Raw genomic sequence first — 228,065 nt, 5'->3', positions numbered from 1 at the left:
TCATCATTTTAATAGTGAGTAATAATACCCCTTTTCTGTCTTTAATATAGCACACTCCATCATTCAAAAACAATGATTAATTAAATTCAATTAGTTGTCCTATATTGACAAGATTTTGATTAATCTTAGGTACATAAAGTACATTTTTGAGAGATTTTGTACATGACATATCTATTGTAGCCATGAACAAAAACTCTTCTTTAGCTTTTGATTTTTCTACAACTTAAGCTTGTTTTACTACTTCTTCTTTGTTCTCACAAAATCTTTGGATGTGGTCAAATTGCTTGCAGTTTTTGCATTGTGCATTCTTGAGCCAACAATAAACTTTAAGATGATTTGTTTTTTGACAGTATTTGCAAGGAAGGAAGTGCTATCTCCTGTATTTCCCTCTAGTGATGTTGTTTTGTTGCCAGTTATTTGATTGTCAACCTCTTTTTTTTTTTCTCTTTTTCCTTCTAGATTTCTCCTATAAGAGTTCTTAGCCCGATTCTTTTCTTTTGAAACTGCAACAAGGGCTCTTTCACTTGTGCCTTCTTATTGGTAAGCTTGCCTTTGCTCCACTGTTTGTAATGCATTTACTAACTCTTGAAGACTCATGTCTGATAAGTCTTTTGAGTCTTCTAGAGAGCAAATTTTATGCTCAAATTTCTCTGATAAACTTACCAGAACCTTCTTCATTATCCTTGAATTAGGAAAATCTCCCCCCAAAAGCCTTACTTGATTCACAATCTTTGAAATTTGAGATGAGAAGTCTTGACAATATCGGTTTCCTTCATATTCAGACATTTAAACTGTCTTTTAAGATTTAAAATTTGCATCTTTCTAGACTTCTCATCTTCACAAAATTTAGCTTTTAACTTGTCCTATATCTCTTTGGCAGTTTGACAAGCCATAATTCCGGTGAAGATTTCTTCACTCATAGCATTATGAAGACAAGTAAGAGCTTTGTACTATTTTGCCTTTTCTTCATTAAAGAACTTCATTTGTGCTACTGTGGGATTGTTCTCTAGTGGAGTTGGTTGCTTATCATTCTCTACTATCTCCCACAAGTCAAAAGCCTTAAGATAAGCCTCCATTTTAACAGCCCATATTATAATTTTACCCCGTGAATACTGGTGTTTTTTCAGGAAAGCTTAAAGATTTTGTTTTTAAACCTCAATAATCTCTCGTGTTTTACTCGTATCTCTTTAAAGATGAAAAATCAGCCTTGATACCAAATTTTATTTAATGATATATAAATAACTTAGCTTAATTAAAAGAACAAAGAATAGAATAAGAGCCCAAGGTTACTACTTGTCGCATTTGACATCGCGGTAACCTTAAAAAATTATATTTCAATGAAAAGAACAAATTTCTAGTATATTGTTCTTAAAATGAGAAAGGTCTTGTTTAAGGAGTCACCACTTAGTATTATGGTTACTAGGAACCCTAACTGGTCAATAGAGATTCTATGGTACGAGACTGGTTACATGAAAGGGAAGATATTATCACCCTTTAAACCGTCCTGCCTAAGGCAAGTTGCATTGCTGGTTTTGTCTTAAATTGCTAAAAGTTTGTTAGTTTATGTTATGATGGTTTGATTGTAATATTCTTGACTATGGCGTCAACGAATATTCAACTACGGATGCTTCCAACTCTGGTGTTGGTAAATATTATAAGACCAAAAAAACAAAACGAATGATATTTCTGACTCTAGCGTCAGTGAATAAACCAATAAAATAAATTTAAATCAATGCATGCATATTTTTTGTTTGTTTATTTTTCTCTAAAAATAAAAACGTATCGTACACTAGATTTGCAATTCACAGTAAAAATCCATAGATTAATTATATAGTGAAATACCTAAAATACTATGATGGACCTATAAATAAATTCAAAAGGGTCCATAATTCATTTTGGAATTTTTGTTTTTAGGGTTGGGTCCAGGCTAGCCCGTAAGGGCTAGGCTTGACCCAGCCGACCTGACCCGATCACTAGCCCAAGCTAATGATCTAGCTGGGCAAAGTAGCACGAGTGTGCTAATTCACGTGTGTTGCTACAGTGTTCAGTGAATTAAAATTCACTTGAACATGGCAATGTGAATTAAAATGAAGAAGGAGGCAAAGTGGGAAGAGATAAAAAAACTTAGCTGGTTGCTGAAGACTATAAGGATGATGGCCAATGCCGGTTCTCGTCTTTGCGTTTTCGTCCACTGGTGTTTTTCTTTGGGTTTAAGTCTTTTGGTTTTATATTCTGTTGCTCCAGTTCTTGAGATGAAGGAACGATGACGATGGTGATAGCGGTTCTCAGTGGTCTTTGATTCTACGTGGTTCTTTTTTTTCTGCCTTTTTTTTTTGTTTTCTTGCTCTCCCTTGGGTTTCTACCTCTGTTTCCTTCCCCCTGGAATCTCTTGGTTTTCTCTCAGTCCCCTGATTCATTAAATAAAATTTGAAACTCATTTCAAATCTCATTCACATTGGCTAAGGATTTTACTATCAATACTACTTGAGAATAGATAGAACATTACTCCTAATTCACGCAAGGTGATGAATCTTCTATTGATTACTCAAATACCTTTAATAGTTTATGTTATACCCAATATTTTCTTATTTGTTACTCTTGATTAGACAATGTGTAATCAAAATCAAAATATAACACTCTATATATAAGATAACTTAGTAATCTCAAGTTTAAGGATCACTTACATAATTGTCATGTCATCCTTTCTATAGACATATGATCTCACCATATGAAATTCGTATATGACTCAGTTCAATGTATATGTTATCCGACAAGTATCTACACATTAGTTCCAAGTATCCTTCATACCTCAACTTATGAGAGCAACCACTTTCTTTCATAAAAAAAGAAACAAAATATGTACTAATCTTAATAGTACATTGACCAGAAACATTTAGAAACAATACTTTGATGCAATAAAAATCTCATAATTATAATAATTTTATAATTTTCTTTGTAAAATATTTTGTCTCATGAACTTGATCTTTACTCTAGATTCATTAATCAACATTATATTTATTAATTAAATATAATTAAATATTATATATATATATATATATATATATATATATATTAAATGAATAAAATCAGTGCTATGAAAAATCAAGCAATTAGCTACATTAAATATTCACTAACAATAACAAGTCACTTTCAATTGACCATGAATAATGTAAGAAATCCAAAAAAATAATAATTTAAATAATGACAAAATATGAAAGGTTTACTTTTGATACAGTAATGAATAGTTGAATTTTTTTTGGCTCCACCACTATATTATAGTAAATTTTTCGTCTTTGACCCGTTCCAAAATTAGAGCTCTAGTAGTTGAGTGCTTGATAAGATAATTGCGTTCAATGATTCAAAGCATCATCAAGTGAATCCAAGCCAAGTTTCTTTGAGTCAAGAGTGATAGACGCCAAAGTTATTAGAGGAACGTTGTAGGTCAACTAGGATCAGTGGCGGAGCCAGAGTTTTTTAAATGAGGGGGCAAATTATTAATAAATACTATATTATATAGACATGTATTAGAAATCAATTCAAAACATATATATTAATTCATATCAAGTAAAATTAATATAAAAATACTTTTAAAATGAAAAAACTTACATTATAATTGTTCTCCCGAGTTTTCATATTTTGAAACCGCTTCATAATAGCTTCATTATCAATCTTATCGAAGATATATTTCTCAATGTATACAACCAAACTATCATTCATCCACTTATCTCCCATCCTGTTTCACAATCTACTCTTGACAATATGCATAGCAGAAAAAACTCTCTCTACTGTAGCTGTTGCAACTGGTAGAAGTAATGACAATTTGATAAGCATATATACTAATGGAAATATCAAATTCTTCTTTGTTTTTACCATTTTCTCTGCAAGACTAGCAATACCTTCAATACCAGAGAACTCATCATCACCACGTAGATTAATAATATACGTATCAAGTTGGTCACCAAGTATCATAAGGTCCACTATAGAGAATTCACTAGGATAAAAAAGAGCAAGGCGAACAAGCTTTTCTTTGTTGAAAGTAGAGAAAGAGTCATTTGGGCTTAAACATGCCACACAAAGAAGTAACTCCATACTCGTCTCGGTAAAACGATCATCCAACTCAGTAAGTTGCATGCCAATGATATTGTTAAACAATTCATAACGAAAATGGTGTAAGTTTGTAATCCCTTGAGATTTTCGCCTTGAACGCCCACGAAGCTTATACTTATCATCCATGTTTAGAATATCATTATCATGTTTGATGCAAAAAGATGACACTTCTTCCAGTAAAGATTCCCAATCATTCTCTCTCATCAATTTGAATCGTTCCTTTGATGTTTTTAATAAACTCATAGCATTTTCTATGTCTTGATCTTTTCTTTGTAATGCTTGTGATAACTCATTAGTAACTGCTAGTATCCTTCTCAAACAATGAAGCATGAACACAAAATTAAATGATTCCATAATACCTGTTAAAATGACCACTTCCGTTCTCTGTTCTGAGTTCATCCCATTCTCCCTTATAATCTCAAGCACATCAAGAACTGATGAAAACATTGCAAGTAAATGAATAATTGTAATATAGTGGGAGCCCCAATGAGTATCACCGTACCTTCTAAGAGAAGTTTCTTGATTCAAGCCTCGTCCACTAGAAATTTCCCCATTTTCAAGTCCTTCAATAATTCTAGCATATTATTTTTCTCTAATCACCTCCATCCTTTTACATGATGCTCCAACTATGTTTATAATGCTAGAAATAAAATTAAAGACATCTCCAACTTCATTATGCTTCTTTGTAACAGCCACAAGAGTAAATTGAAGTCTATGAGCAAAACAATATACATAATATGCACTTGGATTTTTATTTAGAATAAGTGCTTTCAAGCCATTGAATTCACCTCGCATGTTACTAGCTCCATCATATCCCTGACCACGCAATCTTGATATACTTAGCTTAGCCCATGTTTAGAAAACAAAGCTTCAATAGCTGCCTTGAGTGAACTAGCAGTTGTATCTGACACATGTTGAATGCCAAGAAAACATTCAATTATATGTCCATTGTTGTCTACATATCGTATAACAACTGCCATTTGTTCCTTGATTGATATGTCACGTGACTCATCAATTAAAATTGAAAATAATGAGTCACCTAGATCTTTGATAATCACATTTGTAATCTCCTCTGCAGCAGATTGAGTAATGTCTTTTTGAATATCAGGAGAAGTCAATTTGTTATGTTTAGGAGCTTCACTGAAAGTAACTCTTTTAATAGCTTCATTGTTTCTGGAAAGAAAATGCAAGAGCTCTAGATAATTTCCTTGGTTGCTTGAACATTCACATTCATCATGGCCACGAAATGGAAGTCCTTGGTGCAGCAAAAAACAAGCACACTCTATTGAAGCATTCAATCGCGTTCGATAATCACTTTGACTCTTTACTGTCTGCTCAGACAACGAAGTTATGATACTTTGTTTTTCATTCATCAAATTCTCACATTTTATCCGAGCTGCATTGTGATTACTATTAGACTTTCCAATATGAAGATCAAATCTTTCCTTTTTTTCCAATTTGAAAACCCATCACCCACAAACGAATCAACACCCCCTTTTGACTTGAAGAGGTAACAATACAAGCAAAAGGCAGCATCTTTGGCTATACTGTACTCTAACCATGTTGGGTATGCACCAAACCAAGCCGGATTAAAGCGTCGTAGTGTTGATATATTCCCAAATTGTTTTTGAGAAAAATCATAGTGTGAAGGTTGACAAGGACCTTTTTGTAGATAAGCTCTTCGGATTGCATCCCTATCATTTATATGGTACTCATAAATTGGTCTTCTTAAGCCAGGGTCAACAAGGAGATTGTCGAGGTTGATTTCAATATGACTTTTCTTTGAACTTGATTGAGTTACATGACTTGAAGCTTTGATCGACTCTTCATCCTCAAGGGATTTACGCTTGAAATACTTGTCTAGTGACATGTTAATTTAATATGAACCTGCTGGATTTTTTTATCATCATTAGTGTCTACATAATAATTAACACAACTACACAATAATTCACTATTAAACAAAAGTCAATTGAGTTACACAAAAATTCTAAATCTTCCATATGAAATTAATAGCAAAATACACGTCAATTCATCAAAATCAAAACCTATTTCAATTCATATCTATATGCATATAATAAGTATGTTAATTAAATTATACTTAATCATTTCTAGACATTTAATTAAGGAACAATGCCTAGTGTATGTGTAAGAGGAACAATGCTTAAAAAACATGCTTTCTACTTGATATTTTACTTACAAATAAATCATGTGAAATTATTAAATTTCAATAAACTACTCTATCAATGCAAGAGATGTCAAGAATAGTGGTTTTGCATGAATATTAATTTATTTCTTTATAATAAAAAAAGAAACACTTAATTGATTAAATTAGCAGATTTAAACATTTATTTTGAACATATTCATAACAAAACCCATAAATTATCATAAACCCTAATATTTTTAATAACTAATTATAAAAGAATAAAACTAAAATTAGATAATAAAACAAATAGAAAAGATGAAGAAAATTTAACTAAAGTATAAAGCAAAAGACAAAAAAGCTTAATTGATGAGAAATTTGCATATAGGAGACTAGGAAAGGCAGGAACGGCTGCTGGAAAAAAACCCCTACAGGGGAAGATAAAGAAACAAAAGGGAAAAGGGGAAAAGTTGGGGAGCCGTAATTATATATATATATATATATATATAAACTTTCCTTACTAGTTAGCTGTAGCAATAATTATTGTTAATAACAACTTTCCTTACCTGTAGGCTGTAGCAATAATTCAAACCCACTAATCTATTCATAATTTAAAAAACAATTAAGGGGGTAATTGCCCTCTTTTGACCCACTGTGGCTCCACCACTGACTAGGATGTTAGAATCATGCAATCAAAGTATCAAACAAAATATCTGGGATAAAAAAAGGTTGCATTAATTGTGTTAAATACTAAAACACTATTTGTTGTTTTGTTTAATTTTAATATGTTTTTTATTTAATATTAATTTTTTAGTGCTTTTGAATTGTTTTAATATGAATATAAATTCTTTTAAAAAAAAATTAAAAAATATTATTTTTATATATTTTTTAAAAATACTTTTAAAAACAATTATTATCGTAATAAAAATAACTTAATAATAGTGATAGACACAAATCTAATGGCAGTGTTTGACTTATCTTTACAAAAGACCACTAATTACAGTAAAATACTTAACAAGCAATAAGCCTCCCTCTAAATAATATTAAAATTGGCTCTTAATTGATAAAATCATGCATGAATTGAAAAAAAGGATAGCAACTCACTAAGCTTCTGAAAATTATTATTGAATTTCAATTTTTTTTAAAAATTGCTTTTTAAATTTTTTATTTGTATCGATTCCTTGAAAGAAACTTCACAGGAAGTATTAGGAAAATCTAAGAGTTAAGGATGTTTCATAAATTATACATAATGAAGTGATGGCATTTTTAGGGTAATTTACGTTTTCCATTAAATTTTTTTGAAAGATATTAAATAGAAGACTAAATTGGGGAATAAAACTTCTATGCTTATTCCGAATGAAACTTGAAATTTTGAGAGCACCAAAAAAGACTAAGCATTGAAAAAGCAAAATACTGATGGAGAATGACATACAAGATTGTGAGGAGAAATAAACCATCTAACGCTCTAATTAACCTCTATCTCACATCCTTGGTTGACAGAGATACATAATTTATGGAACCAATCTCTGCAGGCTTGCTGAGGCTCTTTTCTTCCACAATACTTCTTGCATTGGAAAATGCAGGCTGTTTGGGAAGTGGTAATTGTGCTTCGCTTGTTAGCATTGATATAACATCTGACATAATCGGCCTATCCACTGCATTGTCTTCTACACATAGCAAGCCCACATGAATGCATCTCAAGACTTGGTCTTTGGAGCAAGATTCTCTTAGTGTTGGATCCACCAGCTCAAATGGGCTACCTGCTTTCCATAGCTCCCATGCCTGAATCAAGTTTATGTTTAATGTTAAAATTAAGCTTATGCAGCTAGCAATGTATAATTTATGAGGTTGCATGAAATGAACTTACATATCCCACAAGATTGAGAGGGTGACCGTCTATTTCAAGGAGGCCTTGGATCCTTCTACCACTCACAATTTCCAGCAGTCGAACTCCAAAACTGAAGCCATCAGATTTCACAGAGAAAATGCCCTCCATAACATATTCAGGAGACATATATCCACTGTATTGACAAAGTGAATGTTATGTTATTTTTAAGCACAGAGTTATGACACATAGAACTGTAAATCTATGCTTACCGCGTCCCAACAATTTGGTTTGTATTTCCTTCTAAATCATTGATCTTGAAAATTCTTGCCATGCCAAAATCAGAAATTTTGGGGTTCAGATTTTCATCAAGTAGTATGTTGCCAGCCTTCAAATCTCTATGAATTATCCTCAATCTTGAATACTTATGAAGGTAAAGGAGCCCTTGAGCTATCCCTTCAATGATTTCAAATCGCTTCTTCCAGTCTATGAGCTCCCTTTTTGATTTATCTGCATTTAAAACATAACAGTGAATATTCCAGCAATGTTATTCATCCAAGTCCAAAACCTTTCAAGAACAGAGATCCATTCACTTACCAAATATAAATGTATCCAAGCTTTTATTAGGCATGTATTCGTACACTAACATTTTCTCTTCCCCTTGAATGCAGCAGCCTAGGAGCCTGACAAGATTCATGTGTTGCAATTTAGCTATGAGAATAAGCTCGTTTTTGAATTCCACCAGCCCTTGTCCTGAACTTCTAGACAATCTTTTTACAGCTATCTCTCGCCCATCCGGCAATTTCCCCTGAAGTAAAACAGCTCTCAATTCAATACTTGGTCTGAGATATAAGTTAATAAGTTCTTCAATCCTTTTCTTGAAGTAATTTTTAACAAACTACCTTGTAAACTGGTCCAAAGCCACCTTGTCCAAGTTTATTGTCTGCAGAAAAGGAATTTGTAGCAGCCATAATTGTTGCTGCATTATATAACTTTAAATTATGGCCCTTGTTTCCGTCATTTTCGAGTTCATGCGTCTCGTTCGTTGAATCCAATGTGAGCAACTCATTGAGATACTTCTCTGCTCAGATTGATATGATAAAGTAAGCTAATCCCGGGATTCAACAAGTCTTAATGCTTATAAAAGCAAAAAAAAAAATCAGTAAATTTGTTTGTTATTTAGAAAATGTTACCTCGAAGTCTTCTCTTTCTCAGATACCACAAGAGTCCCGCGAGCCCCATCAATGAAACAAATCCCACAGAAGCTAAAATAATCCATATCCAATTCCTTTTCCCTACATCCAATGGGAATTTATTTAAAATTAATTACATTGTTGGGTTATAAATTGATAACCAGAAAACGAAAGAACAGCTAACCTGAAGAGCCTTGAACAATGATGTGGTATTGAATTGCATTTACACTCAGGTCTTGTGTAAAGCTTCCATAAAAAAACGTGCATCCAGTATTGTGGCATTATTGCCTATGGTACTAACACCAACACATTGACAATCTTTCCAGCAGATGTCCTTGCAATCACTAATGCTAAGACTAGAATTATCGTCGTACTTCCTAGGAACTTTGTTAACAAACGAACCTGATGTCAATTCAAAACTGTTCCTATTGCTCCTGCATGCCGGTCCTGACCACCTCTCGCAACCACCATCGATATCTGTGTTATTTCCTGTACATGCTGTGCCCCCATATGTTCGTCCAGTACTTTGATCTGCTATGCTCCCATCATATTTCAACTGCCACATTGAAAAATTTCTTTGACCCTGAGCAGTAAATTGTTTTGGAGAAACGTTGAACATTAAGTAATCCTCGCCTGCGTTAGAAACTATCTTAAAACTTTGATCCAGAGAAGGAATTTCGAAACTTGTATTGCTCGTGAATAGTCCACTAGTCCAATAAATTACATCTCGCCGCTTAATGACCAACTCCTTTCCATTAGTATCCCATTCCAAAGTGAAAGCACCAGCGGGAGTGGGTACTATGTCGCTCAACCACGACACGAGGGACCAGGTTTGGCCAGTTCTATGGTTGATCCCTAACTTCATTCCAGGCAAGACTGTGTCAGTAGGAAAGTCAAAGCTTTGCCATAAGACCTGTTGGCTGCTAGAATTTTCATCTATGAGAACAAAATTGCCTGAATCTTCTAAAATAGCTGTTATATTGGTTGTAGAAGATTGACTTGAATAGAACTCAACAGGATCACCTCTAGAGTAGGTGAGTTTCATATTTCCTGATCCATCTATTGCAAGAACCCCTGAATTGTCTGCTATGGGTTTGTCTCTGTTGGCTAGCCAAAAAGGGTGGCTTCTGTCGTTGTTGTACCATATTCCCAAGTAGGTAGCATTCGACTCAGCAGAGCCAAGTCTTGTGAATCCTAAAGTGAAGAGCCCATTTTTGGAAACTAGAGTATTGGAAGAATTGAGGGAATGACCACCTTGGTACAGTGTCTGCTGCCAAAACGTGAGAGGCACAGAAGCAAAACAAAAGGAACCGGTAGATCCTTCTAGCCATGGAAGGTAACATTCTTGAACACGGAAGAAAAAAGTAAGAAGCATTCAATAGATGATGAGCCATGTTTCATGATCTACCTGAAATGAAATAAAAAATCTAGCCAACAATTTTGACCTGCCAGCTCGTTAATCAATGAAAGTGACCTTTTCTCTTTTCTAATTTCATAAGAAATTGAAAGAAAAATAAAAAAGAAAAAAGAAAAGAAGGCAAACAAGAAATGGTTTTGTTGTAATTGGTCAACAGAGAGAACACCATATCACTAATAAATGATAACCCAAAAAATGATTGAATGAGATGGTGTGCATTTGTGTGTATATCCTCCTCACATTCCATTGTATTTCTTAGCAAACCTGTTCACAGTAAGATGGTGTGCATGTGTGTGTATATCCTCGAACCACCTTTTATATTTATTTAACTTTTCAAATCATAAATTATATGTCCCTAAAAATTCATTCAAATCATAAACTATAAGTCCCTAAAAATTCATAAAATTTAATTTTTATCCCAGACTTCATCTTTCTTATTTTTTGATTTCTAGTTAGAGAAAGTAGAGAGAAAACGGCTGAATTCTAGCGGTAGAGAGAGAAAGTCTTAGTTGAGACCGATTCTAACCACAAAAAAGATGATTTCGGTGTTAATGAGTTCTTTTGTTATGGAGAGAGTTTAACCTAAATGTTGTTTTCCTTAAACTTGCCTAAAATTGTAGATTTTTTTTGTAGCAAAATTCATTGCTTCCCCTGAATTTGATGGTGATGGCAGTCAAACATGAGCTAGAAAGTAGTTTGCTGCTTGATGATGATGGACGTCCAAGAACTGGAAGTGAAACTTCCAATTTCCAGGCCTTATTTGTGAACCGGGAACCTTGTGGAGTTGCATAGCTCACATAATCATTGATGTTATCTCTTCTGGCGTTCTGCCTTTGGCTTGGAGTGTAGCACATCTAGGAAGGATAGCAAGTCCAGCTGCCATGCTTTGCTCATCCTTCTTTGTCTACTGATTATTAGTTGATTCCAAAAATTTATATCATTCAATCGCAAATCGACTATCAAACTGTTACCTTGAAAAAGGTGATAATGCTTTCCTATATGCTGATATGCAGAGCTGTTCAGATTGTAGCATCAAAGATATCAGATTTCCATGGCATAGAATGACTTTCAGAGTTTCAGTTGCTGCTGCAATCATGTCGTTTGCCTTCTCTTTTACAGGATTTGGACTTGGCTTCACGAAAGTAATATGTAGGTGCTTGTATATGAACAAATCAGTGAAAATTCAATGCAGTATGAAAGAAATATCAGGGATGACTCTATTTTTTGTAGAGTCAGAATTTTTGCCTCTTCAGATACCTTTTACATTAACCCCATTGACTTCAGGATCTTACATTTGGTCATGCTTGGAAGGAAACAGCGAGAAAGAAGCCTAATTAATGACCATTACCTTAATATAGAAACATTAGAATCAAATGAAAGATTTTGTTAATGAAATTATTTTACTTCTTTTTCTTAACACCCTCCAATCGTCAAGCATGACGAACAAGTAAAGAATATATTTACATTAAATGTGTCAAGAATTTTGAAAAACAATCTTGGCTGATTTGTGTACTGGTTTGAGAATATTTAAAAATAAATGAATCAAGTAAAATTTTAATAGTATTTGATAAAATGGTTATCAATACTTTTTTTTTTTTATCAATTTAACATAAAGTTTTTTTATTATACATATTGATATTCGATCAAGAAATCAACCATAATTTTTAGTTGTTACCCAAGATTCGGTTTCAAAAAAGTTATTGCACTTTTCCTCACGTTTGAATAATTTAAATTAGGAAAAAAAAAAAAACTCAACTTACAGTTAAGATTAGAGAGATAGTCTTTTGTATAATTGTGTTGAATGATTGATAAACCAACCATCCCTTTGAATTTATACATTTAGGGTTGTATACACTATAATGGTGGAATGTACTACACATGATAAATATCCCTATATAATGTATTTACATATATGTGGACTCTTTCCTTAATACACCTCGTCAAGCTGAAGGTGGAGATTCCACCCGAAGCTTGGATCGAAAATAAGCAAATGAGACTGGAGGGAGAGGCTTGGTAAGAACATCCGCGAGTTGATCCTTTGAAGAGATGAATCGTACCTGAATTTCTCTCTTAGCAACGCGATCACGAATAAAATGATAATCAACTTCAACATGTTTAGTACGAGCGTGGAACACCGGATTGGCAGACAAGAAAGTGGCCCCTAAGTTATCACACCATAACATGGTCATGGACGAAGTGGAAATCCAAAGTTCTGCCAATAAAGAACGAATCCACAAAATTTCAGCAGTACCATCAGCCAAGGCTTTGTATTCTGCTTCTGTAGAAGATCTAGCAACAGTGCGTTGTTTCCCGGATTTCCATGAGATAGGTGTAGAATCAAGGTACACAAGATAACCACCTGTTGATTTGCGATAGTCAATACTACCTGCCCAATCAGCATATGTTGAACCATGAAGAGTTAAGAGAGTTCGAGTAATGTGCAGACCATAGGTTGCTGTAGCCTGCAGGTAATGGAGGATACGTTTAACAGCAGCCCAATGATCTTAGGTAGGGGCATGCATAAATTGACATACTTTGTTGACTGCATAGCAAATATCAGGTCTAGTGAAAGTAAGATATTGCAGTGCTCCAACAATCTGTCGATACCTTGTCGGATCAGAGTGAAGAGTACCAGGCACAATTCCTAGTTTAGAGGAGGTAGACAGAGGAGTATCAACCGGTTTGCAGGAAGCCATACCTGCTCGTTGGATAATATCGAGTGCATACTTGTGTTGACTTAATAAGATACCCATAGCTGTAGGTTTAACTTCAATGCCCAAGAAGAAATGAACAGAACCCAAATCCTGAAGCTTAAATTCTGTTTGCAGTAAAGTAATCAATCTATGAAGCAAGGCTGAGTTACTCCCGGTCAGTAAAATATCATCCACATACACAAGCAAATAAATCATGGCACCATTGAGAGAGAGAATAAATAGAGAAGTGTCAACCTTGGATGCCTGAAATCCAATCGAAAGGAGAAACTCACTCAACCTGTTGTACCAAGCTCGAGGTGCAAGCCATACAAAGATTTATGAAGACAACACACATGAGATGACATAGCAGAATCAGCAAACCCCGGTGGTTGTGCCATGTATACCTCCTCTTGAAGAATGCCATTCAAGAAAGCATTATGAACATCCAACTGGTGAATATTCCAACCATACAAGACAACAATAGTGAGCACAAGACGAACCGTTGCAGGCTTAACCACAGGGCTAAACATCTCCAAATAATCAATCCCCTCTTGCTGAGAGAAGCTGCGGGCAACCAACCATGCTTTATATCGGTCAATCTGACTATCGGCGTAGTGTTTAATCTTGTACACCCACCTACTACCAATCACATTCATAGACGGATGAGAGGGCACCAATGACCAAGTGTGATTAGAGTGAAGTGCCTGGATTTCCTCCTGCATGGCATTATGCCAAACCAAATACCTGTTGGCATCCTTAAAAGAAAACGGTTCCTGTTGAGGTAACGTTGCAACTCGTGAGGAAGTTGCAACACTGAAGTTAGCATCCTTGGGTGGACGTGGTCGAAGCACCATAGGATGGAGATGGGCTGGCTGAGAGGAGTTGTTATCAAAACTAGCCGGTATCTGCTGAAGCTGGAATTTGGACAAATCAACACATAGATTAATTCCATGAGAGGAATCAGAGGAAGAACCTGATGAGGAGCTCAATATATATGCAGGTCGTGGGATAGAACCAGCTGTAGAATCTGCAGGAGTCATCGCCAGAACAGGGGAACCATCAGGGGAAGAATCAAGGGAGATGGCAGGAGCGATCTGAACCTGTACTGCATATGAGGGTGGCGAATCTGAACCTGTACCTGTAGCATGATCATGATAATAACATGCAGATAATGGTAAGGGAGCCAAATGAGATGTAGAAGGTGTGGGGGGTAGCGGTGGAAGGGCTAAAGATGGTGGTTGTGGATGGTATAAGGTAACCGGTATATTGGCGACAGTAGGATTTGTAGGTGGGACTACAATCTGTTCAAATTTACCAAGAGGAAAAACATGTTCATGAAATCGGACATGACGAGCAAGATAAATACGTTTGGATGACAAGTCAAGACATCGATAACCTCAATGAGAGTTACTATATCCTAGAAAAACACAAGCAAATCTAACTTATAAGCATTGTATGGACGGAGGAATGGAAACCAAAGACGCCCAAACATACGAAGAAAAGCATAATCAGGAGATGATTTTAAAAGACATTCGAAAGGACTCTTATAATTAAGAACCGGAGTTGGCATGCGATTAATCAAGTAAACAGAACTTTCAAAAGCATAACTCCAACATTTAAGGGGAGCGTGGCATTGCCCAAGAAGGGTAAGTCCAGTTTCGACAATATGTCTATGACAACGTTCAACCATGCCATTTTGTTCATGGGTGTGCGGGCAGATCACACGGTGATGAATACCAATTGTTTGAAAATACGTATTGAGTTTTCGGTATTCACCACCCCAATCTGTTTGAAAAGATTTTATTTTTAAAGAAAATTGGCACTCAACGAGCGCCTGAAACTGATGAAAAATATTAAAAACATCAGACTTAGCAACCATTGTATAAAACCAGATAAACTTTGTATGGGCAACCATAAAAATAACAAAATAGCAAAAACCGTCTGATGACAACATAGGAGAGGGACCCTAGACATCACTAAAAATTAAATCAAGAGGAGCTAGAGTTTGATGACCTGTAGTTTTTAGAGTCAGACGACACGACTTTCTCAGAGGACACGCAGGACAATTAAAATTAAAAAGTTTTGACGTACATGACACTTTTTTATTTTTCACCAAAAAATGCAGAATGCGTGGGCTGGGATGCCCAAGTCGACGATGCCAGATATCATCGGAAGTAGAGAGACATGTAGATGAGAAAACCTGAGGCAACGACATGGCAGACGATTCGAACAAAACATATAGACCATCTCTACTCTGACTAGAAAGAAGCACTTCCTTTGTCATGAGGTCCTTAACATAAAATAGGCAGGAATGAAAAGAAATTTTTTTGAATAGATAGTAGAGGTTTTTTAATGGCAGGAACATGTAAAATATTGGATAGAGTAAAGGTGCGTTTTGGGGAATGAATTTTAGAGTGAGCAATATTGGAAATAACAAAGCCTTTACCATCACCAACATGCAGATGATCATTACCAAGGTAAGGTTCTGAACTCGTCATACTAGTAATATCTGGTGTTACATGATGATTTGTGTCATAACCCAATTTTTTACCCTTTTATTTTATTGTTATTATTACTATTATTTTATTTACTGAAAAATGATAATAAAAAAAGATGAAAAAATGATGACGAAAAAAAAATAAAAAAATGAAGAATAAATTAAAATTTGGGTTAAGGGCAACATGATTGGAAGTTTTGAGACTTAATTGAGCTTGAAATTAATTAATCAAATCAAGGGCTTAATTGGAGAATTGATAAGTTTTGAGACTTAATTGAGCTTGAAATTAATTTAATTAATCCAATCAAGGATTTAATTGGAGGATTGATTAAGTTTTGAGACTTAATTAAGCTTGAAATTAATTTAATTCATCCAATCAAGGATTTTAATTGGAGAATTGATAAGTTTTGAGACTTAATTAAGCTTGGAATTAATTTAATTAATCCAATCAGGGGCTTAATTGGAGAATTGATTAGTTTTAGACTTAATTGGACTTTGGATTTAATTAAATGAATGAAATCAGGGACTTAATTGAAGAAATACTAAAGTTTGGGGGTTTAATTGGGGTCCAAATTGCAAACATTAAAATCCAAGGACTAGCTTGAAAATGGCGCCAAAATGCAGGGGTTCAATTACAATTTAACTAGGGGCTTAGTTGCAAACCTTTCAAAAATTCAAGGGCCAAAATGCAAATGGTCATTTCACATCTCAAAACGGCGCCGTTTCAAGGGACACTGTTCATCTCCTCCGGGTAACGTTTTTGCCCACGATGTGCCATTAATATATGCTAGGAGGTGTAAGGGTGTTGGGTGGCTTATAAAGATTGAGCACAGCAAAGAAAAAAAAAAGGGAAGGAATAAACGGGGAAGACTAGAAAAAAAAAGACTTTCGTTCCTCTGTTTCTTCTCAAAGAAACAGAGGAGGAAGAAAGCAACTAGCCCACCAGTCCTCCATCACGTCTCCGTTTCCCTGCTTCTAGAGAGGAAGTAACACCGGGAACACAACAAGACGCAAGAACAGAAACTATACAGAGGGGAGCAAGTTTTCTGCCCCTGTTTCTTCTCAAAGAAACAGAGGCGTTCGTGCCTCACGATCGTGAGGCACGAACGCGTGAAGAAAGGCCGTCCTTTGGCTTTATAAGCAAGAGAAGGCCACAGAGAAAGGGAAAAAGGAAAAAAAGGGGTCACAGAACCGGGGGGAAGACAAAAACAAAACCAGGGGAGACGAAGAGAGAAAACAAGAGAGATAGACCAAGAGAGAATACTGTAAACAGGAGATGGTGAACAGAACCAGAAGAGTGAGGCCAGGGGAAGAAAAAAGGCAGAACCTAGGCTGAAAATGGGGAAAAAGAGCAAAACCGGGGGGAAAGGGGACCAGAGGAAAAACTGGTGAAAAACCAAGGGAGGATAGAAAAAGAAAAAATGCTAAAACAGGCCGGAGAGATTGCTGGCCTTCCTTCAGAACTCCAGCTTAGGGGATTCCAATTTCCCCTCTCCCCAGAGCACAGGCTCAACACACCAAACGCACCAGACGAAGAAAAAGCTAGAGAAAAGGACGAGGGCATAATACAGAAACACAGAGGGGATAGACAGAGTATTGAGAGAGTGGCCAGTAAAAAAAAAAGGGGAACAAAGGAAGACCAAGAGGACGACACAAGAGCATACAAAGGAACCTAAGCAGAGCTTTGGCCGGTCATCCATCATGCCTCCGTCTTCTAAATCAGAGAGCAAGCCAGGCGAACAAACACGGAGAAGAGCCAGAGAACAAGAAAGAAAAGACTAGAGGAAGGGAAAGCAAGAAAGAGGCTTGTCGATCAGCAACCGCGCGCCTTCGCCTCCAGCAGACCAGGTAAGTTCTTCCCTTCCTGCTTTGCAATATCATTTGACACTGTTGCCGTGAAATTTAATTAGCCTTTCACTGTGAACGCACGCTTGGTGCATGCCTTTCCCAGCCGGGTCACTGGCCTGGGCTAGTGACCGGGGCGGGCTGGGTCTAGCCCAGCCCATGTGGGCTGAGCTGGGCCTAGCCCCAAAAAAATAAATGAAAAAATAAAATAAAAATAAAAAAAATAAAAATAAAAAGAATAAAAAGTGTAGAAATAAAATTTTTGCATGTTTTAGAAAAAATGTATTTTTATCAATTTAATCACTGAGACCAGGATCAGGAATTAAAAAAATATATATATACTGATTTTTTTTTTCATAGCTACGAATTTTTACCAACGCCAGAGTTGGAATTATTCGAGCTCGAATATTCATTGGCGCCAAAGTTAGGAATAATATAAACAAATCATCATAGCATAAGCGAATAAATGTTTAGCAATTTAAGACAAAACCAACAATGCAGTCTGCCTCAGGCAGAATGTTGAAGGGGTGATAATATCTTGCTTTTTACGCAACCAATCCCGAGCCATAAAATCTCTGTTGACCAGTTAGGGTTCCTAGTGACCATAATACTAGGTGGCGACTCCTCAAACAAGACATTTTCCCTAAAAGAACAAGATGCCAGAAATCTGTTCTTTTTCCATAATAATCAAGATTAATTTTAGGGTCGCCGCGACGTCGGGTGCGACAATTTGCACCCGTATCAGGAAACCATGTGACAGGAGATGTTGCAGGAGCATTATTAAATGCGAGATTGGCATTGGCTTAGAGAGGGTGATTAGTCAACTGAGAGCATTGTTGGGCAGTATGCCCATATTCATAACACAACTGACTAAACACTACGATTATACCCACCAAAACAGTTACCTTGCTGCCCAAATTATCCTAATAGCCGAGAGAGAGATCCTAAAAACTGTCTTGAGGAGAATCGGTGTCCCTGTTACCCAAATTGCTGACCTGAGGTATAACTGTTGTTTCCATGATTTCCACGATGAGCATAGTTGCGATTATTATTATTTTTCCAGCCCCCACGAAAACGACCTCGTCTAGCAGTATTGAAGCCAGAGTGATTCTGCACAAAGAATGCAGCTGGTTGCTGCGTTGGGGTTGGTAACAGAGGTGTTATTATAGTTGGTTGTAGAGCAGCTTTGTGGAGAAATTCATGTGTAAGTAGATTGCTATGGAGATCAGTGTAGGAGATGGGATCAGCCTTGGTGGACAACCTGGTGACAAGATCTTAAAATTCGCTACGTAACCCTCAAAACACATATAGGTTGAATTTTGCCAAGGAGATTGGTCTGCCAACTTCAGCAAGTTCATCAAACAATGCTTTTGCCTTCTGCGAGTAGGTGCTGGCAGAATCATCATGCTGGCGTAACTCTTGGAAGGAACCGTGAAGTTTCATGATCCTGGAATTTGAAGGAGAAGCAAGAGTTGTTTCCAGCGTTCTCTAGATATCATAGGAGGTGTTACAATCCATAACTAAATGCAGAACTTCCACCAAGAGAGAGGATAAGAGGACACTCATGATTAAGTGATCTTGCTGCTTCCATGTCAAGTATGCAGGACTGACAGAGGATGAAGATACCGCAACATATTCCAGATGAGAAGGAGGACATGTTAATGTGCCATCAACAAAAGAATACACGCCTTGGCCTAAGAGGAACGACATCATTTGCATCCTCCAATACAAAAAGTTGGTATTGGGTGGGAGACCTCCTCTCTCAAAGAAAGGGAAGAGCGGGCAATCATCAGGACAGTTCCAAAGAAGAGGTGGGAGTTTCACCCCAGGAGGTAGCTCAGGAGGATCTAGACAGGTCAGTGGAAGAGGATTTTGGGGAGGACATGCTAGACATGAAGTCAAAATTGTTGGAGGGTCTACAGAGCAGAAGGGACCAATATATCCATTCTATTAGAGGTGTGAGCAGCGACACCCTGGAGATTACTCTGCAATGCCGGGGAGATGTTATATTTATAGAGGAGAAGGGCATCGATGGAGAGAGTGCTCACATGTAGGCAGAGGCTGTTACTATTGTGGGGACATGAGTCACAGGAAGAAGGATTGTCCTTGTAGAACTACCGAGGGAGCCCATGGCCAGAGGATTGAGGTTCAGAGCCAACAACAATCAGTTACAGTCAATCGTCCTATCAGGCCTACCCAGTCAGGGATGAGTGCTACTCATGGGAGGCCTAGAAATCAAAAGGGGAGGACTCAGGGTCGGGTATATCACATGACCTACGAGGATGTGAGAGCTGTACTTGATGTGGTGGCAGGTACTTTGCTGTTAGATACAATGCAAGTGTATGCTTTAATTGATCCTGGAGCTAGTAATTCCTTTGTATCTTACATAATTGTGAATAACTTGCGTGTGTCATCTAGTAACTTGGGTGTACGAGTGACAGTTAGTACACCTCTGGGAGAGAGTATACATATTGTTGATATTTATAGAGGGGTGAAACTATATATTGAAGGATTAGAATTGAGGGTGGATCTTATGCCGTTAGAGCTTTATGATTTTGACTTGATTATGTGCATGGATTGGCTAAGTAAACATAAGGCACAAGTGGATTGTTTCACCAAGACGGTGATAATCCAAGGAATAGGTGATAAAAGAGTAGTGTTTAAAGGGGAAAGATAAGTAATTTCAAGTTGTGTAATCTCAGTCTTGGTAGCTAGAAAGTTACTAAGGAAGGGTTTTCTGCTTGGTTAGCCCATGTAAGAGAGCTGGAAAAAGGTAGCATAGATTTGGCTAGTATTCCTGTTGTGAGGGAGTTTCAAGATGTATTCCCAGAAGAGTTGCCTGGATTACCTCCAGTTAGAGAAATTAAAGTTTCCATATAAATTATTCCAGGAATTTCTCCTATAGCCCAGTCTTCTTATAGGATGACCCCTATGGAATTGGCTGAACTGAAGGTCCAACTTCAGGAATTGTTAGATAAAGGCTTCATCTGGCCTAGTAACTTGCCATGGGGAGCTCCGATATTGTTGTAAAGAAGAAGGATGGCACACTTCGTTTGTGTATTGATTATCGTCAATTGAATATAGTGACGGTGAAGAACAAGTACCCACTCCCACGAATAGATGATTTGTTTGATCAGTTGAAGGGTGCTAGGGTGTTCTCTAAGATAGATTTGAGATCTGGATACCACCAGTTGAGAATCAAGGAACAAGACATACAAAAGACTACATTCTAAACCCGTTATGGGCATTAGGAGTTTTTGGTGATGCCTTTCAGGTTAACCAATGCTTCGACCATGTTTATGGACTTGATGAATCGAGTGTTTCGGCCTTACCTGGACCAATATATGGTGGTATTTATTGACGACATCTTGGTGTATTCACACTTTTACTTGGAGCATGAACAACATCTAAGGGTTGTGCTCCAGACCTTAAGGGAGAATCAATTATATGTAAAGCTGGATAATTGTGAGTTCTCGCTTAAGGAAGTAGTATTTTTGGGCCATGTAATATTCGCAGAAGGAATATTTGTGGATCCAATAAAAGTTGAGGCCGTGTTAAAATGGGAAAGGCCTACTAACGTGACAAAAATTCAGAGTTTCTTGGGTCTTGATGGGTATTACCGGAGGTTTATTGAGGGGTTCTCCACCATAACATCACCTTTAACTAAGCTGACTCAGAAGGAAGTCAGGTTTATTTGGTCGGAAGAGTGTGAAGCAAGCTTTCAAGAACTGAAGGAGAGGCTCACTTCCGCTCCTGTGTTGGCCCTTCCATCGAGGACAGAAGGGTTTATGGTTTATAGTAATGCCTCAAAAAGGGGTTTGGGATGTGTATTGATGCAACACGGGTGTGTGATTGCTTATGCATCAAGAGAGCTAAAGTCGCATGAGGTGAAATACCCAGTTCATGACTTAGAACTTGTAGTGGTGGTGTTTGCCTTAAGAGTTTGAAGACATTATTTGTATGGGTCACAAGTTCAAATCTTTACAGACCATAAAAGTTTGAAGTATTTGATGTCATATAAGAGTTGAACATGCGACATAGAAGATGGGTAGAGTTAATAAAAGATTACGATTGTGTGATTAACTACCATCCTGGTAAGGCTAATGTAGTAGCCAATGCCTTGAGTAGGAAAGGAAAAACAGTGATGAATGATATGGAGATTAAGGAACAAGGAAGTATAGTGGAGTTGAAAAAAATGGGCTTGCAACTAAGTGTAGGGCTCGAGGGATCACTGTTAGCTCAGTTAAAGATCCGATCTGTGTTTCGAGACAAGGTCTTAGTGGCTCAACAAGCAGATGGGAAAGTAAAGAGATCAAGGAGAGGGTAAACAAGGGTATAAAGACATCATTTCAAATGTCATCTGATGGGCTAATAACTATGGGTAGGCAAATTTATTTGCCTGAGGATAAGACTTTGAAAGATGAAGTATTAAGAGAAGCTCATGAATCTCGGTTTACTACTCATCCTGGGAGTACAAAGATGTATAGGGATTTAAAGAAATACAATTGGTGGCCAAATATGAAGAGGGAAATAGCAGAATTTATGTCGAACTGTGGGATCTATCAAGTAAAGATAGAACATCAGAGACCTGCAGGGAATTACAATCATTATCAATTCCAAAATGGAAATGGGAGGATATTTCCATGGATTTTGTGATGGGATTATCCAGGGGAAAGAAGGGGAATGATGCCATATGGGTAGTCATGGATCGACTAACAAAATCATTATCAACTACTCTGTTTTTTTTTTGTTGACATGAGATTGTTGTTTTATCCCAGAACGGGGGATGCGATATTAATAATGAGACTATAGGCCATTGGAAAGGTTTTTAGTAGCCCATAAAGCGAAGGGATTTTGGGAATAGAACTAGGGGCCAACTCGGCCAAATGGGAAATTTTCATAACTTTTGGGGACGTGATGATGTAGATGGTGATTTAGATACTATCAAATTGAAAATACCTACTTTTCAAGGTAAAAAAGATCCTAAGGAGTATTTACAGTGGGATTAAGAAGGTGGATTTGATTTTTAAATGTTATAGCTATTCAGAGGCGATGAATGTGAAATTGGTAGTCATTGAATTTACAGATTACACACTGATTTGGTCGGATTAGAATATGATTAGTAGAAGGAGGAGTGGAGAAAGGCCAATAGCGTCGTGGAAGGAGATGAAAGTGTTAATGAGGAAGCGATTTATGCGTAACCACTATATAGAGATTTATATCTAAAATTGCAGGGTTTGTCTAAGTCCATGGATGAGTATTTCAAGGAGATAAAGATCACAATGATTTGGGCTAATATAATTAAGGATGGGGAGGCTATGATGGCTAGATTTCTTAATGGGCTGAATAAGAAGATTGCGAATGTGGTAGAATTACAAGATGACGTGGAGTTGGAGGATATGGTCCATATGGAAACGAAGATGGTAAGACAAATAAAAAAAAGGCAACACATGTTTTCAAACCAAATCAGCTTCATCTTTATCAGCATGGAGGCTAAATCAAAGAAGAGATGGGGCTACCCAACCAAAGCCTTTTGTCCCTACTAAAGTTGAACTACCTAATGTTAAGGTTGATAAGTGTAGAAGATTATTTTATGACCTTCAAGCTTCAATAAAAAAATGAGGAATAACACCAAAAGGTTAAAAATAAAAAAAGGCAACAATAGTTGTCATTCAGAAATACACACACACACACACACACTAGTGGATGGCAAGGTGTGCTTATTTGAAATTATTATCGGCTAAAACTTTCATACAATATTGTTGGATGCAAGTGCAGGAAAGAAAAGAACTTCAAAGGCTTCAACAAGAGGCTAATGAATTTTCCATTAAACTTATTGGTGATTCAAGGATGAGTCATCTTGAAGAGAGAGGGACCGATAAGATCAAAGCAAGGTCAGTTTTGGATTTTGGCATAAACTTTTCTACCATCTAGTTTTATGCTATTGAGGATAACTCTAAATCCAACCATTGGATTGAGCTAAAACTTTACCAGAGAATTCCAGAGGTATTTGTCTATGATGGAGTAAACTTTTAGGTGAATTGGAGTTAGGAAAAGACTTATGATATAGGTCAGAACAAACTATATAAATTTTGTTATTTACTTTCTTTTGACTAGTGAACTTCCAATGTGGCAATGATCCTTTTCCTACAAGGATGTAACAACTTGTTTTGGGAATCTCCTAGTTCTACAAGAACAAGAATCTTTAATGGGCTGCAACATAGTTTCCAAGTGTGGCAAGGATTTTAATGTTTCAGAATCCTTTTCTTACAAGGATTCCTTATTCATCCTAGCTACAAAAGGAAAGAACGGATGATGGTATTTAATGGTATTTTGGTTTATAGGATCATTGGATAGATAAAGACTTAGAACTTATGGGTTTTATCTTATTATATGGTGTTCGCGATAAAGGAATCGCAAAATATAGATGTTCTCTCAATAACAGGTCTAAAAGGAAAATTACAAGCCCAAGAAGAAAGAGTCAATGTGATTCAAGAGGATGTGAGTGCACAATCACTTTTTCAAAGCAAGATGGTTCTACATATTTCAAAGGGGGGTAGAGGATATGGATACAATTGAGGAAAAAGAGCAAGAGATAGATTTGGAAATCCAAGATCTAGGTATGACAAAACAAAAGTTAAATGTTTCAATTATACGAAAATGGGTCATTATGTTTGGGATTGCTGGAATCCAAACAGAAGGGTTGAGGAGAATGTCAATCTTGTTATAGAAAAGGAGAAAAAAGCCACTCTATTACTAGTCCATAATGAATGAATACAAACCAAAGAGAAGATGTGGTATTTAGACAATGCAGCCAACACTAATATGTATGGAGACAAAGACAATTTTATAGAGCTTGATGAAGTAATTAGAGGTAAAGTTAACTTTGTGGATCATTCATAGGTTGTCATCAATGGAAAATGTGTGATTAGTCATCACTAGTCTGACGTGAGGAGGGTGGAGGCGTTGGTGGCTCACGACGTGGCTGGAGAGAGAAAAAACTGTTGTGGTGCAGGAAGAAGAAGAAACTTGTGACAGAGAGGGAGAAGTTTGCAGTGGTTGTCTTTATCGCCAATGCGGAGATGGATTTGATAAGTTACTAGGTCATCGTCGGTCACGGCGTGAGGGAGGTTGTGGTGGTTGAGGAAGCGGTAGAGAAAGAGAATGAAAGGATTAGTGATTTTTGGCCAATTTGAGCACTAATTTCCCCCCTCCCCCTTAAAGCTTGGAAGGCACCCTTATTTATAGGGGGTGGAAGAGAAACACTTTGTCTTTATCAGGGACAAATATTGACCCTTGATTCGAACAAGAAGGATCCCAATCGTTGGTTCAAAGTTGCTATCATAACATGAAAAAGTTAGCAGCTAAAGGTTGCCTAAGTTGTCCACTTTGGAGCGGCATCGTGGCGGTTGTAAGTACAGTTGACTAGCGAGACCTACTATAGGGTGTAGTACAATGTCAGGCCATCATGGTGGTGTATGATTTGTCCAATTTGGTTGAGAGATGGAGCATTCAATGTTCTTGAAAAGCAGCCACCCATACAGTTTTTTCAAGTGAAAAGAAAAAAGAAGAGCAATAACCAGATGATGCATCGTTTGGTCTATTTTTTTTACTATTCAAAAGGGTGTTGTTTTGGACATTTTAGGGTTCTAATGTAAGGGTTTGGCCAAAGTTTTGTTTGGTCCTTTGACTTTTAATTGTTTTCAATTGCATCTCTAATTGGCCAAAAACTTCCAATTTTATGCAATTTTGTCCCTGACGAACTTCAATGTCAACCCTGGATTTCAACGCATTTTTTCATTTTGGTAATTGGTTTTGGATTTATTAAATTTCACCTTTGATTTCAATCAATTGGGTCCTAGAGTTCAGCGCCTTTTTCAAAATAATCCTTGGCTATGAATTTCTTTAATTTAACACTTAATTGACCTGAAAACTTTGATTTTCTTGCGATTTTACGCCTGATTTGAACCATTTGACTTTGCAAAAATTAAATTTGGTCCTCTAAAATTTTAATCTTCTCAATTAAGCCCAAATTAGGCTCTCAAACTTATTTTTTCACAAATTGGATCCCTAACAAAATTAATTTTACCCTTGATATTCACCATGATTGCTTTCTAGCTACAAGCATGATTATCAAACTCAATCCAGAAACCAACTTGAAAATAACCTCAATTACTAGGTGAACTTGTGGGTTACTATGCCAATTATTTTAGCCAAAATTATATTATTTCATTCTTAAAGTAAAAATTCTTGTAATTGACTCGGTTAAGTTTGAACTAGGTTTGTTCAGGCCAATTAAATCACTAACAACTTGGTCAGGTCAAACAAGTTTCCATTTAACTACTTTCACAATTTTGGATATCTAGACCCACAATCGCTTCCTTGTAATAGAATGTAGGAAATTTCTACAATAAAGGAATCAACAGGAAACAATTCTCCAACATATAGGAATATCAATTACATCCAGGCAACTACAAACAACATTATGTGAATGTTAACAGAACGAACTTACATATCTTTTTCCGTTTTCTCGAGAACAACTAGCGTATTAATTGGCTGATCCTTTCACACACACACACCCATATTATCATATTCTAACAAGTCACATTTCAATTGAAAATTAAATAATGACATAATACGAAAGGTTTTCTTCTCATACAGTATTGAATAGTTGATTTTTTTTGGCTCTACCACTGTATACTATAGAGATGTTTACGTCTTTGACCCGTTCCAAAACTAGAGCTCTAGTGGTTCAGCACTTGATAGGGTAATTGCGTTCAATGATTCAAAGCACCATCTAGTGAATCCAAGCCAAGTTTCCTCCTAGTCAAGAGTGATGGAAGTCAAGTAATTAGAGGAACGTGTTAGGCCAATTTGGATGTCAGAATCATGGAATCAAAGTATCAAACTAACTATTTGGGATAAAAAATAGTTGTGTTAAATCACTAAACACATATCCAATGGCAGTGCTTAACTTATCTTTACAAAAGACCCACTAATTACGGAAAAATACTTGATTGTGAAGTAGATTGATTTGAAACCAAATTAATGATTATTTTAGGATGCTATCCTACTAGTTCCTAACTAATCAAAGGTTGTTTATTTTATTTTATTTTATATTTTTTTAAGAGACTCACTATTTAAAGTTATTAAACTATTTCTTCAACTACTATGTATGTCCATAAGGCACCACGCAATAAGCCTCCCTCTATAAGAAACATAAAATGGGGCTCTTGATTGGTAAAATCATGCATGAATTGAAAAAAATGGAAGACAACTTAATTACTAGGCTTCTGAAAATTATTATAAAATTTCAATTTTTTAACAACACTATTATCATCACCTTCTTTTTAGCATATAGCAATATAAATTACATCCAGGTAATTGTCAAAGAACCATCACAACCCAATAGTTTAAGCTGTTAGGTGAGGTCCCAGAATATGATTTATATTATTCTCTAACACACCCCCTCAAGTGAAAGCCCTTTGTACTTGAAACTTGCACAGACCCACTTTACCTTGTGCTTAATTTTTATCAAATAAATGAGAATGGTGAGATTCGAACTCGTGACCGCTTGATCATTGTCGCACCCGACATCGCGGCGGCCCACAAATAATTCACTTGAATTATGGAAAAAGAACAGATATCTGGCATCTTGTTCTTTTAGGGGAAAAGGTCTTGTTTGAGGAGTCGCCACCTAGTATTATGGTCACTAGGAACCCTAACTGGTCAACATAGATTCTATGGCTCGGGATTGGTTACGTAAAAAGGAAGATATTATCACCTCTTAAACGTTCTGCCTGAGGCAGACTGCATTGCTGGTTTTGTCTTAAATTGCTAAACATTTATTCGCTTATGCTATGATGATTTGTTTATAATATTCCTGACTCTGGCGCCAGTGAATATTCAAGCTCGAATAATTCCAACTCTGGCGTTGGTAAAAATTCGTAGCTATGAAAAAAATTAGATCAATATTTTTTATTCCCTACTCTAGCGCCAGTGAATAAATAAATAAAAATAAATTGACTTTTACACATGCACATATTTTTTTATTTTTCTAGCTAAATAAAATACACCGAATAAAAATAATATAAATTTAAACCGGTATTTTTATTCCCGACTCTGGCGTCAGTGAATAAACCAATAAATTTACATTATTTTTATTCATGCATACACATTTTTTATTTTTTTTTCTACCTTTTTTACTTTTCTATTTTTTTATTTTTTGGCTGGGCCCAGCTCAGCCCATGTGGCTGGGCTGGACCCAGCAGGCCTAGCCGGGTCACAGGCTCAAGCCAGTGACCCGGCTGGGCAAAAATCAAAGAAAGCACGCGTGAAGTGATTTCACGCGTGCATGAACAGAATAGAGGAAATGAGTTAGAATGTGTGAATTAAAATTCAAAGTAAACAGTAACCGGTGAATTAAAATGAATAGCAGGGAAAGAGAAGTTTACTTACCTGGTAGCTCTGAAGATGAAAACGTGATGAAAGATTCGTCGGCTAAGCTCCTTTCTCTTCCCTTCTCCTTTGTTCTTGCTTTTCTTTGATTGGTTTCTTCCTGCCTGTCCCTGTTCTGTCTGTGTTTGCTTGTTCCTCTGTTTTGTTTGCTTCTCTCCCTCTCTTGCCGGTTCACTCCCTCCTGCTCCTGGTTTTTTTTCTGGTTTCCCCCTGATGGTTTGGAGTGTGTAGCTGGAGACGAATAATTAGGCTGACCAACACTTGCAGTTTCTCTGCACTTCACTTGCGTTTTGAGAGCAAAGGCAAAGCAGGAATGCTGTCGTTTTGCTCTCTCCCTGTTTCTCTGTTTTTTGGTCCCCTCCTGTTTTCAGAACACCTCTCTACTCTCTCTCGGCCTGTTTCCTCTCTCGTTTTTCTTGGATCAGTATTGGTGAGGGGAAGCCTATTTCTGGTATGGGAGTTCTGGAGATAAACCTGAAAGTTCCTGTGGTTTGATTGTGTTTCTTTTCTTTCCGGTTTCTTTCGTCTCTCTCTCCCTCTTTTAACCAACCCCTGTTTTTTTCGGTGCTCCTCCGTTTATATAGAGTTCGGCGGGTGGTAACGGGCGGCAGGCTGAGGGTCGACCACCATTAAGGTGCCCATTACTGAAGCCAACGGACGACGATTACTGCTGCAACGTTCGGCGTCCTCCATTACTGCAGAAACGGTCACTGGCTTAAAGGAGAAGAAGATGAACAACATCCTCAAAACGACGCCGTTTGGAGATAATCAGTGGCCATTTTCACTTTGACCCATGAAGTTTCGAAACTTTTATAATTAAACCCCTGTTTTAAACAGTAATTTTCCCTGCATTTCGGCGCCTTTTACAAGTTAGTCCTTGGACTTTAATCTGCTGCAATCGTATTCCCAATTAACCCCAAACTTTGCTATTTCTTCAATTAAGTCCCTGATTTCATTAATTTAATTAAATCCAAAGTCCAATTAAGTCTAAAACTTATCAATTCTCCAATTAAGCCCCTGATTGGATTAATTAAATTAATTCCAAGCTTAATTAAGTCTCAAAACTTATCAATTCTCCAATTAAACCCTTGATTGGATGAATTAAATTAATTTCAAGCTTAATTAAGTCTAAAAATTTATCAATTCTCCAATTAAACCCTTGATTGGATTAATTAAATTAATTCCAAGCTCAATTAAGTCTCAAAACTTATCAATTCTCCAATTAAACCCTTAATTGGATTAATTAAATTAATTCCAAGCTTAATTAGATTAATTTCAAAGTTTAATTAAACCCTAAAACTTCTAATCATGTTGCCCTTAACCCAAATTTTAATTCATTCTTCATTTATCTCATTTTACTTGTTTTTTTATCATTATTTTTTTTTATCATCATCATCATTTTTTTTATCCTTTTCAGTAAATAAAATAATAATAATAATTAAAATAAAATGGTCAAAAATTAGGTTATGACAATCATCAAGGCTCTGATACCATGTCAAAGAACCATCTCAACCCAATAGTTTAAGCTGTTAGGTGAGGTCCCAGAATATGATTTATATTATTCTCTAACAGTAATTACCAACAACATTATTTCAGAATGAACAACTAGCACATTTAAAATTTGGGTTTCGCTTTTCACACACACATTATATCATATATTATAATATTCTATTTGTTGGGTTTCTCAAAAAACATATACGCAACAGAAAGGTAAATTTAATTTTTTTTAGGGAGTCTTAAGATCTTGTTAGATAAATCTAGAATCGTTTAAGGTTTATACGAAGATTACTTGAAGATCAAATGTTCTTTTTGACTTTGAATAGTTGGTTGTCACAGATCACAAGTCGTCCAAGTATCCGGCCTCTAACAGTAACCCATATCACTAGTGAGAAATCTCCTGAATTCTTTTAGAAGAGATGGATTATTATACTTTTAAGTGCTAGTTCTTTTCTTTCATGTTTCAGTAATTAATGTAGTTTTTCACTATTATATAGAAATAAGAGGCATATCATTCTATTTATAGAAAAACTTGAAAACTCTATAAATGATAAAATATCATTTTTCCCCTTAAATAATATCACATATATTATTTTAGAATAATTTTAGAAACTTATTCAATCAAGTCCCTACTTTATTGTTTTAGGTCTAAAATTGTAATCCCCGATATTAATCCCCGATATTAATTATATTCTAGTCTTCAATTTCTAAAACTTATTTACAATCATGTCACACTTGATTAATCATTCTATTTTAATTTCTAAACAATTGTTCTTATGTATGTGACCCACTAGGTTTCCTTATAAGTTGTTCCAAATATAAATAATAATTCTAAATAAAATATGATTAAATAAATTAAATAATTTATTTTATTTTCAATTCAACAATTAATTGATTTATAATTAAAGATCAAGTACAGTGTCTAATAACCTATCATGTTCCTCCAAATATTATAAAAATTATAAGTGGTTTGACTTAACTTTTCAGTGACCAGTTTCTGTAAGACCTATAGTCTTGACCCAACCTAAACCTAAGGTTCAGCCTAACCAAACCTAAACTAACCTAGGTATATAAGAAAAAGTTGCAAGAAGGATGGTTTTCCTCTCTTTTTTTCCTCTTTACACCATGATCTACACCTATATACACTGAGGAAATTTCAGTTTTAACTTGAGTTTTGGTTTCAAGAAGGGTTAAAGAGCAAGTACCTCCCTCCTTATTGTTATTTTCGATTATGATTTGATTATGGAAGGATTAAAGAAAAGATTGGGGTTTTGTTATGATTTTGATGATATAATGATTTAGGAGTTTAAATTGATGTATTAGAGTGTTAGTTGGACTTAAACGAATTGATTTGATGTCTGGATTATGGGTTTGTTGAAGAATAGTTTGTGTTTTTGAGTAATTTGCAGAATTAAAAACTAGCAGATTGGGATTCTAAGAATCCCGATCAGCTAGTCAACAAGTTCACTTATTGCTATGCCGACCGGTTGGTCTAAATTGGCCGATTGGTTGGTTGTGTAGTGGTTGACCGGTTGGTCAATCCAGTAAACTGGTTGACCGATCATTATAATTTTATCGGGTCTATTAAGTTTGATCAGTTTGAGTTATGTTTGGGTGAAACATTTTGGCGTTATATTTATGTTTTGGTTTCTAAGCTTAAAGTTTTAAATCCTTTTATGTTATTTTTTTTCAAGTCATTTTTAAGTTTTTTCCGTATCCATTATAAGTTCTATTGACATATCTCATAATGATCTTCAGTAGTCTCCGGTTCTGCATCCGTTTGTCTTTTGTTTTTTTTTCTAGGTGAGTGAGATAGTCTTTAGTATGCATGTAATATAAGTAATATATGTATGTTGATTATATGATGAGTACAACTAGTTAATTTCTTGAATATTTATATTTGTTGTTTTATTGTCCGAGTACTTATCTATTATTGGAATTTTATTCGCATTCTGTTGAATTAAATTCTATTCAATATGGCATACATTGCTTTGATAATTATGCGAATATCTATGAAGCCTTGATATAGAACATGTCAGTAATTTCATGTTAACAGAGAGTAGTCAGTCTATGTGCACATAGTATTCTATATACCTAGCTGGTGAGAGAGGTACTAGCCTATGGTGACTAATCCTCTCACAGTGGTTACCTTCAGCTGTTATTTGATCACCTTTAGGTGTCTTCTGGTCATATTCGGGTGTCATTTGATCTATGACATGTATTTCACTATTTTATGATAATATGCTTAATATGTCTATGTATATCAAGATAAATTAACTTTCAAACTATTAATATCTAAAATGTATGTTAAATGTTATTTCCTCATTGAGTTGGTTGCACTCACCCTCATCATTTTAATATTATTTCATGTTCTTTATTTCTGTTAGCAGGTGAACTTTGTTGAGTGTTTCTACTTCTTTAGTTTTTGATGCGAACCCTAGCGAAATTGAATGGAATTCGCGAACCCAAGATCTGTCTAACTCAAGTTTGCTAAAATTAGGATGAGCTTATCATAATGGAAGACATGCTCCAAGCCAACAAGACTATAAACCAACCCAATCACAACACCTACATCTGGAGACGAGCAAAAGGAGTATAAATTCACAACAAAGATTGGTCAATTCTTTGAAGAGTTGGAAGTTCAATCAAGAACAAAGATTGACAACTAAAAGTCAGCAAAAATCAGAATATTATTAGCCAAAAAAAATGTTATGAAAGTTATTCTCAAGAGTATTTATACCCCAAGCCAAAACCCTAGTTTTCCTAATGGGTCACATATAAACCCAATTTAAATAATAATTAACCCAAGCTAAAACTAGCTAAAACTAATTAAAATAAATAAAATAAACAAGTCTCAAACCCAAAAAAGTGTTTCCTCATAAAATAAAGAAATTTTAATAGTCTAACTAATTTAATAAGATAAGTTCGGTTATTTCTGCATTCTGTCTGACAGTAGCAAAGCCCAACTTCAAATGGATGGTTCTCTCTCATCTTAAAGAATTACAAGGTGTTCTATATACCGTTGGAAAGGTATGGAAGTCTAGTTTCCAGAACAATTAGAATAACCTAAAAATTCAACCTATAGCTCCAGTTATGATAAAAAAAAAAGGCAGCGAAAGGTCAAACTGTCTGAATCTAGTCTTCTTCTCTCAATCCTTGTGTAATAGTCTTGGTTCCACCAACAAGCCCCTCTTGAATATGAATAAGATTAATCACGGCTTTATCCTTATTATTTAATATCCTCTTGAAGTCCACCTTAACCCACGTATCTTGAAGAAGTCCATTGAAAGCCTCTTTGAACCTCCAATGGATCCTTTAGTGCTTGGATCGCATCATCCCCTCTCTCCTCAATAGGATTCGACCTTGAATCATCACCTACATCAAACAAAGAAAGATCGGTGACATTGAATGTAACACTAACACCATACTCACTTGGCAAATCCACTTTGTAGGTATTATCATTAATCCTTTCTATGATTTGAAAATGACCATCTCCTCAAGGCATCAACTTTGATCTCCTTTGTTCAGGGAACCTTTCCTTCCTCATATGCATCCAAACCCAATCACCTGATTCAAACCTCACCAATTTCCATCCTCTATTAGCCTTGTGTGCATATTGTTCATTTTTTTTCTCTATTTGTTGCCAAATCTTTGCATGTAAATCCTTTACCACCTGTGTTTTTTGAGTACCATCAAGACTAACCCTTTCATCCACAGGTAAAGGAATCAAATCTAATGGTGTCAAAGGATTAAACTCATAAACAATCTCAAATGGTGAATAATTAGTAGTAGAATGCATACTATGATTATATGCAAATTCAATAAATGGCAAACAATCTTCCCAATTTTAAAGATTTTTTTGAATGATTGCCCTTAAAAACTGAGTTAAAGTTCGGTTAACAACTTCAGTTTGGCCATCTATTTATGGATGACAAGTAGTAGAATATAAAAGCTTAGTCCCTAACTTACCCCACAAAACCTTCTAAAAGTAACTTAAAAACTTAACATCTCGATCTGACACAATGCTCCTATATGTCGGCCTATTTGGTATAAATGCTCCTAGAACAAAGTCGATTTGATGTTTAATTCTCCAAAATTAGCGGCAAGCTACTAGGAATCTCTTCTAGAAAGACATCTTCAAATTCCTATAAAATAACTTTAACAACACTAGGAATATATGAATCCAAACTATCAGAGTTTAAGTATGTCTTCTTATACACAAGTAAAATCATAGGCAATTTAGAAAGATAAGCATGTTTAAGATCACTAGATTTTGCAAAGAAAATTAGGTTTTTTCCCACTTTCTCTACACACTCTTCTTTTCTCACCATTTTTTTCTTCTCTCCACCCATTTTCTCTCCACTCTTGGCCTCCCTTCTACTTTTTTCTTTTTGGTTGTGACCCTCCCCTAATTTCCTACAGACCGAAACTTTGTCCCCTTTTGTTTTCAACTCATGGCTCACTTTATTTTCACTCTTCCTTACATTCTCACAATGTTGTTCGGCTTATTCGTCCACTTTGGCCAAAGTTGAGTGCTCCTTCTTATAGCTTTTCTTCAACTAAATTTGTTAGTGAGGCAAGTGTATTCTACCATCTTTCTCCAATGAATACTTGTTCTTAAACCCATTATGCTTGGCTTTTTATCAAATTGCCAAGGCCTCCCTAGTAACAAGTGAGTAGCATGTATAGGCACAACATCACATAACACTTCATCCTTATACTTGCCTACTGAAAATGAAATCATCACCTGATTTTCACTCTTCCTCACATTCTCACAATGTTGTTCGACTTGTTCGTCCACTTTGGCCAAAGTTGAGTGCTCCTCCTCATAGCTTTTCTTTAACTGAATTTGATTTTCATACACTTGCTTTGGTGTTAGTAGGGCAAGTGTATAAATTATACCATCTTTCTCCAATGAATACTTGTTCTTAAACCCATCATGCTTGTCTTTTCTATCAAATTGCCAAGGCCTCCCTAGTAATAGATAAGTAGCATGTATAGGCACAACATCACATAACACTTCATCTTTATACTTGCCTACTGAAAAAGAAATCACCACTTGATTTTCACTCTTCCTCACATTCTCACAATGTTGTTCAGCTTGTTCGTCTACTTTGGCCAAAGCTGAGTGCTCCTCCTCATAGCTTTTCTTCAACTGAATTTGATCTTTATACACTTGCTTTGGTGTTAGTGGGGCAAGTGTATAAATTCTACCATCTTTCTCCAATGAATACTTGTTCTTAAACCCATCATGCTTGTCTTTTCTATCAAATTGCCAAAGCCTCCTTAGTAACAGATGAGTAGCATGCATAGGCACAACATCACATAACACTTCATCGTTATACTTGCCTACTGAAAAAAAATCATCACCCGTTTATTCACCCTAACAATACCACATTCATTCAACCATTGAAGCTGATAAGGTCTCTCATGCTTTATGGTATTCAATCCCAACTTTCTAACCAAAGTAACACTAGCAACATTAGTACAACTACCACTATCAATGATCATACTACATACCTTATTGTTGATTAGGCATCTAGTAAGAAAGATGTTCTCCCTTTGTTGCTCCACATCATCCTCCTTAGTCTGAACACTGAGCGACCTTTTAATCACTAAAACTTTATCACCAACAGCATACTCTAAATCAATAGCATCTTCAAGTGGTGACATGTCATCACAATCAGACTCCTCACTAGTGGACACAATCTCTTCATCATCCCTTAGAATCATAACTCGATGATTTGCATTCTCTGATGTATAGTGTCCCAATCCTTAACACTTGAAACACTTTATATCATGATTACACTTCGGTTGGACTTCTCCCTTAAGTTTTTAATCATTGGTCGAAACCTGCTTCTTCATGGAGGTAGATTCAGCAACTTTAGAAGTCACCAAGGGCTTCGATGACGCACTACCCTCTCTCCTATAATTCAACTTCCAACCCGAAGAAAACCCTAAATAAGCTCTAGATCTTGTATTACCCTTTCTTTTCAACTGTCCTTCAACCTTAATGGCCAAATGCACTAACTCTTCCAATTCAACATAAGATTGCTACTCCACAACATTAGTTATGTCTCTATTCAAGCTATTCAAAAACCTAGACATGATAACTTCCTCATATTCATTAACATTAGCTCTAATCATAGCCACCTCTAATTCTTTCTGATACTCCTCAACACTCTTACTACCCTGTGTAATCATTTGTAAACGATTAAACAACTCTCTATAATTGTTTAGGAACATACCTCTTCTTCATTATTGTCTTCAACTCCACCCACGTGCTAACTAGTCTTTCTCTATTCCTTCTTCTTTCTACCACCAATCTCTCCCACCAAACCATGACATAATCAGTAAACTCCGCTACAGCTAACTTAACCTTCTTTTCTTCAGAGTACCTATGGATGTTAAAAATCATCTCCACCTTTTTTTCTCAATCTAAGTAAGCTTCTAGATCAGTTTTTCCCTTAAAGGCTGGGATTTTCAACTTAATATTTCCCAAATTTCGGTCTACATCACCCAAATCATCAAAATTCCCTCAATATTCAAAATCCCTATATGGCTGAATATGTCCCCTTCTTGGCCGATTCTCATACCTCTCTCCTATGTGTACGGAACCCACTACCACGGTAAAGATCATCCTCGACTTTATATGTAGAGTTTCCAGCAACACTCTCCTCCTTCCTAGCTTCTCCACCCTTTTTACTACATCCCCATCAGACCTATTCTTTATTTTTTCAATCTTAGTCATCAGCTCACCAAACATAAATTCCATTTGTTGTTGTATTCTCGAAAGCCCATCTTTTAGGATTTCACCCTTCTTTTGTGGCACACTGTTAGAAGACATTATTATTTTTTTAAACCTGCATGAAAATCGTTAGCAATAAAAATAACACCTCACATACTCGTGTTTCACAAAAATTTATAGGTTTTTCACTTTAATATGCTCCCTGTGCCTTTTTCCACTCAAATTGCTTTTTTTTAGTTCTTGAAATCACCTAGCAATAATTCAGAAAAGCAACCAATTACGCAGTGAATTTATAAATTTGATATAGACTCAAGAAGCAAGAAATTTACGAAACTAACAAAACAAAACTACGATGACAAATTCATGAGTAGCAATGCAAATTTGTGTGAGTAATATGACGATTTGAAGACGTGAAATAAACTAAATGCAAGCAAGTCTGAAACCCAAACAAGTGTTTCCTCATAAAATAAAGAAAGTTTAATAGCCCAACTAATTTAATAAGACAAGTTCGGTTATTTCTGCATTTTGTCTCATAGCAGCAAAGCCCAACTTCAAATGGATGGTTCTCTCTCGTCTTAACGAATTAGAAGGCGTTCCATATACCATTGGAAAGATATGGAAGTCTAGTTTTTAGACCAACTAGAATCACCTCAAAATTCAACCTATAGCTCCAGTTATGATAAAAAAAGTTAGTGAAAGGTCAAACTGTCTGAATCTAGTCTTCTTCTCCCAATCCTTGTGTAATGGTCTTGGTTCCACCAACAAGCCTCTCTTGAACATGAATAAGATTAATCATGGCTTTCTCCCTATTATTTAATATCCTTTTAAAGTCCACCTTAGCCTACGTATCTTGAAGAAGTCTATTGAAAGCCTTTTTGAACCTCTTAGCTCTAAGCCTTGTAACTGGATCAACCGGAACCTCTAATGGATCCTTTGGTGCTTTGATTGCATTAGTTTTTGTCAGTATACCTTGCATGTTTCATGATGCTTTTCTTTTAGTTTTGATTCAATATTTTAGACGCTCCACTATTACACTGTTTTAATGTCATTGATTCATTAAAGAAAATTTGAAACTCATTTCAATTCTCATTCACATTGGCTAAGGATTTCACTATCAATACTACTTGAGAATATATGGAATATTTTTTCTAATCCACGTAGAGTGATGAATCTTCTATTGATTGCTCAAATACCTTTAATAGGTTATGTTATACCTAATTTTTTCTTATTTTGTTACTCTTGATTAGACAATGTGTATTCAGGATCAAAATATAACACTTAGTTGAGAATAATTAGGAGGCTTTACCAATTGGTTAACCAATCTTTTCTATATATATGTGTAGGGTAATATACAATAGTAATGGTCGAGAATACTACATAAGAGTATGCCTATAATATTTTCTATATAGGTACATTCTATAATATGCCCCCTCAAGCCGAGGATGGAGGATCAACCCGAAGCTTGAAACGAAAAGCAGTAGGAAGTGGCTTTGTAAAGACATCTGCAAGTTGATCCTAAGAGGAAATAAAACGAATTTGAATCTCCTTCGCAACTTTATCTTAGAAAAAATGATAATCAACCTCAACATGTTTTGTGTGAGCATGAAAAACAGGATTCGCACACAAATAAATGGCATCAAGGTTATCACACCAAATGATAGGAGTAGAAACAGATGGAATCTGAAGATCTGTTAATAAATACTGAAGCCAGATAACCTCAATAGTGCCATTGGCTAAGGCTTTATACTCAACTTCAGTAGAAGAACGAGCAATTGTACGCTGCTTACTTGATTTCCATGAAATCGACGTCTGACCAAAAAACACAAGATAACCACCCGTAGATTTTCTATCATCAACACTACCTGGCCAATCTGCATCTATAAAGCAATGTAAGGTAAGATAAGAGCTACAAGTAATATGGAGGCCATGTGTTACCGTACCTTTAAGATAACTCAAGATGCGTTTAATGACATCCCAATAAGAATCTGTAGGAGCATGCATAAATTGACAAACTCTATTAACAAGAAAGCAAATATCTAGTCTCGTAAAGTGAGATATTGAAGAGCACCCATAATTTGACGAAAGCGTGTAGCATTAGAAAACAAAGGATCTGACAGTATGGTAGCTATGGATGTCGAGATAAGAGTATCAACAAGTTTGCAAGATAACATACCAGCCCATGTGAGGATGTCAAGTGTATATTTATGTTGTTGGAGCATAAGACCCATACCAGTAGGCGTAACCTCAATACCTAAAAGTAATGAACAGTACCCAAGTTGCGAAGCTTAAAATCTGAGCTCAGTAGCTGCATGAGGCGTTGAAACAGAAGAGAGTTGCTACCCGTAAATAGAATATCATCAATATAGATCAGAAGATAATAAATATCAGCACCAACAGAGAAGATAAATAATGAGGTATCCACCTTAGAGGCAAAAAAACTAATGGATAGCTAAATGTCATTCAAACGAGTGTGCCAAGCCCGTAAAGCCTATTTTAAACCATATAGAGACTTATGCAATCGAAACACATAAGAGGGGAGAGCAGAGTCAACAAAACCTAAATGTTATTTCATGTAGACTTCCTTATCAAGAACGCCATTGAGAAAGGCATTATGGATACCAAGCTGATGAATTTTCCAATTATATGAAACGATAATGGAGAAGACTAATCTGATAGTCGCCTATTTGATAACAGGACTAAAGGTTTCAGAGTAATCAATACCTTCCTGCTGAGTGAAACCTCTAGCAACTAGACTCGCTTTATACCTTTCAATGCTACCATCAGATCAACGTTTAATCATGTACACCTACCGACTACCAACAACATTCATCGAAGGGTGAAACGACACTAAGGTCCAAGTTTTGTTAACATGTAAGGCCTGGATTTCCTCGCGCATAGCACTATGCCAGGCCTCATACCTGTTAGCATCATTAAAAACAAGTGGCTCATGAGTAGGAAGAGAAACTACCAGACTGAAGGAGGCATCAGAGGCGGTAGTAATTGTTGTGGACAGTGCTGTCTTAGGCTGTCTAGGACGGCATACCATAGGATGTTGGCGAGCAGCTTGGCATGGAGAAGAAGAACCTATACCTGGAAGTTGCTGGAGAGGATATGAGGAGAGGTCTACACAGAGCAGCAGGTCGGCTGGAGAGTTGGTGGAGGGATTAGTCTGTGCAGCAGACACTGGCGAAGCTGCTGTAGAATTGGGTTGTTCTGCAGGGTCAGGCCTCAAGGCAAGAACATCTGGCAATGGAGAACCTGTTCCTATATAATGATCATTTGAAAAACAAGCAGTTGGCGACAATATGGTAGGGCTGGACGTGGATGAAGGGGATGCACAATCAGTGGGCAAGTGGGGGTATGTTCGGGTGCGGTAGAGGGTAGAACAGGGGTGCTGTTTGGGCCAGTTGGTAAAGTGATAGGCTAAAAGAGTTGGGGAGGATTCATTGGTGAAAGGTGTGTAGGTTGTGGGGAGGGTGCTGGTGAATGTGTTATCTATTCAGAATTCACAAAAGGAAAGATGTTTTCATGAAAATGAACATGATTGGAGACATAAATACGATGAGATGCTAAATCAAGACAACGATAACCAAGATGAGATGAGCTATATCCTAAGAACACACATGGAGAAGAACGGAAATCCAATTTGTGAGCATGGTATGGATGAAAAAATGGAAAAAAGACACCCAAAAGTACGCAGAAAATTATAATCAAGAGTACAACGAAACAGACACTCAAATGAAGATTTATTTTGGAGAACAGGAGTTGGCATGCGATTAATAAGATATATCGATGATTCAAAAGCATAGTTCCAAAATCATAATGGTGCACTACATTGGCCTAAAAAGGTTAGGCTAGTTTCGACAATATGTCGATGACGACACTCCATTGTGCCGTTTTGTTCATGAGTATGAGGACAGATTAACCGATGATGAATACTAAATGGTCTGAAAGAATTTATTTAATTTATGATATTCACTGCCCCAATCAGTTTGAACAGATTTAATCTTAAGTGAAAACCGACGCTCAACAAGTGTTGAAAACGTTGAAAAATGGAAAACACATCAGATTTGGCAACAAGCGGATAATACCATATATGTTTGGTATGCAAATCAATAAATATAAAAAAGTAACAGAAACCATAAGAAGAAAACATAGGGGCATGATCCCAAACATCACTAAATATTAAATCAAGTGGGGTAGTAGTTTTGTGACCCGTAGGTTGCAACAACTGACGCGACGACTTGCCTAAAGGACAAGCTTGACACTGAGCAAGAAAACGTCTAGAAGGAGATACAATTTTATTACCAGAAACTAACAAATTTAAAATGCGAGGGGTTGGATGACCCAAACAATTATGCCATAGGTCGGTAGTTGCGACGATGCAAGGAAACCAAAAAGCTTGAGGAATTGACATGGTAGAAGACTAAGAGAGGACATAAAGACCATCATTACTCTGACCGGAAATGAGAACTTTCATGGTGATGAGATCCTTGACATAAAATATAGAAGGGTGAAATTTAAAATAAACATGATTATCACGACAGAATTTCTAAATAGATAATAACGGTTTGGTAATATGAGGCATATGGAGAACATTAGATATTGTAAAAATGCATTTTGGGGAATGTAACATAGTATGTCCAATGTGTGATATGTTAAGGCCCTTACCATCACTAACATGCAAATGATCATTACCAAGATAGGGTGCAGAATCGGTCAGAGCTGCAAGATTAGGTGTGACGTGTTGATTCACACCGGTGTCAGGGAACCAAGTCGTAGTAGAAACATTCCCAATAGCAAGGTGAGTAGAGGGCTGCTGGTAATGCTGTGAAATTGACAATGGGGAGCCGCGTGACCGAAACTGGAGCACAATTGGCTGCGGACATGTTGTTGTCTAGACCATTAGCCAACCCCTGTGTTGTGCTTGTTCTGCTGCCAATTGTTTGGCCGCCAGTCTGTAGCAGATTGGCCTCTATTCTAGTGAGTGTAACAGTTGTTGTTGGGATGCCAATTACCATGAGAACAACCCTTGTTACAGCTAAAGTTTGAGCTGTGATGAGACATAGCAAGATGAGCAGAGGGCTGTGGCGTTGGCAGTGGTGGTGGTTGCGGCAGGAGAGATGAAGGCAGCAAGGAGGCAGTGGTGTCTATGGACTGAAGAGAGTTCTTTTGCAGAAATTCATGGGTAAGAAGATGGTTGTGTAAACCAGCATACGACAGCGGTTCTGCCTTGGTTATAAGACTTATTACCAAGTCTTTGAACTCACCATGAAGGCCACGAAACACATATAGATTGAAGTCTTCAAGGGACATGGGGCGACTAGCAGTAGCCAATTCGTCAAATAATGATTTGGCTTGCTGCATATAGATACTTACCGATGAGTCCCCTTGCCGAAGATCTTGGAAGGAACCATAGAGTTGCATGATGCGAGAATTAGACGGAGATGCAAGGGCTTTTTCAAGAGTGCGCCAAACACAATACAAGGTATGACAATTTGCCACAAGATGCAACATATCCACGGGGAGAGAGGAGAGTAACACACTCAAAATAAGTTGATTCTATTGCTTCCAACGAAGAAAAAAAGGGTTGATTGTAGAGGAAGAACCAGCAGAACTGTCAAAAACATGAGACGAAGGACATGTCATTGAGCCGTTAACGAAGTGAAAAACACTTTGACCAAGGAGATGGGGCTTCATCTGCATTCACCAATAGAGATAATTTATGTTCATAAGTTTCAACGAAACAACTTGGTGGGTGTTTGATAGAGCAACGATAGCTGGAGTTTGTGTTTCCATAATATACAGAGGCACAACACAAGCTTGTGAGAAGGAGTCAGAGACATGCTCTACAAGTGGAGGCTGCTATTGTGGAGGAAGGACACCACCAGCAGCAACTTGTAGATGGCTGGCTGGCTGGGCTGCACCACCAGTGGTAAGGGAGAAGTCAGCGGCAGCAGCAGTAGAATTCATTTAGGAAAAGCAGAGAGAAGGCCAGTTGCAAGGGGGTGAGGAAGAGAGGAGTTCTGATGGCATAAGGTTCTAATACCAAGTTGAGAATAATTAGAAGGCTTGACCTATTGGTTAGCTAACCTTTTCTATATATATGTGTGTGGGTGTGTGTGTGTAGGGCAATGTACAATAGTAATGGTGGAGATTACAACATAAGAGTATGCCTATAATATTTTCTATATAGATATATTCTATAATACACTCTACATATAAGATAACTTAGTGATTTCAAGTCTAAGGATCACTTACATAACTGTCATGTCATCCTTTCTTTAGACATATGATCTCTTCGTATGAAATTCTTATATGACTCAATTCAATGTATATTTTATCCGACAAGTACCTGCACATTAGTTCCAGGTATCCTTCATACCTCAACTTATGAGAGCAATCGTTTTTTTTTCATAAAAAAAAAAGAACATAATATGTACTTGTCTTAATAGTACATTGACCAGAAACATTTAAAAACAATGCTTAGATGCAATAGAAATCTCATAATTATAACAATTTTATAATTTTCCTTGCAAAATATTTTGTCCCGTGAACTTTATCTTTACTCTAGATTTATTAATCAACATTATATTCATTAATTAAATATAAATAAATATTAAAAATCTTTATTAATAATATATATATATATATATATATATATATATATATATATATATATATATTAAATGAATAAAATCAGTGGTATGAAAAATCAACCAATTAGCTACATTAAATATTCACTAACAATAACAAGTCACGTTTCAATTGACCATGACTAATGTAAGAAATCCTAAAAATAAATAAATTAAATAATGACAAAATACGAAAGGTTTACTTTTGATACAGTAATGAATAGTTGAAATTTTTTTGGCTCCACCACTATATTATAGTAATTTTTTCGTCTTTGACCCGTTCTAAAATTAGTGCTCTAGTAGTTGAGTGCTTGATAAGATAATTGCGTTCAATGATTCAAAGCATCATCAAGTGAATCCAAGCCAAGTTTCTTTGAGTCAAGAGTGATGGATGCCAAAGTAATTAGAGGAACGTTTTAGGTGAACAAAATATTTGGGATAAAAAAAGGTTGCATTAATTGTGTTAAATAACTAAAAGGATATTTGTTTTTATGATTCAAATTATGTTTTGTTTAATGTAATTTGAACATGTTTTTTATTTGAAATTAATTTTTTTAATGTTTTTGAATCGTTTTAATATAAATATTAAAAATAAATTTTTAAAAAATAAAAAATATTATTTTTATTTATTTAAAAAATAAAACATTTTAAAAAACAATAATTACCATATTATTAAAATATAATTAATAATATTGATATTTACAAATCTAATAATAGCAGTGTTTGACTTATCTTTACAAAAGACCACTAATTACAGTAAAATACTTGACTATGAATAGGAGGTTTTCACTTGCTTACCTTCTTGTTGAAGTAAATTGATTTGAAATCAAATTACTGTTTGTTTTTAGTATGGTATCCTAACTATTTCCTAAGTAATTAATTTTTTTTTAAGATACTTAACTCATTAAAGTTAATAAACTTATTTATTCAACTACTATGTATGTCTATGTCTACGGCAATAAGCCTCCCTCTAAAAGAAATATTAAAATTGGCTCTTAATTGATAAAATCATGCATGAATTGAAAAAGGAAAGCAACTCATGGTAATTGAATTTCAATTTTTTTAACAAAATTGCTTTTTAATTTTTTTATTTGTATCGATTCCTTGAAAGAAACTTCACAGGAAGTGTTAGGAAAATCTAAGAGTTAAGGATGTTTCATAAATTATACATAATGAAGTGATGGCATTTTTAGGATAATTTACGTTTTCCATTAAAAACTTTGAAAGATATTAAATAAAAGACTAAATTGGGGAATAAATTAGACTTTGAGGATCCAATTGATAGAAGTTTAAGTATGAGAACTATATTGAAAATTAATTTTATAGCTGAGGGACTAATTTGAGATTTATCCCTATTTGCTAATTTGGGGGAGAATCTTTATGCTCTCCTACCTTTTTGGAAGCAAGCTCTTTAAGTAGTAACACATGAACCAATTAATTATCATTATGTTAAATGATCATTGACAAATAATTATATAACTTATTCCTTTAAATTAACTAACCAGCAAATTAACATTTTTTAATTAGCATTGCCTTGAGATCCCAATTCAAGAAAGTTCTTGCACTTTCAATTTACTCAATCAAGAAAAAAGAATACCCCAAATTTCACACTTTTTCTTAAATTTTTTACTATATAAAACAGTTGGTGCCATTAGGTATGAGAATGTGACAAATGAAATATAGAAGACCAAGAAATTTCTTGGAACCCTTTTATACAACCTAGGACAAGTAACTTCTCCTAGTCAAGTCTATTTCTCATAATTTAAAAGATAGCAGCAGACAAGGAAATCCCACATGACATATTTTTCTTCAAATTAATAGTAATTCAATATGGTGTAAGTTCTAATCCAAAAAAAAAAAAATTGTTAAATGGTTATTGGAGGTATTCTTCAGAGTGATTATGAGATTCTATGCTGATTTCAAGTACATATCCTGGTTTTCTACATCTAGCCAATTTTCCTTATAAATCCACTAACCCATGAGTTTATCACTATAACATACTAGACAAAAAACTTTCTCCAAAAATGACAAGTTATTGGCGAGTAGCTTGTTGGTTTTCATTCCTACCCTTCTTATCTCCAGCAAACTCTAGTTTCACACCATTGTCACAAACTTCTTCTCACCCTTTCTTGGGCCAACATTGCAGTAGCAGTGAAAAAACAGCCTTGCTCCAACTCAAAAGGGATTTATCTGCAGCCAAACCTGAATCCTCTATTCCTCTCCAGCCTTCCTCAGGTTCTTTGCTTACTTCATGGAAGCCTAACACTGATTGTTGCTCATGGGAAAGTGTCAATTGCCATGAAGTTACAAAACATGTGTTTGGCCTTAACCTTAGTGGTCACAACCTTTCTGGTCTTGTTAATTCAATCAAGTTTCTTAACCTCCCCTACCTTGAAAGGCTGAATCTTGTCAACTGCAATATTGGAGAAATCCCGAGTTTCGTGCAGAAACTAGGTGGGTTGGTTGAGCTTGACCTTTCTATCAACAAAATCCATGGCAAAGTGCCTAAATGGATTTGGCTGTTAGAAAGTTTAGTTTACTTAAATCTGTCTAACAATTTCTTGGATGGATTTGAAGCACCACCTTCTGCTCCATTTTTAAGCTCTTTGACCTCTCTCGATCTTACCTGCAATTTAATAGAAGGATCGATTCCAACTCTACCAATCTCTATCAGCTTCCTCTCACTTGCAAAGAACAAGCTCACTGGAGAGATTCCTGTATCATTATGCAGCTTGAGCAACCTGACAATCTTGGATGCCTGTTATAATTACATGTCAGGCCAAATTCCAAAATGTCTTGAGGTCCTTGGTGATACCCTCATCGTACTAAATCTGCGGAAGAATAGATTTTCCGGATTGATGCCCTGGAAATTCACTAAAGAATGCAGCCTCAAGACACTCAACTTATATGCTAATCAGTTGACAGGGAAAATTCCAATGTCTCTGAAGCATTGTAAACGCCTTCAAGTTTTAGACCTTGGAGATAACCAGATTAACGACACGTTTCCTTTCTGGTTAGGGGTGCTTCCCGATTTGCGTGTTCTTATCCTACAATCAAATAGTTTGCGTTGTCCCATTGGTGAGCCATTGGCATCAAATGACTTCCCAATGCTTCAAATCTTGGATCTATCCTCGAATTATTTCACAGGAAATTTGCCATTGGATTACTTTGCAATATGGAAGTCAATGAGGATCAAGTTGAATGGGTCACTGATGTATATGGGATCTTACTATTACAGGGAGTGGATGTCAATAACAAGCAAAGGACAAAGAATGGATGATATAAACATCTTAACAATTTTCAATGTCCTAGACCTGTCAAACAATCTTTTTGAAGGAGAGATTCCTGAAGTGATTGGTGATCTCAAGTTGCTAGAGGTACTCAATCTGTCTACAAATAATCTGATAGGTGAGATCCCACTATCTTTATCAAAGTTGACATTGCTTGAGTCCTTAGACCTCTCAAAAAACAAGCTCATAGGTGAGATCCCAATGAAACTATTAAGCTTGACATTTCTATCGGTTCTCAACCTTTCGTATAATAGGTTAGAGGGGAAGATTCCAATAGGGAATCAATTTTCTACCTTCGCTAATGATTCCTACGAGGGAAACATTGGGTTGTGCGGGTTCCCATTGTCAAAGAAATGTGATGATGTTGAAGATCATCAGTCATCAGGAGCTCAACGAGAAAGCATCCTTTCGGATCCAATTAGTCCATTTAGTTGGAAATTTGCTTTGGTTGGATATGGATGTGGGGCGCCTGTGGGAGTTGCCATTGGTTACATCTTGTTTTGGAGGACCAAGAGATGCACTAAGTGGATTGAACAATCATTCAAGGCAAAGAAACGGCAGAAAAATGAACAGAATCGAAGAAGAAGAAGAAAGTTCAAGTAGATGGAACAAATGGTAGAAATATGTATAATATGCTCTCTTTTTTTATAGCATAACTTGTTAGGACAAGGTAGGATTAAACATATATAAAGTAATTGTGGCATATAAGCAAATAAGAGAACAAGTCACAAATTCACAGGGCTCAGCTTGAAGTCAAAATCCAAAGGTGAAGCCAAATCAAAGAAATAACCATAAAATAGATCCAATGCGCAAACACGTCCAAAATACATCTCGGCAAATCATCAAATTTCCATTTCATTATTGAGTGAGAGTATGCATGTGTGTAAAGAAGCAAATCCATGAGAGTTGCTGATGAGAGAATCTGAGAGCTAAGCCAGCACTCAAAAAAGGGAGAGAAATGTTGGCTCTTGGCTGTGCAAGTAACATGAATGTCTCGGTTGCTATTGCTTTTAATAACCAAGCTTCTTCCTTATTGTGACAGACTCTCAATGCATATATATAGACACTGGATGACAGCAAATTCCTGAATATTCTATCTTATCCCTAACTCTGCTTCACTAAATAGAAGGGATTCTTTTAACAACAAGTTCATATCACAAAGTTGCTTCACTATCAATTAATCAGTCTCTTTTTAGTGATAATTTGAAGAATCAAAACCCAGGGCTCACCGCATTTTGGTTATTTTGAGTTTCTTATCCTAGTTACTTGTGACATGATCACTTCATTCAGGCCTAGTCCTGACCCTGTCACCGGAACAAGAAATTAACTACTCTTACATGGATGCCGTTAGAGTAAATCTTGGTAGTTGAACACCTCTTCTCTTATACCTGATTCCTTTTCTATTCCCTATCCTTTCAGGTTTGGAAATGTTCAGACAAATTACCTTAAGCCTCCTAATTTTGTGTTGTGATGTTTCAGGTAATATCCAGACATGCCTTTGTTTCAATATCTGTGCAAGTATGGGATTTGTATGGCTCATGTTATCACCCCTTCAACTAGTATGAAGTACTTTTATGGTGAATTTCAGGACTTTTGGATGCTTGGTTGATTAGTCCATTTACGCGAGCACCATTAAGTGGCTATTTTCATCTGTATACGAAGCATAAGAGAGTTTCATTTGTTGCGAAGTTTGAGCCATATATCGTCTCATAAATTTATATCATTCAATCGCAAATCGACAATCAAAGTGTTACCTTGAAAATGGTCATAATGCTTTCCTCTATGCTGATATTCAGAGCTGTTCAGATTATAGCATCAAAGATATCAGATTTCCATAGCATAGAATGACTTTCAGACTTTCAGTTGCTGCTGCAATCATGTCGTTTGCCGACTCTTTTACAGGATTTGGACTTGGATTTACTAAGTAATTTGTAGGTGCATGTATATGAACAAATCTGTGAGAATTCAGTGCAGTATAAAAGAAATATCAGGGATGACTCTGTTTTTGTAGAGTCAGATTTTTTGCCTCTTCAGATACGTTTTACATTAATCACCATTGACTTCAGTCTTCAGGATCTTACATCTGGTCATGCTTGGAAGGAAACAGCAAGGAAGAAGCCTAATTAATGACCATTACCTAAGTAAAGAAACATAAGAATCAAATGAAAGATTTCGTCAACGAAATTATTTTCTTCTTTTTCTAAATGTCAAGCATGATGGATAAGGAAAGAGTATATTTACATTAAATGGATAAGGAAAGAGTATATTTACATTAAATGGATAAGGAAAGAGTATATTTACATTAAATGTGTTAAGAATTTTGAAAAAAAGTCTTGGCCGATTTGTGTACTGGCCGGTTTGAGAATATTTATAAAAAAAAATGAATCAAGTAAAATTTTAATAGTATTTGATAAAATGGTTATCAATACCATTTTTTATTAATTTAACATAAAGTTTTTTATTATATATATTGATATTCGATCAAGAAATCAACCATATTTTTTAGCTGTTACCACAAGATTCGGTTTCAAAAAAGTTATTGCACTTTTCCTCACCTTTGAATGATTTATATTAGAAAAAAAAAACTCAACTTACAAAAGTTTTCTTAAAATTTAACTAGCGAGGAGTTGGTACCACTTGTAACCATGCACTAGATGACATAATTTGAAATTTCTTGGAACCTACTAATGATGTTGGCTCCAATCCGTCAGAGGCATTCGGTCTCATAGTTCTGAGGAGGATTTTGTCATAGAAAAACTTCTCAAGAGAGGTAGTAGCTTGAATTTATGAGCTCTGTGGACCCTTAATTCTTAATTTTTATGGAATATTGATATTATCATAGCTTTTATAGTCAAGGGGGTTGGAAACTAAAAGCACATAGCTAAGGTTTCCAAAGATGATGTCATTGATGATATTAGTCGAAATATGTTACATGATTGACCCTCAACCATGCTCATAACCTCATAACTTTTCCTTCCCCTACCGTAACTTTTCTCTCAAATATACCAAAGATTCAGCTCTATATAAACTTCATCTCTTAGGTTTAAAAAGGGTTGAAGAAGCAAGTATCATGACTCCCTTTTCTATTATTTCAATTGGGGATTTGATAGTTGGTAGACTAAAGAAGTGTTTCAGGGTTTTAATGATGTTGAATATATTGATTTGATATATGGATGGTTTAAGATGTGTAATTAATGTTCAGGGTGTTAATTTTAGCTTAAAAAGAACTAATAAAGGACTCAAATTATGGGTTTCAAAGGAACAAGTTGATTATCTTTGGATTTGTAGTTTTGAAGACTAGTATATCGAGATTCTGGAATTCTGATCGACTAGTTGGTATGCACTAGTCGACCAGTTGGATTGATGTTGTTGGTCGACCAGTTAGTTTTAATCGACTGACCAGTTGGCTTGTGGTGGCAATCGACCGATTGATCAATTCAATCGATTGGTCGATCGAGCAGTGGGTTCAATCGGTTCTTTTAGGTTTGATTAGTTTGAGATATGTTTGAGATCGATCGAGTGAATCAGTTCCGCTTTATAATTACATTTTGGTCTATAAGCTTAGAGTTATAATCTTTTATATTTTCTGCTTCAAGTAATTTTGAGTGTTTTTCCGTATTCGTTATAGGTTCTGCTTACATTCCTACTAGCAATCCTCAATAGTCTCAAGTTTTGTATTTATTTGTCTTTTGCTCTGTTTTTTAGGTGAATGAGATAGTCTTTAATATGCATGTAATATAAATAAATATATGTGTTGATTATATAATGAGTACAACTAGTTATTTTCTTTAACATTTATATATGTTGCTTTATTTTCTGAGTACTCATCCATTCTTGAATTTGCACTTGCATTCCATTGAATTAAATTCTATTTGACATGACATTCATTTACTTTGATAATTATGTGAAAATTCATTGTGTCTTAATATTGGGATACATGTCAGCAACTACATAATAATAGAGAGTTGTTAGTCTATATACATATAATAGTCTGTATACTTGGTTGGTAAGAGAAACAGTAGCCTGTGGCGATTGATCCTCCCATAATGATCGAGGCCACAAACCTTATCTGTTATTGGAACTTTAAGGTTTTGTCTATTATCTGACATGTATTTCACTATCATATTACTATTATGCTCAATATGTATATACATCTGTTTATGTTCTTATACTACCATGATATATATATATATATATATATATATATATATATATATATATATATATATATATATATATAAATGTTATTTCCTTATTAAGTTGGTTGAACTCACCTCTTCATTTTGATATCATTTCATGTTCTTAGCTTCCGTTTACAGGTTGATCTTTGATTAAAAGTTTCTGCTACTTTGTTTGTTGGTATGTCTTGCTTGTTCCCGCAAGGCTTTTCTTCTTATTCTTTTTTATTCGATGTAGAACTTATTGTCTTTGGTAGAGAATAATTTTAAATATATATTGGAATTTCATCTAACAGCTTAAGTTATTGGATTAAGATGACTCTTTGATATGATATCAGAGTCTTCATGACCAACCGGTCACAAGTTTTGAATCTCTCTATCCTCATTTATTTGATAAAAAATAAGTATAAGGTAGTGTGGGTTTCTGCAAGTTTCAAGCTCAAAGAGCTTTCACTTGAGGGAGTGTGTTAAAGAATAATATAAATCATATCTTAAGACCTCACCTACCAGCTTAAGTTATTGGATTGAGATGGTTCTTTGATAGCCTTCCACAAACTTGAATCTCTTTACCTAGCATTAACATGAGGAACTCTCATTAGATTTGTAAATCATATCTTGAGACCTCACCTAACAGCTTAAGTTATTAGATTGAGATGGTTTTGTTAGCCTTCCACAAACTTGAATCTCTTTACCTAGCACTAACATGAGAAACTCTCATTAGATTTGATATATTTTCCCCTTAATATTTTCACCCAAAGATTATCACTCTCATACATCACTCCCCAAGCTAGTTTCATCACAAAATACATATTTACCTCATGCATCTTTTTTAACCCTAACCCACCTTCAATTTTAGGTTTGCATAGTTTTCAATCCTAATCTACATTTTCTAATATTATTAAAGGTCAAAACCACTTACACCTACATTAAACTCACATTTTAAAGATGAATCATTAACACCTAAATAGGAGTTATTGATGACCAAGTTCTGGTGGGTAGAAATTTTTCTCTCTCCTCTCTTTTTTTTATGACATTTTCTCTTCTTTCTCAACTATCAGGGATTGAAAATGTAAGAGAAATAAAGTTTTATGACTTAATTGTAAATTTTTAAAAAGAAAAAAAGTGTAGAAAAACGCTCCTCATGAACAATATCAAAGGGTAAAACGACTTCTTTTTTAATATTAAATTTGATACTTGTTCTTTCATTTATTTAGTTGAACATTATAGATGTATTTGTAATAGCAATCTTTAATTTAACATAAAAAATAATATTTTCCATAACGTGCATGTGAGAGCATGTAAAGTGAAGCAAATTCTAAAATCTAAAACCATGTCAACATACCTTGCAAGGATAAAAAACAAAGAAATAAAATTTAATGACCAAAACGCAAAACACATAAAATTCCAGGGATTAAAAAGGAAAAGTGACCATAAACAATGACGTGAAAAGACAAATCAATCTTCATGAACAGTGAACTTACAATAAATTTCCGTCTGACTTTTTTTTGAAATTTTTAATTTGTTAATGGTTAATGTTAATGTTAATATTGTTTGGGAAGTCTAATTATTGTAACAAAAGAGAAACCACAATGATGATATATTCTTTTCATTTCATTTCAGGCTGCTGGTCTCTTTATGTTTAGACTGGACTCTTTGTATTTGGCCCAATTCACCCATCACTTGTCTGGTACTTGTGCCACTAGACTTGCTACAAGTTTGTATTTCCTCCAACTAAATCTATAAAATTAGATAATTGGCAATCACATTATTAAGGTGTTTTTTTTTAGATCCTCAAAAACATTATTGGCCATGTTCACAAGCAAGAGACATGGATTTAATTTTTTATATATATAATTACACTACAGCAATATTCTTACAAGTAACAACAACAAATGGTAGAGCTAGCATATTATCGAACTGGTGTCAATTTTTCTAATGCCAATAAGGCTGTAAGTCACTAAAACCTGTGGTAGATAATGACTTGATACCTAATCTGACTTCAGGATCTCACATCTGGTCATGCTTGGAAGGAAACAGCAAGGAAGAAGCCTAATCAATGAATGACCGTTACCTAAATAAAGAAACATAAGAATCAAATGAAAGATTTCGTCAATGATATTCTTGGAAGGAAACGTTAACCCCCAATCGCCGTGCATGATGGACAAGGAATGAGTGTATTTACATTAAATATGTTAACAGTGCTTTTAAGATTGCTTGAAAAAAATAAAATTGTCTCAGTTGATTGTAAACTAGTCCGAGAATATTTAATATATATATATATATAAAAAACACGTATCAACAAAATTGTTAATAATAATTGGTAAAATGGTTATTATACATGTTGATATTCGATCATTAAATCAACCATGTTTTAATTACCTCAAGATTCGGTTTCAAAAAAGTTCTTGCAGTTTTCCTCACCTTTGAATGATTTAAGGAAAATCGGAGAGAAAAAGATAGCTCAAATTACACGATTTTTCATTAAAATTTGACTAGAGAGGATCAGTTGGTACCACCTGAAGTTTCATGGAAACTGTGATAAAGTGGCACAAATTTGTCATGCTCAGGCTTATAGTCTTTAGGTGGATTTTGTCCTAGAAAAGCGTCTCTCCAAGAAATGGGCGGTACCATGTGTTTATAAACTGCCTACACCTTCAATTTCTAGCCCATGGAGGATATTAGTATCATCATAAACTTTATATAGCATTTGGTTACTCATCTGGAAAAAAAAGATAATAGAGATAGAACAAAAAAGAAAACAGAAAATAAGATGGAGACTGAATGTGTTTGATAATGATGTATAAGACATAATGATTGTCTCTGTGTCTTGTTAATTAAGTTATGATGGATAAAATAAAATAAAATATAAAAAAGTCTATTTTACCAAACTTACATATTTTTAAAAATAATTAAATGTTTTTTTTTTACTTTAGTTTATATTGAGTGTTGAAATCAATAATATTATAATAACCATGGTTATAAAAAATTGATTAGACAGGTTGACATAGGGCATGGACTCATCCGAATTTAAGAAAAAATAGAGGAAATATTAACTTGACCTACCCCGGTAAAAAATCTAGGTCAACTCGGGATAAAACAAGGATAAAAAACTCGTTGATTTTTTTGAAAAATTTTTCTTGTCAAAATAAGGTTGCTGTGATTATTTTAAAAAAAATTGGGTTAGCTGGGTTGTCCCTCCTAAACCATGACTTGAACTTTGCTTATAGTCAACTCTCAGGTCAGGTTTTAAAACCATAATAATAATAACTTTTATCCATACGTTGACTTTGTCAACTCTTGTTAACCCTTTTGATTTGTGACCTGGGCTTTGCCCCGATTGACCCCCGAGTTGAGCTTTATAATTATGATAATAACAAATTTTATCCTTACATTGACCCGGGTTAACCAGAGATGACCCTCCTAATTTATGCCTCGAGCCTTGCCCAAGGTTGAACCCCGAAATAAGTTTTAAAATTATAATAACCCCTCTTATTTTATGTTGACTCGGGTCAAACTAGGCTGACCCTTCTGACACATGACCCGAGTCTTACATCGATTCGACCCTGAGTTGTTTTTAAAATTATAATAATAATCAATTTTATTTTTATATTGACCGAGGTCAATGGTCAACCTCATTTGTGACATAAGCCAACCCTCGAATCGGATTTTAAAACTATGATAATAACTACTTTTATTGTTACACCGACTCAAGTCAACCCAGCCCTTCACCCAAGTCTCGAGTAGTGACCCGCTAAGGATCAACCCTAGGATGAGTATTAAAAATATAATGATAATTATTTTTATCATTACATGTCTTACTTAAATAATTTTGGAGTTAAAAGATTTTTATAAGGATATTTTAGGAATAAAAAATAATAAATATTATCTCTAAGGACTTATTCCCTTCATTGCTTTCTGTTTTGAAAGTACATAAACTCACTCAAAATTTATTTCAGATATAAATTTATTTTTATATTTTTATTTATATTTCTTTAACCAAATATATTTTTATTTATAATATATTTAATTTTTATATCCGAAAACAGTAATCAAATCATAAATGATGAGCTTAGAAGTTGAGAACACATAGCTCATGTTCCCAAAGATAACGTCACTAATGATATTGATTTAATTTTTTTTTACAAGTTATTTAAACACTCGGATATGAGATAATGGTCTGTCACTGTCAATTCAACCTAGTATTAGTAACCACTCCTTTCTAGCCTAACTTGTGATCTCACAATTCTTGCTATTACAGCACATGTACATGTTCCGTTTGATTTTTCAATTGTTTTATTGGAATACTGGGGACACTTCTCCTCGTATATTTTCAAGAAATTGGGTGGTAATTTCTTGAGTCGTGACTAGCACGTTGCAATGGCTCTGGCCATCATGCTAGCTCGGGATCTTATAAATTCAGAGACCATCACTGCAACTATATACCAACTCTCTATATCTCCCAAAATGAAGAATCATTGCAAAATTGTGCTTTGCTTTCTATTCTTGTGTTTCTCATCTCCAACAAATTCCACATCGTTGTCATCACAATCTTCTTCTACTCATTCTATTTCAGTCCAACATTGTGTTGACAGTGAAAGAACAGCCTTGCTCCAACTCAAAAGGGATTTGTTAACAGCTCAACCAGATTCTTCTTTTCCTCAACATCCTTCCTCAGGTTCTTTGCTTCCTTCATGGAAACCCAACACTAACTGTTGCTCCTGGGAAGGTGTCGCTTGTCATCATGTCTCAGGACATGTGATCAGCCTCGACCTTAGCAGCCACAAACTATCCGGCACTTTTAATTCAACCAACCTTCTTCATCTCCCTTTCCTTGAAAAACTCAATCTTTCCAACAATAACTTTCAGTCGTCTCCATTTCCCTCCAGGCTTGATCTGATTTCCAACTTGACACATCTTAACTTTTCAAATTCAGGTTTTTCAGGACAAGTACCTTTGGAGATATCGCGGCTGACCAAATTGGTTTCTCTTGATCTCTCCACTTCTCTTTTGGATTCTTCAAAACTTGAGAAACCGAATTTTGTAAGGCTTGTGAAAGATTTGAGAAGCTTAAGGGAACTTCATCTTGATGGTGTCAATATATCAGCAGGTGGTGGCGACTGGTGCATTGCCTTACCTCTGGCAACCCCTAATCTCCAAGTTCTGAGCTTGTCAGATTGTCATCTCTCAGGTCCCGTTTGTGAATCACTCAATCAACTTTCATTGCTTTCAAAGCTTGACCTTTCTCGAAACAATCTCTCTTCAATGTTTCCGAAAAGTATCATGCAGCTGCCAAACCTGAAGACTCTTGATTTATCGAGCAATACGCCTCTTTCAGGGACTTTGCCAGAATTTCCAATAGGCAGCAAGTTAGAAGTTTTATCTTTATTATTCACAAGTTTTTCTGGAGAAATCCCATATTCAATTGGCAATCTTCAATTTTTGATTAAACTGAACTTGAGGAATTGCAGTTTCTCTGGATTGATACCTTCTTCTCTTGCAAGCCTAAACCAACTTGTTGATTTGGATCTCTCATCCAACAAGTTTCTGGGATGGATTCCATTCCTTCCACCATTAAAGAAAGGCCCGAGACTACTCGATTCAGTAAACCATATTGGGTTAGAGAATCTAGGCTCTCTTTTTATTGAGAGCAATTCCATGGAGGCGACTTTGAACTCCTCACTTTTTGAGCTACCTTCCCTGGAGAAATTGCTACTAAGTCAAAACAGGCTTAGTGGCGTCCTACAAGATTTTGAACGAGCTTTTTTATCGCCCCTAAGTGTTGTTGATCTAAGCATCAACAATTTGGAAGGGCATATCCCTAATTCGTTTCTTGAACTTCAGAATCTTACTGAATTGAAGCTTTTTTCCAACAACTTTAGCGGTGCCATCAATTTAAGCATGATCAAGAGCATTGAGAGCCTTGCATTCCTTCAGTTGTCTGACAATAGCCAATTGACTATTGCCTATTCAAGCAACTTAAAACTACCCCAGCTTCAAAGATTGTGGTTTGACTCCTGCAATGTTAGCCGAATCCCAAGTTTCCTACGAAACCAAGATGGATTAGTTGAGCTGGGCCTTTCGAACAACAAAATCCAAGGCATACTTCCCAAATGGATATGGCAATTAGAAAGCTTGTCTTACTTGAATTTGTCCAACAACTTTTTGACTGGGATTGAAACACCAGTTCTTGCTCCACTATTCAGTTCTTTGACCTTGCTTGACCTTAGTTATAATTTCCTAGAAGGATCATTCCCTATATTTCCACCCTCTGTAAACCTCCTTTCGCTTTCTAAGAACAAGTTCACTGGAAAGCTTCCTGTATCATTTTGCAACATGAACAGTTTAGCAATCCTGGACATTTCCTATAACCATCTGACTGGTCAAATCCCACAATGTCTTGGGAACCTTAGTTCCGCTCTCACAGTAGTAAATCTAAGAGAGAACCAGTTTTCTGGGTCCATGCTTTGGAATTTCACTGAAGAATGCAGTCTGACGACGCTCAATCTCTATAGGAATCAGTTCAAAGGGGAAATACCAGCGTCTTTGGGAAATTGCAGAGGACTCAAAGTCTTAGACCTCGGTGACAACCAGATTAATGACACATTCCCTTTTTGGTTAGGGAAGCTTCCTAACTTGCAAGTCCTTATCCTCCAATCCAATAGATTACATGGTTCCATTGGTCAGCCACTGACACCAAATGACTTCCCAAAGCTTCATATACTCGATCTCTCCTCGAATTACTTCACTGGAAATTTGCCATCTGACTACATTGGAATATGGCAGTCAATGAAGATGAAGTTGAACGAAAAATTGTTGTACATGGGAGGCTTCTACTACAGGGATTGGATGACAATAACAAACAAAGGACAGAGAATGGAAAATATTCACATCTTAACCATTTTCACTGTCCTAGACCTCTCAAACAATCGTTTCGAAGGAGAGATTCCTGAAATGATTTGTGATCTCAAGTTGCTACAAGTACTCAACTTGTCTAGAAACAATCTCGTTGGCGAGATTCCAACATCTCTCTCAAAATTGGCAAAGCTTGAGTCTTTAGACCTCTCACAGAACAAGCTCACAGGGGAGATACCAATGCAACTAACAGACTTGACATTCCTCTCTGTGCTCAACCTTTCTTACAATAGATTGGTTGGGAGAATACCGGTAGCCAATCAATTTTTAACGTTCGCTAATGATTCCTATGGTGGCAACTTGGGACTATGTGGATTTCCATTGTCAAGGAAATGTAGACATCTTGAGAACGATCCATCAGGAAAGCAACAAGAGGACTCAGGAAAAAAAGGTACTCCATTTAGTTGGAGATTTGCACTGGTTGGATATGGTGTTGGAATGCTTCTGGGAGTTGTCATTGGTTACATGTTGTTTTGGAGGACTACTGGATGCAGCAGGTGGATTGAACTGTTTTTTAAGGCAAAGAAATGGTAGAAAGAAAAAAGAGTGGAAATAATTACTTTAAAGAAGATACATGCTAACTACATTAAATAAAGTTTCAATCCCTCTTAATATCCTTAGAGGCTTTACTTTGATAATTTTAAGAGTGATGAGAAAATCTCTCATATCTATCCTCTCCTGCGGTTTTTAGCAGCAATTCTTGTCTCGTTATCAAATTAGCATTTGCAACTTGTGTAACTGCACCGGGTAATGAATATTCTTTGAGCCAGAATTTCAAGTTCATTTCTGCAGCAAACATTTCATCTGAGGGCTTTCTTCTTGTAAAGTTTGCATCGTACCTTTGACAGAAACTATCCCTTCTGATCAGAAAGAAAAACTAATATAACCCTCTATCTGGTAGAATTTTACTGCGTAATTTGATAATTTTAATAGTGGGGAAGATGAAATGCACATGTCAAGACTACATAAGTAAATCCTTTACACCGAATTTCTACATTATTCATTAACAACGAGTTGTTGTGCTCGTAACGAATTATTTTCCTAATTCGGTATTCTAAAGTAGTGGCGAATTTCACATATAACTCATTGATTAGTTAATATTTCTCAAATCATTGTCGTCAAACTCATCCCAATCCGGGTGACTGAGTTGTTGATTCAATCAGGTCAACAAGATCACAGAACTGCCCACACCAACTTACTAAAGCTAAACCGAGTTTAATAACTATAACCGATACCCTTTTTAACCTTTGAGTGAAAGACTCGACGTATGTGACTATATATTCCTTCATGAGCCCCCATCCCAACGTCTTTGACCAGCTCCCAGTCTCCCCTCCATCATATCAAGATGATTGGAAACAAGAGGTGATAGTGCAGAATTTCTTGGGCCTGATTTGATGGTGTGCTCTTACTGGCCTAGAGTTGGGTCTGTTCTTCGGTTGTATGTGTGAAATACAAGATATATATTAGCATAATATATTAAAAACAAGAAGATCACAAGAAAGTTTTTGAAAGTAGGGGATCTGCTATCAAGCTCAATATTATCAGAATGAAAGAAATGGACAATCTATTTCAACCTTTACATTTGTATAGATTATAAAGAAGACAAAAAAAAAGAAAAAAGAAAAAAAAAAGCAAACATAAACCAGATTGGCCTCAGAATTAAATCACCTCAGATGCTCTCACGATGAACTCCAATTTTCCCTTCATATCTATGTAACAAGTAATAGAGAACAACAATTATCTTTACTTCATTAACTTTGTTCTTGCAGGTTTAGACTTCAATTTAACACACGTGATTTATTTCATCATTTAAGCAGCTTATAATTATAAAAATAACAGGTATTCTGCATGTCCTCTCATCTCCTAGCCTTCAATATCGTATCCCACCAGACTAAAGCTCCATGCTTTAAATAAACCATGCAGTTTTCACCATTCTTGAATATGAGATTCCCGTATACTTATAAAGTGATCTATCACATTCAGCTAACCAATTAAGAAACTTCTCTACTCCGAAATCACCACTTAAAGAAGAAATCTCAACCTTCATACAATAATATTGATCATATCATCCAAGAAAGGTCAGATTCGGATTTTGGTGTAAAATATCATACAGTTCAATTTTACACTATTGAGCATAACTCCAAATCCAATCATTGGATAGAGCTGAAACTTTACCAGAAGATTCCAAAAGTACTTCTCTATATTGGGGTAAATCTTTAGATGAATCAGAATTCAGGAATGACTTGCAATATAGATCAAAACAAGCTGTATGAACTTTGTTATTTACTTCCTTTTGACTTGTGGACTTCCTATTTGACAAGGATCCTTTTCCTAGAAGGATGTGGCAGCTTGTTTTGGGAATCTCTTAGTTCTACAAGGATCTTTAATGGGTTGCAACATACTTTTCAAGTGTGGAAGGATTCATTAATGTCTTAGAATCCTTTTCTTATAAGGATTCCTTATTCATCCTAACTACATAACGAAAGAATGACTGGTGGTATTTAATGACATTTTGATTTTTAGGATCATTTGGCAGATAAAGACTTAGGATTTATGAGCTTTATCTTTATTTTTGTTAGCTACAACCAAGGCTTGTTTAGGCTTAATTAATACTTTGTTTTCAGCTAGGATTTAAGGCTTGTTTGGATCAGATTATAGGCTTTTTAGTTTAAGGTTTTTGGGTAAGATTTGTTAGTGAGCCAAACAAATCCACTATGGAGATCTATTATGGTTTATTTTAGTCTAAATTCAATATAAATAGAGTCATAACAAGACATGGAGGGGACATAATTCAAATTAATAAAACTTCATTGTCGTACCTTGTTGTGTGAGTTGGTGAGATATTTTTCCTTTCTTGGTTCTCTAAAGAACTGGAAACGACTTATCGAAGAACAACTGACTTCATGCCGCCTTCCTTATGTTTTTTGTTCGTGAATCAATATTCATTGGGTGAGGGTTTTTGTTTCGAATAGTGTTGGTGTAACAGTCCGAACTGTACGACTCGAACAATGTTAAAAAATCCCAACATATCCTCTTTATTTGGGGGTAATTTTTTTTTTCTAAAAATTCGGCAGAGTTTCGTTTGCATTTAGGACATCCCAAGTTATCGACTACTATCAATTTACTCAATCAACCCATCATCACAAGGTCCCATAATTCCGGACCTTATATCAAACCTCATAATTCCACGCCTCATACATTCCACACAATATATATATATATATATATCCTACAAGTAAGTTCAATATGAATATAGTCCAAACATCATATCATAAAATTTAAAAGAAAAGGAATACTAACATGCAAAGAAAATATTTACAACATAATAAGTGTTCTTAAATATTTCAAAAGGGTTAATTACAAGATAACTAAAATACTACATGCTAAGCTGAACTTTTATAAATACATCAAGGTTTACATAATAGTATACCACATAAACACGTTAATTCCCTTTTTGTTTTGAGTTAAATATTTACATAAGCTTCACAAAGTAGAGTCCTAAACTAATGATTTTCCTGGATATTTGATGGACCTGTCACATAAATAAACATACCATTATGTTGATAAAGAATATATATATGCTCATGTAATAAATATGAATGAAGTATTAACTTTCTATCGGATCCATAAGAATTCTAATAGAGAACTTATATTTTGCTTGTAAATCTTTTAAACCCAATTAACATTCATTTTTATATTCTTAGTTTGAATACTCTTAATTACTTGCATGAACTGGGTGACCTTGCAAAGTCTAATCTTGTAATTCATTTCCCGTAAATCCTATCACGGATGCCATTAGCCGAAGCTAATCTTATAATTCATATCCCGGCAATCCTATCACGGATGCCAATAGCATCAATTTTTTATCGAATTTAAAAATGAATTTTTTTAAGATCATGTTTAGAATACCTTACCCGGTACAAATTAAGATTTTGATCTTCAATCAGTTGAAGACTTTCAACTCCCTCCTTTCTTTTCTTCTTGTTCAATTTCTTGGCAATCCTTTGCTCTCAAGTGTTTATCCCACCTATAAGCTCTTAATCTTGGATGGGTTCCTGAAATCTTAGTGTTTCTCTCTTGATTTCTCAAGAATGGGTATAAAACTCCCTATCTTCTCTCCTTATGGTTCCTACAGCTTTTTTTTGGTGAGGAGAGAGTATTTATACTCTATATTTTCCCTTATTTGCATTTAAGCCCCCCTTTTCCTTTAAGTGTATTAGTCTCTTCAATTAAATCCAACCCTCAATAGTACCGGGTTTATTATAATGTCTCGAATTATTTCGCCCGGAAATTTATATTCAAAAATTTCTGAATTTCTGTTTTTATTTAACCATATGCATGAATTTCTTCACTTTTATTTTTTTTTATTTATTTTTTTTATATTTTTTTCCCGGGGTTTACAGTTGGTGCCCAGATGAGTTATTTTTGTGTCGAAATCCTATCAAACCTGATTTACTTGGTTTTCCAGGAATTTATGTCTTTGCATATGGGTTGCTTAACCGAGTGTTCAAGAGGTTTACATCATTTGATATCAGAGCTTGGCTCTATTAATTAGGTTATATTCTTTTGAAATTGTTATTGCCGCAGAAAACTAAAATTCCTGGATTACTGGGATATAAAAAAAGGGGTTTGTTATTTTTTCCTGTTACTATCCAAAATATATCAATAAAATAAAAAGAGAAAAATAAAAGAAAATAAAAAAAAATAAAAAAAAAAGTCGTTCCAAAAGACACATATTTGTTATTGCCGCAGAAAACTAAACAAGAGGAAACTACATCAAATCAACTCAGAATTAGCTCAAATTTGATACTCTGATTACTGGGATCCTAATCGCAGAACATATTAATTTTGGGGTCAATTGGATATTGTTTGCTTAGGTTTTCAATTTTTTTGTCTAATTAGGTCTGATTCATAATGTTTTTGTGTTAGCATATCACACCTTATCATAAATTGCTGAAATTTAATATTCTGTCTATTTTGGTTGAAATTACACTACATCTCAAATTGTAGCTCAATTGAAAATCATTTACCTTAGGTTCGAGATTTAGACTTAACTTGTCGTAAACAAGTCTATATTTGCGTCGACTTTTAAAACTTGTTTTGTTTATGTTGTTTTCATTTCTTGTAGTATATTTACAACATATCTAACATATTTGGGTGTTTTTCCATTATATTTCATACTTCATTTCTGTTTTTATTCAAGTCTTTAGTTTCGTTCATATTTCGAATAGATTCGCTTGCTACTTGCGAGACTATCATCACAGTTTTGTCTTGCTTGTTTTCTACGTTTTTATTGCTTCTTGAGTCATATACACCTATTTAGATTGCGCTACTGAGTTGGTACTATTTGATATTGGTTTCAGTTCTGCATGAGTCGAAAGAAGGTGAGACGAGGGGAAAAGCCTAATTTTGAGTTAAACATGAGCAACATGAGGATATTTTTATACCATTAACCAATTTTTACAAGTACTATCATATCAGATTCAAAAAACACACCACCTCTTCCCGAGGATGAACTTAAGTTCCAACTTCAAGTCATGATGAAGATTGATTGAGAGGATGAATTTTAATATGGGGAATGTGTGCGACAGACTTGGAAGGATGTATAAACATGGTTATGACGCTGGTATAAGTACCTAAGATGCGAGGAAGGTTGGGGCTGATCCAAAATCAAACAATGGTAGTAAGGCTGAAAGGCCAATGTGGGCTGATTATGAGGATTTTGAGGAGGATGTTGATGATATTGGTAATGGTGGTTTTAATGATGAGACCATAAGCCATTGGAAAGGTTTTCAGCAGCCTAGAAAGCAAAAGGATTTTGGGAATAGAACTAGGGGCCAACTCGGCCAAATGGGAAATTTTTGTAACTTTAAGGACATGATGATGTAGATGGTGATTTGGATGCTATCAAACTGAAAATACCTACTTTTCAAGGTAAAAAACATCCCGAGGAGTATTTACAGTGGGATTGAGGAGGTGGATTTGATTTTTAAATGTTATAGCTATTCAGAGGCAAGGAAGGTGAAATCGGTAGTCATTGAATTTACACATTACACACTGATTTGGTGGGATTAGAATATGATTAGTAGAAGGAGGAGTGGATAAAGGCCAATAGCATTGTGGAAGGAGATGAAAGTGTTGATGAGGAGGTGATTTGTGCGTAACCACTATTATAGAGATTTATATCTAAAATTACAGGGTTTGAATCAGGGTTCTAAGTCCATGGATGAGTATTTCAAGGAGATAAAGATCACAATGATTCGGGCTAATATAATTAAGGATAGGCTATGATGGCTAGATTTCTTAATGGGCTGACTAAGGAGATTGCGAATGTGGTAGAATTACAACATGACGTGGAGTTGGAGGATATGGTCCATATGGAAACGAAGGTGGAAAGACAAATAAAAAAAGGGCAACACATGTTTTCAAACTAAATCAGGTTCATCTTTATCAGCATAAAGGCTGAATCAAAGAGGAGATAGGGCTACCCAACCAAAGCCTTTTGTCCCTACTAAAGTTGAACCACCTAATGTTAAGGTTGATAAGTGTAGAAGATTATTTTATGACCTTCAGGCTTCAATAAAAAATGAAGAATAACACCAAAAGGTTAAAAATAAAAAAGGGCAACAATGGTTATCATTCAGAAAAAATATATATATATATATATGCCAATGGATGACAAGGTGTGCTTATTTGAAATTATTATCAGCTAAAACTTTCATACAATGTTGTTGGATGCAAGTGCAGGAAAGAAAAGAACTTCAAAGGCTTCAACAAGAGGCTAATGAATTTTCCATTAAACTTATTGGTGATTCAAGGATGAGTCATCTTGAAGAGAGAAGGAATGATACGATCAAAGCAAGGTCAGTTTTGGATTTTGGCGTAAAATTTTCTACCATCCAGTTTTATGCTATTGAGGATAACTCTAAATCCAACCATTGGATTGAGCTAAAACTTTACCAGAGGATTCCATAAGTATTTGTCTATGATGGAGTAAACTTTTAGGTGAATTGGAGTTAAGAAAGGACTTACGATATAAGTCAGAACAAACTATACAAATTTTGTTATTTACTTTCTTTTTACTAGTGAACTTCCTATGTGGCAATGATCCTTTTCCTACAAGGATGTAACAACTTGTTTTGGGAATCTTCTAGTTCTACAAGTGTGGCAAAGATTTTAATGTTTCAGAATCCTTTTCTTACAAGGATTCCTTATTCATCCTAGCTACAAAAAGAAAGAACGGATGATGGTATTTAATGGTATTTTGGTTTATAGGATCATTAGATAGATAAAGACTTAGGACTTATGGGTTTTATCTTATTATATGGTGTTCGCGATAAATGAATCACAAAATATAGATGTTCTCTCAATAAAAGGTCTAAAAGGAAAATTACAAACCCAAGAAGAAAGAGTCAATGTGATTCAAGAGCATGTTGGGTGCACAAGCACTTTTTTAAAACAAGATGGTTCTGCATATTTCGAAGGAGGGTAGAGGACATGGATAAAGCTGAGGAAAAAGAGCAAGAGATAGATTTGGAAATCCAAGATCTAAGTATGACAAAACAAAAGTTAAATGTTACAATTATACGAAAATGGGTCATTATGTTAGGGATTGTTAGAATCCAAACAGAAGGGTTGAGGAGAATGTCAATCTTGTTATAGAAAAAGAGAAAGAAGTCACTCTATTACTATTCCATAATGAATGAATACAAACCAAAGAGAAGATGTGGTATTTAGACAATGGAGCCAACACCCATATGTGTGGAGACAAAGACAATTTTATAGAGCTTGATGAAGTAATTAGAGGTAAAGTTAACTTTGTGAATTATTCAAAGGTTGCCATCAAAGGAAAATGTATGATTTTGATTAAATTAAAAGATGAAAGTCATCAATTTATTGGTGATGTCTATTATATACTAACGATAAAAAGCAACATATTAAGCTTAGGACAATTGTTGGAGAAAGGGTATGAGATTAAGATGAAATATCATACTTTAACATTACTTGACACTAAAGGAGATATGATTGCAAAGGTAGCCATGACAAAGAATAGAATGTTCATACTAAACATAGAGACGGATGTTCCTAAATACCCAAATGCATGTGTGAAAGATGAAACTTGGCTTTGGCATATGAAACTTGGGCATGTAAACTTTGATAGCTTGAAGATGATGGCACAAAAGGAGATGTTAAAGGGTCTACTATCCATTATACATCCAAATCAGTTATGTGAAGGATGTTTAATGGGAAAGCAATTTCATAAGACTTTTTCAAAGGAGTCTACATCAAGAGCAAATCAACCCTTATAAGAAATACATGTCAATGTTTGTGTTCTTATCAAATCATGTTTGTTTGATCATGGTATAAGGAGACTCCTAACGGTGCCTAGATCCGTATAACAAAATGGTATGGTGGAGAGAAAGAATAGAAGTATCCTTAATATGACAAGAAGCATGCTCAAAATTAAGAAGATAAACTCTACAACATTTAAAAGTTTAGTTAGGAGTTTGAGATATTTGACATGTACTCGTCCAGATATTCTTTATGGAGTAAGACTTGTGAGTAGGTTTATGGAAACACTAACTATGACTCACATCAAAAGCCTCAAAGCAAATTCTATGATATATCAAAGAAACCATATATTTTGGCTTATTCAATGGTTATTCTAATAGCTTTGTTCTTGTGGGTTATAGTGATAGTAATTGGGTTGGAGATACAAATGATAGAAAAAGCATTGTAAGTTTTGTTTTCTACATGGGAGACACAATTTTCATATGAAGTTCAAACAAGCATTCTATTGTCACATTATTTTTTTGTTTTTTTAATTTTGTTTTTTTGAAGTTTCAGAGGAAACTGAGTTTTTTTTATATCAGATATATATCTTACAGTGTAGTTTGCAGTTTGATATTATGCAAAATATTTGAAAAAAAATACAAGGGACTCACAAATATTTTTAAAATGCGCTTTGGAAAATTTGATTTTTTTTGTTTTTTAAAATATATTTTAATATTTTAATATTATTATTACATATATTAGGCTGGACTTGGTTTAGCCATCTAGTTGGGCTGAAATGGGTCCATCCCGACTCAATTGGGTTGGGTCGATTGTCAACCTAACATCTTTCTTTTTTTGGGGGGGCTGGAATGGACCCGACCCAACCATTTAGACTAGGCTGAAACAGGTCAAACACAGCTTCCAAGTTCATTATTTTGCAGAATGTGAATCAATGTTCACGTTTTGCATGCAACTGGAGAAATTGTAGGTCGTAGGGGGAAAGTGAAGGAAGGAAGAGGAAGGCTACCTGACGTGGAGAGGATGTGGTTGTCGTCACTAGTCTAGCGTGAGGAAGGTGGAGGCGTTGGTGGCTCACGGCGTGGTTGGAGAGAGAAACAATAGCTATTGTGGTGCAGGAAGAAGAAGAAACTTGTGACAAAGAGGGAGAAGTTTACAGTGATTGTCTCTATCACCAATGAGGAGATGGGTTTGATAAGTTACTAGGTCGTCATCGGTCACGGCGTGGGGGAGGTTGTGGTGGTTGAGGAAGCGATGGAGAAAGAGAATGAAAGGATATGTGATTTTTAGCCAATTTTGGCACTAATTTCTTCCCCCTTAAAGCTTGGAATGCACCCTTATTTATAGGGGGTGGAAGAGAAACACTTTGTCTTTATTAGGGACAAATATTGGCCCTTGAATCGAACAAGAAGGATCCCAACCATTGGTTCAAAGTTGCTATCATGACATGAAAAAGTTACTAGCTAAAGGTTGCCTGAGTTGTCCATTTTGGATTGGCGTCGTGGCGGCTGTAGGTACAGTTGACCAACGAGACCTACTATAGGGTGTAGTACAATGTCAGACCATCATGGTGGTGTATGATTTGTCCGGTTTGGTTGAGAGATGGAGCATTTAATGTTCTTGAAAAGCAGCCACCTAGATAGTTTTTTCAGGTGACTAGAAAAAAGAAGATGAGCAATAACCAGACGATACATCGTTTGGTCTTTTTTTTTTTGCTGTTCAAAACGGTGTTGTTTTGGACTTTTTAGGGTTCTAATTTAAGGATTTGGCCAAAGTTTAGTCTGGTCCTTTGGCTTTTAATTGCTTTCAATTGCATCCCTAATTGGCCCTAAACTTTCAATTTTATGCAATTTTGCCCCTGACAAACTTCAATATCAGCCCCAGATTTCAACGAATTTTTTTATTTTGGTAATTGGTTTTGGATTTATTCAATTTCACCATTGATTTCAATCAATTGGGTCCTAGAGTTCGGCGCCTTTTTCAAAATGATCCTTGGTTCTGAATTTCTTTAATTTAACCCCTAATTGACCTCAAAACTTTGATTTTCTTGCGATTTTACCCCTGATTTGAACCAATTGACTTTGTAAAAATTTGATTTGGTCCTCTAAAATTCCAAGTTGGCTCTCAAACTTATGTTTTCCCCAATTAGATCCCTAACAAAATTAATTTTACCCTTGATATTCACCATGATTGCTTTCTAGCTACAAGCATAATTGTCAAATTAAATTAAGAAACCAACTTGAAAATAACCTCGATTACTAGGTCAACTTGTGGGTTACTATGCCAATTATTTTAGCCAAAATTATATTATTTCAATCTTAAAATAAACATTCTTGTAATTGACTCCGTTAAGTTTGAAACAGGTTTGTTCAGGTCAATTAAATCACTGACAACTTGGTAGGTCAAACAAGTTTCAATTTAACTGCTTACACAATTGTGGATATCTAGACCCATAATCGCTTCCTTGTAATAGAATGTAGGAAATTTCTACAATAAAGGAATCAACAAGAAACAATTCTCTAACATATAGTACTATCAATTACATCCAGGCAACTATAAAAAACATTATGTGAATGTTAACAGAACGAACTTACATATCTTTTTCCGTTTTCTTGAGAACAACTAACGTATTAATTGGCTGATCCTTTCACACACACACACCCATATTATCATATTCTAACAAGTCACATTTCAATTGAAAATTAAATAATGACATAATACGAAAGGTTTTCTTATGATACAGTATTGAGTAGTTGATTTTTTTGGCTCCACCACTGTATACTATAGAAATGTTTTCGTCTTTGACCCGTTCTAAAACTAGAGCTCTAGTGGTTCAGCACTTGATAGGCTAATTGCATGCGTTCAATGATTCAAAGCACCATCAAGGGAATCCAAGCCGAGTTTCCTTGAGTCAATGATTCAAAGCACGATCAAGTGAATCCAAGCCGAGTTTCCTTGAGTCAAGAGTGATGGAAGTCAAGTAATTAGAGGAACGTGTTAGGCCAATTTGGATGTCAGAATCATGGAATGAAAGTATCAAACTAACTATTTGGGATAAAAAAATAGTTGTGTTAAATCACTATACACATATCCAATGCCAGTGCTTAACTTATCTTTACAAAAGACCCACTAATTACGGTAAAATACTTGATTGTGAAGTAGATTGATTTGAAACCAAATTAATGATTATTTTAGGATGCTATCCTACTAGTTCCTAAATAATCAAAGGTTTTTTTTTTTCTTAAGAGACTCACTAATTAAAGTTAATAAACTATTTCTTCAACTACTATGTATGTCCATAAGGCACCATGCAATAAGCCTCCCTCTATAAGAAACATAAAATGGGGCTCCTAATTAGTAATTCATGCATGAATTGAAAAAAAGGGAAGACAACTTATAACTAGGCTTCTGAAAATTATTATAAAATTTCAATTTTTTAACAACACTATTATCATCACCTTCTTTTCAGCATATAGTAATATAAATTACATCCAGGTAATTACCAACAACATTATTTCAGAATGATATAATGATTTAGGAGTTTAAATTGATGTATTAGGGTGTCAGTTAGACTTAAACGAATTGATTTGTTGTCTGTATTATGGGTTTGTTGAAGAATAGTTTGTGTTTTTGAGTAATCTGCAGAATTGAAAACTGGCAAATCGGGATTCTAAGAATCCCGATCAACTAGTCAATAGGTTCACTTATGGCTACAACCCGACTAGTTGGTCTAAACTGGCTGATTGGTTGGTTTGTCTAGTGGTTGACCATGTGGTCAATCTGGTACAATACAAGGTATGACAATCTGTCACAAGATGCAACACATCCACGGGGAGAGAGGAGAGTAACACACTCAAAATAAGTTGATTCTATTGCTTCCAACGAAGAAAAGAAGGGTTGATTGTAGAGGAAGAACCAACAGAACTGTCAAAAACATGAGACGAAGGACATGTCATTGAGCCGTAACGAAGTGAAAAACACTTTGACCAAGGAGATGGGGCTTCATCTGCATTCACCAATAGAGATAATTTATGTTCATAAGTTTCAACGAAACAACTTGGTGGGTGTTTGATAGAGCAACGATAGCTGGAGTTTGTGTTTCCATAATATACAGAGGCATAACACAAGCTTGTGAGAAGGAGTCAGAGACATGCTCTGCAAGTGGAGGCTACTATTGTGGAGGAAGGACACCACCAGCAGCAACTTGTAGATGGCTGGCTGGCTGGGCTGCACCACCAGTGGTAAGGGAGAAGTCGATGGCAACAGCAGTAGAATTCATTTAGAAAAAGCAGAGAGAAGGCCAGTTGCAAGGGGGAGAGGAAGAGAGGAGTTCTGATGGCATAAGGCTCTGATACCAAGTTGAGAATAATTAGGAGGCTTGACCTATTGGTTAGCTAACCTTTTCTATATATATAAATGTGTGTGTGTGTGTGTGTGTGTAGGGCAATGTACAATAGTAATGGTGGAGATTACAACATAAGAGTATGCCTATAATATTTTCTATATAGATATATTCTATAATACACTCTATATATAAGATAACTTAGTGATTTCAAGTCTAAGGATCACTTACATAACTGTCATGTCATCCTTTCTTTAGACATATGATCTCTTCGTATGAAATTTTTATATGACTCAATTCAATGTATATGTTATCCGACAAGTACCTGCACATTAGTTCCAGGTATCCTTCATACCTTAACTTATGAGAGCAATCGTTTTTTTTCATAAACAAAAAAACATAATATGTACTTGTCTTAATAGTACATTGACTAGAAACATTTAAAAACAATGCTTAGATGCAATATAAATCTCATAATTATAACAATTTTATAATTTTCTTTGCAAAATATTTTGTCCCGTGAACTTTATCTTTACTCTAGATTTATTAATCAACATTATATTCATTAATTAAATATAAATAAATATTAAAAATCTTTATTAATAATATATATATATATTAAATGAATAAAATCAGTGCTATGAAAAATCAACCAATTAGCTATATTAAATATTCACTAACAATAACAAGTCACGTTTCAATTGACCATGACTAATGTAAGAAATCCTAAAAAATAAAAATTAAATACTGACAAAATACGAAAGGTTTACTTTTGATACAGTAATGAATAGTTGAATTTTTTTTTTGGCTCCACCACTATATTATAGTAAATTTTTCGTCTTTGACCCGTTCTAAAATTAGAGCTCTAGTAGTTGAGTGCTTGATGAGATTATTGCGTTCAATGATTCAAAGCATCATCAAGTGAATCCAAGCCAAGTTTTTTTTTAGTCAAGAGAGATGGATGCCAACGTAATTAGAGGAACGTTTTGGATCAATTAGGATGTCAGAATCGTCAAAATAACTGTTTGGGATAAAAAAGGTTGCATTAGTTGTGTTAAATTACTAAGAGATTTTTGGATCGTTTTGATGTACTAATTTCAAAAATAATTTTTTAAAATAAATAAAAAATTATTTTTATATATTAAAAAAAACATTTTAAAAAACAAATATTATCATACTCCTATAAATAGTGTTGATATTCACAAATATAATGGCAGTGCTTAACTTATCTTTACAAAAGACTACTAATTACGGTAAAATACTTGACTATGAATAGGAGGTTTTCACTTGCTTACCTTCTTGTTGAAGTAAATTGATTTGAAATCAAATTACTGTTCGTTTTTAGTATGGAATCCTATCTATTTCCTAACTAATTAATTTTTTTTTAAGATACTTAACTAATTAATGTTAATAATTAGTTATTAACTTCCATGTATGTCTATGTCTACGGCAACAAGCAATAAGCCTCCCTCTAAAAGAAATATTAAAATTGGCTCTTAATTGATAAAATCATGCATGAATTGAAAAAAGGAAAGCAACTCACTAGGCTTCTGAAAATTATTATTGAATTTCAATTTTTTTAACAAAATTGCTTATTAATTTTTTTTATCTGTATCGATTCCTTGAAAGAAACTTCATAGGAAGTATTAGGAAAATCTAAGAGTTAAGGATGTTTCATAAATTATATATAATGAAGTGATGGCATTTTCAGGATAATTTACGTTATCCATTAAAAACTTTTGAAAGATATTAAATAAAAGACTAAATTGGGGAATAAATTAGACTTTGAGGATCCAATTGATAGAAGTTTAAGTATGAGAACTATATTGAAAATTAATTTTATAGCTGAGGGATTAATTTGAGATTTATCCCTATTTGCTAATTACTCTCCTACCTGTTTGGAAGCAAGCTCTTTAAGTAGCTACACATGAACCAATTAATTATTATTATGTTAAATAATCATTGACAAATAATTATATAACTTATTCCTTTAAATTAACTAACCAGCAAATTAACATTTTTTAATTAGCATTGCCTTGAGATCCCAATTCAAGAAAGTTCTTGCACTTTCAATTTACTCAATCAAGAAAAAGAATACCCCAAGTTCTTCATTTTCTTAATTTTTTTACTATATAAAACAGTTGGTGCTATTTGGTATGAGAATGTGACACATGAAATATTATTGAAGACCAAGAAATTTCTTGGAACCTTTTTGTACAAACTAGGACAAGTAACTTCTCCTAATCAAGTCAAGTCTATATCTCATAAATTTGAAAGATAGCAGTAGACAAGGAAATCCCACATGAGATATTTTTCTCCAAATTAATAGTAATTACTTCAATATGGTGTAAGTTCTAATAAAAAATAATAATAATAATAGAGTGATTATGAGATTCTATGCTAATTTTCCTTATAAATTCACTAACCCATCAGTTTTTCACTATAACATACTAAACAATAAATTTTCTCCAAAAATGATAGGTTATTGGCGAATAGCTTGTTGCTTTTCATTCCTACTCTTCTTATGTCCAGCAAACTCTAGTTTCACACCATTGTCACAAACTTCTTCTCACCCTTTCTTGGGCCAACATTGCAGTAGCAGTGAAAAAACAGCCTTGCTCCAACTCAAAAGGGATTTATCTGCAGCCAAACCTGAATCCTCTATTCCTTTCCAGCCTTCCTCAGGTTCTTTGCTTACTTCATGGAAGCATAACACTGATTGTTGCTCATGGGAAAGTGTCAATTGCCATGAAGTTACAAAACATGTGATTGGCCTTAACCTTAGTGGTCACAACCTTTCTGGTCTTGTTAATTCAATCAAGTTTCTTAACCTCCACTACCTTGAAAGGCTGAATCTTGTCAACTGCAATATTGGAGAAATCCCGAGTTTCGTGCAGAAACTAGGTGGGTTGGTTGAGCTTGACCTTTCTATCAACAAAATCCATGGCAAAGTGCCTAAATGGATTTGGCTGTTAGAAAGCTTAGTTTACTTAAATCTGTCTAACAATTTCTTGGATGGATTTGAAGCACCACCTTCTGCTCCATTTTTAAGCTCTTTGACCTCTCTCGATCTTACCTCCAATTTAATAGAAGGATCGATTCCAACTCTACCAATCTCTATCAGCTTCCTCTCACTTGCAAAGAACAAGCTCACTGGAGAGATTCCTGTATCATTATGCAGCTTGAGCAACCTGACAATCTTGGATGCCTGTTATAATTACATGTCAGGCCTAATTCCAAAATGTCTTGAGGTCCTTGGTGATACCCTCATCGTACTAAATCTGCGGAAGAATAGATTTTCCGGATTGATGCCCTGGAAATTCACTAAAGAATGCAGCCTCAAGACACTCAACTTATATGCTAATCAGTTGACAGGGAAAATTCCAATGTCTCTGAAGCATTGTAAACGCCTTCAAGTTTTAGACCTTGGAGATAACCAGATTAACGACACGTTTCCTTTCTGGTTAGGGGTGCTTCCCGATTTGCGTGTTCTTATCCTACAATCAAATAGTTTGCGTGGTCCCATTGGTGAGCCATTGGCATCAAATGACTTCCCTATGCTTCAAATCTTGGATCTATCCTCGAATTATTTCACAGGACATTTGCCATTAGATTACTTTGCAATATGGAAGTCAATGAGGATCAAGTTGAATGGGTCACTGATGTATATGGGATCTTACTATTACAGGGAGTGGATGTCAATAACAAGCAAAGGACAAAGAATGGATGATATAAACATCTTAACAATTTTCAATGTCCTAGACCTGTCAAACAATCTTTTTGAAGGAGAGATTCCTGAAGTGATTGGTGATCTCAAGTTGCTAGAGGTACTCAATCTGTCTACAAATAATCTGATAGGTGAGATCCCACTATCTTTATCAAAGTTGACATTGCTTGAGTCCTTAGACCTCTCAAAAAACAAGCTCATAGGTGAGATCCCAATGAAACTATTAAGCTTGACATTTCTATCGGTTCTCAACCTTTCGTATAATAGGTTAGAGGGGAAGATTCCAATAGGGAATCAATTTTCTACCTTCGCTAATGATTCCTACGAGGGAAACATCGGGTTGTGCGGGTTCCCATTGTCAAAGAAATGTGATGATGTTGAAGATCATCAGTCATCAGGAGCTCAACGAGAAAGCATCCTTTCGGATCCAATTAGTCCATTTAGTTGGAAATTTGCTTTGGTTGGATATGGATGCGGGGCGCCTGTGGGAGTTGCCATTGGTTACATCTTGTTTTGGAGGACCAAGAGATGCACTAAGTGGATTGAACAATCATTCAAGGCAAAGAAACGGCAGAAAAATGAACAGAATCGAAGAAGAAGAAGAAAGTTCAAGTAGATGGAACAAATGGTAGAAATATGTATAATATGCTCTCTTTTTTTATAGCATAACTTGTTAGGACAAGGTAGGATTAAACATATATAAAGTAATTGTGGCATATAAGCAAATAAGAGAACAAGTCACAAATTCACAGGGCTCAGCTTGAAGTCAAAATCCAAAGGTGAAGCCAAATCAAAGAAATAACCATAAAATAGATCCAATGCGCAAACACGTCCAAAATACATCTCGGCAAATCATCAAATTTCCATTTCATTATTGAGTGAGAGTATGCATGTGTGTCGGTTGATTGACAAAGAAGCAAATCCATGAGAGTTGCTGATGAGAGAATCTGAGAGCTAAGCCAGCACTCAAAAAAGGGAGAGAAATGTTGGCTCTTGGCTGTGCAAGTAACATGAATGTATAGATTGGAAAATAATTGTTTGCTATTACTTTTAATAACCAAGCTTCTTCCGTATTGTGACAGACTCTCAATGCATATATATAGACACTGGATGACAGCAAATTCCTGAATATTCTATCTTATCCCTAACTCTGCTTCACTAAATAGAAGGGATTCTTTTAACAAGAAGTTCATATCACAAAGTTGCTTCACTATCAATTAATCAGTCTCTTTCTAGTGATAATTTGAAGAATCAAAACCCAGGGCTCACCGCATTTTGGTTATTTTGAGTTTCTTATCCTAGTTACTTGTGACATGGACACTTCATTCAGGCCTGGTCCTGACCCTGTCACCGGAACAAGAAATTAACTACTCTTACATGGATGCCTTTAGAGTAAATCTTGGTAGTTGAACACCTCTTCTCTTATACCTGATTCCTTTTCTATTCCCTATCCTTTCAGGTTTGGAAATGTTCAGACAAATTACCTTAAGCCTCCTAAGTTTGTGTTGTGATGTTTCAGGTAAAATCCAGACATGCCTTTGTTTCAATATCCGTGCAAGTATGGGATTTGTATGGTTCATGTTGTCACCCCTTCAACTAGTATGAAGTACTTTTATGGTGAATTTCAGGACTTTTGGATGCTTGGTTGATTAGTCCATTTACGCGAGCACCATTATGTGGCTATTTTCATCTGTATACGAAGCATAAGAGAGTTTCATTTGTTGCGAAGTTTGAGCCATATATCGTCTCATAAATTTATATCATTCAATCGCAAATCGACAATCAAAGTGTTACCTTGAAAATGGTCATAATGCTTTCCTCTATGCTGATATTCAGAGCTGTTCAGATTATAGCATCAAAGATATCAGATTTCCATAGCATAGAATGACTTTCAGACTTTCAGTTGCTGCTGCAATCATGTCGTTTGCCGACTCTTTTACAGGATTTGGACTTGGATTTACTAAAGTAATTTGTAGGTGCATGTATATGAACAAATCTGTGAGAATTCAGTGCAGTATGAAAGAAATATCAGGGATGACTCTGTTTTTGTAGAGGTCGATTTTTTTACAGTAATCACCATTGACTTCAGGATCTTACATCTGGTCATGCTTGGAAGGAAACAGCAAGGAAGAAGCCTAATCAATGACCATTACCTAAATAAAGGAACATAAGAATCAAATGAAAGATATCGTCAACGAAATTGTTTTACTTCTTTTTCTAAATGTGTTAAGAATTTTGAAAAAAAGTCTTGGCCGATTTGTGCACTGGCTGGTTGGAGAATATTTTTTTAAAAAAATGAATCAAGTAAAATTTTAGTAGTATTTGATAAAATGGTTATCAATACCATTTTTTATCTCAGGCTTACTGCGTTTCAGTCTGGTGATTAGTTGTGAAGACTGACTTTCATTGATTTTAGGGGTTGAAGTTCATCTGAATTTCCTTAATGCTGCTGGGGCCTTAAAGTTCTATGTCCTGAAGAAGTCTACTGCTGTCGTTAGATTGGAAGAACGATTCGGATAGATTTTGGATTTGTACTAATCTATTGACTTGTATCTTATTCGGCTATGCTTTTGCAGTCTTCCTCTTGTTTCTGTTGTTCATGACCCATTGGGTTGTTTGTTCGGCCATTCCCGGCCGGCTTTAACTTTTTGCTTATCAAAAAAAAAAAAAATGCATTGACAAAGCATGCCTAGCTATGGTCTCTCTCGTAAACAACGGAAATAGAAAAAAAAGAAGAAAAAGAAGAATGTCATGGTCTGTCATTGCCAGATGCAGTAAAACTGAGTCAACTGACTTCTATCATGGCAAAACATTCAATGGTCTTAAAAATTTTCAGTCGTTCTAGTTCTCTAAAAATTTCAGTTGAAGAGAAAAGTTTGATCATAACTAAGTTAAAAATTTCATCAACTCGTAAAGAATTAGCATAATATATTAAAAACAAGAAGATCACAAGAAAGTTTTTGAAACTAGGGGATCTGCTAACAAGAAGCTCAATATTATCACATTGAAAGAATGGATAATCTATTTCAACCATTACATTTGTAATTGCTCATTAAATTTTTATATTTATGCAATTAAACTCCTAATTTAACTAAATTAACTCTTAAAAATTATAATTCAACCCCCAAACTTTAATTTCTTTCAATTAAAACTTAAATTGATTTAAGAATTAATTTTTCTTTCTATTAAACCCTTCATAAACTCAATTAATCTTTCAATAAAATCTAATTGAGTTCTTAAACGTTTGATTTTGAACTTTTTTTTCTGGTTAATAGAATTGTCAAATTTTCATTTTTGTTTTTTTTTAAATTACTTGATCAATTTTTGGCTATTTTCTGGACACTCTGACATCCTCTACTCACTACTATTATTTTTTTATTTTCTTTTTTTGTGGGAATCCAAAAATGGATAACAATAAAGTTGAACAAGTTTGAAAAGAAATTTGAAATTTGAATTTTTTTGGAATGATGGTCAAATTGCTGAAAATAACGCAAATACATCAAGAAAATATTTTATTTTTTTTGTATGCTGAAAATATTTAGAAAAAATATGGGATAAAAAATTGTGTTATAACAAAACCTTCTCTGGGAGCCCATACCTCTTGTGGCATATTGCTTTCCAAATACTCATCAACTTCAATTTCCTCCAGCCTCGATACATCAATCTCCGAATACTTTATATAGAAGGAGAAGGAAACAAAAGGATGAGGAAAAAGGCAAATGAAAGCATGGGTTCCTGGATTACGTAATCTGCTAGAATGTTCAACATGTCTATGCCATGCAGTCAATAAGACAACTCTGCAAAACCGGCCATACTAACTCACTACAGCCCTTTCTTACTATAAATACTCGCATTTCCACAATGACAAACCACAGCCTTTGTTGTCCAAGAAAAAAAAGAAGCGTTACTTTACTTCAAGCATCTTCTTTTTCACTTCAAGAATGGCTGGTGATCAAGTAACCCTGTTGGATTTCTGGGCAAGTCCATTTGGTATGAGAGTGAGAATAGCATTGGCTGAAAAGGGTGTAAAGTATGAGTACAGCGAACAAGATTTGAGGAACAAAACTGCTTTACTTCTTCAAATGAATCCTGTTCACAAGAAAATCCCAGTTCTTGTCCATAATGGGAAACCTGTATGTGAGTCACTTATCATTGTTCAGAATATTGATGAGGCGTGGAAGGACAAGGCTCCTTTGTTGCCTTCTGATCCTTACCAGGGAGTTCAGTCAAGGTTCTGGGCAGATTTTGTTGACAAAAAGGTATGTTACTTTTTTTTCGGTAAATAAAGGGTTCATCTTTTTGGTTTTTGATTTTGTTTTGATTTGAAGTATGACACTTGATTAAACCCACATTGCAATTTGATCAGTTTCTGAGAATTAGAATTGTACATCACCAGTACAATTTAGCCCTAAGACTGATATCAAGTAAAATGGTGTGATATGAATCTGCAGATATATGCCCTCGGGAGGAAGATATAGACAACAAAAGGAGAAGATCAGGAGTCAGCCAAGAAGGATTTCATTGACAGCCTCAAGCTGTTGGAAAGAGAGCTTGGAGAAAAGCCTTACTTAATTTGGGGGCGAGACCCTCGGCTACGTTGATGTTGCACTACTTCCTTTCCTTTGCTGGTTTTATGCCTATGAAACCATCGGCAACTTCAGTATAGAGGCTGATTGTCCGAAGCTGATTGCTTACTGCAAGAGGTGCTTGCAGAAAGAGAGTGTATCCAAGTCTCTTGAAGATCCACAGAAAGTCTCTGATTTCGTTGTGATGATGAGAAAGAAGCTTGGGCTTGAGTAATGTTCATCCAAAGGCAAGGAGGTGCTATTTCCTGTTGAGAAGTTGTTGTACTTGTGCACCGTGTGAGTTATGTTTCAAATAAGGGTGGCACTTCGTTGTGCCTGTAATATGTTTATAGTTCTAGAGGGCACTTTGTTGTGCCTGACTGAGGATGTGGTTTTTCTCTTAATTTGTGACGTTTGCCTTCATGTAAAAAGACGGTCTTCGTTGCCCATTGGTTCTTGATAAATATAGACATTTGTCATCTTAAGAAGCGTGGAAAAATTATTTTAACTTAAAAGTTTAAGGTATTGAAAGATTCACAACTTTTATATTTTGTTTTATTAATTTAATATTTGATAGAACAAATGTAATTGGATTTAAATTTCTGGTTGGAAATATTTTATTTTAAAATTTTAAATTATTAGGTGAGATATTATATAAGTAATTCTAATGATTTAATAAAATATTATGATTTATTTAATTAAAAGTTTGTATTACTTTTTTTATTTATATTTTAAGGTTTTTTATATTACAAATCAAGTCAAATCAGCCTGCACATGTAGTATTTTTTAAACAAAAAACTACAAACAAGAACGGAGTACAATTTAAATAGCTAGTGTACTTATCTAAAATATTTTGAACTTGGAACTCTACAAAGGTATGGTAGATTGAGGGAAATACACAGTACTCTTCTTCCAAATTCAATTTGATTGATGGGAACACATTTTCTACCAAAAATCCTCTTTATATTTTGCCAATCTAACCTTCTTTTCTTCCAGCAAATTTCGCAAGTCAGCATCAAAAGATGAAGGGAAACACGAGCCAAGGCTGAAAAAACTGTGCATTAGGAGTCGATAGACATATAAAATTTTAACATTTTATTAAAAGTAGATTCATAGAAACATCATTAGAGTTGTAATTTTCTCTTTCTTTTTTTTTCTTTTTTCTTTTTTGCATAATGGAAAACTTTTTATTCACTGAAGGGATCAAGTCCAAAAAATTCAGTATGCACAAAGCTTTTTATACAGCACCTAACCTAATTAACCACTTCCTAAAGGCTAAAATCATATACAGCTCGAAGAAAAAGAAATTCAATAATGTTGTTCCTTGGCGACCCAGAAGCCGTTTAATCAAGGAGAGTCAACCAACTCACCACGTCGATCTTCGGCAAAAAAATAACTATGGTCGATCTGTTTGACATTTTGGAGAGTCTAGTAAAGATCAAGGCCAAAGTTATTTTTTCTTTCAAGTGAACTATTAAAAAGAATTCATTTTGAGAAATCTCTTAAATTTTTCAAATTCAATTTCAAAAATAAAAAGGAAATATAAAGATTAAAATAAAACTACTAAATTTAAAGTTACGAGCACAATATTATATCTTTGCATTGTATAGGTTGTGTGCATTAATTTTTGTGGGTAAATGGCAAGTTTTGTCACTGTAATTAAAATTAACACTTTAACACTACACAACAAGACTCCAACAAGATCCAAAAAACAAGAACATGTATTAGCAAGCTCTAAAAAGACATCAAACACCTTCTACATATTTGGTAGAATACAAAAATCATTCTATTTCGGCAAAACAAACATTAAAACATTTTCTAAACATCCATTAAATATTAATAACCAACTCAAAACAAGATCAAACAAAAAACAACAACATTTTCATGCATTAATCAAAATATAAGCTTAACAAAATGCATCACCAAAATAAGTTCAAAACATTATTGAAACATGCAATGAAAATCTAAAGGTATGCCTCATGCACATCACCTGCTAGTTCAGAATAGATTTATGCCTTCGATGCTTCAAAACAATGGTTGTTGCCTTTTTGCTCTTTTTTGTCAAACTTTATCTCCACAAATTTCTATCTTTTTCAAAGCTAAAGAAGATCCTTGTGTTAGGTTCATGCACTTTCACAACTAGGGCTATTTCTCAGTATTTCTTTTCTCCTTTTTTTCTCTTCCCGTTCCCTCCCTTTGGTTCTAATTTTCCAAGGTATTTATAGGGTTTCGCTAGGATTTTTTGATAGATTCAATCATAGATTGATTATGATTGATGATTAGTACTTAAAAGTGCATTTTTATCAAGGTTTTATATCATCATATTACACTTAAAGTATCATTAAATTCCCTAACTTGAGCATGTTTTATAATAGCAAGTACGATAACATAAGACATCTTTAATTTATGGTAAATGATCATTTTGAATGCAGGCATATCTCACAATTTAAAGGATTGATTGATGTGTTTAACTTTTGAAAGTGAAAAGACAAAGAGAGGACTAAGCTTAGAGAAGAGATACTGGTTCAATTCAAACTAGAACACCATTTGGTTATTGGATTATAACTGGAGTTGTAGACCTCGGATTTAGGTCTGGTTTATTATGATGGAAAGCTAAGACATATGCCTAAAACTTTCATAAAGAGTCCAAGATTCAAATCTTAGAAACAAAAGAGACGTCTGAATCTGTCATGCAGCCCAGACACTGTTTAGTGTTAAGCCCATATCTCGAGTTCTAGAAGTCCAAATGAGCTCTTGTTTTTTTTTTTTTTTTGAAAAGTTGAGATAATTGCCCATAACTTTCATGAAGAGTATGTGCTCGAATTCTGATGTTAGCAATGACGTTTTGACCAGCCAATAATGTCAATAACGAGCCAACAATGTCAATAACCAGCCTCCAACTAAATAGATAGTCATCTAATCAATAGTTCTGAATTTTATGTGAAGCCTGAGAATAAAGTATACAAAAAAGGGGGGAGTTTATAATAATTTAAAAATGTTGTTATATATATATATATATATATATATATATAGAGAGAAGGAACTGATTTAAGGACCGACCACAGGAGTGTAAGAAAAAACAGAGGAGAACGTATGACTCCCCTGTTAATTAATTAAGTGTGTTGATGTAATGTAGTTACAAATTGTAACTTATAAGGGAGAGGAACCTACGTTCCAGGTAAGGTGAAAACATGGCTGAAATTGATGAGGAAGTAGGATTGGAAATAAAAAATTATAGGTACCTTCTCCATTGACAAAACAGGGCAGGTTTGTTACCCTAGTTCCTGAGGGAATTTGGACCTGAAGATGATAGAATCTAGAGAGGGTCCATCATAGAAGTTGTAGCTGGGAGTGTTAGCTTTCCAACAAGTCCGACCCCGCCTAATTTGGAGTCCTAGAACTCCAGATACAAATGAAAATCTGAGGAGAGGTCAAGCTGCCACCCCTGTTGGCAGTTTCGGCCAAGTCGATAAAATGGCGAAATTTAGTCGTATTAAGGGTAGAATTTGTTTTCTCGCCCTTCATAAAGCGTGTCTTGATCTTCAAAAAATAATAAAAGAATAAACTGTGATCAAAATTGAATTCATGATGTCCAGTTGGACTACAAATGAGCTGAAAATGTGAAAGGATAATAATGAGGAATGTAAGTGAGAAAGAAAAGATTGGTAAAAGAGAAATGAATATTATTGCCATTGTTGTTGTTGTGTTGTGATATGTGGACTAATATGGAATAATGATGGGTGTTTGTGGTTTCAGGAGGAACCACGGGAGGAGTATAACAACAACAGGGGAACGCAAGTCGAGCATCTACAACAGGTAGGTACTCGGTACCTATATCTCCTCTTGTTAATAATTATTTTAACTAACTATTGAACTATAAAAATTTGGTGCGTATTGATGAGGAAAAGAAAAGGGGGAAAGGAAAGGTGAAATGGTAGGAAAATAGAAATGGAGGACTAAATTTAAATTGTGGGTCCTTTTGGAGGAAATGAACAGTAACAACGAATTTTGATAATGATTGTTTCTCGAATTTGATTAACCTGTCCCTGATATGGGAGGCTAATGATGTTAGCCATGCTGGTTAACATCGGCATTACCGGTACGTGGGAGGAGGAATATAAACCTTGATTAACTATTCGGGTTCAGAATAGTTAATGATATCGGCGAGTGACGTCGATATCGGCAAAATTTATAAACTTGATTAACTATTCGAATTTAGAATAGTTAATGATATCGGTGGGTGACGTCGATATTAGCAAAATTTGTAAACTTGATTAACTATTCGGATTCAGAATAGTTGTCGATATCGGCAAAACTTATAGACTTGATTAGCTTTCCGAGGTGAAAGTTAATGATGTCAAGAATCATTGACATCGGCATACCCGAGGACCTCCCAAGGTAGCATAGAACAGTGATTAACTATTTCGGTTCAAAAAAAATATTTAATGACACCAACGGTCGTGTTAGTGTCGGCATTTTCATGAATATGATTAGTTGACCCAAGGATGGACAACTAAAGACACTAATGGAGGTCGTTAGTGTCGGTATAGTCTTCCTAATGTGGGTAAAAGTAGTTAAAGGAAATAAACTGGATAATCCTCAAAAGGGATGGTGGTGGTGTATTGAAATTGCATATGACTTAAGTAGGTAGATGTGTTGTATAATTTTTTTCCGTGAATTGTTTGTATTTTAGTTATTTTTAATTGTATGGAGAATTTATGTTTTGCAGGTCCCTCCCATTCACGTCTACAGTAGAATTTAGGTTCCTTATCCCTTTTGTATAAGTTAGGAACTTAGGGATTTTCATGTAATTTTGTTATGCAGCAAACATGTAACCTGAATAGAATAGCATACTCCTTATATTATTTTGTTTTTGGAATATTAATGTATTAATCTATACTTGGCAAAATTATAGCGTAATAGCTTATGTTCAGAATGCTAAACTGTGTTGTGCTTATATATGAAATTTCAGTGCTTGGATGGTCCTCTTAATTAATAATTTATGCATGTGATATGAGATGGAGATTGAGAATGAAGATTTTTCCTAAGTATATTCTCGAATGAATAAAATGATTGAATGTACCAATCATGGATGTGATTATGGGTGGGATGTGATTATAATTATGTGCAGGATAAATTGTCGATAACTTGGGATCTCCCCGTATAGGGGAGACTCTGCCGAAATTTCGTTAGAAATTTTGGTGAATTTAACAAAAAAAAAATTTGCTCTATTTACCCTTTATGTATGAGTTAAACGAATATATGTTGCTTGAAATTTTTTGAGGTTGTTACATTTTAGCTTATAAAAAGAGGCATTTGCCATGTATTTAGGCATCTTGGTTTTCAGATCAAGATCATATTCTTAATTTCTTTCTTTGTATTTTTGTAATGTTTAAGTTTTGCTTTCATTAATCTCTTGTTTATGCTTTTCATCATAACTATGTTCTTATCTAGTTTATTTATGTTTCTCTTCTTCACAATGTTTAACTAAGTTTATTATGTCAAGGTGAAAAGGTTTCACTAATGGTGTTAGAATAAGTATAATATAAACTCAACATGTACTTCAATGCTTATATCCAAGAAAGTTTGCTATTAACATGTCTTATCATTTTTATCTTATTCACTCTTAATATCTTGCTTGTTAAATGATTAATTTAGATTTATGTTGTATAACACTTGGTACAATAAATGCTTGATCCTTCATAGTCTTCGGCCGACATCGTTGTTATGAGAGGAACTTGATTTGTTGTTAACATCATGAATACCTGACAATATTTAAAAGTATTGGTGTTACTTAAATAAGATAATTAATATGATCATGTTAATACTTTATAATGAGCCATTAATGATAAATCATCCAATTGGAACTTTCTTTATGTATGGTTTCTAGTTGAGTAATAAAAAGGAGTTTATACTATGCTTATTTGAAATATCATTAGTGGATCCTCTAACCTTGACAATTGTTTTATCCTTGTTTAGTCTTTTCATCATTATCAAATCTCAAAGTTCTCTTCAACATCAATATCATTTTATTATTTGTAATTTATATAGTTCACCTCTCTGTGGTTCGACCCCGGTCTTGCCGGGTTATTTATTACTTCGACACTCCTGCATTTGGGAGAAGACATCAATCTTTTGGTCATGTCAATTGATCGATGCATGGCCCTTTGATCAAAATGGGAGTGTTTTATGAACCTTCACAACTAGGGTTTTTGTGATAATAGTAAACTTGTAATCAAATGGATTAACATAACTTAAATTAACATTTTTTTAACATCTTCCATGTTCTATTTGCATTCAACCTCTACTTATCAATGAGAACATTATTAATGACATCATTATTTCCATTGACATCATTTTTTATGTTATCATCATTGACATAATTCTCATAAAAAAAACATCATAAATTGATGGAGAATATTAATCCACTTCTATCTCATCATAAATGGGATCAACAAAATCTACATGAAAAGTCTAACAAATATTATGATTGTTCTAAGAAAGAAAGAATGCTTTTATAGACTTTTCCATTTAGGTTGGTTAAGAATGTTATAAATAACTATGCAACCATCATTTGTAAGGCAAGTCAAAAACTATGCTAAGCATAAAACCTTTGTTTAAACTCTCCTCCTTATATTATATCTCCTATCAATGAAGTTTTTGCTTTGTGTATCCCATATCCTTCAACCATTTCCAAACTATAAAGTCCTCCTTTTACCAAATCACCACAACTAAACACCTTAACTATCAAACTATTTTCATTTTAATCCTTTATCCTTATAACCTCTAAGCTGCCTCCCAAACTATCATCATCTTCTAATAGTGGTATCAAAGTCCATTTGATTGTAAGTGGGCATTAAGGTCATTATAGCCACTGTTGTGAGGCGACATCGGGCTAGCGAGCTAAAGTGCCTCATAAAGTGGTATTGTTGGGAAAGAAAGGGTTTTGAATTTAATCATAAAATTATGATTAAGGTTGTCGCATATATACAGCATCGCGGCGATCGAGTCTACTCTCAAATCCTAATGTTGGTATCCTTGAAAAATCAAGAAAAATGGGGAGACAAGAATTCCTTGTCTTTTATCTTTGTATGGACATAAAGGGAGTCGCCACCTAGTATTTTGGTCATTAGGAACACTAACTGGTCTCAGAGATCAGGTACGGGGACTAGTTGCGTAAAGAGAAGGTATTAATACTCCAAATACTCCCTACCTAAGGTAAGCTACTTTGTTTAATTGTCTAATATATTGTAATGTATTGTCATGCCTTTCTTTTTGTTGGTCTGTTTATGGTTCGAGAAAAGCTCTCCTCGGTGAGGAGATTCTTATCTTGTAGGGTAAAACCGAACCATTCTAATCATCATAAAAAAATAATTTTTATTTAATATTAGGAATACGTCTTACGTGTAAGTTCGTAATCCTAGATATTAAAAAGGAAAACAAAATAATTTTTTTTATTTTTTGAAATATTGGTCTAGTTCTCATGACTTTAATAAACTGGTTATTAAAGCCGAAAAATGCATGCTAAGACACACACACACACACACATATATATTTGCAACATTGCATAGAAAATCAGGTATTTTAATACCATATTTACATTTTTATCATATAAAAATACAAACCATAAAATAAATACACGAGAAAAAAAAAACATAAATCTCTCTTTCCTTTTTTTTTGGGATGGGTCCAGCTTAGCCCATATAACTAGGCTAGACCCAGCAGACCTTGCCGGGTCACTAGCCCAAACCAGTGACCCAGTTGGCTTCTACTCGCAAGCGTGCGTGATTCACGCACCCTTGCTACAATCACAATGTAATTAAATTTCAAGTGCACAGTGTTTGTGCATTATCTTTACATAGAAGCAAGACGAAGACAACAACGTGCTTTGGACCTCTATCTTCCCCTTTTCGTTTGCTTTTCCTCTGGTTCTTCCTCTTCTTTTGCTTTCCCTCGCTCCTGGTATTTATGTTTTTTTTTTCTTCCCAGTTCATCTGGGCTTGATCCTGGATACTGCAGTTTTGAAAGAGATTCAACAGTGCCTCTCCTCTGTTTTCATCTCCCTGTACTACCCAATTCTCACTCGCGTATCCCTCTGTTTCCTTTTTTTATTCTTCCTGTTCTCTTTTTGTTCTCTTTTTTGTTGTTCTCCTTCAGCTCCCCTTCTCTACTCTTCCCCTTTATACTCCTTCTCTTTTGCTCCATGTTCGTTCTTCCCCTGGTTTTTTCAGTTCTGTGTGCTGTGTAATTTTGTTTTTGTCATCTGGGATTTTTTTGGTTTCTCTCAGTACTCTCCGTTTGCCTCTATTATCCTGTGTCTATCTGCGTCTTCTCTCATCTCCTTCGATTTTTTTTTCTCCCCCTCTAGTGCTTCTCATTTCTTCTGCTTTTATAAGGCTAAAGAAGGCTTTGTGGTGGTAACGGCAGGCTTGATAATAGTCGTGAGACATGCCCCGTAATTGAGACGATTTCTGCCATTAATGATGAAACGTCTCCAACATTTTTATTGCTGAAACAGTTGCTGAGGAGAAGACAAAGAACAGTTGTCCATGAAACGGCTCTGTTCTCAAATTCAAATGGCCATTTTGATTTGGTCCTTGAGGTTTTGCAATTTTGTAATCAAACCTCTGGATAAATTGTAATTGGATCCCTTGATTTTAACGTCATTTACACAACAGTCTTTGGTTTTGGATTCATGCGATTTGACCATCAATTGATCAATAAAGTTCTAATTTCTTCAATTTAGCCCCTGATTTGGTCAATTTCAGCCCCTTTATTTACGCACATTTTCCTATTTGGTCCTTGGTTTTGGATTTTTCAATGGCCATCAAACTTTAATAATTATGCAATTAAGCCCCTGATTTGACCAAATCAACTTTTGAAAATTGTAATTTGACCCTAAAACTTTAATTTCTTCCAAATAAAGCCCAAATTGACTTAAAAACATTTTTTTCTTGCAATCAAACCCTCCATAAATTCAATTAAACCTTCAATAAAATTTAATTGAGTCCATAAACATCTGATTTTGGACTTTTCTTCCTCAAAATTGAATTTTCCTTATCAACAGGACTCTCATAAAAAAATATACTGTCAAATTTTAATTCTTGTATTTTTGAACCTCCTCAACCAATTTCTAGCCATTTTATGGCTATTCCAGCATCCTTTTCTCGCTCCTATTATTTTTTGGATTTCTTCCGAATATGTTTTTGATATATATTTTTTGTATTTTCTCATTTTTTTGTGTGGGAACCCAAAAATGGGTAACAACAAAGGTTCAAGAGCCGCCACCTAGTATTAAGGTTACTAGAAAACTTATGGTCTGCGAGAGTCCGAGTAAGGGACTGGTTGTGCAAGGGAAAGACGCATCACCCCCAATGCATCATACCAAATGTAAGTTGCATTGTTGTTTGATTATTTTTCTAGGTCGAGTTTCTATTTGTGGGTCTCATCTATGGTCCAAGGCAGATCTCCCTTCATGAGGAAATCTCTATCTTATCAGGCTAAATCCTAACTATTTTAAAGTCCAAATTTTAACATCGTATTCATTTTTTTATTTTCAATATTTAAAGGTATACTATACTGTGTAATTTTACACGCCCCAAATATTATAGTTTATATCTAAACCCTAATGTAAAATGAACAAAATGATCGGTGAAGAGTTTCTGAAATTTTGGTTGAATCATAACGAATAATCATAAATTGGTTGTGATATCGATTTTTTTTTCTTTTTAAAATATGAGAAAGATGCAATTTGTTATGCTTTTTTTTTAAAAAATAAACATGCTTAAAAACACCTTTAGGACCTAGCCATATGCATGAAAATATTTTTTTTGTTTGTTTTTTTTAAATAGGAAATTAATTCAAAAACATTTTGAGATTTTTTTGAGTTGTTCAAAAACAATTTATAAACCTTTAAGAGAAAATCAGGTATTTTAATACTAGATTTGTATCTTACAGTATAAATATACAGCTCGATATTGTGCAAAATTGGTAGAGAAATATATGAGAAAATCATAAAAAAATTTGAAGGATTTTTTTTTAATTTTTTTTTTAAATTTCTCATTTTTTCATATAATATTACATTATTAAATATAAATGGGCCCAGACCCGGCCCACCCATCCAGGCTGGGCCGAAAGGGTCCAGCTCAACCTAGTTGGGTTAGGCCGACTGGCAGCCCAACAAATCCTATTTTCTTTTTTGTGGGGTGGGCCGAACTTGACCCAACCATTTGGGTTGGGCTGAATCAGGTCCAACCCATCCCATGACTACTGGCAAAAGCCAACAGTGTAGGACGTGAATTAATTCACGTCCTGCATGCAAGATGTCAAAAGAAGAAGAAAAAAGGTGCAGAAGAGGAGGGCTAAAGAAGTTTACCTAATGCAGAGGAGAGGAGTTGTTGGTAGTGTTCTTGTTGACGACTAGTGGCAGAGACATTGCTGGAGACGCCGATGGGCGGTGTTTGTTGTGGAAGGGAAGTTTATGACGGAGAAGAAGAAGAAGAAGAAGGAACCCATGGTGGGGTGGTTGCGCACGAGAAGTTGAGGATAACTTTATGGAGGAGATAAATGGTTGTTAATGGAGGAGACTAGCGATCTTTTGTGGTTGAACGGTTGTAAAAGGCAAAGTCATGGCAGAGAGAGGTATCAAAGGTAGTAATGGCAAAAAAACTAAGGGTGAGAGGCTAGTTTTTCTCCAAGTTTGGCCTCTGGCTTCTTCATGTCCAGGGCATGGAATCCACTCCTGTTTATAAGGGGTGAAAGAGGGATATTTTGTCTTTTCTTGTGCCAAATCTTGACCTTAATTCAACTCGGAATGATCCCAACAGTTGGTTCAAAGTTGTCATCATGAACTGTCAAAATGGCTGCAAAAGCCTGGTTGGGTTGGCCAATTTAGGACGGCAACGTGGTGGGTATAGGTGCAGTTGACTAGCGAGGTCTACTCTGGCGACTGTCAGGTCATCATGGTGGTGTATAGTTTGTCTGGTTTGGTTGAGAGATGAAGCATTAAATGCCCTTAGAATGTAGCCACTCAGGCATCTTTTTCAAGATGAACAATAACCAGACGACGAAGGAAGGGGGGAGCACCAAATTAGAGTTTTAGAGACAGAAAGAAGGGGCATAGAAAACTCATCACATTTTTGGATGAAGAGCTATCTGTCGAAGGGCTAGATTATGGCCGACATCTCCCCTGTTTGATGTAAGAAATAGTTGGTTGTAAGTCATCCAAACCAATTTCTGGCAGAGGAGTAGAGATTCAACTCAAAGCATGACTCTCTCATCTCCATCATGGTAAAAAAAGGACCGCATGAGTGAAAAAAGATTGATCCTTGTGGTGAAATGTCAGACCGTGGTGGGTGCTTCTCAGGTGCTTTTCTTTCTTCTGTCAGTCATTCCAACCGATCCCTTTGCTAGTAAGCCTTTATAGGGATCAAGTTGTGTACCATCTGGTTTGCAACCCATACTATATTGATTGATGCATGGTCGGGAAGGAAGCCTTTAGCAAAGCATTTCAAAGTTTTTGGCAATGTATGCTACATTTATATTCTAAGTGCAAAGGGGTAAGTTGGATGACAAGGCTGAACAAATAATAGTTTTTTGGCTACAGTTCAACATCAAAAGGCTACCAAGTATATAATCTATAAACTAAAAGGCTAATTATTAGTTGAGATATCGAGTTTCATAAGAATGAAGATAAAATATTAAAATTAAAGAAATTGTATAGGATCAAGCAATATTGGCATAGAACCCCTAACAGGCTTTGGAAAGAATAGAAAGTGAATAGGAAAGAAGGAAGAGAGAAGGGAAGTAATAGCCTATAGCCAACAAGTTTTGAAAATGTATAACCATATGAAAACTTAAGGGTGCAGTCCATGTGGCCTGCCCATTCATGCTTTTTCAATGTTTAATGATGGTTTTGAATCTTTTTGGCATTTTTTTTGTGTTTTAGCATTTATGTGGATTGATGATTGAAAATGTTGTTTTGATTGAATAATCATGTGTTTGAAGTTGTTGTTAATGTTGCTGGAATGTTTAAAAGGTGTTTATGTATTTGGTTTTGACAAAGTATAGTAGTTTTGGAATCTATCAAAGGTAGTAGTAGGTGTTTGATGGCTTTTTCTAGGTTGCAAATATATGGGTCCTGAGTTTAGTTTGAGTCTCAAAGTGTTTAAAGAGTCAGTTTTGGATTGAGTTTTGATAATTTTTTGGTTGATAATAGGGCTACAACTTTGAAAGTTGAAATCTTATACATATTCTTGATGATTCAAGGTTAAGTTTTAGGTTTCATTTTGATTTGATTTTTGTTTCTATAAGTTCGTATATCATAATTAGTAAATAATATAGGGTTTTCATGTATCAATAACATGTTTTTGTGGGTTTTAATCTTAGGGTTTTGGTTTTGAACTGAAACCCATTTTGATAAAAATCATGATATTTGAGTAATCATTGAAGCAAATGGATACTTGATTTTTGATCTATGCTTGATTGCGAACAAAACCTTGTCTTTTATTGCTTGAAATCAGGTCCAATTTGATGTTTATGTTATTAGGCTTGAGTTTGAATGTTCTTCGTTGCTCCTCATTGTTCTTTCTGTTTTTTGTTTTCTTCATTTTTTTTGGTGTTTGATCTTTTTTCTTAGAATTGTTTTTGTGTTTTTTTTAGTTTTGATTTTGTTTCATTTTAAATCTGTGTCCTGGTTTAGTTTTGAATTAAACCTTGTTTTTTTTGTTCAATTCATAATTGAACTAGTGTTTTTCGAGTCAACTCGATCGTGTCAAAACCGGGTTAAATACTTAAGACTTTAATGTTTGGTTTGCCACTATTTTGATAAAAGGAATTTTGGCTTAAGTGCGTGTTTAGAAAACACATCCTCACACCTATTTTGACAGTTTTGTTTTGAATGAAAATATGATTTTGCCAGCCTAAAAATATCATTTTTTAAAAAATAATTTTTACTTGTTGCATATAGCCCAATTCTTATAAAAATTGTATTTTATTTATAAAAAGGGAGGAACAATTTTTTTAGCATGCTTTTAGAAAAATACCTATGTTGATTTTTCTTTGCATCTTTTTGAATTTACACTAAGTTAATAAAATTTCTTAAGGATTTAACCAATGTTTCTATAATTCTAAATTTTTAATTTATGAAAATTAATGGTCAACATCTTAGTATAAATGTTAGACCTAAAAGTAGGCTAATATTTAAATTCCAGGACTTGACTAGAAAAGTTTTAGGCTAATTTAAGATATTCATCAATTTTAATTAAGAGTAATATTTACTACAATATACGAGTTGTGAAGAATCCTTTTTTTCTTTTAGGATAGGTTAACCTTGTTAGGACACCTATATGGATCATTCCCATAAAAATTTATCTGGACATACGAGTCTATAATAAATTCAAAATGTCGATTTATTCATGGAAATAAATATTTATTTTAAGTCATAGACAAACTATCGATTAAGAATCTATCAAAACTTTTAAACCATATTTAGACCATTCGATACAACTTATTTTAGGTAAAATATACTAGGAGTACTAATATCTTTTTTAGCCCTAATCAATTCTTTACTTTTAAATTTTTTAATAAGATAAGTATATTCAAATCTTCTAGTGACTCTAAACAAATAATTAGATGAAGATTTCTTATACCCCGCACCAACATGCGATAAAGCTTGACACTATTATCTTCATGGAATGACCTGGAATACTGTATATAATTATATATTATAGAAGGAGAAGGAAACAAAACGATACGGCATATGAGAGCATGAGGTCCTTGATTACGTAATTTGCTAGAATGTTCAAGATGTCTATGTCAATCAATAAATTAGACGACTCTGGAAAACCCGCCATATTAACTCCCTTCAGCCCTTTCTTACTATAAATACTAGCGTTTCCACTCTAACAAACTCAGCCTTTGTAGTCCAAGAGGCGTAGCGATACTTCAAGCATCTTCTTTTTCACTTCAAGAATGGCTGGTGATCAAGTAACCCTGTTGGATTTCTGGGCAAGTCCATTTGGTATGAGAGTGAGAATAGCATTGGCTGAAAAGGGTGTAAAGTACGAGTACAGTGAACAAGATTTGAGGAACAAAAGTGCTTTACTTCTTCAAATGAATCCTGTTCACAAGAAAATCCCAGTTCTTGTCCATGATGGAAAACCTATTTGTGAGTCACTTATCATTGTTCAGTATATTGATGACGTGTGGAAGGACAAGGCTCCTTTGTTGCCTTCTGATCCTTACCAGAGAGCTCAGTCAAGGTTCTGGGCAGATTTTGTTGACAAAAAGGTATGGCCTTTTTTTTTTTTCCTTGGTAAATAAATGGTTCATCTTTTTTGGTTTTTGATTTTGTTTTGAGGTATGACTTGATTAAACCCCCATTGCAATTTGATTGGTTTGAAAGAATTAAAATTTATATCACCACTACAATTAGCCCTAACTAAATAACCGTTATTTCTAATAATAATAAAAAAAAAACAGTTTTTTTAAACTGTTCTATTTCCATTGGATGTATTTGCCAAAACATTTACCTAATTATGTGTGGTGACCATTATATTAATTTGTTATGCAATGGTGTGATATGAACCTTCAGTTATATGACCTTGGGAGGAAGATATGGACAACAAAAGGAGAAGATCAGGAGGCAGCCAAGAAGGATTTCATCGACAGCCTCAAGCTTTTGGAAGGGGAGCTTGGAGACAAGCCTTATTTTGGTGGCGAGACCCTCGGCTACGTTGATGTAGCACTACTTCCTTTCTATTGCTGGTTTTATGCCTATGAAACAGTCGGCAACTTCAATATAGAGGCTGTCTGTCCAAAGCTGATTGCTTACTGTAAGAGGTGCTTGGAGAAAGAGAGTGTATCCAAGTCTCTTGAAGATCCACAGAAAGTCTCTGATTTCGTTGTGATGAGGAGAAAGATGCTTGGGCTTGAGTAATATGCATCCGAAGGCAAGGACGAGCTATTTCCCGTTGAGAAGTTGTACTTATGTTGTGTGTGATTTATGTTTCAAATAAGGCTGGCACTTAGTTGTGACTGTAATATTCTGAGGTACTTTATTGTGCCTGAAATACGATGTGGTTTTTCTCTTTGTAATGTTTGCCTTCAAGTACAAAGAGGCTGGCATCTCTTTGTTCAACACGTCTATGTCATGCAGTCAATAAGAACTCTGGAAAACCGGCCATACTTACTCACTTCAGACCTTTCTTACTATAAATACTCGCATTTCCACAATGACAAACCACGGCCTTTTTTAGTCCAAGAAAACAAAGAAGCGTTACTTTACTTCAAGAATCTTCTTTTTCACTTCAAGAATGGCTGGTGATCAAGTAACCCTGTTGGATTTCTGGGCAAGTCCATTTGGTACGAGAGTGAGAATAGAATTGGCTGAAAAGGGTGTAAAATACGAGTACAGTGAACAAGATTTGAGGAACAAAAGTGCTTTACTTCTTCAAACGAATCATGTTCACAATAAAATCCCAGTTCTTGTCCATAATGGGAAACCTGTTTGCGAGTCACTTAGCATTGTTCAGTATATATATTGATGAGGCGTGGAAGGACAAGGCTCCTTAATTTGTTGCCTTCAGATCCATACCAGGGAGCTCAGTCTAGGTTCTGGGCAGATTTTTCCCTGTATTAAGAGGGTCAAGGGACGACCTGAGGAATTGAAATCAGATGTAAATTTTCTCATAAATGCTAGTGAACTAAGGTCTAATTCCATGGTATCCACTTTGACAGCGGGTATTTCCTTAACTGTTGTATCTTTGACGTCTTTTCAAACAACCATATTCTTGATTCCCATAATAACATGGACAACACATCAAACAAGCGCTACCACTGCTACTAATGGAAGTGTTGTTATTGCTATTATTATTGGAAGCGTTGCTACTACCGCTTCTGGAAGCACTGCTGCTGGTGGTTTTTTATGCATGCTTCTAGTGAAGAATGGTGGGTTGAGAATGGAGAAGGAGAAGAATGCGTTAAAAAGGATAGGGCAATTCACACACACACACACGTATATGGGGGTATAATTGTAATTAAGTTGAAAAGTGAAAGGCTATTTTTGGTTTAAAAATTTCATTAAGATCAGAAAACCTTGGAGAATAATGTTTTCCAACAAAGAGGATGAATGGGAAGTATTTAAAAATATATAAAAGATGTTTTCCAACTTCAAAATTTATGATAAAAGAATGAAGAAATATTTTCTTTTTTTTTTCATTTGAAAAAATACTACATTTGAAGATAAAATTCACTTTTTATATTCCTTATTTTTATTTTCGTGGAAAAATGGTGTCAGACATCATTATTGAACAATAACCTAGTTTTATTCTCTATAGTTTAAAACCATAAAATTTTAGGGATTGAGGAACTCTATGTCATATGTTATGTCAATTGATATTAGAGAATATTAGCGTGTTTAATTAATAGATACATTGGCAACATCTTCTCAATCTATAATGAAGAAGTGGTGATCATTTAGAATATTGTTAACAGAAGCATTTGTCTCCTTCTAGAATACTCTAACACTTATTAATTAGAGTTCAAAATAAAATATTTGTTAAAGTGGAGATGTAATAAACTCTCATCTCGATAGAAAGACCTGGATTGTTGATGTTGGATGATTTTTAGAGGAAGTTTTTTTTAGTTATTTTTATTGCTATTTAGTTTAGAAAAATATTATTCTTTATGATGTTTTCATTATTTTCCTTTTAGTTTAGAAATTTTTTTTCTTATTTAGTTTAGAATTTTTTTTTTCTTATTTAGGCCCAGGACCAGTATAAATAGGGTTTCTTAGCTTGAATTTTAGGAGAGTACTAGAGAAATATTAAGTTATAAAATTTTGAATGAAGGTTTTGGTGTGATGACCTTGTTCGACAAATTTTTGTGTTGCTTGTGCTTCTTGTCTTTCTTGTGTTGTTTTTGTTAGTGTCAGTTGGTATCAAAGTTGTGTTAGTGGATATCAAAGCCCAAAGACTCTTGGTGGTTAGTTATTGTGTGTTATTGAATAAGCATGGTTGGTAGATGTTGTTGCAAAACAATACGTGCTCATGTAAGAGGGGATGTGGAGGTTTTCTCTCAGAAAATAGATGTTCAGGAGCTAATGATACAAAGAAAAATAATATAATTTATGTTTTGACTAACGGTGATAAAGTTGCAAAAGCAAATTGAAGAATTATCTCCTCAATTAGGAGAAATGAAGAAGAAAAAATTGAAGGAGAATGGGATAATGATCATGGATATCCATAGCTAATTTTGAGACCCCATTTGAAAGACATTAGTAGAGAAGACAACTTTTGATTAGTATAAGTATCATTGAGATGAAAGGATTTAAGTTGATATCTAAAAATATTATACATTTCAAGTGAAAAAAGATTGATGCAAAAGTAATTTGAACTTGAGGACAAGTTCCCTACCATCAGAAAAAACAAATTACAAGAGGATTTTTAAAGGAAGATATTTTTTTTTCTGTTATTTTTATTTCTATTTAGTTTAGAAAAGTATTTAAATTTATGGTGCTTTTATTCTTTCTATTTAGTTTAGAAAGCATTTAGTTCAATAAATAAAAATTAATTAGTTTAGGTCTAACAATAGTATAAATAAAGGTGTTTAGCTTGTATTTTAGGAGACTATTTAAAAAAATTAATCAATAATTTGCTGATCGATTAAAATTTTATTTTTGTTATACTTATTATATTTATTATTATTCCTATGTTATTTAATATTATATTATTATGGAATATATATATATATATATATATATAGGAAATACTATAGGACTACTCCAGTGTTGTAATCTCTACCTTTACTATTGTATATTGCTATACACATATAAATAAGAAAGGTTGGTTAATTAATAGGTTAAACCTCCTATTTCTTCTAAACTTGATATCAGAGCCTTAACACATCAAAACTCCTCTCTCCCTCTCTCAAATGGACTCTGTTTTGCCGACTTCTCCCTCCACCAAATTAGCGCTGCAACCCAGTTGACTGACCACTCACAAGCTACTACCGATGGTGCCTTCCCATAACAACAACCTCATTCTCTTGCAGAGCAGAAAATTGGTTCTTCTTCTCATGTTTTTGTTGTTCATCTTCATATTATAATGATATCAACTCCAATTATAGTTGCTTTGTCCAACCCTTAACAAGTTGTTTCGTTGAAGCTTACGAACACCAATTATCTCTACTTAAGAATGCAGATGAAGTCATATCTTCTTGGTTAGTGTGTCTTCAACTTTATTGATGGTTTTTTGTCGTGTCCTCCTTTTTATGTTTCTGAAAGTTCTATTGGTTCTTTTTCGGCAATCAACCCTTCTTTTCTTCGTTGGAAGCAACATGATCAACTTATTTTGAGCGCATTACTCTTTTCTCTTTTTATAGATATACTACACCTTGTGGTAGATTGCTAGACCTCTCATTACGTTTGGCGCACTCTTGAGAAAGTTAACTCTCCATCTAATTCTCATATTATGCAACTTCATGGGTCTTTTCAAGATCTTCGACAAGGTGTTGCTATGTACATGCAGCAAATAAAAACCATTATTTGATGAATTGGTTGCTCTTGGTCGGCCTATCTCTCTTGAAGACTTCAACCTCTATATGTTTTGTGGCCTTTGTGGTGAGTTTAAGGACTTGGTAACCAACCTCACTACCAAGGCAAAATCATTATCATATGCTGACCTTTATAGTCATCTCCTTACCCATGAGTTTCTGTATAAGCCCTCCTTTCAATCCATGGTTGCAAACCCACCTCTACTACCCATACTATCTTTGCTGTCCTCTACTCATCTTGCCTAGTATCAGCACAACCCTAACTTTAGTCGTAACAGAGGTCGGTCTTGTGGCAACTAGCATCCAAACAGCAACCGCCACAACTACCAACATAGGTCTGATTTTCATGGCTTTCATCCCTCTACTCCCACTGACTGGAAGCAAAGCAACTAGTAGCAGAACAGGCGTCCCTCTGATTCTAAACAATGGTCTCCTCACTGGTCTTTTGAGCATAACATCAAGTGTCAGCTTTGTTTCTCCTTCGGCCACACAACCCTTCAACATGCCCAGTTTCGCAGCAGTGGACAACAACCATCTACCAATATTTGCTGTTGGTAATATTTCTGCCACTACTTGGTTCCTGGACACTAGAGCGAACCAACATGTTACGCCTAATCTTGCAACTTTGACCAATTCTATACCCTATCTTGGTAATGATCATTTGCATGTTGGTGACGATAAAGGCCTTTTCATATCCCATATTAGGCATACAATGTTGCATTCCCCAAAACACACATTTAAATTATCTAATGTTCTTCATGTTCCTCATGTTACCAAACCATTGCTTTCTGTTTAAAAATTTTGTCATGATAATAATGTTTATTTTGAATTTCACGCATCTGTGTTTTATGTAAAATATCTCACCACCAAGGCAGTGATCCTTTTCAATCAGAGTAACGATGGTCTCTATGTTCTATCTAAGTCTTCTACCACATCCATCCCTTAAGCTTATTGGTCTCCTTGCATCTCTGCAACTATTGATCTATGGCATCGTCGATTGGGTCATCCTACTTCCTGTATTTTCAATTTGTTAGTTTCCAAAAATAAAATAACTTGTACTTCTAAATACTCTCTTATTCAATGTCAAGCTTGTCCACTAGGCAAGTCATTGCGTTTGTCGTTGAGACTTACGAGTCATAAAACAACTACCCCACTTGATTTAATATTTAGAGATATTTGGGGCCCTGCTCCAATGTTTGCCTCTAATGGTTTTCGTTACTTTTTTATCTTTATCAATGCGCATATAAAACATATATGGTATTATTCTCTTGTTGCAAAATCTAATGTGTTTTCTACATTCCATTGTTTTCAAGTGCTTGTTGAGCGTTAGTTTTCACACAAAATTAAATTTGTTTAAACTGATTAGGGTGGTGAATATCGCAAATTAAACAGTTTCTTCCAGACTATTGGTATTCATCACAAGTTATTTTTTCTCATACACATGAGCAAAATGACACCGTTGAGCATCGTCATCGGCATATTATTGAAACTGGTGTTACCCTTCTAAGACAATGTAGTGCTGCATTATGGTTTTGGAATGGTGTTTGAATCGTAAGTATATCTTATCTTTTGCATGCCTACTCTTGTCCTCCAAAATCAATCTCCATTTGAGTGTTTGTTTCATCGTACTCCTGATTATGATTTTTGGCGTACTTTTAGGAGTCTTTATGTTCTGTTTTTGCGTACTTATTATGCTCATAAGTTGGATTTTCATTCATCTCCATATGTGTTCTTAGGTTATAGTTCCTCTCATCTAGGTTATTGTTGTCTTAATTTAGCATCTCATGAGTTTATGTCTCCCATCATATTTGTTTTTATGAAAATGTGTTTCCTTTTACAAAATCTGAACAGATAGCACAACACCTAATCACCTCCTCCCATCTTATACAGCCTACACACTTGTCAACCTTGAATCCTTCCCTAAATTTTAACCTTACTACCCCACCAATCCACCATATTAGTAGCCAACCAAACCAGATAACCCAACAGCCAACCATGTTTGCCACCAACCCAATGCCACCCAACCTTGCCCTTATGTCACCATCTACTTGTTTTTCTAATGATCATTCTGCAGGAATAGTGTAACAGTCCGACTGTACGATCGATCATTGTTAAAAGTTCCCAACACATCCTCTTCATTTAAGGTAATTTTTTTTCTTTTTACCAAAAATTCGGCAGAGTTTCGTTTACATTTAGGACATCCCAAGTTATTGACTACTACCAATTTACTCAATCAATCCCATCATCACAAGGTCCCATAATTCCGCAGCTCATACAGTCTACACAATATATATATATATATATATCCTACAAGTAAGTTCAATATGAACATAGTCCAAACATCATATCATAAAATTTAAAAGAAAGAAATACTAACATGCAAAAAAAGCATTTACAACATAATAAGTGTTTCTTAAATATTTCAAAACGGTTAATTACAAGATAATTAAAATACTACATGTTAAGCTGAACTTTTATAAATACATCAAGGTTTACACAAAAGTATACTACATAAATGTGTTAATTCCCTTTTGTTTAAGTTAAAGATTTACACAAGCTTCACAAAGTAGGGTCCTAAACTAATGATCTCCATGGATATTTGATGGATCTGTTACATAAACAAACATACCATTATGTTGATAAAGAATATATATATGCTCATGTAATGAATACGAATGAAGTATTAATTTTCTATCTGATCCATAAGAATTCTAACAGAGGACTTATATTTTGCTTGTAAATCCTTTAACTCACTTAACACTCATTTGTATATTCTTAATTTGAATACTCTTATTTACTTGCATGAACTGGGTGCCCTTGCAAAGTCTAATCTTGAAATTCATATCCCGGCAATCCTGTCACGAATGCCATTAGCCGAAGCTAATCTTGTAATTCATGTTCCGGCAATCCTCTCACGGATGTACCTGAGTTTATAAACAAGTCGGGGAATTTTCGTCTCATTTCTGATTCTCTCTCCCATGTTTCTTCCTCGATTTGTGAGCTTCGCCATAAGACTCTGATGTGGGAACTTTCTTATTACGAAGTTCTTTCTCGCCCCAATCGAGTATCTTTATCGGTCTTACCTCAAGTGTTAAGTCTTCTTTTACCTCTACTGGCACTTGAGGTAACACTCTCGAAGGGTCTACATTGGCTTTTCGCAGCAAAGAAACATGGAATACATTGTGAACCTTGGCCAACTGTGAGGGTAAGTTTATTTCATATGCTACAGGCCCAATATGTTTTCGGATTTCAAATGGTCCAATGAACCTCGGAGCTAACTTCCCCTTCATGCCGAATCTCAGTATGTGCTTCCACGAAGCTACCTTCAGAAACACTTTATCTCCAGGACAAAATTCAAGTGGACTTCTTCGAATATCTGCATACTTCTTCTGTCTATCCTGAGCCACCTTCATTCAATCCTTAATAATCCTCACTTTTTCAGTAGTGATTTGTACTAATTCTGCCCCATACAACTTTCTGTCGCCAACTTCTTCCCAACACAAGGGTGTCCTACACTTTCTTCCATAAAGAGCTTCAAATGGGGCCATTCCAATTCTTGCCTGATAACTGTTGTTATACGTGAATTCTACTAGTGATAGATGCTCCTCCTAGTATCCACCAAATTCCAAAGCACATGCCCTTAGTAAATCCTCTAAGATCTGAATAATTCTCTCAGATTGGCCATCAGTTTGCGGATGAAAGGCAGTACTGATACTCAAATTTGTTCCAAAGGCACGTTGTATGCTCGGCCAGAGACGTGAAGTAAATCTTGGGTCTCGGTCTGAAACAATTGATGTTGGGACTCCATGAAGCCTTACAATTTTGTTCACATAAATCTTAGCCAACTTGTCAACTGAATCTGTCATCTTTACTGGTAGGAAAAGGGCAGACTTAGTTAGTCGATCCACAATGACCCAAATTGCATCATTTCCCTTCTTTCCTCTGGGTAGTCCCGACACAAAGTCCATTGTGATCATCTCCCACTTCCATTCAGGGATTGGTAATGGTTGTAACAGCCCTGCTGGTTTTCGGTGTTCTACTTTTACTTGTTGGCAGATACTATATTTTGCCATGTAACCAGCCACTTCTTTTCTCATATTTGGCCACCAGTAGTACTGCTTCATATCTTGGTACATCTTAGTACTACCTGGATGTACAGTGAACTTAGACTCGTGAGCCTCTCGTAGTAACTTTTATTTAAGGGCTTTGTTGTCAGGCACATACATCCATCGCCCCAACATCACTATTCCATCATCACCCATTCGAAAAAGAGTTTCACCCCCCCGATTCCAGTTTGATTCTCACTTTTGACACCTCATCATCATGTTGTTGTGCCTCTAATATTTGATCTCGATATCCTGACTTCACCCTTAGTTGAGCCATTAAGGATCCTTCTGGACTCACACTTAATACTGCCCCCAATCTCTTTTGCTCAATCATGGTTTTCTCATTCCAAGTCGCTGGTCCACCTCTAATCGCCTTGTCTTTACGGCTGAGAGCATACGCGACTACATTCGCTTTTCCTGGATGATAATCTATAATACAGTCGTAGTCTTTAATTAATTCTACCCATCTCCGTTGTCGCATATTCAATTCCTTTTGCGACATCAAATATTTAAGGCTTTTATGATTCGTGAAAATTTGAACCCGGGATCCGTATAAGTAGTGCCTCCATACTCGTAAAGCAAAAAGTACTGCTGCCAATTCTAAGTCATGAACTGGGTAGTTGACTTCATGAGTCTTCAGTTGTCTCGATGCATAGGCAACTACTTTTCCATGCTGTATTAGAACGCACCCCAGTCCTTTTCTTGAGGCATCACTGTAGACTACAAAGCCTTCTGTTCCGAATGGAAGGATTAGTACGGGGGAAGTAGTAAGCCATCTCTTCAATTCTTGAAAGCTCTCATTGCACTCCTTTGACCACTCTCATCTTATGTTCTTCCTGGTGAGTTGTGTCAACGGAGTTGCTATCATTGAAAACCCTTCGATAAATCTTCTATAATACCCTGCCAATCCGAGAAAACTACGAATTTTAGTTACCGTAGTAGGCCTTTCCCATCTCAAAATTGCTTCCACCTTTTGAGGGTCCACAAAAATGCCTTTTGAAGACACTATATGCCCCAAAAAGGTAACTTCTTTTAACCAGAAGTCACATTTATCCAACTTGGCATACAACTGACGGCTCCTTAGAGTCTGTAATGTATGTCTCAGGTGTTGTTCATGCTCCTCATAGGATTTGGAGTAAACCAAGATGTCATCGATGAATACGACAACAAACTTATCAAGGTATGGTTGGAATACTTGGTTCATTAAATCCATAAAAAGTGTTGGAGCATTAGTTAATCTAAAGGGTAGCACCAAGATCTCGAAGTGTCCGTAGCGAGTTCTGAAGGCAGTTTTTGGCACATCTTACACTTTGATTCACATCTGGTAGTATCCTGATCTTAAATCAATCTTTGAGAATACTTTGGCACCCTTCAACTGGTCGAACAAATTATCTATCTGCGGTAGTGGATATTTGTTCTTTACCGTCACTTTATTCAGCTAACGGTAATCTATGTAAAGCCTCAACGTTCCATCTTTCTTCTTTACAAATAATACGGGTGCCCCCCAAGGTGAGTTGCTTGGTCGTATGAACCCTTTGTCTAAAAGCTCCTGCAATTGAATTTTCAACTCATCCAATTCTTTTGGGCCATTCTATACGGTGGTTGGGCTATAGGAGACACCCCAGGCAATATATCTATGGTGACTTCAACTTCTCTTTCTGGGGATAATCCTGGCAATTCTTCTGGAAATACGTCCGGAAATTCCCTCACAATTGAAATGTCAAACAATCCTATTTTACCCTTTTTTGAATTTATCACATAGGCAAGGTATGCTGTATAACCTTTCTTTAATAGTTTTCTCGCAACCATACCCGAGATTATATTTGTAAAGTTGGAAGTTCTCTCTCCCTTAAAGACCATTGTTTCACCCTTAGCCCCTTGGAAGGTTACTGTTTTTGTAAAGCAGTCAAGACAGGCCTTATTTTTGCCCAACCAATTCATACCTAGAATTATATCAAAATCACTTAATTCTAGGGGTATTAAATCTTTTTATTTCACACCCATTAATGTTAATTCTCACCCCTTCAAATACAACATTTGTTTCCACAGTTTCATCCAAGGGTGTCCCAATAATAAATCCTTTCTCTACCCTTTTTGTTTCCTTACTCAATTTGGTTACATTTTTATTTGCTATAAAGGAGTGAGTGGCACCAGAATCAAACAAAACATGCATTTGATAGTCATTTATTTGCAGCATACCTGCCACCACATCTGATGCTGCTCTGACATCCTCTTAGGTCATATGGAAAACCCTTCCTTGATCCCTTTCATTTTGCACTCTGGGTCATCCCCTATTTGAGTTAGCTCCTGACTGAGTCGACCTTCCCGGTCTCTTTACTATGATGGAATGCTGATGACTCTGACTTTGCTGCCTATGTCTCTGAGGTTGTTCAGTGTTTAACTGGGGGCATTCGCTTTTAAAGTGACCCTTCTCGCCACAGTGATGACATCCTCTTCCCAAGTACTGACATGTTTTCCACTTATGACCTTCCCCTCAACATATATATAGCATCGTTCAAGAGAAACCATACAACTCCCAGGGTGTCTTTGTTCACACTGAGCACATTGAGGGTAGACAATTTCCTTCTGATCATTATGCCCCCTTGCAGCTATAGCCCTAGAGTGGGTCTAACCACTTCCCGACCTCCCACTGATATCCTGTCGGAAGCTAGTTGACATCCCCCCTTTCTTTTTGAATTGAAGGAACTGTTCGCCTTTACCCTTCTTTGGAAGTGGTGGCCTGCCTAAAAATTCCATATCCTTTCATTTTCCTACACCCCCATGACTCTGTTGGCCTTTTTCCATACAAGCCTCCAAGGCCTGTGCTGCCTCAATCAGTTCCCTTACTGTCTTGAATTGCAAAGCAATCAACCCCTGCTTCAATTCTTGTCTGAAGCCATCCCTTAATTTTTCTATCATGTGTTGTTCTGATGGGACATAATATGGTGCGAATAGTGAGAGGTCATGAAATCGTCTCTCATACTCAAGTACTGACATTCCCTCCTGTCTCAAGGCCAAGAATTCATGTTCCTTCATCTTCCGATGATATTTGGAGTAATATTGATTTTCAAACTCTATCTTGAAGTCATCCCAGGATAGGGTTTCTATAGCCCTTCTCAACTGAATTGTCTCCCACCAAGTCATAGCACCGTCTGATAGTAATTGAGTAGCACAATCTACTCGCAGATCATGTGGTATCTTAATTTGAATCATGGTTTTCTCCACCTTTCTAATCCACCTTCCCTCCACTTCAGCATTCTGTTCACCTGAGTAGGGTTCACAACCCATTTCTCTCATACTTTTCACCAAACAAACTAGATGTACCACATCATTAGTAGTTGTAGCTGCTTCTGAAACAGTTGGTATAATGGGTGCAGGTGGGGGTGCTGGCGGGGTGCTGGCATAGGAGTGGCAGCATTAGCCATACCTTCCATTATTGCTTTGACTATCTGGGCCAGGAGCATCGAATCAACATAAGAAACAGATGGCCCTGTTGGTGTAGTCTGAGAGGGCACCTCCACTTGTTTCCGTGGAGCTGACATGGTCGGCCGAACATCCCCAGTTTGCCTTGGTGCCTGTCTAATTTGAGGCCCCATCAATTCTTCATGCCCTACTTGAGTCGATACTACCAGTGTATGTGAAGCAGTATCTTCCAAAGGGCTCTCTTCTTGCCCCTCGGAAAAGTCTACATCTCTATTCCCCCTCCCTGCAGAGGATAGATCTGTTCTAATCTCTTGACGAGTACGTACCATTCTGCAATAAATTAATAAACATCAACAACCTCTTTTGATTTCTTCCCAGAACCCATACCAGCGCTCTGATACCAACTGTAACAGTTCGACTGTATGATCGATCATTGTTAAAAGTTCCCAACACATCCTCTATATTTAAGGGTAAATTTTTTTTTTTCTTTTTACCAAAAATTCGGCAGAGTTTCGTTTACATTTAGGACATCCCAAGTTATTGACTACTACCAATTTACTCAATCAATCCCATCATCACAAGGTCCCATAATTCCGCAGCTCATACAGTCTACACAATATGTATATATATATCCTACAAGTAAGTTCAATATGAACATAGTCTAAACATCATATCATAAAATTTAAAAGAAAGAAATACTAACATGCAAAAAAAGCATTTACAACATAATAAGTGTTTCTTAAATATTTCAAAACGGTTAATTACAAGATAATTAAAATACTACATGCTAAGCTGAACTTTTATAAATACATCAAGGTTTACACAAAAGTATACTACATAAATGTGTTAATTCCCTTTTGTTTAAGTTAAAGATTTACACAAGCTTCACAAAGTAGGGTCCTAAACTAATGATCTCCATGGATATTTGATGGATCTGTTACATAAACAAACATACCATTATATTGATAAAGAATATATATATGCTCATGTAATGAATACGAATGAAGTATTAATTTTCTATCTAATCCATAAGAATTCTAACAGAGGACTTATATTTTGCTTGTAAATCCTTTAACTCACTTAACACTCATTTGTATATTCTTAATTTGAATACTCTTATTTACTTGCATGAACTGGGTGCCCTTGCAAAGTCTAATCTTGAAATTCATATCCCGGCAATCCTGTCATGGATGCCATTAGCCGAAGCTAATCTTGTAATTCATCTCCCAGCAATCCTGTCACGGATGCCATTAGCCGAAGCTAATCTTGTAATTCATGTCCCGGCAATCCTGTCACAGATGTCATTAGCCGAAGCTAATCTTGGAAATCACTAGACTTTATTTACATTGAACACGACATTTATTGTAATTACATTCACCAGAAGAATTTTAAATTGTAAAAGTGCAAATAGGAGGAAAATCATGCACCTGCTTCGCCTGTCTCGCGACCTCCCCTAATAGAAGATCCAATCCTTATTGCTCCTCCTGAATCATAAGGAAGTTTTTGGTTGTGATTCCTTCAAGCCAATATTATAAAGAATCCATATTCATCCATTACTCATGTGTTACTTTCTATGTATGTTCATTTCCTCATATTAACATACATACATCACGTATATTTTCAGAGTTAGTATCTCAATATGCAAGTGTTCGTATGACTCAATTCTTTTATATCCTTATATATAGTATTCACGTAAAAGTCTACTGTTATTGTCTAACTTTCAACTATTACTGTCTAATTTTCAACTGTTACTGTCTAATTTTGAACTGTTACTGTCAAATTTTCAACTGTTACTGTCCAACCGTTACTGTCTAATTTTGAACTGTTACTGTCCAATTTTCAACTGTTACTATCTAAACACTCACCAGATTTTTAACTATATCTAAAGTTCTAAAACTTCATTTTAAGTGAGATTGATCTTGTTAGAAAGCTAAGACACGAGGCTACAAGTTCTCTGAAGGGAGGAGAACCCAGTTTTGCCTCTAAGATAGTCAAAATTGCTCATTAACTAATTAGTCCTACTGCCCTACATAATCAGTCACTACTCAGTCTCAGTTGATAACCCATAACTAGAGTTCTACATCTCCAAAATGAGCAAGACCAATTTCCCTGGGTTATCTAACATTCAAATCTATAATTTCTATGAGGAACCCGATTCTAATTCCGTCATCCTCCTACCCAAAATCTCATCGAAAGTCAGGAGACAAGTCTGTCCAGATTCGTCTCCCCCTCCCTTTCACACAATACTTTCATAAACTACATACCACACACATGAATTAACTTAATCTTAACAATAAGTACTTTTTCCCCAATTTATGTCTAAGAACCCTGACCTATGATTCAATATCAAGGCATCAATTTTTTATCGAATTAAAAATGAATTTTTTTAAGATCATGTTTAGAACACCTTACCCGGTACAAAATTAAGATTTTGATCTTCAACCAGTTGAAGATTCTCAACTCCCTCCTTTCTTTTCTTCTTGTTCAATTTCTTGGTAATCATTTGCTCTCAAGTGTTTATCCCATCTATAAGCTCTTAATCATGGATGGGTTCTTGAAATTTTAGTGTTTCTCTCTTGATTTCCCAAGAATGGGTATAAAACTCCCTATTTTCTCTCCTTATGGTTCCTACAGATTTATTTTTTTGGTGAGGAGAGAGTATTTATACTCTATATTTTCCCTTATTTGCATTTAGGCCCCCCTTTTCTTTTGAGTGTATTATTCTCTTTAATTAAATCCAACCCTCAACAGTATTGGGTTTATTATAATGTCCCGAATTATTTCGCCCAGAAATTTATATTCAAAAATTTCTGAATTCCTGTTTTTATTTAACCATATGCATGAATTTCTTCCCTTTTATTTATTTATTTATTTTTCCCGGGGTTTACAAATAGGTTCTCCTCCTTCAGAGTTGTATTTTTCCAGGTTTGTTACCATAGTCAACCATTGTTTTGTCGCGGGCTATTCGACCTCTACTGCTGCGAGTTTCAGACCTAGGATAGGTTCTCCAGTCGATCTATAACTCATTGTTGATCTCTCCTCTTATCCTCTCCAGCATCTTAAAGGTTCAGGTTCTCCTCCACCTCGTCCTACTACTCGTCAACATCTCATGATTCTTCATCCTTGGCTGCTAAAGATCGCCCTTCTAACATTGTCTATAGCAACCTTTGTTGCTCCTCTCTTTTAGGTCATACCTTCTCCTAACTATAAACCATTGCATTCGAGATGAATGTTATGCGAGATGAAATTCAGGTCTTGTGCTTTAATGATACTTGGTCATTGGTTCCTTTCCATCCTTTGATGAATGTTATTAGTAGTTGTTGGGTGTACAGAATAAAGCATCATGTGGATAGCAACATTGAGCGATATATGACGCGATCAGTTGCTAAAGGTTCTACTCGGCAACAAGGCATTGATTACTCTAAGACTTCCAATCCTGTTATTAAGCAGGTGACTGTTAGATTAGTCTTTTTCATTGTGGTTTTGCATGGTTGGAAGATTCATCAACTCGATATCCATAATGCTCCTCAATGAAGTCTTTGTCAAAGAGGTCTATATGAAACAACCTCCAGGTTTTGCTGACTCTACTCTTCCCTTTCATGTGTGTTGGTTGCTTAAGTCTCTATATGGTTTAAAATAGGCCTCGCGGGCAAGGTACACTCATCTGAGTGATTTTCTGCTTTTTCTTTACTTTCACGCTACTAATGTTGACACATTTTTATTTATCTTGTTTGTTGGTGCTGGTATCTTTTATCTTATGGTTTATGTTGATGATATCTTACTTATAGGTAGCAACTCTATTATGCTTCACCACCTAATATAGTTGTTGAGCTTAGAGTTTAAGCTTCGTGACTTAGGCACCGTTTATTATTTTTTAGGCATTGAGGTTCAGTCCACCAGTATGAGTCTGATGTTATGATAGCATAAATATATTATTGACATCTATACTCGGGTTGTTATGACCTCCTGCAAACTTGTTGATACTCTTATCTATACCTCCAAAGCTACCATACTACCAAATTCCTTATTTTCTGATCCTATATATGGTTTTGTCAAATCATTGTTGTTCTTCAATATCTCACCTTTACGAGGCTAGAAATCTGCTTTGCTGTCAACAGAGTCTATCAATTTATGCATGCTCCTATAGATTCTCACTGGGTTTTCATTAAACGTATTTTGTGTTATCTTCAGCGTACGACATCCTATGTCTTATATATCACTCGTAGTTCCTCATTTGCTTTACATTGCTTTACGAATGCAGATTGGGCAGATAGTATTAATGATCGCAAGTCTATAGGTGGTTACCTGGTTTTCTTTAGTCAAACATTGATTTCGGGGAAATCAAGCAAGCAACGCACAGTTGCCTGCTCGTCTACCAAGATTGAGTATAAAACCTTAGCAGATCGCATTACTGAGGTTATCTGGCTTCAGAACTTATTGATAGATCTACAAATCCCTTTTACTTCTGCTCCTACCATTTGGTGTGATAATCTTAGTGCTACTTATTTATCTACGAATCCTATCTTTCATGCTCCTACTAAACATGTTGAGGTTGATTATTATTTTGTACGAGACAGGATTGCGAAGAAAGAGATTCAGATTTGTTTATCTCTTCTTAGGATCAACTTTCAAATGTCTTTTCTTAGCTGCTTTCTACTGCTTTCTTTACTACATCTCAATTCAAGCTTCGGGTCGATCCTCCACCCTCGAATTGAGGGGCCATATTATATATATATATATATATAAGAAATACTATAAGACTACTCTAGTGATATAATCTCTACCTTTACTATTATATATTACTCCACACATATAAATAAAAAGAATTGACTAAATAAAAAGTATTTTTTTTGTTCTAACTTATATAAATCATAAAGAGAAGGAAACAAGGAAAAAGGCAAATGAGAGCGTGAGGTCCTTGATTACGTAATTTGCTGTCATGTTGAACAAATCATTGTCATGCAGTCAATAAGTCAACTCTAGAAAACTGGACATATTGACCCGCTACGCCCTTTCTCACTACAAATGCTGGCTTTTCCACACTAACAGAGCACAGCTTTTTTAGTCCAAGAAAACAAAGAAGCCTAACTTTACTTCAAGCATCTTCTTTTTCACTTCAAGAATGGCTGGTGATCAGGTAACCCTGTTGGATTTCTGGTCAAGTCCATTTGGTATGAGAGTGAGAATAGCGTTGGCTGAAAAGGGTGTAAAGTATGAGTACTGTGAACAAGATTTGAGGAACAAAAGTGATTTGCTTCTTCAAATGAATCCTGTTCACAAGAAAATCCCAGTTCTTGTCCATGATGGGAAACCTGTTTGTGAGTCACTTATCATTGTTCAGTATATTGATGAGGTGTGGAAGGACAAGGCTCCTTTGTTGCCTTCTGATCCTCACAAGAGAGCTCAGTCTAGGTTTTGGGCAGATTTTGTCGACAAAAAGGTATGTTTTTTGTTCTTAAATGGTTCATCTATTTGGTTTTTGATTTTATTGTTGTTTTGAGCAGTGTTTTTAAATCCCACCGGTGATTGACCCGGCTCAAGGCCCGGGTGACGGGTTTTGACTGGGTCACCGGGTTTTGACCGAGTCACCGGTAACCCGGGTCAATCCTATTTTTTATATAAATCAAAACGATGTCGTTTTAGTTAAAAAAAAATAATAATCAACGGATTTCAACTGGGTTTTTTACTGGGTTTTGCCGGGTTTTTAATAGTCCTTATTTTTTCATAAACCTGACCTAGTTTTAGCCCTAGATCAATCGGGTCATGGATTGACCTACCGGACCGGATTTTAAAACTATAGTTTTGAGATATGACATGATTAAACCTACTTTGCAATTTGATAAGCTTGGAAGAATTAGAATATTATATCACCAGTACAATTAGCCCTTGAGACTAATATCATATCAAGGAAGAAATTCGGCATCACAATATGGAATGGTGGAAAAGTCTGTTTGAAGTTAATTTCAAGTGTTCTTGGGCACGGATTTTGTTTTTATGTAACTAATTAGCCATTAAAGTTGCTGGTCATTATTGTCATTCTTGTTAGTTCATGAGAATTAAAGTAGAATTAAAAGTCTGTTCGAAGTTTCTGTACAAGGATTACCTAATTTGTTGGGTCCAACAACCTTAAGACGCCCCAATAAAACTTTAAAAATATCATATTTATTGGATTAAGGATAAGATTTTGGACTTCGGTGATGATGCTTTTGTTAAATTAGTGGGTAGTCACCTTCAAGTATCCAAAAATATATCATCGATGGTGACAATTTTGAGGTTTTCCTATTGGTGAGCTTCATTTGATTAAAAAAAAAGAAGTCACGATGAGCCTTCCATCTATTACTTAATTATTAGTCACTTTCAACGCAGCAAAGTAAATAAGATGTTACACACCATCTTAATTAGTTGCTGCATTAGCCGTATTTGAATTTCTACCCTCTGTAACAGTTATTGGCTAGACAGAAATTACAAGTACTGGTACAACCGTTGACCTTTGTGATTCCAAAAAGTCACTAATTTGTTTTACAATGGTGTGATATGAATCTGTAGATATATGACTTTGGGAGGAAGATATGGACAACAAACGGGGAAGATCAGGAGGCAGCCAAGAACGATTTCATTGACAGCCTCAAGCTTTTGGAAGGAGAGCTTGGAGACAAGCCTTACTTTGGGGGCGAGACCCTCGGCTATGTTGATGTAGCACTACTTCCTTTCTATTGCTGGTTTTATGCCTATGAAACCATCGGCAACTTCAATATAGAAGCTGACTGTCCGAAGCTTATTGCTTGCTGTAAGAGGTGCTTGCAGAAAGAGAGCGTATCCAAGTCTCTAAAAGATCCTCAGATACTCTATGATTTCGCTGTGATGGTGAGGAAGAAGCTTGGGCTTGAGTAGCCATGGACAGGGAGGTGTTATTTCCTGTGTTATGTTATACTTATGTTTTGTTTTTGTGTGATTTATGTCTCAAACAAGGCTAGCACTTGGTTGCGCCTGGCTTGGGATGTGTTTTTTCTCCCTGTGATGTTTGTTAGCCTTCAAATATATTGTAGCTGATAAGCTATCTCTAATATCAGATAATCTCCGGATTTTTTCTAGGAATTGTATTTCTATCTTTTAATTTTTTCAATAAAATAGTGGTGTTTAATCATGAAAAGCTTAATTTTTATCTAAATTTTTTTCTTGACTTTGTCACTCTATAATTTACTAAACTAAGCAAGCTTAAGAGACCTCAAGAAAGCTATGCATGAATGAATATAATCATGAAACCAATGAGAGTAGGATGAGACAAATACAAAATACTATCTACCATCAAGGTTTATATTTTTCCCTGTATTAAGAGGTTCAAGGGACGACCTGAGGAATTGAAATCAGATGTAGATTTTCTCGTAAATGCTAGTGAACGAAGGTCTAATCCCATGGTATATATCCACTTTGACAGCGGGTATTTCCTTAACTGTTGTATCTTTGACGTCTTTTCAAACAACCATATTCTTGATTCCCATAATAACATGGACAACACATAACACAAGCGCTACCACTGCTACTAATGGAAGTGTTGTTATTGCTATTATAATTGGAAGCGTTGCTACTACCGCTTCTGGAAGCACTGCTGCTGGTGGTTTTTTATGCATGCTTCTAGTGAAGAATGGTGGGTTGAGAATGGAGAAGGAGATGTGTGTGTGTGTGTGTGTGTGTGTGTGTGTGTGTTGGGGGGGTGGGGGTTGATATATATATATATATATGGGGGTATAACTGTAATTTTGATGAAAAGTGAAACGCTATTTTTGGTTTAAAAATTTCATTAAGATAGATAAACCTAGGAGAATACTGTTTTCCAACAAAGAAGAATGAATGGGAAATTTTAAAAAATATATAAAAGATGTTTTCCAGCTTTATGATCAAAGGATGAAGAAATATTTTTCCTTTTTTCCATTTGAAAAAATACTACATTTGAAGATAAAATTCACTTTTTAATATTTCTTTTTTTTATTTTCTTGAAAAAATGATGTAATACAACATTACTGGACAATTAATTTAGGGATTGAGAAATCTTGTCTATGTTATATGTTATGTTAATTGGTATTAGAATATATTAGCCAATTAATAGATATATTGGCAACATCTTCTCAATCTATAATACAGAAGTGGTGACCATTTAGAATATTGTTAATAGAAGTATTTGTCTCCCCTCTGAAATACTCTAACACTTATTAGAGTTCAAAAATAAAATATTTGTTAAAGTGGAGATGTAATAAACTGTCTCTCTCTCAACAAATACACATACACACACCAAAAAAACTTAAAACATCCAATCTCCAATGAACTTAATTTCCTAATTTTTACAAGGCCCACACTAGCATCTCCATAGGAAGACCTGGAATATTGATGTTGGATGATTTTTAGTGGAGGCTTTTTTTTCTTAGTTATTTTTATTTTATTTAGTTTAGAAAAATATTTTTTATGGTGTTTTTACTCTTTCTTTTTAGTTTAGTAAAAAAAATTTATTTAGTTTAGGCCCTAGACTAGTAAAAATAGGATTTTTTAGCTTGAATTTCAGGAGACTACTAGAGAAATATTAAGTTATAAAATTTTCAATGAGGGTTTTGGTGCGGTGACATTGTTTGACTAATTGTTGTGTTGCTTGTGTTTGTTGTCTTTCCTGTGTTGTTTTCGATATTGTTAGTTGGTGTCAAAGTTGCGTTAGTGGGTATCAAAGCTTAAGGACTCCTGGTGGTTAGTAATTGTGTGCTCTTGAATAAGCATGGCTGGAAGATGTGGTCGCAAAACAGGACATGCTCATGTAGTAGGGGATGTAGAGGTTTTCTCTTAGGAAAGAGATGTTCAGGAGCTATTGATATAAAGGAAAATTATATAATTAATGTTTAGACTAGCGGTGATAAAGTTGTAGAGGCAGAAGAATTATCCCCTCAATTGAGAGAAATGAAGAAGAAAAAATTGGAGGAGAATGGAGATAGTGATCGTGGATATCCATAGCCAATTTTGAGACCCCATTCCAAAGACATTAGTAGACAAGACTGTAACATCTCCATTTCAGAACTAACACATCAATCATAAAAAGGGAGAAACATGATGCTTTTTTTTTTTGTCAAATTCATACAAAGTTCACTGAAATTTCTGCCAAAATTTCGACAGAGTATCCCTTATACCGGAAGATTCTAAATTATCGACAAGTCACCTGTACAAATCCATTATTCATTACTTATACACGTCCTAATCATTTTAAGTCTCAAACATCATATAATTCAAGGATACAAACACAATATTCTAAATATTCATCATATAAGGTCGAACATAATTTTAATTCTTAGATAAAGGAAATAAACATACATTAGGATTACAAGTATATAATAATATAGTTTACGTACGTTCAAACATTGATTTAAAGGATGCTACTACAATTCAAGTTATATAGTTCCTTAAAGGGCAAAATACATTGACTTTCATTTAATTTTTAAATAACATAAAAACTAGAGGATCTAAAATATTACTCATATCATGAATATGATGGACCTGCAACAACATAATATACAAAAATAATTATATTAAAAGCAATAATGTTATATAGAAGAAAAAATAACAATACATAAATTCATATATTCAATGCTACGTGCTATCATTACTTTTTGTAATTCTTGTTTAATGCTTCTAAGTTCTGTCGTACCTGACATCGCGGCGGCTTAAAATTGAAAGTGTAATGTGATTTTGTAGATAACTTGGGACCTCCCAATATAGGAGAGACTCTGCCGAAATTTTGATAGAAATTTTGGTGGAACCTGTATATCTAAAAAAAAAATTACCTGAAAATTTTCAATGTATCATGAAAAAAGATGTAGAAAATCAGGGCTGTTACAGCTATGATTACTAGCAAGGTAATACATGACTAAACACTTAGCAATCATTGATTGAGATTTATATAATCTTCCAATCGTTCATTTCCTCAACAGGGGAATCATTCCAACAGTCAGTCGAAGTCAAGCGTAGACCAGTGTTGGCCTAATGACACTGTAGCTTCATCTTCAAGACGATTGATCTCTAGGTGTCCTTGTTTTGATAGTTTTTTCTCTTACCTTTATAACCACCCTCGATAATATGCACCTCAGTTCCTTTTTCCAACAAAACTTTTCTCCTCTATTGAGTCAGCAATCTTTCCTGATTGAATGGCTTGTTCAATCATCTGAGCTATGACAACTAGGTCAGTGAAATGTTGTGCAGAGTTCCTAACCAAATATTCAAAGTACGGAGCCTTAAAGTTGTTGGAAAATAAATTGCTCATCTCCTTTTCCAACAAAGGGGGATTAACTTGTGCAGTTGCCTCACGCCACCTTTAGGCATACTCTCTTATAGACTCCTTGTTATCCTTTTCCATAACTTGCAAGCTTGACCTATCAGGGCTCACGTCCACATTGAACTTATATTGCCTAATAAAGACATCAACTAAGTCCTATTTTTTCACCTTGATATTTTCCAACCACATATACAAAGTGAGGGCAGCGTTACTCAGGCTGTCTTGAAAGAAGTGAATCAATAGTTTCTCATCATTAACCACCTTGGTTATTTTGTTGCAGTATGCTTTGAGATGAGTTATAGAGCATTGAGTTTCTATATATTTGACAAATTATGGCACTCAAAACTTTTTAGGTATGACCACGTTGGGCACTAAACACATCTTAGTAGCCTTTATAGGATCATATGTGCAAGTTCCCTCAAATTCCCTCATCATTTGCTCTAGGGTAGCTAATTTGTCCAGACCATCTTTTTTTACCATCTTGCCTTTATGTGATTCCTTCTCTATAGAATCAATGGTAGATGACATTCTTTGTAGAATCAATGCTTGGCTTGTTGAAATTCAGATGACACCTCATTTGCCCTCAAAGTATGTAGAATGAAGGGAGTTACAGGCATAGGTTCAAGTTGAGCTATAAGTGTTGCCTTTCCAAATTTAGATCTCAAGGCCTATTTGAGTAGACTAGTAAGCCTTGCAATTTTTTCTTTAAGAATTTCAAACTCTTTTCGGTGTTGGGCTTCCAACTAGGCTCTTTCTTCGTTTTCCATTTGTTTTTTTTTTCACAGTCGAGTGTTATAGGTGTGTTTCAATGGGGAACCTATATTTCAACCTGTGCTAAATAAAAATCATGCAAAATAAGAAAAATGCATATGAAATATGGACTCGCCCTTCACAGGGTGATAACCTAATTGGTAGATTCTAATCGTTAAGTGCATAAAGAGGATAGGTCACTATCTAGCCTCAAAAGGTCTCTCGTATGATCAGTGATCATCCTCGAAAGGTCGATATGAGGCTTACAAGTAGTGTGAAGATAGAGGCCCTGATTAATATCAGATTGGCATATCAACCACTTCCAAGTAAACAAATAAGTGAGAGTTGAATGGTTTCACGAGTCTTACCTAGGCTAAAGTCATTGGGGTATCGTTACTTCCCCATTTATCCTAGATTACAAGGTGTGTGCTCTTAATGTGATGCATGACAATATAAACAAGATGCATGCTAAAGCAGTAAAGGCAAGAAAATAAACCAATAAGCACAGCAAACATGATAGCAATTAAAAAAAACAAAAAGTGAAGGTTAGTCCTAAAAGTCCCTAGTGGAAAAGAACAAAATTTCTGGCATCTTGTTCTTTTGAGGAAAAGTCTTGTTTAAGGAGTCATCACATAGTATTATGGTCACTAGGAACCCTAACTGGTCAGCAGAGATTCTGAAGTACAAGTCTAGTTACGCAAAAAGAAAGATATTATCACCCCTTAAGAGTCCTATATAAGGTAGGTTGCATCACTGGTTTTGTCTTAAATTGTTAAGGGTTTGTTGTGTTTTATCTATGATGGTCTACCTATAACATTCTTGACTCTGGCACCAATTAATATTCGACTATAGACATTTCCAACTCTAGCGTTGATAAATATTACGTAGCAAAAAAAAAACATGGTATTCTGGCTCTGACGTCAGTGAGTAAAACAATAAAATGAATCTAAAACAAAGCATACATTTTTTATCTTTTAAAAACCAATGTATTGAATACCGGATTTGCATTTCACAATAAAAATCCACAGATTAAATATACAGTGAAATACCCTAAAATAAATATAAGGGACCTACAAATAAATTCAAAAGGGTAAATAATTTTTTTAAATTTTTTTTCTAATATTAAAAATACAGCTTGTTTGATAAAAAATCAAAATAAAATTAACTAAAATAAAGGGGACTAGTCTAGTTGGGCCTGAAGCCTAGACCCAGTTTTTTCCTGTTTTTTTATTATTTTTTTTGTTGGTTTTAACCCGACATGTACGGGCTAGGTTGGATCCAGCCGGCCCGGCCTGATCACTGGCCCAAGCTAGTGACCCGGCCAGTTTCTACCCGCAAGCGGGCGTGAATTGTTCACGCACGCTTGCTACAGTCACAATGTAATTATATTTGCAAGTGCACAGTGTTGGTGAATTATCTTGTAAAGCTGGAGAAACTTACCTAAAAGTTGGACGAGGGCGATGGCGTGCTTTAGACCCCTCTGTTCCTCCTTTCGTTTTTTTTTCCTCTGGTGCTTTCTTTTCTTTTGCTTTCTCTCGGTGCAACCTTTTTATGTGTTTGTTTGTTCTGGTGTGTATATGTCTCGTTCCCTTGTTGTGTTCTATTCGTGGGTTTTCTCTCTGGTTTTTCTGCTCAGGATGAAGACGATGGTGATGAAGGCGTGAGGTGCTGCTGGTTGAATGGAAGCTACCTCCTCTGTGTTTTCTCGTTTTCGTCTCTGTGTTAGGCTTGTTTACCTTCCCTGGTTCTGTTTCTCATCATTCGTTCCTTCTCACCCCCTAGATTTTTTTTGTCTTTCTCCTTTGTTTCTTTTTTGCTCCCCCCCCCAGGGAATGCCAAGCATCCCTACGATTGAAACGGCTTCAAGCCTTTTACTCTAGAAACGGTTCCTAAGGCAGAAGGCGAATAAGGCGATGAATACCTTTTAAAAACGATGCTGTTTGTATGATGGGAATAGTCATTTTCAATTTGGTCACTGAAGTTCTGAAATCTTGTAATCAAGCCCTGGATAAATTGTAATTGGACCCCTGAATTTTTAGTGATATCTACAAAATAGTCTTAGGACTTTAATTTCTTGCAATTTTGACCCAAATCAGGTCCAAACTTTGGTATTTCTTCAATTAAGTCCTTGATTTCATTAATTAAACTAATTCCAAGTTCAATTAAGTCTCAAAACTTATCAATTAATCAATTGAGCCCTTGATTAGATTAATTAAACTAATCCAAAGTTTAATTAGGTCCCCAAACTTTCAAATTATGTTGTCTTGTCCTAAATTCAATTTATTCTTCATTGATTTCATTTTTTTATTTCATTTTTTCATCATCATTTTTTTATTTCTCATTTTTTATTATTTTTATAAAAAAAAATAAGATAAGATAAGATAAGTAATTAAAATGCAAACCGAAGCTTACCTGTTGCGACACTTGAAGATGAAGATGGCGGTGATGGAGGGCTGGCCAGCTGAAACCGTTTTCTTCTCCTCTGTTTTCCTTTCGTTCTTCCCCTGGTCTTCTTTCCGTGCTCTCCTTGTCTGTACTGTGCTCGTCCATTTTCCTTCTCTCTCTTCTGGTTTTTTCATGCTAGTGCTGTTGTTGCTCACGGTGGCTGCTGCTCAAGTCACTGAAATTCATGCTGCCACTAATGAGAAGAGAAGGCTGCTGCTGGAAATACAGGGGTGTAACTGATGCCGGTGGCTGTTGTTTTAGACGAGAAGGAAAGGAAAGAAGGGTCCCCTCTATTGCTGCTGTTGGCTTGCATTTGCACCTAGTTGCTGGAGCTGTTGAGGATGTTGCTGCTAATCTTGACTGCAACCAACGTTGAGGATGGAGCTCTCAGTTGGAGGCAATGCTGTTGATGGTTGGGGATGTTTGTTCGGCTGAGAGGGGAGGCCAAGGCTGGTGTGGTGGTGATCTTGGTATCAAGCCAGAGAGGAAAAGAAAAGCCATGGAGGGCTTGCTCTGTCTGTTCTTGGTGACTGGGGAAGAAGAGGAGGAAAGAAAATCGATGAAGGGGGGTGGCGGCAGAGAGCAGAGACTAGAATGTCAGCCCCCCCTTCTCGGGTTGTTCCCTTTTTTTTTCTTTCTTTTTTTTGGTTTTTCTTGTAATGGCATCCTCTTGAGGTTTTTTGTGTTTTTTTTTTTTCTCTAAGGTCCTTCTTCTTTTTTGCATGAACTGAGATCTATATTTATAGTGCAAGAGTCTCATCGTATGTGAAAAATAAAATTTCAATCAAATTCATTCTCTTTTTTAAATTTTGAATTTGATTAAAATCAAATTCAAAAGTGAATGACTATCATTATCTTGAAGATAAAGATTATCTTGGAGATAAAAATAAAATGACAAAAACACATTATAGTCTCTAATTTTCGCGCAAGCTGACAAATCACACTTTTCATCGAAATAAATGCCTAATATTTTAATTTTACATTTTAAACCCCCTAAAATCAAATTAAAAAATTGTGTTACAACACCTCTATTGTTTTTTTAAAAAACCCCCTCCTAGCAATTTAATTTATTTGATTTCCTCGAAACATTTCATCATAAAAAAAGCATGGAAAGTGCTTAACAAAAAAAATATTGATTTAAGCTATGTTGATCATATTAATTATAACTTAACTATTATTACAAAGGTTAATATATTATAGGATAATCTTCGACTTAACTACGAATTAGTAGTTACTCTTCTCATAATCTTCTAGACATCTTTTCTTCATTTCTGCCAATCAACAAGATAATCTTCAACTTGCCTGTTCAATTTTATCACTGCTAGTTGATGAGTTAATTTTGTAATTTGTCTTTATATATCTTCTATCACCAATTCTTGAATGTTTCTTTTTCAAGGGTGAACCTCCTAATCTCTTTCCATATGAGCACATCCTATTTTGTAATACTAACAAAAACATATGGAAACAACATAAAAAAGACAACAAGCACAATCAATGGAAAATTCCTTCAAATAGTATCACTACACCAAAAATTATAATTTGAATTTTTATTTCTTAATAATTCACCATACCAACTAATACACCTCTCTAAATAGTTTATAATTTTTTAAATAAATTCAAAAATCAACATAAATAAACCACAAAAACTAAAAATAAAGGAAAATAATAAATTTTTTAAACAAACTAGGAAAAGTAAAATTATTAAGTATGATTTTTAATTTATAAAACTAAATATAAAAAATAACAAATAACAAATAAAAAAATAATTTTCCTTGAAAACCTCAAATTTGTTAAATTGTAGAAAATGACATGTGAGATTTTATTTAAACACCTATACTTTTATTTTCATCAATAACAAAGTGACTTGGGTTGGATTTGCGGTGAGGGAGCATAATAGTTTTCTAAAAAAGCATAATTATCGTATTGATTCAAGAATTGGTATGGAAAAGGTTGTTGATTATCGGGTCAATCTAAATTAATTAATTTTAAAAAATTAATATAATTGTTTTTAAAAAAAATTCATTGATATGTCCTGGACAAATTTAATTACGCCAACAGATGACTAAAAAACTTTTCTGAAATAGTAAGACATACCTCTAGCTTTTTATTACATGTTTCGATAATATTTTGAATTTATTTTGGTGATACATTGTGTGAGCTTGTATATGTCGGTATATAGACGCCGTTGACTTATCATGCAAATATTTTTCAGCCTAGGCTCATTTTTCCCTTCATCGTTTGATGATAAATTGCGAAAATGGTTGGAAGAAAAGAAGGTTAGATTGCCAAAATATAAAGAGGATTTTTGATAGAAAATGTTTTCCCATCAATCAAATTGAATTTGGAGGAAGAATATTTATTTCCCTTAATCTGCCGTACCTTTATATATAGAGTTTCAAGTTCAAAACATTTTAGATAAGATGATAAATATCTATATTTATCAAGAACCAATGGGCAAGGAAGACCGTCTTTTTACATGAAGGCAAACGTCACAAAGAGAAAAACCACATCCTCAGTCAGGCATAACAAAGGGCCCTCTCAAACTATAAACATATTACAGGAAATAGCACCTCCTTGCCTTTGGATGCACATTACTCAAGCCCAAGCTTCTTTCTCATCATCACAACGAAATCAGAGACTTTCTGTGGATCTTCAAGAGACTTGGATACACTCTCTTTCTGCAAGCACCTCTTGCAGTAAGCAATCAGCTTCGGACAATCAGCCTCTATATTGAAGTTGCCGATGGTTTCATAGGCATAAAACCAGCAATAGAAAGGAAGTAGTGCTACATCAACGTAGCCGAGGGTGTCGCCCCCAAAGTAAGGCTTGTCTCCAAGCTCTCCTTCCAACAGCTTGAGGCTATCAATGAAATCCTTCTTGGCTGACTCCTGATCTTCTCTTTTTGTTGTCCATATCTTCCTCCCGAGGTCATATATCTGCAGATTCATATCACACCAATATTTTACTTGATATTAGTCTTAGGGCTAAATTGTACTGATGATGTAAAATTCTATTTCTCAGAAACTGATCAAATTGCAATGTGGGTTTAATCCAGTCATACCTCAAATCAAAACAAAATCAAAAACCAAAAAGATGAACCCTTTATTTACCAAAAAAAATTAACATACCTTTTTGTCAACAAAATCTGCCCAGAACCTTGACAGAGCTCCCTGGTAAGGATCAGAAGGCAACAAAGGAGCCTTGTCCTTCCACGCCTCATTAATATACTGAACAATGATAAGTGACTCACAAGCAGGTTTCCCATTATGGACAAGAACTAGGATTTTCGAGTGAACAGGATTCATTTGAAGAAGTAAAGCAGTTTTGTTCCTCAAATCTTGTTCGCCGTACTCATACTTTACACCCTTTTCAGCCAATGCTATTCTCACTCTCATACCAAATGGACTTGCCCAGAAATTCAACAGGGTTACTTGATCACCAGCCATTCTTGAAGTGAAAAAGAAGATTCTTGAAGTAAAGTAACGCTTCTTTGTTTTCTTGGACTAAAAAGGCTGTGGTTTGTCATTGTGGAAATGCGAGTATTTATAGTAAGAAAGGGCTGTAGTGAGTTAGTATGGCCGGTTTTGCAGAGTTGTCTTATTGACTGCATGGCATAGACGTGTTGAACAAATTAAGAGGTGCCAGCCGTTTTATACTTGAAGGCAAACATTACAAAGAGAAAAGCCACATACTATGTCAGGCACAATAAAGTACCTCAGAATATAAACATATTAGAGGCACAACTAAGTGCCCTATTTATTTGAAACATAAATCACACACAACATAAGTACAACTTATTAACACGAAATAGCACCTCCTTGCCTATGGATGAACACTACTCAAGCCCAAACTTCTTCCTCAGCATCACAACGAAATCATAGACTTTCTGTGGATCTTTAACGGACTTGGATACACTCTCTTTCTCCAAGCACCTCTTACAGTAAGCAATCAGCTTCGGACAATCAGCCTCTATATTGAAGTTGCCGATGGTTTCATAGGCATAAAACCAGCAATAGAAAGGAAGTAGTGCTACATCAACGTAACCGAGGGTGTCGCCCCCAAAGTAAGGCTTGTCTCCAAGCTCTCCTTCCAAAAGCTTGAGGCTGTCAATGAAATCCTTCTTGGCTGCCTCCTGATCTTCTCCTTTTGTTGTCCATATCTTCCTCCCGACGTCATGTATCTGCAGATTTATATCACACCATTGCATAACAAATCAGTATAATGGTCACCACACATAATTAGGTAAATGTTTTGGCAAATACATCCAATGGAAATAGAACAGTTTAAAAAAACTGTGTTTATTATTATTATTATTATTATTATTATTATTAGAAATAACGGTTATTTAGTTAAAAATCAAAATATATATCTCATGCAAATTAATTTATATATACAAAATTAACCCCAAAATTTTATTTACATATTTTATCGTTTAACTAAACGGAAATAATAATTGTATAGAAAATTATTATTTAAAAACATGGTTATATTCAACTATATTATTTTTCTAATATTTTTTTAATCTATATTATTTTCTAAAACTTGAGACAAACAATTTCCTGTTAAAAAAAAATTCACCACACAGACTTTTTGGAATCACAAAAGTCAAAGGTGGTCCATGTACTTCATTTCTGTCTAAAGAGGAGGGCAAAGCCATTCATCCTTAGAGAGGTTAGAAATTCAAAGCAGTATAAATTCAAAGATGGTGATAACATTATTTATTTATTTTTTAACATGAGTATCCAATCAATGACTTTTTTTATTTATTTATTTATTGCGCGCACAAGCTGGCCCTCGACTAATGACTTTTTTTAATCAAGAAATGCGCACCAATAGGAAAACCTCATTTCTTGGTGCGTCTTAAAGCCATTGGATCCAATCAATTTGGTGATCCTTATACAGAAACATCTACTTTAACTCTCATGAACTGACAAGAATGAAAATATAGTTCATCAAAAATTTGTTATAATGATAAGACTTCTCCACCATTCCATATCGTGATGCTAATTAATTGTACTGGCGATGTAAAATTCAAACTAATCAAATTGCAATGTGGGTTTAATCAGGTCATGGCTCAAAACCAAACAGTAATAGAAAATACAAAAGATGAACGCTTTATATTTATTTACAAAAAAATAATTTACCTTCTTATCAACAAAGTCTGCCCAGAACCTAGATTGAGCTCTCTCGTAGGGATCAGAAGACAACAAAGGAGCCTTATCATTCCACACCTCATCAATATACTGAACAATGATAAGTGACTCACAAATAGGTTTCCCATCATGGACAAGAACTGGGATTTTCTTGTGAACAGGATTCATTTGAAGAAGTAAATCACCTTTGTTCCACAAATCTTGTTCACTGTACTCATACTTGACAGCCTTTTCAGCCAATGCTATTCTCACTCTCATGCCAAATGGACTTGCCCACAAATCCAACAGGGTTACTTGATCATCAGCCATTCTTGAAGTGAAAAAGAAGATGCTTCAAGTATCGCTACGCTTCTTGGACTCCAAAGGCTGAGGTCTGACAGGGTGGAAACGCTAGTATTTGTTGCAATAAAAGGCTGAAGGGAGTCAGTGTGGTGGGTTTCCTAGTCGTCTTATTTATTGCATGACATAGACATGTTGAACATTGTAGCAAATTACGTCAAGGACCTCATGCTCTCATAAGCCTCTTTCCTTGTCGTTTTGTTTCCTTCTCCTTCTATAATATATACAGTATTCTACGAAAATGATAGTGTTGAGCTTTGTGGCACATGCACGCATATGATGTAGCAGGATATAGGATCGAGGAGTTGTTATTTAATAACTTGGTTTGTGGTCCTGAATGCACTAATTTTTATAGTTATTCAACTTAGATTTGTCTGGTAGGTTAATTTAGGATTTGATTGCTTGACTGGTTTGGGTAAGATAAAAGATTGAAATGAGTAAAAATCTGGTAAAACTTGATTGATCCATTACTTAGGCAACCCGATTAAACCCGAATGAGATTTTTTTTTTTTTTCAAATGTATTTTTTCTCCTAGCAAGAGACCTTTTTTTTATATTTTTTTAGTTGGTTATTAACCCTTTTCAAAGTTTATTATATAAATACTAGAAGAATATTTTATTTTTTCAATGTGAGATTTAAAATCCTTTAGTATATATATACTTTATGTTTACAAGAAAAAAATTATTTTTTCAATGTGGAATTTGAAGCCTTTTAGTATATATACTCTGTGTTTACAAGAAAAAAGTAATGTTTTTTCAATGTGGAAAAAAAAACCTTTTTGGTTTAAATACTTTAACTTAAAATAATAACATACTAACATAGTATCTTTTCAATGTTGAATAAAAAACCTTTTGAAATAATCTTTCAAACTTCATTATTTCTAACATATATAGTCTATATTCATATGGATTGTTTATTAATTTTTTCATATGAAATATTAAAACTTTAAATATTTTTTTTTAATTTTTCTGGGTTGACCCTGGTCAACCCGTGTAACCTGGGACCCGGCTCCTTGCCCGGGTCAACCCTATGTCGGGTATGACTATGCTAATTTTAACATAAATTTTAAGGATAAGAGATTGATTGTGGTTACAAAAAGTATTAGTACTTCTAGCATATTTTACTTGAGGGAAGCTGCATTATGTGGTCTAGATTGGTTTAGAGATTTTGAAGGGTTCCTAATCGATAATCTGCCTATGGCTCTAAATAAAGATTTACTCTCATAAATAAATCTGACATCTTGAGTTTATTATAGACTCATATGCCCAAATAAATTCTTATAGCAAGGGTCTATGTAGGTGGGCAACAAGGTTTACCTATCCTAGTAGGCAAAATGCTTCTTCACAACTCGTATATTGTGATAAAAATACTCTCAATTAAAATTCATGAATATCTAAAATAATCTTGTAAATTTTCTAGTCAACTTCTAGTATTTAAATACTAGTCTACTTATAGGTCCAATATTTATACTAGGATGATGACCATTAATTTTCATGAATTAAAAATTTAGAGTTATTGACTTATTGATTTAGGAAAAAATAATATATAAGAAAGACAACAAAAACAAACAATAGAATACTATAGAATAGAATCATTCTTAATTTAAAATTTTATTTCTCATTAATTTACCACATTAAATAACATGTCTTTCCAAGAGGTCTATAACTCCTTAAATAAATCTGAAAATTAATCTAAATAAGCTAAAAAATAAAAATAAAAATCCTAAACAAACTAGAAAAAATAGAATTATTAAACATAATATTTAATTTTCTAAAATAATTAAAAATAATTAAAAATAACTAAGGAAAAATAATTTTCTTTAAAAACCTCATGCATCGGTTTTTCTATATTAAAAAAAATCAACCATTGAATTTAAATTATTCTTGCCTCGATCTTGTAAATGTCCAATCAAGATTCTTCAATTCCTTTTCTCCCTTCGCTTCGATTGTATAACAATTTTAGATACCAACTCTAGTTTCTTCATGTTAAATTCTACATAAAAAAATCAATTAACAATTTAGATTAATTAATTGCAAATCTCAAACTTCCTTTATCAACATGTGTTATATCCATATAACCATTGAACAAAATTACTTTTATGATAATAGTAAATATGTAATCAAGCTGATTAACATAACTTAATAATTTTATTTTGTTAAGTACCTTTAATAATTTATTTGCACTCAACTTTTTACTTATCACTTAGAACACTTAACTTATCAATGAGAACACTATTAATCACATCATTTTTATCATTGTTTATGCTATCATTATTAACATAATTATCATCAAAATAAATATCATAAATTGATAGAGAATATCAATCCACATCTACCTCATCATAAATAGGATTACCAAAATCTTTATAATATTTATTATAATCAAGAAGCTACCTCATCTACTCATGCCTCTGAAAATAGGTTCTTAGATTTAACTATGAATTATGGCATGTTTGGGATTGTGGTAGCAGTGGCGGTTCAAAGTGCTTTTCGCTTAGAAATGCATTAAAATAAAAAAAAAATTTATTTTTAAAAAATTATTTTTGACATCAGCACATCAAAACGATTTGAAAACATAAAAAAAATCATTTTAAGCAAAAACAAAATTTAAAATTTTTGGGAACAAGGTTTGCACCTCGTTCCCAAACATACTTTTAGTAGTTACTCTTCTCATAATCTTCCAAACTTCTTTTCTTCATCTCTGCCAATCAACAAGATAATCTGCAACTTGCCTGTATGATTTTATCACTGCTAGTTTATGAGTTAATTCTGTAATTTGTCTTTATATATCTTTTATCAACAATTCTTGAATGTTTCTTTTTCAAGGGTGAACCTTCTCATCTCCTTCTATACGAGCACATCCTATTTTGTGATATCTTCTAATCATTGTAATTCAAACCATCAAAAATTGTTGAGCTCTGATACTAACAAAAGCATATGAAAACAACATAAAAAAGACAACAAACACAATCATTGGAAAAATCTTTCGAATGGTATCACTACACCAAAAATTATAATTTGAATTTTTGTTTCTTAATAATTCACCATACCAACTAATATACCTCTCTAAATAGTTTATAATTTTTAAAATAAACTCAAAAATCAACATAAACTAAAAAATAAAGGAAAATAATAAAAATTCTAAACAAACGAAAAGTAAAATTATTAACTATGATTTTTAATTTTTAAAACTAAATAGAAAAAATAAAAATAACAAATAAAAAATAAAAAAATAATTTTCCTTGAATACCTCAAATTTGTTAAATTGTAGAAAATGGCATGTGAGATTTTATTTAATCACCTATACTTTTATTTTCATCAATAACAAAGTGACTTGGGTTGGATTTGCGTTAAGAGATCGAGCACAATAGTTTTCCAAAAAAGCTTAACTATCGTATTAATTGGAGAATTGGCATGGAAAAGGTTGTTGATTATCGGGTCAATCTAAATTAATTAATTTTAATAAATTAATATAATTTTTTTGAAAAAAAATTCATTGATATGTCCTGGTCAAATTTAATTACGCCAACATATGACTAAAAAACTTATATCAACCAAGTTTTAAATGATTACTATTTTTTTAAATTCAATTTAAAATCTAAATCACATGATATTCTAGGACATCAACCCACTGGAGTTTAATTCTTTATAACAATAATTTCAAACACATAGATGATTTTTTTTTAAAAAAAAAAAGGAAGGGAAAGGGTATATTTGTTCCTCAACTATCACATGAGTACTAATTAAGTTTCTAAACAAAATAAATTTTCAATTGAATCCCTCATCTATCAAACATTACCAAATTAACCCTCTATCAAAATTTATGATTTAAATTAATAAAGATAAATTTGAGAAAAAAGAAATAATTGAGGACTGCCCAATAGATGGAGAATCCAATTGAGAATTTCTTATTTAGACCCAGTTGAGAATTGGATTGGATGATATAGTTGAAGAATTTCTTTCTTTCACTTAGTTGAAGAAGTTTTTGCCGCTTCAACAATGGTTGTAACATTGTTGGATACAAGGGTAAGCTTATTTGGCATGAGAGTCAGAATAACATTGGAAGAGAAGGGTGTGAAGTATGAGTACAGTGAGCAAGATTTGAGGAACAAGGGTCCTATGCTTCTTCAAATGAACCCAGTTTACAAGAAGGTCCCAGTTCTTATTCACAATGGGAAACCAATCTGTGAGTCTCTTATTGCTGTTCAGTATATTGATGAGGTGTGGAATAACAAGCCTCCTTTGAGGAAAATTTTTTTTATGAAACCGGACATGACGAGCAAGATAAATATGTTTGGATGATAAGTCAAGACATCGATAACCTAAATGAGAGTTACTATATCCTAGAAAAACAAAAGAAGACGAACCAAAATCTAACTTATGAGCATTGTATGGATGAAGGAATGGGAAGCAGAGACACCCAAAAGTACGAAGAAAAGCATAATTAGAAGATGATTTTAAAAGACATTCGAAAGGGGTCTTATGATTAAGAACGGAGTTGGCATGCGATTAATCAAATAAACAGAACTTTCAAAAGCATAACTCCAATATTTAAGGGGAGCGTTACATTGCCCAAGAAGAGTAAGCCCAGTTTCAACAATATATCTATGACAGCGTTCAACCATGACATTTTGTTCATAAGTGTGCGGGCAGATCACACGATGATAAATACCAATCATTTTAAAATATGGATTGAGTTTTTGATATTCACAACCCCAATCTGTTTGAACATATTTAATTTTTAAAGAAAATTAGCACTCAGCGAGTGCCTAAAATTGATGAAAAATATTAAAAACATCAGACTTAGTAACCAAAGGATAAAACCAAATAAACTTTGTATGAGCATCGATAAAGATAACAAAATAGAAAAAACCATCAGATGACAACATAGGGGAGGGACCCAAACATCACTAAAAATCAAGTTAAGAGGAGCTCGAGTTTGATGACCTGTAGTTTCTAGAGTCAGATGACACGACTTGCCCAGAGGGCACGCAGGACAATTAAAATTAAATTGATTTGACGTATATGACACCTTTTTATTTTTCACCAAAAAATATAGAATATGTGGACTGGGATGCTCAAGTCGACGATGCCAGACATCAGCAGAAGTAGAGAGACATGTAGATGAGAAAACCTGAGGCAATGACGTTGGAGACGACTCGGACAAAACATATAGACCATCTCTACTCCAATTGGAAAGAAGCACTTCCTTTGTCATGCGATCCTTAACATAAAATAGAAAGGAATGAAATTCAAAGAAGACAGTATTCTCAAGATAAAACTTTTGAACAGATAGCAAACATTTTTTATGTCAGGAACATGTAAAATATTGGATAAAGTAAACGTGCATTTCGATGAATGAATTTTAGAGTGAGCGATATTTGAAATAACAAGGCCCTAACCATCACCCACATGCAGATGATCATTACCAAGGTAAGGTTCTGAACTCGTTATACTGGCAAGATCCGGCGTTACAAGATGATTTGCACCTGTATCAGGAAATCAAGTAACAGGAGTAGTTGTAGGGGCATTATTAAATACGAGATTGGCATTGGTTTGGAGAGGATGAGTAGCCAACTGAGAACACTGTTGGGAAGTATGCCCATATTCATAACACAGCTGACACTTTACATTGCAATTATACCCACCAAAACGGTTACTTTACTGCCTAAAATTACCTGTTGTCTAAGAGGGAGAACCAGAGGAGAACCGATGTCCCTGTTGTCCAAATTGCTGACATGAGGTATAACTGTGAGTGCTGAAGTTCTGGGCTGAGCTATTGCCATAATTGCCATGGTAAGAGTTGTTGCGATTGTTATATCTCCATCCCCTATGAAAACGACCTCGTCTACTAATACTGAAACCAAAGTGATGTTGCACAAAGAACGCAGTTGGTTACTGCGTTGGAGTTGGTAACGGATGAGCTGTTATGGTAGGTTGGAGAGCAGCTTTGTGGAGAAATTCATGTGTAATAAGACTACTATGAAGATCAGTGTAATTTTTATAGGTATGGTAGATTAAGGGAAATAAATAGTTTTCTTCCAAACATTTTGAACTATTATAAAGTTTCAAGTTCAAAATATTTTTGATAAGTGCACTATCTATCTAAACTGCGTTTTCGGATTGTAATTTTTTTTTCAAAAACAAAACCAAGTATGCAGATTATTTCGATGTGTTTTTTCACATAAAAAAATTCAAAATATAAATCAAAAGGTTTATGAAAACATCTAATTAAATAAATCAATAACCATTTTATTAAATCATTGATAACCAATTGTGCAATACCTCATCCAATAGTTTAAAATTTTAAAATAAGATATTTCTTATCAATTTAAATCCAACTACCTTCATTCTATTAAATATTAAGTTAATAAAATAAAATACAAAATAGTTGTAAATCTTTATAAGTTTTAAGCTTAAAGAATATTAAAAGTAGAATAAATAATTTTTGAAATCTTATTCAATACCTTAGATTTTTAAGTTCAAATGATTTTTCCACACTTTTAAGATGATAAATATCTATATTTATCAAGAACCAATGGGCAACGAAGACCGTCTTTTTACTTGAAGGCAAACATCACAGAGAGAAAAACCACATCCTCAGTCAGGCTTAACAAAGTGCCCTCTCAAACTATAAACATATTACAGGCACAGCAAAGTGCCACCCTTATTTGAAACATAACTCACACAGTACACAAGTACAACAACTTCTCAACAGGAAATAGCACCTCCTTGCCTTTGGATGCACATTACTCAAGCCCAAGCACATTACTCAAGCCCAAGCTTCTTTCTCATCATCACAACGAAATCATAGACTTTCTGTGGATCTTTAAGGGACTTGGATACACTCTCTTTCTCCAAGCACCTCTTACAGTAAGCAATCAGCTTTGGACAATCAGCCTCTATATTGAAGTTGCCGATGGTTTCATATGCATAAAACCAGCAATAGAAAGGAAGTAGTGCTACATCAACGTAGCCGAGGGTCTCGCCCCCAAAGCAAGGCTTGTCTCCAAGCTCTCCTTCCAAAAGCTTGAGGCTGTCAATGAAATCCTTCTTGGCTGCCTCCTGATCTTCTCCTTTTGTTGTACATATCTTCTTCCCAAGCTCATATACCTGAAGGTTCATATCACACCATTGCATAACAAATTAATATAATGGTCACCACACATAATTAGGTTAATGTTTTGGCAAATACATTCAATGGAAATAGAACAGTTTAAAAAAACTGTTTTTTTAATTATTATTAGAAATAACGGTTATTTAGTTAAAAATCAAAATATATATCTCATGCAAATTAATTTATAAATACAAAACATTAACCCCAAAATTTTATTAATATATTTTATCTTTTAACTAAACCATCATTATTTCCAATAATAATTGTATATAAAATTAATATTTAAAAACATGGTTATATTGAACTATATTATTTTTCTAATTTTTTTTATTCTATATTATTTTCCGGTCCCAGTACTCCATTTCTGTCTAAAGAGGAGGGCAATTGTTAGAGAGGTTAGAAATTCAAAGCAGCTAAATATTTAGCGACAAAGATGGTGATAACATTTTTTTTAGTTTTCTGCGCACCAATAGGAAAACCTCATTTTGTCACTATCAATGATATATTCTTGGAAAACCTCAATATTGTCACTATTAATTAATTAAAGTATGTCATTTTTGCATTAAATATGTCTGTAAAAGGAAAACCTCATTTTTTTTAGTTTTCTGCGCACCTAATCTTGTCTTTAATGCATTAAATATGTCATTTTTTAAAGTTTTCTTGGTGCGTCTTAAAGCGTGAAATTATTCTTCAGGCTAATTAATTGTACTGGGGATGCCTAATTTCTTCCGTAATTTGATATTATTCTTCAGGCTAATTAATTGTACTGGCGATGTAAAATTCAAACTAATCAAATTGCAATGTGGGTTTAATCAGGTCATGCCTCAAAACCGAACAATAATAGAAAACACAAAAGATGAACCCTTTATATTTATTTACAAAAAAATAATTTACCTTCTTATCAACAAAATCTGCCCAGAACCTAGATTGAGCTCTCTCGTAGGGATCAGAAGGCAACAAAGGAGCCTTATCCTTCCACACCTCATCAATATACTGAACAATGATAAGTGACTCACAAATAGGTTTCCCATCATGGACAAGAACTGGGATTTTCTTGTGAACAGGATTCATTTGAAGATATAAAGCACCTTTGTTCCACAAATCTTGTTCACTGTACTCATACTTTACACCCTTTTCAGCCAATGCTATTCTCACTCTCATACCAAATGGACTTGACCAGAAATCCAACAGGGTTACTTGATCACCAGCCATTCTTGAAGTGAAAAAGAAGATGCTTCAAGTATCGCTACGCTTCTTGGACTCCAAAGGCTGAGGTCTGACAGAGTGGAAACGCTAGTATTTGTTGGAAGAAAAGGCTGAAGGGAGTTAGTGTGGTGGGTTTCCTAGTCGTCTTATTTATTGCATGACCTAGACATGTTGAACATTCTAGCAAATTACGTCAAGGACCTCTTGCTCTCATAAGCCTCTTTCCCTGTCGTTTTGTTTCCTTCTCCTTCTATAATATATACAGTATTAGTCTTTGTACGAAAATGATAGTGTTGAGCTTTGTGGCACATGCACGCATATGATGTAGGATATCAGGATCGAGGAGTTGTTATTTAATTATTTGGTATGTGGTTATTAGAAGACTTGAATGTACTAATTTTCATAGTTATTCAACTTAGATCGATCCGGTAGGTTGACTTGGGATTTGATCGCTGGACCGTTTTGGGTAAGATAAAAGATTGAAATGAGTAAAAATCCGGCAAAACATGGTTGACCCGTGACCTAGGCGACTCGATTAAACCCGGATGAGACCTTTTTTTTTGTTTTTTTCAAATGTGTTTTTTCTTCTAGGTAGAGACCTCTTTTTTATATTTTTTTAGTTGGTTATTAACCCTTTTCAAAGTTCACTATATAAATACTAGAAGAATATTTCATTTTTTCAATGTAAGATTTAAAACCCTTTAGTATATATATACTCTATATTCACAAGAAAAAAATTATTTTTTCAATGTGGAATTTGAAGCCCTTTAGTATATATACTCTATGTTTACAAGAAAAAAGTTATGTTTTTTCAATGTGAAAAAAAAAACCTTTTTGATTTAAATACTTTAACTTAAAATTATAACATACTAACATAGTATCTTTTCAATATGGAATAAAAAACCTTTTGAAATAATCTTTCAAACTTCATTATTTATAACATATATAGTCTATATTCATATAGATTGTTTCTTAATTTTTTCATATGAAATATTAAAACTTCAAATATATTTTTTAAATTTTTTCGGGTTGACCCTGGTCAACTCGTGTAACTCGGAACCTGGCTCCTTGCCCGGGTCAACCCCAGGTCAAGTATGATAACTATGCTAATTTTAACATAAATTTTAAGGATAAGAGATTGATTGTGGTTACAAAAAGTATTAGTACTTGTAGCATATTTTACCTGAGGGAAGCTGCATTACATAGTCTAGATATGGTTTAACGATTTTGATGGGTTCCTAATCGATAATCTGTATATGGCTCTTAATAAAGATTTACTCCCATGAATAAATTTGGCATCTTGAGTTTATTATACGCTCGTATGCCCAAATAAATTCTTATGGCAGGGGTCTATGTAGGTGCCCTAACATGGTTCACCTATCCTAGTAGACAAAATGCTTCTCCACAACTCGTATATTGTGATAACAAATTACTCTCAATTAAAATTAATAAATATCTAAAATAATCCTAAAACATTTCTAGTCAACTCCTAGTATTAAATACTAGTCTCCTTATAGGTCCAATATTTAGACTAGGATGATGACCATTAATTTTCATGAATTAAAAATTTAGAGTTATTGAAATATTGGCCAAATTCTTAAGGATTTTTACAAACTTGGTGTAAATTCCAAAAGATGCAATTTTTCTAAAACCATGCTAAAAATATTTTTTCTCCTTTTTCATAAATTAAAAAGCAATTTTTTTATAAGGATTGGGCCGTATGCAACAAGCAAAAAAACATTAATTTTTTTGGGTCATGTTTGGCAAAATCATATTTTTGTTCAAAACAAAATTGTCAAAACAGGCCTAATGACGTGTTTGTCAAACACACCCTTATGATAAAATTCCTCTTATCAAAATAGTTGCAAACCAAACAAAGCCTCAAAAACACTAATTTTGACCCGATCGGATCGACCTAAAAACACATCCAGCATACACTATCAAACCTAGAAAATACATTTTAGGCCTCCAAACCAAGATCTCTTAGCCCTAACAAACTACATTATCATAAACAAACAAGTTTGAATAAAAAACACTAACAAATAACCTTGAATCATCAAGAACATTTGTAAGATTTCAACTTCCAAAACTACAACCCTATTATCAACCAAGAAAAACATTAAAACTCAATCCAAAACTGACTTTTTAAACACTTTGAGACCCAAACTAAACTCAGTAACCAAAAACATGCATTAGCAACCTAGTAAAAGCCATCAAACTCCTACTGCTACCTTAGACAGATTCCAAAACTTATAACTTTGTCAAAAACAAACACATAAACACCTTTTAAACATGTCATCAACTTCAATCAAAATAACATTTCCATTCATCAATCTATATAAATGTTAAAAATATAAATAATGCCAAAAAAATTCAAAAACATCATTAAACATTGAAAGAACATGAATGGGCAGGCTACATGGACTTCACCTCGAGTTTTCACATGGTTATACCTTCTCCAATTGTATATCTGACTTGCTAGGTTATCCACCCATCCAAAGACTTTGCTTTTAAAATTCAAAAAATTAGTCTATTTTCACGGGCGATCTAATCTTTTTAAAATTCAAAAAGAATTCCAGCCAGTGTCCATGCTTCCCTGAAATTGGTCCATTTTCACGGGTGCCTGCCCATTTTTGAAATTCAAAAGGTGGCCTAATTTCAAGGGCAATCTACCCTTTTCAAATTCCAAATAGAACTTCAGCAAACGTTCATGCTTCCTTGAAATTGGTTTTGTCACACCCGGACATTGCGACGACCGATTAAAAATTAATCTTGATTGGAAAAAGAACAGATGTCTGACACCTTGTTCTTTGGGGGGGATGTCTAGTTCAAGGAGTCACTACCTAGTATTATGGTCACTAGGAACCCTAACTGGTCAACATAGATTCTATGGTATGTGACTAGTTACGCGAAAGGAAAGATATTATCACCCCTTAAGCATCCTATCCGAAGCAAGCTGAATTGTTGGTTCTATCTTAAATTGCTAAAGAATTTGTTCTCCTTTTTCTTTTTTATTTTTCCTTTCATGTTCCTGACTCTAGCATTAATGAACAATTCCTACAAATATTTCCAACTCTAGCATTGGTAAATATCGCATAAAACCCAAAAAAATATGATAATCTTGACTCTAGTATTAGTGAACAAGTTCACAAAGTTTTTGAATTGTTAATGAAGAATAAACAATTTTTCTACACTTTTTTCTTTTTTTGTTTACTTTTTTTTTTTAGGCTGGATCGAGCCCAGCCGTACGAGCGAGGCTGGATCTAGCCCGACCCGGTTACAAGCTCAGGCCGGTAACCGGGCCAAGAAGCAGGCACGCGTCAACTGGTTTACTGCACAGTGCGAAGGTAATTAATTTTTACCTTCGCACTTTTTTGAACAAAATTGAAAGGGAATTGTGGGGTGGGAGAAAGAATGCTTACCTAGGTGAAGACAACGACGGAGACGAAGACGAGGGTGATGATCCTAGCTCCGGCCGAAGAACGTCCTGCTCTTCCCTTTCCTTTTCAATCTCACTCCCCTCTCTCTCTCTCTCTGGTTTACTTTCCCCTGTGTTACTTTCCTAGTTCTTCCGCCCTCTCTCTGTCTCCTCTTCTGTTCTCTCTCAATTGCCTTGCTCTGTTATTTGCTTAATTGTTTTCTCTTCAATCGTTTTGCTATGTCTTCCCCCTTATCTCTACTGGTTGTGCATTTCTGGCGCGGAGGAGGAAGCTACTTTAACGATGGAAGGATGGTGATGACTGTAGCTGAAAAGAGTGTGGTTGGCCTTGCGGTTGCATGTTCACGGTGCTGTGCAGAGAAAGTCGCTCGCTGGAGGTGCAATCTATTGTTGTTCACGGCTAGTGCAGGATGAGTAGCATGCTGCTTGCTGGATGGTGCTGGACTGCTGCTGGAGTTGGAGGAGGTGCACCTTGTTGGTTGCTGATGCATGCTCATGGTGCATGGAGGTGGTTGAGTTGCTACTAATCTTGACGATATTGGTTTCGTCCACTGTAAAAGTTTTCATGCCCCCTGCATCCGATCAAAGCTTGTGCTTTTCCAAACAAAAACCATGGTTCCTTTAAACTCAGCAAATCTTCGGAGTAAGGAGGATCACAGGCCAATGTAGTTCATGGTTTTGGTTTAGAGGCAGACATGGCGAAGATTAATGGCGATGGAGACAACGGCCTAAAAAAGGTGACCGGGAGGGAGGAAGACGATCTCGATCGGGCCTTTATTTGCTTCTTTTTATTGTGAGGAGTTGCAGCTCCTAGGGGTTGAGACAAGGAAGAAATGAGAAAAATCTGAAAGGGGGGGAGGCGGTCACCAGGGTAGGATTCAGCCGCCTCCCCTTTTTTTCGTTTTAAAGTCCTTTTTTTATTTTTCTGAAGTCTCTTGATTTTTGTAATTTTAGCCTCTTCTTTTAGGGTTTTTTCCCTCCCTTTTTTTTATACCCTGAGATCTGTATTTATAGTGCAAAAATCTCATCGCATATGAGAAATAAAGTTTGAATCAAACTCATTCTCTTCTTTGAAGTTTAAATTTGATTAAGAATCAAATTCAAAAGCGGATAACTATCATTATCTTAAAGATAAGGGTTATCTTGAAGATAAGGATAGAATGACAAAAACACATTGTAGTCTCTATTTTCTGCGCAAGTTGACAAATCACACTTTTCATCGAAATAAATCCCTAATCTTTTCATTTTACGTTTTAAACCCCATAAAATTAAATTAAAAACTAATGGGCCAAAATTGAGTTACAACAGGTTTATTTTCACAACCTGTCCATTTTGAAATTCAAAAACTGGTCTACTTTTAGAGGCAACCTGTCCTTTTCCAATTCCAAAAACAAACTCCAATGAGCATCCATACTTTCCTAAAATTAGTCTATAAAGAATTTCAGCAAGTGTCCATGCTTCTCTGAAATTGGTCTATTTTCACGGGCGACCTGTCTATTTTAAAATTCAAAAGGTAGCCTATTTTTAAGGGCAACCTATCCTTTTTAAATTCCAAAAAGAACTTCAACAAATGTCTATGTTTTCTTAAAATTGGTCTATTTTCACAAGCAACCTGTCCATTTTGAAATTCAAAAACTGTTATATTTTCATAGGCGACCTACCCTTTTCTAATTCCAAAAAGAACTCCAACAAGCATCCATACTTCCTTGAAATTGGTCTATTTTTATAGGCGGCCTATCCATTTTGAAATTCAAAAGTTGGCATTTTTTCATGGGTGACCTGCCATTTTCAAATTCCAAAAAGAACTTGAACAAACATTCACACTTCCATAAAATTTTTCAATTTTCATGAGCGGACTACCTATTTTGAAATTCAAACTTAGGATCTTCAACAAATTCCTTCAAAACTTTACTAAAACAAGATTAAAAAAAAATACCCTCCAATGGTAAACTCTTAAAACGAGTGTTTTGTCTTATGGCCTTAGTTATCCACATCATATGGATGAGATTTCTTTGCCATTTCTCAACTTCTGTTTACCCATGCAAATTTCATCGCATTTTCCTCTTGATTGAAGAATATTGCACCAACACTATTTCAAAGTTAAGTTTTAATCATATGCAATGCATGCCTTTCAAAATATAGACCCCCCATTTCTTAATAATCTCTTCTTTTGATTGCTAACAGTTGTAATTTTATTGCACCAACACTATTTCAAAGTTAAGTTTTAATCATATGCAATGCATGCCTTTCAAAATATAGACCCCCCATTTCTTAATAATCTCTTCTTTTGATTGCTAACAGTTGTAATTTTCTAGGTAGTCACTTTTGTCGGCTCATCTTCCCAATTTACCCGAGCATATTCGTGTGAGTTACTTTTAAATTTTGAGCATCAAACTGCCTTTATTGCCTTCTCTTTTGTGAGTATTTAGGCCATGATGAATACTATCACAATTGGGAATGCATTATAACTCCTTGCCTTATGACAATGTTGTTTTTTGTGTACTTTTCTCAAATACACATGACTCATGTTTTTGGTTTTATTTTAGGGTGTTTTCCCTAACAAGCATTTTATAAGATTTACTTTGTCTTTTCGAAAGCCTGATATTTTTTCAATTTCATGTCAAATAGCAATGTTCATGCAACTTTGTTTGAAGTCTTGTGTATGAATTTTCTCACCAAAGATGAATAATTATTCACTTTATCATGACTGTCATGATTGGTTCCTAGCCAGGATTTGCTAAAGTAAACTAGACATCCGAGCCATATTATTCTTAACGTCTTCCAACTCTTTTTGGTAGTAGGCCTCCAAGTGAACTCTTTTTTCATTCTTCATCCTTTTGTGAAGCCTAGTATTGTAGACTTTAGTAAGAGGACCTATATTTTAAATACCTGCCATGAAAATTCCATAATTCATAAATGTAGATGCATATGGATGTATGATTATGCATGATGATGTATGTCGGATCGGTTTTCACCGAAAATGATAGTTTTGACCCGAAATGGCTTGAAACTCATTTTTATCCCGGTTGATATGGTTTGACTTGTATTGACCTAGTGAGCTCGTTTTTTATGTAACAAATAAGGTTGACCCGAGAAAAATATATTTTTGAATTTTAAACTTTTTCTTAATTTTTTTGGATTTTTCTTAAGAAAATAAAAATAAAATAACATACAAGAAAATTTAATATGAGCCAATGCTTAATAAAAATACACTCATCATAAAAGAGATATTGCTCATATGGTTGGATCTATGCCCTTTTTATTAATACTTGATGAAAACTTTTACAGTTGATATCTAGTCTACTCATCATCATCGTTTACATACCCTAGATTAAAACACAACACACAAGATAGTATAGAGCAAGCAAGGGGTCGATCCCACGAGGAAGGTTCAAGTCAAATTTTTATGTTAGATGATATGCAATTTGGGGAGGGGGTCTGGACGTTATCTAGGATAAAGCAAAAGAAAATAGAAAACTATCAAGCGAAATTAAATAAAATCAGAAAATTATCAAGAGAACAAACCTTGGTCACAAGTAAATGTCCACCTATAGAAAACAAATTTGATCATGGAAACGAGATACCAATTTATATTCTAAATGTTTATCTCTTCTTAACATTGGTTAGTTAACGGATTCGTCGTATAACTAACCCTAACCATCAAACAACCATAGTGTCCGCACTAGTAATTTAATTCAATGGCAACCTTAAGAACTAGATAAATTGATTAATCAAGAAAACATAATTGTCCGCAGTTTATGTTTAATTTGATTGAATGTTCTCTCTAATATTAATAACATAGATCCGCCACAATTATTAAACTCAGTTGCTTCTAAAGTTCATATACCACAACTCCGGTTTTGATATCAAACCTTAGCAATAGATTGTCTACAATAATAACTTAGAGTACGCTCTAGCAATTAAAATAAACACTCATAGGAAAATTAAGCATAGGAGAACAAACATATTCATCATATAAACTGAAAAGAAAAGGTAAAATAGATCTCATAGTTCTTGAAATCCGAAGGTTTCCATGTCCTTGCAACCAAGATAAAGAGTTTAGCCTTGCATGTTTGTTGAACAACTAATAAAAAAGAAGGAGGAATGCATGATTTCAGGTTTCTTAGAGAAGGGGGCGTTTTTCTCTTCTTGGTTGGCTCTCGTTCTCTTCTCTCATTCTTTTTATATCTTAGGAAATCCTAGTCTCTATTTAAAAAAATAGTCCTCCCTTAAGTAGACAGTTTACATTTAAGTACTTCAATAACTATTATCCTAAAAAAGAGAAATAGCCTTGCATGAAATCTTCAAGCTTTGACTTAGAAGAGCTAAATTGCTGAAATAAAAACTTGGATGTCGGTTTAGATGCTTCGGAACATAATTTGAACTCGTTTCTTCACAAAACCTGTTTGCTGGCAGAATTCAGTTTTCATCTTTGAAAAATCATATCTCCCTCAGAAGACATCATTTTTGGACTTCTGTAGCTCCACATATTTAAGTAGGAATGGCCGAAGGTCAACACTGGCAGATGAGATTTGACTTTAAAGGCTGCGATTTCCATGCTCTTCCTTATTTTATTTTCTTGTGTTAGATGTCTAGAAAGGTATAGTGTCAGCTTTTTAATTCCACTGGAATCACTTCATTTTGACCTCTAGAGATCACGCTCTGCGAAAACATGGACTGAAGGAAGGTCAAATCTGTCAATTACCTCTAATTTACTCCTTTTTGCATCTTTCATCCAAAAGTGCCTTCAAAACATAAAATAAAGATTATCAAGGCATTTTATATATATATATATATATATATATATATATATATATATAAGGCAAAACATGAGTTAAATGTGGGTGAAACTATCAAATAATATGGTTGCATCACTCATCATCATCGTTTATAGGGAGAAAGGCAAAGGCTTTCTCTAGAGACAATATTTATTATTTTTATCATTATACAAAACTTTTAATTCCAAAACTATCCAACTAAGACATGTAAGGATAAAAATGTTATTATCATAGTTTTAAAACCCAACTTGAGATTCGATCCAGGGCAAAACCTGGGTCACTAGTCCAGACTCGGGTCTTAGGTCGGGTTGACCCGAGTCAGCATAAAAATAAAAATGGTTATTATCATAGTTTTCAAATCTGATTCGAGAGTCGACCCAAGAAAAAGCTCAGGTCATGAGTGGGGTTAACCACTGACCCAAGTCAATAAAAGAAAAAAAGTGATCATTATTATAGTTTTAAAATTTAACTCGAGGGGTCGACGTTGGGAAGGCCCGAGTCACATGTTAAGAGAGCCAACCCTAGTCCTGGACTTGTCGCACTGATCCATAAATGCATCTACTTGGCTATCCATATAATTTATCTTGGGCAGATTCTTATTTATTTATAGAAGATCCTATCTTACTATTCAAAATCACCGGTTATCAGAATCACGGCTACATCAAACTAGAAAGGAGTGATTACTGATATTAGGTTGAATTGACAGTAAGATACCAATATCTCATAACTGCTAGGGGTCGAGGATTTAGACCGTTTATAAGTCTAAAGTACATCCTTTTTCCAGTGGCGGAAGCAGGGGGCTGGTAGGGGCCCCGGCCCTGGCCCCTGCAAGGAAAAACATTTTCAGCCCCTCCCTTGAAATTTTAACCCCTTTTAGAGTAATTTTTTTAATTTGGCCCCCCTTGATTATTTTTTCTTGCTCCGCCCCTGCCTTTTTCATGTTAAAAAAGTCTTTTTAGAACAAAATTCAATGTGAGGCTATGTGCTCTTAACTTTTGAGAGGTCAGTCATGTAACGGATTTGGAACAAATAACTTTTAAGAGGTCAGTCATGTCACAAATATACACCAATATTATTAGTGATGTCATTTTTGGAAACATGAGTTATGTGCTCTCAAGTTCTAATAAAGCCCCTCAACTGTAAGGATAATGATGATACTAATATCCTTCATGGTTTAGAAGTTGAAGGTCTAGATAATTTATAAACTCTAGGTATCACCCTTCTCGTTATGAGACATCTTTCTAGGACAAAATCCACCAAAAGACTATAAACCCAAGCATGAAATGATACTTCTTGAGAGGCTAACCAGATGACAAATTTGGACCACCATCATCATAGTTTCCATGAAACTTCAAAATATGTCATGTAGTGCATGACCACAAGTGATACCACTAGTTAAATTTTAAGAAAAGTTCGTGTAATTTGAGTTCTCTTTTTTTCTCTAAGTTTCCTTGTTTAATCACTCAAAGGTGAGGAAAGCTGCAAGAACTTTTTTGAAACGAATCTTGAGGTAACAATTAAGATATGGTTGATTTCATGATAGAACATCAACATGTATAATAAAACTGTATGTTAAATTGATAGATTATGGTATGGATAACCATTTTATCATTTTTTATTAACAATTTAGTTGATACGTATTTGTTTAAAAAATATTCTCAGACTAGTTTACAATCAACTGAGAAATATACTCTTTCCTTATCTATCATACATGTTGATGAATCATTTTTATTTAGTTCAAGCAATCTTAAAAGAATATTTTAATATTCTCTGACACTTTAGTTTTTTTTTCAAGCAATCTTAAAATCATGCTTAACATATTTATTGTAAATATTGGTCAAGTTAATCCTTCCTTTATTTTATTTTTAAACTTGAACCAGTCCATGTCTCAACCCATTAAGTCAGCCCTAGTTTTATAACCTTGATTATTATAATATTATTAATTTCAACACTCAATATAAACTAAAGTAAAAAAAAATATTTCATTATTTTTGAAAGTATATAAGTCTGGCAATAATTTATATTAAGGGTAAACTAAATTTTATTTTATTTTATTTTGTCTTGTTCAACAAAATCAAACAGGATATAGAGATAATTACTTTGTCTTGTACATTACTACCAAACACATTCAGTCTCTATCTCATTTTTTGTTTTTTGTTTTCTATCTCTATTGTCTCTTTTGTCCTGGAAGAGTATCCAAAAGCTATCTAAAGTTTATGGTGATACTAATATCCTTAATGAGCTAGAAATTGAAGGTCTGGGCAGTTTATAAACACATGGTACCACCCCTTTCTTGGAGAGATGCTTTCTAGGTCAAAATCCACCTAAAGACTATAAGCTTGAGCATCACTACCAAAAACTTGGCGAATACATATGGAAACACTGACGGATTTTTTCTATCGGTATTTTACAGTGATATTTACTAACCGAATTTTTCCATTGCTAACTCCATTAGTAAACAACGATGTAAATATGTCATTGAAATATGTACCAAGGGAATCATAGTTGGAATAGAATGAATAAAAAAATAAGACAATACGATGACATGTAAGTTTTTACAGATGCAGTTACCGACACAATTACAGTGGGATACAAAGAGGAAAATCGTACAATGACATGGCATTGATATCGATAGAATGACCGATGGAGTCACTATCAGAATAATTTTATCAGTAAATCCAATGGTAATATTTAATATATGACATGACGCTCGACCCTCCTCTCCCCCTTTCCCATTTGTACTTCTTCCATGTAAAATTTCTTTGCAACAAAATAGCCCCCCCCCATAGTGATATTTATTTTTATATTTTTTTTTAATTTTATAAAATAGAAAAAAATTAAAATAACAAATAAAAAATAATTTTCCTTGAAAACCTCAAATTTGTTAAATTGTAGAAAATGACATGTGAGATTTTATTTAAACACCTATACTTTTATTTTCATCAATAACAAAGTGACTTGGGTTGGATTAGCGGTGAGGGAGTACAATAGTTTTCTAAAAAAGCATAATTATTGTATTGATTCGTGAATTGGTATGGAAAAGGTTGTTGATTTTCATGTCAATCTAAATTAATTAATTTTAATAAATTAATATAAATTTTTTAAAAAAATATTCATTGATATGTCCTGGTCAAATTTAATTACGCCAATAGATGACTAAAAAACTTATATCAACCAAGTTTTAAATTATTAATGTTTTTTTTAATTCAATTTAAAACCTAAATCACATGATATTCTAGGACATCAACCCACTGGTGTTTAATTCTTTGTAACAATAATTTCAAACACAGAGATGATTTTTTTTATAAAAAAAAAAGGAAGGGAAAGGGTATATTTGTCCCCCAACTATCACATGAGTACCTATTAAGTTTCTAAACAAAACAAATTTCCAATTGAATCCCTCATCTATCAAACATTACCAAATTAACCCTCTATCAAAATTTATGATTTAAATTAATAAAGATAAATTTGAGAAAAATGACTAATTGAGGACTGCCCAATAGATGGAGGATCGAATTAATGAGACTTTCTTATTTAGACCCAATTGAGAATTGGATTGGATGATATAGTTGAAGAATTTCTTTCTTTCACATAGTTGAACAAGTTTTTGCCACTTCAACAATGGTTGTAACACTGTTGGATACAAGGGGAAGCCTATTCGGCATGAGAGTGAGAATAGTATTAGAAGAGAAGGGTGTGAATTATGAGTACAATGAGCAAGATTTGAGGAAAAACATTTTTATGAAACCGGACATGACGAACAAGATAAATACCTTTGGATGACAAGTCAAGACATCGATAACCTAAATGAGAGTTACTATATCCTAGAAAAATAGAAGAAGACGAACGAAAATCTAACTTATGAGCATTGTATGGACGAAGGAATGGGAAGGAGAGACACCCAAAAGTACGAAGAAAAGCATAATCATGAGATGATTTTAAAAGACATTCAAAAGGGGTCTTATGATTAAGAAACGGAGTTTGCATGTGATTAATCAAATAAACAGAACTTTCAAAAACATAACTCCAATATTAAGGGGAGCCTTACATTGCCCAAGAAGAGTAAGCCCAGTTTCAACAATATGTTTATGACGGCGTTCAACCATGTCATTTTGTTCATGAGTGTGCGGGCATATCACATGATGATGAATACCAATTGTTTTAAAATATGTATTAACTTTTAGATATTCACCACCCCAATTTGTTTCAACAGATTTAATTTTTAAAGAAAATTGGCGCTCAACGAGCACCTGAAACTAATGAAAAATATTAAAAACATCAGACTTAGCAACCATAGTATAAAACCATATAAACTTCGTATGAGCATCCACAAAGATAACAAAATAGTGAAAACCATTAGATGACAACATAGGGAAAGGACCCCAAACATCACTAAAAATCAGGTCAAGAGGAGCTCGAGTTTGATGACCCATAGTTTTTAGAGTCAGATGAGATGACTTGCCCAGAAAGCACGTAGGACAATTAAAATTAAATTGATTTGACGTACATGACACCTTTTTATTTTTCACCAAAAAATGCAGAATATGTGGACTAGGATGCCCACGTCAATGATGCCAGACATCAACGAAAGTAGAGAAACATGTAGATGAGAAAACCTAAGGCAATAACGTTGCAAACGACTCGAACAAAACATATAGACTATCTCTACTCCAACTGGAAAGAAGCACTTCCTTTGTCATGTGGTCCTTAACATAAAATAGAAAGGAATGAAATTCGAAGAAGACATTATTCTCAAGACAAAACTTTTGAACAAATAACAGAGGTTTTTTAATGTCAGGAACATATAAAATATTGGATAAAGTAAACATGCGTTTCGGTGAATGAATTTTAGAGTGAGTAATATTTGAAATAACAAAGCCCTAACCATTGTTGTAACCCATTTTTGGGTCCCCACAAAAAACAAAAATAAAAAGCCAAAGGAGATTAGAAAAATAATAAGAGGTGGGAGCGCTCAGAAAGAATCAGAAAAAAATTGATTGAGGAGGTTCAGAAATGCAAGGAGTGAAATTTTACAGTATATATTTGACTGAGAAGAGCCCTGTTGGAAGAGAAAATTTAATTTGAAGAGAAAAGGGCCAAAATTGGATGTTTATGGACTCAATTGGATTTTATTGAAGGTTTATTTGAATTTATAGAGGTTTTGATTGCAAGGAAAATTGAGTTTTAAGTCAATTTAGGCTTTAATTGGAAGAAATTAAAGTTCTGGGGTCAAATTATAATTTTTGAGAGTTGATTTGGTTAAATCAAGGGCTTAATTGCATAAATATTGAAGTTTAAGGGCCAATTAGGGACTTAATTGAAGAAATCCAAAACCAAGGACCACATTGGAAAAGGCGCGCAAGTATAGGGGCTGCAATTAACAAAATTCGGGGGCCAAATTGAAGAAATTGAAAGTTTAATGGTCAAGTAGGGATGAGATTGAACGAAACTGAAAGTCGGAGGACTAAATTGAGAATTGGCAAAGAAATCCCTATTTTTATAAAAAACGGCGCCGTTTTGCATTTAAAAAAAAATGAACCAGTTACTGTTCACTTTCTTCCTCGAAAAGGTGCCCGAGTGGCTGCTTTCCAGGCGCATTTTCCGGCTCGTCTGGCCTTCAAATCCGACAAAACATGCACCAACATGTCCACCTGAAACCCCTTTATCCCGGAGGATGGTCCGGTCGGTTTGAAAAATTTAGAAACAGCTCCGTTGAGTGGCTCTAAGTGGCCACCTCGGGCAGTTCACAGCCTTGAGCTGCCAAATTTGGCAGCTCGAGGTGCACACTTTGAACCAACGGTTTGGATTCCTCGAGTCGAATCAAGGGCTGAAAATTTTCCCCAATATAGACAATATGGCCCTCTTAAACCGCCTATAAATAGAATCTCTGTTGAAGACCTGGGGGAGGAGAAAATCGGGTCCAAAGTCAGCCAAAAAACCAGCATTTTCGCCCAATTTCTGCAGATTTCTTCCTTTACTTCCAACGCCGGCCTCCACCGCTGCAATCACCGGAAGCACACCGTCATCCTCAGCCACTGACCACCGTCACAGCCAGCCGCCGCGACACCAACACTACCAGGAACAGAGCACTTCCTCTCCACCGCCACCAGGTTTGCCCCCTTCGTCGCTGTACATTTCCTTGCATTTCACTGTTCAAGTGAAATATAATTCACTTGAACAGTGAAATGTTATTTCACTGTTCACTTCAAAAATAATTCAGTGAAATGTTATTTCACTGTTCACGTGAGGGCTGCTGGGTTCAGCCCAGCCACATGGGCCCAGCCCAAAAAAAAAATTAATAATAATAAAAAATAAAAATTCTTCAAAAATTATTTCAAAGAATTTGTGATTTTTCTGTAATTTTATTACTGTATTTTGGTCAATATCGGTTTGTATTTTTATACTGTAAATATACAAATCCGGTATTAAAATACCCGGTTTTCGTCAACAAAAAAAAATGTTTATTAAAAAAAATGTTTTGTTTTCATGCATACGGCCAATACCCTAACATTGTTTTTAGGTTTTTTTTTATCTAAAAAACAAATATTTGAAGTTTCAAAAATGTGTTTTCGCATGGATTTCTTAAACACAACAAAAATCATTTTTCTTGCATTTCTGGATTTTACAACATGTTTGTAAAACTCCAAAGGGTATTGGCCAATATTCCAAAAAATATAAAAATCTTATTTTTGGGGAATTCATCTATTATTCACCACTAATGTTTGGATAAAGAAATCCCTAAAGGACGAATATCCAAAATATTATTGGGGATAATTTGTTATTATTCACCACTAATGTTTGGATAAATAAATCCCTAAAGGACGAATATCCAAAATATTATTGGGGATAATTTGTTATTATTCACCACTAATGTTTGGATAAAGAAATCCTTATAGGACGAATATCCAAAATATTATTGGGGATAATTTGTTATTATTCACTTTTAATATTTGGATAAAGAAACCCGGAGTGGTAAATATCCAAAATAATTTTCTAGGAATAATAAATCTACACACATCCTTGAAAGAAGCCTTGATTATAATCGAGGACATTTCAAATTTTTTTACTCCACGGTTTGCGAGCCGTGAGAGTACAAAACATTAAGACAAAAATAGGTTTTTAAAGCACCCTAGATTTTGTTCATCAGAGCAGACTTATCCTAGGAAACGGATGGGATTAGAGAACATCAACACCATGACAGTTATAAGGCAAATCAAACACCAAGCAGCTTACCTTAGGTAGGGCGTACTAGGGGTGCTAAAACCTTCCCTTTACGCAACCAGTCCCTTGCCTTAGGATCTCTGAAAGACCAGTTAGGTTTTCTAGTGACCTTAATACTAGGTGGCGACTCCCTTTTTCACAACAGAAAGACCCCAACAATCAATCACGGCTACGAGGACGGGTCGCCGCGATGTCGAGCTCTCGGGAGGGTGCGACAGGATGGCGACTCCACTGGGGACCCTTGGACTAAGCTTGGTAATTGTTTTTTTGTTTGTGTTTTGCCATGTGTTGTTGTTTTCTTATATGAATGATACTTTGTTTAAAAGCTTTAGCATGCATCTTTACATTCTGTCATACATGATATAGTCATTCATCACTTTATGATTATTATCTTTTTTGAGGGCACACACATTAAACTTTAAGTTAGGTGGGGGACTAGCAGCTTGCCTTATGACTTGAGTCAAGGTTTAAGTTTGTGTAAACCCCAACTCTTTGCTGAGTGTTTAGACTGATAGTGATTGGTACATGTGCCATCCCACTATCTGCTGAACCCCCATATTGCCTTTACGAGGGCGATCACTGGGACAGCAAGAGACCCTTTTTTAGAGACCAAATAGTAAACCTACCCTATGTCTCACGTAAAGGAACTAGAACCTATCCTTAAGGTTGTATGCTCCATAATATCTTTTGCATCCAAACCCCAAGGCATTTTGAACCACAGGACTTGTGAACGAAATGGCCACCATTGCTAAAAAATTCTGAACTGTCACAATTGACTGAAGGAGACTGCCTTAGAAGCGATGCTAAGAAACTGTCACCAATCAAGAACCTGAATTGCATTATGAATGAGGTGAACAAGTTAACGACTCACTTTCAGGATGTGGATAAGGATGCATTTTTTTAATAAATACGGACGTTTGATGGAAATTGCCAGGGTAGAAGTTTTAAACCCAGCCGTGCGAGCCATAATTCATTTTTGGGATCCAGACTACCAGTGTTTTTCTTTTGGAAACATAGACTTATGATCCAGACTACCGTGCGAGCCATAAATACGGACGTTTTGACTGAGTTTCCAAACAATCTGTATCAGATTTATTTGCCTTTGAGATCGGACAAGATCATCCCCGAATTGTCAAAACTGCTCAGAATCTCCAACTTGGAAAAGTTTTTGGAAAAGAATGCTACCGGTCTGAAATGGAGGATGCTAGAAATTGAACTAGAAAAGAAGTTAGGATTAGAAAAGGAGAGATTGATTGCCTTGGGCATATTTGGCCTTGTGTTGTTCCCAAGTCAGACGGGTTTAGTGAGTTTGGAGGCCGCTGCTGCTTATGTAGAGTATGAAAATACACAAATCAATCCAGTGGCTGCTATTTTAGCTGAAACCATCTTGACGCTTAATCATTGTAGGAGGACCAGAAAAGGAGCAATGAGATGTTGCACGCAGTTGTTGTATATCTGGATGGTTAGCCATATCGAAACAAAAAAACCTGTCTTCAATAATTTTTGGTGGTTCACCCAAAAACCCCTGAAGTTGGTAGAAGAAGAAGAATAGGGAGATCTAGACAACCAAGGTTGGGTTGACAAATTAGAAGGTTTGCCTAATAGTGATTTCAAGTGGAGAGCCCCATGGGTAACGACAGTGAAAGTCCTAATGAGTTATGCTCCTGCCCTGGTCATAAAGCAACTTGGGGGCATGCAATTTGTTCCAAGGACTATGGGAATTGCTCAATTCTTTGGTTTGTTCAAAGATCCCATTGCACAAGAAGTCTTGGAGATCATCAAACAAGATTGGAAGTATCTAGTTTTGGTTGAGATAGAAGGTTTGAAGGATCCAAGTGCAAGTGAAGGATATGCAAGATGGAGAGATTTATCATCTTCAGCCATGCCTTGGGTAGGAGTCAAATCTCCTCAAACTATAGAAGAGCCTCTTAAAAGGAAAAGGGTCAATAATGAAGAAGAGTTGAGAAGACAAGTGGAAAAACTTTGGATAGAGTTGAGCAAAAATAGAAAAGACAAGACAATGTTGGAAAAAAAATGATGCTAGAAGGGGATAAAAGGAGAGCATTTCCAACAACACTGCTTTGAACAAGACCAATATGTTGCTCATAGAAAAGATGACCAAGACAGATGAGCAAATGGACGAAGTTGCTGCACATGCTTGAATTATTATAATTAATGCGCGGAATGTGGGAGGGGACATCATTCGTTATCGCCGAAGCCTAGCTGAAACTGATGCCTTTCTAGGGAAGATTGAGAATCGCGGCTATGCCTTTTTACCTTTGGCTAGAGAGTTTGTGGAGGAAAGGGATTAATATGTTGTATTTCCTTTTTTCATTTATAAATGTAATAAACTTATCAAGCATTAATGAAAAGGGCGTTGACCTATCTTCTTATGCAAAATCTGTCTCTTGGTGAATATGATTCAAGCAAACGACTTGAAAGGTAGTACTCCTAGCAATGTGACAAAAGAACCTATGTTTATAAGGTGGTGGCTATTATTCGTTCACAAGAAAGTTGCATCCATACCCAATATACAAATGTATTCTTATCACAATCATGCATTATATCATGCATTTTCTTATACATCTATACACGCATATGCAGACTGAGAAACATAGGTCCCCCTTCTAGAATCCACGACACTCAATTAGAGAAAAGGTTGGAAAATGAAGAAAGGTTACACCCAAAAGCTCAGTACCAGAGAAAGCTTGAAGGAGTTTGGAATGATGTTGCGCATCTAATCGGTTTGCTCAAGCAAATGTTTTGAGACAATTTTTCCTTTAATGAGATCATGCATTTTCAAAAGTTCATCTTGATGTTTTTACACATCACTTTCCATTTTCAAATCGGATCTTTCAAAACAAACATCTACACTTTACACTGAGAATGAATGGCCAAACTTAAGAATACATAGTAGCTATAGAAGAGGAAGATGTAGATGAAAATAGGACAACGTGAACAAGCTCGGAAACCCGCCAGAGAGGAGCTTGAAACCATAGATTCGGGCAATGAAAAAAATAAGAGAAAAATTGAAGATATGGATGACATGATTGCTAAACCTAGAGAAAGAGAGAATCATGTCCAAATATTGAAGGATTTGTCTCGAAAGAAGTATAAGTTGAGGCTTAACCACAAAGTGTTAATTCAGGTTGAAATCTAGGAAGTTGTTGGGATTTATGATGAGTGATAAAAGGATAGAAGTGGACCCCGGTTAAGTAAAAGCTATTCAATCTATGCCACCTCCCAAGACTGAGAAGGATGTGAGAGGTTTCTTAGGAAGATTGAATTACATTGCTCGGTTTATATCCCAATTAACCACGACTTGGGACCCGATTTTTCGTTTGTTAAGAAAGAAGAACCCTGGAATTTGGAATTTGGAATAAGGAGTGCGAAGAGGCTTTTGAGAAAATCAAGCAGTACTTGTTGAATCCACCCCTGCTTGTTCCTCCTGTACCAGAAAGGCCATTGATATTGTACCTAACAGTAACAGAAACAGCAATGGGATGTGTGCTTGGGCAACACGATGAAACCGGAAGGAAGGAAAGGGCCATTTATTACTTAAGCAAGAAGTTCACGGAATGTGAGTCTAGGTATACTGTGATTGAGAAGCTGTGTTGCGCACTGTCATGGGCTGCAAAGAGATTACGTCAGTATATGTTGTATCACACCACGTGGTTAATTTCCAAATTAGACCCGTTGAGGTACATTTGTGAAAAGCCCTATTTATCAAGCCGAATTGCAAGATGGCAAGTTCTATTGGCTGAGTATGACATAGTATATATGACAAGGAAAGCTGTAAAAGGGAGTATTATTGCCGATCACCTGGCTGACCATGCTATAGAAGATTATGAATCATTAGACTTTGAATTTCCCGATGAAGATGTGCTTTCAATCGAGGAAGAGAAATCAAATTGGTGGATTATGTACTTTGATGGTGCTGTAAATGTATGTGGTAACGGAGTGGGTGCGGTGATAATCTCTCCTGATAAGAAGCAGTATCCGGTTTCAGTTAAGCTACAGTTCGGGTGCACCAACAACACGGCTGAGTATGAAGCTTGCATTCTCGGTTTAGAGGCTGCATTGGAGCTAAACATCAGAAAGATAGATGTGTATGGAGACTCAATGTTGATCATTTGCCAAGTAAAAGGAGAATGGCAAACCAAGGAAGAGAAGTTAAGGCCTTACCAAGAATATTTGTCTAAACTGGCTGGAGAATTTGAGGAAATAGAGTTCACCCATCTAGGAAGGGAAGGAAACCAGTTTGCAGATGCTTTGGCTACACTAGCATCTATGGCCAAAATAGACTTTGGGCACAAGGTACAACCAGTACACATCAATATCAGAAATAACCCAGCTCATTGTTGCTCAGTCGAAAGAGAAGTGGATGGAAACCCTTGGTACTATGATGTCAAGAATTTCATCCAAAACCAGACATATCCCATGGGGGCATCCAAAATCGACAAGAAGACCTTGAGGAGGTTGGCAATGGATTTTTATCTTGATGGGGAGATTTTGTATAAGAAATCATTCGACGGGACTTTGTTGAGATGTTTGGATGAATTTGAGGCAAAAAGCGCGTTACGAGAAGTCCATGAAGGGATTTGCTCAACCCATGCTAATGGACATGTGATGGCTAGGAAGATACAAAGAGCCGGCTACTTCTGGATGACATTAGAAAAGGATTGCATCGACTATGTCCGAAAATGTCATAAGTGCCAAGTATACAGTGACAAAATCAACGCCGCTCCAACTCCTTTATTTAACTTGACATCTCCATGGCCCTTCGCGATGTGGGGAATTGATGTGATTGGACCTGTAAACCCAAAAGCCAGCAATGGTCATAGGTTTATTCTCGTAGCTATCGACTACTTTACAAAATGGGTAGAAGCCGGGTCATTTGCTCATGTGACGCAAAAAGTAGTGAAGAAATTTATTGAGAGAGATTTGATTTGTCGATATGGTCCACCAGAAAAGATTATAACTGATAATGCCCAGAATTTCAATGGCAAGATGATAATAGAACTCTGCACTAAATGGAAAATCAAGCATTCCAACTCTTCACCGTATAGACCAAAGATGAATGGTGCGGTAGAAGCTGCTAACAAGAATGTCAAAAAGATTATTCAGAAGATGGTAGTCGCCTATAAGGATTGGCATAAGATGTTGCCATTTGCCCTTCATGCGTATCGCACCACAGTCCGAACCTCAATAGGAGCCACCCCGTACACGTTGGTATATGGAATGGAGGCAGTTATGCCTTTGGAAGTGGAAATCCCCTCATTGAGAGTACTGGTAGACTCTGAGCTGGAAGAGGTAGAATGGGCAAAAGTTAGATATGAACAGCTGAATCTGATCAGTGAAAAGAGGATAGCCGCAATCTGTCATCATCAACTTTACCAAAGAAGGATGGCCAAATCATACGACAAAAAGGTTCGACCTCGAGGATTCCACGAAGGAGATCTTGTACTGAAGAAAATATTGCCTTTACCAGGAGAAGATCAGAGTAAATGGGCGCCGAACTATGAGGACCCTTACGTGGTGAAGAAAGCATTCTTGGGAGGAGCTTTGCTGTTATCTAGAATGGATGGAGAAGATTTAGTTAGGCTAGTGAATTCTGACTCTGTAAGGAAATATTACGCTTGATGTATTCCGTAATCTCCCAATCAATAAAATAAAGTTTGGCCATGAATTTTCTAAACCTTTCTTCATAAAAAGCATGATCTCATCGCATTTGAAATATTTTACTTAAACAAACTCTTTTCTTACACATGACTAAGGAGATGACTCCATCAATTGGAGAGAATCAAATCAAATCTAAAACTTGGCATATTTATGTACACCACACTAGGGGGCAAGAAGTGCACGAAGTGCACATAGGGGTCCATAGTGAACCAAAGCCCAAAAGGGGTATCGTAATAAAAAACTTCTAAAAAAAGCATCTTTTATGAGAATTGATAATTGCATTGAAAGTTTCAGTTTTCATGAACAAAACCAAATCTTTTGTGTTTTCCTTTTGAAATAATAATAAAGCACAATACTCAATGAAGCAAGAAAGGGCCCCATAAGAAACCAGAGATCTCTTCATTAAGAGGATATGGTATATTTCAGTTCATGAGAAAAGGTTGAAACAAGAGCTCGAAGAAGTTTACGATGAAAGGGGGACCTATGTTTCCAAGATAGGTAACAAAAACATACATGCATATTGACCATAATGCATTGCTTTCAACATGTGTCAGATCGGTGTTTCATCACCATTTCTCAGGTAGTGCGTTTTCTAACCCTACCTCATTTTGAGCGTGCCTTTGAGCCCTCACTTCTTAGGTAGTGCGTTTTCTAACCCTACCTCATTCCGAGTGTGCCTTTGAGCCACCACCATTCAGGTAGTGTGTTTTTTAACCCTACCTCCTTTTGAGCGCGCCTTTGAGCCCTCACTTCTTAGGTAGTGTGTTTTCTAACCCTACCTCCTTTCAAGTGCGCCTTTGAGCCATTGTCAACATTTTTCTGGGTAGGTCACCCATTACAATGCGACCAATTCTCTATGTTTTTTTTGGGTGGGTCACCCATTACAATGAGACCATTCTTCCACCTGGGTAGGTCACCCATTACAATGAGACCGCTCTTTCCTTTATCTTGGGTAGGTCACCCATTACAATGAGACCGCTCTTTCCTTTTCCACTTAGGTAGGTCACCCATCATAATGAGACCATCATTTTTTTCTGGGTAGGTCACCCATTAGAATGAGACCATTCTCCATCTTTTTTTTACTTGGGTAGGTCACCCATAATAATGAGGCCATTCTTCCCCCTGGGTAGGTCACCCATAAGAATGAGACCACTCTTTCCTTTTCCACTTGGGTAGGTCACCCATCACAATGAGACCATTATTTTGTTTCTGGGTAGGTCACCCATTAGAATGAGACCATTCTCCATCTTTTTTTTTACTTGGGTAGGTCACCCATAATAATGAGGCCATTCTTCCCCCTGGGTAGGTCACCCATAAGAATGAGACCACTCTTTCCTTTTCCACTTGGGTAGGTCACCCATCACAATGAGACCATCATTTTGTTTCTGGGTAGGTCACCCATTAGAATGAGACCATTCTCCATCTTTTTTTTTACTTGGGTAGGTCACCCATAATAATGAGGTCATTCTTCCCCCTGGGTAGGTCACCCATAAGAATGAGACCACTCTTTCCTTTTCCACTTGGGTAGGTCACCCATCACAATGAGACCATCATTTTGTTTCTGGGTAGGTCACCCATTAGAATGAGACCATTCTCCATCTTTTTTTTACTTGGGTAGGTCACCCATCACAATGAGACCATCATTTTGTTTCTGGGTAGGTCACCCATTAGAATGAGACCATTCTCCATCTTTTTTTTACTTGGGTAGGTCACCCATAATAATGAGGCCATTCTTCCCCCTGGGTAGGTCACCCATAAGAATGAGACCACTCTTTCCTTTTCCACTAGGGTAGGTCACCCATCACAATGAGACCATCATTTTGTTTCTGGGTAGGTCACCCATTAGAATGAGACCATTCTCCATCTTTTTTTTACTTGGGTAGGTCACCCATAATAATGAGGCCATTCTTCCCCCTGGGTAGGTCACCCATAAGAATGAGACCACTCTTTCCTTTTCCACTTGGGTAGGTCACCCATCACAATGAGACCATCATTTTGTTTCTGGGTAGGTCACCCATTAGAATGAGACCATTCTCCATTTTTTTTTTACTTGGGTAGGTCACCCATAATAATGAGGCCATTCTTCCCCCTGGGTAGGTCACCCATAAGAATGAGACCACTCTTTCCTTTTCCACTTGGGTAGGTCACCCATCACAATGAGACCATCATTTTGTTTCTGGGTAGGTCACCCATTAGAATGAGACCATTCTCCATCTTTTTTTTACTTGGGTAGGTCACCCATAATAATGAGGCCATTCTTCCCCCTGGGTAGGTCACCCATAAGAATGAGACCACTCTTTCCTTTTCCACTTGGGTAGGTCACCCATCACAATGAGACCATCATTTTTTTTCTGGGTAGGTCACCCATTAGAATGAGACCATTCTCCATCTTTTTTTACTTGGGTAGGTCACCCATAATAATGAGGCCATTCTTCCCCTTTGGGTAGGTCACCCATAAGAATGAGACCACTCTTCCCCTTCTCCACTCGGGTAGGTCACCCATCATAATGAGACCACACACATTTTTTTGTTTTGGTTGTGGTTAAAGGAGATCGCTAGATGGGATCTCAGGTTAACCCAACCCCACAGAGTTTAGTTTTGAATCACCGGATGGGATTCCAAAGTGAGTAAGCTACAAATATAGGTTTTGGCTAAGGAGGTCGCCAGAAGGGATCTCAGGTTAACCCAACCGTAATACCGATTTTAGCTTTGGCTAAGGGAAATCGCCAGATGGGATTTCAGTTTGGACAAACTACAAATATGACTTTTTAGAGACAGCCGGAAGGGATCTCGGATGGAATTCCATGTTGATCAAACTGAAGTGAGAATTCAAAGGAGATGGCCAGAAGGGATCTCAAGATGACTAAATTTTGATCATAGTTTTTGGGGGCTAAGGAGGATTGCTGTAAAAGACAAGTTTCAGATGAATCAAACTTCGACCAGATCAGTTTCGGGAGTTCCGTTTTGGGTTTATCTTTATAAAACTTACTGCGCAAAACCCTTGCTCCGTAAGCATTATAAAGAGGGGGCATCTGTTGTAACCCATTTTTGGGTCCCCACAAAAAACAAAAATAAAAAGCCAAAGGAGATTAGAAAAATAATAAGAGGTGGGAGCGCTCAGAAAGAATCAAAAAAAAATTGATTGAGGAGGTTCAGAAATGCAAGGAGTGAAATTTTACAGTATATATTTGACTGAGAAGAGCCCTGTTGGAAGAGAAAATTTAATTTGAAGAGAAAAGGGCCAAAATTGGATGTTTATGGACTCAATTGGATTTTATTGAAGGTTTATTTGAATTTATAGAGGTTTTGATTGCAAGGAAAATTGAGTTTTAAGTCAATTTAGGCTTTAATTGGAAGAAATTAAAGTTCTGGGGTCAAATTATAATTTTTGAGAGTTGATTTGGTTAAATCAAGGGCTTAATTGCATAAATATTGAAGTTTAAGGGCCAATTAGGGACTTAATTGAAGAAATCCAAAACCAAGGACCACATTGGAAAAGGCGCGCAAGTATAGGGGCTGCAATTAACAAAATTCGGGGGCCAAATTGAAGAAATTGAAAGTTTAATGGTCAAGTAGGGATGAGATTGAACGAAACTGAAAGTCGGAGGACTAAATTGAGAATTGGCAAAGAAATCCCTATTTTTATAAAAAACGGCGCCGTTTTGCATTTAAAAAAAAATGAACCAGTTACTGTTCACTTTCTTCCTCGAAAAGGTGCCCGAGTGGCTGCTTTCCAGGCGCATTTTCCGGCTCGTATGGCCTTCAAATCCGACAAAACATGCACCAACATGTCCACCTGAAACCCCTTTATCCCGGAGGATGGTCCGGTCGGTTTGAAAAATTTAGAAACAGCTCCGTTGAGTGGCTCTAAGTGGCCACCTCGGGCAGTTCACAGCCTTGAGCTGCCAAATTTGGCAGCTCGAGGTGCACACTTTGAACCAACGGTTTGGATTCCTCGAGTCGGATCAAGGGCTGAAAACTTTCCCCAATATAGACAATATGGCCCTCTTAAACCGCCTATAAATAGAATCTCTGTTGAAGACCTGGGGGAGGAGAAAATCGGGTCCAAAGTCAGCCAAAAAACCAGCATTTTCGCCCAATTTCTGCAGATTTCTTCCTCTACTTCCAACGCCGGCCTCCACCGCTGCAATCACCGGAAGCACACCGTCATCCTCAGCCACCGACCACCGTCACAGCCAGCCGCCGCGACACCAACACTACCAGGAACAGAGCACTTCCTCTCCACCGCCACCAGGTTTGCCCCCTTCGTCGCTGTACATTTCCTTGCATTTCACTGTTCAAGTGAAATATAATTCACTTGAACAGTGAAATGCTATTTCACTGTTCACTTCAAAAATAATTCAGTGAAATGTTATTTCACTGTTCACGTGAGGGCTGCTGGGTTCAGCCCAGCCACATGGGCCCAGCCCAAAAAAAAAATTAATAATAATAAAAAATAAAAATTCTTCAAAAATTATTTCAAAGAATTTGTGATTTTTCTGTAATTTTATTACTGTATTTTGGTCAATATCGGTTTGTATTTTTATACTGTAAATATACAAATCCGGTATTAAAATACCCGGTTTTCGTCAACAAAAAAAAATGTTTATTAAAAAAAATGTTTTGTTTTCATGCATACGGCCAATACCCTAACATTGTTTTTACGTTTTTTTTATCTAAAAAACAAATATTTGAAGTTTCAAAAATGTGTTTTCGCATGGATTTCTTAAACACAACAAAAATCATTTTTCTTGCATTTCTGGATTTTACAACATGTTTGTAAAACTCCAAAGGGTATTGGCCAATATTCCAAAAAATATAAAAATCTTATTTTTGGGGAATTCATCTATTATTCACCACTAATGTTTGGATAAAGAAATCCCTAAAGGACGAATATCCAAAATATTATTGGGGATAATTTGTTATTATTCACCACTAATGTTTGGATAAATAAATCCCTAAAGGACGAATATCCAAAATATTATTGGGGATAATTTGTTATTATTCACCACTAATGTTTGGATAAAGAAATCCTTATAGGACGAATATCCAAAATATTATTGGGGATAATTTGTTATTATTCACTTTTAATATTTGGATAAAGAAACCCGGAGTGGTAAATATCCAAAATAATTTTCTAGGAATAATAAATCTACACACATCCTTGAAAGAAGCCTTGATTATAATCGAGGACATTTCAAAATTTTTTACTCCACGGTTTGCGAGCCGTGAGAGTACAAAACATTAAGACAAAAATAGGTTTTTAAAGCACCCTAGATTTCGTTCATCAGAGCAGACTTATCCTAGGAAACGGATGGGATTAGAGAACATCAACACCATGACAGTTATAAGGCAAATCAAACACCAAGCAGCTTACCTTAGGTAGGGCGTACTAGGGGTGCTAAAACCTTCCCTTTACGCAACCAGTCCCTTGCCTTAGGATCTCTGAAAGACCAGTTAGGTTTTCTAGTGACCTTAATACTAGGTGGCGACTCCCTTTTTCACAACAGAAAGACCCCAACAATCAATCACGGCTACGAGGACGGGTCGCCGCGACGTCGAGCTCTCGGGAGGGTGCGACAACCATCACCCACATGCAAATGATCATTACCAAGGTAAGGTTTTGAACTCATCATGCTCGCAAGATCCGGCGTTACATGATGATTTCCACCTGTATCAGGAAACCAAGTGACAAGAGTAGTTGTAAAGGCATTATTAAATACGAGATTGGCATTGGCTTGGAGAGGATGAGTAGCCAACCGAGAACACTGTTGGGCAGTATGCCCATATTCATAACACAGCTGACACTTTACATTGCGATTATACCCACAAAAAGGGTTACCTTGCTGCCCAAAATTTCCTATTGTCCGAGAGGGAGAACCAGAGGAGAACCAGTGTCCTTGTAACACCCCGTAATTTAATACATTCATAAAAGAACTTTGAGCCATAACTTAAAAAAATGGGGTTTTTTTTTCTTCCATCAAACTTATCTAAGACTTGCCGAAATTCCCGCCGAAATTTCGGCAGAGTTTCCCTTATACCTGGAGGTCCCAAGTTATCGACAATCATCCTGTACAATTATACTCATTTCTCAATCATATCATAATCATGTAGAACCTCAACAACACATCATTCATTGTACATGCATAACATTTCACATGTTCATTTCTTTACCATTAACACACATAATTCATAATAAATGAAAGTAAACAAACATTAAGATTACAAATACAAAATAGTATATTTTTATGTCTTGACACTTAATGTAAAAGGAGTACTATTACATATTAAGTTATTTAGTTCCTTAAAGACAAAATACATTAATGTTCATCTTTTTATTTAATCATACAAAAGGAGACTAGACCTAAAACACTACTCCTGGCGTGAATCTGAAGGACCTGCAATTTCATAATGTATAGATTAAATATAGTAAGAATAAAATATAGCATAGAAGGAAAATCACATAATACATGCATAGGTAATTAAACATATATTCAACGATGAGCAATCACAGTTCTTTGAGATTCTCATTTAACATTCTATTATTATGTCTCTATTCATCATTCCTGGAATCATTCAACATTTTTATTTTGTGTCTTGTTTTACCTCATGAGCGCTATTTTTTCTTACATATTTCAAATATCATGATTAAACATGGTTTTCTAAACATTAACATCAAAACTCATTCTTCCACTTTTTTCTTCATTTGGTCGAATGTGATGTTTCTTTTCCTCCCCCAAATTTTTCTTCATTTACTTGTTATTTCAACTTTTTTTCATTCTACTCCACTTCAACTTCATCATTTTTCCTTCCCCTCCTAATTCCCCCAAATTCACATAAGAACCCTAAGTTCAAGAATCAAGGATTTAAGGGAAATTAAAGTAAAATTCCATGAAATTACTTCCTAACTTAATCAAGTAAGCTTTAAAAAAAACATATAAATCAAACATTAAATCCAAACTTCTCATGCTTACCTTTTGACTTTCTTCCAATTAATTTCTCTTCTCTTCCAAAGTTAGTCGAATTCCCTTTCTCAATTCCTCCTTCCTTCACTTGATTTAGTATTTTATAAGTTGAACTTGCAAGTTTACAAGGTTATTCTCTCAATTTTCTTATTGTTTTTCCTTACTTTTCTCTCTTTCTCTCACGTTCTTTTCTGTTCTTTCTTTTCATATTTTTCTTCTGCCCAGTCGGCAGTTTATAAAAGAGAATGAGAGTTTATTTGTTTTCTTTTTAATGGCAAATAACCATTTTACCCTTAATGAGTATTTTCCTTTTATTTGACTGTCCTTATTTTTTTGCTAGCACTCTCCGTTCATCCTAAAATTTTAACCAGATTTTATTCAATATATTTTAAGGTTCATCATAAAATTTCAGCTCAATCTGATGGTCGGATTAAAACTTACGTCCAATAACGTAAAACTAGTCAAATTATGATTTTTCGTCAACTTTCTGAATTTCTCTAAAAATTCTGAAATTTTAACCCAAGCTAAGGCATCATCTTAGAAGACTTCACACAAATTTTCAGAATTTTCTAATAGATCAATCAAGAGTTATGAATTTTGTTTTGTTTTACATGAAACTAGTCAATTTATGATTTTTCGCCTGGAGGTTTTACATTAGTTGAATTCTGCCAAGGAGATCGGTCTGCCAGCCGTACCAATTTTATCAAACAAGGCCTTTGGCTTTTACAAGTAGATGCTGGCAGAATCATCATTCTGGCATAAAAAATGCAGAATACATGGACTGGGATGCCCACATCAACGATGTCAGACATCAGCGGAAGTAGAGAGACATGTAGATGAGAAAACCTGAGGCAATGACGTTGCAGACGACTCAGACAAAACATATAAACCATCTCTACTCCAACTGGAAAGAAGCACTTCCTTTGTCATGTGGTCCTTAACATAAATGTAGCCGAGGGTCTCGCCCCCAAAGTAAGGCTTGTCTCCAAGCTCTCCTTCCAACAGCTTGAGGCTGTCAATGAAATCCTTCTTGGCTGACTCCTGATCTTCTCCTTTTGTTGTCTATATGTTCCTCCCGAGGTCATATATCTGCATATTCATATAACACAAATATTTTCCTTGATATTAGTCTTAGGGCTAAATTGTACTGATGATGTAAAATTCTAATTCTCAGAAACCGATAAAATTGCAATGTGGGTTTAATCAAGTCATACCTCAAATCAAAACAAAATCAAAAACAAAAAAGATGAACCCTTTATTTACCAAAAAAAAATAGCATACCTTTTTGTCAACAAAATCTGCCCGGTGTTGCATTAAACTCAATCCAAAAAGTCAAAGATGGCAGCCACCGCCTGCAGTCACCGCCAGCCGCCTTCTCACACCGCCATCCGCATTCACAGCACCAACAACTATATATGTTGACACTTGAACTTTGATTCTTCTTACTTTCAATTTGTGTATAAATAGACAACTAAGTTTATGTTATTGTGTGTGGAAAATATAAGAGAGAAACACTAGAGAGAAAGACAAGGTGTGTTTAAGAGCTTTTATTTATTTTGTAAGCTTTTTGTTGTTGTAATAAAACCATGTGTTTTATCCCCTCTAAGTGTTTCAAAGCCACCACCAGTGGTCTCTCCCACCAACAAATGGTATCAGAGCCTTGTTCTTAACAAAAACAGAGGCGTTGTTGGGATACATCCGATTTTTTAAAGTTGTCCAAAACACTTTTTGATCATTCCACCGTGTAGGGTTCATCAATACAAACTCAACGGTGTAAAAATTAGATTCATCAGAGCAAGAGGTGGACAACATGCTCCGCCTAAAAGTATAGCATTATAGCCCACTCTTAGCCGACGCGCTCAGAGGAAAACGATGACTGGAGTACACACGCGCCATATTTCAACCGAGTCGAGCTGCCAAGTTGTTATTCCGGAGCTGAGCCGCAAGCCGCGCTGAAGAATATTCCCGGTTCAACCCAGTCAACCGACCAACATCCAAAATCAGTGTTTTAACCAGTTCAGCCCATTTCTAACCCATTTCAACCAAATCAGACTGGTTACCTACTATTTTGGTCATTCCGGATCCATCTACAATGTCCGTTTTTCCAAATTCAACTCTCAGAAGGTGATACAGTCATTCAAAGAGTAAAATGGCTACAGAAAATGCACAAACACTCATCCTGAAGCTGACCAAAGACAATTAGGATAGTTGGTGTATCAAATTGAAAGCATTTCTTGGTTCACAATAGTGTTTAGAGATTGTGCAATATGGTTATGACGAACCAGAGTCCAAATAAGAAGAAGATGCTCTACAAGAGGCACAGAAGCAAGTCCTCAAAGCCAATAGAAAGAAAGACAACAAAGCAAAGACCATCATCTATCAAGGTCTTGATGAAGCCATATTTGAGATTATTGCTTTTGCAGAAACATCAAAAGAGATATGGAAGGCTCTCCAACAAAAATACAAAGGTGCTGACAGAATAAGAAGATTTGTCTCCAATCTATGCGAGGTGAATTTGAATTATTACAAATGAAGTCCTCGAAATCTATTTCTGATTATCACACAAGAATTATGGTGATAGTCAATCAAATGAGAAGAAATGAAGAAGCCCTTACAGATGCTTGGATTACTAAGAAGCTTTTGAGATCCCTAGATCCAAAATTTGATTTTATTGTTGTCGATATTAAAGAGTCCAAAGAAGTGGACAAATTGATGGTGGATGAGCTTATGAGTTCTTTGCAAGCTCATGAGCAAAAGATTATGAAAAGAAACGAAGATAAGGCAAGGCCGAGGACAACAAGCATTTACACCTAGAAGAAGAGGAGGCGGTTACAATAACCATGACAAGAGGAATATCCAGTGCTATAGTTGCAATCAATTTTGGCACTATAGCACTGAATGTCGAAGGAAAGCTCCATTAGAGGTACGTGAACAAGCCAACTATGTTGAGTGTAGGTCAACTTCTGGAGAAGGTTATACTCTTTTCATGAAGAATTGTCATCTGACGATCAAAGACTACAACGGGAGATTAATTGCCTATGTGAAGATGTCCAAAAATAGGATGTTTCCTTTAAACATTTAATATGATGCAGCAAAGTGTTTGAGTGTCATCACCAACAATTAAGAGTGGCTCTGGCACCTAAGGCTTGGACATCTAAATTTCACAAGTTTGAAGATGCTAGCAAGCAAGAAGATGGTCAAAGGTATGCCCCACATTGATCATCCAGATGAAGTCTGTGAGAGTTGTGTCCTCAACAAACATCACAGATCTAGTTTTTCCAAAGAAGTCAACTGGAAAGCAAATAAGTCATTGGAGTTAATGCACACAGATGTGTGTGGTCCCATAAAGCCTATATCAACTGGACAAAATAGGTACTTCCTTACTTTCATTGATGATTTCAGCAAGAAAACATGGATATACTTTCTGAAGAGGAAGTCAGAAGTGTTGAATTGTTTTAAAGATTTTAAAGCAATTGTTGAGAAGCAAAGTGTCTATAAGATCAGAACTGTGAGATCTGATCAAGGTGGAGAATATACTTCAAATGACTTTGAAGCCTTTTGTACACAACAAGGCATCAGACAACGCCAGCCTATACACCATAATTGAATGGTGTAGCTGAGAGAAAGAATGGAACGATTCTTGACATGGCAAGAAGTTTACTCAAAGAAAAGAAGATGCTCAAACAATACTGGGCTGAAGTTGTATCATGTGCAGTGTATCTAATGAATCGCTGCCCAACCAGAAGTTTGCAAGTTGTCACTCCAGAAGAAGCATGGAGTGGTCACAAACCAAGTGTTACTCATCTACGAGTCTTTGGTTGTGTGGCATATGCAAAGATCCCAGATGCAAGAATGAACAAACTTAATGATAAAAGCGAGAAATGCATCTTTGTCGGATATGGTGATAGAAGGATGGGATACAAGCTGTATAATCTCATCACAAATAAGGTAATTATGAGTAAAGATGTTATCTTTGAAGAAGATAAAACTTGGCAATGGAATGATGACCAAGAAGCAATTAAATGGATAAGCACTGATTTGATCCTTGAAGATGAAGTGGAAGTACCAACAGTACTTGCAGAAGGTCCAATATTACCAGCAAATGAGCCACAAAGTCCGGTACAAAGATCCCCTGTATTTAACAAGAGAAACACACCAGGATCATCATCAACACCATCATCAGCATCCTCATAAGAAGCACCAAGAAGGATGAGAAATCTAGAAGAGTTATACGAGGCCACTCAAGTCATTGAAGATACAACTTTATTTTGTTTCTTTGCAGATAGTGACCCACTTAGTTTCAATGAAGTTGTCACATAAGAGAAATTGATTGAAGCAATGGATGAAGAAATGCATGCCATTGAAAAGAATGATACCTGGAAGCTGACTAATCTACTAGACAACAAGAAAGCAATAGGTGTCAAATGGATCTATAAGACGAAGAAGAATGCAAAAGGTGAAGTACAAAGATAGAAAGCAAGATTGGTGGCAAAAGGCTACAAAAAGAGAGAAGGCATTGACTATGGAGAAATATTTGCTCCCGTAGCCCAGCTAGAGACAATTAGACTAATGATCTCACTAGCTGCACAACATAGATGGAAGATCTATCAACTCGATGTGAAGTCAGCATTTTTAAATGGCTTCCTACAAGAAGAGATCTATGTTGAACAACCACTTGGATACGTTGAAGCCGAAAATGAAGGCAAAGTATAGAAGTTGAAGAAAGCCCTCTACGGTTTGAAGCAAGCTCCGCGTGCTTGAAATACCAAAATTGACAGGTATTTTCAAGAAAATGGATTTGATAAATGTCCATATGAGCACGCAATATATGTGAAGAAAGAAGTTGATGGAAGCACATTATTTACATGCCTATATGTTGATGACTTGATATTCACCGGCAACAATCTACCATGTTTGAAGATTTTAAGAAAAGCATGGTACAGGAGTTTGAGATGACAGACATTGGTCTAAAGACACATTTTCTTGGTTTTGAAGTGACGCATAAAGAAGAAGGGATTTTTATATCTCAAAGCAATTACGCCAAAGATATTCTTGAAATGTTCAAGCTAGAAAGATGCAATCGGGTATCAACTCCAGTTGAGAATGGAGTGGAATTGAAGAAGAGTAAAGTAGGTAATGTTGATCCAACCTACTTTAAAAGCTTAGTAGGAAGCTTGAGGTATTTGACATGTACTAGACCGGATATACTCAGTAGGACTTATTAGCAGATATATGGAGACACCAGCTCAGTCTCACTTAAATGCAGCTAAGAAAATTCTTCACTGTACTCGTATTTTACAGCCTTTTCAGCCAATTCTATTCCCACTCTCATACCAAATGGACTTGCCTAGAAATTCAACAGGGTTACTTGATCACCAGCCATTCTTGAAGTGAAAAAGAAGATTCTTGAAGTAAAGTAACGCTTCTTGGTTTTCTTAGACTAAAAAGGCCGTGGTTTGTCATTGTGGAAATGCAAGTATTTATGGTAAGAAAGGGCTGATGTGAGTAAGTATGGCCGGTTTTCCAGAGTTGTCTTATTGACTGCATGGCATAGACGTGTTGAACATTCTAGCAGATTACGTAATCCAGGAACCCACGCTCTCATTTGCCTTTTTCCTCATCCTTTTGTTTCCTTCTCCTTCTATATAAAGTATTCGGAGATTGATCTATCCAGACACTACAAGATTTAACAGTTTTACTGATGAAATTTTTCCGTCGGCGTAAGACACATATTCCGTCGGTAATTAATTTTCCGACGGAATCACCGACGGAAATGCTCCGTCGGTGAATCTTTTCGTCGGTAATTTTTTTTCCGTCGATAAATCCGTTGGTAATAAAAAAATAAATTTATCCGCTTCATTTCGTCGGTATATCCCTCGGTAATGATATTTTTTTATTACCAACGGATTTACCGACGGAATTACCGATGGAATTTCCGTCGGTAATTCCGTCGGTAATTATTTAAAAACATTTTAAAAAAAATCATTTTATAAAATTATAAAATAATTAAATTAGCATAAATTAACACTGTATAATATATACTCAAAATGCTTGGAGAAAAAAATAAGAAAATCAACTCAAACAAATTTGCAACAAATAAATAAAACGAAAAAATAAATTCAACTAAAAAAATTCATATAAAAAAAATAAAGTTGCAATTGCTAAAAATTTAAAAATCCTATAACTAATTCAACTAAAAATTGATCTCATATGAAAAAAAAATCTCACAACAATATTTATACAATTATTAAGAACAAAAACAATTAAAAATAAAATAAAAAACAAATATAGTGAAAAAAATCATGAAAAAAGAAAAATCTTACCTTAATGTAGTTGCAAGTGAAGCTAAGGAGAGAAAAAAAATTTCGTTAAGCATATTAATTAAAAAAAAAACTAAGAGGATAAAAAAAGAAAGAAGAAGAAGACATACCCAAGCATTGAGGAAAAGAGAAGGAGATGAGGAGAGAAAAGAAGAGAAAGAAATATATATTAATGTTTTTTACATATAGTGAAGAAGAAGAACAAGAAGAAGTAGAAGAACAAGAAGAAGAATAATAAGGAGAAGAAATGAGTCTGTCTCTTGTGAAATAAAGGGATTCTGGCTTTTTATTGGGGCGCGTTACCGACGGATAATTGAATATTAATATTTTTGGATAGCAATATATATGGCCATAAGGAGTATGGCTTAACAAATGAATTTATAAGATAAATTTAGGTTCGGTTTGATATACTAGACCAGAATAGTGATTACAAAAGTCAATAACAAAATATTTGACTATTAGATTGTAATCAATTTTTACACCAGGTTCTCGAGCCCAGTTCCATAGAAAATCCACTATATTTTTACACGAGGTTTTGCAGAGTTGTCTTATTGACTGCATGGCATAGACGTGTTGAACAAAGAGGTGCCAGCCTTTTTATACTTGAAGGCAAACATTACAAAGAGAAAAACCACATACTATGTCAGGCACAATAAAGTACCTCAGAATATAAACATATTAGAGGCACAAATAAGTGCCCGCCTTATTTGAAACATAAATCACACACAACATAAGTACAAGTTCTTAACACGAAATAGCACCTCCTTGCCTATGGATGAACACTACTCAAGCCCAATTAAACTTCTTCCTCAGCATCACAACAAAATCATAGACTTTCTGTGGATCTTCAAGGGACTTGGATACACTCTCTTTCTCCAAGCACCTCTTACAGTAAGCAATCAGCTTCGGACAATCAGCCTCTATATTGAAGTTGCCGATGGTTTCATAGGCATAAAACCAGCAATAGAAAGGAAGTAGTGCTACATCAACGTAACCGAGGGTGTCGCCCCCAAAGTAAGGCTTGTCTCCAAGCTCTCCTTCCAAAAGCTTGAGGCTGTCAATGAAATCCTTCTTTGCTGCCTCCTGATCTTCTCCTTTTGTTGTATATATCTTCTTCCCAAGCTCATATAACTGAAGGTTCATATCACACCATTGCATAACAAATTAGTATAATGGTCACCACACATAATTAGGTAAAAGTTTTGGCAAATACATCCAATGGAAATAGAACAGTTTAAAAAAACTGTGTTTTTTATTATTATTATTAGAAACAACGGTTATTTAGTTAAAAATCAAAATATATATCTCATGCAAATTAATTTATATATACAAAAAATTAACCCCAAAATTTTATTAACATATTTTATCGTTTAACTAAACGGAAATAATAATTGTATAGAAAAATAATATTTAAAAACATGGTTATATTGAACTATATTATTTTTCTAATATTTTTTTAATCTATATTATTTTCTAAAACTTGAGACAAACAATTTCCTTTTAAAAAAAATCACCACAAATAGACTTTTTGGAATCACAAAAGTCAAAGGTGGTCCAAGTACTTCATTTCTGTCTAAAGAGGAGGGTAAAGCCATTCATCCTTAGAGAGGTTAGAAATTCAAAGCAGTATAAATTCAAAGATGGTGATAACATTATTTATTTATTTTTTAACACGAGTATCAGGACTTGCGCGCATAAGCTGGCCCTCGACTAATGACTTTTTTTAATCAAGAAATGCGCACCTAAGTCCATAATCTTGTCTTTAATGCATTAAATATGTCATTTCTTAAAGCAATTGGATCCAATCAATTTGGTGATCCTTATACAGAAACATCAACAAGAATTGGATCCAATCAATTTAACTCTCATGAACTCACAAGAATGAAAATATAGTTCATCAAAAATGAAATGATCAGAAACCTTAATGGTTAATTTGTTATAATGATCAGACTTCTCCACCATTCCATATCGTGAAATTATTCTTCAGGCTAATTAATTCTACTGGCGATGCCTAATTTCTTCCGTAATTTGATATTATTCTTCAGGCTAATTGTACTGGCGATGTAAAATTCAAACTAATCAAATTGCAATGTGGGTTTAATCAGGTCATGGCTCAAAACCAAACAATAATAGAAAACACAAAAGATGAACCCTTTATATTTATTTACAAAAAAATAACTTACCTTCTTATCAACAAAATCTGCCCAGAACCTAGATTGAGCTCTCTCGTAGGGATCAGAAGGCAACAAAGGAGCCTTATCCTTCCACACCTCATCAATATACTGAACAATGATAAGTGACTCAAAAATAGGTTTCCCATCATGGACAAGAACTGGGATTCTCTTGTGAACAGGATTCATTTGAAGAAGTAAAGCACCTTTGTTCCACAAATCTTGTTCACTGTACTCATACTTTACAGCCTTTTCAGCCAATGCTATTCTCACTCTCATACCAAATGGACTTGCCCACAAATCCAACAGGGTTACTTGATCACCAGCCATTCTTGAAGTGAAAAAGAAGATGCTTATCGCTACGCTTCTTGGACTCGAAAGGCTGAGGTCTGACAGAGTGGAAACGCTAGTATTTGTTGTAAGAAAAGGCTGAAGGGAGTTAGTGTGGTGGGTTAATTTCCTAGTCGTCTTATTGCATGACATTCTAGCAAATTGCGTCATCAAGGACCTCATGCTCTCACAAGCCTCTTTCCTTGTCGTTTTGTTTCCTTCTCCTTCTATAATATATACAGTATTCCAGGTCTTTGTACGAAAATGATGGTGTTGAGCTTTGTGGCACGTGCACGCATGATGCAGCAGGTATCAGGATCGAGAAGTTGTTATTTAATTATTTGGTTTGAGACTTTGAGGTAACTAGAAGACTTGAATGTACTAATTTTCATAGTTATTAAATCTAGATTGGTTTGGTGGATTGATTCTGCATCTGGTTGTTGAAGTGGTTTAGGTAAGATAAAAGATCAAGATAAGCAAAAACCCAGCAAAACCTGGTTGACACGTGACCTGGGTGACCAGGCAAAACCCGAATGAGATCCTTTTTTTTTCAAATGTGTTTTTTCTTCTAGCTAGAGACTCTTTTTTTATATATATTTTTTAGTTGGTTATTATTCCTTTTCAAAGTTCACTATATAAATATTAGAAGAATGTTTTATTTTTTCAATGTGGGATTTGAAACCTTTTAGTATATATATACTCTATATTCACAAGAAAAAAAAATATTTTTTCAATGTGGGATTTGATACCCTTTAGTATATATACTCTATGTTTACAAGAAAAAAATTATGTTTTTTCAATGTGAGAAAAAAAAACATTTTTGGTTTAAATATTTTAACTTAAAAGGATAACATACTAACATAATATCTATTGTTGTTATAGGTGTTAAAGTATTTGAGGGCTCTACCTCAGCCTGCCTAGTCAATTTGATAAGTGTCTCTTTTGAGAAATCATCAAAGACATTCCCAACATAAATGTCACATTTATTGAGAGCAAATTATAGTCAAATTAAATTAATACCTGAGGTTGGATGGGAAGAACTATTCGTATTGAAGTTATGTGATGAGAAATTTTCTTAAGGGTAAAAAGAGGTGGGGATATGTTAGTGGAACCTATGTGGTACCTAAGAATACTAAAGAAGGGGATGTTGCTTTGATAGATGCATGGGAAGCAAACAATGCAAAGATTATTAGGTGGATTAACAATTCTGTTGAGCATTCTATAGGTACGCAGTTGGCGAAGTATGAGACAGGAAATGAGGTTTGGTATCATCTGCAACGGTTATTCACACAATCAAATTTTGCAAAGCAGTATTAATTAGAGAATGACATACGAGCTCTTCATTAGAAGAATATGAGTATTTATGAGTTTTATTCTGCTATGACAGATCTTTGGAATCAATTGGCTCTTACAAAATCGACAGAACTAAAGGCATGTGGTGCCTATATTGAGCGTAGAGAGCAGCAACGATTGGTACAGCTTTTAACAGCACTTCGCAGTGATTTGAAGGACTTAGAGGTTCAATTTTGCATTGTTCTCCACTGTCTTCTGTTAACTTTGTTGTTAGTGAGTTATTGGCTGAAGAAATACATCTTCAATTTTATTATGAAAAGGGAATTCTTTCTGCTTTAAATCCTTCTATACTAGCAGTACCCTCCAAGTCATTCTCAAATCATCAGAATAAACCTTACACAAGGGTTGGCGACGAGTACAGTTTTTGTAAGCAGAAAGGTCATTGAAAGGCTAAGTGAAGGACTTAGAGGTTCAATTTTGCATTGTTCTCCACTGTCTTCTGTTAACTTTGTTGTCAGTGAGTTATTGGCTGAAGAAATACATCTTCAATTTTATTATAAAAAGGGAATTCTTTCTGCTTTAAATCCTTCTATACTAGCAGTACCCTCCAAGTCATTCTCAAATCATCAGAATAAACCTTACACAAGGGTCGGCGACGAGTACAGTTTCTGTAAGCAGAAAGGTCATTGAAAGGCTAAGTGAAGGACTTAGAGGTTCAATTTTGCATTGTTCTCCACTGTCTTCTGTTAACTTTGTTGTCAGTGAGTTATTGGCTGAAGAAATACATCTTCAATTTTATTATGAAAAGGGAATTATTTCTGCTTTAAATCCTTCTATACTAGCAGTACCCTCCAAGTCATTCTCAAATCATCAGAATAAACCTTACACAAGGGTTGGCGACGAGTACAGTTTCTGTAAGCAGAAAGGTCATTGAAAGGCTAAGTGTCCTAAATTGAGACAACAAAATTAATCTTGGAAGCCTGGCAGCCAATCACATTCTAATGCTCATAAACCACCTCAGGGCACCTCAGGGTTATAAATCACCACACCACAATACTACAGTAGTAGCTTCATCAAGCTCTATTATTGATCCTAGTACTCTGGCTACGCAATTTCAGAAGTTTCTCTCCTTACAGGCACAAGCAATGTTCGTTTCTCCTTCTGTAGGTCAGTTGCCTCATAGTTCCTCAGGTATGTCACATTTTAAATGGGTTTTGGATTCTGGTGCTTTACATCATATGTCTCTAGATTCTTCATCCTTTACCTTTGTGTCTCTTTCGCCCTCTATTCCTATTATGACTGCTGATGGCGCTTCTATGCCCTTAGCAGGTGTTAGTTCTGTTGTCACACCTCGTTTGTCTCTCCCTAATGTTTATCTTATTTTGAAACTCAAATTGAATCATACTTCTATTGGTCAATTATGTGATTCTGGTGATTATTTAGTCATGTTTTCTGGTTCTTTTTGTTGTGTACAGGATCTGCAGTCTCAAAAGATGATTAGGACAGGCCGTAGGGAGAATAGACTATATATTTTGGATAAGTTAAAAGTGTCAGTTGTCACCGCTGCTGCTGCTACTACTGTTGATTTGTCTTCTTTTCGTTTGAGTCCTTCATCTTTTAGTTTTTATTTATGGCATTCTCGTCTAGGTCATGTTTCGTCTTCTCGTTTAAGATTTTTGGCATCCATAGGAGCTTTAGGAAAGTTGAACACTTGTGATATTTCTGATTGTAGTAGATGTAAACTGGCAAAATTTTCTACTTTACCTTTTAATCGAAGTATTTTTGTTTCTTCTTCACCTTTTGATTTGATTCATTTATTGATAATCATACTCGTTATTATTGGGTTTATTTAATGAAACAGCGTTCTGAGTTCTATGAGATATAAACAGCCTTTCGAGCTCTTGTGAAAACTCAACATTCTGCTGTAATCAAATGCTTTAGGTGTGATTTGGATGGGGAATACACTTCTAATAAATTTTGTCAATTGCTTGTCTTAGATGGAACTATTTACCAAACTTCATGTACAGATACTTCTGAGCAAAATGGTGTTGCTGAAAGAAAACATAGGCACATTATTGAAACTACTCATTCTCTCTTGTTGTCTACTTCTGTTCCTAGTGAGTTTTTGGGGAGAAGTTGTCCTTACTACCGTAAGCTTGATTAATACAATCACATCTTCTCATAATTCAGGTTTTTCTCCTTTAGAAAAATTATATGGATATGTTCCTGATTATTCCTCCTTTAGAGTGTTTGGTTGTACTTGTTTCATTCTTCATCCCATGTAGAACGCAGTAAGTTGTCCTCTCAATCTGTTATTTGTATATTTATGAGTTATGGTGAAGGTAAAAAGAGGTATCGTTGTTTTGATCCAATAACTCAGAAACTTTATATGTCTCGTCATGTTGTCTTTCAAGAGCATATACCTTTCTTTTTTATTCCATCTACTACTAGACCTGATATTATTTATATAGATCCATTTTCTGAGGATTCTGATATTTATCATCTCAGGTTCCTAGTACCTCAGATACCCCTTCCCATGTTCGATCAATTTGTACTCATCATTCTACAGATACTGACAATTTACTCTCTGGCACACCTGAAGCTCCATTCTCATCTACAGCCTTCAAGCTTCTTCTAAGATTGTAGATCCACCTCTATGTCAATCCACACGCATTCGTAAGTCCACAAAACTACCAGATTTTGCTTATTCTTGTTATTCTTCATCTTTTTCTTCCTTTTTAGCTTTTATGCATTGTCTCTCTGAGCCCTCTTCCTATAAAGAGGCAATTTTTGATCCTCTTTGGCAGCAAGCTATGGATGAGGAACTTTTTTCTTTGCGTAAGACAGATACTTAGGATTTGGTTCCTCTACCTCCTAGTAAGAGTGTTGTTGGTTGTCGTTGGGTGTACAAGATCAAGACTAATTCTAATGGGTCCATTAAGCGATACAAAACTAGGTTGGTTGCAAAAGGATACTCTTAACAGTATGGTATGAATTATGAGGAGACATTTGCCCCTATTGCATAAATGGCTACTATTTGTACTCTTATTGTTGTAGCTTCGGTTCGTCAATGGCATATCTCACAACTTGATGTTAAAAATGCCTTCTTGAATGGAGATCTTCAAGAAGAAGTTTATATGGCGTCTCCTCCTGGTGTTTCACATGACTCTGGGTATGTATGTAAGCTCAAAAAAATGTTATATAGTCTCAAAACAAACACCTCGTGCTTAGTTTGAGAAATTTTATGCCGTTATCTCATCTCTTGGATTTGTTTCTAGTAGTCATGACTCTGCTCTTTTTATTAAGTGCACTGATGCAGGTCGTATCATTTTGTCCTTGTATGTTGATGACATGATTATTACTGATGATGACATTGATGGTATCTTAGTTTTGAAGACAGAGTTGGCTAGACAGTTTGAAATGAAGGATTTGGGTTCTCTTTGATATTTCCTGGGTATTGAAGTAGCTTACTCACCTAGAGGTTACCTTCTTTCTCAGTCAAAATATGTTGCAGATATTTTTGAGCGGGCTAGACTAACTGATAACAAGAATGTAGACACTCTCATTGAAGTTAACGCAAGGTATTCTTCTTTTGATGGTTTACCTTTGACAAGTCCTACTTTATATTGTACTATTGTTGGGAGCTTAGTATACCTCACCATTACTCGTCCAGATATTGCATATGTTGTTCGTGTTGTTAGTCAGTTTGTTGCTTCTCCTACTATTGTTCACTGGGCAGCTGTTCTTCGTATGTTGCGATATCTTTAGGATATAATTTTTCAGAGTCTTTTACTTTCATCCACCTCTTCCTTGGAGCTACGTGCATACTCTGATACTGATCATGGCAGTGATCCCACATATCGCAAATTAGTTACTGGTTTTTATATCTTTTTAGGTGATTCTCTTATTTCTGAAAAGAGTAAGAAACAATCTATTGTTTCTCAATCCTCAACCAAAGCAGAATATCGTGCTATGACATCTACTACTAAAGAGATTATTTGGTTACGTTGGTTACTTGCGGATATGGAAGTTTCACTGTCTAATCCTACTCCTATGTATTGTGACAACCAGAGTTCTATTAAAATTGCTCACAACTCGGTTTTTCATGAACGAACTAAGTATATTTAGATTGATTGTCATCTTACTCGTCACCATCTCAAGCATGGCACCATTACTTTGCATTTTGTTTCTTCTTCCTTGCAGATTGCAAATTTCTTTACCAAGTCGCATTCCATTTCTCATTTTTGTTTTCTAGTTGGCAAACTTTCGATGTTTGTAGCTGTCGTATCATGAGTTTGAAGGAAGATGTTAAATAATATATTTATCTTATTTTATTTATTAAAGATAGAATAGTATTTTTAGCTTAACTTATATATAAGTTCTTTATATTTAGGTTAAATGATGAACTTTTTACAAATAAACCAAAGAAGAATTCTAGCCTCTTTTTTTTTCGTTATTTACTTTCTGTTAATTGAATTATTTTAACATATAGATCACGGAAGAAGAAGGAAGCGAAACAACGAGGAAAAAGGCAAATGAGAGCTTGAGGTCCTTGATTACGTAATTTGCTGTCATGATATTTGAATAAATCATCGTCGCGCGGTCAATAAGTCAACTCTAGAAAACTGGACATATTCACCCTTTCTTACTACAAATGCTGGCATTTCCACACTGACAGAGCATAGCTTTTGCAGTCCAAGAAAACAGAGAAGCCTAACTTTACTTCAAGCATCTTCTTTTTCACTTCAAGAATGGCTGGTGATCAAGTAACCCTGTTGGATTTCTGGTCAAGTCCATTTGGTATGAGAGTGAGAATAGCATTGGCTGAAAAGGGTGTAAAGTATGAGTACAGTGAACAAGATTTGAGGAACAAAAGTGATTTGCTTCTTCAAATGAATCCCGTTCACAAGAAAATCCCAGTTCTTGTCCATGATGGGAAACCTGTTTGTGAATCACTTATTATTGTTCAGTATATTGATGAGGTGTGGAAGGATAAGGCTCCTTTGTTGCCTTCTGATCCTCACGAGAGAGCTCAGTCTAGGTTCTGGGCAGATTTTGTTGACAAAAAGGTATGTTTTTTTTGTTCTTAAATGGTTCATCTATTTGGTTTTTGATTTTTTTTTGTTTTGAGGTATGACTTGATTAAACCCACTTTGCAATTTGATAAGCTTGGAAGAATTAGAATATTATATCACCAGTACAATTAGCCCTTGAGACTAATATATAAAATCATGGAAGAAATTCGGCATCACAATATGGAATGGTGGAAAAGTCTGTATGATGTTCATTTCAAGTACTGTTCTTGGGCACGAATTCTTTTTTATATAACAAATTAGCCATTAAGGTTTCTGATCATTAATTATTGTCATTCTTGTGAGTTCATGAGAATTAAAGTAGAGTACTAATTTGGCACGATGTTTCTGTACAAGGATTACCTAATTGGTTTGGTCCAACAACCATCAATAAAAATATTGGATTAAAGATAAGATTTTGGACTTAGGTGATGATGCTTTTGTTATATTGGTGGGCAGTCACCTTCAAGTATCCAAAAATATATCATCGATGGTGACATTATTGAGGTTTTCCTATTGATGAACTTCCCTTGGTTAAAAATAATGCCATGATGAGCCTTCCATCTATTACTTAATTATCAGTCACTTTCAACGCAGCAAAGTAAATAAGACGTTACACACCATCTTAATTTGTTGCCACGTTAGCTGTCTTTGAATTTCTACCCTCTGTAACAGTGATTGGCTAGACAGAAATTGCATGTACTGGTACAACCGTTGACCTCTGTGATTCCAAAAAGTCAGTAATTTGTTTTACAATGGTGTGATATGAATCTGTAGATGTATGACTTTGGGAGGAAGATATGGACAACAAAAGGAGAAGATCAGGAGGCAGCCAAGAAGGATTTCATTGACAGCCTCAAGCTCTTGGAAGGAGAGCTTGGAGACAAGCCTTACTTTGGGGGCGAGACCCTCGGCTTCGTTGATGTTGCCCTACTTCCTTTCTATTGCTGGTTTTACGCCTATGAAACCATCGGCAACTTCAATATAGAGGCTGACTGTCCGAAGCTGATTGCTTACTGTAAGAGGTGCCTGCAGAAAGAGAGCGTATCCAAGTCTCTTAAAGATCCACAGAAAGTCTATGATTTTGTTGTGATGCTGAGGAAGATGTTCGGGCTTGAGTAGTGTGCATCCATAGACAAGGAGGTGTTATTTCCTGTGTTATGTTATACTTATGTTTTGTTTTGTGTGATTTATGTCTCAAGCAAGGCTGGCACTTGGTTGCGCCTGTGATATGTTTGTATTATGAGAGTACTTTGTTGTGCCTGGCTTGGGATTTGCTTTCTCTCAATGTTTATTTACAAATAAAATAATATAAATTATATTTTAAATTTTTAACTAGTAGTTTAAAGTACTGAGTTGAGATGATTCTTTGATATGGTATTAGAGTTTTAATGATCAAGCAGTCATGAATTCGAATCTTATCATACTTATTTATTTGATAAAAATTAAACACGAGGTAATATAGATTTGTGCAAGTTTTAAATCTAAAAGACTTTTACTTGAAAGAATATGTTAAAGAATAATATAAATTAAATTATGGAGTTGAGATAATTCTTTGACAGTTCGTTTGCCTTCAAATATAGTGTGTGGGTAAGAATTTAAGTTATTAAACTTAATAATTAAGACTCTAAAATTATTATTATTATTATTATTTAAGTTTTTTAAGTTTTTTCTCTTTATTTGTTTTTTTTTTTTTGTGCATAATGGGAAATTTTTTATTCACTGAAGGGACCAGGTCCATAAATTCAGTAGGCATGAAGATTTATATACAGCACCTAACCTAACCACATCCTAAAGTACTGAGTTGAGATGATTCTTTGATATGGTATTAGAGTTTTAATGATCAAGCAGTCATGAATTCGAATCTTATCATACTTATTTATTTGATAAAAATTAAACACGAGGTAATATAGATTTGTGCAAGTTTTAAATCTAAAAGACTTTTACTTGAAAGAATATGTTAAAGAATAATATAAATTAAATTATGGAGTTGAGATAATTCTTTGACAGTTCGTTTGCCTTCAAATATAGTGTGTGGGTAAGAATTTAAGTTATTAAACTTAATAATTAAGACTCTAAAATTATTATTATTATTATTATTTAAGTTTTTTAAGTTTTTTCTCTTTATTTGTTTTTTTTTTTTTTTTGTGCATAATGGGAAATTTTTTATTCACTGAAGGGACCAGGTCCATAAATTCAGTAGGCATGAAGATTTATATACAGCACCTAACCTAACCACATCCTAAAGTACTGAGTTGAGATGATTCTTTGATATGGTATTAGAGTTTTAATGATCAAGCAGTCATGAATTCGAATCTTATCATACTTATTTATTTGATAAAAATTAAACACGAGGTAATATAGATTTGTGCAAGTTTTAAATCTAAAAGACTTTTACTTGAAAGAATATGTTAAAGAATAATATAAATTAAATTATGGAGTTGAGATAATTCTTTGACAGTTCGTTTGCCTTCAAATATAGTGTGTGGGTAAGAATTTAAGTTATTAAACTTAATAATTAAGACTCTAAAATTATTATTATTATTATTATTTAAGTTTTTTAAGTTTTTTCTCTTTATTTGTTTTTTTTTTTTTTTTTGTGCATAATGGGAAATTTTTTATTCACTGAAGGGACCAGGTCCATAAATTCAGTAGGCATGAAGATTTATATACAGCACCTAACCTAACCACATCCTAAAGTACTGAGTTGAGATGATTCTTTGATATGGTATTAGAGTTTTAATGATCAAGCAGTCATGAATTCGAATCTTATCATACTTATTTATTTGATAAAAATTAAACACGAGGTAATATAGATTTGTGCAAGTTTTAAATCTAAAAGACTTTTACTTGAAAGAATATGTTAAAGAATAATATAAATTAAATTATGGAGTTGAGATAATTCTTTGACAGTTCGTTTGCCTTCAAATATAGTGTGTGGGTAAGAATTTAAGTTATTAAACTTAATAATTAAGACTCTAAAATTATTATTATTATTATTATTTAAGTTTTTTAAGTTTTTTCTCTTTATTTGTTTTTTTTTTTTTTTTTGTGCATAATGGGAAATTTTTTATTCACTGAAGGGACCAGGTCCATAAATTCAGTAGGCATGAAGATTTATATACAGCACCTAACCTAACCACATCCTAAAGGCTACAACCATATACAGCTCGAAGAAAAAGAAATTCAGCAATGGCAACCTAGAAGCCATTCCATCAAGATTGATGACAAGGTTTGTCACTATACTCTTACCTTTTTTATGTTTTTGTCTTTGTACACCAAAAAAAAAAGGTTTTGCCTATTTAACTTATGATATTGTGAAGGATTATTATATTCTTCCATCCAACTCTATTAATTCAATCATTTGTTGAGCCATTAGCAAATGACTCATTGATATAGAAAAAATAATACAAGAAAAAAAAATACAAACAATATAATAATATAATATTATTGAATAGATTCATTTTTTATTTAAAATTTGAAAATCAAACAATATAACAATATAATAATATAATATTATTGAATAGAATATTATTGAAGTCTATAACTACTTAAATAAATCTGAAAATCAACCTAAACAAATTCAAAAATTCATAAAAAACAATAAAAATCCTAAACAGACTAAAAAAATAAAATTATTAAACATAATATTTAATTTTATAAAATAATTAGAAAAAAATAAAAACAACTCAAGAAAAATAATTTTCTTTAAAAACCTCATGCATCGGTTTTTCTATGTTAAAAGAAAAATCAACCCTTGAATTTACAATTTTAGATATCAACTCTAGTTCCTTCATGTTAAATTCTACATAAAAAATCAATTAATAATTTAAAGTAATTAATTGCAAATCTCAAACTTCATTTATCAACATGTATTATATCCATAAAACCATTGAACAAAATTACTTTTACAATAATAGTAAACATGTAATTAAGTTGATTAACATAACTTTAATTAATAATTTTATTTTGTTAAGTATCTTTTATATTTTATTTGCACTCAACTTTTAACTTATCAATTAGAACACTTAACTTATCAATGAGAACATTATTGATGACATTATCATTGTTATTGTTTATACTATCATTATCAATATAATTATCAATAAATTAAATATTATAAATTGATAGAGAATATTAATTCACATCTACCTCATCATAAACAGGATTACCAAAATCTTTATAATATTTATCTCAATTAAGAAGTTATCATATCTACTCATGCCTCTGAAAATAAATTCTCAGATTTAACTATGAATTAGTAGTCACTCTCCTCATAATCTTCCAGACTTCTTTTCTTGATCCCTGCCAATCAACAAGATAATCTTCAACTTGCCTGTACAATTTTATTATTGCTAGTTGACAAGTTAATTCTGTAATTTGTCTTTATGTCTTTTATCATCAATTTTTAAATGTTTCTTTTTCAAGAATGAACCTCCTCGTCTCTTTTTACACGAGCACATTCTATTTTATGATATTTTTTAATTATGGTTATTCAATATCACATAACAACTAACTACCAAAAATTATTAGGGTATGATACTAGCTAAAAGCATATGGAAACAACATAAAAAAGACAATAAGCACAATTAATAGAAAAATCTTTCGAATAGTATCACTACACCAAAAATTATAATTTAAATTTTTTATTTCTCAATAATTCACCATACCACCTAATATACCTCTTTAAATAGTTTATAATTTTTAAATAAATTCAAAAATCAACATAAACAAACCATAAAAACTAAAAATAAAAGGAAAAGAACAAAAATTCTAAACAAACTAGGAAAAGTAAAATTATTAAGTATGATTTTTAATTTTTAAAACAAAATAGAAAAAAAAATAACTAATAAAAAAATAATTTTCCTTGAAAACCTCACATTTTTTAAATTGTAGAAAATAAAATGTGAGATTTTATTTAAACACCTATACTTTTATTATCATCAATAACGAAGTGACTTGGGTTGGATTTGCGTTGAGAGAGCACAATAGTTTTCTAAAAAAGCATAATTATTGTATTGATTGTGAATTGGTATGGAAAAGGTTATTGATTTTCATGTCAATCTAAATTAATTAATTTTAATAAATTAATATAATTTTTTTAAAAAAGAAATTCATTGATATGTCCTGGTCAAATTTAATTACGTCAACAGAAGACTAAAAAACTTATATCAACCAAGTTTTAAATTATTAATGTTTTTTTTAATTCAATTTAAAACCTAAATCACATGATATTCTAGGACATCAACGCACTGGAGTTTAATTCTTTGTAAAAATAATTTCAAACTCGGATGATTTTTTATTTAAAAAAAAAAGAAGGGAAAGGGCATATTTGTCCCCCAACTATCTCATGAATACCAATTAAGTTTCTAAACAAAATACATTTTCAATTGAATCCCTCATCTATCAAACATTACCAAATTAACCCTCTATCAAAATTTATGATTTAAATTAATAGAGATAAATTTGAGAGAAAGGACTAATTGAGGACTGCCCAATAGATGGAGGATCCAATTGAGAATTTCTTATTTAGACGCAGTTGAGAATTGGATTGGATGATATAGTTGAAGAATTTCTTTCACTTAGTTGAAGAAGTTTTTGCCGCTTCAACAATGGCTGTAACACTGTTGGATACAAGGGTAAGCCCATTTGGCATGAGAGTGAGAATAGCATTAGAAGAGAAGGGTGTGAAGTATGAGTACAGTGAGCAAGATTTGAGGAACAAGGGTCCTATGCTTCTTCAAATGAACCCAGTTTACAAGAAGGTCCCAGTTCTTATTCACAATGGGAAACCAATCTGTGAGTCTCTTATTGCTGTTCAGTATATTGATGAGGTGTGGAATAACAAGCCTCCTTTGCTGCCCTCTGATCCATACCAGAGAGCTCAATCCAGGTTGTGGGCTGATTTTGTTGACAACAAGGTATGTGTGTGTCTGTCTTTGCTTTCTATTCTTAGTTTTGGTATCTGCTTTTACCTCGTGGACTCCGAAATTATTTGTTGTTGATAAGGTTAACCATTTTGCTTCGATCTGGCATACGAACTTGTATAAATTATGTGGATTTTTTACCTTATTTTCGCCACATTTAGTCAACTGTGAAGAATTTCACCTATAGGGAGAGTATATTTTTAGGATTAGTCCAGTTGGGTTGATCGAAGGAAATACGACAAATTTATGATAAATTTGATGAAATTCTTTAAACAGGGTCTAGTTTGCAGAAATTACACAAACAAAGAAAGCTAAATTGGGGATTTTCCAATTGAAAAATTCCCAATTTAGCTTCTTTGTTTGTGTAATTTTGACTACAAGGTTTCTTTGTTATTCACTTTACAATGGTTGGATATGAATCTGTAGGTGTATTTTCCTGGGAGGAAGACATGGACAAAGAAAGGACAAGAGCTGGAGGCAGGCAAGAATGATTTAATTGAGTCCCTCAAGTTGTTGGAAGGAGAGCTAGGAGACAAGGCTTATTTTGAAGGTGACAAACTCGGCTATGTGGATATTGCACTTATTCCTTTCTATAGCTGGTTTCATGGCTATGAGACATTTGGTAACTTTAGCATAGAGGCTGAGTGTCCCAAGTTAATTGCTTGGTGTAAGAGGTGCTTGCAGAACGAGAGTGTATCCAGATCTGTTGCAGATCCACAAGAAGTCTATGGTTTTTTGGTGGAGCTGAGAAAGAAGTTAGGGCTTGAATAGATGGAAGGATGTGCATCCACAGGCAAGCTTGTTTGGTTTCTGTTTTTCTGCTTAGTGTAAGCCTACAAGCTTCTATCTGGAAATAATATTGTGGACATGTAGTTGTGACCTGTTTTTGTTCGAATCTGAACTCAATTTTTTGGGCTTATGTTCTCGTTTAAGAATATTTCAAGCTTCAATAAAAGTCATTCAAATGCTTTTAGTTTTACCTACATAATGTTCGAAATTTCTTTTCATACTATAAAACACTATCCAAAATATAACCTTTGCATGTATATTTATTAATATCATCATTTACCCTCTAGTTTAGCATCTTTTTCCATAATTTATCACGACCACATACACTCTGCAGAGGAAGATAGCAAATCTGCTATAAAATCCCGCTTTCTGCTATTAGAAGATTTTAGAATGGAAGAAGGGAATATTAGTGATCTTGTGATACTTTCTTACTCAAACAATGGCAGATGAGGTGACACCATTGAATTTCTGGATAAGCTATAATGGCATGAGAGTCAAATAGCGTTAGCAGAGAAGTGTGTCAAGTATGAGAACAGTGAAGAGGACTTGAGGAACAAGAGTACCCTGCTTCTTCAGATGAATCCAGTTTACAAGAACATTCCTGTTCTCATCGCAATGGAAAATCAGTTTGTCAATCCCTTATTATTGTTCAGTATAAGGACAAGGAAATGCCTTATAATTGGATGTTGTAAGTGCAATGTCGTAGCATTTCAAGCAATTTCTTTTATTACATATGTTTAGCCGAATATCTCTGTGTTATGAAATATCTCACAAAAATGAAATTCTACATAAAAATAAAAGAAAAATAAATAGACAAAAAAAACTTTAAACTAAGTCATCCTCAATTATCTTTTGTTGGGTAGAAATCATTCATATGTCAATAATCATATATGTTAATCTTTTTTCTATGTAGAAAATTAAATTTAGTAAATACATTAATTGGGTAAGAAAAGTTACCGGGTTTGATTGAGCCTGAGGAGGATGCTGTCAATGTTGTGGTTGAATTTCGTAGTTGAGGGAAGAAGAAGATGAAGAAAATGCAGAGAAATGGGGCCTGGGCCCCTAAGGTATGAGAAATTGAAGGAAAATGAAGAAAAAGGTGGGCTAACGCAGTGTATATCTAGTTTAGAAAATTAAAAGTGAAAAATGTACTGGTTGGTTGGCTTATTATTTTTATAAAAAGTAAAGTTAAATGCGTGTTTAGTGTCGAGTAGCAATTGTTTGTATATAGATTTTTTATTTTTTATTCCTAGTTCTGGGAGTTGCCATGGCACCTGCAGCACTAGTTGTAGGTCTGTGGGGTTCCGATGTGAAAGTCCCGAACCCAACTCATAGAGGATTGGGCTGGGAAGGATCATCTAGGAACCTGCACATGGGCTAGATGAGCTAATATAGTTGAAGACTTGATACTGATGAACAAAGAAAATCAGATTTATCTTTCCGAAATCTTGACATCTTTAATATAGTTGAAGACTTGATATTGATGAACAAAGAAAATCAGCTTCAAGATTTATACTTTGTACAGTACCCTTCTCCTAACTCTCTAGTAAATAGAGAGAAGAAAGAAATTTACTAGTGACAAGTTCTTTGCCCTCAACCAGTTGATGGCTGTAACACTGTTGGATACATGGGCAAGCCCTTTCGGCATGAGAGTGAGAATAGGCATTAGAAGAGAAGGGTGTCAATTATGAGTATACTGAACAGGACTTGAGGAACAAGAGTCCTTTGCTTCTTCAAATGAACCCAGTTTACAAGAAGGTCCCAGTTCTCCTTCACAATGGGAAACCAATCTGTGAGTCTCTTATTGCTGTTGAGTATGTTGATGAGATGTGGAATAACAAGTCTCCTTTGCTGTCTCCTCATCCTTAAAAGAGAGCTCAATCCAGGTTTTGGTCTGATTTTGCTGACAAGAAGGTATGTGTCTAATCTGCATCCTACCTTGCGTATGCTTTCTGCTGTTGAAAAGGAATCGGTGTAAATTTTTGTGCTCTGTAGTCAACCATCAAATTAGCTGATTGATCCACTTGACAATGGTGGGATATTGCTCTGTAGGCGTACCGTTCTGGAAGGAAGACATGGACGGAAAAAGGAGAAGAGAAGGAGGCAGCTAAGAATGATTTCATTGAGTTCATTGAGTCCCTCAAGCTGTTGGAAGGGGAGCTAGGAGACAAGCCTTATTTTGAAGGTGACAAACTCGGTTATGTGGTCCTGTGGATGTTGCACTTATCCCTTTCTATTGCTGGTTTCATGGATACGAGACGTTTGGCAACTTCAGCATAGAGGAGGAGTGCCCCAAGTTGATTGCTTGGTGTAAGAGGTGCATGCAGAAGGAGAGTGTATCCAAATCTCTTGCAGATCCGCAGAAGATCTACATCTTCATGGCGGAGCTCAGAAAGAAGTTTGGGCTTGATCAGTAGATTTATGGAAGGATATGTGCTTCCATATACATGCTTGCTAGTTTCTGGTACTCTGGTTTCTGTTTTTCTGCCTAGTATAGCTTCTATTCCAAAATAATTGTTACAAGCACTTGGTTGTGACCTGTTTGTGTTAGAATCTGAACTCGCTTGTTGGGACTAGGATTACTTAAAAAAGGTCCCAAGATAATTCTAAGCCCCAATTGAATACTCTTACTATTGCCAACATAATGTTCTGAATTCCTTTTCAATCCATAAAACATTATCCAAAATATAATGTTTGCATGAATATTTAGTAATATCGTTCTCCAGCTTAGTTCTTCCCACTTTATCCCAACCGCACACACTCTGCAGAGGAAGATAGCAAATCTGCTATAAAACTTCGCTTTCTGCTATCAGAAGGACAGCATTTTTAGAAGGGAAGAGGTTAGTATTTGTTGTGATACTTTTTTCCCTTCTTCCACAGTGGCTGATTACGTGACACAGTTGACTGGATAAGCCCTCTTGGCATGAGAGTAAGAATTGCACTGACAGAGAAGTATAAGTACAGTGAACAGGACTTGGGCAACGAAAGTGATTTGCTTCTGCGGATGAACCAGTTTACAAGAAGATTCCAGTTCTCATCCACAATGAAAAACATGCTTTTGAATCCCCTATTATTCAATATATTGATGAAGTGTGGAAGGACAAGGCTCCTTCGCTACCTTCTGATCCATATGAAAGAGCCCATTCCATGTTCTCGGCTGATTTTTCTGATCCTTGTAAAATTTATGTTTTCTATTACTTTTTGGTTGCACTTGTCTGATATCTATGCATGGGTGCTGGGATTTTATCAGTTTATTTGTATCTGTTGAGTGCACACACAAAATGAAGGGAATGTTATGTTTGTCTAATGTTTTCATGAAAAAAGTATCCAAATTTAGCAAATAGATTTTCTGTGTAAATTCATAAATCTTTTTCGGACTTATTTTGGCATTTTAAATGAATGTCCTTTATAAGTAGATGTTGTCATAGCCAGATGAGAACCAGGATGGAGAAGGCAGCAGCAAAAACAGCAGCAAAGAATCGGAAAAGAAGAATTTGCAGCAGCAGCAGGGTCGGTGGAACAGTCCTTGCGGGAAGGGGACTTCCATGCTGTAGTAGGTCGGCTAGAAGAGGCATTTCCAAGCAGCAACCGGAGGGGATGAAAGAGGAAGTATACTACAACGGAAAAGGAGAAGAAGAATACAGATTTGAGAGGCTTTACATGTGGCAGAGACGGCCTTGACAAGAATACAGATTTGAGAGGCTTTACATGTGGCAGAGACGGCCTTGAAGTCAGCAACTCAACCTGGAAAAAAAAGGTCTCCGAGTAGTTCTGACTTGAGTTTTGAGTTGTAATTTGTTACAACTACCTTAGATTAGATCATGATTATCCTTATTAGCTATTTTCCAGCAAATAGAATCATTGTTAGGCTAGGATATATATCTATATAAATAGCTAAAGGTGTATGAACAATTAGAAATAAAATAACATGATTTTCTAAAGATTCTTTGCAAGTACATATTTTTAGCTAAAGGTGTATGAACATATTTTTATACAGATTGACAAACATCATATTTCTAGCTAATGATCACGTCCAAACACACATATAAAAACCATTTTCTTAGATAAAAATATCATTCACTTTACAATTGATTTTAAAGTTATCATTAAAAAACAAAATTCTAAAAAGTGTGTTAATAATAGTTAGATTTTTTTTCCTCTATATTTATTCCAACCCGCGGCACATGGTACGGGTCAATGAGCTAGAAATAATTATAATTTTCAAGATCATGAGTTTCATATGTTAGTTTAATTTTGCCTAGGATAATTTTTATTTTTAAAATAATTTATTATTATTGTTGTCTCATTTTATATTATATTATTAAAATTAATCAAAATTCTCATCTTTTTTAAAAACATAATTATTTCTTGATTTTTTTTAGATTAAAAAAAAATTTTAGTCACACTGGACACTAATCTTGTAAGTGAGCGTTTAGAAACACAGTTGTACCGTGTTTTTAAAACAAATAATTTTTTTATTAAAAATTAAGTTTTTTATGTGTTTTATATTATTTTGATGCACTGATTTTAAAAATAATTTTAAAAACATAAAAAATATTATTTTAATACATTTCAACATGAAAAATATTTTAAAAAACATCAGTAACCACACTTCCAAACATCTCTAAATAAATTTTACATGCACGTAGCTTTTTATACAGTACCTGACCAAACCACCTCCTAAAGGCCACGACCATATGCTGCCCGAAGAACAAGAAATTCAACAAAGCAGTAGGTGGCAACCGAAGCCGTTCAATCAATGAGAGATTGCCAATCCTCCACGGCGATCTTCGGCAAACAATAACTATGCTTCATCTATTTGACATTTTGGAGAGTCTTGTAAAGTTCTCAAATAATAGGTCAATCGTTGATCATCAAGCAATATTTGCCTTAAAAAATAGTTTCAATTTTTTTCTTGTGTACACTAAACTTTTATTTTCTAAGGTCTACATTGGCCAATTCATTTTACTATATAATAATTAAAGAGCTTAAAAATAAATGCAATTCTTAATGTTCATCCAAGATAAGATATATGACTACACAATTTATCACTTGAACACAACAGCTAACCTACTTGCAAGTTGAGAAACATGGTGAGAGGGAGATCAATTATAGAGAATAGATCGTCGGATATTCATGCCCTTTGGTACGTGTGAAGATAGAGGAGCAGAGCTATCCATGCACTGAGGTGTACGTGACCTGCCTTGATGATGACGACATTGAATGCTTGTCACCCACCTTACCTAACGTTCTTAAATGGCCACTCCCAGCTTGTTACGAGTAGCTTCACCTCTTGTTCATCACTGCTTTGTGCAGAATACCAAACTTGAAAAAAAATTGAGAGAGAAAGAGGGACGATGGAGAAGAAGGACGAAGGAAATCCTCCAATGGCAGTGATGGGGTCAAGAGACGAGAATGAAGATGTGAAAAGCACCATGCGCACAGCTGAGACTATGTTGCGTTTGGTGCCTGTGGCTTTGTGTGTCTCAGCACTTGTTGTCATGCTTAAGAATACTCAAACTAATGACTATGGATCCCTTTCTTATTCAGATCTTGGAGCTTTCAGGTACTTCATATTTTATGTATTTTCTTGCACCCATTTTTAGTGCTTTTTACATCCAAGTTCTGTGTGTTTGATTGCGAGTTTTTTTTTAAAAAAAAATTAATTGGAGATCCATAAAATATTGTAGGGTTTGATTCTTTTAATTTTGAGTTAAGCATAATGCTAATTTTAAGAATATTTTTTCTAAAATCATACTTTGAAGAATTTCTTGTATTAAATGAGTGGTTTATACAATTGGATCTCATAAATCCAAAGTTTCTCCAAGAAGAATTTCTAGTGTGTGTATATATAAATAAAAAATTTATCCATACATATAATCATATAAATCAAGAAATCAAGAATAATATATGCCAATAAATAAAAAATTATTAATGATATCTAAAATAAAAATTAAAAAATCAAGAAATAAATGTAAATTAATATATTTAATTCTGAAAAATAAAATTGATAATTTTTTTATTAAAATAATGTTTTATTTAAATAAACGATAATAGAAATAAAAACACAAATAAAATTAATCAAATAAAAAAAAACCATCATGTAAGGCTGCACATATTATAAATATTATATAAAAATATTTTTTTATTTTTAAAAATAAAATTTATCCATACAAAAGATTAAAAAAAAATTATCCATGAGTTAGGAAAACTCTTCAAATTTAAATATAGAACTAAAAAAATCATTGTCATTTAAAAGTGACTATCTAAACAAAATAAAAGAAAAAAAAATATTAATTTAAATATAAATTAAAAAACATAGAGAAAAAACCATGTAAAATAAATCATTAATTTTTTAAAAAAAAAAAAACAAAACAAAAGGCAAAAAAAGCAAAGGTTGGGCACTACATCTGCTTGGTCCATTTGTTTTATCCAAAAACTTGTTGTCAATTTATTTTTTATTCAAAATATTTTTTAAACATTATAGGTAAAAAAAATCTTTAAAAATCAAATTAAAAAATATAAAATTTTAGTGATATTGTATATTAACTTGAGTTAATTTTAAAATAGTATGAAACGATATTATTTTAAATATAAAAAAATTAATTTTTTTTTAGAGTTCACCCTATTGGTAGATTTGGATAGATCAACTAATTCAATGAAATAATGTTGGACTAAATCAATGTGTAAATGGTTAAAAAAAATCAGCTCTTGCCAAGCTTTAAATGAGCTGGTCACCGGTTAAAAAAACCTCTTAATTCAATTCCTGTTTTGAAGCATGATTGTTTTTCACAATATTTCATTTCAACTTTTTTTTAATCACATCCATTTTAATTATAAATTAATATTTATGATATAGGTATTTGGTGAATGCCAATGGCATCTGTGCTGGTTATTCCCTTCTTTCAGCTGTCATTGTAGCCATGCCTCGAGCATGGACAATGCCTCAAGCATGGACTTTTTTCTTACTCGACCAGGTAATTATTAATTCCATCAAAATTCTCAACCTTAATTTCATATAATATATATATTAATCAATCTATTTTTCGATGAACCTATCTAGGTGTTAACGTATGTGATTCTGGCTGCCGGAACAGTGTCGACGGAGGTATTATACTTGGCAAACAAGGGAGACACATCCATCGCTTGGAGCGCAGCTTGTGCGTCGTTTGGTGGATTTTGTCACAAGGCCTTGATATCCACAGTCATTACATTCGTTGCAGTAATCTTCTACGCAGCTCTCTCGCTCGTCTCTTCCTACAAGCTTTTCAGCAAATATGATGCGCCAGTTGTGACCCAATCAGGCGAGGGTATTAAGACTGTCACCCTCGGTTCACCACCACCACCACCACCACCACCACCAAGCAACCTCCACCTCCATCTCCATGCGAAGCTAGCATGTCCTGCCCACAATAACAGCCCAAATTAGGAGGAGGTTGATGACTATATATAGAAGGTGGTGGCGTGTTTTCCACCGTCACGAGCACTTCACTGCCGTGGTGTATATAACTCCCAAGAGACCATGCTTTCTGAATCCATGCACTTGAAAATTTATAAGAAATATATATCCTTTGTATCTTTAATTACTAGCCTTTGGTTTGTAGAAGTTGGTGTGAAGAAATTAATTATATGAAATTTGTAAGCAATTTATAAAAAAGCCTTCCATGAGACCATTTGGCTAGAATTCAGACTCAGAATTTTGTACAGACAGAAATTGTTTGCTCAAACCCAAGTTATTACTACATCATAGAAGATAGAGATGGAGACAGAATTATTGTGTGTTTCGCTCAATGTTTTTTTATATTTTCAATATCTTTGTTTTTTTTTTTTTTTTATATAGTTACAAACACTATTGTATAAGAAGCATGAGCAATAAATGATTAAACAAAAAGTGAACAACAAACGACCATGAGAGTTTTGAGCTCCTTTCATGAATCTGTTCAGTATCGCTTGTGCAGAACAAAGCTGCTTCGAGAAGCCATAACTAATCCAATGGAATTCTAGTGATGTTGTTTATGACATGGTCTAATGAATCAATCGGGTAAGATTTTTATTTATTTATTAACGTTGGTGTTTAGACCAGGTTGTGTGTATCTTGATTAATCCCACATACCCTAGAGTTAACGACCATGTAAATCTAATCGATTTTAATTCATAGTTTGACGAGTTTAATTTTAAACCGGTTTAAATATTAATCTAATAAAATCTAAGTTAAACCCACTAAATTTAAATAAAACCTGACTAAGTTAACTTTAATTTTGTTTATATAGAAAACAAATGTAATTTTAGTTTATTTTTATTTGTTTTAAAAAAGTCATTTTATTTTAAATAAACAAAGCAATATTCTTTTATAAGTTGACTTAATCAATCCGTTTAATATTATGATAATTATTGTTTTAATTTTGAATCGATTTGAAGATGGATCTAATTAAATCCAAGTTGACGTAGCAAAATCTGAATAAAACCCGACCATGTTAACTTATATATATATATATATATATATATATATATATATATATATATATATATATATATATATATATATAAAACAATAGTATTTCTGTTTTTTTTTAATTTATTTAAAATAGTCATTTTATTTTAAATAAACAAAACAAAATTATTTTGTAAGTTGACTTAATGAGTTTATTTAGTATTATGGTAGTTGTTATTTTTTAAAGTGTTTTTACTTAAAAGTATATTGAAATATTTTTTTTAAAATTTATTTTTTTATATTAACATCTAAACGATCTAAAAATATAAAAAAAATTATTTAAAAAAATTAAAAATTTTAATTTTTTTAAAATAAAAATAAATATGGTGAATAAACACGAGGCTGATAAGCATGCTTTGTCCATTTATAATGAAATTTCAAAATTATCTTTATATATATATAAAAAGATTCCATCTCTGCCTCCCATGACAGTCGACACTGAATATCTGTGGGCTTTTGTAGTCATCTCTTTCCTTCTATGACACGGCCTTCTCTGCTTCACAACTCGAGATTTCAATTACTAAAATTATTCTCTACATTGATTCCTCAAAATATCAAAGAAACAGAAATTCCTGCCCTCAAATATTAAAGGGAAAAAACCATCAATATCAAGCATATTTAAATTCTTTGCTCATAAAAAAAAATCAAATAAGTTTTAGGATGCTAAAAAAAAATAGAAGGGGAAAAAAACCGAAAAACCGATTAAACTGAGAAAACCGGAAAAACAATAACCGAAAAAACCGAACTGTGAAAAAAAACGATTAAACTAATTAGAAGTTTTAAAAAACCGACCGGCTCGGTTTTATAAGTCTGAAACCAAAAAAATCGAATAAAAAAAAACCAAACCAAACCGAAAAAAACCAAGCCAAACCCAAAAAATCGGGTTCTGTTCTAAAATAACGGAGCCAAACCGAAACAGGTCAGTTTGAACCGGTTTCGGTTTTTTAAAAAAAACCAGTTTGATTATTTTTTTAATAAAAATCGAACCAAATCGAAAATAATCTCCCCTAAAAGAAGTCCATGTAAAAAAAAAAAAAGAGACTTTTTAAACCTGGATATACCCTTATATTAAAAATCTTTAGTCTTAAAAAAATTATCTTAAATTTTAGTCTATGTTTTTTGGGGCAAAGAAAATAGTAAATAAACAAAATTAAAATATGAAAGAAAAAAAACTTGGAAACCTTTAAAAAGCCTTATCATTATCAGAAAGGAAATTTTGACAGGCAGAGAAGCAACCACACAAGTGCCAATTTTGTAGCTTTGTAAACCACCACCAAAATCATAATATCCTCTCCATCCACAAACCCCTTCTCTTTCACTTTCTCACTCATTTTCTCTCTTTCCAAACACAAAACAAAACCCTTTTCACCCCTTCAAATTCCCTATCTTCCCATCCCATTTTCTCATTAAGGTAAGCACTACTTCTGCACTTTGTTGTTAATTAAAGATTTCAACTTTAATAGAAATCTTGAAACTCTTTGTCTAATTTACTCAATTTACCCGATATGGAATTATAAAGGGTGTTTTTAGGTTTCTTGTTGGGTTTTGTGAATGGGGTCCATGGTGGTTTTAGTAGGTAGTATGCCATCTTTGGCTTCCCTTGTTAGTTTAGGAAGCTTGAGTGGGTCTACAGCTACTTCTAGTTGTGTTGAATCTTCTTCGTATTCAGTTGTGAAGAGAGTTTCTTTATCAAAAAGGAGTCTTAGGAGGGCTAAAAGTTGGCATTGTGTGTGTAAATATTCAGTTACTGCCACTGATTTCATTGCTGAGCAAGGCAATGCTGTATCACTTGATTCTAGTAGTAATGGTGATGGTAATGATGGTGATAGTGGGGTTGTACTTAAACCTAGTCCAAAGCCCGTGTTAAAATCGCCGGCTGGTTCCAAGGATGAAACCCTTTTGAGTATGAATTCTGTTGGGTGGGGTTCTTCAAGGGGTAGTGGGGATTCTGATGAGGAAGAAGAGAGGAATAAGGTGATCGAGTCACTTGATGAGGTCTTGGAGAAGGCTGGAAAGCTTGAAACTTCAAAACAAAGCCAAGTGGGTGCGAGTGCTGGTAGTATTAGGAAAGAGAATGGGAATGTAAATAAAATGACACCATCTAATTCATATACTGATTCGAGAAATGTTAATTCCACGGCTGCTACTCGTAAAGCTAAAACTTTGAGAAGTGTGTGGCGGAAAGGAGACACGGTGTCTTCAGTGCAGAGGATTGTCAAGGAAGTTCCGAAGGCTAGTAACAAGTTTATCAAGGAGGAACCTAAAACAGTAGAAGGGACAAAGCTAGAATCTCAATCACGTGTTCCACTGAAACCTCCTCAGCCACCTCTAAGACCTCAACCAAAGTTACAGGCCAAGCCATCCGCAGCTCCTTCACCTATCATTAAGAAACCTGTTGTTTTGAAGGATGTGGGGGCTGCTCCAAAGTCACCAATTAAAGATGAAACAGGCTCAGGTGCTGCACAAAGTAAAGGACAGCCAATTTTGATTGACAAATTTGCTCGCAAGAAACCGGTTGTCGATCCCGTAATTGCACAGGCTGTTTTAGCTCCTACTAAACCAGGAAAGGGCCCTGCTCCTGGGAAGTACAAAGACCGAAAGAAAGGTGCTTCACCTGGAACACCAAGAAGGCGGATGATGGACAATGATGTTGAGATTCCCGATGAGGAGCTCAATGTTTCTATTCCTGGTGCAGCTACTGCGAGAAAAGGGAGGAAATGGACCAAAGCCAGTAGGAAGGCGGCTAAGATCCAGGCTGCCAGAGATGCAGCTCCTGTCAAAGTAGAGATTTTGGAGGTTGGGGAAAAAGGCATGTCAATCGAAGAGCTAGCCTACAACTTGACCATGGGTGAAGGTGAAATTCTTGGGCTTCTGTTCTCAAAGGGGATTAAGCCTGATGGGGTGCAAACTTTGGACAAAGAGATGGTAAAGATGATATGTAAGGAGTATGAGGTGGAAGTCATAGATGCTGATCCAGTTAGATTTGAAGAAATGGCAAAAAAGAACGAGATTCTTGATGAAGATGATCTGGACAAACTACAAGAGAGGCCTCCTGTGCTTACTATAATGGGTCATGTAGATCATGGCAAGGCAAGTAGCAAGATTCTCTATGTTTCTTCATTATCTTCTTTGTCTCATTCTTGGTTATGCTTTGAATGTTAAGAAAATGGTGGTATTTTTCTAAGATTTTTCTAATGTATCTGGTGTTATCCTCTTGACAGACAACCCTGTTGGATCATATTCGTAAAAGCAAGGTATGCTGAAACTTCTTAATCTTGATACTCCTCTTTTATTGTTGTAAACACCACAGACAGAATTGGATTTAAGTTTTGACGACACTCTTTCCATGTTGTTCCCCCCTCCCATCACAATAAAGTTTTTTTTTTTTTTTTGGTGTACTTATGATTGGAGGAAGATAGAGAATGTCCAGCTTGTAAACTTGAAATTGATTTGGGACTAGTTGGTTTCCGAAGCTACATGTAGACTGTTCTAAGTTGACATGCACAGAATTTAACTGTAGCCTGACAGATGGATATCTGCAGGTGGCTGCCTCAGAAGCTGGTGGGATTACACAAGGAATCGGAGCATATAAAGTTATGGTACCTGTGGATGGCAAGTTGCAACCATGTGTTTTCCTTGACACTCCTGGGCATGAGGTAAGCAGATTATCCAATTATTGCTGTTAATGTACGTCAGTTGCTCTTTGTCAAATAGTTAAATGCTTTGCAGATCATATCTGACGTGCTTTAATTTTCGTTTAAGTAGCTAATGTTCTTCTGATATTAATTTATAAACTTAACTGTGAACCGAGCACACTCGCCTGCATTTGGATGATTTCTATATTATCCACTGGTGCAGGCATTTGGAGCAATGAGAGCCCGTGGAGCAAGGGTGACTGACATTGCTATTATTGTGGTGGCTGCTGATGATGGGATTCGTCCCCAGACAAATGAGGCCATAGCTCATGCCAAAGCAGCTGGAGTACCCATTGTGATTGCGATAAATAAGGTATGTCGACAAAAGTGGGTTTTCTTGTTATCAGAAAGTAACGAAATAAGAAACACTTGCCCAGCTGCATTTGGAAATGCCTTTGTTTTGCTTGGTGATGGCTAAAGGAATTTCTGATTCTGTTTTTTCTTCAATTCTACCAGATAGATAAAGATGGAGCTAATCCAGAAAGAGTTATGCAAGAGCTTTCTTCAATTGGCCTCATGCCAGAGGACTGGGGTGGTGATGTCCCAATGGTTCAGGTATTTTATATTTATTGCACCTTTCTTTTATCTTTATCCTTTTCCAGACGCTTATATACTTGTGCCTCCTTTTAACAGGTCAGTGCTCTCAAGGGGGAAAATATAGATGATTTGTTGGAAACTGTTATGCTTGTTGCAGAGGTCAGTTCAAATTTATTCATGTGCCAATTAGTTGGTTTCATTTTTGTCTTTTTGTTGTGAAATGAAATATTCGTTGTCTACTGGCCATTTATGTCATCAAAATTGGATCCATGAACCTCTCTTTCTCTCTCTCTGCTAGTAATATCTATTAGTATTATCTTGCAGTATCTAATTGATTTAGTTGAGTGGCTTGCATTATCTATTTCATTAGTTGCTAGTATTTAATCTATCTTATTAATTGCTAAGAATGTGTGTTAGTAGTAGTTGCAGTATTTGTAATGAAAAGATTAACTTTTGTTCCTCAATAAGTGTGATATCTTGTAATTGTCCTTTGAAGTTTCCCATGCTGGATCATCATGAAACTTGAATATGGTGTATGTGATTTATTGAGCACACAAAGGACAGTTAAAGGTGCATATGTACAAAATCATGCATGCACTCTCCCAAATCTCTATAAGATATCTGCCAAAATATCTAGAAATACATTGCAATTCATAAACCCGAAGCCATCAATGATTCCTTGGAACAATTGGAATGTAGCATACATTTAACGTTATGCTATTTGTGTTTTCTGACTTCATGCATGATTGTTTCAGTTACAAGAATTGAAAGCTAATCCAGATAGAAATGCAAAGGGTACAGTTATTGAGGCGGGCCTTGATAAATCTAAAGGACCAATAGCTACTTTTATTGTACAGAAAGGCACATTGAAAAGAGGGGATGTAGTGGTTTGTGGAGAAGCCTTTGGAAAGGTTGGTTAGTTGGAGTTTGAACTTTAAGATAACTCGGAACTTTCTTTAAGAGAAAAGTTGCTGCTTAGTGTGATTTCACTCAGCTTGGAGGACTTCTTTGTTATGCTATTTTCAGGTTCGGGCTTTATTTGAAGGTGGTGGAAAACGGGTTGATCAAGTGGGACCGTCTATACCTGTACAGGTTTGTTGTTATTCTCTTTCCATGCTTATTTTTGTTTCCTTGTTGTATTATGTATGTTACTTATTTTTGTATGGTGGCTTTTTCATAGACAAGAATGTAGCTGTGTTTCTTTTTTCTTGTTTTCATCATTATTGTCAGAATATTCAAGATCTAACATCACTGTAATGTTCCCTTTTCACCACACATAAACCAAACCAACAATTATGATAAGCATGAGAATTTAAACTTCCATAAATACAGATGCCCCCAATATTTTGATACTTGAAATAATTAGAATTATGAGTATCAAGCTCAATCCCCAAAATGCTTCTAATTTTGAAAAAAAGTGTGACTATGATTTTAGAAGGTTGTACATGTCTGCTGGGTTATTATAACAACAAACCAACCTCTATTTTCTTTTCTTTTTATCTTATGTTATATGTTCATGGATCCCTGTCATATGGTTCTCACATGACTAATTCATATGAGTTTTCATTTGAAACCTTGCAAATATGTTAAACTTTTCTCTACAGGTTATTGGTTTGAGTAATGTACCAATTGCTGGTGATGAATTTGAGGTTGTTGCCTCCCTTGATATTGCACGTGAAAAGGCAGAGGCACGTGCAGAATTATTATGGAATGAACGTATATCTGCTAAGGCTGGGGATGGGAAGGTGACCCTTTCTTCCTTAGCCTCAGCTGTTTCAGCAGGAAAGCTATCTGGATTAGACTTGCACCAGCTGAATATAATAATGAAAGTCGATCTTCAGGTTTGTGCATTTGCTATTCATTTTACTGTTCCCAGATAAGAACAATTTTCATGATGTATGCTTCTTCATCATATTGTCAGTTCTGTTGAAATCAAGTTGTGTTTGCAAATTTGCTATATTAATTGACTTTTATATGTGTACTAGCTTATACTGATACAATGCATGGGAATGTTTTTCAGATCTAAGCACTGAAATCTCAAAATGCATTTCATGAATAGATTGCTGAACAGATAGTTACCTAGACACTTGAATTTATAATAATATAATTGAAAAGTGAAAGGTGCTCCAAGATGCCATTTGGTTTGTATTATGTATGAATTTGATTCATAATACAAGAGTTGCTTTTGACAAGTTACTTTGGTAAAATGCTTTAAGTTGAACAAATATGTATTTGTCTACAATGCTATTAAAAAAACTGCTTCAAGTTTCTTTCTGCATGTCCCTTTGATCCATGTTAAAGTTAAAATTACAAGTAAAGGTGTCCTGACTTCTTTTTGAAGCAGAATTTGGCTCAACATTATGAGTAACTTATAAATGAACTTTTATTTTTAATTATGAAGTTTAAAGGTAAAATAAGTTTACTTTTAGTTGGACTTTGATGTTGTGTCGATCACTAACTTCTGCAGAAAAATAATCTGAATGAAAAAATCAGATATTGAAAAATGTTAACCAAAGACCATTTTAACTCATGCTATGAAATGCTTTTGGAAATCAATTTTTCAATAATAGCAATGCAATTTGTGGCTTGATTGTTTCATGGGGATGACCAAACTCAACTGTTCATGCATGCACATTCATACCTTGAGCAAAATATTTGTTCTATTGCACCAAGGATTTGACAAAAAATTTTACATGATCACTAGTATGGTTTATACTTCATACTATAAGTACAAGTAAAATTAATTTCTCTTTATTATAAATAGGGATCTATGGAAGCTGTCAGGCAAGCCTTACAAGTACTCCCTCGAGATAATGTGACTTTGAAGTTCCTCTTGCAAGCAACAGGAGATGTAAGCAACAGTGATGTTGATCTTGCTGTTGTGAGTGAAGCCATTATTTTAGGATTCAATGTCAAAGCTCCTGGTTCTGTAAAAAGTTATGCAGAAAAAAAAGGTGTTGAGATTCGGCTATATAGAGTTATTTATGAACTAATTGATGAAGTGCGGAATGCTATGGAAGGACTTCTGGAACTTGTTGAGGTCAATTCTAATTCATTACTTTGTTTCTTTTTATTATAATTTGTGTAGATTGCAGATATTATTTAGGTTAGATTGTTTATAACCTGTTTTATTACATTTTGCATGATTGGGGATATGCATGTTAAATGTTCACCATTTTTAGGTAGGGGTGGGGTGGTGGCTATACATTAATTGTTTTTTGATGTTTGATGTGAATGCCTTAAGTGCGTTTTATTTTTTAATATGGGAACAAACTTCGTAAAGTGCCTCTGATATCGTCTAGAAAAATTAAACTGTGATTCTTCTTTCTTTCCATGCATGCTTGTTCAGCATATCATAGTACAGGCATGCTGATGTTTCATGCTCGTACCACTACTGTTCAGCATTTTGACATGAATTTCTCCTCCAGCAAATAAGTGTCCATGAAGCATATATATCCAAGGCAGGACACTAATATCTGATGTCTAATTGTTATTTGGCCTTTGCTGGGGCCTAGGGTTGAGGGTTGGGGGATGGGAGCAGCTATTTAGTTCATTGTTTCCAGTTAGGACAATGTTTATATTTGTTCTGCTTTCCTGCCTTTCTTTAACAGACTGCCCTTAAAAATACTATCATTGCAGCCCATGTTTATTTAAGTCAGGAATATTCTTGGTTTATGAGCTTGTGCTGCTTTTGATTTAATGCTATGAAATATCCATTGCTGTATATTTACTGTTTTGCTGCTTGCATACTAATAGGAACAAGAACCAATTGGCTCAACGGTAGTCCGGGCAGTATTTAGCAGCGGCAGTGGTCGTGTTGCTGGATGCATGGTGACAGAAGGCAAAGTAATAAAAGGCTGTGGCATCAGGGTTGTCAGAAATAGAAAAACAGTCCATGTTGGTGTCCTTGATTCTTTGAGACGTGTTAAGGAAATAGTGAAGGAGGTATGCTTTTGATGCCTGTATAACTTTGCTTTGTTACAGTGGGTCAAATTTACAGCTTACTTTCAGTATTACAATATCAACAAACTAAAACATTTAGTTGATCTCGGTGCATCTATCACCCTTTCCAAAGACCTGCATTTCAGGGGAGCATTATGCAGTGTAGTCACACCTCTCGACATCTATATAAGCAATCCTTGTTTAGGGACTCGATTTATACTGACCTTTATTGAGTTGTCTGTCAAATATCTGTAACTGCTTTATTTTCCTCTTTCTTTTTTAGAATTTCTAATGATGTATATAGAGGAATGTTTTATCTATTGATTGGATGTCCTTAATAACTCAGCTATTCATGGGGGGTGTTGTTGAAGGTTAAAAAACAAACATAATGTGATTTCAAAACTTGGTCTCTTTTAGGTGATATGCCTGCGTTATTCAAGAAATAGCTCTATTGCAATATGGGAGACTTCTTTTCTCTGATGTACTAAGAATTTCAAGTTGCTGTAGTTGTTGGGTTTGAATGATTTGACTGGATCATCCAATTTCTATTATATTTGATGAGATCAATTCTTTATCTTTTATGCCTTGCTTTCTTGGGTCAACGTGTGGAGTCTATATGTGAGAAATGCAGCCTCTTCACTACATCTGCATTTACATTTTTTATTCGAAGTACCCTGCCTTTTCTTGTTCTCAGTGAATGCCCTTCTCCTGTATAAGATTATAAAATACCTTCCCTGGTGGTTGTGCTATATTTTTCTAACTCGATGCCTGGTATAATAGGTCCATTTCTAATGTGCTTTTCTCTTTTAATATCAATCAGTAACATTCTATTATTCTGCAATTCTCCGGTGCACTGGGCTTGAGGATCTTTTGGGGCCCCTCCACGTTTTCCATCTGCTGTTTATCTAACCTTGTACAAATGATATCTTTTCCTGACAGGTAAATGCTGGACTAGAGTGTGGTATTGGGGCAGAAGATTACGATGACTGGGAGGAAGGTGATATTATTGAGGCCTTCAACACAGTAGAGAAGAAGCGAACCCTTGAAGAGGCATCAGCTTCCATGGCAGCTGCAATGGAAGAAGTAGGCTTATAGAGTGGCATGGAGTTTTAAAGCTGATATATCTGGTTCTCATGATGGAACCCAAAGCAACACAGGTTGAATAATGGTAGCACTATCGAATATGTTGTCTAACATTGCTCAGTTCATGGAGTACAGATCAGTTGCCCTGCAGATACAATTTATTTCAAGAACAGGCACAGAGGATCAGATCGGAGCTATTAGTGATTTTGTCCATTGTTGTCTGCTATTTTGTTGTATATATTGTAACAGATACCAGATTTCAGTTACTTTCTGTAAAGGAGAAATCATACCAGTTCCTCAAGATTCAATGTTCCAAAACAATGTAACATTTCTGAAAGAAATTAATTTTTTTTTGAAGGTGCTCAGAACCTGGCATGCATAGTCTCATACATTTTCTCTCGGACAGCCTACGTGCTGATACATGGTTTTCTGACATTGAACATCCATTGACCAGCAGAATCAGCACATGTTTGAAAGTGCCAGTAGGAAATGGGGGGAGTGGGATTGGGAACAAGAAAGTTCTTGATGCCCAGGTGAAATAAATGCATTGCCAAGCACTCTGAAAGTACGTGAAGGCAAAGTTTTTCTTATTATATTTTTTACTTTTTTTTTTAATAAATTCCATTCTAATGTTATCCCATGAAGGAAAAGGGTGTTTAGATTTTAGACTCTCTTTGAGTTGGTGAAATTACATGCTCTGCTAACGTTTTCGTAAACTTGATGAACAAAAAATCACAAATCTTAGTTATTGATCATTTAAATAAATAAAAAAAGTTAAATTTTAGTTTTATAAATTAACTATTTGTGTAATTTCATTACATTCTTTCTTTTTAAGTATGTATTTGATAATAAAATAAAAAATAAGGTTAAATTAGAAGAAAAAAAACCCCATAAAATTGATGTTTTATACCCTAAATACAAAGCGTATGCTTAATTATCAATAATTATAACATACTATAGATTAAATAAAAGAGAGAAAATTAAAAAAAATATTTTTGAAAAAGAGATCTTTTTAAAATTCTTTCTTCTGTATATCTCACTCTATTTTATAATGTTTTAATTAGTGATATATTATTAATTACTTTCTTATTTATCTTAAGAAAGAAACAAATACAAAAATAAAATAAAATAAAATTTATGATCCAATAAAATAATAAAAATATCTTAACTTAGAATTTTTCTATTACTTGTATTTATGTTTTTCTTCACAATAAATTTCAGAGTAACTAATAGGTTTATCACACTAATGATTATATACATTGATCATTATAGGATTTTTTTTTAATCAATATTAGCTTTTAATTTAATTACATTGAAAAGAAAAGTTATGAATTTAAATAAAATATATTATATATTGTTGTAGGTTAAGTAATTGATATAGAGTATGATAAACATTGTTATTTTTTAAAAAGTATTTATTACTTGGAAATATATTAAAATAATATTTTTTAATTTTTTTTACATCAATCTATTAAAATAATTTTAAAATATAAAAAATTAAAATTAAAAAATAATAATTTATTAGAAGCACAATCCGCATTCTCAAACCCCTAAAGTTTAAATGACTATGCTCAACTCAAGCAGTCTACGCCCAGCTGACAAGTTTCAAAATTCAAAAAAACTAACGGTCAACATTTTCCTTAACCCGGCCAGATGACAAAAATCAATCAATCCATCCCATGATGAATCAATGTTTTACCTTTCATTAACAAAATCAAAACATTCTTCCTTTCTTCTTCTTCTTCTTCTTCTCAAATAAAGAGAAAAGGATTGTTCAGTTCAAAAGGTATCTTCTTTTTCTCGTCAAAACAGTGCCTTGTTCCTTCTGAAATATTTTTCATTAATTAATTAATTAATCATGGAAGATAGTGATACTTCATATGAACAACAGCAACTTAATCAACGGCAAGACCCACTTCTCCTTACTGATGTTTCTTGGCAGCAACAACAACAAAACAGCAGCTCTCTTTCTTACTCGCAGTGTAAAATCACTTCACTCACTCTAGTTCCCAGTTTTGTTTCTGTTGTTTCTTCAGGCTCTTTAATTGGTTTCTCTCTTTTTTATTGTTTAGATACTCAACCCATTTCATCAAAGTTTCAATCTTTGACCATGGTAGATTCAATTTCTTTTCCTAATTCAAATGAAGGTAATGTACCAATTGTTATTTTCTTATTTATTGTACAATCATTTTTATCACTAAATGTGAAAACTTTTCCTTTCTTGTTGTAGTAGATATGTATTGGCAAGAAACGCAAAGCTTAGAATCAATTTCTACGCAAAAAATCATACATCCAGTTGAGAATGATACAATTGAGGGTAAAAGATGTCTTCTTTTTAAAGTTTTGATCAAGAATTGGTTGTGAAGATTGAACTTTATGTATTGGGGTTTCAAGATTCAAGAATTTGATTGAATTTTGTGTCCTCTTTTCAGGTAGGTCCGTGATAGGGTTTTCTTTAACATCTCCTGATCTGGTTATTTGTGCTGCTTCACCTGATATATCAAGAACTGGATATGGAGATTCTCCTGATTTCATGGATAAAAACAAATGTTCAATTGAGGTTTCTTTAGAGAATGGTATTGATGGGTCTGGTATCAAAGACTCCAGTAAGACTCCATGTGTAAAGTTCTCTCCAGTATTTCAAACATTCAACAAAGAATTGTCTCCTGAATCTTCATTTGAGCTCCTTCCACAGACAGAGAAAGAAGAGAAATTGGTGAAGGTTTTCGTTCCTGGTGTAAGCATCAATGCAGGATGCACTGGTGGGGCTGTGTTTTTGGGTGGTGTAGAGTTTGTTGAGGATGATTGTTTTGCAGGTGGTGATACTGTAAGGACTGATGCTACAATTGGGGATGGACAGGATGGGGGTCTTTCTCTTTACCAAACAGCTCGTTATGGTAACTTCTCGTATTGTTTCCGAGGACTGGAGCCTGGGACTTATGACGTTAGTCTGCACCTTGCAGAAATTGTATTCACCGAGGGGCCTCCTGGGCTAAGAGTATTTGATGTTTTTATACATGAGAAGAAGGTGAGGAGTCATGAAACAAAACAAACAGGAGTTTATGGAGGTTGCTAATGCCATCACAACTTATTATGTTTCATTGGTTGTTTTTGTAGGTTGTCTCATGCCTAGACATATATGCACAAGTAGGTGCAAATAAACCTCTGGTTGTATCTGACCTTAAAGCTTTCGTTGAGGGTGATGAGGGCTTATTGATTAGATTTGAAGGGGTGATGGGAAAACCAATTGTATGTGGGATTTCTGTTACAAAAGATTCTTCTGCTCGTAAGTTCAGTTTTCTATCTTCTTTTCGTTTCCAATCTTTTTGTTTGTTGTTCATGTTTCAAGATAGAGTTTTAGTCAAGTTTTCTAAAATTTCTAATTTCAGATACTGGAGAAGCTCAATTACTAAAACCTGTGGAAATGTCCCAAGTAGCAGAATGCGAATCACCAAAAGTAATATCACTTAATCCTCTAAGATTCTAATTTAGTCTTGGGATAAATATAAAGTGTGAAAACATTAGATTGTTGCCTTTAAAAATATGGTTAAACAGGAGGATAATGGTCACCTTCAAGTGGAAGGGGATTATGAGAAGCTACTGAGAGATTATGAGTGTCAGAGAAGGGAATTAACGGAAATGAGGAGGACAATGGACGAACTTAAGAGGGAAAACCGACTTAAGAGCAGGGAATGCCAAGATGCTTTGAAGTCTTTACAGGAGCTCCAGAATGAGCTCATGCGCAAGTCAATGCATGTTGGGTCCTTGGGTATGGAAATATAATTCTGTCTACAGTTATCACATTAACCATCCATAAATATTGATTTTACTGATGGTTGGTTGTGTACAGCCTTTGCCATTGAGGGACAAGTGAAAGAGAAGAGCAGGTGGTTCACATCATTGAGAGACTTGACAAGAAAACTGAAGGTATTGTTATGAATTTTGACATCTCTCTGATGGAATATCTGGTAATATGATACATTATTTAAAAAGTTTTTCATTTACAGCTTATGAAAATGGAGCACATCAAGTTATCAGAGGAGGCACTGGCATACAAGAATTGTGTTGCAGATATGGAAGATATGAGGTTTACTATTGTGTCCACAAGTAGGTCAACGTGCTGATGATGCCTTGTCCTTGTCAAACTTAGCTATCTCTCTTCTGCACTTATAATTCACTTGTTTTGTTATGACAGTGAAGCAGCAAGTAGAATTGCATGAGGATATTAAGATTAAATTTGTTGAAGGAGCCAAGGAAAGAAAGGAACTGTACAATAAGGTTCTCGAGTTGAAAGGTAAATTTATTTTTGCTTAATCTATCTTAAGTTCTATAGGTTCGGAATTTAAAGACAGTTTACTGAAAAATGAATCTTCCTTGCAGGAAACATACGAGTGTTTTGCCGATGTCGACCTCTAAAACCTGAAGAAGTAGCAGCAGGAGCTTTAGTGACTATTGATTTTGAATCTGCTAAAGATGGTGAGCTCACAGTTATGTCCAATGGGCTTCCAAGAAAGACGTTCAAGTTTGATGCTGTTTTTGGTCCCCAAGCAAACCAAGGTAATCTCACCTTTTATAAAGAAGTTCAATTTGGATAATCCACTATGTTCCCTCCAATAATAACAGTTGCTTTTATGCTTGCTTGTTTAGCTGATGTTTTTGAAGACACTGCTTCATTTGCTAGCTCAATTTTGGATGGGTACAATGTCTGTGTTTTTGCATATGGACAAACCGGGACTGGAAAAACTTTTACAATGGAGGGTACCGAAGAAGATCGTGGAGTAAATTTTAGGACACTTGAACAAGTTTTTTGTATGATTAAGGAGCGAGAGGAGCTGTTTCGATACGATGTATCTGTAAGTGTTCTGGAAGTTTATAACGAGCAAATACGAGATTTACTGGTCTCGGACTCTCAGCCAGGTGTGGCTGCAAAGAGGTATCCTGAATTCCTTGTCATTTCTATCCACTCTCTTCTTATGATTTCTACAATTTGTTTGTGAATGGTTCTTTTCAAGACCACAGTTACATTATGATATTACTCTTGTACAGTTGATAATATCAATATTCGTATAGAGTGTTTTAGCCATATGAGCGTTCAATTTCCTTGTTGCCGTTTTCTTGTAAAATTTGTTGCGAACTTGATTGGCAGTTTCAACACGATTTAAACGAACTCAATCCCTTTCAATGATTTCAAAGGATATTTCTTCATCTTTAACTGTTATATACTTCCAAACCATGAATCAATGCAATACAAAAAAATTGTTTAATATGAAATTTTCAGAATAAGTTGTGTTTAGTATAATAAAAAACAAATTTCATTGTTTACCTGAGATTTCACTGACATTAATATTGGGATATTTCATCAATAAACCACTTGTCTATATCCTCAGTGTTATCATCTCTGTGTCAGTTTCGCTGAAGCATTGGAGTCTTCTTCAACTAATTAATAAATATAATTAATGCAGGCTGGAAATAAGGCAAGCTGGTGAGGGACTACATCATGTCCCAGGGCTGGTTGAAGCACGTGTACACAACATGAGTGAGGTTTGGGAAGTTCTACAAACTGGTAGTAATGCAAGAGCAATTGGCTCTACCAATGCCAATGAGCACAGCAGCCGATCCCACTGGTACGTGGCTCTATCCTCCATTTGAGGTTATATCTATATTGGATATTTACATTATATGTTTGAAACTGTGCTATCTTTATCCAGTATACATTGTGTTATGGTAAAGGGAGAGAATTTATTGAACGGGGAATGCACAAAGAACAAGTTATGGTTGGTTGACCTAGCAGGAAGTGAGAGGATATCAAAAACAGAAGTGCAAGGAGAGCGGCTCAGGGAAACTCAAAATATCAATAAATCCTTATCTGCACTTGGTGATGTCATATCTGCTCTTGCAACTAAAAGCCCTCACATCCCATTCAGGTTATAAAATTTCTAGCTAATCTTTGATTTGTTACTTTTCTATCTGCATACCTTCAGTTTAAATGTTAATAACATGTTTTCCTGCTGTGCAGGAATTCCAAGCTCACCCATCTGCTTCAAGATTCCCTGGGTACTTTTCTACCTGAACCATGCAGCAAATTCAAATTTAGGTTGATTTACTTGGTGTCATGCATGTATAATGAGTAAATTGATAAATGGATCTGTATTTCTTAGGAGGAGATTCGAAGACATTCATGTTTGTACAGATCAGTCCCAATGAGAATGACCTTGGTGAAACTCTATGCTCGCTGAATTTTGCTAGCAGAGTTAGAGGGATAGAGCTGGGTCCTGCAAAGAGACAGTTGGACAATGCTGAACTTCTGAGATACAAACAGATGGTATGTTGATAACTTATACTTTAAATGCCCTGATCTTTATTTAACCTCAATCTATGGTTGTCATCTTTCTATTGAATCAGTACTGAATGTTCCTATATGTTCATGGGTTCTCATATCTGTTAAGTCTGAGAAATCAAAGCAAGATTTGAAAAGCAAAGATGTGCAAATAAAGAAGATGGAGGATACAATCAATGGTTTGGACTTGAAGACAAAAGAAAAGGACCTTAAATATATGATGTTGCAAGATAAGGTAATATATAGGTTGTCAGAAACTATTGCAATTTCATTTATAAAACAGTTCAATTTTTTTTCTTTTCATTATGTTGGGAAAATAGGCAAGTTACTATTCTGTTCTTTTTTTTTTTGTCAAATTTTGCAGGTTAAGGAGCTGGAGGCACAGCTACTAGTTGAAAGGAAGCTGGCACGTCAGCATGTGGACACAAAGATTGCTGAGCAGCAACAGCAACAGCAAATGAAACAGCAGCAAGCTGAACATATCATTGCACCACCTAGGCCACCACTTCCAAATCGAATATTAGGGAGTAACTGGATTTATAATGAACCTGCAAACGGTGCATTGAACAAACAACAGATAAATCCCACTCAGCCACTTGCGGGGAACACCAGCAACAAATCCACCATCCCCCTTCCCTCCACAGATGGGATTGTCAAGTTGATTGATTCTACTGAAAAAGAAAACAACCCTGACATGGCTAACCAACCACGATTGCCAAAGAGGACTGGCAGAGCCTCAATTTGCACAACAGCAGGACAGGTCCTAGCAGCCCCAGCTCCAAGGCGTAACTCAATGATTCCACTCCCAAGCATACCGAGTTTAGTTCAACTCCCAAGTATACCAAGTTCATTTCTATTATGCCAAGTGGATATGAAACAAGATTTAGAAGGGACTGAAACAAACTGTTTGCACAAGCAGACACATTGCGACAGCCCTAAAGGAATCAGAAATGGCTCCAAGAGACTAAACACCATGTTGAAACGAAGTCTTCAAAAGAAAGCTAACATGAAGTCCCCAATGCAGCAACATACGAGAAGAGGCGGTATAAATGTTGGGATGGAGAAAGTTAGAGTCTCTATTGGAAGTCGAGGCAGGATGGCACATAGGGTATTGCTAGGGAATGGCAGAAGAGCAGGAATGAGGGAAACTCACCAGAAGCAGATGCTAGGAGAAAAGGAAAGGAGGTGGAATAGTGGAACAGTGGCAAGAACTCCAATCTAATCTATACATGTCTAACTGATATTAACTGACATTAAATCTGCTTCCTTCCTTCTTGTATGATAGAAGGGAGAGAAAAGATTATGGTGTGTATTATTTATGATGCTAATCATCTGTTTGATTCTTGTAATTGTCAATGTTGTGAGATTTATATATATATAAAGTTTTTTAGTGATATGTGCTCCTTGCAGCTTCAGTTTTCATGAGAATTTAGTTCTCACAGCATGTTGCGGTAAAGAAAGATTTATGGTATTGCCATGTGTTAGGACAAGGAAGAAGCAAAGCATAAGAGTACTTGAGACTTGAGACAGCCCTGAAGAAGAAATAGAGAAGATAGTTCGGCCGCTGTGACTGATGGAACCACAAATATGGACTCTCGTCCACGAGGAACATGCCATCGCCCCTTCAAGATGAAGATATTTAGGGCAAACTAGATTTTGATGGGGATGTAACAGTCATTCTTGATTATTTATAGAATTTAGCGGCTAAATTGTGCACGACCTCCTGAACTATTTGGTCAAAGTACTATTAGTCTCTGTCTCTCTGCACTAAAAATTATGTCATCAGTTTTTGTTCTCATTGTTTGATCGAATTTAATCCACCCACCATCAATGAAAATTAAGTTTCTGTCCAAACTCTAATTTAGTTTAGAGACTAATAGTGTGCTTTTACCGATAGTTCAATGTCTGTTCAATTTAGGTCTTTCCCGTTTAGCCAAGCCTAGGCTGAGGGGTGACTTCACATCTGTTGTTCCATTCAGTTCAGAGGGTTAAACTTTCTAGTGGAAGAATTATTATTTCATCGATGCAAACGTTGGTGCTGCAGGGGAAAGTAATTGCAAACCTATCCATGCGAAATTGAAATTGAAGGAACACACTGCAGCATATTTTTTGGATCACAGGAAATGGTGTATGCAGTCACCCGGTAAATTCAAGAGGAAACTAATTAAGCAGATTAGGATAGCACTTTTTTTTTTTTTCTTGGAGGGGGGAGGGGGAGTGAGAAGGGGGGAGAGAGCTTCTTCTCTTTGTTTAAAATGAGGGAGGGAGAAAAACAACCACAGGCCCAATCAGGTAAATGTATAAATAAGTACATCAGGCGTCTTTGACACCACATTTGAAATGTCAAAAAACTATGTTTACTCCAGACTCTTTTATGCCTACATGTGTATGGACTTGTATTCCTCAGGAAAACCGTGCTTCTGCAAAAATCCTGACCTAGTACTTTTAAACGATGTTGGGATGTATAACTGTAATACTGTCTTCAAAATTGTTACAGCATGTGTTTTATGAACTTCAGGCATTGTTACCATGAACCTTAAACAATGTAGAAGGATAACCAATGAATTACCAAAGCTGAAACAGTGACTGCCCTGCTCTCTGCCATTTACTACCATGCTTGGGTTCAGAAGAATCTGATATCTGTCTTTCCATGATCTTCTCGATTGAAGGACCCTGTTCACGTACAAATTTGACAGATTCTGAGAGCCGATTGAGCAAATTCACCAGCGCAATCACTTCATTTCGTTGGAGTTGCGGCTGCATAGACAGCAATTCAAGCATATATTAGACAGTGGTAACATTTAGATTTATCAATCCCATTCAGTGAGTGGTCCCTATTAAAATTATCAGGTTGCAAGACAGCAATAAATTTGGAGATTTTATTGATATGTAAAACAAATGAAATCCAGAACATGCTAAAACTCACAGATTCGCTTGGTTGATTTTGACCATCAACAGAAAAGAGTATCTTCAATGCAGTACCAAGGCCAAGAACCTGAAGTTTTCCCCAAAGTCGACACTTCTCACAGCCAACACAGTCCATCAATGCACTGCATGTGTATATAATAAATTAGTTAAGCACAAAAAGCAAACTAGAAAAGTAGTATCATAAACTAGCTAGAGGGAAAATTTCAAGAAATTTAGGAGATTTTTATATATTTCAGAATCACATTTCACTGTTATAAAAATAAACATAGCTAGAATTTAATATCAGAAACTTAAGAAAATGCATAAAGAAAATCGATTTCTATATATAAGAGGAGCATTCTATTCCAAGATAAACCATTAGTTGAGTCTCAGAGAGAGAACCTAATATTTCTGAATTGCTTTTGAATTTGCTGCTTCAGTTCAGGTCCACTTTGGCCTTGCCACAACTTAGCTTCATCAAATGGAAGAGGACAAGCAGCTTGGAGCTTGGGGTTGTAAAGTAACTGCCTCACTAAAGATTGTGTCTTTAGGTCCTCTGTATTGTTACCGGTGTCATACTCAGCCTGCTCCAGGTAATCTGCTGCCTGCAACAAATTTTGAGTAAAATGCACCAAACAAACTCCAATATCAATATGTCTTAAATTATTAACCAGGCACATATTACAGTGCTCACTTTAGTCATGGCGCGCAAAACAAAGAGGAACGTGAAGTACAAGTTTCTGACACGATCAGGATATCTTAGAACACGATCATACATCAATTCCAGGTTCTGACCCCACTGAAAATGTACAAAATCTGCGTCAGTATCCAACAAAATTGATTATAGATGGATTGGTTTTCATTGAGTTCATTTCATGATTATTAAAAAGTTTCATAAATTACTTATCTAGATATTCTCAATTGCATAACAGAACTTAGGAAATGGTGCTCTTTTTAGTTAACTCTTAGATGACTGTACAAGGTAAAAGGTTCCATCAGAAAGAACCTTCAAGAACGTAAAAGACATATAGGGTGAAAGAAATATGCAGCAAGGCAAATGTCTAATGTGTTGTCAGTTATTATGTTGAGAACATTCAAAACAGAAATCAAGGCAAGATAAAAAATGTTGAGTAGGATCAGACAGAAATCAAACCTTATTGGTGCTCTCATCAAGAAGATAATCAGCAGCTATATGGATTGAAATGGAAGAGTGGAGACCAGATATTAATTTGTATAATACTTTTTTCTCCTGGCAAATCTCTCCAGATGCATCTGCAAGAACATAAATGGTGTCGTTTAATCAGTAATAAAAAGAAAACAAAATTCAGAATTGGAATTTTTACACAAACATGGACAAGTGTAGATATTCACCACCTATCACAGGAAATGCACAGTGACTTTCATATATGAAGGAAACAGAAGACAAGAGAAAATCTATGAGAAAGTGATGAATATAGTACTTTTCTCTGCCCTTCACCTCGAGTAAGAGTTTAGTGAATTGTCTAATTCACTAAAATATCTTCAACCAACTTTATGAATTCAAAAGCACAAAATTCAATTCGAACCATGCATGTAATTGTCAATGAATTATCTCAGTCTAATGAATTGACTTACTCACTAAAATATCTCCTAGTTTTCAAGACATTTTATCATATTGATCATTCTGCACCCCATGGCATTCCCAGCAGTAAATGCATCCACAAAGACATAAAAAGATACTCACATTTTGGGCAATTCTCTGAGTAAACAGCGTCCCATATTCTTCTAGCTGATGAACCAGCATAACCAGTGTAGCGCTCCGGATTCAGTAGAAGATTCACATATGTCAGCTCACCTACACATGATAATTCAATAGTCAGTCTCTACAATGTTTCTATAAGAAATAACATCTTCATAAAAGGAGAGATAACATATGTAAATAAATTCCACTTGGAAACATAGTAGCTCAATAACCAATTGTGGCCTCACCAAGTTTTTACTAAACAGAAGCTAACTGTATTCATGGTCTTGTTGATCAGAAATGATGCCTAAGAAATTACCTTGTAATTTATAATTTGTAAATACTAGATCCCCTTCCATAAACTAGAAAACTAGATACTACAGGACAGTTTGTTTGTGTGGTGCACAATTTGTTGCTTTTTGTCTATAATTTGTAAATACTAGATCCCCTTCCATACACAAGAAAACTAGATACAACGGGACTGTTTGTGCAGTGCAGAGCACCATTTGTTGCTTTTTGTATGGTGCACCGCACAAACAAACAGGAACTACATCATCTTTATGATTCAAAACCAAGATAATTATTCAGTCTGCATTCACCAAAAAGTCAGCAGTTACCATTATCAGTCTCATCATCATTTGTCCATGGATTATCTGTCACTATCCATCCTCTAAAAGCTCTACTGTCTAATGTGCGATCAACAGCAGCCTGTGGCTTTCCCTCTTGACACATCAGATCATCTGCTGGAAGACCACGGCGGAATGGCTTCTTAAAAGGTTCAGGGAATTCATTTTCTGGGCATTCACAGACACTGCAATCACGTAGGCGGCACATACCATCATCCGGCCAGAAAGGGCAGTCACACCACAATTTAACCTTCCATATGTAAAACACATCTCATGTCAGAAAAGGAATATATAAAAGAATTACAGTAATCAGCTATTACAGTGGCACACATCCAAAATACAGTGAGAAATGGAACAAGTGGATGTTTGTATTTAATTGAATATTACTTCTAGACAAGACACAAATCCTATCATCATCCTTAACATATGTCTTCCCCACTATCAAAATGGTTCCCAGAAAAAAGTCGCATCAAAAGAAAATAATACAGAAACAGCACCATGATACATGCAGTTGCTAGATAATGCCTCGGTCAAAATTGAAATTTACGCAGATCAGGTGGATTATTCCAAGGTTGACAAAAGAAAATGGAAGCCAGATGCAAAGAAATTCCCATCAGAAATAATACAAAAAAGTAATTTTTTTCTGGTCCTTGGTCTAAGACTCCTTTTAACATTTACAATAAAACTAAAAGTCACCGCTATTGAATTGATAGTGGCAGATCATATCGAATAATTCAGCACAATAAAGGCGCCAATTCGGTGAACAACATGTCACACATAGTCCATCCGTAAGTAGATAGCTGTCTATGCCTAAACCTATCGTTTCCATCAAAACAGAAATTGGAGCAGGAAAAATGTTCTCCCAAAATAAAAGACAGGCTATCACCAGTATCCAAACAGACTAATTTTCCAGTTGCATTGATATTTAACCATCACATCTAAGAAATCATTAACTCGATTCTGATTAAAATTACAGCAAAAGCCACAATCTTTATCATTTCTTTTCTACGGGCAGCTATACCAAAATATCTCACAATAAAACTAAAAGCACATAACCCCAAAATAACAAAACAGAAAACCCTTACCTTAAAATACCGAAAAAACGGTGTTGTAACAAGCTCTTGAAGCAAAGGATGCAACACCTCTCCATTAACACTATCTACACTCTCATAATCACAACAACAATCCTCAATCATTCCCTTATACTTCCCTGAATCCTACACACACAAAACCCACAAAAAAGAACACCAAATGATTACCAAATCACAAACAAAATCAGCAGACAAAACTAGAAACAATGAAAACGCACCTGAGCAGAAGAACATTGACATGACTTGTAATTGCTACTAATCAAAGAACCAATCTTTGAAGCATTCATCGGAGACACAGTGCCAGCTGCAATCACTGCTAATACAACTGCCAGTGACGCCCCAATCAACCACCATGAACTCCATTTCCTTCTCTCTTTCTTGTTTTCTTGTTTAGGCTTAAAGCTCTTTGTGAACTTCACCATTTCGAAATCCAAGACAAACCCAGATCCTGTTTCGATTAAACCCTGCAAACCCAGATTTTTGTTTTTCAGAATTTAAATGAAAAAACAGTGAGAATCAAATTCAGCAGCACACAGACAGAATCCGCGCGTTTTCTTTGTTTTCTTCTAAACGGTGTGCGTGAATTAAATTAACTTCGTCAAAAAAAGTACAAAACGTATTTTCAATGGGAGACGTGTAATACACGCCCCAATCGGTTTAGATACAGGTGGCAATATGAAGAGTGGATTTTTGAGAGAGAGCGTGTCGGTTTGAATGAGTTATGGAAAGTTCAATAGCGTTGAATCTGTTTTTGAATAAGAGAAAATGACGTGCGGTGACCAATAGGAGATCGAGTTTTGGTTGACTAAATTTTTCAGGAGAATAGGTGGGCTAGGCTTTGGGCATATGGGCTTTCTGGCTAAGGTCTTTTGTGTTGGGCCTCATCGCTAATTCACTAGCCCAGATCCAATTCTATCTGTATACGCTAGGAAAACCGACGCAATTCTAAGTAATTCTAAGTGAGTTATATGATTTTGACACGTGGACTAGACATGGACATATCCAATACACTTAAGTGATATTCAATAATATGTCACGTATTAAGAATTAACATGCAATTTTACTACAGTGAAATTACAATTTTGCTTTTGAGTAGAAAAAATGAGAGGCTTTGTTACTAGGGTAATTTGGGTTTTTTCTCAACCATTAATTGGATATTAAAACATTATTCAAGGTATGTTAATCTTTTCTAAATTTTTTATAAAGTCAACAAAATTTATAAATTGAACAACGATTTTTTTATCTTTTCATAAGCTTTAAAACATTAAGAATAGTTCTCTAAACATGTGGTTAAAAAAATAGTATATAAGAAAAAGTTGTAAGAAAATTAACTTAGGTATATAAGAAAATTGTTTTTTCTCTCTTTAAATTTTTGTAGCTACCATGACCCTTCCTTTATTAAATCAAAAATTTTAGTTTTTGATCTCGAGATTTTTAGTTAAGAAAATGTGGAAGTAGAAAGTAAGAGATTTATTCTCATGTTGTTTTCGATTATGGTTTGTTTGTGAAAGGATCAAAGAAGAGATTAAGATTTACAAAAATTTAAAGTTTATCTTGTTAAGATTGATTCGTGATTATTATAGGTTTAAGGTTAAATGATTGATTTTAGGTGTGTTGTTAGAAATAAGGATTTGTACATTGATTTGTTTAATTGATTTGTTATGGATTAAGAAATTTGTTTCAACTTTGCTTGAAAATCTGAACAAAATGATCTTGAGGTTGAAGATGATGAAATTTTATGTTAATCCTTGATTTATGAAAATTACAGTTTAGTCCCTAGACTTTGAAAATTATAATTTGATCCCTAAAACATGTTTTTGGAATTCTAGGCATTATTATTATGAGGTTAAGGATGATGAATCTCAGTTTTATAATTTATTTGTGTAATTTTCATTTTAATCCCTTCATTTTAGAGATTTATAGTTTAGTCCCTGAACTTTGAAACTTACAATTTGGTCCCTAGCTTGTAAATTGAGATTCTGGATAGAATTGAAAATGAAATATGGGTGAAATTTTAGTATGGTTATGTATTTCTAACATTTATAGTTTGGTCATTCAATTCTAGTAAAATTATGTTTTGGTCCTTGATTTCTAAAAATTGTTATTTTAGTCATTAAATTTAAGAGACTAAACCTTGTTTTATTTTATACATAAGATTCTTTTATTTGTGTTTTAAGTTGTTTTTGAGTATATTCTGTATATTTATTGTAGATACTTCTAATGATCTTCAATAAGATTTTCGATTCTTTTATCTGATATTCTTTTTACTTATATATTTTTTGGATGAGTGAGATAATTTTTAATATGCATGTAATATAGATAAATATTTATTGTAGACTTTATTGAGTGTTCTTACTTTTTAGTTTTGATCGGTATGCCTTGTTTGTTTCGCAAGACTTTCCTTTTAGTTTTGATTCGATGTCTTACATGCTCCACTATTATCTTGTTTTAATTAAGTTTGGATTTTGATAATATAATGAGTATTATAGATTATAAATATTTTTTTTAATTACCGATGAGAAATTTTAAATTATCATTTGATTTCATTAGTTTTGAATAATATAATATTTTAAGAGTTTATGAAATGTTGCATATTTTTAAACATCCTATTCTTTTGATATGTTTGTTTTGAGACTTAGTGTAAGTGGGGTGTCCTTACGATATTGCTTTTGCATTACTGGTTATGGACCCGAGATTCAGGTCGTGATAAAAATATAAAGTTTAAGTATTAAAAGAATGACATTTGCAAAAATATATAGAAAATAAAATAATGTTGTGGAAGGAATTCATGAGTAATTTTATCGTGTATATAAAGTAACTAATGACAATGTATTAGTTACTCATTGGAGTCCACTATAAATAAATAGAGAGATACAAATAAAAGAGAGAAAATCTAAGTGGTGAAATTACTATTATTTTTGATCGGTCATAGGTTTAATATGCTCTTCTTTTAGTATATTGTTTTTTTTAATTTATTTAAAATGAGTTCTAAATATTTTCAACTAATAAAATTTAATAAAATATTTTATGAATAATGATTAACTTACAACATCCAACTATTTCAATCACTGTTTTCATTTCACCACCACCACCTCCTTTCTTCTCCACCATCATCATTTCTTTTATTATCGTCATTGCCATTTCATAACTACTATCTTTTTTTTTTATTACCACCACAATGATCATTTTCTTCTCTATCATTATTTCACCATTATATTATCCTTTATCACCACCATTAAAAATATTTTAAATATAAAATATTTTACACAAAATAAATAAAACTTTAACCGATAAAATATTTGTTTGGGAATTATTGATAATTAAGTAACACGTCGGTGGCTAATTTTGATGTTTCCCTAGAATTTACATGAGCTTTCCCAGAAACGGCAGCGTTTTATTACATAATCGAGGCTCCCTGTATTTACATAGTTGGAGGAGGGTTTTCAACACTGTGTTATCACATAATTCCTCTTTTTTTGTTTCTGAATTGAGTCCAAAACAACAATTCCATAACTAGCTAGACAGACTAATTCCTCGTTTTCTTACACGTTTGCAGAACATTTCACTAAGATGGCCATAAGCCGTTAAACCACCAATGATGTTGTCATGATAAAATTCCATGACGTTGGAGAAATAAAGGTAACTGAAATAACCTATAACGGAGCATCTGGTTCTCTATGAACTATTCATTAATGGACTTGTTCTAACCTCCATAACTAGCTAGACAGACACCAATCAGCATCTTCTCCTACTAATAATAATGGCTTTCGACACTGTCATCAACCCAATCTGCAGGTGGGTCGCCAGACAAACAGAAGCCAATTAATTAGCTTAATGTATTATTGACACCCTCTACTTTATCTCTTTTCTTTATGAATACAAGTTGATGAAAAAAGTTTTTTTTTTAAAAAAACAGTTGTGTACATAGTTATAAAACTTAGCTAAACTTAACATCTAAGTTATGAATTAGATATTAATAAACAACATTATTTTAAAATTTATTTTAAAAATTAAATCAAGTAGATTTGATAGAGTTAATTTAACCAGGTCAATTTTTATCTGATTTTATATAAAATCTTTTTTCAAACCAGGTTTCGGATCGATAAATTATCAAATTAACCTGTTGAATTGTGTTGAGTTTAACAACATTGATCGTGACTTGTGTTAATCATTATAGTTAGAGTTGATGATTTCATATATCCTCTCTTTTCAAACACTGATTTATTTACAAATTCATAAGAACCAAGTTAATGATTTATTTTAAAAGTTAAATCAGGTTTTGTATGAGATTTGATAGGGTTAAACAAGTTTAACCATATCAATTCTCATCTGATTCGATATAAAATCTTTCAATGACTAGGTTTTGGATCAATAAATTATCAAATTAACATGTCGAGTGGTGTTGGGTTTAATAACATTGATTGTGACTCGTGTTAATTATTGTAGTTAGAGTTGAAGATTTAACGTATCCTTTCTCTTGAACACTAATAATTTACAAATTTATGGGATCAAGTTGATGATTGGGAGTTCTTAAGCATGTATATAAAACAATGGATGTGAAGTGTATACACTATGAAGGTTGATTTTGAAAAGACTAAAAGATACTATTAAATAAGCTCAAACAATATACTATTAACTAAATTATTAAGTATAATCAGAAGATTGGATGGTTGGATACATTGTATCCAAAAAGGTTGTATGTCTGCCTTAAATTTGTTTCCTTCTTTATATTCTTGTGCATAATGCATGCCACTCTTCTGCACATTTCTCTGCCCAATATGGAGACATTATGAATCTTCACTCCCAAGTTCAACACATGATAAAATATTCCTTCATCAATTACATGCCCTACATTTAACAAATGAGAACATCCCTGATCTTGAGAATATAGTCAGGCATAGATTTCTTTTTACCTTGTTAATTTCCAAAAATCCATGGCTTAATTTTAGTCATGATTCAAAATTGAAATATAGCATGAAAACAATGCTATGTAAATATTCAAATAATTGTTTCAATTATGATATACAAACATTATATTATTATTTATCTATAACATATAAAAAAAATGAAAAAAAAAGTGAAAACAAATTCAAGAATAACTAATCTATTTAAAAATATAATAAGATATATATATCTAAATATAAAAAAGGGGAAATTAAAATGTATATTAATCAAGTTCAAATAATAAAGAGAGACCATAGTTAATTAATTACTCAAGGATACCCATATTAATTTGTGGGGCAGGGCATCAGTTAAAAAAGGAATGTGCCCTAATTATATTTGATAATAAAAAGATTAGAAAAACAAATTGATGATAAAAAAAAACCAGGCCGGTTGCACATCTAATTTCCATCTAGTTTTACTATCTTCTTACTCTTAAAACATGTAACTACTAATATCTTATTAATTATTTTATTGAGTTTATTTAAAAAAAATATAACTATCTTTTCTTTTATTCTTATTATTTTTAGTGAAACATGTATTTTATTTTCTCTCTTCTTATATCTATAATATAATGAGCCACATAAAATAATTAATAAGATAATATTATTACAGTTTAAACACCATAATATTTTTCCTTGAAACATTGACTCTTGATCCGTTTCTTGCAATAGAAAAGTAGCAATGATAATGCCCTAAGCCAATTGGTAATTTAGAAGATTTTGTTGGTGTGGTGCCATAGTGGTGGGGGGCATCAGCTTGAACCAATCATATGTGAAACAATATATTTTAGATAATAGAGTAGATTATGAACCTGGGATATGATGCGGGACTTGTCAAGTTTTTTTTTACTTAAAAAAAAATATTTAGATGTTATTAATATTTTTTTAATAAAAAAAAATTAAATTGTTTAAGGATAGACCTGATATAACTCAGTTGACTTTGTGGGTCAAAAAACAACTTATACAACCTATAAAAATACAGTTTGACTAAAAATAATTTCAAGATGATATCTTTTTTTTTAATATTAAGATAAGAACATATTGGATGGACTTGATTCAACTCAGGTTAACATGTCAAATTCACAACCTAGGTTATGAGACTATGATAATCCTATAGAAAACAAATTAAAATAAATTATGAAGTCTAATTCTCAATCAACCCAATGTTGAAGGATGAAACTGAAAATAAAAAAGAAATCAATTAAAAAAGGACCTAATAAGCGACCTGAGTCAACCTGTCAAAACTGCGACCCGGGTCATAAAACCAAAATAACCCCATGAAAAGCAAATTAAAACAAATTACGAATTTCAATTCCCAATCAACCCAATGTAAGAGGATGAGATTAAAAAAGAAATATATATATAAAAAAGAACTTGATTTAACCAAGGTTAATTATACCAAAATTCACGATCTTGATCGTGAGACCAAGATATCCGTCTATAAAACAAATCAAAACAGATTATGAAATTTGATTTTCAATTAATTCAGTGTTGAAAGATGAAATTAAAAAAAAAATCAATTAAAAAAAACAAAAAAAAAACTTGAGTTAACTCGGGTTAACCCATTAAGCAATATTCTCGAGTCATGAGACCGAAATAACATAATACAAAGTAAATAAAACAAATCATCAAGTCTAATTCTCAATTAACCTAATATTAAATGATGAAAATAAAAAACAATTAAGAAGAAAAAAACCTGAATCAACCGGGTTAACTTGTTAAACCTATAATTTGTTTCATGAAAGTTTGATAACTCAATAAAAAAAATATAATATGAAAGATGAAATTTAATAAAAAAATCAATTGAAAAAAGTAAAGAAAAAAAAAAAAGCAAATCACTATTTTAATGTATAATGCTTTGTGAGGAGGGGTATAGTAAAATCCATTTCTCTTTTAATTTATAACTAGTATATTTACTCGCGCTCTGTTGTGAGTCAGACTATTCTTTTTCTAAATTAAAAAAAAAAGGTGTTAAGAGTATGAAGATTTTATTGGCAGTATCATTAAATCTAATCAAGCAGTTCAATCTTGAAACCTGTCAATCCGACTCCTTGCCTAGTTCGAGTTTCGAATTAAACCTTGCGGGAGCTGATCCAAAGTGAATTATTCAATTTAATCAGTCGTAAGACAACTTGGATGACCGATAAAAACATAAAAACATGGCGTAACTTAAAAAAAAACTTTAAGATGAAATTATATATATATATATATATATATGAGGCGATGTCAGATTGGATCGATTTCAGTCACTTTACGACCTGGGTCATGGACTTCAATGAGTTTAATAACTTTTATATTTTTGTAAATTATTTTATTTAATTTTATAATAACATTAGATGCTTTCAAAATCGAGCAATAACATTAAAAAAGATATTTATTTGAGATAATGATAACTCTATAGAAAGTAGGGAAAAAAAATATGAATTTCATTTCTCAACTAATCCAATGTTGAAGAATAGTGAAATTAAAAAATAATTAGAAAAACCAAAAGACCAGAAACTAAAAAAAATAATATTAGGTTTGATAGGTAAACTCATTAAACCTGTAAATTGGATAAGTCAGGTCAATACGTCAAGCCCGCAAATCAAGTAATGGACTCCATTGAGATTAATAACTTGTTTTTTTTCTAAATTATTTTTTATTTAACTATATGATAAAAAAATAGTCGCAAAATCGAGTGTCAAACCAATACTGAGACTTGTTTTAAGACTATGATAACCTTATAAAAAGTAAAAGAAAATAAATTATTAAACTCAATTCTCAATCAGTTCAATATCGAAGAATGAAATAAAAAAAAAATTAAAATGTTAAACTCTTCATACCAGTCAACAGACTCATGAAGTTTCTAAAATTTAATAACATGTTTTTCTTTTTCTAAAACTATTTTTTGATTATATGATAAAAAAATAGACGATCACATAATCGAGTTCAATTAGAAAAAAAAGAAAAAAAAAGTACACTGCTAAATCCGGAAACCGGGTCATTGAGTCCACAAAGTTTAATAACCTAGTTTTTTCGAAGTCATTTTTATTTAACTAAGTTTTTTAAAAATAGACCATATCGCAATGCTAAGATATTTTTCTGATACCAACTTGATACTATGATATTTTTTTATACTGCAATAACTATATAAAAAACAAATTAAAATAAGTTATCCATTCTAAATCCTTATAAACACGTCATATAAGAACTAAATTAAAAAAAAAAAACTAATAACCAAAGTAAAAAAAATAAAATCAAAATATATGTTAAAAAACCTAACATTGTAAATTACTATTATAATTCACAATGCTAATAACAGTTGAAATCAATATTTTTCCCAAATTTTTTTATCAATAAACTTAATTAATTAATTTAAGCTGTTCATACAATGCTAAGGTGTGGTACCTCTGTTATGAAAAAACAAAACGAATTAAACTTGGTTCAATTCTTCCATAAAATGAAAAAAAAAAGAAGTGAAATAATGGTTCAAATCTCAGCTATCATATGTATACATATACAAAAATATCGCTTATTTATCTTTATAAATCATCAACTTGAGTCATAGATCTCATTTTAATTGATAATCGAGTCAAACTGTTTGAAACATACACAACTTGCATTCGAAGAATGTAAACTCGAGCGGAAAAGGAAAGTGGCCATCTCCAAGGACATCTCTAGAGTAGGTTTTTTTTTTTTTTTAAAAAAAAATTTAGCATATTAAAAAAATTTAAAAAAAATAACACAAAAAATAAAATATTTAAAAAAACAATACAATTTAAAGAGTAGTTAATAACATCTAAGACTCACAAATGATATATATCATTAACAAATTTATAAAATGACTTAACATAAATTCCAACAAAAAAAGCAAAAATAAATAAATAAATAAAAAATTTTGAAATCATATCAAAACTTTGATGATAATACAATTGATATCATCAAAAAACTTTTGATGAGATAAATTAAACGACATTAAAAAAAATTACGAATAATAATTGGAGTTTCAAAGTATTTTCAGGATCTTTTTCTCTCTCTCGTCTTTCTTTTTTTTATTTATTATAATTTGTGCCAAATTATTTTATAATTTAAAAGAGTTTGTAGTGACACAGGACTTGTAATTATATATATCATTTACAACTTTTTAAACCATATTATTTTTTAAATATTTTTTTAACCATGTAATATTTTACAAATTTATTTTTTTATTATGCTAATGGAAAAAAAAAAACACTTCTCCATCTCCTTGATCTAAAAGGAAAGGACAGATTCATAATTGTGTTTCCTATATTATTACACCTCACGGTCCTCACCTCTTTCCTAGCTAAGAATTTAAAGGGCATTATTGATGAATCATGTCAGTACTTGAAAAAGATATTTTATTACATATTAAAGCTTTTTTTTTTTTTTTCAGAATTCAATTATTCATCAGGGCCATTAAATGAATTTACTTATTTATTAAATGCAACAAAGCGACAATGTAGGACCAATGTTGCCCACGTGGCAGACAGCATCGTCCTTCATTTCCACATGGGCCCCAACCCTAGTTAGAAACTTAGAACCGATCATATTGGTCCATCACATGGGGCACTACCTCCCAAATCTTCTTCTTTTTTTTTTTATTTGAGAAATTTCCAATTTTAATTAAATTGGAATATAAATAAATATAATTTAGTAGGTTCTAGCTATAGTATAGCTATGCATAGCATAATTATAAGACTCAATTCATGCATTTACCCATTTTAGGACTTGAGACATGAATCGGATGCGTCAACGGTTAGTCAAACTAACCAAGTTAGGATTTATAGAAAAAAAAAAAGAAGTACAAAATTAACCAACTTGATACATGAATTTATTATGGTTTGTTTTCTTTGTGAATATTCAAATTTTATAATTGAGTCGAGAGTTTTACAAGTTAATATAATTAATTAAAAAAATTTTATTTATTTTTTTAATTAATTTTTTATTAATTTCATCTTTTGATATTTGAATTGATTGAGAACTAAACTTTATAATTTATTTCAATTTTATTTTATGGTTAGTTCATATATAATGTGTGTTTGGTTAAAATTATGGTTTGACTTTATTTTGCTAAAAATCATGGGATAATATGTTTGGTTAAAATTGCGGTTGAGGTTGATGTTGTATTTAAAATGACTAAAAAGGACATAAATTAATTTATTATTTGTTTTAGTAATTATACACATACTAACTCAAAAACAGACCTTGATTTTAGATTTCCACCACTCGTTAGTTGCTGAAATTGTTCCAAGTTCAGTACTCCAGCCTACTCCGGTTTCAGAAATCAACTGTTTTCTATATTCTCCAATCCTTTTTTATTCCGTCCCACTTATTCTTTAATTGTGCTTTCATTAATGCATGATCAATCTTCTCATTAAAGCAATTCATAACATATTTCCAACCAGCTTTGTCGAAATGTGTGTTCGGTCTCATACCTTTCTCAATTGCTTTGATACAAATGTCACAAAATGTGTTCAATATCTCTTCAGTCCAGTAAGCCTTATCTTGTGATTGAGAATCTTCCATGTTCTCGGTTAAAATCTTTTTTCTAACATACAATCAATAGGTTAATTTCCTAGAGGCACTATACCAAGCTTATAAAAATAGCAATTAAAAGAAACCCATTCAAGGTTAGAAAAACCATTTACATAATAAGGAAATCAAATCATTAAGCATCTAATCAAGTTAATTTATTCATAAGATGTTGATTGATCTCACATAAAAGCAGCACAAAATTCATAATATTAGAACAAAAAAAAAATCTAAACCTTTAAACAATTTGCACTTAGAAAATACAAATATTGACATTTACAGTGGCAGTGCATTAGAAATACATAAGGGCATGGCTTAATTGTTGTTACGGTTAGATCTAAACATCAACATGTAACCTGAAGGAAAAAAAATCTAAGTCCTGCAGTGTAGGATGTACCTAAACATATCTAAACCTTTAAACAATTTGAACTTAGAAAATGCAAATATTGACATATATAGTGGTAGAGCATTAGAAATACATTAAGCCAATTGCTATTGTGTTTTTACGGTTAGAACTAAACATTACAACATGTAACCTGAAGGAAAAAAAAAAAAAAAAAACTAAGTCCTGCAGTGTAGGACGTATCGAAACAGAGATCGGGTGCTTGTTGTACTTTCTAAGAGACAGATTTTTCCCTTTTAGGTTCCTGACAGAAAACAGAACACCAAATAATTATAACCAGAAGATGGGAATGATAATTACAGATATTGGGCATTGTAGTTGCATGAAGATGTTGAAATATATTATGAAGAACATTACCTTCAACATCATCATCAATTTCAGCTTGTGCTGTAGTGTTGGTTGTGCCTCAACACATATCAGTGTTTTGTTTTCCAAGAGACAAAGATGTTAGATCTTTGGTTCCACGAAACAAATTAGAAAAAGGAAGAAGAAATGTATGATTATTGCAAATATTCGGATTTTGAGTTAAATCAATTTCCAAAAAAATTACCTTGAAAATCATAAACACAATTTTTGCATGTCTTCAACCATTTCTGGGTTTTTCAGAACCATCATCAACGCGAACAGACTTGAAGAAGGCAACAGATCTGGGTGTATGGTTTGAGTTTAGGACGGGGGTTTTAAGTTGGAAATGGATAGTCTTTTCCTAATTTGAATGATCTGTTGAAATTATTCCCCAATCAGCAAAAAATCAGTGAGTGTGTGAGGTCTGTTGGATGAGAGGGAGGAACAGTGGCGAGAGGGTGAAGAGAACGATGAGAGGATAAATAGAGGGTAACTATTTTAGATGAGAAAAAATTACTGTGTAACCATGTTTTGTGTCAGCCAACAATTCAGAAAAGCAAGTGTGAGTTGCTTTTGTCTAGCATGTGGTTCAAACGCATGTTATTGTGGGTCCCAGTAAATAATTAGTGTGGTTTGTAGTTAACCAAACACGTAAATATTATGGTTCAATTTGAACGTGGAAGCTACCACGTTAACAAACGCCCTCAAACTCTTAGACGACTCTACTCAGCTAGAAGAACTTCACACAGCTGCTGACCCTATAAGAAAAAATAGAAGAAGAGAGGGTCATCCCATTTATAGGTGTTAACATTTATAGGAGTTAATCCTAACTTATATATATTTGATAGCAAAACAAAAATAATCACAATTAATTTGAAATAAATTGCCTAAAAGCCAACTTCTTTGGCAACAAAAAAGGGATGGAAAAAAGGTCTTAGAACCTCTTGGTTTACTAAGAAAAAATGTTGTCATAACCCATTTTTGGGTTCTTCCCTCCAAATTTATCTTTTTTCTTTAAAAAATAATAAAATAAATAAAAAGTCAAAAATAAAAGTAACAATAAGAAGAAGACTGACAACTTGATAAAAGCAGGCCGAGAAAGTTTTGAATTATATAGAAGAATCAAACTGGAATTTTGGATGAAATTGTGAGCCTAATCATACCCCATTATACTGAAGACTGAAGAGACAATACAAATTCAAGGTCAGATTAAATGATTATTGGATGAATCTGCATAAAAATAAAGTTTAGGGACTTAATTGGATTTTTAATAGGCCAATTTGATTTAATAATGGGTCGAATTAAAAGTTTAATTATGTTTAAGAATTAATTTTAGTCAAATTAAAAGATTTAATTAGGTGGAAAGACTTAATTATACTTTTAATGGGTCAAACTAAGTCCCTTATATATATATATATATATATATATAAGGGACTTAATTAGTGAGAAATTAAGTTTGGAAGCCCAACTCAGACTTAATCAAGAAGATTAAAATTTTAGAGGACCAAACTTAAATTTTATGAAGTCAATTGATTGAAATCAGAGATAAAATTACAATAAAATTAAAGTTTAGATTCAATTAAGGGTTAAATTGAAGAAATTCACTACTAAGGACCTTTTTGAAAAAGACGCTAAACTTTGAGGACTCAATTTAGTTGAAAACATGGGTGAAATTGAAGCAAATTAAAGTTTAATGGTTAATTGAGAATCAATTTGCATAAATCCAAAACCAAGAACCAAAATGAAAAGGCACTAAAATCCAGGGATGATATTGGAGTTTAGCGAGGGTAAAATCGTATAAAATTAAAAGTTTGAAGTTAATTAGGGATGTAGTTAAAAGAAATTAAAAGCTAAATGACTAAATTGAATTTGAGTCAAATCACTAATTAAAACCCTAAGGATGTTAAAATGACGCCGTTTCATTTAAATAAAACGGTACGTTTTGACTAAAATGACGCTGTTTTGACCAACAAATTAACAAAAAAAAAGGGACCCCAGATGACTTGTCGCTTGAATTCTGTTCATCATCTTCAACCTTTTGTACCTGAAAGGTTGCTTAGGTGACTACTTTTCAAGGGCATTTAATGCCTCATCTCTTTACCAAAAAGAACAAACAAGACACCACTTTGATGGCCTGACACTATACTACACCCTAATGTAATTCTTATCGGCTGATTACCTCTATGGCTGCCATGGTGCCGCCCCAAAGAGGTTGACTTGATTCGCCTTTAGCAGCCAAATTTTGCAACTTATGATGATGACTTTAGGCCAACGATTGAGATCCTTCCCATTTAAATTAAGAGCTAAGATTTGTCTTCAATAAAGACAATATGTCCCTCTTTCATCCTTTATAAATAAAGGTGAATTTTGGGCATTAGGGAAGGAGAAATTGAAAGAGAAAGTAGGCAAAAAATTCAACCTTTTAACTGCTCAATCAACCACCCTTCCTCTTCTCCTCTAGTTCTGGCCATCGTCAAGAACAAAAACCACACCAACAACTTTCATCCCCTTTGAACAAACCACTTGAGACAACAAACTCTTCTCCTCTACCTCACCCGTGAACAACAGTGCCACCGCAAGCTTCCTCTTCTTCCTTTACACAGTAACCTCCAACAATGATGTTGGGAGCAAATCCAGCAGCACCTCAGCCATGTCAGTAGACTAGTAACATCAACAACACTTTTTCCCTTCGCCAGGTAACCACCATTTCCTCATGCTTTTTATCTCCTCATTTGCATGAAGGATGTGAATTAATTCACATCCTACAGCTGCTGACTTTCGTCATCAAAGGCCAAGATAAGTTGGACCCATTTCAGCCCAGCTTATTCTAAAAAAAAAGAAACAAAAAACATAAAACTCACTCACGTCCATCATATTGTATTTCCTATGCTAAGACAATTTTTAATATTAGCGGCCATTTCATAACACTAGCTATGCAAGCTCTTCTAATGGCATGATATTTTCCATTTCTATTATGCAGAACCAATTTCATAGCAACATACTGTTAAAAAATAATATAAATATATATTAAGATTTCACCTAAAAACTTAAGCTTTTGAGTTGAATTGATTATTTGATATAATATCAGAACATTGATAATCAAGTGATTACGAGTTCAAATCTCATCATCCTTATTTATTTGATAAAAATTAAGCACAATGTAATGTAGACCTGTACCAGTTTCAAGTTTAAAGAGCTTTCACTTGAGAGGGTGTGTTTAAGAATAATATAAATCACATCTTAAAACCTCACCTAATAGCTTAAAAGTTTGGATTGAATTAATTTTTACACACACACACACACACACACACATATATATATATTGGATCAATTACCAGGGCTTTTACATCTATATCCTCACTTTTGCATCAAAAGCTTGGAGCACCTCTCTTTATTTCCATATGTTTAAGCATTAAGCTTTTGTTTGAAAATTTTTAATTTGCTTCACTTGGTGTATTGCAAGAACATACAATCCTGCTCTTCCATTTTGCTGTGCACTTAGCTCCATCCTTGCAGCATGCATTTCAGCCATTCAAACTTGCTTTGGTCTTAGCAATTCTATCTTTTTAAGCAGTCATTCGTCAATATCCTTATGGAAGCCTGCGCGACCAACCCATCTAATTGATATCTAAGTGGTTGGTGGCATCGAGATGTTTTGTCTTTAGGCTGAAAGTCATATATTTTTTTTTCTGTTGGTTAGCATCAATATTGAAGCCCTCAATCTATCTCTCATATATCTATTTGCCATATTAGATTGGGCATAATTGACTGTTGATTGCAAGCTGGAGATTCAAATTCTGCAGAAAACAGGGAATTAGTGGCCTACTGATCATCCTTCCCTTTCGAACAAGACAAAGAGAACAACAACAACAACACACACACGTGGGTTTGATCAATTTGCTACTATATGCGAAGATTAGTCAAAAAAAAAAAAAAAAAGGAAGAAGGAAAGAAAGGAAGAAGGAATAAAAAAAAGAAAAACTAATAAATTAATTTATACTAATAGTGATATCTATGATTTTGTGGAATATTAAAAGAAAAAAAACCTTTCTTTATCATTAATATTGAAAGTAAACTAACAAATTCAACTTCTTCTTTTTTTTTTTTTTAAGAAACGAATTCAAATTTAATTAATTAAAGATAGCCACACAACCTAATTTCCCAATTGTCTAGTACAATAATTGGATCGTAAAAAAGGCTACAAGAGAAATAAATACAATAAATAAGTCATGAGCTCAGAAAAAGAAAACCACGCTATTTAATGTGTTGATTAATTACACGGGAGATGAGTAAGTTTTTTTAATCAATTTGTTCTTACCATACAAGAGAACTTTATGTCAGAACCAACCATTCAGCAAGACTCCATTAATTTCCTAACCAAGAAAAATCTTGGCTTGAAGATTTAAGATGATCTTTAATGGTGGCTGACAAACCCAGCAAAACAATCTGCTTTGATGCCCTTTTTTTCCTTTTTCTTTTTTATTTGGGTCCATTGCATCTTGGTGATCAGCGATAGTGATTAATGTTGGCTGACAAAATAGGCTGATAGTATTGTATACAGACCCCATTGCAGCTAAACCACCAAGCCAGCTACCAGCATAGGCGTCCATATATAATTTAATTTTTAGAATTAATATGCTAATTAATGTATCATTTTGCCTAGTTTTTGTTT

General features: G+C 34.6%; 11 protein-coding genes and 2 pseudogenes across 28 annotated transcripts; 10 read left to right on the top strand and 3 right to left on the bottom strand.

The window, feature by feature from the left end:
• Positions 1-7,587: 7,587 nt before the first annotated feature.
• Positions 7,588-10,608, bottom strand: LOC7491382 (G-type lectin S-receptor-like serine/threonine-protein kinase CES101). Its single transcript, XM_052449174.1, is given in 9 exon segments — positions 7,588-8,029; positions 8,115-8,268; positions 8,345-8,582; positions 8,670-8,880; positions 8,975-9,153; positions 9,266-9,367; positions 9,450-9,542; positions 9,545-10,527; positions 10,529-10,608. Coding segments are annotated over 9 exon segments (2,346 nt in total). The 3' UTR covers positions 7,588-7,723.
• Positions 10,609-45,079: 34,471 nt separating this feature from the next.
• Positions 45,080-46,948, top strand: LOC112326291 (receptor like protein 22). The gene has a single exon (XM_024593849.1). The coding sequence runs from the start codon at positions 45,080-45,082 to the stop codon at positions 46,946-46,948; it is 1,869 nt and encodes a 622-aa protein (XP_024449617.1).
• A 30,454-nt stretch (positions 46,949-77,402) lies between these two features.
• Positions 77,403-78,710, top strand: LOC18095747 (probable glutathione S-transferase; annotated as a pseudogene).
• Positions 78,711-92,252: 13,542 nt separating this feature from the next.
• Positions 92,253-93,457, top strand: LOC7459174 (probable glutathione S-transferase). Its single transcript, XM_002300451.4, has 2 exons — positions 92,253-92,650; positions 92,955-93,457. Exons 1-2 carry the CDS (start codon positions 92,333-92,335, stop codon positions 93,297-93,299), a joined length of 663 nt encoding a protein of 220 aa, XP_002300487.1. The 5' UTR covers positions 92,253-92,332; the 3' UTR covers positions 93,300-93,457.
• Positions 93,458-94,800: 1,343 nt separating this feature from the next.
• Positions 94,801-168,878, bottom strand: LOC112327473 (probable glutathione S-transferase). Of its 14 annotated transcripts, none has more exons than XM_052450045.1 (4): positions 168,471-168,660; positions 131,443-131,570; positions 130,297-130,544; positions 120,504-120,628 (listed from the first exon to the last, which is right to left on the bottom strand). In XM_052450045.1, exons 1-4 carry the CDS (start codon positions 168,658-168,660, stop codon positions 120,532-120,534), a joined length of 663 nt encoding a protein of 220 aa, XP_052306005.1. In that variant the 3' UTR covers positions 120,504-120,531. The 14 variants fall into 14 exon arrangements, with proteins under 14 accessions (XP_052306010.1, XP_024458188.1, XP_052306011.1 ...); XM_052450048.1 differs by lacking the exons at positions 120,504-120,628; positions 168,471-168,660 and adding exons at positions 121,563-121,872; positions 168,718-168,878 and having other exon boundaries at positions 131,443-131,822; XM_052450044.1 differs by lacking the exon at positions 120,504-120,628 and adding an exon at positions 121,563-121,872.
• LOC7491378 (probable glutathione S-transferase) lies at positions 109,472-111,592 on the top strand. The gene is made up of 2 exons (XM_002300449.4): positions 109,472-109,882; positions 110,989-111,592. The coding sequence occupies exons 1-2, from the start codon at positions 109,565-109,567 to the stop codon at positions 111,331-111,333; spliced, it is 663 nt and encodes a 220-aa protein (XP_002300485.2). The 5' UTR covers positions 109,472-109,564; the 3' UTR covers positions 111,334-111,592.
• A 5,713-nt stretch (positions 168,879-174,591) lies between the features above and the next one.
• On the top strand, positions 174,592-176,360 carry LOC112327694 (probable glutathione S-transferase). The gene is made up of 2 exons (XM_024602419.2): positions 174,592-175,022; positions 175,803-176,360. Exons 1-2 carry the CDS (start codon positions 174,705-174,707, stop codon positions 176,145-176,147), a joined length of 663 nt encoding a protein of 220 aa, XP_024458187.1. The 5' UTR covers positions 174,592-174,704; the 3' UTR covers positions 176,148-176,360.
• A 4,063-nt stretch (positions 176,361-180,423) lies between these two features.
• On the top strand, positions 180,424-181,931 carry LOC7459169 (probable glutathione S-transferase). The gene is made up of 2 exons (XM_002300446.4): positions 180,424-180,946; positions 181,379-181,931. The coding sequence occupies exons 1-2, from the start codon at positions 180,638-180,640 to the stop codon at positions 181,721-181,723; spliced, it is 654 nt and encodes a 217-aa protein (XP_002300482.1). The 5' UTR covers positions 180,424-180,637; the 3' UTR covers positions 181,724-181,931.
• A 137-nt stretch (positions 181,932-182,068) lies between these two features.
• On the top strand, positions 182,069-184,369 carry LOC112327585 (glutathione S-transferase U19-like; annotated as a pseudogene).
• A 2,642-nt stretch (positions 184,370-187,011) lies between these two features.
• Positions 187,012-189,515, top strand: LOC7459167 (CASP-like protein 2A2). The gene is made up of 3 exons (XM_002300444.4): positions 187,012-187,307; positions 188,601-188,718; positions 188,805-189,515. Exons 1-3 carry the CDS (start codon positions 187,099-187,101, stop codon positions 189,168-189,170), a joined length of 693 nt encoding a protein of 230 aa, XP_002300480.2. The 5' UTR covers positions 187,012-187,098; the 3' UTR covers positions 189,171-189,515.
• Positions 189,516-191,446: 1,931 nt separating this feature from the next.
• LOC7459166 (translation initiation factor IF-2, chloroplastic) lies at positions 191,447-199,857 on the top strand. Its single transcript, XM_024583263.2, has 12 exons — positions 191,447-193,322; positions 193,454-193,486; positions 193,775-193,888; positions 194,091-194,240; positions 194,384-194,482; positions 194,561-194,623; positions 195,220-195,375; positions 195,491-195,556; positions 196,069-196,305; positions 197,229-197,504; positions 198,221-198,409; positions 199,346-199,857. Exons 1-12 carry the CDS (start codon positions 191,784-191,786, stop codon positions 199,499-199,501), a joined length of 3,078 nt encoding a protein of 1,025 aa, XP_024439031.1. The 5' UTR covers positions 191,447-191,783; the 3' UTR covers positions 199,502-199,857.
• A 1,207-nt stretch (positions 199,858-201,064) lies between these two features.
• On the top strand, positions 201,065-207,220 carry LOC7491373 (kinesin-like protein KIN-14Q). 5 transcript variants are annotated; one of them, XM_024593825.2, is made up of 19 exons: positions 201,065-201,275; positions 201,381-201,471; positions 201,562-201,636; positions 201,720-201,806; positions 201,922-202,517; positions 202,607-202,775; positions 202,879-202,946; positions 203,045-203,258; positions 203,340-203,416; positions 203,497-203,596; positions 203,685-203,783; positions 203,870-204,046; positions 204,137-204,422; positions 204,952-205,113; positions 205,198-205,413; positions 205,506-205,543; positions 205,648-205,811; positions 205,936-206,061; positions 206,191-207,220. In XM_024593825.2, the coding sequence occupies exons 3-19, from the start codon at positions 201,600-201,602 to the stop codon at positions 207,046-207,048; spliced, it is 3,474 nt and encodes a 1,157-aa protein (XP_024449593.1). In that variant the 5' UTR covers positions 201,065-201,275; positions 201,381-201,471; positions 201,562-201,599; the 3' UTR covers positions 207,049-207,220. The 5 variants fall into 5 exon arrangements, with proteins under 5 accessions (XP_024449593.1, XP_024449594.1, XP_024449591.1 ...); XM_024593826.2 differs by having other exon boundaries at positions 201,359-201,471; XM_024593823.2 differs by having other exon boundaries at positions 201,065-201,471; positions 201,723-201,806.
• An 887-nt stretch (positions 207,221-208,107) lies between these two features.
• On the bottom strand, positions 208,108-212,797 carry LOC112326289 (endoplasmic reticulum oxidoreductin-1). The gene is made up of 9 exons (XM_024593827.2): positions 212,389-212,797; positions 212,165-212,296; positions 211,071-211,329; positions 210,457-210,567; positions 209,887-210,005; positions 209,428-209,532; positions 209,136-209,338; positions 208,753-208,876; positions 208,108-208,583 (listed from the first exon to the last, which is right to left on the bottom strand). The coding sequence occupies exons 1-9, from the start codon at positions 212,590-212,592 to the stop codon at positions 208,392-208,394; spliced, it is 1,449 nt and encodes a 482-aa protein (XP_024449595.1). The 5' UTR covers positions 212,593-212,797; the 3' UTR covers positions 208,108-208,391.
• Between the last annotated feature and the right edge of the window lie 15,268 nt (positions 212,798-228,065).

Source organism: Populus trichocarpa, chromosome 1 (genome assembly GCF_000002775.5).
Source record: "Populus trichocarpa isolate Nisqually-1 chromosome 1, P.trichocarpa_v4.1, whole genome shotgun sequence".
Lineage (NCBI taxonomy): Eukaryota > Viridiplantae > Streptophyta > Magnoliopsida > Malpighiales > Salicaceae > Populus > Populus trichocarpa.
Note: the sequence above shows the minus strand (reverse complement) of the source record. Positions and strands in the feature narration are given on the sequence as shown.

Excerpts from the sequence above, each read along its gene's own strand:
- LOC7459174 (XM_002300451.4), top strand. The coding sequence starts at position 92,333 with ATGGCTGGTGATCAAGTAACCCTGTTGGATTTCTGGGCAAGTCCATTT. Across the intron at positions 92,651-92,954 it reads CAGATTTTGTTGACAAAAAG|TTATATGACCTTGGGAGGAA; the intron begins GTATGGCCTTTT and ends ATGAACCTTCAG.
- LOC112326289 (XM_024593827.2), bottom strand. The coding sequence starts at position 212,592 with ATGGTGAAGTTCACAAAGAGCTTTAAGCCTAAACAAGAAAACAAGAAA. Across the intron at positions 210,006-210,456 it reads CTCAGAGAATTGCCCAAAAT|ATGCATCTGGAGAGATTTGC; the intron begins GTGAGTATCTTT and ends ATGTTCTTGCAG. Across the intron at positions 209,339-209,427 it reads TTTTGCGCGCCATGACTAAA|GCAGCAGATTACCTGGAGCA; the intron begins GTGAGCACTGTA and ends AATTTGTTGCAG.
- LOC7459167 (XM_002300444.4), top strand. The coding sequence starts at position 187,099 with ATGGAGAAGAAGGACGAAGGAAATCCTCCAATGGCAGTGATGGGGTCA. Across the intron at positions 187,308-188,600 it reads TCAGATCTTGGAGCTTTCAG|GTATTTGGTGAATGCCAATG; the intron begins GTACTTCATATT and ends TTTATGATATAG. Across the intron at positions 188,719-188,804 it reads CTTTTTTCTTACTCGACCAG|GTGTTAACGTATGTGATTCT; the intron begins GTAATTATTAAT and ends GAACCTATCTAG.
- LOC7491373 (XM_024593822.2), top strand. The coding sequence starts at position 201,348 with ATGGAAGATAGTGATACTTCATATGAACAACAGCAACTTAATCAACGG. Across the intron at positions 202,947-203,044 it reads CAGAATGCGAATCACCAAAA|GAGGATAATGGTCACCTTCA; the intron begins GTAATATCACTT and ends ATGGTTAAACAG. Across the intron at positions 205,812-205,935 it reads TTCTGAGATACAAACAGATG|TCTGAGAAATCAAAGCAAGA; the intron begins GTATGTTGATAA and ends ATATCTGTTAAG.
- LOC112327473 (XM_052450046.1), bottom strand. The coding sequence starts at position 168,843 with ATGAGGTCCTTGATGACGCAATTTGCTAGAATGTCATGCAATAAGACG. Across the intron at positions 123,279-168,536 it reads ACAAGATTTGTGGAACAAAG|GTGATTTACTTCTTCAAATG; the intron begins GTGCTTTACTTC and ends TGTGGAACAAAG. Across the intron at positions 122,121-123,084 it reads CAGACTTTGTTGATAAGAAG|ATACATGACGTCGGGAGGAA; the intron begins GTAAATTATTTT and ends ATAAATCTGCAG.
- LOC7459166 (XM_024583263.2), top strand. The coding sequence starts at position 191,784 with ATGGGGTCCATGGTGGTTTTAGTAGGTAGTATGCCATCTTTGGCTTCC. Across the intron at positions 194,624-195,219 it reads CTGTTATGCTTGTTGCAGAG|TTACAAGAATTGAAAGCTAA; the intron begins GTCAGTTCAAAT and ends TGATTGTTTCAG. Across the intron at positions 195,557-196,068 it reads GACCGTCTATACCTGTACAG|GTTATTGGTTTGAGTAATGT; the intron begins GTTTGTTGTTAT and ends TTTTCTCTACAG.
- LOC7459169 (XM_002300446.4), top strand. The coding sequence starts at position 180,638 with ATGGCTGTAACACTGTTGGATACAAGGGTAAGCCCATTTGGCATGAGA. Across the intron at positions 180,947-181,378 it reads CTGATTTTGTTGACAACAAG|GTGTATTTTCCTGGGAGGAA; the intron begins GTATGTGTGTGT and ends ATGAATCTGTAG.
- LOC112327694 (XM_024602419.2), top strand. The coding sequence starts at position 174,705 with ATGGCTGGTGATCAAGTAACCCTGTTGGATTTCTGGTCAAGTCCATTT. Across the intron at positions 175,023-175,802 it reads CAGATTTTGTTGACAAAAAG|ATGTATGACTTTGGGAGGAA; the intron begins GTATGTTTTTTT and ends ATGAATCTGTAG.
- LOC112326291 (XM_024593849.1), top strand. The coding sequence starts at position 45,080 with ATGACAAGTTATTGGCGAGTAGCTTGTTGGTTTTCATTCCTACCCTTC.
- LOC7491378 (XM_002300449.4), top strand. The coding sequence starts at position 109,565 with ATGGCTGGTGATCAGGTAACCCTGTTGGATTTCTGGTCAAGTCCATTT. Across the intron at positions 109,883-110,988 it reads CAGATTTTGTCGACAAAAAG|ATATATGACTTTGGGAGGAA; the intron begins GTATGTTTTTTG and ends ATGAATCTGTAG.